This window comes from Melozone crissalis, unplaced genomic scaffold (genome assembly GCF_028551555.1).
Source record: "Melozone crissalis strain CALT ecotype California unplaced genomic scaffold, PUWL_Pcris_2 ptg000009l_1, whole genome shotgun sequence".
NCBI classification, from domain to species: domain Eukaryota; kingdom Metazoa; phylum Chordata; class Aves; order Passeriformes; family Passerellidae; genus Melozone; species Melozone crissalis.
In genome coordinates, this window is record NW_026535787.1 from 1540672 (window position 1) to 1810144 (window position 269473).

Genomic DNA, 269473 nt, shown 5'->3' on the forward strand with positions numbered 1-269473 from the left:
TGCTGCTTCCAACCATAAATAGCAAAAAAGGCACAAGAGGAGGCACTAAAATCCTGCACAGCATTTTGTTTGCAGTAGCTGAAGCAAAACTGCCTTCCTGCAATGGTTCAGCATTGACCTGAAACTGAGTTTCACATCCCCTGGATCAGTTTCCTGTCACACCCCTCCAGCAGCAGAGATGTTTTTATTGTGTGTGCAGAGGTGAAGGGAATTGGAATCAAACAGGAGCCAAGGACCCTTGGTGCCATCCCTCATGCAGGAGCTATCCAGAGTGCCCCACAAACCCACCTGGGACAGGTGATGTTTCAGCTCACACCCCACCAGGTGTGTGCCCTGCCTTCCCTGTGCTCAGTGTGCCCCAGGATGGCAGCCCCCAGCCCTCCCTGCAGGAATCCATGGGGACACCTGGGCACATCGGGGTCACAGCTGGAACCCATGGGGACACCTGGGCACATCGGGGTCACAGCTGGAACCCATGGGGACACCTGGGGACATCGGGGTCACAGCTGGAATCCATGGGAACACCTGGGCACATTGGGGTCACAGCTGGAACCCATGGGGACACCTGGGGACATCGGGGTCACAGCTGGAACCCATGGGGACACCTGGGGACATCGGGGTCCCTGCAGGAACACCTGGGGACATCGGGGTCACAGCTGGAACCCATGGGGACACCTGGGGACATCGGGGTCCCTGCAGGAACACCTGGGGACATCGGGGTCACAGCTGGAACCCATGGGAACACCTGGGCACATCGGGGTCACAGCTGGAATCCATGGGGACACCTGGGGACATCGGGGTCACAGCTGGAATCCATGGGAACACCTGGGCACATCGGGGTCACAGCTGGAACCCATGGGGACACCTGGGCACATTGGGGTCACAGCTGGAACCCATGGGGACACCTGGGGACATCGGGGTCACAGCTGGAACCCATGGGGACACCTGGGCACATCGGGGTCACAGCTGGAACCCATGGGGACACCTGGGCACATCGGGGTCACAGCTGGAACCCATGGGGACACCTGGGCACATCGGGGTCGCAGCTGGAACCCAGCTCTGCCATCAGCCCAGCCCATCCTGGCCCCAGGGCAATGGGATCTCTCACACTGGTGTCTGCATTGTGCTCGGCCTGCTTGGGGCTGCATCCTTGTTTCTGGGGTCACAGCTTTGTCCTAGCACGTGAAATTATAAATATTTAATTATCAGCTGGGGAAAAATGAGCTGATCAGGCTTAGTAGCTGATAAGGATCTCCAGTCTATTGTCAGGTCCTCTTGCTTTCCTGATTCTTCTGCAGTTCTGACATACGAATACAAAAAGATCTATTTTTTTTTATTTTTTCCTCAAAAACTCTGAATTAGCCTTTGATTATTTTTTAATAGAGATGCATCTGTGATCTGTCTAAAATCCCTTCATTGTCTTACTGCTCTGCCCTGCCTCCCTTAGCCAAACAAGGGAACAGCACCAAAAAGAAGCCAAAATTTGGACAGTGCCCCACTTGGCTTCCAGTGAGTTCAGCCTGTGACCTGCTATGAGCAGAGGTGAAAACCATGAAGAAGGATCTTAGGATATTGTTTTTCATGTTTTGTCTGGGACCCCGGTGCTGCTGTCCTGCTCCAGGAGCGAGCAGGGCTCAGCATGTGCCTGGGTGTTTGCTGAGTGGCCTCAGAGGGTGTAGTTTGGGATCAGCCCCTCTTTACAAACCATTGCTTGTGCTGTTCCAGGGCAGTGCTGCTGTGAGGAGCCCTGCTTGCCTGCTGCCAGGGAGCGTTCCAGCACTAAAGGCCAAGTGAGGAGCGTGTGAGATGCTGCTCCACAGGAAAGAATTATTCCAGTGCATTGTCTGAGGGCTCCTGTAGAAGGTGCAGTTAATGAAAATGCATTGGCTGCACTCTTCTCATGCACAATGCCCAGTTCCTCAAGCTTAGCAGGCAGCAAAGCCTTGCTGTAAAACACATTTCTACTTCCTAATTAGTGACCTGGTGATTTCTGCCAGGTACAGCTCTTTGTTTGTAATTAGTGAAGCAAATGATGCTAATACCTGGTGCTGAACAACCCCTGTTCCCCACACTGTAACTTAGGCCAGGAAAAACTGTGGGTTTTTAGTTCTATAAACAGCCTCAGGATGGGGTTTAGTCGCTTTTATAGTGGAGCTTGTGGGCAAATGTGCATCCAATATTTTGAAATAATATTGAATTATTTCAAACAGAGAGCAGGGTTGTGTGAGCAGAGAGGAGCACTGCAGCCTGGGACAGAAATCATGGCTGGGCCCTGGTTTAGGCTGGGTTGGGGAGGTGTTTCCCTGTGCAGGGGCAGCAGCTCCTGGTGCCTTTGTGTCCCTGCTTGTGCAGGGCCTGTGGTGGATGGAGCTGGGAATCCCCAGCCCCTGCAGGTGAATCCACACAGACAGGCAGCTTGATTGGTTCCCAGCTTGATTCCCAGCTTGATTCCCAGCTCTGAGCACTCCCTGCCAGAAATGCATTTGCCTTCAGCTCTGTTATCCTGAATTTATGGCCGAGCGAGGAACGTGCAGGACTCGCTACCTGGATAAATGCTAAAGGTGTCACAATAATGTATTTCATTGGTAAAAGCTGAGAATGAGAAACAGCTGATTTGCAGGCAGACAGTGTTCTGGGCCCTTTCCAGTATTTGTGCACATAAATACAAAGGTCGACAAATGGAGCTTGTTTTCCATGGAGACTACAGCAGCCCTTGATTTAGTAAACCACAGAAGTCAATGTATTAAAGCAAATAATTTCTTAATTCATTGTAGCATTTTAATGACTCAGTGTTTATTTCGATTTAAAGCTGTTTTTTAAGCTGCCTCAGTTCCTTTCTACTCAGGTAGAATGGATAATTCTCTCTGGCATGAAGCAGGCTCTGCTACATAGATCTGCAAAAAGATCTCTGTAACCTTAAAACTCCGCAGAAGATTCATTGCACCAGTCCTGTATTCAGTAATAAGGTTGGGGTGTCTCAGGGAAGGTCTCAGTGATCCCTGGCAGGTCCCATTCCTTTTGGAGAGACCTCAGTATCATTGAGGGGCTCAAAGTTCTTTTTCAAGCATTGTTTACCTGAGGAAACACCAATCAAACAAACTGCCCATGACTGTTCCATCATTCTTAGTTAGGTAAAGCAAGAAAATCTTTTTTTTTTATTATTCCATTTATATCTGGAAAATTTCTAGTTTTTTGAGTTTAGAGCCTTTATTTCTGTCTCTAAATTTGGGCTCACAGTCTCTACTTCAGTTTTGTGGTTCCACTCTCCTGACTGTTGGTGGCTTTCAGTGCTGGAAGAACCCACAGGATCAGCCCCAGGTTTGGGGGTGCCCTGCTCCAGGATATCTGAAATGGCAGGGAAGAGAGGGAAATGCAGAATGTCCCTGTTTGTCACAGAGGGTGCAAAACCCACCAGGGCTGGGAGCAGCTGGGGTTCTGCTTTCCAGGCAGGATCAAATCATCTCCATGGTGTTGCTTTCCTTGCCTTTTACAGAGATGGGGTAACTGAGAGGCATTTTAAAAGATTTTATTTTATTATCAGTCTTGATGAACAGTGAGACACAAGAGATGTCAATCTCAGTGCTCTTCTGTCAGAAGCTAACTTCTTTTTTGGTTCCAACACTTGATAAATGTTTTTAGCCTATTAGCTTATGCTGTTATCACTTCTACTGCTACTCACCTATATTTTTCTCCACCTGGTCTTGGTACAGTGCACCTTTCACAGTTCAAATTCTCTAAAATGTCTGGTGTTTTTGTAAGGCTGTGTTTGGAAACTCATTGAAGCTTGTTTCCAGCTCAGTCCCTCTCTCAGAGACTCATCTCAGAGGTTGCACTCAGATGTCCAGGGCTGTGTGAGCTTTCAGTCAGGTTTGAGAGCCCTTTACAAACCCATTTCTCACACCTGGGGGTGCAGAGGGCAGCAGGCTCAGCCCCAGTCGTGGTCCCCTCCTCTGGAACAGCCCAGCCCTGCCTGGCCAGGCTCTGTTTGCAGCAGCTCCTCAGGCTGGGGAAGGAATCCGTGCAGGAATCCATGGGGAACACCTGGGGACATCGGGGTCACAGCTGGAATCCATGGGGACACCTGGGGACATCGGGGTCACAGCTGGAATCCATGGGGACACCTGGGGACATCGGGGTCACAGCTGGAATCCATGGGGACACCTGGGCACATCGGGGTCGCAGCTGGAACCCAGCTCTGCCATCAGCCCAGCCCATCCTGGCCCCAGGGCAATGGGATCCCTCACACTGGTGTCTGCATTGTGCTCGGCCTGCTTGGGGCTGCATCCTTGTTTCTGGGGTCACAGCTTTGTCCTAGAGCATTAAATTGTAAATGTTTCATTAACAGCTGGGAAAGAATGAGCTAATCTGGCGTAGTAGCTGATAATGATCTCCAGTCTATTGTCAGATCCTCCTGCTTTCCTAATTCTTCTGCAGTTCTGACATATGAATACAAACAGATAAAATATTTTTTTATTTTTCCTCAAAAACTCTGAATTAGTCTTAATTATTTTTAGTGGAGATGTGTCTGTGATCTTTCTAAAATCCCTTCGTTGTGTTTCTGCTCTGCCCAGCATCCCTTAGCCGAACCAGGGAACAGCATCAGAAAGAAGCCAAAATTTGGACAGTGCCCCACTTGGCTTTCAGTGAGTTCAGCCTTTGACCTGCCATGAGCAGAGGTGACAAACATGAGAAAGGATATTGCTTTTTCTCCAGGCTGCCTTAGGCTGTCACTGTTTGCTTTAAAGGTGTTTGTGTTGTTCAGACCCCCTCAGCTGGCATTTCAAACAAGCGTCTTCATGGCACAGCCTGCAGGAGTGTCAAAACTCACAAATATTTGGGAATTCTGCCAGCCCTGTGTGCTCTGAGTCTCCTTCTCAGCCCCCTCATGTGCAGGAATTTTGGGGCTGCAGGTTCTGAGAGCTTTCATCTAAAATTAGCAAGATTTTCCCATTAGCAAGCAGGTGTTTGCTTTTCCACACAAAGATTGCAGAGCTGCAGCACATCTGTGCACATGTGAGAGCAAAGAGAGCTGATCAAGCAACAGAAATGTTTTTATTTTCTGTTCTGGGTTTTTTCCTTGTGTCTCCTGGTTGCTTTCAAGGACACATCTTAGACAGACACCAAAAAATATCTAAATAGGCAACCAGAAAGTCGAAAATTTGCAAAATGATTAGATGTCACTTCCAATAAGTGGGTGGCTGGGTCAGCAAATTCAGAGGCCAACATGGGCCAAAATTGCTGCATAATCTGCATCTGCATTTACATTGGTCTTTCTCCAAGTAATGGGCTGTCACTGAGCAGAAATGTGGCCTTTCCAATGGCCACTGCTTCCCTGGAAAAGATCATTTGTCAGGTCTGACCCTCAACATTTAGCAGAAAGGAAAAACATCTTGTCCTTCTTTTGCAAGTGTTGGGTCTTCAGCAAGCCTGTATGGTTTATAAGGGTTGTGTGGGTAACAAATCCCCAGATCCCAAAATGCAGCCACATCTGGAGCCAGGGCAGGGGGGATAAGGGGAACATCTGGAAATGGCTGGACACTCACAGGAAAGGAAGGAATAGCATTATAAACTTCTAAACTCCTGAAGATGAAGAGGATGTGGGCACTGTCAGCTCTGAGAGGTGAAGATATTCTTATTTTGGGGTGGGGGAATGAGAACAGGTTTTTCTCTTGGATTAGATGGAAGGTGCAGCATCATTAGCAAGGAGATAAAAGAGAAGGAGCTGCTGGAGGCCTCAGAGATGCTGAGGGGTGTGGAGGATCTCTGAGGAGACCTGCAGGAGCTGGGGAATGCCAGCACAGCCTGTGTGTGTGTGTCTGTGTGCACAAACCCCACGGCGGTGCTGCTGGGTGCAGGCACAGCCTGGCAGGCACATGGGTGCATTTCTGACAGCCCTGTGGGGCTCACATTGCCTCTCTGAACGTGCCTGCAGCAGCTGCACAGCAGCAAGGGCCTCAGCACTCGGGCAAGTTCAGCCCAAATGTGCAATAATTGCAGCTCTTGCAGTCACACGGGCTGCAGACAGAGTTCTGACAGCAGCACCACGTCCTGTGCTTGCCTCATTTGCGTTCTGGAGAGTCTGGGACGCTCCTTGGGACGCAGAAATGTGCTGTGCTCTGTGTTCCACCTCCTGTGCGTCTGAGGCTGCTTGTTCCTCTCAGCCTTTGTGTTTAGTTCAGACCCTAAACCTGAGTGTTCCTCTGAGCTTTTGTGTTTAGTTCAGACCCTAAACCTGAGTGTTCCTCTGAGCTTTTGTGTTTAGTTCAAACCCTAAACCTGGGTGTTCCTCTGAGCCTGTGTCCGGCTCAATCCTAAACCTGAGTGTTCCTCTCAGCCTTTGTGTTTGGCTCAGGTCGTATATCTGGGTGTTGGTCTGAACCTTTGTGCCCATCTCCATCCTAAACGTGGGTGTTCTCCCAAGTGCTCTCCATCCACGTGAGGCTGGGGATGGGGAGGCAGTGCTGTGGCCACAGGGAGAGGGACAGGCAGATATCCCCCCTGTGGGGGTGGTACCCAGTGCAGGTTCCCATCCTGCTTCTCCCCGAGCACTCAGAGCTTGGCAGGCAGGAGGAGAGGGCAGAAACCCCCCTTGTGCCTGCCTGAGGGGTACAAACCCCTGAATCCACTCTTGAGACTGAGCAGGAGTGAGTTCTCAGCCCCTAACACAAAGTGTGTCCCATGGTTTCAGTGGCAGCAGCTCCTGGGCTGTCTCTCCATTCCGTGCACATTCCCTGCTCAGGTTTACAGTGGCAGTGAGGAAAACCAGCTCTGCAGTGTTAAATCCCCAGCGTTTGGCCCCAGGGAGAGCCAGCCCTGCAGGAGACAGCTGGGAGATGCTCAAACCCTCTTGGCCTGGGACAGGCAGTGAAGGGAGAGCCATCTGCGCATGTTCACTTCCCTTCAGCTGAGCATCCTGCAAACCTGGGAGCAGCTTCCTCTGCACCTGGGGGCTTTTCTCCAAACCCCTCTGTACCTCAGCAAAACCATTCTCCTTCTAAGCAAATAGAAACTTATGGCTTGTCAGAATCATGTGTCAGTTTGGGCTCAGCTGCTTCGGTGTCTGTGAAAAGGATCTCAGAATCAGCTTTTTTCAGGGGTGTAAAATCACTGCAGGGAGTGATGCCCCAGACATTCCCTGCCAATTACCCTGAACTGGAAGGCTCAATTGCTCTGAGTCATTTCGTTCTGCAATGACTGTTTTCATGGATGTGATTTAAATTATGCCAAAGGTTTTTAATTAAAGTCACCCTTGTCATGCAAATATTTAATTTGGATTGATGTATTTTTAGCTATGATTTTTGGAAAAGGCTCTTTGAAATGCATGAGGGTGTTTTGGTACGAGACTGTGTCGGTTGTGACACGAGGTGTCTGTCAGTGATTCCCTCCCTGCCTGGCTGCTGGGGCTGGAGAGGTGAAATTGCACCTCAGACTCTCCCAGAACAGCACAGGCTGTTGCCAGGCTTGTACTGTTTCAGCAAAACACAATTAAAAATACTATTTCATAAAGGTGGGCTTGCAGAATCTTGTAACTTCTCCTGAGCTGGTAGAGTTGCCCCCCTGCAGGAAGAGCTGAAGTGTTTTACTGGAGAATTCTGGTTTTAGTGTTCAGCATTTTAAATAAGTGTGTTAATACAAGAACTTTCAGGAGTCTGAGTCCAAAAAGTGAGCAGAAATAGCTGCAGACATCTTTCTTTCTTTCTTTCTTTTTTTTTTTTTTTTTTTAAATTTTCTGTGTTTTCCTGGCACAGCACTGAAGTGGAGAAGCTGTGCAGTGTCTGTCCTTTGAGTTACTCTGATTACAGACAGCAGCTGATGCAGTGTTGAGCAGCAAGCCAGATGAGGTGGCCTCTGGAGGTCTCTTGCAGCCCATGCTTGCTAAAATTGCATGATTTGAAAGCCATCCTCCCAATGAGTTATAAACCTGAGGATTCCTACGTTCTGAAAATCAGTATTTTTTTCTTCTCTAGACCTTGAAGGAGTCTCTATTTATTGTGCTTCCACGGTTCCTGCTGCATAATCCCTGCTGCATAATTCTTTAAAAATGGTAAATGGAGCAACAAAGGCAGCAAACACCTCAGAGGGAACTTTGCTGCTTTTCTCCTCCTTGCACAGAATGCTGATGAGGGCTTTTTTGGGGAGGGGTGGGGGCTGTAAACAAAAATATTCCTGCAGCTTTTGGCTGCAGAATAGCAGAGAAAAGCCAAGGAGATTGCTGAGCATGTTTCTGTTGGGTTCAAAGATTCTCTCTCTTTTTGCAGCCACATTTAACATTCCCTGCCTGTCCAAGGTGCATTCAGACACGCAGCATCATCGGCCATGCCTCCCAAACATGCCAGTGGTCAGCAGGAGGGCAGGAGAGGAGGGCACACAGGGAGGGGATGCTCCTTGCAGGCTTTACTCCAGGGAATTTGCTTTAACTCAGGAGAACTGGCCTCCCTTTGCTTTGGGGCACCAGTCCGGCTTGGCCTTGCCCTGCTCCCTGTTCCAGCTGAGACAGGCACAGGGAAACTGATCTGGAAAAGCTGTTCTTGTCCCAAGGGGTGCTTTGGGAAACAGAAAAGCCTCAGCAGTGCTGGTTTCTGAAGGCCCAGCAGCAAGGCGGAGATTCCAGGACAGAACCAGTGGCCCCCTTTGCTCCAGTCAAAGGTTAATTGAGTCTGCACTGCCAGGCAGGCTGAGGGAAGCAGAGCAGGGCTGTGGAGAGCAGCATCAAAAAGCCCCATTTAGTGATCTGCAGAGGCTGCCAGCTGCTTGACAGCAGTGAGCTGAGCTTTTGTTAAAGCAAGCTTCTCTTATTAATAATGCTTCTGGTCTCTCTAATTACCCACTCATTGTTCTGTAAAAGCTGAGGCACTTTGAGTGCTCCAGCTAGGAAACCAGGACCTGCTGGTAGCCAGCAGTGGGATGTCACAGGAGCTGACCCCAGCTCTGTTTGTCACAGCTGCTGTCCCCCAGGCCAGCCAGCCCCATCTGCCTCTGCACACACAGCCCAGCCTGATTCCCTTGCTGTGTGCATCCCACAGCGTCCTCTGGGGAGCCTCTCAGCTGCCTCGTTCCTCTGCTCTCCCACAAACAGGGCAGATAAAATCAGACATTTCCAATAAATCACTGCTTTGGTTGGCAGCAAAAAGCAGGAGAAGCTTTTTTATTCCCAGAGAAAGGCAACAGGAGCAGTTCACGTGCTCTTGTGTTCCCTTGTGACTGTGGGCAGGCAGGTGAGGGACTCGGAAGGTGATGCTGAAGGGACTCAGAAGGTGATACTGGAGGCCACCTCTGCCAGAGCAGGAGCTGTCCCTGTGTGTCACCACCCAGCTCACAGCTCCCAGGCACCTCTGTTGGGCTGGAATTGGCAGCCAGGCTCATGGCACTGGTACCATTGCCCTCAGCCTCTGAGCAGTGACAATGGATTGATTTCCATCCTGTCAGGGCTGTTTGCCCCATTCCAGTGCAGTGTGGCCCTGCACTGAGTATTAACTTCACCTTCTGAAAATGAGCATCAAATATTCAACTTTAGAGATTGCAGTGTTTGCATAAAATGCACCCAGGTTCCCTCACCAGGTATTGCCCCCTCCTTGAGGTCAGTAATTGCTGGTTGTACATCCAGACGTTTCAGAGGTGCTGCCCTTACAAGGCCTTTGGCACATCCCTTATCCCAGAACCCTGGCATGGTGGTGTTGGAAGGCACCTCTGGAGACCCCCCAGGTCCCAGAGCAGGGTCCCTGGAGCAGGTGACGCAAGAATTCGGGAATTTGGGATGTCCCCAGAGATGGAGACTGCAGGCCCTCCCTGGGCAGCTGTTCCAGGGCTCTGCCCCCTCCATGGACAGAAATTCTCCCTCAGGCTGAGGTGGAACTCGTTGTGTTTCAGTTCATGGCCACTGCTCCTCACCCTGTCACTGGCAGCACTGAGCAGAGTGCGGCACCATCCTGTGACAGCCTTGGGGATATTGGTGTGGGTTGGTGGGGTATTTGTGTGCATTGATGGATCCCCTCTCAGCCTTCCCTTCCCCACACTGACCAGGCCCAAGGCTTTGTGGGGCCCTCCACAACCATTTATTTTGGAGTTTGGATTTTCCTTCTGCAGGGTCTGTTGCCACAAGTCAGGCTCACTATGAAATATAAATCCATCCGTGTGATTACTGGTTTCCCATTCCCAAAGTCTTTCTCTGTCTCTGGTTTTTATCCAGTTTGAAGTGGTTTTTAGCAAATGTGCTTCACCCACATTGGATATAAGCAGCAATTTGCCATTCCTTACACCTGGGGTGGCAGCAGTCCCTTCCTCATTTGTGTCACTTTGCCACCCAGCACTGTTGTGCTCCAGCACCTCCCACTCCAAATCAGCAGGAGCCATGGAATTATTCATACATTTACAAGTGAGACTCTCTCTTCTCACCTTTGGGTGAAAGCTCCCTTGAGGCTAAATTGAGCGAGTTAATTTTTCACATTCTCACACGGACAAGCCCTTGATTGGTGTGATTTGCTTCTCAAGAGTGTTTGCTTTAGGCTGGGGTGGTTTTTCTGGGAACAAACTGGAGCATGGACCACCAGTGCACCAAAAAGTGATTTCTGGTCAAATATCTGTTCTAAACAGATATTTCCTAAATATGGTTTTGTTCTTTGTGTCCTGATGTGTCCAGATCAGATCTGCCAGTGACCCTCCTTGGTTTCTGCTCTGACTTGCACAATGGCCAGCCCAGTAAAGGTGTGATGGGATCACTGTCTGCAATAATTATTGGTTATTAGGGTTTGGCCACTAGGGCATCTGGCACTGCTGCTTTCTGCAAGGGGCAGAGCACAATGCACTAATAATTGTCATTACCTGTCTGTGGCAAATAAAAACACCTCTGACTTTGGCAGGGCTCTGTTGTTCCATCCACTGTGGTTAGAGATGCTTTCCAGGCATTTTCTGAGAGTCAGACTGTGGTTTCAACAGACTTCACTTCCAAATTTATTTCTACTCTTCTTCACTCATTTTGCATATAATATGACTATGTAAATAATATTAATATTAATAATAACAATAATAATAATAACAAAAATGAGCTGGTATACAATAATTACATGGGTAATATCAGAACAATTCTCACCAATTCCTGCCTCCCTCCTGCAGCCCCAGCAGCAGTTGTTGCTCCCTCAGTGTGATGTAGTTTCAGTGGTGTGTGCTCAGTGCTTTGGGTGCTGACACAGAGATTACAGGGTTTTACTCTGGCCTTGGCCAAAAAGAGAAGGGTGAGCAGAACTGAAAGGGAGCAGTTCCCCTCCCCAATAATTCCAGGTACAAGTGAGGGAATTGGGGCCAGTTCTGCTGACCTGAGTGCTCCCAGGTTTAAATGGATACAGGGCAAAGAAAGGCCATTCCTGGGGCAGAAAATTCCCTTTTGTGGTGGCTTTGGCCACCTCCTCTCCCCTGGCCCAAGCTTGGGGGAACACTGATGCCAGGGCAGAGGGGGGACCTCAGGCATCCCCCTGAGTGTTCCAGGGTGGCCTCACAGACAATTCTCAGGGCTTCTTTGGAAAGCAGGCTGCATTTCCAAGCCACACTTACCCTTTTCCTTCCATAGCTGCTGTGTCCAGTTCCCCTGGAATGCAGCACAAACCTTTTGGGTATCTCTGCGTGCTCTTGTCCATCACCTCTCCTAAGCTTATCAAAAAGTTCCCTTTGCCAAGTTTCCCAAAATCTGCTTCATGCACTCCCTAGGGCAGTGGTAAATGGTACAACATGGGACTTCCAGCGGGGGAGAAGTAGGGAATTATCAATTGAGGTCCATCCCCAAAGGCCAGTTAGAACAAGAAACAGAACAAGGGGCTGCCCCGTCCTGCTCTCCCTGCAGATGAAGAGCTGAGGGAAGGAGTTCTCCCTCTGTGCTTCCCTGGAAACAGGCGATCCAAGGGGCCTGCTCAGAATGCAGGGTTTTCCATGCATGCTCCTGTCAAAATGGTTATTCCTGGCTCTCCTCACAGGGCAGAGCAGGTGCCCTGTGCCAGGGGGATGCTGCACTCCTCTGATGTTATTTCTGCCCTCCTCTGATATTATTTCTGTGCCCATCTGATTTATTTCTGTCGCCAGGGCTGCCTGTGGGTCCCTGGCAGAGCACTAGCTATCCTTGGGGTGGAGTGGGCTGCATTCTGCTTTATTTCATACTGAATCCTTGGGAGATTTTTGTTCCTTGGCTTGCGTTGTTTGGGGTTTTTGTTCCATAACCAGTGTAAATGCAGTGTGTCCCTGGTCCAAGTTAATTACATGCCCGGGTTAATGACTCATTGCTCCAGGCTCTGGAGTGGGGAACGTGGCCAGTCACTGATGCACTGGCCATTTTCCTGCCCTGGAGCTGAGGTCTCCATCCAAAACCTCCAAAGGGATCAGCAGCCAGGTGGCACCCAGGAATAATCTCCTCTTATGGGAAACTGCCACTGAGCTCTGGAGGAGCTGTTGGGCACAGGAGGCAGCTCACAGTGCAGGGAGTTATCCCAGGACCAGTGGGATATCAGGTTAATATCTGTGTGATATCAGGGCAGTTATATCAGATTAATATCAGTGTGATATCAGGGCAGTTATATCACATTCACAAAACACTGCCTGAGAGCTTGTTTTGGGATGAGAACACCTGCACGTAGCTCAGAAACCACCAAACCCAGTGAGCTTCAGCCACAGCACTCGGGGGGAATGGAGCAAGCGCATTTTGAGCTGCGGTCTGTGGGAAGCAGGCACTGCTCTTGTGTCTGGGGGACAGGAGCTCGTCCATCGCTGTGATTCTCTGCAGGAGTGACTCCAGCACCTCTGGTAATTCCCATCTCTTACAGAAACCAGATGTCCCTGACCACTGGGGGCTTTATTCCAGTGCGAGCCCAGAGCGCAGATCTCATTCTGCTGCTAATGACGAGTTCCTTCCCGAGCTGGTTAGCAGCTATTTTCATTAGCTGCTGTTCAGGACCACTTAGTGTGAGAATTCTGGCAGTTGTGCCCAAATGAAATGTTTGTTTGAGGCAGCTCCTCTCCCCTCCTCAGGTAAGGCAGGCCTCGGTGCACATGTTTGTACTCGGTGTCCCCGAGGCAATGTTTGTTTGCTTTGTTTGGCAGGCAGAGGAGTCGGTGCTCTCATCTTTTATTCATGCCGGTATTTCTTGTGAACGTGGCCTCCAAAATGTATCACAGGCAAAAATATCACTGACAGTGGTGCCTGGGAGGCTCTCTCCTTGTGTTACAAATGGACACACAAATTAAATCACTGCTGTTAATGCGTGCCCACTCCATAACTGCGGGTTTGGAATGCTGCTGAAGCAATTATCCCCGATCAGAATTGCAAATCAGGAGTTGGCTTTGATGGGGAAGGAGGACATCTCATCCTGAACTGAGGCTGGCACACACCTGACAAATGAGCGCGGGCTGGGCACGATGTACCCGGTGACCCTGTCCTGCCAGCCCGGCCCCAGAGGGAGCTCTGACCAGGCTGGGCTTCCCTCTGCTCTGCCCAGGGACGGGGCATTCCAAACCCCCAAAATCCCAGAACATGGTCCTAGGAGCCAGGGAATGGGGATGGGGCGTTCCTAACCCCCAAATTCCCAGAGGTGAGATCCGCACTACCCTGGAGCCAGGGAACAGGGATAGGATATTCCAAACCCCCACATTCCCAGAGGTGAGATCTGCATGGTCCTGGGAGCCAGGGAACAGGGATGGGGTGTTCCAAACCCCCAAATTCCAGAGCTGGGGGGTCCAGCCAGGCTCTGAGCCCCAAGGGCAGTGACTTCTGGCAGCCCCAGCTCCCGAGTGTTCCTTGCACCTCTGGAATCCTCTCTCAAACCCCTTTTGTTCGCCTTCTGGCTCTCCACATCCTTCTGGCATGGCTGAAAACCCGAGATGCTTTACTGACAAATTGCTGCTCCACCACAAATTGGGTGCTTTTTAATGTCCACTCAGTGGGAAGGGAAGGAAAAGCAGGTTTTCCCGGAGGAAGCTGAGTGCCAAGCCAGAGATGGCATCCAGCTCCCTCTCAAGCTTGGCTAATAACCTGCTGTGGCTGGAGGTTTATTTATTTCATGCCAACATCCTCGTTCTGTGGGCACAGGGAATGGCTCACAGAGCAAACAGCTCTCTCTCTGTGCTGCAGGAACTTTTGGAGGTCACCAAGGCAAAACTGGGTTTTATTGTGCTGCTGACAGGGCCCTGGACACAAATTGCAGCCAAACATTTTCACGGAGAATTAAACTTGCTGGAAGCTCTGGCTGTCCTGCCACGCACAGGCAGAGCACGAGGAAACAGCCGCAGCTGGGGAAATGGGACAACTTTGGAGCAGGGATGTGTTCCCAGCTCTAAAAATACCATCCTTAACAAGCACTGGAACAGGGAAAATTGTCAAGTGCAGCTCTCATTCCTCCTGAGCTTTAGCACTTCAGCACAGACCCTTCTGCCTCCTAATGCTTGCCAATATTTCACCTTTTGTAGCAGAGCTGCAGAGCTGTCAGTTCCCAGGGGAAATTAGTTTAAAGTAGCTGCAAACATGCATGGGGTGTTTATGCCAGAGGTGGCATGCATGGCCTACAGGAATTCAGGCTCAGAAATTCCTTTAAGGAAGGGAATAAGGGGTTTTATTCCAGTGATGTGCCTATATGCAAATATATATGCATATATATGCATATATATATGAATTTATTATGCCAGCTATTAGGATTTAGTTGGAAGTGCAGCTGTGTTTGATGTTCTTAAAATCCTTTGAGTCAATGGATTAAGGAAGAATCCAAACTTTTGAAGTTCTTCCTAACTTAAAACATAACTCCAGCTTTTATGATTTAATGCAAAATTCATGAAGAAGAACCTAAGGACTCTGAGACCCAGAACACATACAAAGAGTCCAAGTCAGTCATTTGGGTTTAAAATAGGATTTTAAGCCAATTTGAAACATTTCATGGTGGTGGCAAAAAATTCTACACGCTTTGGTGTCAGCGAGTTTGGTTCAGGTCTCAGACTCTGATGCCCAGTCTTCAGAACCCCCCATATTTAATTTTAATTTTATTGTTTATAATATAATTTAAAAATTTAATTGAATTGAATTTGTGCTGTGCCAGGGCCTGCTCACCCTCACAGAGAACAATTCCTTCCTTAATATCCACTTTAAATCTAGTATTTTTTTCATGCTGTCCCTCCCTGTTGTCCCCTTAATGCCACAAATAAATGCATTTGTTTGTGTTTCCCTGCCCTGCTGAGTTATGATTTTTTAAAGGCAACTGTGTGCAGAGCAAATTATTGTTATCCTGGGAAATGGGGCAAAAGGACACCTGAGCAATGTCTGTAGCTCCCCACCTGTACTCCAGGGCCCCCAAGGCTGTGGTGTTGGGAGGGTCCCCAGATGAGGTGAGAGATGAGAATGGACTCCAAGTTCTCAGAAGGCTAATTTATTGTATTATGATATTATATTAAAAGAAAATGCTATACTAAAACTATACTAAAGAAAGAGAAAGGAGACATCAGAAGGCTTGACAAGAAAGAAAAATAAAAACCTGTGACAGACTCAGAGAGTCCAACACAGCTGGACTGGGATTGACTATTAATAAAAAAACAATTCACATGCTGGGTAAGCAATTCTCCCAATCACATTCCAAAGGAACAAAACATGGAGAAGCTGAGGCCTCTCACCTTCCCAGGAGAAGATACACAGGGCAGAAAGAAGAAGTGGGTTTGATCACTCTCCGTCAGCAATGAGGTTTATTAATCCAGGACTGAAAGCTGTGGTTTCTCTTACAACAACTGCAGAATTTGAGTTATCCTGCCCCAATCCCCTCCAAGCTAAGTGGGGAAGGACAAACGAAGCTGGATGTGTCTGTGGATGAAATTAAACTTGTTAAATTATAACTCTCCTGGTGGGCCAAACTCTTCTGCTCCTGAAGTCACAACAACGAGTTTATCTAGGACTTAAAACAAGGGGAAAATATTTTTTATTTGTTTGGAAATTTTTTACTTGTTTTACACACAAAATTATCTGCCCTTTGAATTTCCTAGAATGCAAGTGGCAAAGGAGGAGTCAAATTTAGGTGCAAAACTCTGTCCTTTGCTGGGACACCTTCCACTAGCCCAGATTGCCCCAGGCCTTGGACACTTCCAGGGCTGGGATTTGTGATTCTGTGACTGTCTGCTGGATCCTTCTGACTCCTACCCCACACTTGGTTCTTTTCCCTACAGAGTTCAGGGTTTACCTCCCCAAACTCACCCAATTCCAGCACATTTATTGCTGGTTCTCCAGCAGCTCCCTGCTGGCACTGGCAGGATGGGGCTGCCCAGTGTCAGTGCTCCCTGCTGTCATGGAATCTGATGTTCACTTTGGCTTTCTGCAGTGAAATCTAAGCAAAACTTACACTTTTGAAGCACAGAGAGGGACCACCATGGTGAAATTAGCATTAAAATGTTTAAAAAAAAAAAAGTTCTTCTGCTCCAAGAAAACCACAAACTGCTAATTTACATATTAATAGCGTAACTTAATGCTTGGGAAGATAAAAAATGCAATCTTTGGCCAGATGCAGAGAACTAATTACAGCAGTGAAAGGACCCTGTGAAAAGCACAGAGCAAGGCCTGGATATTGTGAGAGAATGTTGTTGTGAGCCAGGTTTGAGTGTGTGGGGAAAGAGAGAATTGTGGTGTTGTTGCAGGGCAGATATTTAGGGTGGGCTGTCCCTGTGGGATGTGCTGAGATAGAAAAGATGAAAAGAAAGAAGATAAAAAGATAAAATGGAACACAGAGGCCACTGGAACCAACCCCTGGGCATTTCTTTTTCTGTACTTCCTTCTCTTGCTCTGCAATGTTGGTGCTCATCCTGGCAGTGTCACTGTTGACATCAACCAAAGTTTTCTCACTGAAGTTCCAGGAAATACATTTGCCACCACATGAATTATGCAGGGAAACATGGCAGCATCAAACCCCATTAAACAGATATTTTCAGCTCTGCTTCTCCTGTTCCACAGGGGATCAAACCTCAGAGAAAAATTAGAAACAACAGATTGCAGGGAAGGTGTTGAAAGGGAGTAAGAGAAAAACAAACTAAAGAAAACAAAAAATAATTACATAAAAGAATTCAATAAAACAAAAGAATTACACAATTTTAAAAGTCCCCAAATGTACCTTAAAGGGAGGGGTGGATTTTCAGTCACTTGTTAGGGGAGTAAATACACAGTGAGTAATCTGGGCTTGGGTATTTCCTGCTAACTGTGGGAGAGCTCCATGGTTAGCACCACAGATCCACCAGTGACAGGAGACTGTGACATCCGGGAAGGGATTTTAGGGGATGGATGCATTGTCCATCCCATTAGAAATGACCACCCAAACACCTCCAGGGCTGCAGGGCATTGTCCATCCCTTCAGAAACCACCACCCAAACATCTCCAGGGCTGCAGGCATTGTCCATGGTGAGCCCTGCATGGCACAGTGAACACTTTTTGTGTACCCTGTAAGGGGCAATGTGTCACCAGAGCCTGGCCTGATACACAGAGGGATTTTTTGGGCTCCTCGAGAAGGTGAGTGATTTTGCCAAGAGTTTGGTGGCTGTGGCAGGGTGAGAGCCTACGTGCAGGGCATGGAGAGGTGGCTGAGTCTGCCAGGAATTGTTTGGAAAGGGATCCCAGGTTGATGAAAGATGTGGAAGAAGGTATGAAGAGGTGAGGGTACAGGCAAGGATAATGGCTCAGTTTTTACACTCCCACTGTTTTTTACATGGGAAAAGGCACAGGGAGCCCCAGGAGCAAAGGGAAGGGGGCAGCCACCAGGACAGTGAGTGGGAAGGAGTCAGTGTGCCTTTTGTGAAAAGACCATTGGAAATGGATTGGTCAGGGCGTCAGGATCTGCTGCTGTACCCGGGCTCACCGCACTGCAGCCCTGGCTGGGCCAAGAACTGTTCCTGGCAGGCACAGGGACTTCTCTGTCTGCTGGGAATTTTGTGCCAAAGGGGGAGCAGTTGTTCAGATGATTTTAGTGAAGTGAGAAGGATGAGCAGGTGTGTTTGATTCAAGCACTGCTGGTGAATGTGTGTGTGGATGGGAATGAGCACTGTGTGTGTTACATCCACGGCTGCCATTCCCTTCAAACACCTTGTACAGGGCTGGGAGAGGCCAGGGAGAATGAGGCATGAGCAGTCTCATGTCCGCTGAGTTGTTTTACACTTTCCTCTGTGGAACAATATGAATTACTTTGGGATTTTTAGCCCAGTTTAGGACTCTGGGTACCGTCTGTGGGCAGCAGAACTGAAGGGGCTGCCTCGAGCCAGGTGAGATCTCTGGCTGGCTCACATCCTGCTGCTGAGGAGCTGTCGTAGGAAGGGGACCAGGACACCAGCTGGTTCATCACAGGTCCAGTTTATTGAAGAAAGTATCAAACACTTATACAGCAAATAATAAGCTTATGAATATTCTGTAAGCCAAGCGATCTATTGGTTAAACTATACCATGAACTCTTCCTCATTCCTAAGGGGTTACATCTCTCTTTTCTCATGTCTCTTCCACTATTTGTTATCCTAATACAGCTAGGCCCAAGGACACGCTATCTCACAGGTGCAGGACTTGGAATTAGCCACGGTCTTGTACTTTTCCATTCTCTAGTCTCCTAAATTTCCCAACAAGGAGCCAACTCCTGGAGAAGGAGAGATGGATGGAGGGACCAGGCAGGGAGGGAAACTGGGAGAGCCTGCGTGGCACCCCTGCCCCTGCCAGCCTGGACCTGGGACCTGGTTCTGGTTCTGGTACCTGGGCTGCTGCAGGCTGCTCCTCCCTGGGAGCTGGGGGTGCAGAGCCCCAGGGGTTTCTTGGGGTCACTGGGGTTTCTTGGGGTCATTTTCAGTTTCTTGATGTCACTGCAGTCCCTGGGTGTGGTCATGTCTTGGGTTAGAACAGAAAATGAAACTGAAGGTATGCATCCCCATCTCCATGAGCTGTTCAAGCAGGTGGGACAGTGTTCGTTCTCTCCTCCGTGACTCATGTCTAATACTCTCTCCACGGGATCTTTCTGTGCAGGTGGCCCCCAGCATCTCTCTGGGTGACTCCCAAGTGACATCAGCCCATGGTGAGATGCCTGCCCAGGGGAGGAGCCGAGCAGTCCCACCTGCATATAAGCCAGCACTTGGAGCACCAGGAGCCTGTTGCCTGCGGAGTTCCCAGAGGAGAAGAGGCCCAGGATCCCAGGGGACCTTCAGAGGAGGACCAGGCCCTTCTGCAGGATCACAGCTCTGACAGAACCACATCCATCCCTCCCAGAGAGCCTCAGCCCCCCTTGATCAGACCGCCGGCGTGCCAGGTTGTATTCTGACTCTGTCACTTTAGGCTGGTGCTTTCTGCCTTTCTTTCATTTCTCCTATGAAATTGTAGTTCTGACTTGGGATCTCCCACTGGTTTGCTGTCAGACTGGTACATATTTGGGCACCCTGTGTGGAGCCAGTCCTGAGAGAAGTCAGAATTACAATGTTGTGTTGCAGAAACCTCCTGTTCACCATGGTGCTCACCGTGCTTACACAGCTCTTACACCTTGCTCTCTGTCTGTTTCCACACATGGAGAGCTGCCTGTCTGCTGTGGTGCTCCTCTTGAGCTCAGGGAATGCTCTGGAAATTGCTTTGTTGGTGTATTGTATCTATTGCATGATAACCTCTGGGAAAGTGAACATAACTTTGGACAAAAATTCACTTTTGTTCACTTGTCCTGGTCTGGGCTGCTGCATCTGCATCGCCCTCAACAATCACAGCCAGCCCTTGGGGGAAAGAGCAGAAAGTGGTTTCCCCCTGACTTTCAGACTTGACAGAGCAGTTTTTGAAAATTTTGAGTTGCCTTTGGCTGTCAAAGATGGCATCATCATCTTGCTGTTAGTTCTGCTTTGTGCTCTCTTTGTAGCCTGCACCCTCTACACCCTGTACACCCTGTGCACCATGCTTAGAGACAGAGGAACACTCAGCCTGGTACAGCAGCGTCGTGAGGAGGAGGAGGAGGAGGAGGAGGAGGACAGAGTCAGCAGCCACCACCTCTGCACAGCCTGCCATGGAGAGAGGAGGAACCCACAGCAAAGAAACAGGCACCACCTCTGCACAGCCTGCCATGGAGAGAGGAGGAACCAAAGGAACAGGCACCACAGCTGCACAGCCTGCCATGGAGAGAGGAGGAACCAAAGGAACAGGCACCACCTCTGCACAGCCTGCCATGGAGAGAGGAGGAACCAAAGGAACAGGCACCACAGCTGCACAGCCTGCCATGGAGAGAGGAGGAACCAAAGACCAAGGAACAGGCACCACAGCTGCACAGCCTGCCATGGAGAGAGGAGGAACCAAAGACCAAGGAACAGGCACCACAGCTGCACAGCCTGCCATGGAGAGAGGAGGAACCAAAGACCAAGGAACAGGCACCACAGCTGCACAGCCTGCCATGGAGAGAGGAGGAACCAAAGACCAAGGAACAGGCACCACAGCTGCACAGCCTGCCATGGAGAGAGGAGGAACCAAAGACCAAGGAACAGGCACCACAGCTGCACAGCCTGCCATGGAGAGAGGAGGAACCAAAGACCAAGGAACAGGCACCACAGCTGCACAGCCTGCCATGGAGAGAGGAGGAACCAAAGACCAAGGAACAGGCACCACAGCTGCACAGCCTGCCATGGAGAGAAGAGGAACCAAAGACCAAGGAACAGGCACCACAGCTGCACAGCCTGCCATGGAGAGAAGAGGACAGCCCAGCCCAGCCCAGCAGCGAGCGTGTCACAGACCCCAAAGGACAGCCCAGCCCAGCAGCGAGCGTGTCACAGACCCCAAAGGACAGCACTTTTGGGGTTGCTGCTGCACAGACAGAAGCCCTCACAGAGCTGATGCCCTGCCTGCTCTCCCAGATGAGCCCTCTGCTGTGGGACTGCTGAGAGCTGAAGAACAACAGGAACCAATCCCCAGAGCAGCCCTGCACCACCAACAATTCCTCATCATAACTAAAACTGGCTGTAGAACAGCCCACCAAAGGCAAAGTGGCTTTGTTTTCCTTTCTCCCCCTTAATTAAACCAAAATAAAGCCCTGAATAAGCCTTGTCTCAATGTGTGTCTGTGATTCCCATTCCCAGGAGATGGTTTGGGAACTGGGGAGCCAAGGGGGGCTCAGCAGGGCCTGTCCAGCCCTGTAGGGCCATGCCTGGGTCCAGGGCACATTTGGGATTATTTTCAAACCAGGACAGGTCACTTAAAGTCATCTAAGTCCCTACTCAGGGGTACTTTAGGTCACAGGGGTCATGAGAGGTCATTTGAGGTCACAATCGGGGTTACTCTAGGTCATAGGGGTCATGAAAGGTCAAATTGGGGTTACTTTTGGTCATAGGGGTCATTTGGGGACACAAAGGTTACTCTAGGTCTTTTGAGTTTATTTTTGTTTTTCCAGGGGTTACTTTAGGTCATTTTTTTGTCCATCCCCTCAGAAACGACCAAACATCTCCAGGGCTGCAGGACATTGTCCATCCCCTCACAAACCACCAACCAAACATCTCCAGGGCTGCAGGGCATTGTCCATCCCCTCACAAACCACCAACCAAACATCTCCAGGGCTGCAGGACATTGTCCATCCCCTCACAAACCACCAACCAAACATCTCCAGGGCTGCAGGGCATTGTCCATTCCCTCACAAACATCTCCAGGGCTGCAGGGCTCTGTCCTCACAAGCAGCCAAACACCCCCAGGGCTCCTGGCAGCTGCCCCAGGGTAGCTCTAACTGGGGCTGACACTTGTGACCTTAAAGATCAGCTGGGGACAGCAGGGACCTTTGCAGGGGCTGCAGTAACCCCTGACCTTCACCCTCCTCGGGGTGTACGGGAACAGCCAGAGCATTTCTGTGCCAGCCCTGCCATCCCTGTGGCTCTGTGCCATCCCAGGGCTGCAGGGATGTTCTGGCTCTGTGTGTGTGAATGGCACTGGCCCGCAGTGCCACGTGAAGGCAGTGGGGCACAGAGCTCAGCCAGTTTGCCATGGGATCCCTGAGTGGTTCCTGCTGCCAGGGGAGGGTTTCCAAATGTGCAAACAGGTTTGGGGTGTCACACAAGCCCTGCTGGCTGTGGGGAGCCCAGCAGAGGAAATCCCTGAGGCAGGGCTGGGCAGGCAGCGCTTCATGGCCCTGCACACATCCCTTGGTGCACAAACTCCATTTCCTGATGGGTGCAGGCCCATCCCTGCACAGGCAGTGCTTCATGGCCCTGCACACATCCCTTGGTGCACAAACTCCATTTCCTGATGGGTGCAGGCCCATCCCTGCACAGGCAGTGCTTCATGGCCCTGCACACATCCCTTGTTCCACAAACTCCATTTCCTGATGGGTGCAGGCCCATCCCTGCACAGGCAGTGCTTCATGGCCCTGCACACATCCATTGGTGCACAAACTCCATTTCCTGATGGGTGCCAGGCCTGACACTGCACAGGCAGCGCTTCATGGCCCTGCACACATCCCTTGGTGCACAAACTCCATTTCCTGATGGGTGCAGGCCCATCCCTGCACAGGCAGTGCTTCATGGCCCTGCACACATCCCTTGGTGCACAAACTCCATTTCCTGATGGGTGCCAGGCCCATCCCTGCACAGGCAGCGCTTCATGGCCCTGCACAGGCAGTGCTTCATGGCCCTGCACACATCCCTTGGTGCACAAACTCCATTTCCTGATGGGTGCCAGGCCCATCCCTGCACAGGCAGTGCTTCATGGCCCTGCACACATCCCTTGGTGCCCAAACTCCATTTCCTGATGGGTGCAGGCCCATCCCTGCACAGGCAGTGCTTCATGGCCCTGCACATATCCCTTGTTCCACAAACTCCATTTCCTGATGGGTGCAGGCCCATCCCTGCGCTTGGCTGTTCAAGAGCCGTGCACAAAGGGATTGGAATGAAGGCTGCTGGAGACATCCTGTGGCAGCAGCACACACATCTGGGCACCTGCACCATGCCTCTGCTCACCAGGAACCTCTTGGAACCCCAGAATCATTCAGGCTGGAAAAGCATTGCCCTGCCAGTCCCTGGGGCTGCTGGGCTCATCACCTCTGGCAATTCAGAGCACCTGAGAGGATTCAGGCCCTCAGCAGGAATGGGGAACAGAATTCATGCCCTTGCTGTGGCTGCTCCAGGGAAAAGGTGAGTTTGCTGCTTCTGAAGTGTGTTTTTGCACTGAGGTGTTGGGTTTGTCACTGAAATTGCTGCGAGCCCTCAATGTTTGGGTGTTGTTGGAATGAAGAGAGATGTTTAAAGGAGAGGGGGTGCTCAAGGAAGCTGTGTGAGGTGTTCATCAATACTCAGATTGTGTTTGGTTAAAACTGCACCTCAGAAAACTCCCCTCAGCAGCAGGATTTGTTCTGGGGGGTGCTTTGAAGGGCAGCACCACTGGCACAGACCCTGCTGGGGCTCACTGCCTACAACAGAAAAGTAAAAGTTTACAGCAAAGTTTACTTTTCCACAATGCCTCAGAATTTCCCACTGCTCAGGTGTGACACATTGGAGTGAGGAGCCTTTTTGGAGGGACAGGCAAAGCATGAGATAAAAGAACAAAAAGCCTAATGGTAAAATTAGCTCCCTCTTTCATTTTTAAAGGTCTGGGAGTGGAGGGCTGAGATCCCAGGTAGCCATTTGTGCTCTGCTTTTGTTCTGCTGCAGACAGCTGAGGTCAATATGGATTTTCTCTTTCCCCCTGAACTGTTTTTAGGATGAGACAATTGGTTGTATTTGCTGTCACTGAGGACTCAGTGGCTTCAGTCCCTCCTGATCCCTGGAATGGAACAAACTCTGTGGCTGTACATGGCTTGTGACCCCTCCTGTCACAGCCACTCCTGCTCCTTGGCATGGCTAAAACCAGAACATTTGTGCCTTTGGGTGCGTTGTGTTTGTCCTCACCGACAGCTGGAGCATTTTCTGATGGCAGCCCAAAAGAGGAAGCACTGACAGAGATCCCCAGCTGGAAATGCCCTCCCTGCCCAGCACAGTTCTGGTTTCTGCTGCTCTTTGCTTGTACCAGTGGCCAGGGAATGCCAGGTGAGCCTCAGCCAGACTCTGGGATGGACCAGGAGGGCAGGTGGGTGAGCCAGGGAGCATTTCCAGGGCAGGCAGAGGGCAGGGATTGTTCACTGGGGCTCAGCCCTGGCCCAGCTCCCCTGGCTGCCCTGGAAAACCTCTCCTGCCTTTCTGCAGGCTCCTGTGTGAGGGCTCACAGGGATCTGCAGCAGAGCTGTGACATTGCTGAGCACAAACACATTTACTCTGAATGCCCCTCACAGCCCAGGACTGAGCACCGTGTGTGTGTGTTTGTCTCAGAGCCTGCCTGATCCTCTCCCTGCTATAATGAAGTGTTTTGCTAAGCCATTGTTTTCACCATAAATGTATTCCCCTGGCTGCGTCTTTGTGGTGGATTATTTGCTCCAGAATCTTTTCTTTTCATCTCAGAGATGAATATACATTTCGGGAGCAGGTTTTGAAACACCAGTTTGCTTCAGGAAACTTCTCATGAGCAAGTCTGGGAAGCCAGCACTAAATCACTTTTGGATATTTTATTTCCCAAGGAATCAAACCCACTTTGTTTATTATCAAGCAAAACCCCAAGCAGAATGTAAAAACCAAGCCTGAATCAGAAAGGAGCATTATAAAAATACTGAAGCTGTCTTTCCCTGGCAATGGGGAAATACATTGCTTCACGTTAATGTGAAAAAGAAATGGTACAGTGGTAAGGGAATAAAAGCAAAGGCAAATAAGAGTCTGAGAGGAAAGCTGATGTGTTACAGACAGTCTGAGGGCTGAAGCTGGGGGTGTGAGGCTCTGGGATGGCTTTGGTGTCTCTGCTGCCTTTGGCAGGTTTGTTACACAGCCCAGGCACTCTGGGCTCTGCACAAGGCTGAGCTCCTGAACTTTGGGGTGAAATAACAGGCTCAGGGAGGAAATGGGGCAGTTGGTTTGGGAAGGTGTGGGAGTTTGGGATTAAAGGAGGCTGCAGCCCTGAGAGAGAGAGAAAGGAAGAAAAAGAGAGAGAACGAGAGAGAGAAGAAAACAGGGGAGAAAGAGAAAGAGAGGAAAACACAGGAGCGAGAGAGAGGGAGAGAGAGAGAGAGAGGAAAAAATGAGAGAGGAGGAGAAAGAGAGAAAAAACTGGGAATAAAATAGGAGAGAGAGTAAAAAAAGAGAGAATAAAATGGGAGAGAAAGGAAAAAATGGGAGAGAAAGAGAAAGAGAGGGAGAGAAGGAGGGAGAGAGAGAAAAATAGAGAAAAAATAAGGGAAGGAAGGAGAGAAAGATAAAAAAAGGGAGAGGGAGAGAGGAAGGCAGGGAGAGAGACAAAGAGAAAAAACAGGAGGGGGAAGAGAGAATAAAATAGGAGAGGAGAGGGAGAGGGAGGGAAAGAGAGAATAAAATGGGAGAGAGAGAGAGAGAAGAAAAAATGGGAGAGAGGGAGAGAAAGAGAAAAAAATAGAAGAGGGAGAGAGGAAGGGACAGAGAAGGAGGGAGAGAGAGAAAGTGAGAAAGAGAAAAAAACGGGCGAGAGAATGAGAGAAAAAAACCAGGAGAGAGAGGGAGAGAAAGAAAGGGAGAAGGAAAAAACCCTTGGGCACGTTCCCCAGTGCCTCTCCCTTTACTGGACTAAAGCTGCAGGACTCTCTCCTTTCTGGGACAAAGCTGTGGCATTTCCTGGCAGGTGGGGAATTGTCTGGGACCCTGGCACTGCCCAGCTCCAGCTCGTGGCCGGAGGGGCTGGGGGTGCCTGGCCCAGTTCGGTGCCCCCAGTTTGGGCCCAGCTCCCCTGGGTGCTGCTGGCACCTGGAGGTGCACGGGGCACCTGAGGCTGCCCAGGACACAGGAGAGGGGACATGGGGGCCAGGGGCATGCACAGAAAGGAGCACATGCATGTCCAGAGCGGGCACGGAGGGACAGGCAGGAAGGGTTTTGGCAAACCTCACTGATGAGTGCTGTAAGAGCTGAAATGAGGGGCGCAGGACCCCAGGCAGCTCTCCAAAATGCAGTTTATTGTGTCCAAGCCGTTTCAGCAGCCCAGGGCTGTGGGTGACAGAGCTGTGCCCACAGCTGTCAGCTCCAGCTGCAGGCAGGCCTGGAGACCCTTTGTGTGTCAGGCCAGGCTTTGGTGACACATTATCCCTTACAGGGTACACAAAAATGGTCCCTGTGCCATACAGCACAGCCTGTCCTGCGCCTTACATGGACACAGGGCCTGTCCTGTGCCTCACATGGACACCAGAGCCTGTGGGCCTGGAACTCTCATTTGTGTGGGGTGTGCTGTGTGGCCTGAGGGACAGGGATACCTCACAGGGACAGGCATGGACAAGGGGAATGGCCTCAGCATGAAGGAAGGCAGGTTTACATTCAGTGTCAGAAGAAGTTTTCCCTGTGAGGGTGGGCAGGCCCTGGCACAGCTGTGGCTGCCCTGGATCCCTGGCAGTGCCCAAGGCCAGGCTGGACACTGGGAGCAGCTGGGACAGTGGCAGTGTCCCTGCCATGGCAGGGGTGCGATGGGATGGGCTTTGAGGTCCCTACCACAATGTAGTGATTCTGATCTGTAGTGATTCTGATCTTTAGTGATTCTGATCTTTAGTGATTCTGATCTGGGCTTGCTGAGGTCAGTCAGCCTGAGGAGCTGCTGCAAATTCAGGCTGAAAGATGAGTGCTCATAATTTACAGTGTGTAAAGCAAGTATGAATGCTTAAAAAATTATAATGCGTGATTGTGTGGGGGTTTTTGTTTTGTTTTGTTTTGTTTTTTAAGGAAAGGGATGCGGTGAGGTGCTTCCTTTAATTTTTTTCTGAATCAATGTTATTTCTCACTTACAGCTTAGTAGAAACCTTATTCTGCTCTGGCTGCTCAAAGACCCTCGGCAGCATCTACAGGTGCACCTCAAGGAGCCTGGACTACAAGAGAGATTTGTTCTGTTTCACTATTGACTCCATTGAAAGGTGAGTACAGAATGTTTGTGTGCCAGCCCCACTGCACTCACAGGCATTGCACTGAGGGCTCTCCTGTTGTATCTCTGGGCAGTGCAGAGGTGGCTTTTTCTGCTGCTCTGCCCCAGAGGGGTTTTCTGTCTTGATGCTGTTGGCATCACAGTGCTCAGTTCTGAGGAACATCACCATGTAAGGCAAATCCTAGGGAAAAAAACACCCCAAACCAGCCAGGTCTGCCTTTGGTATGAGAAATTGCATTCCTGCCAAGCAAATACCAGCAGGTCCAGGGCACGGGAGGTTCCTTCTCATTTTCTCTGAGGAGTACACAAGCCAAGCACCAGACAGGCCTGTCTGGAGCCCATTTGGGGTCAGCATTGCCAGCAGGCAGCGTGGCCAGGGGGGCTCAGGCAGGACTCGGGGCAGGTCTGCCCTGTGCTGGCCACATCTGCTCTGTCTCTAGGGTGAGCAAAGGCAAATCTGACAGCTGAGGATGTGCCTGAGGCTCACTCAGCCATTTTAAATCTGTCTAGAAAATGAAAGTGTGCTTGGGCTTAGTCGGTTTACAGCACTTAAAAGTGGTGCTAAGGTATTGTTCAATAACCATATAGTGAATCAAGGCTTTGTGCCAGAGTTCCTTTATGCAAGCATTGTTCTGATGGACAGTGTTCACCTGAACTAGTTTCAATGTCTCTGTTTTTTTCTGAAGTTCCCATTCATTTTGCTGTGGATGTTCACCCTCATGCTCTGGATGGTGCTTCTGGGTTTTTTTCTTAATTCCACAGCTATGATACCTTATTTTTTGGCAGCAAAATTCCCTAAAGCACTGACCTGGCTGCAGAATGGCACTTTCCTTGGAGGGTAATTCTGCTTCTCCCTCCCAGCCAGCCCTGCACTGCTCTCAGTGTCTGTGCAGTTTTCACTGCAGCCCCAGAATCCATGGCTGTCTCTCAGGGCTCTGGGGGAGTGCTGGGTTTGGATTTTGGCTTCAGGGTGGGAATCTGTGCATGATCTGACCTGTGCCATCTCAGCTATATCCTAGGCACCCCGGGAAAGCAAGCTGTCATCCATGAGCAACCACTCACTCTGGAAAGTCAAGCTGTCTTGGAAGAGGTGCTGGAAAGGGTGAGATTTAACCTTATAATTAATGATTTGTTTAATTCCCCTCTGTGAAACCTTATTGTGCTTCATTAGTTTCTGCAGAACAGCTTATTTCACCCAGAGTAATTGAGTGCATTGTAGCTTGTGCTGGTCTGCTTCATGTCATTGGTACCTTGTGTTATGCAAGATTTTCAGTAACTTTCCTTCAATTTTCTTGGTAATTAGCATTTTCTGTCTATTAAGCACAGCATTAGGTTCCTATTTATGTCTCAGTAATTTGATGTGTTGTTTCTAGTTAGTTCTGATTCACTTCTCCAGATCTTCACTTAACTTTTAGCCATGTTTCTTCTGCCTTTTGTGCAAATGGACTGAATGCTTTTGTTGTAGCATTGTATTGAAATACAACATCATAAATCAGGTTGATGTTTTGCTGTACTAAAATCTGGTGACTGCAGGTAGGAAGAGCTGGGAGCAAATAGTGTAAGGAAGTTGGAAACTGAAGGGCATCCAGCAGAAGCTGAGTGTGTGGCTCTGACACCAGGGCTGGAAAAAGTGGACAGTGAGTGTTAGAGCTGGGTGAGCTTTCACAGGAGGAAATGAGCAGGGAAAGAGTCAAATGAAGAGAATTGGTGATGTGAGATGAGACTGGAGCCCTTTCTGCCATCCACACGTGCTCTGTGTGTGTGTGTGACCCACACCTGTCCTTTTGCAGGTGGGCATGCTGCTCAAGGCTCTGGAGACAAGGCTGGGCACGGTGGAGTCGCGTGTGGCTGCCCTGCACGGGCAGGTCTGACAGGAGCCTGCTGAGCTGCAGGAGCAGGGCACAGGTGAAGGCTGGCCCTGCGGTCCCCTGGGATCCTGGGAGCTTTGCACAGGCTGGGGAAGAGCTGGGAGCGTGGGTGCCCTGTGCGGTGGGGGAGCAGGGCTGAGCGAGGCTGTGTCCCGGCCCAGGAGCTCCTCTTGTGTCCCTCAAGAGCAATCCCCAGGGGTTTCTGCTTAATAAACACTTCTGATCAGACAATCTGTAGACTACTGGTTTAATGTAAATACTTATTTAAGTTTTTGTCTCTGGAAGCAAAACATTGATCTCCTGACTTCCCTGCTATTCAGTACTGGGTGGGCATTTTCCCAAGCTAATGAAAAACCTCCCTGTGGTTCTGTGATTTCCAAAGGAGCAACACTGAGTTTTTCTTGTCTCCATAGCTTTAGCTTGACTCGTGCTCAAAGACAGGAACGGCTCAATAACTATATGTGGTGAATTGTGAGTTTGGCAGGGTTTTTTGCAAGTTTGGGGCTAAAATGTGATGTAAGAAAAGGCTTTTTTTGCAGCATTAGATTTTTGCAGCATTGCAGCTTTTCAAGCTTTCCAAGTTGCCTCATTCTGATTTAAACTCTCTTGAAATATGCTTAATATGTTGGGATTTTTCATTGTTATTGTTGTTGGTGGGTTTTTTTTGTGTTTTGTTCTTTTTTTTTAATTTGGTTTTCTTTTTTGCCTGCCTTAGGAAAATTTAACAGATCTCACTTTTTTCTTCTCCAGTTGAGTGTAGTGTTATCTTCTTAATTCAAAAAACATTTGCTGTATGGAAAAAGCACCTTGCCTTGTGAAAGGACAGGTAGGAGCTGTTTTAATGGCCAGTGCCCTGTGGCACAGAGATTCCCAGGCAGTGGGGAGCCCTGTGCCAGGCACACACACCTGGCCAGGTCCCTGTGGGTGCTGCTGCTGTACCTGGTGGTGAGGTGATAACCAGCTCGGCTTTGCTGCCAAAGTCAAACCCAGCAGTTTTCCTGTGAATCCCAAACCGGGCCCAAGGGCTCTGTCCCTCAGCCTCTGCTTCCATTGGTTTGGAGGGGCTGGATCCCAGTTATTCACCCCAGGAGCTGCCCCTCCATCCTTTTCCCCACTGTTCTGTTCCAATCGTGGGAGATACTTGGGTTTTGGTTTTTTCTCCCTGCAGTTCACTGCAGATCCCAAAAAACCCTCAGGAGGGAAGATGTGCTTCCACCACCAGGTGAGGAGCCTGATTTTGGAATGTTTGATGGAATTGGCCCAGTGGCTTTTCCTTCTGGGCTTCCCGTAGTCTGTCCATGGCAGGTCCAGCCTGTGCCTTTAGCTTGGAGCCCTCAGTCCTCAGGGCAATGAACCTTTGGGAAGTTCTTACAGCTCTGCCCAGTGCTGTATGGATTGGGATGAGTTTCTGGAATTAGGCTGTCCATTCTGACCCGTTTGTTCTCTCTCCCTGCAGACTGTGCCTGCTGAAAGGCTGAGGTGACACCACGATCCGTGACATCCCTGACTCCCCGTGCCTTCCTGAGGCTGAAGCCACGTTTGCTGTCAGTGACCACAGAGTGGAAGATGCTACAGACTGAAAACTTGGGCATTTTTCTCCTGAATCCCAAGACTTTCTGCAGCTGTACACTGTCTATCTCTTAAAAGAGTTTCTGGATTTACAAAGGTTTTTCCATTCTGCAATATTTATCTGTAACTCCAGTAAAAAGAGTCATACTGTATCAATGTGGTGTCAATGACTTTGTTTGAGTTGGTTAATTAAAGCAAATTATTGATAAGGGGTTTGAGCATCCCTTAGTTGGAGCCGGCAGCTCTTCTTTATTTTCTCTTCATTCCTTTAATTCCTTTCAATTATTTCTTAAGCAATTACTGCAATTAGGATATACAATAAGGACAGCAGCATTTCTGCCCTGCTGGATTGGGAAATCCAAGCCCAATTCCTTGGAGAGACTGAGGGCATGGCTTTTGACAGTGGGAATTTGGTGAAGAAGAGAGAGGAGAGGTCCCACAAAAAGTGGTTAAGGCCAGTTCTGCTGGCTTTGAGTGCTCCTAGCCCCAAAATCATCCTGGCTAAAGGGAACTTGGGGAAGCAAGGGGCCCTGTGCCCGAGGCCTGTGCTGGGACCCCTCAAATCCCAGCCAGAGGCGCTGGGCACTGCCTGCCTTTTGGGACACGGTTACTGAGAGGCTCCACGGCCTGATCCCGAGGGTTTTCCCATTGTTTCCTGTCGTGCTTAGCACCGGGCAAGGCATTACAGCCCCGCAGGCTGAAAATCCCATGGGAGCAGCGGCAATCACAGACGAGCACACAGAAACCAGGCTGGGAGAGGACACGGGCTGTTCCATAGATTTATTTTTCGCAATGTTTTTTTAATTTATACCAGAATCTCTCCCCTCTCCTCAGATCCCGTATCCTTGAGTTTTGAGTTTTCTCATAAAGACTCCTCGGCCTACACTGGGAAATGATTCCGTGGCCCCGGGGGAGCGGTGGGGTCTGAGGGTCCTGGTGCTGGCATGGGGACTCCCCCCGCCCCGGCCGGTTCCCGGTTCCGTCCGTGTGGAGCCTCTCCCTTCTGGAGCTCCCGCCGCCCGCGGCCGTCCCGGTCCCGATCCCCGCCCCACACCGTGCCCGCCGCGGGAGAGGCGGCACCGCTCGGGACCCCCCGGCAGCCGACACCGACAGGAGCCGAGCCAGAACCCCGGCCCATCCCGGCCCCGCCTCAGCGCTCGGGGCTCCGCGCAGCGCCGGGAGCAGCCCCGGTTCGGCCCGGTGCGACGGGCGGGGCCGGTCTGGGGGGCACGGGCGAGGCCGGTGTGGGGGACACGGGCGGGGCCGGTGTAAGGAGCACGGCCGGGGCCGGTCTGAGGGGCAGGGGCGGGGCCGGTGTGACGGACACGGGCCGGGCCGGTGTGGGGGACACGGGCGGGGCCGGTGTAGGGGACACGGGCCGGGCCGGTGTGGGGGACACGGGCGGGGCCGGTGTGAGGAGCACGGGCGGGGCCGGTATGGGGGACACGGGCGGGGCCGGTCTGGGGGACACGAACGGGGCCGGTCTGAGGGGCAGGGGCGGGGCCGCGAGCGATGACCCCGCCCCCATCCCGGGTAGGGCGGGGCGGACTCGGGGCGGGCCCGGGGCTCCGTGAGGCGGGGCTGGGGGCGGGGCCAGAGCTACGTGAAGGCGGGGCCAGAGCTACGTGAAGGCGGGGCCAGAGCTACGTGACGGCGGGGCTCGGGGGCGGGGCCAGAGCTACGTGAAGGCGGGGTGGGGCGGGGCCAGACCTACGTGAGGCGGGGCCGGGGCGGAGCTTCAGGGGCGGGTCCCGCCTCCGGCTCAGGTGTGCGGGGTTGGGGCCCGGGACCGGCTCAGGTGTGCGGGACCCCAGCGCGGCTGCGCGGGGCGTGGCCGAGGTTTTTTAAGCTCCGGTAATCTCGTTAACCGCCATTTGCTCGCTCGGAGCAGGCTGCGGACGGGTGCCTTTTGTCCCCGCTCCGCAGCTTTTTCTCCTCTCCTGTTCCCTCCTCTACCTTTCCTTTCTCCTGCTTGTATTCCCCTTCTTTCTCTGCTTTTCTCTCTCCCCCCTTTTCTCTCCTCCTCTCTCCTCCTTTTCCCTCCTCTTTCGGCCTCCCCTCCTGTCTCCCCCTCTGCCGTTCCTTTTCCTCTCTGTATTCTCCGTCTCTCTCTTCCCCCCTTTCCTCTCCTCCCCTTTCGGCCTCCCCTCCTGTCCCCTCCTCTACTCTTGCTTCTCCTCCCCGTATTCTTCTTTGTCCCCCAGACCCTCCCCTCCTCTTCCCCCTACTCCTTTCTATTCCCCCTCTCCCTTCTCTGTCCGCTGTCCCTCTGTCCCTTCACAGCCTTTCCCTTTCGCTTTCCTCCCTGCTATCCCTCCTCTCTTCCCGTTCTGTCCGTTCCTTCTTTCCCCTCAGCCGCGGGGCTGGGGGTGCCGGACAATAATAAAGCCCAGAGGGCCGGAGTCCGGCGCCCCCGGCCCCGCTGGAGCCCCGCTGGTGTCCCCATGCAGTTCCGTGGTTGAACGCAGGGGGCGCCGCCGGGGCTCCGCTTCCCCCATCCCACGGGGGCCCCTCGTTTGGAGGGGGTCCCGGGATGGGGGGTCGGGTTTGGGGACCCCCTTGTTTGGAGGGGGTCCCGGGGTGGGGGGCCCCCTCATTAGGAGGGGGTCCTGAGGGGGGATTAGGAAGGGTCCCCCTCATTAGGAGGGGGTCCTTGGTGGGGGGTTAGGAAGGGGCCCCCTCATTAGGAGGGGGTCCTTGGGGGGTGGGGGGGGGGTTAGGAAGGGCCCCCTCATTAGGAGGGGGTCCTTGGGGGGGGGTTAGGTAGGGCCCCCTCCGGAGGAGGGGGTCCCGGGGGGGGCGGGGCGGGCCCCCTCCGGGGGAGGGGGCCCGGGGGAGGGGGGCGGGGCGGAGGGGGGGCATTCCCCCCTCCTGGCCCCGCCCCCTTCCCCCGGGCCCCCTCCTCCGGACGGGGTCCCGGCCCTGCCCCCTCCCGGGGACCCCCTCCTCCGGACGGGGCCCTGGGGGGGGAGGGGGGGCGGGTGGGGTGGGGGGGAAGCAGAGGCGGGCACGTCACTCTGCGCCGTGAAACACATACACGTGTAAAGCACACACACACACACACACACACACGAACAGCGCACACACGAACCGCCCGCCCCCGTCCGGCCCCCCCCACCCCACCCCACCCGCCCCCCCTCCCCCCCAGGGCCCCGTCCGGAGGAGGGGGTCCCCGGGAGGGGGCAGGGCCGGGACCCCGTCCGGAGGAGGGGGCCCGGGGGAAGGGGGCGGGGCCAGGAGGGGGGAATGCCCCCCCTCCGCCCCGCCCCCCTCCCCCGGGGGCCCCCTCCCCCGGAGGGGGCCCGCCCCGCCCCCCCCCGGGACCCCCTCCTCCGGAGGGGGCCCTACCTAACCCCCCCCCCCCCAAGGACCCCCTCCTAATGAGGGGGCCCTTCCTAAACCCCCCACCACCCCCCCCGACCCCCTCCTAACGAGGGGGCCGCTGTAACCCGCACCCCCCGCCCCAGGACCCCCCAGTGTGATGTAGGGACAGCCGGAACCCCGGCGGTGTGGGGCGGTGCTTGAACTGGAATGGGGGGACCCGCGGAGCGGGTCCGGCCCCGTGTGGGGACCCCAGCGAGGGCGGGGGCGCCGGGCTCCGGCCCTCAGGGCTTTATTATTGCCCGGCACCCCGCGCCCCGCGGTGCGAGGAAAGGAGGATAGGGAGGAATACAGAACGAGAATAGGGGAGCGGGGGGGTACGTGAGGGGAAGGCGGGGAGAGGTCGGGGTGTGCAGGGCAGCAGGGGACGGGGCAGGGGGGAAGGCAGGGTGGGGAGGGAAGGGAGAGGATGGAGGAATAGGGTAGGGTAGGGTAGGGATGAGTAGGGTAGGGATGAGTGAGGGAATAGGGAGGTGGGATGGGAGGGAGGGGCGGGGGGCGGCCGTAGGGGGGGAGGGAGGGGAGGGCTAGGGGGGAGAGGGAGGGGGGGGGGTTTGGGGGGGGGGGTGGGTGTGGGGGGTGGGGGAGGGGAGGAAGGGAGGGGAGAAAGGAGAGGCGTAGAGAAACAGAAATACTAAAGAAAAGAAACGCAGGAGAAAATGTAGAGGAACAGAGATATAGAGCCCCGACCGACAGCAACCTACCCCACCGAACGCCGAGGAGCAAATAGCTCCGCTGGGCCCTCCCCGCGCCTTAAATCCCCCAAGGCCCCGCCCCGCGCAGGCGCACTGGGATCGCTCACACCTGTGCACGCCCCGCCCCTCGCACCTGTGCCGGCCCCGCCCCCGGGGCCCCGCCTCCCCCCCGCCCCCCCTGCCGCCCATAAAACCCGGCGGATCCGCGCCTGTCCCGCTTTTTTCGGGGGATGCTCGGCTCGGGATGCTGCGGGAGCGACGGTCGGAGCGCTACAGGAGATCCGGATCGGGGGTTGCTGCTGCTGCTGCGTGGAGCCCGAGGCGCTCAGGTAAGACCGGGATCGGGATCTGGGTCCGGGGGCTCGGGTCCTGGTCCTGCCGGTGTCTGCTGTGGGATGCGGGCAGGGTGTGGGTGCTAGTGCTGGATGGTCGAGGCGAGACTGAACCCGGGATCGGACCGACATCGCTGCAGGTGGGAAAATCCGCTCCAGGACAGACGCTGCGACCGAGCCCGGCACTGCCACTCCGGCTGCGACCATTGAGGGGCCGGGGTCCCACCGGGGCTGGATGATCGAGGCGAGACTGAGCCCGGGATCGGACCGACATCGCTGCAGGTAGGAAGAGCTGCTCCAGGACGGGCGCTGGGACCGAGCTGGGCGCTGCTGCTCCTACTCCGGCCAGTGCGAGGCTGGGGTCCCGCCGGGGCTGGATGGTCGAGGCGGGACTGGGGCTGGGATCAGGACCGGTATCGTTGCAGGTGGGAAGAGCCACTCCGGTATGGGCGCTGGGACCGAGCCTGGTGCTGCTCCTCCGGCTGCGGCTAGTGCGGGACTGGGGTCCCGCCGGGGCCGGATGATCGAGGTAGGATTGGGACCAGGACCGGACCGGCATCGCTACAGGTAGGAAGAGCTGCTCCGGGACGGGTGCTGGGACTGAGCCGCCGCTCCTGCTCCGGCCGGTGCCGGGCTGGGGTCGCGCCTGGGCTCTGGGCCGTGGGGAGCCGGGGCTATGGTGGTGCCGGGCCGCCAGGAAGACGGCGCTTCCCTGGAGCAGCCCCGGGATCACGGCTATAAACGGGTAGGGCAGGGGAATCGCCTATGGCAGCCCCGGGAACCCCGGGCCCCGCCGCTCCCTCAGCGCCGCCGCCCGTCCCGCGGGGCGCCCCCTGGCGGACACGGCGCCGCCCCTCAGCCCTGCGGGGACACCGAGCCCGGCCCGGCAGCACCGCGGCCACCGCGCCCCCCTGTACCGGGACACCGCACTCCCCTGTGAGAGCTACAGCGCCCGCATCCCCCCGCTCCGTGTCCGCATTCTCGGGGGATGCCCGCCGAACGACCGGGGCTGGGGCCGCTGCTCCTGCTGCGGCTGTACCCGGTGTGGGCCTGGAGGAGGCCAGAAGCCCCCGAAGGGCTGGCAGCCCTCACGTCCCTGGGATCTGCAGGAGGAGCTGTGCCTGCAGCGTGCCGAACACACGTCCCGGTGTGGGCACCGGGGTACCGGGACAGCGCTAGCACAGACACGGCTAAAGCGCTGCCTGTGGCCCCTCAGCCTGGGGCTGCTCTGGACAGGCACACGGAGATACCTCAGCCCGGACAGACACCACCGACAGCCCAGAAGGACCCCAAGGAGCAGCTGGCATTGCCTGGAATGGAGGCACGGCCGTTTGCAGAGGGGCTCAGACAGCAGTTCCCGTTTCTGACCTCCCAGAGCTCCCACACAGCTCCCAGGTATGTCTTGGCCACCCCACATCTCCTCTCTCCTCTCCAGCCTGAGGCCATTGTTCCTCAGCAGCGCTAACACCAAAGCCATCTTCCCTCACAGATATTGAATCCCAAGCAGTATATCTGGGAGATGCCTCAAAATCAGAGGTTCAAGCGGGATGAAGTTTGGAACTTCCCAGGGAGCCAGCTGGAAGTGCAGAAGTGCAGGAAAACTTTTGCAGGTGGGTCCCACTGGAGGTGTGCTGAAGGCAGGGATGTGCATCCCTTTCCTGAGGGGGAAAAATGTGCAGAGGCTGCTGCTGAGGTTCTGAAAGGAGCTGGGCTTCTTCAGGGAGAGGTGTGCTGCCTCAGCACAGGCTGGGAGTGCATCCAGCCACTGCCTTGTCCTGCTTTAAAACATCAACTGGAGCCCGAGCTCCAGGGGTGGGGGGTGAAATCAGCTGGGTTCCAGGGAACTCTGCCAAGTGACCCCAGGGACATCAGGGGAGCTGGGGGGTGAGGGTTTTAAACAGCAAGTTCTATGGAATATAGACCTGTCCTTGTCCTGATCCCACTCAGCTTCCCTGGAACCTCTGCTGGCTCCTGACACAGCTGGTGTAAAAGTGGTACCTCTGCATGGGAATTTCCACTCTCCATGAGTTGCTGTCAGGTTATTCCAGCAGGAATTCATCAGGGAATGTGGGGCTGTGGGTACAACTCATCTGAACTAGCAAAGCTGATACCAAACCCCAAATCCAGGCACCCCAAATCCAGACACCACACAGAGAACAGTCTCTGTGCTGCCCTGTCAGCTAAAACCCCTGGGTTGGGAAATTTCTGCAGTTAAATGCATGGAATGCTCTAAATCCCAGTAGCCAGCATTCCCCAGGGGGACAATCCAAGTTGCAGGGTGGCAGCTGGTGTCCTTCCCTGCTGCTGGTGGGACAAATTCCCCTCAGAACGGGCAGGAGCTGGGAGCAGGAGGGGTGGGAGCGGCATGGGGAAGTGCCGGGAGATGAGGGGGCTGGAATGTCACCTGAATCGGGAGGTGAGGCCGCTGAAATGCCAGCTGGGAACATTCCTTCCCTGCAGGAGCCAGAGCAGATCCCTCCTGGCCAGGCTGGGGGGCAGCTGCTGGATCTGCTCTGGGGTAAAACCCCCTGCCCTGCCAGCAGCCCTGACTCTGCTTTCCCTCCCCGCTCCTGAGGGTGTCAGGGCCGCCGTGAGGGAGCTCAGACCCAAAAACCCCATAGCCCACAGAGTGAACGATCCCAACAGAGAAATGCAGTGTTGTGATAAAAATCCTGTTAAAAAGGCTGTGACAACACTGTAATGGGATTCCCAGGAACCTTCTGCTTTGCTCCTGGGTCTGTTTTTATGTATTTTTAGTCCCTCAATGGGCAATTTGTAGTATTTATTCTGGGACTCAGAGGTTGAGCAGGGCTGGCTTTGGATTGGCCTTCACCTCTGCTCCCACTTGGGCCGAGCTGGGCGGACTCATCCCCTCAGCTCTTCCCTCCAAAACATCCCTGACTCATTTCCCTGCAGGTGAACCCGGGTTTTGCCCCAAGCTGTCCCCTCCTCACCTGCCCCTGCCCTCACGGTGTCCCTTCTGTTCCCCACAGTGCCCTGGTGACACCAGGGAGGTCCCTCTGCCTTTCTCCTGCCCCTCTCCAGCCCTGGCCGCTCCTCTGCTCTCTCTCTCTGCCCTTGTCGCACACAGTGGGGCACAAAAGGGGAAAGGGGTCATTAATTCAATTAATTCTGCAATTAATTAATTATTTCCAACTCCCCAGTGAGAAGAACATGAACTCACAGCCACCGAGGCCTGACAGGTTCCTGCAGTGAGAGCTCAGCACACGTCCACAGAGGTAAGTCCAACATCGGAAACAAAAAAATAACTCGTGAGAGAAATGTGATTTATTTTGCTTCTAAGTTATTTCAAGTTTTTAGAGCCCAGCCAACATTTGCTCTTGATTTTGGTTGGGTGAATTGTGAGCAGTGGGCACAGGTCATGCCATTCGTGGGGGCAGAAAAAGTAGCAGTGGGCTCACCTTATTTCAAGTTATTAAAAAAGACTTAGAACTCTTTAAACACAACACCCTTCAATTACCATAATGTTTCTTCCTTGATTTTAACTGATTCTCAGTAGATTTTATAAAACTTAAAATAACACCTCCTCCTTAACAGACTCATAAAACATTAGACAAAAAGTCCTAATATCAGTCTCAGGCTCACACAAGAGACCCTCCCCACAACCAAACACAAAAATCAAACTAATGTACCAAAAGTAGACCTTATTAACATTAAAAATACAACTCAACCATATCCAAAAATAACTCCAAATTTATTTCCTCCAAACACCAAATACTCTGCAAATTCTAAATCAAAAACTCTTTAAAAAGTAACAAAAACCATTAAATATTATTCAAATATCAAAAACCTATAAAGAAATATTACTCAAAGCCCACAAAAATATAGAACATTCTAATCAATATCCTAAATACAAAAAAAAAACCCCACTATACAAATTAGTACCATTCTAAATAGAACATAATTAAAAATCTTTTACCAAGAAACATAGCTCCCAATAAATAAAACCACCATGTAAAGATATAGGTAGTAATGGTAACCCAACAATCTAAGGTTTCTCCAAAACACTTTCAAAACTTCAGTATTTATAAATAACAACCTTCAGTAACTCAAGTATTAATAAAATCAAACACAATTAAATTTCACTACATTTAAGTCTAAATAGTCTTAAATTTCATTTTATCGCTGTAATGGTCTAATAAAACTAGGTTTATTATTCCTTACTATCAGAATTAATTAATTCTAAATCTCTGTTAATGAAACTTATCCTAAATTTTATTATAAATCATTTTTCCAAACTATAAAGTATATAGTTAATTTTCTTAAAAAAGTAAAACAACTCAAATTAAAACAACTACAACAAAACTCTAACAAACACCTACTCATAAGTAAAAAAATACAGTTTATTACATCATCCATTTCATAAAAAAATCTATTCTTCATTACAATGTCTAGTTTTTATCTTTTATAAATAACACCAAAAAAATAGCAATTACTATTAATATCATACTATTTTAACTTTTTTACTCTATTTCCCTAATACATAAATCTTTTAAGAAAGTTATCTTAGGTTCTCCAAACACTTAGTACTAATAGACTAATTATAGAAAATTATTAAGTTTATAATGAACATTATTTATAACATATTATTATAATATTTACAACTGACTTTCACATACTTTACCATCTCTTTATATAACTACCAAAACCAAATAATTTCAAAATCCCACTTTTTTATTCTCTAACTCCTTATACATCTCTGAAACCAAGTGAACTCCCTAACTAAGCTCTACACTAACTCTGTCATTTAACCTAATATTATCTCATAATTTTAAATATTTTTCAAAGTTACAAAAATATAAACTTTATTACAAACCTCCTCCAACCTATTAATCTTATAACTTTCCTCAGTTATTATTACAAAAACACTTCTATAAAAAATCCAACTACAACATTAATTTATTTTTCTAGGTTTCATACTAAGTATTCAGCCTCTCCTACAACTACATTTCCTCCACCCTCACACTCTCAATATCCAAATCCAAATTCACAATCCTGCCTACAACCACTTTCAAATCTTTAAAAAATAAGTTTATTATATTCAAAACATCTCTATTCTAAAAATACTTTTAAAAACCCAATTATTAAATGATTGAATTAATCTTTAATCCTAAAATTTTTACTCATAACTACTATTTTTAAAAACCTTACGTAAAAATGTATTAAGTAACATGCACCAATTACAATTTAAACTATAATCAAACACTAGCACTACCTAAATAAAATAATTAACAACAATCCCAAATATTTGCTATATCAAAAATAAATTTCAAATAGTTTTAACTTAACAATTTAACTTTATCAATATAACAACTAAACCTATTTTTCACTATTATGTAACCTTCCACTAATTTAAAATTTATCAACTGTTACAAACTCTAAAATAATATACAATATTTTAATACTTAATAAATATATCATTTCACATGTTACTAATTATATATAATCTAAATAACTCCTAATTATTTTTTCTTTACTGCATACATTATTTTAATCTAATATTTCTCCATACTTATAACAAAAAAATTATAATAACAACATCTTAAATAAGTATCTCACAAATCTCTATGCCATTTTATAAACCAAGATGTATCAATAGTTTATTTCTCATATGAAAACATAAAGTTTACTTACATCTCAGCAGGTACAACAACCCAGGTAAATTTCAATAAAAAACATAAAACCACATCACACAAACAACCACACTGACCACTCCAGCACTAAAAAATCAATGTAAATACAAATGGAAATTACACAAAGATTCCAACTTACACCTAACATCTTGTATTACACCCACCAAAAACTATTAACTTTAAGTGTCTTTATAAATATAAAAATCAGTAGTATAAAATTATTATTAAATAATAACTTAAAAGTATACAATTCAACCAAATATTATGCCTCTATTTAGTTTGTGTACTTTTAATTATACAACTTTACTAATTAACCGACCTAAACCAAACATTTAATTAACTTCAACTAAAGTTTCAAGAATAAATACTTTGTATTTATCTGTCACTACTCAAAAAATCAAAAAAATCCATTCTTTACTTACCTAATCAATATACCAATTGCAAATTATCCATATAAATCTATTAATAGAAATTTCTTAATACAGAGCGACAAAGGAGATGTGGGAATTGGAAAACCAGAAACTTCCAGAGACACCCAAAGATTTGATCTGCAGCCTGGGAAGAAGCTTGGATTGATGTAAAAATAAAACACACAGGCATGAACAGAAAAATAATACATAAAGCAGGTAGGTCTGTGGTTGTTTCTAATTAATGGCCAGTCACACTCAGCTGGCTCACACTCTCTGTTCCAGCCACAAGCCTTTGTTATCATTCCTTCTTTTTCTACTCTTAGCTGGCCTGCTGATTAAATCCTTTCTTCTATTCTTTTAGTATAGATTTAATGTAATATATACCATAAAATAATAAACCAGCCCTGTGACCCATGGGTCAGAGCCTGGTCCCTTCCCTCCCCCTGGGCCCTGTGAGCAGTGCCAGGGCTGGGCTGGCAGCAATGGCATCCCCAGGCAGTGAATGCAGCAGGGAGGACAAGAGGAGCCCTGTGTGCCTCTGACTCACCCCACAGCAGGGCAGGGCCTGAGCCCTCCAGGCAGAGCCCTGTGCTGGGGCCTCTTGGCTGTGGCTGCTGGAACACCAAAGGGTTTGGCAAAGGTGGCAGGAGCTTGGTGATTTTTGCTGGCCTGAAAGAGAGGAGGAAAAGAAAATTAATTCCACTGTGGAAGTCAAAGGATCCAGCTTTAACACTTGTGCTCTGATGGCTCACTGTGGGGTTTTATCCATGGGAGGTGACACCAATTCAAACATAACAGTGCCCTTTTCCAGCATTTCTATTCCCAACCATTTCAGACATTAAAAGGAAGCTCATTTTTCTTATTGCATTCTTTGCCTCATTTAACAGAACCATTTTAATCTCACATCTCACTTGTCAGTCCTTTAGCACTGGGCTTTGTACAAAGGGCTGGTGCCTCACAAGCAATCCCAAAGAGAAACCCCTCCAAAGCTGCCAGGGGAAGGGTCCAAGGCACTCCAGAGCACAGCCAGCTGTTCCTGCCCTGCCAGGCCACACAGTCCTGTCCCATCCAGCTGGGCTGGGCAGGCCAGGCAGGGGCTGCCCTTCCTCCTGGGAGCACAGAGAGACAGCCTGGGCAGCACCTGGGAACAACAGGGCAAAGGCAAAGTGAAAATGTTTGCTGTCAGAAAATGAGTGTCTGCAATCAGAACTTCTGGACAAATCCAGTAACAGCACTTTGATATGATAAATATGGGCCTGCCCATCCTGCCAGCCCAGGTGAAAGCAGGAAGGACAGCTACAGGAACAGCAGGAAGGCAGAGTCCCTTACTTGGATGGATTTCCCAAAGTCTCTTCTGCACTGTACACTCTGTGCTCTTTAAAAGAATGGATTGCTGCTACAAAAATGATATTTTATCAGCCACAGCCAGGGCAAGGTGAGCTACAGCTGCAGGGCCAGGTGTGGGGGAGAGCTGGAGAAGTGAAGAACAGGCAATCTTGTCAAAAATAAATCTTGTTTAGATTCACCAGTGCTGGGAACAAGGCAAACACGCTGTCCTGGATGCACCAAGGACACAATGGCCCTGCTTTGGCTGTTGTCCTGTGCCCCCAGGCTTTGGCCTCACCCCTCTCCAGAAGAGCAGGGAATTTCTGCAGGGTCAGGGGACTCTGCTCCCACTCCAGGGATGTGCCCAGGAAAGGAGGGAGCTGTTACAGTGACTGAGCAGTGAGGAGCTGTGCCACTGCTGCTGGGGCTGGAAATCCTCACTCAGGATGGCACACTGGGGAAGCACATGCACTCACCTGTGCCCATTTCTGTGATGTGTCAGTCAGAAATCATGGAACCAGCACCTTGCTCCTCACTGCACCACTTAGAAATACATTAAAAACAGAAAAAACCCAAACAAACCCACCAAACAACAGCCCACAAAAGAGAGGGCTCAGTGCAGCATCATCTCCATGTTCTGCTCAGTGATGGACAGACAGGAGGAGGAAAGCTGTTCTTCCAGTGCTGCCAGTTCTGGCCCAAGCAGCCTGGAACAGCCAAAATTGCCTCACCTGCAGCTTCCCTCCTTGTCCTGATGCTGAGGGACAGGGGCACCACAGAGCCCAGGCTGGCAGCACTCACACCCTGCTAGCACAGACACCTCCATGTTCCATCTCTGGCCCAACAAACCCAGGATGTTTCTGCTTTCCTGCCAGACTTGGCAAATGTCACTGACATTGATGCAGGCACAGACACCCTGTGTGGCTCTGGGGTCAGAGCCCCTTGGGCACAAGAACCCCAGAGAAGGTTGGGAGGAATCTGATAAATCCTCCTCACACAAAGCTCCAGTTTATCAGATTGTGCTCCTTTCTGACCCAGACATGGGGCAACTGAGAGGCATTTTAAAAACTTGGATTCCATGTTCAGTTTCATGTGAAGGGTGAGACAATACAGATGTTAGAATTCACCATCACAATCAGCAGCCAACCATTTCCTAATTCCAATACACTGTGTTTCTTGGCCTGTCAGCTTTTGCCACACCACGCTGTAAATGCATTAAAGCCAATCATCTAAAATTACCCCTTGTGAATCTTATTACAATGCATCTTTCATAGTTCGATTTCTCTCAGGTATCCAGTCTTATTTACAAAGTCATCCTTTACAACTTGTTTCCAGCTCCAGTTCTCTCTCAGCAATGTCTGTCCTATTCCATGGCATTTCTAAGTCAGCATTTCTTACCTCAGAATTTCCATACAGATCCACACTATGTGAGCCTTCTGTCAGACTCTGGAAATTTCCTGCACATCCATTTCCCTCCCAGAGCTGTTCCCTGCCCAGCCCAGGGGCTGTGGGTGCGGCTGCAGGGCACAGGGGCTGGAGGAGCCCTGCAGTGTGACATTAAACCAGCAGAGCAATTGCCAAGGGCAAAGAGATCCATCCTCACCTGCTCTGATGGCTGAATCCCCGGGGCTCATCCTCGGGTGTCCCTGCTCCAGGGAGGAGGGCCTGGGCTCACACGCTGCCCTGGCAGCAGAACAGAAAGGGTTAATGGAGCTTTTGGGCACGTTCTGTGCCCAGAGGGGTTTGGCACAGGCACGGGAAGCTCTCACACACAGATTATCCCGAGCCAGAGCCCTCCGGGGCACCCTGGAGACAGAGAGCAGGAACAGACACAGCTGCAGCACTGATCCTGCTCCTGCTTTCCCAGAGGGGCAGGGACAGCATTCCCTCCCGGCCCCGAGAGCCCCAGGGACAGTCACTTATTGGGGTGGCACTGGGGCTGCCACTTTGCTGCCACTCCTGCCCTAGAGCCAGCCGGCTTCTGTGGGAGCAGGAGTTATTTGTGCAGGTCGGAGGCTGCATAGCCCCAGAGCATTCCCTTAGGGACACAAAGCTTCCCACGTGCCTTTTGCAGTCCAGTTTGTAATTTAAGTGCATTTCCAGAGAGTTTCAATGGGAATGAGGTGCCCTGGTGCCAGCCCAGCATCAGATATGGGGCATGAGGAGACTCACCAGACACATTCCCTGCAGACTCTCCCCTCCCAGCACTCCAGCTGCAGCATTCGCATTTCTCACCGAGTTCTCTTTCCGGGATTCCCAGCAGGAAACTGGTGGCCGCTTCCAGATGCCAATCCCCAAGGCAGCGCTGCTCCTCTCCCCCCCGAACCCCCCCTGCCTCCATCCTTTCCTCCTTTTATAACCACGGCTCCTCCCAGGATTCCAAGGGAGGCTCCCAGGTGCTTCCGAGACCCAAATCATTCCAGGTGTTTCAGGAATTAACAGAAATAAGCTCGTCCCTTTTGGGGTAAGAAATTATCTGTTTCCCCATTTCCCCTTCTGGCTCCTGTTCCCTAAGGCAAAACACCCGGATCAGGTGGGGGCCAGGGGTAAAATGTCACGTCCAAACCCAAACCAAAGTTGTTTTTCCGTCGGTTTCCCTCAGGACTGTTCAGTTTCCCCGCTGTTCCTCGGCCACAGGAGCAGCTTCTCTCTGGGACCCGTGGGGTGGCACAGGGACCCCCGTCCCGCTGCCTGCCGAGAGCGGAGCCCATCCCATCAAAGCGCAGCCGGAGCGCGGCGCGGGTTTCGCTCCATGGACCGCGATCGCAGCGAGCCGCGAGTGCCGGCACAGACCCGTCCCGCCCGGCAGCGGCTCCGGCAGCAGCGCCACGGCACACACGGCCCTGGGGGTGCCGCCCCGCCCGGGGTTTGGCCCCTGGCACCCCTGTCCCCTCCGGGGGCACCCGAGGGCACCGTCCCCTGCCCGAGCCGGGGAATTGTCCCGATCCCGGCACAGGGACGGGGCGGAGAGAGCGACCCCGCGTTCTGCAGGCGGGCACGGGGCTGGGCACGGAACCGCAGCCCGGCCGCCTTGTCCCGGGACAGCAGCTGTCCTTGGCCATTCCTGCTGCTCCCGGGGGTAAAACCCGCCTGGGGAATTGCTTCTGATCACAGCCAGCAGGTGTCTGACGGGAGTCCCTGAAATAGAGCTGAGCGTCTGTGACAAATGAGGGTGCTAAAGATGGAGTGACAGCAGAGGGAACCTTGTTCCTGCCAGTGACCCATGGGGAGAAAGCAATTCCCAGCGGTTTATGCTTGGGAAACAGGGAAAGGGAATTCTGTGTCCTCTCCTGCTCAGGATACACATCTTCACTGTCCTATAACGGGACCATTTGAGGCTTTAGAGAGATGGCCGTGGGTCAAGGACCTGCTGCCTCGGCAGGGCAGAAGGTGGAGCTGCTGTTGGTGGTTGTGACAATGACCCGAATAATCAGAGATCAGTGGGAAGTTGTTCAGTGCACCGGCAGTGACAGAGAATGTGCTGGACTTGTGTCACACGTAGAGCTGGACAATGGCCCCGAACACCCCAAAAAGGCACAGAAACCCTGAGCCACGCTGTGATCACACCCCATAGGGGCGATTTATTGGAAGCGCCAGTGAGGAACAACGGGAATTCCCTGGCCCTCAGCTTGGTCCCGCCTGCCCACAGCACCGCCCTCGGGAAGCGCTGCTCTTCCCGGCTGCAAAGCCAACAAACATTTTTTCCTCCGTCCCTTACAACTCTTCTCTGAAAGCCTCTGTTCTCCCGCGCTTCTCCTCCTACAGCATCCTCCTCCTCCTCGCGTCCCTCCCCGGGCCCGTGGCTCCGCTGCTCCCCGGCGCTCCGGCAATGAATAGAATGGATGCGATTAATGTAATCGATGTGAGCCTCGCCGGGCGGCCCGGGGCGCCGGGGGCTCAGGCCAGCGCCGGCCGTGCCAGCACCATCAGGCGCTGCAGCTGCTCGTAGGACACGAACATCACCACGTTCCAGGAGCCCAGCCGCAGGAAGGACGGGACGAAGCTGTGCCGGCACAAGCGGGGCTCAGGGGACGTGCGGGGCCATCCCCAGAGCGGGGATCCCCCAAATCCTGCCCGCGGGTCGGGGTGTTGGGGGCTCCGTGCCGCGGCCCGGGCGGTGTCCCTGCCCCAGGGAGAATGGCCTGGGCTCACACTGCCCTGGCAGCAGCAGAGAAAGGGCCCCTCAGGGTGTGCTCTGAGCCTCCACACTCACACCTGAGCTCACCGTGCATGACATCCTGGAGCCACCTTTGCCCCATCCCTCGAGGTAATTTCTGTTTTCTCTCTCAGGAACATGGGATGGGAACCCCCCTGCTCCTCAGCAGCCTGGGTAGCTGAGCTGACAAGAGGAGCACCCCCCACAGGAAGCTCATCAGTGCTGCTGCAGCCCCTTGTGGACAGCACTCCTGTAGGTACAGGAATGATAACATGGCTGGCTCTCGTGAAGAACCACTCCTTGCTCTCAGGAACACATTTACAGGAGAGCAGCTGTACCTTGGCCAGGGTTAGGGGGCCCTGCTGCCAGCCAGGTAGGGGAGAAGGAGAGCTGGATCTCCTGGAATGTGTGGGTCCAGGCAAAGTGCTTTGTTTTCTTTCCCCCCTCAATTAAACCAAAATAAAGCCCTGAATTGAATAAGCCTTGTCTCAATGTGTGTGTGATTCCCATTCCCAGGAGATGGTTTGGGAACTGGGGAGCCAAGGGGGGCTCAGCAGGGCCTGTCCAGCCCTGTAGGGCCATGCCTGGGTCCAGGGCACATTTGGGATTATTTTCAAACCAGGACAGGTCACTTAAAGTCATCCAAGTCCCTACTCAGGGGTACTTCAGGTCACAGGGGTCACAAGAGGTCATTTAAGGTCACAATCGGGGTTACTCTAGGTCATAGGGGTCAGGGGGGGTCAAATTGGGGTTACTCTAGGTCACAGGGGTCATTTGAGGACACACAGGTTACTCTAGGTCATTTGAGAATTTTTTGGTTTTTCCAGGGGTTACTTTAGGTCATTTTTTACCCTCCTCGGGGTCATTTGAGGTCATGATTGTGGTTACTGTAGGTCATTGGGGTCCTTCAAGGTCACAGTCAGGGTTACTCCAGGTCATAGGGGTCATTTGACTATTTAAAAATGTATTTCATAATTTAGTTTATTTTCCTTTAACTCTTTCCCTGAGTTCATTTGGGATGACTTGACCAGGAAGCCCAGGGCACAGAGACTCTGTCTGAGGCCTTTGGTGTCCCTAACGTGCAGCCAGGACAGCAGGACAGCAGCCAGGACAGCAGGACACGAGTGGCCATCCCACACTCGGGTCAGGGTCTCCAGGGCCCTGCAGATTGGGATTTCTCAGCTGGAGGATGATGGAGATGGGAGAGCTGGGCAGGATCTCAGGGTATGGCAGAGTTACCAGGCTCTGCTTTACGCCCTGGATTTGCTGGCAGGGAGCAGGCAGAGAAAAGGCAGGAGGGGCTGGTTCCAGTGTTCAAGTGCTGTTTAAAGGGTTAAGGCACTGATAACCGGGGTTTGTGAGGCCAAAGTGAGATGAGGAGGGACTGAGAGGAAAGAGGAGTGCTATAAACAGTCTTTACAAACAGTTTGGGGGGTGGCAATGTCCTTGGAATGTTCCTGGTGTCCCTGCAGGCTGTGGGCAGCAGGTTTGGTGCCAGCCTGGCTCCCAGAGGGACGAGGGGCTCTGCACTCGGATGCCAGTGTGAAAAACGCCAACCACTTGTTTTTAAAATTTTAATAGTAATGAAATGGTAATAAAAATAGTAACACAATTAGAGTAATAACAATTTGGACAAATTGAATTCGGGCAATATGAGACAATAAAAACAAAGAGTTACAGACAGTCTGGGTACATTTTTCCGGGCAGCACGAGCCCGAAAAAGGACCCCCGTTAACAGAGGATTAACCCTTAAGAACAATAGCCTGTTGCATATTCATACATCTCATACATGATGCATAAATTCCATTCAAACACAGGATTCTGTCTGGGCAGTGTCAGCTTCTTCCTCTGAATCCTGACAGCACCTCCAAGGCGGGAAGAAGTTCGTTTCTTCTGATAATGGGGAATAAATTCTCTTTCTCTGAAAGATCTAGGTGTCCTGTGGCTGCTATCTGCAAGCCCTTTCTTTTAAACAAAGCATCTTACACAGCATCGTTTCTATTTTAACAATTTTTATAGCCTAAAACTATATTTAACACAGTACTTAAGAGAATTAATACAGCATTACTTTCTAACACAACACATAAAATATTCATTTGAATATTTGCGAAAAGCCAATCATAAAACACATGCATTTTTCACACCAGGTTCCGGGGGATGTGGGGCAGGCTGCAGGCTCAGGGGCATGTGGGGCAGGCTGCCCCTTCCCTGTACCGCGGGCAGTGGGGACGGAGGAGGGCGGAATGCAGCCGGAATTTGGGATGAGAGGAGGGGTGTCCTCCAAACCGAGAGGGAAAACCCCGCGGGCTGTGCCCCGCTGCGCTCCGCCTTTATTCAAACAAAGCTGTCTCCCGTTACAATAAATAAATTTAAAAAGAAATCTCAGGCATTTGTGGGTTTCCTTGACAAGTCCATGCGTTTATTTCAAATACACAGCAAGAGCTCAGCTCGACACGTTTATTTCCCAAGTTACTTTGTCCTGCAATCACCAAACATCAAAGCAAATAAAGCACCAGGATATTGCATCAGAGATTTATTCATATTTAACAATATTGATAAATTTATTAATATATAACAATATTGATATAATAATATTTACCCAGCTCTTCCCCAGCAGTGCAGGGAGGCCGAGGGCTGTGCCTGGGCTGTGAGCACAGAACTCCAGGGCAGCTTCACCCCTGCCCTTGTCCTGGAGAGCAGAGCTGCAGCCCACAGAACCTGACACAAGGTTTAACAAGTGACATTCCCCAGGCCAGGCCTGTCCCTGGCACAGCCAAGTGCAGGCAGCAGGGATCATTCCCACCCCTGGAGCACAGAGGGGGTTCCCTTCCCCAAAAAGCCTTTGCTCTTGTTCGTGAGCATCCTCGCCTCACGTGGATCATGGAAGGACACACAGCCATCCAAATAAACTCCAGGAAGCCCCCTGGATGCTCAGGGTCTCTGGACACGGGCTCTGGCTGGATATAACCCAGCAGGAGCAGCCCTGGGCATGGGGATGTGTCCCAGCTCCTCCTCCAGCCAAACTTTTCCTCTTCCCCTCAGAAAACTCATCCACAGCAGCAGGTCAGCTGAAAAGTCCAGGGTTTTTTTGCTAAAGTCTTACAGCTTCCTTTTCCTGCTCCCAGGGTCAGCTCAGAGCATCTGAGCAGGGCAAAGGAGGAGGGAAATCTCTGTGGCCCTTAGCAGGCACAAATGCGCCCCTTCAGTGCCAAAATACAGACATGAAACACCCGCTGATCCTCCAAGGGGGATTTTCCCCACCAGAATCCACGATTGGGAGTTCCAGCTCTGCTCAGCAGGAGGAGGCACCCCCAGTTCCCCGTGCTGCACATCAGCTCCACCTGAGACAGCTGTTCCTGCAGCCAGCTCTGAAATGTGAGTGCCACACACTCTGAAATGTGTTCCTGTGAGCCTGAGATGCCCCACACACCCCAGAAATTGCCTTTTGTGCCACTCAGCCCCAGACGTGCCAGCAGCCTGGCTCTGCCCTGGAATCAGGGCTGGATTCCAAGCCCACACAGGAGCAAGGGCTGCCTGAGCTCCTCTTTTCATCAGTGAAAGACAGAAATGGGGAATATGCAGTCATCAGGTGCTAATGCCAGACACGAAAAGCTCAGGTTTGCTTTGGAATGGGTGCTAAATGCCCAAATCAAACAGTTTTCTCTTTGTGCTCTTTGCACATAAAGTTGCCAGTGCAAATGGCACACCCAGTTCCAGTTTGGTTCCGAGATGAGCCCACTGATAGTGGAAGCATTCGGGATCCTCTAATTAATGGCACAGAAAACTGTACTTAATTACTTCTTAGGCACTTACATCTGCATAAAGTTGCATTGCACTGAGCACATCATCGTTTAAATCCATTACCTACACATAAATATGTGTCAGATTTGCATTGCAAATGCCTTCACCCTCTGCTTTGTTAATCACAAGTGTCATATCTAAATTACTCCAAAACGTGCAATTCTGGCTTACCCACCAAATAGTTCCATATTGAACTAAATGAAAATCAAAATACAGAAAAAAAATCACAATAAAATAGGAGGTGGAGCTCCTCAGGGTGGTGGAAATTATTACCAAAGTCACCAGGATGGCTCCACTGAAATCAACTGTCAGTGACAGCTGCCCTGACACACTTCATATGACAACAGAAAAAAAAAAAAACCATGGTTCTGTGCTAGAAGAACCTATTTACAAGTGTTTTCTTCAGTTTCCACCTAGGATTAGTAAGTGCTGATTTGACTGCTGGAGTGATGAGCTGGAGACATCAAACCAGTTTTGTGGGGCCTGGAAAACTCCCAGTGCAGGACCTGAGCTGGCTGCCTTCCATGCAAATGCTCCTGAGTTAATCCAGGTTATGAATTTCTGTGGAGCACGGCGCTGCCTCATCCCAGTTCAGCTGAAGGCAAGTTAATGAAAGGCTCCTGTAATTAAATGCAGCTTTCCATGTTCCCTTTCAAATGGAGCAGCCGAATGAATGCACAGAGATGTTGCTCTCCTCACCCAAACAGCCATTGCAGACGATCTCAGATTGTCAGGCACAGCACAGGGTCAGCTGTGCCACCAAATTGTCCCTTAAGTGCTCAAATCCATCACTGCTGGGTGAGGAACCAGACAAACCCTGCTGGGCTGGGCCTTCCCTGGGCACTCAGCATGGCAGCCAAACGCAGGCTCCAGGGCTTTCAGCTGGGAATGCTGCAATTCCAACCCATGCAAATGCTGTTGGCTCCTGCAGGACGGACAGACAGACAGGCAGGCAGGCAGGAGCAGGCTGCATTCCCAAGGCAGCCTGGCAAGCCCAGAGCAGCTGGAGCCACGGCAGGGCTGGGCTGGCTGGGCGTGCTGGGAGCCGCGGGCAGCAGCTCCGTGCTCTGAGGGGCAGGTGGGCCTGCCTGGTCCAGCTGAGGTGTTAGAACATGGGCTGGACTCGGTGATCTTAAAGGTCTCTTCCAACCTAGAAATTCTGTGATTCCCTGGCTGGGAATTGCACTTTGCACAAGCACAGGAATTCCTGAGCAGAGTCTGTGCTGAGTTTTACAGGGCAGGAGGGGTGGCAAGCAGCAGCAAAGCCAGTACTAGGAAAAAGATCAAAAGTCTGCTCCATGAGTCATGTTCCATGCCCTGCAGAGGAGATGAGGAGGATGCACCAGCTCCACAAGCATCAGAGAGATCCATGGGCAGCCCCAGAGGGCTCTGCTGGGGCAGCACCAACATCTCTGTGCCAGGACTGGGAGCTGGAGCTTCTCTGTTCTCTGAGCCGTGCTGCCAGCTCCAGGCTTGTCCTGGGCACCCCTCAGAGCCACTGCACTCAGGGAAATGCCCTGCTCCCTTTGCCCCTCAGAGGTCTGGGCAGGGCATGGGTACTGCCCAGCACAAGCTGCTCACCTTCCCTGACAGCCTGCTGGCTGCTGCTGCCATTCCTCGTTCCCAAAGAGATGGAGAACGGGCTCTGAGCACAGACCTGTGTGAGAGCAGCTCCTGCCAGGCATCGGAGCAGAGATCCAAGGCAGCAGCAAACAGCACAGCACCAACATCACTGCTCCTGGAGGCAAATGAAGAAGCCATCAGCACATGCCAAGCGGGGAGATCACAGGATGCCCCTGATCCCTGGCAGTGTCCAAAGGCAGGCTGGACGGGGCTAGGGGCAGCCTGGGATGGTGGAAGGAGTCCCTGCCATGGCAGGGGCTGGGGTGGATGATCCTCAGGGTCCTGTGGAGCCCAGGCTCCCCGTGGGCAGCAGCTACACGTAGGCATGGACACCCAGGGCTGGCGCTCCCGCCCGGGGCAGCGCTGCCCGTGCTGCCAGCCAGGGGTGGCTGTGGCTGCCCGCCCGGCCCCAGACGTGGCAGTACATGGCCCCTGCAGCCAGCAGCAGGGCACCGCTGCCCCAGCCCACGTAGAGGGCGGCACCCAGCTCCCGTTTGAGCGGCACGGGCACCGCGGGGTCGTAGAAATCACGGACGATGCTGCCCCCCGCCCAGGACACCGGCACCAGCGCCAGGCCGCCCGCCAGCAGGAAGGCCACCCCCGCCACCAGGATGAAGGGGCTGACCTTCTGGGGCCCCTCCTTGCCGGGCTGGCTGTACTTGACGCCCACGACGGCCACGAGGAAGGCCCCGACGGCCAGCAGCACGGCCAGGCACATGAGGGCGCGCAGGGCCTCGAGCGGCGGCGGCAGCGCCAGCACCGAGTCGTAGAGCTTGCACTGCAGCCTGAGCCCCAGCTGGCTGATGCAGTCCATCCACAGCCCCTCCCAGACGCTCTCAAACACCACCAGGCTGGCCTCCACGTGGGCAGACACCCTCCACTGGGGCATGGCCGTGGCCGCCAGCGTGCCCAGCATGCCCGCGGCGCCGAAAATCAGCCCGGTGATCTGCAGCACGCAGCACGACATGCTGCCCAGAGAGGCTCCTCCTGCTGCCCCAAAAATGTTCCAGCTGCCCCAGAGATGCTCCTCCAGCTGCCCCAGAGATGCTCCTCCTGCTGCCCCAGAGATGTTCTCCAGCTGCCCCAGAGATGATCCTCCAGCTGCCCCAGAGATGTTCTCCAGCTGCCCCAGAGATGTTCTCCAGCTGCCCCAGAGATGCTCCTCCTGCTGCCCCAGAGATGATCCTCCAGCTGCCCCAGAGATGTTCTCCAGCTGCCCCAGAGATGTTCTCCAGCTGCCCCAGAGATGCTCCTCCTGCTGCCCAGAGATGATCCTCCAGCTGCCCCAGAGATGCTCCTCCAGCTGCCCCAGAGATGCTCCAGGTGCCCCAGAGATGTTCTCCAGCTGCCCCAAAGATGTTCTCCAGCTGCCAGGGTCACCTACTCACACAAACCATGCTCTGGAGAGCTCCAGTGGAATCTGCAGCACAGGCAATGTCCACTCCAGCGTTTCCTCGTGCCGGGTTCCTGGGCAGAGGCTCCATGCAGAGCTCCAAGGGTGGAAATGCATTCCCGAGCGCTCCAGCCCTGCTATTTACCGGCTGTAAATCCCCTCCGAGCGCAGCCCATCGGGCCGGGCAGGTTTGCAGCCAATGGCAGCCTGCAGAGGTGGGGCAGGGCTGGTTTCCCTGCTGCTCAGGGCTGCCCGAAGGGCTGCTGCCATTGAGCAAGCGGCAGGATTCAATTAAAGGTGCCTCATTGCAGGGCTCACCATTTCCTAACTGCGCGATTGCAGCTCTGCTGAAATCCAGCGCAGGAGGCCTGAGCTCGCTGCTGCTGGAATATTGTTTGAAATGGGTCATTACAGCTGCTCCTGCAACAAAAGCTCCACTTGAGGCTGGAGTGGGGCTCATTTCCCGAGTGCTGGGCAAACAGCTGGTTGGTATTTGCCTACCCATCCAGCCAACAGGTACCTGGTGCAGCCCTTTAATGCAGATTTCTCGTTTTGATGCAGCACAAAAGCCTAATCATGATCTTAGGCAGGTACAGGAAAGTCAAGTATTCCAGCCAGCATCAAAGCCAAGCTCCAGAATTCAGCAGGGCAACCAAGCAAAGAGGAGGCTGAGCTTCAGAGCTGCTGCTCTGGATCCAGAGCAGAGGCACAGCTGGGGGATCGTCCCCATGGAACCAGGAGGAAAATGTGGTCACTGTGTGCCACCCCAGGGGTCTCAGTGGCACTGGGGGTGATCTGTGAGCAGCGGATGTGCAGGGCACAGACCCAGAGTCACTCCCAGATCCCTGCAAGCCTGGGCAAACACCCTGGTGCCTCAGGCAGCGCAGGAAATGCTGCTGCTGCACCCACCTGGGCTGCTTTCCTCTCCCTCCCTGATTCGGTCTGCTGTTATTTACTGACGTGTAAGAAAGGCAATTTTTTTCTCAGTAGAAGTACGTTTGAAGTATACTTTTACATATATTTTTAATGTGCCTTTTACATTTTTAGATGCCAAGTGCCATTTTGTATTCACTACATCAATCCTGTACAAAACTACAGGTGACACTCTTACTTAATAATTTAATGTGAACTGTTGACACAGAATTGTCTGGCCTCTGAATTTCATAGAGGTAAGTGTGTACACTTCTCATAGATTTTAGAAAACTTACACCAAGTATCAATATTAATTGATAGTTAGTGTAAGTTTTCTAATATATATCAATGTATCAACATAGCACTATATTGCTATATACTGATATATATATATCAAAATATCAATATAGCAGTATATTGCTATATACAGATATATATATATCAATATATCAATACAGCAGTATATTGATAAATACTGATATATATATATCAATCAGTATATCAATATAGCAGTATATTGATAAATACTGATATATATATATAAAAATCAGTATATCAATATAGCAGTATATTGCTATATACTGATATATATATATAAATCAGTATATCAATATCAATATAGCAGTATATTGCTAAATACTGATATATATATATATATATCAGTATATCAATATCAATATAGCAGTATTGAGACAAGGCTGGACAGTCACAGCTCACAGCTGGTGGAGAAGCTGATGTGCTGCTGCTTCCTCCACCTCTTTGAACCAGCTAAAAATAATACAAGTTAAAAAATAAATTTGTAATTTGGCCCAGCAAAGCCCTAGGAGCGCTGTGGAAGAAGGAAATATTCTGGGGGTTTTTTGCTTATGTGGAAACACCAGGCATTGCCTGTGATGGCATTAATTTAATTACAGCTTGAGGTGCCTGCACAACATGCTGAAAGCCAAAGCTAAAGCCATGGAAAGGAAACTGTCCACCCAAAGCACCCACAGCCCTGCTGGTTCCTGGAAGGAAGGGGCAGGTAATGCAAATTATTCAGTGCAACATCACATTTCCACATGGAAAACGCTCCCAAGGCGTGTGGGCAGCTCAGCTTCGAGCCCACAACCAGGAACGTGGTGAGGAAAGAATGTCCTCAGCTGGGGTGTGGAACACAGAGACAAACAAAACCACCACCAGGTTTGTGCACAGAAACAAAACCAGCACCAGGTTTGTGCACAGAAACAAACAAACCCAGCACCAGGTTTGTGCACAGAAACAAACAAACCCAGCACCAGGTTTGTGCACAGAAATAAACAAACCCAGCACCAGGTTTGTGCACAGAGACAAACCCAGCACCAGGTTTGTGCACAGAAACAAACCCAGCACCAGGTTTGTGCACAGAAATAAACCCAGCACCAGGTTTGTGCTTACAGGAGAGGAGTTCCACAGGCAGAAGAGGAGACGAGCCTGAAGAAGATGCAGGAATTGGAGGCCCTGTGATCCCTGCCACAAAGGAGAGATGGAATCAGAGGCCAGAGCTGAGTTTAAGGAATCTCCCTTCCCTGGCACGACCCAGCTCCCTCACAGGAACACTGCGCACAGACCTTGCTATTAAACTTCAGCACAATCTCCATCATCTCCCTTTACCCCTGAATTCCCCAAACTGCTTTGTGGATTCCTTGTTTTAACTCCAGAACCAGAAATCAATTTTTGATGGGACATCTCTCTAGAAACCAGCATTTAAATGTAATTTTGGTTGGTTTTTTTTAGCCAGGAGAACACTTTCCAGGCAGGCAGCCCTTGCAGGTGAGCACAGCTGGAGCACAGCCCCTGCCTCATGCCCTGCCTCCCCTCTCCTGGCTGCTGGCAATGATCCTCCTGGGAGGGGCAGCAATGCAGGAAATCACCGGGGCATGGCTGCAGAGGGGATGAAAAGTGCTCAGAAAAACAGGATTAGAGTGCAGGAATACACCCAGGGAGTGCCCCATGGCTGGGTGGGGCTGCTTTGGGGCAGGGATCAGAGCCTTTGGTGGGTGAGACACAGCAGGAGCAGAGGGGACACCCAGTGACACTGCTGTGGGTACAGGGACACCCAGGGGACATTGGTGTGGGTACAGGGACACCCAGGGGACACCCAGTGTGCCAGGGTGGGCACTGCAGGTACCACGGATTTAGGGTCAGACGGAGGAATCCAGGGGAAATCCCTGTGCTGTGCTGTTTGAAGGTTTCCCTGCCTCAGGAAACAATGCCTCAGGAAAAAAAATGGAAAGCAGAATAAAATTCAGCATGGATGTGGCAAAAAATCAGTTCAGGTTTTGTTTGGTGTCAAAAGTTGATAAATCTAATCCATTTTGGGCCATATTAAATGACCTGGCAGGGCAGGGGGAGGAACAGAGACACTGTTGGCAGGGAGCAACAAGAATGTAAAGTGCAGGCAGAACCCAAAACCACAAAACAACAAAAAGGCTGTACTGGGGGGAGAGTGTCACATTCCTATTTCCAGACACTGATTCCTGCTGCTGTTGCAGGCAGGGATTGCCGTGGGCTCCCATCCTCAGGAGTCCAACAGCAAAGCAGGGAGTGCAGCAAGGAAATCCAGTTTACACATCCCTCTGGGGGTGTGCTGGCCCTGGCTGAGCCCCACCGCCTGGATAACGGGGTGCAGGGAGCCCCACACACCCGGGAAGGGCTCTCCTGGCTCTGGGAACCGCTTACCTGGGCTGGGATCACCTGGGGGAGCAGGGCTGCCCTGGGATGCTCTGGGCAGCTTTCCCTGGAATTCCTGGTGCAGCTTCCCCTGCGGTTCTCTGTGCAGCTTCCCCCTGGAATTCTGTGTGCAACTTCCCCCTGGGGTTCTCTGTGTGGGTTTGGAGAAACAAACCTGGAAAGGGAGAGGAGAAGCAGCCAAACCCAGCCTGAGGGGGTAAATGAGTGTAAGGGGGTGACAGAGAGGAAAGGGCTGGAGGGGAAGGGGAGGAACCTGAGCAGGAGAGGCTGCAGAAGCCAGGTGTTATCAGGGAAAGATTTTGGGAAGGAAATCATGGAGCAGCCTCAGCTGCAGGGAGGAGATGATGGAGCTCAAGCTTCCTGAGAACCCTCCTGGAAGGGTTTTCCTCGGGAGCAGTTCTGGTGCATTTATCCACCCACAATCCGGGCGTGCTGGGGCTCCAGAATGGAATGGGAACCTTTGGGATGTTCTGGAGGGAAATTCACCCACCTGGGCCAAAGGAGCCGCTTTGGGTGTGCACCCACGGCCAAACCTGGAAGGGCTCCACATCCATGGGATGCCGTGCCCAGAGAGCAGGGGGGGACAGGGCAGAGCCCGTCGGACCAGCTCTGGAACCAGCTCTGCTCATCGCCCAGCTCTGGAACCAGCTCTGCTCATCGCCCAGCTCTGGAACCAGCTCTGCTCATCGTCCAGCTCTGGAACCAGCTCTGCTCATCGCCCAGCTCTGGAACCAGCTCTGGAACCAGCTCTGCTCATCGCCCAGCTCTGGAACCAGCTCTGCTCATTGCCCAGGTCCCTCCTCTTGTCCCTAAGCAGGAAAAAGGGATTCACATCATCAACTCCCAATGAAACATTCAAATATTCTAACCAGTCAGTCAAGCTCTGGATCAGGAATGCTGTGCTCCATCAGACACCACAAACTGAATTAAGCTCCCAGCCCAGTCAATGGCAGGATTCCATTGATTTCTGTGGGTCTGCAGTTACACTTTATCAATTGGTTGCAAAATATTGCTGCTATTGATTGGTTTGGATCATTCATTAAACAAATTTGGCTGGAATTACTAATTTTTTACTAGGCTTTGTTCTTTACATCATTGCTTATCACGGCAGCACGATCTTAATGGGAATAATGTAATTTTGCCTGTTTGAATGGGAACTGTGAGCAAATATTGTGGTTGCTTATGTTCCTTACGCCTATAAACTGTGCTGGTGTGTGTGAGTGGGTCTCAGCAAAAATCTAGGGCTGGTTGTACAAAAGATCCCTGTATAAAAACATATATATTTAAAAATATATATTAAAAAAATAGAAATATATATATTTTAAAAATAAAAAATAGTATATTTTTAAAAATATATATTAAAAATAAAGAAATAATATATATATTTAAAATATATATTAAAAATAAAGAAATAATATATATATATATTTAAAATATATTTTAAAAATAAAGAAATAATAATTAAAAAATTATATATACATACCACAAGAGTTCTGTGGCAAGCATCCAGCGTGTGCAATGCTGGAAGAGAAATGCTCTGAGCCACCAGTTTGCTGCCTCTAAAAAAAGGCTGTGAATGAGTTTGACCTGAATGGGCTACAAAGGAAATATTAACTTTCCCTGGAAGGAGGGTAATTGGGATGTACACAGAGAGCTGTGTTTATTCTCTGAAATAAGGGATATTTTTCCATGTATTCCAGCTCACCTTCCTCTGCTGGATAAACTTTGCAGGCAACCCTCCATTAAGCCTGCAGTAAATCAATCCCTGAGTGAATGCTTTTCTTCTAAACCATTATTATCTTGTCTTTATTCACTGTTATCCCTTCTTTCCCAGGCAGAATAAAAAACCCCAAACCCTCAGCTGTTTAACTCAGCTCCTCATTGCAGCAGGGCAGGATTTCATAGCACGGTGTAATCTCAAACCATTTATTGCTGTTTGTCACACAGAATGCACCCCAAGGCAGGGGCAGAGCCTCAGCACACAAAAACTGTTCCAAAATAACTCAAATTACTGCCAAAGTAACACAAGGCACTACCAAAATACCACAAAGTACATCCACAATAACCCAGGGTGCTATAAAAATAACAGAAGTTGCTACCAAAATAACCAAAGTTACTATCAAAATAGCACAAGGCACTATCAAAATAATCCAAGGCACCATCAAAATAACACAAAGTACTATGAAAACAAACCAAGCTGCTATCAAAATAACCTAAGTTACTACCAAAATAACTCAAGTTAATACCAAAATAACCCAAAGTACTACCAAAATAACACGAGTTACAATTGAAATAGCCCAAGGCACTACCAAAATGATGCCATTTTTTATCAAAATAACCCAAGTTATTATCAAGATAATCTGAGTTACTATCTATATATAAATATATTTATATATAAAATATATATTATATAATATATATAAAAATATAGATATATTTATCTATATAAACAAAACCAAAACCCCTTTAGATTTATGGCGAGAAGGTGAACTGCCCATTAAGGAGTTCTTGTCTTTGTTTTTGCTTTCCTGCAAAATGCCAGGTAAAGATAATTGTGAAAACCAGATCAACAGAAACCACAGGTAAAAAACCTAAGGGAAAAAACCCCAATCAGACAGGGAACAGTAGATCCTTTTTAGAAATTCTTATAGCTATGAACGCGTGCATGAAATATTGAGTCTAATCTGTGAATGTGCCCCAGCATGGGAAATAAAAACCCAGGCACACACCAGGATACTTGTGTGGCCAAATGGAACTCCATGTGTTAAGGGAAATCCTAATTTGTTACACAGTAAAAGAACAATTCAGGCTATAAGTAGCTGGATATTGCAACCCAAGCCTGCTGCTGTTCATGTGAACTTGCTTTTTCCCTTGCCATTTATTTGTATTCAGAAGCAGAAAGCAAATGCACAGGTGCTGAATGTGCAAAGGGATAAAAGTCCCATTTCCAGGGAATATTTTGTGCTGCCCAGGTGTGTTTGTGTGTGTAAACCATGGCTAGGAGGGGAGGCAAAGTCAGAAGCATTCTACAAATCTTTCCATGTTCAGTTTGTCTTTCATATCCAGTGACTTACCCAACATCTGCAGCTGGCTGCTGCCCATAAAAACATGGAAAACATGGCAAATGGGAAGGCAGGGGTTCTCTCCTGCTGCTTCTGGCCCTTGGAGCCCTCATCTGTCCTTGTGGGGTTTCTGCAGGTGTCTGGGTACAGGACTTCAGGAAAACTGAGTGGGGAACATCTCTTGGATAACCACATTCCTGGAATCACAGAAGAACTCAGGTGAGAAGGAGCCCCTGAAAATCATCTCACCCACCCCATGCTGGGGGTATATATACTAAATATAGTATAGTTTTTATTCTACAAAATAAGTATATAAATATACCAAAATATTTTCTATATATTTATATGCATAGTGTATATTTTAGGTGTAATCGGGTTTCTGCTGCTTTGCCTGCTGCAATCACTGCTGGGCACAGGACTTCAGGCGAACCGAGAGGGGAAATTTCTTGGATAACCAAATTCCTGGAATCACAGAATAATTCAGGTGAGAAGGAGCCCCTGAACATCATCATCTCATCCACCCCACGCTTCCAAATCACTGAGAACCCAGCCCAGGTTCATCCCCAGCATCCAAAATGTCCCCAGGGTTTCCCAGGGGATGAAATGCTGCTCCCCCAGTTTGGGTTTGGAGGAGAGCCTAGAAATGCACAGCATTTCCCTGCTGGAATGGATTTGGCAGGGTCAAAAAAATGGAATTATCATTGCAGCCCCCAGCCCAGCAGAACAAACAAACAAACAAACTAACAAAGCATCAGCAGGTAAACACCAACGGGGCACAAACAGCAGGGCTGCTTCCTCCCTGGCACTGATGCTCTTCTAATTTACAGGACATGGAAAATAATTAGCTGAGCAAATATCATTTAACCATGTTATTGATTAATTTACAAAAGCATTAGGCTTCCACAGAAACTCGTGGTCAGATTGTGTCTGCATCGGCGATTCAGAGTTTGTGCATTCTCGGAAGGATTAGATTTAAGTGCCTTATCTTGCTCAAAACCGTTTTTGGAAGGGAATGTGGGCAAATCTTATTTGATGTTCTGAATTGCATCTGCTTGTTTATAATTAAAACCCAGGGAAGGGGCAAGGCAGCAACCTCATTAATTGTTCTCTGCATTCAGACATGTCATTTCATCAAGGGGAAATATCAAAATGCCTGTGAGCAGCTCACCACAGCTCACTGCCAGCCACAGGATCCTGCTGGTGTGGTGGGAAACAAATATGTGCAGGCATCATTTCACCTTCCCTTTTTTCCCCATTCCCAGTGTGTTAAGGAATTTATACCCCTGAAGCCAGTTTCCAACTTTTCTGTGAGTTTTCCTGCTTGGAGCCCTGCCCTCCTCTCCAGAGAGGGTGAGAGCTGCAGGCACTTCTATTCTGTGCATTTGGACCTAAAAATGTCCTAAATATTTGGGTCTGAAACACTTCCCAGGCTTGGAGCAGGGACACAGCTCCAAAATGGGATTTCTGTAGTGGCCAGAGAGCTCCAGAGGCTCAGAGGGAGCTGAACCCTCAGACGGATATTGCCCCAGCTGGTTTGGTTAAGAGTTTCCCATCTCTGCACCAACCCCATCATTTGTGGCTCCAGCCCTGGAGGTTACCCCACCACCACCACCACGTTACCTTTCATTTTCTCTTCCCACGGGTCCCCAGGCTCCTGTGGGCAGCATTCCTGCCATTCCTGCTGCCCACGCTGGCTGGCAGCACTTCCAGCTGCTATCTCCATCAAAGATAAAAACCACTGGTTTGGTTTTACCCGAGGGCTGGGCTCCAGCCTCCCTCAGTGACTGCGCTGAGATTGCACAGCTGGGAATGGGATATAAAATTAAAAGTAAAAATAATAAATAAAAATGGGGATAAAATTAAAAATTTAAAAAACATATATATAAAAATAGATTTATGACACAGGTGTCATTACCCCACAGGTCCCTCTCTGCAGGAAAGCAAGGACAGGGAATTGTTCTTATTCCAAACCAGCCAGGCCAGGTTCCTTTCCATGGTGGCTCTGCAGCACTGTCCTTGCTCAGTGACAATTCCTGAGCAGCTCCGAGGACAACAACCCAAGGGAGAGGCTGGAGAGGGATGGAGGGCATGAGCAATGTGGGGAGGAAAAGCAAAGCCTCAACCTCCAACCCCTTCCCTGCAGTGTCCCAAAAAATCCTTATCTAAATATTTTGTTCTGAGGCTCTGTTGCCTCTTATCTTGCTACACCGTGGTTTTGTATTTGATCTTTATCTTCCTCTGTTTAGCTTGTACCAGCCTCTGGCCTTTCCACATTTAAGGATTTTCTGTCTGCAGAAATTCCTCATTAGGAGTAAGGGGAGGATAAAACAGTGTTTCTGTGGATTAATTATCACATAGGATCCAACATTATATGTAGGGGGGAAAAGTAAAAGATGAGGCCATTTTAGCATGAATTCCTTTTCCTAACGGTTTAAGGAAAATAAAATAATTTCTTTTTTGATGGAGGCAGCGCAGTGCCGTGGCACCAGCTCCCCCCAGAGCCGCTCAGCAGGCTCCAGGCTCCCAGCAGCAGCTCTGGGGGAGCGTTCACTCCATCATTTCACACCAACTGCAGGGCCAACAGCAGCTCCAGGGCTGCCAAATTATCCCCCCTCACAAAAGCAGCTGTGCAGAAACGTTATCAGTACACATCTCCAACAAGCCTTTCTTCTTGGAGTTTGTTACCAATTCCCACGTCACACTGCTGATGAATATCAATTCCCATTATCCCAAAAACACCACGGAATGTGCAGCCAACCACAAATTCCTCAGGAAGATCATCAGGATTTCAGCACCTACAGGAAAAATGGAGAGAGGCTGTTTGCAGGGGTTTGGGAATGGCTGGACACGGGGAATGGCTGCAAAAGGAGAGGGGGGGGGGGGGGGTTGGGTGGGATTTTGGGTGGGCAGGCCCTGGCACAGAGTGCCCAGAGCAGCTGTGGCTGCCCCTGGATCCCTGGAAATATCCAAGGCCAGGCTGGAGCTCCCTGGGGTAGAGGAAAGGGGCTGGAGCACAGGATGATGTTCTCCTGCACCCCAGGATGTTCTCCTGCACCCCAGGGATGTTCTCCTGCATCCCCAGGATGTTCTCCTGCACCCCAGGGATGTTCTCCTGCACCCCAGGGATGTTCTCCTGCATGCCCAGGATGTTCTTCTGCATCCCAAGGAGAACAATATTCATTCCAGCAAAGAGGCCAGGCCGAGTGAAAGCCCCACATCTCCCCCCGGAGGAAGCACAACCCGTTTCCAACCCTTTTTCATCCTTATTTCTGCTTTTCTGCAGCCAGCAGAATTAACAGAACTAATTAACTGGGGCGAGGCTGTTCAGAGAGCCGCAGGTGAGGTTCCCTGTGCAAGAACAGGGACAGGATGGCGCCCCACAAAAACGGGAGCCACCAGCCAGAGCTGAGCCCTCACTCACCTGGGCAGTGCCAGCCAGCAGCAATGCCCTGCCCACGGGCTGGGTCACCCCAAAATTCCTCCCCAAATCCTCCAGGGATGGGCTGGGCAGGGGGAGGCGCACACGGGGCAGCCTCTGTGCCTGCAGCAGTGAAAAACAGCAACAAACCACTAAAAACACGATAAAAACCGACAGAAAACTGCAACAAGCAAGGCAAAGCTGAAACTGAAACAAGCAAAACAAAACAAAAACTGAAACAAGCAAAACCCCCAAAAAACTGAAATAAGCAAAACAAAATAAACAGAAACTGAAAACCAAAACAAAACTAACAGAAACCGAAACAAGCCAAGCAAACCGAACAAAAACCGAAAAAAAGCAAAACAAATCAAGCGAAACACTGAAACAAGCAAAACCAAACAAGAAGTGAAATAAGCAAAACAAACTCAAACTGAAAAAAACAAAGCAAAACAAACAAAACACTGAAACAAGCAAAACCAAACAAGAAGTGAAATAAGCAAAACAAGCTCAAACTGGAAAAGCAAAGCAAAACAAACAAAACACTGAAACAAGCAAAGCAAAACTCACAAAAACTGAAAAACAGCAAAACAAAACTAACAAAAACTGAGACAGGCAGAATAAAACTGAAACAAGCAAAAATACCAAAAACTGGAACAAGCAAAACAAAACAAACGTTCCCTCCTTTGGATGCTCTCTAACAGCTTTTCGTTCTTATACTCTGCTGCCCAAAGCTGCACCCCGTTTTTGCAGCAAGTGAATGAACCCGACAGAAAAAGCAGGAAAAATGCTTTTCTGTCCTTATCTCAGGCCTGAGAGCAATTCGAAATTATTGTGGCTTTAAAGAAGTGCAGCGTAAAGCGCTTTGATACAGAGACTGATATTTTTGGCAAAAAAACAACAATGGGATATTTTAAAGCACCCGCGGTGTGAGTTTTCTTAGCCAATCATGTTGTGACACACAAACCCACAGTGCTGCACTCGAAACTCATTGTTTACCTCTGTAATTAGTTCTATTTTTCTATATCTTATACTCTAAAACTCTAAACTTTCCTTTCCTTAACGTGTCTCTGCTTTAAACCATAAATCCACAATCTCACTTCCAGCACCTCCTCAGTTTGGGAGCCTTTGCCAAGGTCTCAGTCCAAATTCTGGGTTAAATCCTTTCCCAGCCCCAGAGCCAGGGACACCAGCGCAGGTTCAGGCACAAAAATTGTCCAAAATGGCAAATTGAGGAGAGCAAGCTGTGAGGGTGGGACTGCAGAACCTGGAGCTGGAATTGGAGAGTGAACCCCAGTATGGAAATGGAACAAATCTTATAAAAGGGTGAGAATTTGTGGCTGGTTGTCCATTTTGTGACCATTTGGGGTCCATCTGGCTGGGCTCTTGCGCTGCCCAAGGTGGATCATTTGAAGCCATTTTAATAAATCCCTGCTTTATTCTTTAGCTCTGCCCAGCCTCTGTTCCAGCATCAATGAACTGACCAGGTGTGAGCCCCAAATCCCTGGGAATGGGAAATGGAACTTTTGGCACACCTGGGCTGTTTCTGGCTCCAATAAATGAAAATAAACCTGCCCTGCCACCTCAGCAGACAGGATTCCCCTCTCTCTCACGGGCAACAAGAGCTTTTGACAAGAAAAGCACATTTTTGGGGGGAGAAGGGGAGGAATCAGAATTAAAATAATTAAATGCAGCGCCCGGGAAGCTTAGGGGTGTGAATGAGCAGGGAGCATCCCTGGGCAGCCCAAAACAGCCCCTAAAATCAATGTATTCCTTGTGCTCTCTGCCTCACAGCCCTGGGCTTCCCTTCAGGCTCTGTTTTACCCCAGTGGTGTTTTACCAGGCCGATAATTCAGCTTTATAAGAACCCCCCGGTACCAGAATTGCTTTTGTCAAGTCCCTCATCCCCCTGCCTGAAAACAGGCAGGCGTTTTGTTGAAACAATAAATCCATTGTGTCAACACAATTAATTCTGCTCGCCGCCTAAAACACCCTGCCGGGGAACAAAAGGCATTAAGTTAATATCTTTATCTGGCTGACAAAAAAGCAAATTAGTTCAGAGCCCCTGATGTCGCTGCGGTTGGCGCAGAGGAAAATCCCTCTTGTCAAAAATCCCATTTCATCTGCATTTAGTGAGGGGCTGCAGCAGGACTCTGCTGAGGGGCATAAACTTTGGGTTTGCTGATAAAAGAAATTAGACATGGAAAGATGAATGAAACAATGGGGAAGAAACACCCCTGAATTGCTTAAGAATTAAAAATTAAAAGGGAGGGTTATACATTAGAGGAGAATCTCTGGTATCAGGTGTTTTGGGAAGTCTGAACCTCTCAGGTACCTCAGAAAAGGGGAAAGAGAGAAGGGAAATGTGGCTGGAAATTGGGATTAAAAAGAAGGCTGCATCCTCCAAAAATGTGAGAGATCCCAGGGGAATGCCCCATGGCCTCTGCCTTTATTGGAATAAAGAAAAAGGACTCCTTTTGGGACACAAACCTCTGGTGTTTGTGGGTTAATCTTCCCCTGAGGGAAAAAAAGCGAAACAAAAAAAACCTCAACAAAACAAAACAAAAAAACAACCAAAAACAAGCCAAAAAGAAACTCAAGAAACAAAAAACAAAACAAACAAAAAAAACAATTAAAAAAAACAAAAACCCAAAACAACAACAAAACAACAACAAAAAAAAAGAAACACACAAAAAAGCACACAAAAAAACCACACAAAAAACAAAACAAAAAACCCCAAAAACAAAAAAAAACAAACTCAAAAAACCAAAACCAACAAAAAACCAACAAAAAACCAAAAAACACCACTCCCAAAACAACAACAAAATACAACAACAAAAAAGAAACACACAAAAAACAAAACAAAAAACCCCAAAACAAAAAAAAACGAAACTCAAAAATCCAAAACCAACAAAAAACACCACTCCCAAAACAACAACAAAAAGCAAAAACAACAAAAAAGAAACACACAAAAAACCACACAAAAATAAAACAAACCCAAAACCAAACAAAAACCAAACGCAAAAAACCCAAAACCAAAACAAACAAAAGACCCAACAAAAAACCCCAAAAAACCCCAACAACAAGAACAAAAAAAACCCAACAACAACAAAAAAGAAGCAAAAAAAAAAACCACAAAAAAATCAAACCAAAAGAAACAAACAAACAAAAAAAAAACAACAACAAAAAAAAAACCACAAAAAGACCCCCAGGAATGAAAAAGGTGCTTGCAGTAACCATCCAAGGAAAATTCTCCAATTTTACCCCACCCTGCCCCTGCAGGCTCTGTCCCAGCCAGGTTCCCCCTGCGCTGAAGGCAGCTCCAGGCCCTGCAGCTGCAATGATCACTGTGGATTGTGAGGCCATCAATGCGCTCCTGATTTGCCATTTTCCTCCCATTTGTGCCTGCAGGGATTGGGAAACACCCAGCTGTTCGTTCCATTTCTTACAGAACCTTTCTGAGCCATTTTCCCCTCTTGTGCTGCTGTGCCTGGGCTAGGCTGGGCTGTGGGCACACAAGGAGCTTTCCCTGGGATGCTGCAGGATCAATTCCCGTGGTTTTGTTGGATTGTGCCGTTTTCTGACCCAGAAATGGGGCACCTGAGAGGTGGCTTAAAAGCTCTGATTCCATTTTCAGTCTTGCGTGAAGGGTTACACAACACCGATGTTATAATTCACACCATCACAATAAAACCCAAGTGTTTCCTAATTATAAGTGTTTTTTGGCCTGTCAGCTTTCGCTGACCTCTCAGACTTGGGGAATTCTCCACAGATCCAAATCTCAGCTCCTGGTGGATGGTTCTGCCCCACAGCCAAGGCTCTCTCATTCCTCATGTCCCTATATAAATATATTTGCTGTGACAGGTTCTGGGTGGTTGGCTCAACCCTCCCATGGTACCAAATCCTCTCCCAACACCCCCTTTGCACTGCCATAAATTCAGGCATGACTTTCTCCCTGGCCAGGGTTTCTGTGTGTGGCTGCCAAAATTCCACACGGCCTCCACACGGATGCTGCTACACAACCTCCCCACTTATTTATACATTTCCAGCAAGAAAGAAGAAATCCGTGTTCATTGGTTCTAAATGACATCGTTCTCCTTCATTAATCAGTATTGTCTCCTCTATTGGTTATTATTTCTCACTCCCCATGCTAATTAGTCTGTATTTTTAGTACCTTTTTCCTCCAAATTCCAAGACGTAGTGAGTCTTTTCTAGCATCTTCTTTGCCTTCTGTTTTCTGCAAAGTGTCCTTGTGGTAAATTCTGTGTTCCAGGTGTCCAATCCATCTTCCTCTGCCAGGCTTTGGTCACTGGAGCACATCAGAGTTAGTTTATAAACAAGTTAAAGTTTCAGCCATTTTCCCCTGCTGCCATCCCACTAAAGCAGCTTATGGCAATTTTGCTGAGAGTAATCTCAGATTAACACACAATTTATCATTTAAATGGGATTAATTAAAACAACATTTTTTTCTCCTGCTCTGTGCCTGAGGATCAGGGGTTTCTCCTGCTCTGTTCCTGGGGACCAGGGGATTCTCCTGCTCTGTTCCTGGGTATGAGGGGGATTCTCCTGCTCTGTTCCTGGGGATCAGGGGGTTCTCCTGCTCCGTTCCTGGTGATGAGGAGGATTCTCCTGCTCTGTTCCTGTGCCCCTGCAGCTCACAGAGCCAGGGTGCCACCATGAGCATGTGTGTGGAACCGCCTCTACACGTTTTGGTGGCAGTGGAATCAGTGATTCCCCCAAGTGCCAAGCCAAACAAAACCCCCTAATGATGCTGCAGAAGAGGTTTATTTGTGGGACTGTACCTCACACCAACTGCGTTTCTTTCTGTGTTTTGTCTCCAGAGGAGAAAATGAAGATGTTTCCCACTGTCACTGCCACCTCCCAACAAGCCCAGCTCCTTATAACGCAGAGAAAAGCCCTTTCCCTCCTGTAAAAACAACATATTTAAATGTGGGGACAGCTCCTCCTCACCTCATTTTGGTTTCCTTGCCTTCAGGACCAGAGAGCAGAATCCAAGAGAAAGTTTAGTTGGTGTGCTGTGCTTCCCCAAAAGATCTGCTCCACACTCCACAGGCGTAACTGCTGTTATGGGTGACAGGAGGATGTCTGGCAGCTAAATACCCTGAATAAAACAGCCCCAACTCGCCCACAGCTGAATAAAACTGCTGTTTTATTTTACCTTTAACAACAGCTCTTCCTCTGCTCTTCTACACACGAGACAGGCAAAGAAGAGTAATTTAAAAATCTCTTCATTAGCAGCTGCTCGTTTCCTCATGTCTCCTGAGGGCTAGAGGGGGCAGAGGATTGGATTTTCTCATCTTTTCAAGTAACTTTCTTTTAATCTCCTTTTCCTGGAAACAATTCAGCTAATAGTCTGGTATTGCAGTGACCTCGAAGAGAGCTAATGCTCTCCCTCTGCCCGAGTTTTTAATTTCATATTGGAGATCTGGAGGGCATTTTTAGTGCTCTCCTGAAGCCTGTGGCAGGGGACAGAGCAGGTGGGATTTGCTCTCCCCCTGCTCGAGTTTTTAATTTCTTACTGGAGATCTCAAGGGCATTTTCAGTGCTCTCCTGGAACCTGGGGACAGAGCAGAATCTCTCTCAGTGCATTTCCGCCCCAGCTCTGCTCCACATCCCTCTGCCCCCTCCAGCACTGAGCTCATCCCCATCCTCACCACCCTGAGACAAGCTCAGAGCTCCTGGGCTCTCCAATGCCCCTTGAAGAGTGAAGTAGAGGGGTTTAATCTGTGCTGAGAGGAAGAGAAGCCGAACCCACCCCTGGAATTGCTTTCCCTGATGGGATGAGGCACAGAGCGCCTGGAGGGATGGCAGGGACGGTTCTGCAGCGCCGGCAGAGCGGGGATGCCGCTGCCCGCTGCCTGGCAGTCATTCCCTGTTCATGGGTCTGGTTAGGAGTGGAAAACTCTGGGATTGCCCGGGAGCCGGCCGGGATTCGCGGGGCAAGGGGGACACCCGCCGGCCGCGGCTGGAACGGAGCGGGAATCCGGGATTTACCTGGGAGAGAGACGGAGAGCATCGGCACCGAATCCCGGAGTTACCTGGGAGAGAGAGAGGGAGAGCATCGGCACCGAATCCCGGAGTTACCTGGGAGAGAGAGAGAGGGAGAGCATCGGCACCGAATCCCGGAGTTACCTGGGAGAGAGAGAGGGAGAGCATCGGCACCGAATCCGGGATTTACCTGGGAGAGAGACGGAGAGCATCGGCACCGAATCCCGGAGTTACCTGGGAGAGAGAGAGACGGAGAGCATCGGCACCGAATCCGGGATTTACCTGGGAGAGAGAGAGACGGAGAGCATCGGCACCGAATCCGGGATTTACCTGGGAGAGAGAGAGAGGGAGAGCGTCGGCACCGAATCCGGGATTTACCTGGGAGAGAGAGAGGGAGAGCATCGGCACCGAATCCGGGATTTACCTGGGAGAGAGAGAGAGGGAGAGCGTCGGCACCGAATCCGGGATTTACCTGGGAGAGAGAGAGGGAGAGCATCGGCACCGAATCCCGGAGTTACCTGGGAGAGAGAGAGGGAGAGCATCGGCACCGAATCCCGGAGTTACCTGGGAGAGAGAGAGAGGGAGAGCATCGGCACCGAATCCCGGAGTTACCTGGGAGAGAGAGAGGGAGAGCATCGGCACCGAATCCGGGATTTACCTGGGAGAGAGACGGAGAGCATCGGCACCGAATCCGGGATTTACCTGGGAGAGAGAGAGGGAGAGCGTCGGCACCGAATCCGGGATTTACCTGGGAGAGAGAGAGAGGGAGAGCATGGGCACCGAATCCCGGATTTACCTGGGAGAGAGAGAGGGAGAGCATCGGCACCGAATCCGGGATTTACCTGGGAGAGAGACGGAGAGCATCGGCACCGAATCCCGGAGTTACCTGGGAGAGAGAGAGACGGAGAGCATCGGCACCGAATCCAGGATTTACCTGGGAGAGAGAGAGGGAGAGCATCGGCACCGAATCCGGGATTTACCTGGGAGAGAGAGAGAGGGAGAGCATCGGCACCGAATCCGGGATTTACCTGGGAGAGAGAGAGGGAGAGCATCGGCACCGAATCCCGGAGTTACCTGGGAAAGAGAGGGAGAGCATCGGCACCGAATCCGGGATTTACCTGGGAGAGAGAGAGAGGGAGAGCATCGGCACCGAATCCGGGATTTACCTGGGAGAGAGAGAGGGAGAGCATCGGCACCGAATCCGGGATTTACCTGGGAGAGAGAGAGGGAGAGCATCGGCACCGAATCCCGGAGTTACCTGGGAAAGAGAGGGAGAGCATCGGCACCGAATCCGGGATTTACCTGGGAGAGAGAGAGGGAGAGCATCGGCACCTAGCAGCAATGGTCACTCTAGTCCTGGCAGTGAAAATGGAAATGGTCACTCGGGTCCTAGCAGCGGTCCTGGGACTGGTCACTCCTGTCCAGGCACAGTCACTCGGGCCCTGGCAGTGGTCAGTGCCCTCACGGGCACAGCACAGTGCCCTCACGGGCACATTCCGTGCCAGCCCAGCAGGAATCTCCGGGAACGCTCAGGAATACCGGGATGCTGATGAGGGTGTCAGCTCTGATGAGTGAGGAAAAGCCTTCAGCACGTCTGGGGGACCCTAATCCTTACACTAACCCTAATCCTAACCCTAATCCTGACCCCAACCCCGTGCAGCCAGAGGAGCCTCCAGGCTCCCAGGGAGGAAACCAAGAGCAACAATTCCTGCTGGACCAATGTGGCAGCAGAGCAGCTTTTTCTCCAGGAACTGAAGGAAAAAGCTGCTGGAACCAGGGCTGGGCAGCTGGGTTCAAAATGCAGCACCAGAGGCTCCTGGGGCCTGGGCACAGCTGGTCCAGAACAGCCTGTGTCCCTCTCTGGGGTTCCAGAACAGCCTGTGTCCCTGTCTGGGGCTCCCTCCATCTCCCCAGCACTGTGCCCACGGGCAAAACGCCCTCTCCTGCCACATTGAGCACCCCAGGTTGATTCAGAGCCTGCCCTCCATCCATGGGCAGCCTAGAACATATTTAATATTCTATGCACACCCCTCTGCAGCTTTATGGATCCCAGTTTCTGCCTTTGATCTGTTCCCTGCAACATTAATTTCAAGCCCTCTTTATTTTTCAGCGTGGTATTTCTAATTGTTTCTTTTTGTTTCAAGCAGTGTTTTCCCAGGAGCAGAGCACCTGGCTGTTGGGCCAAGGTGTGATGGCAGAGGGGACATCAGTTAACTGACCCTGCCAGCTGGCATCTGGCACAGCTCTCTGCCACAGGGGACACCCAGGTCTGGCCTGGCACAAAAACAAGGAACTGCTGCTCACCTCTCCAAGCTGCACAGGGAGCTGCAGGAGGAATTCCCTCTGAGCTCCTCTGTTTCTGGCTGGTGGCAGCACAGGGCTTTAAAGCCAAAGCATTCCAGCTGTGGAGCTGGCATGCCCATGTCACTTGTCACCTCTTGAGTGCTGCTTTCTTCTCCAGGCCCTCACTGTCTTCTTCTCACCATTTCCCCCATTTCCTGAGGAGTTTGGATTGGCCTGGCAGCCTCACAAGCCAAAAATAATCCTGCTGAAGCAGCAAACACTGCATTGCTGCAAGGCATGCCGTAGGAATTGCTGCACACACCCCAGGCCACTTTGATGCCATTTCCCCTGTGTCATTTTTGTCATGCCCCAGAGTGCCACCCGTGGGTGCCCATGCTCGCCCACTGCTGTGCCAACACCAACCCACACCACACTCACCAAATTTGGGGAAACACAGCACCCCAAAGGGAGAGGGACTGGCCAAGGAACTGGCCACGGAGAGACTGGGGAGCTCGCCAATGCAATTGGAATTACTGGGGAATTTGCTGCTCTTTACCTTTTTCTTTGGAACACTCACTTGAAGGTTCTTGTGACCAGCCTGGAAGAGCAGCTGGTTATGGATGCCATGAGGGAAATGGGAATTGTCCCCTCACCACAATATGAGCAGAGCCTTACCTGGGTATTCCTTCCCAAGCTGGAAAAGCAGCAGGAATGGCTGTGTCTGAGTGCCATAGGGGAAATGGGAATTGTCCCCTCACCACAACATGAGCAGAGCCTTACCTGAGGGCTCCTTTCCAGCTGGGAATGCAGGACCTCCTCCCTGGTACCACCCTTCCCACCTCACAGCCCTCCTGCGACCTCTCCACACACCACTCTCTGCAGCTATTTTTGGTTCTTTTTTCCTCCAGTATTTTATTTCCGACAGGCATTTACAACGTTCCATTCATAGAACTAAAAACATAAAAATAGACCTTCTTTCAGCTTATAAAAGAAATATATAAGAACCTTTGACATGGACATGTCATGACATTATGTACAAGAGCCACGGTACCTTGCCAGTACCAGCCTTCCAGTATTTGAGTGCTGACTGCCTCCTCTGGGAGCAGCCCAGGACAGCCAAACCCTCCAGCACGTGGGACACCGACAGGTGATGGTACAAAAACAACCAGGTGGTCATACAAAGGGGGTAGAAACTCTTCTAAAGCTCTTACCAAAAGAAACCAGGAGATAGCAAAAAGTTACTAGAGAAAGCTTCCGTAAGTCAAGTATAGTGCACCAGAAACCAGGGGAGGGAGGGGAGGATGCCAGCTGGGACACACAGACAGTGACGGATGTTTTGGGGGGAAGGGGATAATTCTTGTTATGTTTTAAAATATAGTCAGAGTGGATTTTATAAAATATAATCCTAAGGCTATTATAAAATTTCAGGTTCTCAAAGTACCTAGTGATGTGTCAAACACCAATAGATACCGACAAAACGAAACAAAATTTCATATAATCTTCCTTTTTTTTAATTTTTCCTATAGGTGAGACTGCAATGGGGAAAGCTATATAAATCCTAAAAACAAAAAAAGTGCTATTTTGTGTTTCGTATTTGGAAGTCTACTTAAAAACCACGAGATTTTAGTCACATTTTACCCTGTTTTAGATGTTTAAATAAAAGATTTAAAATGTTAAAGAAGTTTACCTGTGTAGAACTTTTTTGATCCTATAGTGCAGTGGAAAAGCTTTTATAAAGGAATTAAAATACACTAGTTTCACCCACAGTAGGAGAGCGGGCGAGGTCAGTTTTTTGGCCATGAATTCCTTGTCCCCCAAGCCCAAACTCTGCCAGAGAGAGTGGGGCAGAGGGATCTGTGCCTCCAGCAAGGGCACGCCACAGATCCCTTTGCTCCACTGCAATTCAGTCATGTCATTTAATTATTATTCTTTTTATTAGCTAACTAAACTCCAGTCTCAAACATATACAATAAACCTTTTCCTGAAGAAAGTTGTACCTAAATAAGAGTTTTCCAGTTCATCTTTTAATATAAAACCACCGTTCCTAACCCTCTGCAAAAAGCTAGCCTCGTATCCTAGACGTGGAGCTACCCTAGATCTCTTACCCCTCTGTGCCCCTGCATCTCAGGTAAAATACAAAAAAATATCTCTTCAAGTGTTAAATTTGGATCTCTTCCAAGAGAGTTTGGCATCTTTACAAGAGTATGCAAAACTAGAGCTTCCAACATTGACATTAAATTAGACCAGCCACAGACCAAGAGGACTGAACACGACATAAATCCCAAACCTTTCCTCACACGTTCCTAAAATACATGAATATTCTCTTACATTTAGAGAGGGAAAGGGAGTCAGAGTACTGTGACTGTACAGGTTAAAAAGGCAGTTTCCTCGTGAAGGAGATGAGCCTACGACCGACGGCTTTCACCAACCCCTCTGTCCTCGCGCTCCTGCCGGAGCCCATCGGCTGCACAGAGGTTAAGACACCCAGAGTCATTTGTTTTCCAGTGATTACCTTCTCCCCGTACTCAATTTCAGCCCCTGATTGTTTTAGAATAAATAAAGTAGTGTGAAAGCCCTTGGTTATCGCAAGACAGGACCTCAAGCTCGTTTCATTCCTGGTTTTGAGCGCGGCCGCACGGCTTGGGGCCGGCAGAGCTGCCGCAGCGGTGTGTGCAAGCGCGCGCCCCGCGGGGTCACGCAGGGCCCGGGCCGCCTCAGAGCTCGGTGTTGAGCTTCCTGCCGGGCACAAAGTCCTCCCGCCGCACCCAGATGACCTCCTCGCCGTGGGGCTCGGCGGCGCCGTTGATGGCGGGCAGGGCGGCCTGCTTCCTCAGCTGGGCCATCCTGGCGGCGTGCGCGTCGCCCGCCGGGCCGGGCCGCAGCGACGTGGCCTGCAGCCGCTCCCGCAGCTCGCGCTGCGCCCCGCGCGCCGCCTCGCAGAAGTCGTCGTCGTCGCTCAGGATGTCGGTCTCCTTGACGTCCTCCTGCTCCTCGTACTGCGCCAGGTCGAACTGCTCCTCGACCCAGCGGTCAGTGTCCCCTCCCTGCGCGGGCTCTTTCTCGGGGCTGCTGCCGTGGAGGGCCTCCGAGTCAATGGTAAACCTGTTTCGGGCCAGCCGCCGCCTCCTCCTCCCCAGAGACTTGCTGGGGGCTGACACTGCACACACAAAGATAAAACCCCACAGGTGTTTTACACACGGCACAACTCTGCCCTAAAGCTAAGTCCTGTCTGGGGTGGGCAGGGCCCGTCACTCCCATCTCCCTGTGGCCATGGATCCTCACCTCCTCGCCATGAGGCCTCTGTGGCCACAGGAGGAGTTCCTGCTGCTCAGATCCCCTGTGCCACAGATCATGGCCTCTGGATCCATCATGTCACAGATCACGGCCTCTGGATCCACCGTGTCACAGATCATGGTCTCTGGAACCACCGTGCCACAAATCATGGCCCTCCTGAGCTGCTCCTCCTGAGCACGGGGCAGCCAGCCAGCACCAAGGGCATCTGCTCAGCTCAGCTTCTCACTCGCAGCCCCTGCTGCCAGCACACCCCAAAATCCAACAGCTTCACACCTTGCGGAGGGACATCTGGGCTCAGAGCAGCTTTCCTACAGCTCTCCCAACCCAGAAGAGCTGTCAGAAGTTCCATCTACTCAGCAACTGGCCCAATTAGCAAATTCCCATCCTCTGTGTCAGAACATCTTCCCAAGCAGGGGTAAATCCTGCAAGCATCACAGTGCTTCAGGGGCACACACAGAGCTCTGAGGTTGGAGTTTGCTCCCCTGTACTGAACAGCACCTCAGCACTGCAGGATGAGTTTATCCAGCTCTGCCTTGGGGTTCAGGTCACATTTTAACATCCCTGAGCCCCACAAGGTGCATTAACTACAATGGCTCAGCAGCTGCAAATTTTTTCTGTAGGGAGAGGTCTGGACTCCAAGGTGGGATTTCAATCCCTGCAGAACTCATCACACAAATGCCCCACAGAGCCAATCTGAAAGGAGGTCTGGCATCTCCAGCAGCACTGAGTGAGAAGCTGGGCTCAGCTGGTGCTGGCCTGGCCTGCCCTGGTCAGAGGAGGCACAGAAAGTCTGGCTCTCTACAGGGCTGGATCTACTGAGCAGAACAAGAAATACACAACAGACCAGAACAAAACACGCAGCTGTGCCGTGTACTTTGGGGTTGGAAGCAAATACTTCTTCCCTCCAGCATCTAGAGTTCTGAAAATGAAAACCTGCTTTTCCCTGAAGTCAACTGCAAAGGAAAATCCATGGCTTAGGAGAGGCCATTACAAAAATAGGAGTACCAAGTGCTAACTTCTCCAAATGTGGGAAGGAGGAGGATGTCCCCTTTAGCAGTTGAGCTGGAAAGGCTCAGGTGGAGGACACCCACAGCTGCCCCTTCAAACCAAGCTCAGGGGAGCTGTTTTTCCTTGTGCATTTTAGTTCAAAAGTGCTCAGGTTACCCCAAAATTCCGTACATGCTTTTAAGGATCACACAGCTGCTGCTCTGTTCAGCTGAACCCCAGCTGGGAGTAAAGTGCACAGCCAATGGGGACTGCCAGGAATCCCATCTCCCTTCCAGGCCAGAAGCACTGCTCTGAAGCTGAGCCTCGAGTGCAAAGCAAGGGAAATAGAGGCAATTTAAGGCTCTCAAGGAAGTGAAGCATGGGAAACCAGCAGTGTTTACATACACAGGAGAGAATGCTAATCCTAATATACACGTGACAGACACCACTGTGTGTCCTACAACGCTGCTGGGGTTACTGGGATCTTGAAAGTCTGTAGCCCTACAGTACCTGCCCTGTTCATGGCTGGCCTTGCACCCTTTAGAGCACACAATCTTTTTCCACCAAAGGGAACATATTGCTGGGAGGAGGGCAAACTTTCGGTTTTAAGGAGCTGTCTTCTGTGTTTGTCCCGCAGGATGGAGTGCACCGCCTTCAGAAAGTCCTTCCTGTGCTCTGGAGAGCTGAAAAAGAGGTGGAATACAAAAGGCAGAGTTACCCCTTAGGAACTGCTAATAGCTGTCTGTAAATGAGGTAAATAATGGCCACTTCTGTGATTCCAGACAGTGCAAATTGACTGGCAGGCGCTTCCCCAGAGAACACCCCCCTCAACTCAGTCTTTTCAAAGCAAAGCTAAACCCATGGTGACTGCAGGGGGCATCCAAGGAAACCAACACCCAGGTCATTAATAAAACATTCAGCCTTTCAGCCCTCTCGAGGTTTCCTTTCCCTGCAGTGCCACCCACACATGGCTGTGTCCAGCACACATCCAGTGGTGCTCAGTCCATCTGTCCTTGCAAACACACCCACAGCTCCTGCAACTCCTCCTAGGAGTAGGAATTGGCTTGGCACCAGCTCTGTTGGATCCTCATGAGTTCCAAGTTCTTCCCTGAACCCTAAAAACACCATCACCACAATGGATGCTCATTTAAGTGCAGAGGTTAGGAGCTGGTGCCATGAAAGGAACCAGCTGAACACAACACCTGCCATAAAGACCCAGTGCTGCAGTTTAACTGGAAAATTGCAATAAGGGCTTTTCCCATAAAGGTGCAAAGCTGATCAAGTTGTTTTCAGAGGTTGTACAAAATTCTACCTTCCAGCAGTTCGGTTTGAACACACTCTCCCCATTCTCCCCAACTAAGAAAGGAGTTCCCAACTGCTGGAGGTGCAGCAACCATACCTTTGTCCTTAGGGTGCTCAGAGTGACAAACTGAGAGCCAGCCCCAGTTCAGGGGGATGTTATCCCAGCCCCAGTTCAGGGAGATGTTATCCCATCCCTTCACCCTCCCCTCAGTGAAGTCTGAATTCAATTCACTTCAGCTCTTCAACTGAGCTGGGATTTATCTGTTTGCACCAGGCTTTACTTCAGTGGCACAGCAGGAAAGGTAAACACTGGATGCAGTTTAACAGTTCCCAGATTGCCTCAAAAGAAAAGGCACAGGCAAGCAGGGATGCAGAGATGCAGCTGTTAAGGCAAACAGAAAACAGGGAGTCCCACTTACCTACAGCAGAGGTGAAACGTCCTTTCTGGCCTGCCCTCAGACTCAGATTTGACGTGGACAATCTCACACACAGAATTGGTCTCTGCATCTACAGGGAAAGCAGGCAGAAATTCACTTCTATCTTCACATATAAGTGCAAAGCATTTGCTGCATGCCCAGGGAGGGTGCCCAGGGCACACACACACTGCAAGCCTGGCAGATGGCAGGTTTCAACTCCAGGGACATTACCTGCACTGGCCAGGGCCCGCACCTGCAGCGCTTCCAAAGGGATCATGTGGCGGAAGCGGAACGGATCCCAGTCTTCATAGATTGAGGCTCTGTGGGATCCTCCCTGGAAGAATTGCAAACACTGTCAGGAGAGGAGACACCCTGGGGCAAGCAGACAGTGCTGTGCCCTGTGCTGAGGGCTCCCAGCTCCCGAGCTGCTGCAATCCTGGTTTTCCCAGCCCACACCTCCCTCGGGGCCTCTCTGCGGGGACCTTGCTGGAGTCTGGACTAAAGCAGCCCTAAGGCCCCTCAGCTCTCAGCAATGCCCTCCAGAGTCACCCAGCCCAGCCCTGGGTGCACACACACTCAGGAATACATCAGAGTTTGCCTTTTCTCTCTGAAGTCACCCCGTGCCAGCTGCCTTTCCCCACCTCCAACCCCTCTCTGCTTCATGCCACAAGTAGGGATCACCGGTTTCCCTGTATCACTACAGACTGTGCCCCTGTGGTAGCACTGCCAAGCTCAGCTTTAACATGGAATCCCAAACTCCAGTAGGATTCCTGATGTAGCTGAGAGCAGCCAGCACTTGCCTGGTGGCACACGACATCCAGGGCACTGTGTGAGGTGACAGACATTAATCAGCTCTCAGACACTCACACTGACCAAGGAATCCAAGCCAAGAGACACACTCACACTGACATCTTCATCCAGGACAGTCCCACAGCAGGGAATGGATGTGGCAAGCATGGCAACAAAGGACAGAGGAATGCTCGCTGTGCCCACCCAGCTCCTCAGACACCAGGGACCACACATGCCAGAGCACATTCCAGCTCCATGGCTTGTGGGAAGCAAAATTCCATCACAGCCCCAGAAATGCCCATGGCACCACCCAAACAGTCCCTGCACACTCACCAGTTTCTTCTTCTGTTTGGAACCATCCTTGTACACAAGGACCACGGCAGTTTTGAACACTGGAGGAGAAAGTGAGAGACAAAAGCTATGGAGTCACAGAATCCCAGAATTCCAGGACAACTGGGGTTGGAAGGGACCTCTGGAGGTCACCCAGTCCAACCCCCCTACCAAGGTAGTGTCACCCAGAGCAGGTGACACAGGAATTCGGGATTTTTGGGATGTCCCCAGAGATGGAGACTGCAGGCCCTCCCTGGGCAGCTGTTCCAGGGCTCTGCCCCCTCCATGGACAGAAATTCTCCCTCAGGCTGAGGTGGAACTCGTTGTGTTTCAGTTCATGGCCACTGCTCCTCACCCTGTCACTGGCAGCACTGAGCAGAGTGCGGCACCATCCTGTGACAGCCTTGGGGATATTGGTGTGGGTTGGTGGGGTATTTGTGTGCATTGATGGGACATTTGTGAGGGTTGATGGGGTATCTGTGAGGGTTGGCACAAATCCCCCATCAGCCTTTCCTTGCTAAGAGTGACCAGGCCCATCTCCCCCTGTCCTCCAGAGCATCCATAAGGCTTGGGATGGCTCTCCTCTATTCCCAAGCACACAAACCTTCCAGCTAAGCCAGGAAAACTACCAGAGAGCAGAAGAGAGCCCTGCAGCCAAGAGACAAGGCCAGGTTTAAATTCCAGGCAGCCCTGGGGAAGGCAGTGCTCAGACACTTTCAACATCTGCTGAGGCACAGCTGCCAGTGTTTAATGTGAATTGTGCCACCATTTAAGGCGTGTGAAATGCAAGTCCTGGATACAAACCGAACGCTGCCAGCTCAGGTTCCTTCTTCCACTTGCCCAGGGAAGCAGGAGGGTTCAGCCATATCACTGTGTTATGCAAGAGCAAGTCCCCCATGGAAAGGTCGGCCACCTGCCAACACAGGCACAAAGGCAAGGCTTTGAATCAGCTCCAGGAATGTGATTGCAGTCTGCAGCTCGAGGGAACTTGCATCAGGTCTAGTCCTGAGCAAAGCTGCCCCCAGCAAACTTCTGGAGTATTTAATCAGCTGACTGCAAACAGATGCATGTAAACCCTTAATTATTGAGCATAAATTAGGGTCAGTTAAACTCAAGAGTCCAGCTCTTGGAAGTCAAGGTCAAAACCAGACTTTTTTTGCCTTTCATTTCCCTTTGTCCATTTTTCTCCCTAGCAGATTCTTCGTATTTTGTTGGAATATTTAAGCACATATTCAGTTTGGGGTGAGGTTTAGAGGCTGCATCAGGGGCAGTGGCCAAAGCAGCCCCTCTCCACAGCTGCTGTGGCTCTTGACCTTGCCCAAGGGCTCCTCTGTGGCACCACATTGCTGGGAACACACTAAGAAAGGAGTTCCCAGCTGCTGGGAGGTGCACCAGCCAGACCTTTGTCCTTATGGTGCCCAGAGTGCCCAACTGAGGGCCAGCCCCAGTTCAGGGGGATGTTATCCCATCCCTCACCCTCCCCTCAGTGAAGTCTGAATTCACTTCAGTTCAGCTCTTCAACTGAGCTGGGAATTATCTGTTTGCACCAGGCTTTACTTCAGTGGCACAGCAGGAAAGGTAAATATGGATCCAGTTTAACAGGCACCACAATAACTCTAAATCTGATTGTTACCTCTTTCTTCTCCCCTGTTTGCTCCGCTATGAGTTGGTCAAACACTGCCCCATATTCTTCATGGATTTTCTGCATTTCATTAATGTGGCTGGCAACTTTGTTCATGGTTTTGATGGCCACTGCAAGAGAGACAGGGGATGAGCAGAAGGGATTTTAAACCCTCTGAGAGGAAGGGATGGGGGGAGGTTCAAGAGCAGAGGTGAGCCAGAGGAAAGTGGGGTTAAGTGCTTACCATCAAGGTGATAATGCTCTTCACTGTCCACGTCAGTGAGAGCAAAGAGCTCCTTGAGCAGGAGGGGGTATTTGAGTATCCTCTGGATGGGTTTGATGAGGTAAGACTCCAGGGTGGAGGAGTGCTGCCGGCGCGGGTTCTGGGCATCCAGGAACGCCTTGAAAGCAGTGTCTGTCTTGGCTGCCAGGTTCAAAGGAGGCATGGCATCAATGAAAAATCATGAGAAAGCAACTTTTCCAGGTTTAAATTGGTTTATCCGAAGGCATTCTGCGAGGAAGTGCAGATTTATTGGGCCTGCAGAATTAGATTTACGCCCTGCAGGATTTGAGTCACTGCCACTCTCCCCGGATGTGCTATTTAGGATTTCACAGCAGGCATCCTCCTCCAGCAGGGCAATTTTTAATGGCACTACCCATGATAGAATCTCCTGAGCTGGAAGGACACACAGGGATCATCCAGTCCCACCCCTGGCCCTGCACAGACCCCCAACAATCCCACCCTGGGCATCGCAGGAGAGCTCTCCAAAGGCTCCTGGGGCTCTGTGGGGCCGTGTCCATCCTCTAGGGATGAACCTTTCCCTAAAATCCAGCCTAAAGCTGCTCTGGCACAGCTCCAGCCCTTCCCTGGGTGCTGTCCCTGGTCACAGGGAGCAGAACCTGGAGCTGCCTCTTCAGAGGAGCAGAAAGGACTTCTGGCCTGGCAGCTATTTTACATGTTCTAATCATCTGCTCCCTTTTAGCAAAGTCTCACATTGGAAATTTGTGAGAAGTCACTGCTTCCAAGCCATGGTGCACCCACAATATTGGCAAGTCTGGTTCTTGTTACCTCATTAAACCTTAAAATGCAGCACTGAGTCACAACAAGCAGCAGGAGCTGGGGAGAGGCAGGAGCACAAACTGAGGCTAATGCTCCAGATTTTGGGAGCACAGGCAGACTGGACACCTGACTGCCATAATCCTTTCTACCTGACTGCTATGAATTTATAAAATTGCCATTTTCTCTGTTGCTCCCTCCACTGGAGCATAAGGAGGGAAGGAAGGAGGAGGTGGTATTTATAGACGTAAAAATTATTCAGTGCAGGAGCAATTCCACACAATTGCTTTTATTGGAGTCATGTCCCCTGCTGGGGCTGGGAGGTTTTTGCAGGCAGTCACCTGATTTCCATAAAGCAGCTTGAGTTTCAAGTGCAAAAGCCACCTGCACCTCAGCTGAGGACACCAAGTGACACCTGAAATACACTCCCAGGCTGCTGAGGAGATTTACCTCTAAAATAGAATTTTAAGTTCTGTTTATACCATAATTCAAGCACAACACTTTCTCATTTATAAATACAGTCAGCAATGGAAAAGAAAAGCAAAAGAACCACATCTACCTAGTCTATAGCTTTAACATTAGGGTCCAATAAAATACTGCCAAAAGAAAGCATGGATGTGACTAGCAACAAATAATTTATTTATGTATTCCACAGAGCTGCCAAGTATTATTTGCAGCACAGGGAATAAAAGTTTATAAGCAGAAATGAAAAATGAAAAGTGCACAGAAAAATCCAAACCCCAAACCAACCAAGAAACAAAAAAACTCAAAATTCTTGACTGTCAGACATGCAGATGTTGTTTGAAAAACCAGAGTTCCTCCCTCAATGGCATTGCTGCTACAACTGGAACCATTTGTTTGTTTAATGTCTTGGCCAAAAAGGAATTGCACGAAGCACTGGTAGCTCCATGAGATTTCCACTTCCACAGCGGAAAACATCCCTGTGGGGCAAGCTGGCCCAGCAGCCGGACCACAGGGCTGCTATCTCCAGCCCAGCAAGCCAAGCTGTGCCAGGAACTCTGCCCTGGGAACTCCTCAGGCAAACTGCAGTGAGGGCAAGAGGAAGGACAGAGGGGACAGAGGGCTAAAATATTCCACCAGCTTCCATAAAACATTCTCCCAGGCTGATCCTCTGCTAGTGTGCCCCCATTCCTGCCCTCAGAGCTTTGGGGTACAGTGACCACAACCAGCATGTGGCTGGGACAACTTGCTGGATTATGCCCTTTTCTGACCAGAAATAAGTTAACTGAGGAGTTTTAAAAACTTGGATTCCATGTTCAGTCTCATGTGAAGGGTGAGACAATACAGATGTTATAATTCACCCATCACAATCAGCAGCCAACCATTTCCTAATTCCAATACACTGTAAGTGTTTCTTGGCCTGTCAGCTTTTGCCACACCACGCTGTAAATGCCTTAAGGCCAATCATCTAAAATTACCCCTTGTGCATCTTATCACAATGCATCTTTCATAGTTCCATAGTCTGCAAAGTATCCAGTGCTATTCGTGAAGTCATCCTTTGAAGCCTGTTTCTAGCTCCATTTCTCTCTCAGCCATGTCTGTCCTACTCCATGGCATTTTTCTTATTTAATAAGAAATAATCTTTCATTATTCTAAGTCAGCATTTGTAATAATCTTTCATTCTTCTAAGTCATGAAATGCGAAATTTCATTTCTAATAATCTTTTTCATTATTCTAAGTCAGCATTTCTATCTCAAAGTTTACATACAGATAGATACTATGTGAGCCTTCTGCCAAACTCTGAGAATTCTCTATAAATCCACTTCCCACAGCAGCTCTGAAGGAGCTCTTACCTTTCACCAGGACTTTGGGGACTTTAGTGTGGCTGGCACAGAAGGCACTGTACAGCTTGAACCTGTCAGCGTAGTACAGGAAGGATCCACCCAGGGAGAACAACACTTTCTGGGATTCAAAGGAAAAAAAAGCATTAGTAAAAAGGCATTCAGTTGCTTTGCCTTCAGCCAGGTCATGTGAAGCCTCCATCCAGCCTTTGGAGGACAGGAGAATGCAGGTTTAGTGTGTTTGCACACCAAGACATCACTGCTGGAGTGAGCCCAGGGTGGCACCAGGATGATGGAGCAGGGGGCATGGAGCAGCTCTGCTGGGAGGAAAGGCTGAGAGAATTGGGATTGTCCAGCCTGGAAAAGAGAAGCTTTGGGGTGACCTCAGTGTGGCCTTCCAGTGCCTGAAGGGAGCCTGCAAGGAAGATGGAGAGAGACTCTTTGTAAGGGGCTGGAGTGACAGGACAAGGGGCAGTGGCTTCAAACTAAATGAAGAGTAGGTTTAGATGGCATATTGGGCAGGAATTGTTCCCTGTGAGAGTGGGCAGGCCCTGGCACAGGGTGCCCAGAGAAGCTGTGGCTGCCCCTGGATCCCTGCAAGTGTCCAAGGCCAGGCTGGACAGGGCTTGGATTAACCTGGGACAGTGGAAGGGTGGAACTGGGGGATCTTGCAGGTTCCTTCCACCCAAACCATTCTGTGAGTCCATGAGTCACCCACCAGAAACAGCCCAGCCCTGGTGTGTGGACTCAGCCTCTGTAATCAGCACCACCAGCCCAGCCCAGCCTGGAGGCAGCCCTAGCTGCACAGGGAATTAACTGCAGAACTGCATCTAAAAACCTCACTGCCCTCAGCAATGGCCAGAGCCCACAGAGAGGACTGGAGCGTCTGACCCTGCAGTGGATCAGGGCACTGAGGAGCTGCAGGCAACCCTCATCCCTCACAAACACACCAAGGGTTCAGCTGCCTGGAAATGAGCTGGTGTTCGGGGTCAAACACAGTCCCAAAATGTCTTGGGAACCAGCCAGCACCTGGTGAGGGGCTGAGACCACGCGTGGGCAGCCTGGGGACAGTCAGGGGGACAGGGGAACCAAACTGCAGAACTGAAAGCACCGAACCCCCATTTCCTTCACAGCCAGCTGCTCTCAGACAGGCCCAGGGGCAGAACTGAAAGTGAGCTCGGTGCAGCTTTGTGGGAAACAGCAGCACTCAGGAGATGGAGTTTTCTCTGGAAGGATCCTTCACTGGAACTCCTCTCTTGCAGCTCAGAGCACACAGGGGCCAGAGACACTATTATTATCATCATCATCACCATTTATTACTATTATTACTATTATTATTATTGTTGTTATTATTCCTGTCCTTTACCAAGGTGAGCAGTGCTGGGAGCCAGAGTGGAATTCCCCAAAGGAAAAACATTCTATCACCTCCTTGCCAGGCCTCCAGTACCACTGCATCAGACACAAAATGAAATCTGTCTCCACATCTCCCTGGGTTTGAAGTGAAGTTTACAGAGCTGCAGTTTCCATTTCTACCTGCGCAGATGCACACCTGCTGAAAGGCACAAGTGTTTGCCACCAGGGACTGGAAGTGGAAATACAAAACTCCATGTATTGCTCTGATCTGTAGCCCCAGAGGGCTTCTGAACATGAGACTTGTCAGGGCAAAGATTTTATGTAACTCTCCATTTCTAGCATTTCCTGACAGCTGAAGGCAAGAAATCTGGCAGAAGGGCAAGAATAGAACCTAAAAGCACATGGTTGCTAGTGCTCTACACGGCTAAATGTAGCATAAACTACAATTGCAGCAGAATCATTTTGCAGCAGCACCAGCAGCAGTTGAAAATAATCTTAAATGGAAGAAGATGCAGGTTTTTACATGAACAGTAACAATAGTCAGAAAAATAGATGGAGAGTGTTAAAGGTCTCCTCAAAATTTAAACAATGAGATAATGCGAAAAATGTGGTTTTAATAGATAAAACGAAACAATTATTACCTTAAATTGCTCAACTTTTTCAAGCTTTTCCAGGTCTGGAACCAGCCTTACTCCATCTTCCAGCGTTTTCAGGAACTCTACCTGGAATGCTACCATTTCAGTCAGGTTCCCAAACAGAACATCCAGCTAATAAAAGGAGACAAAAAGCAGAATGCTGAAAATATCACTTTGAGGCTAAATTGTGTTTTCTACAACCGCAGCAATTCTCAGTGCAATTGTAAAACAATGGGATGCCAGGAAAAAACAAGCTGCAGACATCACTGAGCAGCACCTTGATGCTCCACTCAATCCATTATTTGAGGGAAATGGAACTCAGTGAAATTAATTTCAGACAAACATGGGTTGGCATACCTCATCTGGTGTGAGGAAGGTTTCTTTCTGTAGAGGCTTCAGGTATCTCTCCATCAGACAATTTAAATCCTAAAAATTCACAGAAAGATTCCCATGTTGGTCCCTCTGGGTATTGACTGAGGTGGGAAATTATGCTTACCTAATCTGAGGATTTTCCCTTTTCACACACAACACAAAATAGCTGGATTTTGCACAATTTAAGACAGGAAAAGGAAACATTCACACATTTCTAGTTGCAGAACCAGATCTCAGCGAGCAGTAACTGCACACCAGCTAGGCCCAAGAGCCGAGCCATTTGGAAATGCCTCATCTCCGTGGTTTCAGCGATATTTCAGGCATTACATACATTATATTTAAAACATATTTATCTCCCAGAACTGAGTGCAAGCTCAGCAAGAGCCCCAGGGGCGAGGCAGAAAGCAGGAGAGCCCTGAGGCTGAGGCCTCACCTTGACGTAGGTGCGCTCGGTCTCCAGCAGCTCACAGATGACCTTCCTGAGCTTGTCTGCGTCCGTCAGCTGCCTCATGGTGCTCAGCTGGGGCCCGGCGCAGTCCTGGGGGGCAGCACTGCACTCGCAGGGGTTCATCTCATGCAGGCTGCGGCAGAAAGCTGCCACCTGCTCCGTGCTCTTGGGAGACAAGGGAGAGGAAAGAGCAGCGGTAATATTGCAAGTAAGAGTCACAGGAACAAAGGGGCTGAGGAGGGTTTGCAGCTCAGCAGCTGCAGCTTGGGGACTTCTCAACAGGCACAAGTGCCTATTCTGCCTCTCTGTGACTGGGATAAAGGGAAAAAAAAAAAAAGGAGTTGCAGAATTCAAATTAATTGAAGCGCTGCTCAGCTCCATTCCTGGTCTCAACACACATGTGAATTTTAATTAAAGCAGGCTCGTCCAGCACTTAAGATTGACAAACTCACAGAGAAGCCCAAGAACAGGGAACCAAAAATGCCTGTGCAAACAAAAGTCACAGGCCAGCCCCTGGCAGCTCCCCAGCCAGGCCTGCAGCAGTGCTGGGAACAGCTCAGCTGACACAGAGGCACAAACCACTCAGGCTGGGCCATGGGGAAGCAGAGCCTCCCAGCTAAATTCCCTCCAGGCTCCAAGCAGAAGCTCCCTGGGCAAGCAGCTGTGTCCCCAGGCTGTGTCTGCAAATGGGAACTTCTTCCCCATAAGTGCCAATTCCCAGAGCTGCTCCCTCTCCCTGCTTCCTTTAATATTTAATCAGCTGCCTATATAAAAAGCCAGTTATCCTCACTTCACCCCCTCGTGTTAGATCATTTCCTCCCATCTTTCATTACACTGAAGAGTTTGGAGCAGGAATAGTCTCTGGTGTCAGTGATGACAGCTCCAGGCTTCCAGGATTGCCAAGGCACCGTGGGCTGCCTCCATCCCCCCCAGAGACCTGGGGGGAAAGAGCTGCTCCAGGGGCCACAGCTGACCATCCTGCCAGAGCACCTCAGTCCAGGCTCAGGGATTTCTCTACAGCCCCGACGTCAGCAATTTCCGCATGGAAAGGGTTCCCAGGGAGGTTTGGGGTGCCCATCCTGGAGGTGTCCAAGGGATTCCTGGAGGTGGCACTCAGAGCTCTGGGCTGGGTGACAGGGTGGGCATTGGGCTCAGCTTGGGCTCCATGGTCTCAGAGGTGTTCTCCAACACGGGTAATTCTGTAGAACAACTGACCCAAAATCAGCCTGTTCAACCAGAGAAGAGAGCAGAGGAGAAAAATCTAACCCAAGAAATAAGAGAGAGAGAGAAAATAAAGCACATCCTCACCTTGCAGTGTGGAGACAAAGCTCTGCCCCTGGGACATCACTTCACTCCCACCCACTGGTAGCTGTGATCTCCATGGTTTTTAATCCTGCAGTCTGCTCACACAGAGCTATTTCCTCTCCATGCACCTACAGTCCATGCTAGGACAAGGAAAGATTTCCACCCCCTTCCCTCAGAGGTCTCTTGGGGCTGCAAATGCTCCCCTGAGCTCCCACTGCACAGCACATGAGCAAAGATGCTCATTGCACAAAGGATCATTTTCTTCAGGACACTATTGTGAGCCAGGAACTGGCTGTCTATACAAAAATGCCTTTTGGACACGCTTCATTCCAGGGAAAATATTCACCTTCAGTTTCTGAGGTTTAACTCAGGTGTGGAAGAAAGGAAAAACCTCGCAGGTTGAAGGCAGGACGAAGCAGTGAGTTGGACCAGTCCATCCCCAACTCACTCTGCTCCTGGCATGTGTCACTGAGATTTGAGATTTATTAATCTTAATTATTCAATAATTCCTGTTGTTTCTCAGCAAGGTTCCAGCTATACTTCTTGTGCTTTTTAAGTATAAAGCCCACCCAAACTTTTGGATTAGATCCGATTTCAGCAGGCGTGACCTTGATCCCAACAGTCCCAAATCCACCAAGGGCAGTGGATGAAACCTGGCTCCAGCACAGGTTAAAACACCTTCCCAAGCGCCCTGCTCTGCTGGGAGAGAACTGACAGCTCAGATGTGACAACCTGAGACTGCAGAGCCCCAGCACAGGCAGGCTTTGCTCAGCAGTGTTTGGCTTTGCTAGCATTACCTGAGGCAGATGTGTCCAGTGGTGTTTTGCTTTAATATCCAAATGTGCAAATAAATCCAGTTCTACTGCATAAAGCAAAATCTGGAACCAAACCCCCAAATAAACCAAGTGTTAAAGCAGTTCCTGCCTGCCACTCTGCATTCCCCCCATCCTGTGCAGCTCCTGCAGGGGAAGATGGGTCACCCAGAAAGAGAGAGCGAAAATGCGCTCGGGGTGTGAAACACCAGCTCAGCACTGAGGCTGAAATAACTCACAGAGGCATGTGCTGTGCCCCAGCAGGAGCAGCTACACCCACATGGCAGGAAGGAAGCGTGGAGCACTTCCCAAAGCCTTATCTGCACTTGTGCACGCTCCATAAACCGCCCGAGGGCTGCAGCACTGCCCTGCCCCACATCTCTGGGGAGCTGCCCACACACCCCACACCGCCAGGACACAGTCACGGACACAAACCTGTTCTGTGCCTGTGCACTGACCAAACTGCTGTATTGTGTGAGCACACCCGAGAGGGAAGGTCTCTGAGGTGTCTCCTCAAGGCTGGGGGCTCCTGCCCACCACAGAGCCCTGGGAAGCGATCAGGACGTGCTGAACTTTGTGTTCTTAGCCAGGGGATGGACAGCATTGGCTGTGCACACACAATCCTTGAGACACAAACCACTGACCGAGTCTGGCACTAGAGCAGATCCAGCTGCACCTAAACCCCTCTGAATTCAGCACCTCAGAGGGTCCTTTCCGACCCTCATCCCTCAATGGGAGGCTGCAGTAAACAACCAAGTGAGCCTTGCCACCAAGCCTTGTTAAACCACCATCATACTGACCAGCAAACCTGGTTACCTTATCAGTCCATATCAATAAAAATACTGTTGTTTCTCTCCTAGAACTGAAATGCTCGACTCCACCTGCAACAACTGCTGTGCTTCATCCCTGAGCACAATCCTGTCTACCTGGTATTCCCTTTAAAAAATCCATCTGCAGACACAAAGCAGGCACACACTGCACACGGGGGCTACAGGGCACAGCTATTTTGGTGAAAACCCTCAAGCAGATTTCACAAAAACCCCTCTGTCCCCGTTTTCCCACAGAAAGTGGCTAAGTAGGGAAGGTCTGGAAGAGAAACAGATCCTTTTATCTCCCTGCAGCGGCTCTGCCAGCAGTGACAATGACAGCTCTAAACCAGGATTTCTCACGGGGAATTACGGCATCACATTGAGGCGCAATCCCGCAGGCAATCCCTTCAAAGGCTGAAAATGAGCCCGAGGGCTGCCCAGCTGGGAAGCGGAGTTCACAATCATCAACCCCTCCTCGGGAAGGGGCTCAGCAGAGGAGCCAGGCTCGCACCCTTCCCATGGAGGAGGATCAAGGACATCACAGCCACAGCTGCTGCCTGCAGAGGGGTAGTGCTGTAAGCCATTTCCTGCTGAGTTTGCCATGCACACACATCCAGTGCTCGGGCATCAGGCACCGCACTGTGCACACCCGGAGCAGCAGTGCCCGCCCAGACAAAGCCCACCGAGCCGCATCCCTCCAGCAGCGCTGCCAGCGCCTCTGCAGGGCACAGGGAACAGCCTGACAACCCCCGAGCGCCGCTCCCGAGCCCATCCATCCCCCGGGAGCGCTCACCAGGTACAGCATCCGCAGCAGGGAGTCCCCGTCCCTGCCGGCGCTCTCGCTCCGCACCCTCCGGCTCCCCCTCCGCAGCGCCGACATCGCCGCAGGGCAGCGCCGCGGGGCGGGCACCGAGCTCCTCCCGGGGCTGGCACCGAGCGGGCACCGAGCTCCTCCCGGGGCTGGCACCGGGCGGGCACCGCGCTCCTCCCGGGGCTGGCACCGGGCGGGCACCGAGCTCCTCCCGGGGCTGGCACCGGGCGGGCACCGCGCTCCGAGCGGGGCTGGCACCGGGCGGGCACCGAGCGGGCACCGCGCTCCTGGGGCTATCACCGAGCGGGCACCGCGCTCTCGGAGCCGCGCATCCCTGGCGGCTCCCCCGCTCCTCCCGGGCTGCTCCTGCTCCACCCAGGCTCTCCGAGATACTCCGGCTCCTCCTGGGCTACTCCTGCTCCTCCCAGGCACCCCGAAATGCTCTCCCGCTCCTCCCAGATACCCCGAGATGCTCCTGCTCCTCCCAGGCACCCTGAGATGCTCCCACTCCTGCTCCTCCCCGACACCCCGAGATGCTCCCGCTCCTCCCCGACACCCTGAGATGCTCCTGCTCCACCCAGGCACCCTGAGATGCTCCCTCTCCTCCTGAGCTGCTCCCTCTCCTTCCAGGCACCCCGAGATGCTCCTGCTCCTCTCAGGCTACCCGAGATGCTCCTGCTCCTCCCGAGACGCTCCCTCTTCCCCCGGGCTGCTCCCTCCGCGTGTGAGCGGGGCAGGACAGCGCCCATATCCTCCCTGGCACCCGGGCTGGTGCCACCTCCCCAGCTCCCCTCCCGTGCCATCCGCTCACCGTGCCGAGCCGTGCGAGGCCAGAGCCGGGCGCTGCTGGGCAGGCAGCTGCGGAGCCCGGGCAGCCGGGGATGTCTGTCTGTCTGTCGGGAATGTCTGTCGGGAACAGCGGGAATAGCGCTGCCTGCGGCTCGGCACGGCCCGGCAATACCGAAAGAAAGGAACTTCAAAGAGCCGGTTCTGCCGCCGGGAAAGCGACCCCGCAAATCCCCCTCCTAATCCTTTCACGGCTACTGCAACACGCTCAAGGCTTGGAGACTTACGCTGGTCTCGAGTAATGCTGCAGAGAGCAGCCGACCTACTTTTCTTGGGGAAAAAAAAAATCCCTCCAAGAGGCACGGGCGGGCACACACAGAGCCAGGCAGCACTGCTGCCAGGTAACTGGCCCTGACTGCCACAGGCACATCTGCAACCAGAAACAGGAGAAACCAGGGTCCTGCAGCAGTCTGAACTGCTGACACTCCGTACAGCACAGCCCCAGTTACATTCAAAGGGCCACGACAGGAAAAGAAAATGCACAAAGACTGATTTTGAGATTCAGTACTGGCAACCTGCAGCATCGGCCACTCATACATTCGGTTTTCTGGGTGCCCCCTTGGAACCCCAATATTGAAAATAATCAGGTCACCACAGGGGCAAGTAACCACTGAAGGAATTACAGGTGTGACATGTTTCTGATGCTGTTGAATTGAGGCTGGCACAGGAACATGCCCTCCCCTGTTTCATAAACAGCCTGAAATTTGGTGCTGGATGAAAACAAGCCTGAAAAGGTGGCAGAGAGCAGGCTTTCCTTTCCCCCACTCTTCTCCCTCTCCTTGGCCCCCACATGAAATAGGGACAGAAAGGAAAGGCAGAAGGCCACCCCAGAGCAAAACCAAGGTGTAGAAAAGCTCAGGGCAGGGCCAGCTGCACCTGGAAAGCGCCCTGCTCGCCACCCTTCACATGGATGTCACCCCAAGAGATAAGAGGTGAAATTAGATATGGAGTGAGTCCAGAGAGCAGCAGCCATCCCACACCACTGACACCTCAGCCCACCCTGGAGAAGGGTTTCTAGTATTTTACCAGAACAGACACCTCAGCTTCCCTCATTCCATATAATGGAATCCTTGCTTTGATAGCAGCAATGCAGAAGAAAGCTCTGCATTATCAGGCCTTTAGGATATACACAAGACAAGCTTCTCAGAAAAGGGAGGAGTCCTCAGGGCTCCTGCTGCACCCCCAAATCCTCCAGCACCACCACAGCTCGGAGGCTTTTGCAGATTAAGAACCAAAGCAGCACTCCTAAGGAAACACACACCCACGTGCACACATGCTGGGCTGGGGGAAGGGACAGGGCACCACGAGGAGGAGGAGGAGGAGGAGGAAGGGCACATTGCAGTGTCTCCTGTGTCACACAGCCCCCTGCCCCCTGCCTGGCAAAGGAGAAGGGCCCAAGGGCAGCTCTTGGTGGGATTTCCCCCACTTACCTTCCCACAGAGCCTGTGCTACGGGAGCAGGGGAGGCGGCTGCAGCACCTGGCTGCTCTCCTCTTCCCTTCCCATCAATCATTCATGTGCCCCAGGATCTCTGTGCTGCCTGCAGAGCCAGGGAGCCTCCTGGGAAGCTGTCCCTGTCTGCAGCGCTCCCCGGGCAGGGATGGAGCCCTGCAGGACTGCTCTGGGATCCCCAGCTCCTGATGCTGCCTCTGTGTTCACCTGGGGAGCTCTGATGCTGCTAAAATGGGAACATCCCCCTGCTGACCAGCAGGGAATGGATGGGACTGCTCCTGCCCTGCTGCACCCAAAAAGGGCAGGAAAATAAGAAAAGTCTCTCCTGAGCTCCACCATGCAGGGCTGGGAGCAGGATGGGATAAAGGGGAAGGTGGCACGAGGGCAGAGCCTTCCCCGTGGACAGAAATAACTAACCCCTGTGAAACAGCCCTGAGGACACCACCTTAATCTGCTGTGCCATAATCCCAGGAGCATGGAAAGGTGTGGGAGTGCAGGGACAGGAAAACACCTTTGTTTTCCTCCTCCTGTCTGTGACTTCCCATGGGAAAGCACACACTGCAAGAATCCTCCTTCCCATGCACATCAGCTTCCCAAGCACACAGAGAAGCCAAGGGATTAGGAAAACCCTCAGCTGAGCTTTTTCCTTCCCCACTACCAAACACTGGGATTTTCTATAAGCAGTGCAGGATAATTTGGGGGTTTCTACAGTCAGCAAGGAAGGCACTGAGTACAGAGCAGGGACAGCAGCACCCCTGAGATTGCCAGATTCAGAATGTTAGACATATTCCATAGGTCCTTGTGTCCTTCACTGTGGGAGAACATTCCAAGCAGTTTGAAACAGAAGAAAAAAAAAATCCCCTTCACTCCCCACAAATACAGAGCCATATTTCTGTATCCCAAAGGAAACACTCAGTGATGTCAACATTTCACAGCCAGGCAGGCAGGAGCTCCTCCTGTTGGAAAGCAGGGTTCCTTAGAGCTGGGAGCTACTCCTGCAGGAGGGAACATTGAGCATTAACGCTGCTAACACCCATTTATTTCTCAGTTCGACTCCATCTGCCGAGCTGCAGGGCTCATCGGGTAATCCCTGTGCCTTGTGCAGGCAGTTCCAGCTCTGAGCCCCTGGGAGATGGGGGCAAACCCCCAGGAACAGCCATGGAGAGCAGGGACCAGGAGCTGTGCTGGCTGCTCTGCCACAGCCTGCTCTGACAGAACACACTCTGTCACAGCACGCGAGCATCCCACGGGTTTACAGGCAGAGAGCCCCAAACACCAACAAACACCTCCACTGAATACAGAAATCCGCAGCCAAAAATCACAAACTATCAACAAACGCTTCCACTTACTGAAGAAGAAATTCACAGTTCAAAACCCTAAATTATTAACAAACATTGCCAATTACTGGAGAAGAAAGTGACAGTTAAAAATCACAAACTATCAACAAACATCTCCACTTCATGGAGAAGTAATTTACAGTTAAAAATCCCAGACTATCAACAAATGCTTCCACTTACTGGAAAAGGAATTTACAGTTAAAAATCCTAAAGTATCAATAAACAGTTCCACTGACTAAAGAAGAAATTTACAATTAGAAATCTCAAACTATCAACAAATGCTTCCACTTACTGAAGAAATTTACAGTTAAAAATCACAAACTACCCACAAATATCTCCACTTACTGGAGAAGAAATTAACAGTTAAAAATCACAAAGTATCAACAAATGCTTCAACTTGTTGGAGAATAAATTTACAGCTAAAAACCACCAAGTACCAACAAACACCTCCACTTACTAAAGAAGAAGTTAACAGGTAAAATTCCAAACTATCAGCAAACACCTCCACTTACTGAAGAAGAAATTTACAGTTAAAAATCCCAAACTATCAACAACCACTTCCACTTACTGGAGAAGAAATTGACGGTTAAAAATCACAAACTATCATCAAACAGTTCCACTTAACTAAAGAAGAAATTTACAGGTAAAAATCCTAAACTATCAACAAGCACTTCCACTTAATGCAAAAGGAATTTACAGTTAAAAATCCCAAAGCATCAAGAAACATCTCCACTTACTGGAGAAGAAATTTACAGATAAAAATCACAAACTATTACCAAACACCTCCAATTAATAAAGAAGTAATTTACAGTTAAAAACCTTAAACTACCTACAAAGATTTCCACTTACTGGAGAAGAAATTTATAGTTAAAAATCATAAAGTATCACAAAACATCTCCATTTAATGGAGAAGAAACTTACAGTTAAAAATCCCAAAGTTTCAACAAAGACCTCCACTGACTGGAGAAGAAGTTTACAGTTAAAAATCAAAGTATCAATAAACACCTCCACTTATTGGAGAAGAAATTCACAGTTGAAAAACCCCAAACTATCAACAAATGCTTCCACTGACTGAAGAAGTAATGTACAGTTAAAAATCTCCAACTATCAACTAAGATTTGCACTTACTGGAGAAGAAATTTACAGCTAAAATTCAAAAACTATCAACAAACACTTCCACTAACTAAAGAATAAGTTTACAGTTAAAACGCCAAACTATCAACAAACACTTCCACTGACAGAAGAAGAAATTTACAGGTAAAAAAACCAAACTATTAACAAACATCTCCACTTATTGGATAAGAAATTTACAGTTAAAAATCCTAAAGTTTCAAACAAAAGACTTCCACTTCCTGGAGAAGAAATGTACAGTTAAAAATCCCAAAGTATTAATAAACATCTCCACTTAATGGAAAAGGAATTTACAGTTAAAATCCCAAACTATCAAGAAACACCTCCTCTTATTGGAGAAGAAATTTACAGTTCAAAATCCCAAACTATCAACAAACACTTCCACTTACTAAAGAAGAAAATTACAGTTAAAAATCCCAAAGTTTCAAACAAAGACTTCCACTTACAGGAGAAGAAATTTAGTTAAAAATCCCAAACTATCAACAAACATCTTCACTTACTAAACAACAAATTCACAGTTAAAAATCCCAAAGTATCAACAAGATGGCCCCTGACTGAAGAAGAAATTACGTGTACTCACAAGCTGTTCCTCAATAAAAGTAGAAACAAAGTGTATTCCCCTTCCCTGCGAGCAGTTCACGTTTCCCTTGCACTGTGTGGCTATCAAGGACACGAGTCCAGGCCGGGGTGCCACAAGGGCTCAGGAAACAAGGGGCCAAGGTCTTTTCCTTCCTTTCTCTGCAAGGGACCAGCCCAGAGCTCACTGCAACGCAGTTAAACAGGGCAGAAAAAACGAGGGGAAACACCAACAGCCTGAGATTAATTCTCATTGCACCATTAATGTGGAGGAAAATAGCTGCAAGATCTCAGCATCACCTATATCACAAACACCTCACAGCAATCACGATAATCTGCTGGATTGTGCCTCAGAAGCCACTGATCATCATCACCCACTGTCACCACCAGCCCCTGTGGAGAATCGATGGCAATTAGCGAGCCATTTGCACAAGCTCTTAGCTGTAACTGCAGAGTTTGGCTTCGGTTTGAGAGGGACTGGCTGTGATTAGTTTGCAGCTAGACACGTGCACGTGAGTGATGCTACTGCTGCAAGGAAATACAGTTTAATTTACATGTGTCCTAAGCCTAGCAATCAAGAAAGAATTGGAAATCCTAATAATCCACGTGGTTTAGTGGAGCTGCTCTGGGGATGGAGGGGACAAACCAGCCCACTTACAAACTGTGGGGAACATTATCACAGGTACTGGAGATGTGAGCCCACCCTGGAAAAAGGGCACGGATCTGGCTGAAGAGGCAGTGGGTGATGTGCCACCACCAAAGCTGTGGTTTGTTCCATCCAGGATCATCCACAGACACCTCCCCAGTAAAAGCAGTGTTTTCCCAGCACAGGTGGAAACTGAGCCTCCTCACCTTGCTCATCTTCTCCGCCTCGTCCGATGATTCCAGGTCCTGCGCCTCCGCCTCCTCCGGGGCCACCTCGGCTGAGCTGTCGGGGTCACTGCAGAGGGAGTGCCCTGCCAGAGCAACACAGGAGTGAGAACATGGCCAGAGTTCCCCAAAAGCCCCTGAAACCCCCAGGAAACCCTGCTGCCGCCGTGGAGCTCCCATGGAACACCAACACCCATGACCTGCGAGGAGGGCGCGCAGCACAGGTGTACAAACAAACAGGTCACAACCAGACATCATTCATTTCCCTGGCAAGCACAGATTCAGAGATAAGGCTGAAATGTCACATTGAAATCCTGACATCCAGCCTGCACTGCCTGGCTGCTGAGCAGTGCCAAGGAGCTTTCCACCCCACTGGTTTCACATGGGAACTGGGAGAGTGCAGCCCTTGGTGCTGGCCAGCCTGCCCTGGCTCACGGGGCACACGGTGATTCCCGCATTGCTGGCCTGACACACTCACCTGCTGAGGAAACAAACCCAGCTTTAGACCTTTCCAGGAGTCAGGACCCAACATTCAGCTACTGTTCAGGCAAGCTTTTAGACCCCGTTATTAAAAATAAATTGCAAGACTGTGCAAGGTTTCTCACTTTGTTATGTCCAGAGGTAATATGAAAAAGCCAGAGTTCAGAAATCTGGAAATAACTTCAGAACATATTCTGCTCGCTGGGATGGAGGCAAGTTGGGCACTGATGAAATGGAAAGGACATAAAAGTAGCTCAGAGCTCAAGCCCCTCTTCTGAAAAGGGAGGGCTTACCTGTGCCTGGAGGGGTTGTTTGGCAACACAGAATCTATTTGAAGAAGTGTTTTTCTGTAAGAAGTTCAGTTTTCTGAGCCTTGCCCAGATTTTGTCAAATCTCACTATCAGCTTTCTGCTCTCCCTATTAATGTGTGAAAAAGAATTTTCCAGGTGTCCATTAAAAAAAAAAAAAACAGAGAAAATAAGTGCTATGTGCCTTAATTTGTGTGGGCCAGACTGTGTCTTTCCACTGCAATTAATTTCCCTTCTCTCACTGTGTGAAATGCACCTTGCAGCTGTTTCCCAGCCCAAACCAAGGTAATGATATTTGTTCAGTTTACTTTTAAGCCACCCCTTTTCCTGCATTTAACCCATTCCCTGCCCTTTCGGCCAGCAGACAGGAATCTCCCACAGGAGCAGACACACAGCACGTGTGCCCAGCCTGTTCCTGATGTCTCTGGCCAGCAGGGCCCTGAGCAGGCTGATCTGCTGCTTGTTAAATGCAGCCAGAGCCATAAAGCTGCACGTTCCTGCCCCTGGAAAGCTCCCAGCTCCCGGCCACTTCTGTCAGCATCATTCCATCACCTGCTTTCTGCTCTGGGCATCCTTATTTAGCTCTGCCAGGAGAGTCGGTGTGCTCTTTCCTTCCTCTGGCCACTGCCATTTGCTGCCTTTGTGGGACACGCAGGAATGATGAGAAGGGGAAACCCAAAAAAGCAGCAGGAAAAGGGGTCAGACCCTGTGTGTGCCCAGCACAGAGGGAGCTCACAGGAGCCCCTCACACCTGGGACAGTGTGACCAACGCCCATCAAACAACTCCACTTGTGGCCACAACCAGCACAATGGAAGGAAGTTTTCTATCACTGGAGCAAAGAGGCTGGGGCTAAAAGGTCTGGAGAATCATGGAAAGCTTCAGCATCAGCCCAGCACTTGGCTAGAATTTTCCAAAACTGCTGCTTCCAGTTGTCAGGGCTGGTGTAACTCAAGGAATAATGATAATTCCACAACGTGTGGTACCTCTCCTTGCTGCCATACATTTATTTCTTACTATTTATATATTTATTTCAGTGCCATGGGAATAAATACCCCGAGCCAAGCCCTGCCAGCTGCAGCACAAAGCTCCAAGTGTGCACCTTGCTAACACAAAATGCACACCAGGAATCCTGCACCTCAGTGCCTAAGCTTCAAAAATATCAATATATAATAATAAATAAATAAATAAATAAATAAATATATATATATACACATACAAAATATAATAAATATATATAATAATATATTATATATATAATAATATATATATTTATATATTGATATATAATGAATTTATATTTCAATATACAATAGAAATACCAATACCCCAATATCATCTATTTGGGCAGTTTTACAGAAGCTTCCCTAATCCTAATGCTGCCAGGGAATGGCCCTGTTATGACAACAGAGTCATTAAGCCTCTCTGAAGAGGCTCTGTCATTAAATGCACCATTTTTGACAGGAGTTGTTAGGGAATGGTGTCTCAGATTTAGTTTTTATTTAAGGTGGCATTTCACCTATAAATCCACAGTAAAACAGGGGAGAATGTCCTTTTTTCTTCCTTGCAGAAGAATTCTGGTTAGCTCTGAAACACTGAGCTATGAAAGGAGCGAGTGCCCTGGGATGCTGGGGATGGGATTCATTTCCATGGGGAAACAGGAGATAAGGGATTCATTTCCATGGGAAATCGGGAATAAGCGATCAATTTCCATGGGAAATGGGGAATAAGGCGTTAATTTCCATGGGAAATCGGGAACACCAGCCCTGCCTCCTGTGCAGGAGCAGAGGCCGCCAGAGGGCGAGGCAGCACCGCAGCAATGTGGGGAACTGGGGATGGAAAATGGAATTTTATCCCAAAGCCCTCCGGTGGCTGCTGCAGGAAGTGCCCCGGAACTGTCACATCAAGAATAACAACTGGGCTACAATAAGTCTGAAATCAGCCCCGTGAAAATAACCCTGAAGAAATCAGGGTCACTGCTGGCCTCAGCTGGTTCTGAAATCCAAATTACTCAGCCCAAGGGGGCCTGTGATGGACGAGGATGGAATACAAACCAGTGGCTGTTCTCACAGTGCGGCAGCAGTTTGTTTCAGTTTCACAGCACAGATTTACCCTGTGTGTCAATAACTCCAGCCTCTGGCTGCTCTCTGAGCCACAAAACAACAAACCCCCTAAAACACCCACCTGCTCCTATCCAGGAGACTCAAACACCCATCCCAAACAAGGGGCACTTTCTTTATCAGCCTTTTTCCATTCTGCAAGGTGATTTATGTGCTTCACATTATCCCCCATGCTAAAAGTCTCCAAAATCCAGGGGCAGGCAAAGCCTAAACCTCAGAGACTGCCCCACACTGCCAGAAGGGAGTGAAACAACCAAATCTGGGTATCAATCACATTCCCAATCCCCTTCCAAGAGCAGAATACCTTCCTGATGGCATCAATCCCATTCCCAATCCCTTCCAAGAGCAGAATACCTTCCTGATGGCATCAATCCCATTCCCAATCCCTTCCAAGAGCAGAATACCTTCCTGATGGCATCAATCCCATTCCCAATCCCTTCCAAGAGCAGAATACCTTCCTGATGGCATCAATCACATTCCCAATCCCTTCCAAGAGCAGAATACCTTCCTGATGGTATTAATCCCATTCCAAATCCCCTTCCAAGAGCAGAATACCTTCCTGATGGTATTAATCCCATTCCAAATCTCCTTCCAAGAGCAGAATACCTTCCTGATGGCATCAATCCCATTCCCAATCCCCTTCCAAGAGCAGAATACCTTCCTGATGGTATTAATCCCATTCCCAATCCCTTCCAAGAGCAGAATACCTTCCTGATGGCATCAATCCCATTCCCAATCCCCTTCCAAGAGCAGAATACCTTCCTGATGGTGTGGGGAGATCCAAGACTGTGCTCCAGCTTCCAGCTCTCATTCTCTGCACCCAGGGAGCAGCACACTCCTCGTGGGGAGGGCACACAGACCCCACTGATCCTTTTAGGCAATCAGCAAAACCTGCTCTGGGCTCCAGACACAACCAGAGCTAATCCCCCTCTGCCAAATTATGCAGGCTGTGTTACAGGAGAGAACCAGAGCCGGGAAAAGCAGAAAGAGATGAAAGGAACAAAACTTGTGGCTCTGCAAAGGCAGTGCAGCTCCATGGGGAAAGCATCCACGGTGAGAGGATGGCAGCTCTCACATCAATCACAGATACAAACCCAAGGTCACTTCCAGAACAAGCTGCTGAGCAAACACAGTGAGGAAACCACGGCCACAGAGCTGAACTGCACCTCCAGCCCCAAGCTCAGCATGTGCAGGGCAGCTCCAGGTGATGGAAGAGCTGTGAGAGATGTCAGATTTAACAGGAGCTGTGGCAGACACTCCAGAGAGTCAAACACAGCCCTGCTCTGCTCCTCTGCACCTCCCATTGAGCAGCAAGGCACCAGGACAGCTTCCTCAAAAAAAAAAAAAACAACAAAAAAAAAAAGTATTTTCATAAAAAAATTTTTAAAAAAATCGTATTTTGAAAATACACAAAATCATTTGCCTCACACAAAAATGAGGTGTGTGTGTGCCACTGGCACTGTCACCCTGTGCCCACAGGTGCTGTGTGCCACTGGCACTGCCACCCTGCTGGTGGGGCTGCAGTTCCTCAGCCACAGACTCAATCTGTGTCCCAGAAATCAAAAAGCATCCAGCAGAAATCATGGAGCTGCAACCAACAAGGACACAAAAAAATAGGTCAGTGGGTATTTCATACTTGACTGCTCTCTGCAAGATGCTGCAGAGCCAAGAACAAAAATCCAAGATGAACAAAAATCCAAGATAACACCACAATACCCCAAATACAAGCACAGACCCCATTTTAAATGTCATGTAGGTAATAGATCCCTGATAAAGCACAGCAGCAGAAAAAGGAAAGCTTGAATAAAACCCAAAAGGAAATGGGAGGGGAAGATCTGCTGCCTCCCCGTCACACTCTTGGGTGCAGAGCCTTGATTTCACTGCCACCTTGGGCTAAGCCGTCCCAAATTATTTCATGCGCCAGGGACACTGCACTCCTCCTGCTGGCTGGAAGAAATATTCCCCTTGTTTTTGGGGGGAACAGATCCAGCCCAATATTCCAGGAGGAATGTGAGTGTTGGGAGAGCTCTGTGTGAACACAGGAATCCCAATTCCCACTCCCTGCTCCCAGGGCACTCTGACCCCAGGGAAAAGCTGATGCCCCAGCACCCAGGGTTTCTGTGACAATCACAAACACAAGAGGCTTGTGAGAAGCTGCTGCGGAGCAGCAAATGGGGGCACCTTGTGGCCAGCTGTGAAAGTGTGCGAGACTACCTCGATTTTCCAGCACAAAAGCCTCACTGGGAAAACTTCCATGAAAATTGAAAAGGAAAAATTTCATTAAAATATTGAATTGTAGCTGCCTGTGTAGGTTCAGTCCACATCTTACACGAGGTTGCCTTTGGCAGTCCCCTCAAAAGGATTTGCCATAAGCTGTGTGGAAGCTTTCCTTGCTCCCTCTTTTCCCATGAATATCACACTCCCCAGAGCCAGACTCAGCTCAGAACAATTTTGATTACCTAGAAACTACTTTATTCTTAATGCCACTGATTTCTCCTGCATTTTAAATGATCCCAAAATACTGAAGCAAGAGGTACAACCAGTGTCCTGTTCTGTTGCCAGATCTAGAGGAGCAGGTAGAAATTCAGGAACCAAACTTGTGGCAAACAATTCCCAGTTGCTATAGATTGATCTCATGGCCAGCTGGGCTCTCTGAGCAGCAATGTCCCTCCCCATGGCACTGGGGTCACCTGCACATGTCAACCCCTAAATTTTGGTGTTTTAAAACATCCCTGTGAGTGATTTGTGCATCTCACCAAACACACAGGGCCCCTGTGCTCCTGGCTGACCCCAGAGGGGGAGAAGCACAGAGCCACAGAACCTCCTGAGCAGGAAGGGACCCACAAGGATCATACAGTCCCACCCTGCACATTCACCCCAACAATCCCAGCCTGAGCATCCCTGGAGCTCTGTGGGGCCATGCCCATGCCCTGGGGAGCCTGGGCAGTGCCCAGCACCCTCCAATACCCAGCACAGCCCTCGCTGGCACGGCTCCAGCCCTTCCTGTCCCTGTGCCAGGCAGCAGAGGTTGGAGCACTTGGGTCTGTGACTGTCCCAGCATGTGGGGTACCTGTGCTGATGTCACCTTCCCTCCTTAGATTCCCATCATATCCACCATTTACTTCATGAAATTCCATTACGTCACAGAATTCGAGTCATTCCTTTCTTATTTCTTTTGTGTGATGATGCAACTGTAGTTGATTGTTGACGTTCTGATTTTCTCAGGCAGCCATGAGAACCACATTCCTTGTTTAAAAGCAATTTTTTTTCCTAAGCTGTGTTTGGAATGAGCTATCACTTCACATTATGCTGCCTTTAGAAGGTTAATCACGAGTCACAGCTTATGCCTTACACCCAACACCTGTCCTCAGACTCAGCTACAATCCCTCAACATCCACTCAGCTCCTCAATTGTGATGATTTCCAAGTATGAGGCTAAAGCATCTGCTGGCTATTTCAACCCTATTTATAGCTAGGACAAAAATGTTCCTTTCCTGTTTCCCTCATGATAGACTGAAAACTGCCCTTACTCAGATCATGAATATATATTATCATTTACCATAGCAAAACTGCATTTTGATGTTTAAATTGTAAATAAAGACTCCCCAGAAAAGCTGAGAAGAACACTTCTCACTTACTTTGTGGTCCAGTGGGCACAGATTGTCAGCAGCTTGGTGAATGATTTGGTACATAAAAACTGAGTAAGCGCATAGTGCAGGACATCAGTCACAGAGCCAAAGACACTGAACCTGGGAGATTTCTCGGGTAAGGAGAAAGCCACACAGCCTGCCCAAGAGCTGGGAGCCTGATCACTTTTACACACTGCTGTCATTGCCATATTTTCTGAAAAATCCCCTTACCCAGCATTCTCCTCCTGGGAAGCTGAGAAGCCTCAGAGAAAAAGGAAAACAATTTTATCTGATTGCCTCTCCTATGTTTTGCTGCTTTGCAATGTGGTTTGGACATTGTTTACCAACAGGTGATTATTTCATTGGTTTCATGTGAATTATTTTGACTTGTTGGCCAATCAGGGGCCAAGCTGTGCGGCACTCTGGAGAGAGAGTCACGAGTTTTCATTAGTATCTTTCTAGCCTTCTGTCTGTATCCTTTCTCTATTCTTTAATATAGTTTAGTATAGTTTTAGTATAGCATTCTTTAATATAACATAGATCATAAAATAATAAATTAGCCTTCTAAGAACACGGAGTCAGATGCATCATAAAAATAATAAATTAGCCTTCTAAGAACATAGAGTCGGATTCATCATTCCTTCCTCCCTTCATTGTGGGACTCAGAAAATACAACAGAAATACTCAGAAAATACAACTCCCTGCAGGTAAACCCAGCTTGGTGCTGACATTTTACAGATCTTTGCTGGGCTAAGAGTACCCCGTGAGCCCAGGACCCCGTGCCCAGCTCAGGCTGTAGCTGCCCTCTGTCCCAGCAGAGAATAAGCCCCAGAGCGGTTTGTGTGCTGCCCTCCCTCTGTCCCAGCAGAGAATGAGCCCCCAGAGCGGTTTGTGTGCTGCCCTCCCTCTGTCCCAGCAGGGCATGAGCCCCAGAGCGGTTTGTGTGCTGCCCTCCCTCTGTCCCAGCAGGGCATGAGCCCCAGAGCGGTTTGTGTGCTGCCCTCTGTCCCAGCAGGGCATGAGCCCCAGAGCGGTTTGTGTGCTGCCCTCCCTCTGTCCCAGCAGGGCATGAGCCCCAGAGCGGTTTGTGTGCTGCCCTCTGTCCCAGCAGGGAATGAGCCCCAGAGCGGTTTGTGTGCTGCCCTCTGTCCCAGCAGAGAATGAGCCCCAGAGCGGTTTGTGTGCTGCCCTCCCTCTGTCCCAGCAGAGAATGAGCCCCAGAGCGGTTTGTGTGCTGCCCTCTGTCCCAGCAGAGAATGAGCCCCAGAGCGGTTTGTGTGCTGCCCTCTGTCCCAGCAGAGAATGAGCCCCCAGAGCGGTTTGTGTGCTGCCCTCCCTCTGTCCCAGCAGAGAATGAGCCCCAGAGCGGTTTGTGTGCTGCCCTCTGTCCCAGCAGGGCATGAGCCCCCAGAGCGGTTTGTGTGCTGCCCCCGTACCTTGGGTGCCCGCAGCGAAGGGCAGGGCGCTGTCCCCGGGCTCGGGGGGGTTCTCTGGGCGCCGTGGGGGCGGCTGTGCCAGCCTCTGGGGCTCCTCTGGCTCGGGGTGGGTGCGCACGGTGAGGCACAGCGCGGGCTGCGCCAGCGCCTCCTTCAGCAGCGCCGAGTCCAGCTCCTCCGCAGCCCTCTGGTTGAGCTCCAGCACCTCGTCCCCAGCCTTCAGCCCTGTGACACAGAGGAGCGGGTCAGACTCGCACAGCACGGAGCTCTCACGGTGTTTCTGGCCAGACATGATCATTAATGCCTGCAATGGCACTGAGATGTGATGGACCTGTGAGGAGCCTGGCTGCTCCTCCGGTGCCACCCTAACAGCAGAGTGCCCAGGGAGCCCCTTGTGCCAGACTGGAAGGCAAGATGTATTCTATTTTTTTTTTACCACATCTGCTGATAACAGCTATTGAATGTCCCTGCATGGCTGATAAGAACTGCAGCATCCCATTGGCAGATGTGAGCCCAGAGGGAGGAGCCAAACATTGCTACCCAGACACAATCTGGAAATTCTGGAACACCAGCCAAGCATTCCTACCTGGATATAATCTGCAGATTCTGGAACACCAGCACAGCTTCCCCACTAGATTTCCCAGAGGAGCAGCAGCTGCCTCTTCCCCTGGATCTTCAGAGGAAGACTGCACCCTTCTCCAGGATCCCTGCTCCAGCAGAACCAGCCCTGACACTGCAGGAGGGCTGAGCCACAATTCCAATGGGACTGCTGCCAACACCCTGACCCACAGGTTGGTGTTCTGACCCTGTCAGTGTTGGTTTAAGTTCATTTTATCTTTTTATTTTCTTCCCTAGTACAGAACTGTTATTCCTGCTCCCATATTTTTTGCCTGAGAGCCCCTTAATTTAAGATTTATAGCAATTTGGAGGGAGGGGGTTTACATTTTCCATTTCAGGGGGGGCTCCTGCCTTCCTTAACAGACACCTGTCTTTCCAAACCAAGACATCCCTCACAATTTGCCAGCAGCAATTGATGCCTTTTTCCTCATGGCACAGCCACTGTGCCCTACAGTGACCCTTCCTGAATGCCATGGCAGCACAGGGCTGCTCAGCAGGCAGATCTGAGCCCTGCCCAGCTAGTCCTGGCCCTTCTGCCAGCCTGCTTCCAGCAGTTATTTATAGCAGCAGCACCTCAGGGAGAAGGGGATGTGCAGGAAGCAGCTGATTCCCCTGACAGGGATGCTGAGGGCAGCGTGCAGCCCTGCCAGGTGACACGGCCACCCTGACCTTCCCGAGGTGACACGGCCATCCTGACCTTCCCCAGGTGACACAGCCATCCTGACCTTCCCCAGGTGACACGGCCATCCTGACCTTCCCTGAGGTGACACGGCCACCCTGACCTTCCCCAGGTGACACGGCCATCCTGACCTTCCCCAGGTGACACGGCACTCCTGACCTTCCCTGAGGTGACACGGCCACCCTGACCTTCCCCAGGTGACACGGCCATCCTGACCTTCCCCACGGCCAGCTGGGCACTCCCCGAGCAGCAACAGCGAGTGCAGAGGGGTTTAATCCCAAATTAATCCCAAATAACCCCTGAGGCAGGCAGGCAGCAGCACTGCCAGAGCCCCGGCTGCTGGACCAGCCCCATCTCCACCCTGCCTTTACAGGGATGAGAGCTGGAATTTACAGCACAGGGGTGAGCATCCCTGCCATGTGCTGGCACCCTGAAAGCCTGCATGGACCTGAAAACCTGGATGAGCCCTCCAGGAGACAGAGTACTGACCCACACTGCAGGAGGGAGCTCCCTTAGGAAATGGAGATCTCCCTAAATGCATGTAATTGTGCCCAGAAACCCCAGTGTGGTGTGCAGTTTCAGGGAGAATCACATGCACTGGATAGAGTAGCTACAAAGTAAATGGGCTGTAAAATCATAGCTGAAAGAGGGACAAAACAAGGCAAGTCAAGCATTTCACATTATTTAATTTATTCTACTTAGTGATTCTGTGGCATTATAGCAGCACACTAATAGGCCTGCAACCATAAACATTGGATCTGGGGCTCTATTTACTCTTTGCAGCCTTTGTTTTGGATCCTTTGGGATAAAGCCTCACATCTATCTCAGTGCAAGCAGGGAGCTCCCATTCCAATAAGGAATGCCTTCCCTGCTAAGGCAGCCCAACAGAAAAAACAAAAAGATAAATCACAGAAATTACCAGGAGAAAGTAAAAGTCTGTTAATTGGAGGAAAGACTGAAAATGGAATGCACCATCTCATCTGATGGAGGGCAGTCAGATGCAGGCAATGCATGTAAATAACGGGAGGCACAGAGGGTTTCCTGCCTTCCTGCTGCCACCCCAGGGAATGCTGTCCCAGTACCCTGCTGACTGCTGTCCATACAGAGGTGCCTTTCCAGGCCAGCTGTGGGCAGCCACACATCCCTGAGCTGTTCCAGTGCCTGTGCTTGCACTGCAGCCCCGCAGGAGGCACTCCGTGCTCACACATCCAGCAGGCACCAAAACCACCAAAAGCAAACCAGGGGAGCCCCGATGAAACCCCCGCCACCCTCTCCTGACCCTCACTTTCTCCACACAGGAGCCCACAGGTGTCACCTCCCTGTGGCACTGAGCCCCCCAGCCCCTGTCCAGGGCTTTGGCAGGATATCCCTCCTGTTATCCCTCCAGGAATGCTGCAGGGCGGAGGGACAGGACACAGCAAGAGTCTTTTCATGTTTAACACACACCTGTGTGGGTTTCTGGGTGCACCTCCAGGCTGTCCCCACTCCCTGACCACTGCTCCTGCCTCCCCTGTGCCCCTCTGGCCACTCATGCCCAGCCCAGGTGACACAGCTGCCAGGGCATTCTCCATCAGCTGGGCTGGCCCAGCACAGTGCCAGGCTCAGCACCAGCCCAAGGGGGCAGCAGCATGGCCAGCAGCCTTTGGAACAGCTTTTGGCAAGGGCCAGAGCTGAATCAGCTCTGCAAGGCCACGTAAACCCTGACCAAGAGAGCTCTGAGGGTGTTTCTGAGGGCGCTGCACACACCAGTGGTTATGAAGAGATGAGGATATTGCCACCCCTCACGTTCTAGTTCAGAACGTGGGTGGGTTCCAGCTGTGCAGCAGGGAGTCAGTGCATGGGAAATGCAGCGGCCTCAGCCTGGAGAAGCTGCACTAAAGCAGACCCAGCCGTGCCTTGGGAGCACATGGCAGCCTGGCCATCCCCGCTGCCCTCCGCCCCAGGTGCTGCCACGCTCCCTGCAAAGGCTGGGAGCACAACCACACGCAGCAATCCCACCACAGGGAGCACAGAGACCCTTCCCCTGTGTTTGTCTGAGCTGGGAGGGCTCTGGGGGTGCTTTACCTTTCTTGAAAGCCAGCCCCGTGTCCTTGACGCCGTTCACGTAGAGGCGGCGAATCCCCTCCTCTTCCACCGAGGACAGAGAGAAACCTGGGGAGAGAGACACCGGCAGTGCTCAGAGGAGCCCAGCCCCTTCCAGGGAGTCCCAGCCACTGCCCTGCAGCCAAGGCTGGGCTGTCCCCGCCATGGGCAGGCAGGAATCCCTCCCCTCTCCCTCCCCTCACAACGGCAAAGTGGCTCTAACAAAAGCCTGAGCTGAATTTCTGAGTGCATACACCCCTTATCTGCAGACATATCTGAGGACACCACAGCTGCAAAGCCTTGGAACTGACCCCCAGCTCTCTTGCCATCAAAGGTCACTCCAGGAGGCTTTGCTGTTTGCAGACCAAAGCTGCACAGAGCCCTGGTTTGGGACTCCGAGAGCCACGGCTGATGTGCCACCCCAAACTGAGGCAGGGCACAACAGCTCCTGCTAGAACACAGTGCTGACCTCTGCTTTTGGAGATTCATGTCTGTAGAAATGCCCTTTTGCCTTTGCTAGAACACAGTGCTGACCTCTGCTTTTGGAGATTCATGTCTGTAGAAATGCCCTTTTGCCTTTGCTAGAACACAGTGCTGACCTCTGCTTTTGGAGATTCATGTAGAAATGCCCTTTTGCCTTTGCTAGAACACAGTGCTGACCCTGGCATTTTGAGATTCATGTAGAAATGTCCTTTTCCCTTTGCCCCTGCTGCTGGCACAGCCTGTCCTGTGCCAGGTCTCAGCCTGGCACACGTTTCATGCTCACAGAGACCTGCAGAGCAGCCCTGCAGTGCAAGTGCTGACACAGCCTCATTCTAACAGTGCAAATGGCACTGAGAGCTCTGGGCTGGGGGCTTTTCCTGCCATTTGTGGGTGACACAGTGAGATAACAACTGTAAAGGAAATACACCCACCAAGTGAAATGCAGGGCGTTTATTTACAGTGGAGAGTTATCTAAAGCAGAACATTTGCCTTTCTGAAACTTCATTACTCCCTAAATGAGTGCAGGCAACCATTTGCTCTCTCTTTTCCTAGAGACTAGAAAAACATTGACAAACCTCTGGGGGGAGCAGTTTGTTTTGACATGGAATCAGCCACCAGCCAGGCAGTGCAGATGTGCTGGGAGCCCATCCTGACTATAGGACTCTTTTCAAGCTGATCCTTATGGCTCAGAGTTATTTTTTCATCCAGGATTTAAAAATAAAATACAATTTCAAAAGAAGAAGGAGAAGGAAAGAGGGGGAAGAACGTGGCAGCTCACAAGTGAGAAGCATATGGCCTTTCCTGACTTACTGAGCTACTTGGAACCTGCCTGTGAGCTCCTGGGGCTGAATCAAGTGAAATTTGTGAAGCTCACTCAACACACCAGCCTTGGCACAGAGAAGAACCTCCACTAAAAGAGCAGCTGTAAAACAGAGTAGCTATTGGCTGTCACCACCACAAAGCCTACCTGGAAAGCCCTGGAAAACCAGCAGAGTGTGCCCAAGGCTGCAGCTGGAGTCAGCACAAAGCAGCAGCTCCTAACAGCATTTTTAAACTGAAATGCTGTTTTGGGCCAAACTCTGCACATTAAAACCAGGCTGAGGGTCAGCTCAGGCTCCCACTGGGAGGAGATCAGAGTGTCCAAGGACCCCAAGCTCCACCTCTCCTACAAGGAAAGGCTGACAGAACTGGGACTGTTCAGCCTGGAGAAGGGAAGCTTTGGGATTGCAGATTCCCTGAAGGGAGCCCACAGGAAGGATGGAGAGAGACTCTTTACAAGGGGCTGGAGTGACAGGACGAGGGGGAATGCCTTCAAACTGAAAGAGAGCAGGTTCAGATGGGATTTTGGGAAGGAATTGTTCCCTGTGAGGGTGGGCAGGCCCTGGCACAGCTGTGGCTGCCCCTGGATCCCTGGCAGTGCCCAAGGCCAGGCTGGACAGGGCTTGGAGCAGCCTGGGACAGTGGGAATGTCCCTGCCATGGCAGGAATGAGCTTTAAGGCCCCTTCCAACTCACAGAATTCTGGGATTCTGTGATTCCGCCATGAGAAGACCTCTGCCTCCTTCAATCCATCAGCCTGAATGCACACATGGCTACTCCTGAATTAATCCTTCAGCCATAGCCATAAATCCTGCAGTTACTGCTGGCAGAAAGGGCATAAGGAGCAATTACACAGGTTGTCATCAGCTGTAAGAGATGAGAGATGGGCAGCTGGCACCAGCCTGGCAGTGGCAATCTCACACTCACAGTTAACCCTGCACAGACAGAATGTGACCCTGCCCTGCTGTGACAGAGCTTCCCCTGCCCTGCACTCAGTGACAAACACCTCACCAGTGGCTGTGCAGGCTGCACACAGAGGGGGACGGCAGGCATGTGCAGCTCCATCCCCTGTGCCTTCCACAGGGGCTCCACACACGAGAGGAAGGGCAGGAGTGGGTGGAAGGCACAGTGATTGCATAAGCTGGCTCTGCTGCCAGGAACATTAAAAACATCACCATCAAACAGGTGGGAAGAGATGGCTGCTGACCCTGGCAGAGCCTGCTCTCTGCACTGCAAACTTCTGATGGCAGGAGAACAAACATCCCTGAGTGCACGTGGCCTTGAGCAAACCCACCTCCAGGTAATCCCCTCAGCCCCCTGCCATAACCAGCTGCTGGTGAACGTGCCAGCATTCCATCAGCTGGAATCCAGGGATTCTCACTGATTTCTGATTTCTTTGCCTCACTGGTAAAAAGAAAAGAGTGCCAACCAAAGAGGGGAGAACATCTGTGCCCAGGCATCAGCAAAGCATCCCGTGGGAGATCCAGCACTGCCAGACCCTCCAGGAGTGCCTCTCACTGCCACAGGGAGCAGAAACGCCACAGAGTGCTCCCAGGCGAGCTCTCCCTGAGGTGTGGTGTTGGATGAGGTGATGTTTAAGGCCCTGTCCAGCCCAGACTGCTCCAGGACTGTGATTTCAGCACAGACACACAGGGAGACACAGGCAGACCACAGAAACCCTTCTGCCAACTAGACGCAAACCACATTTGGCTATTTTCCCTCAGTGAGAGAAAAGGCAGCTTTTTTGGGGTGCTTTGAGCATTCCCTGCTGCAGGGTCAGAGCACTGCACAGATCCATCCTACACCTCACACAGCTCATCTCATCTCACTTCTTTCCTCATTTATCACTTAGGAAAAAAGAAGAAAAATAAAACAACAGGAGATGCTATGAGAGCCCCAACTCTTCATAAATGTGACCCCTGAACCATCACTGGGCTGGTGAATATTTGTTTCTTAGGCCTGCAATAGCCAAGCCCCAGCCAGTGCCCCTGCTTTGCAGCACAGCTCAATGTTCCAAAGGCCTGCAGCTGTATCATCAGCACTTGGGGATTCAGAATAATTCCAGTCATTAAAGCAGAATATTTAGATAAACAGCAAAAAGATGCAGATTGGCTTCCTGTGGGGGAGCTTGCATAGATAACTCTAAAATCCTCTCCAGAATTGGAACTGCCAGGCCAAAGGGCACACTCACCAGGCTGGGGGCTGTAACCTGAAATTCCTGAGAGCTGACAGGTGTGAGCTGCACAGGGATGGGAGATTCTGCTGAAATCCATCCATCCTCGAGGGCTGGAGCACCCAGGGACAGCCTGGAGCCAGGCATGCCCAGCCCCAGCAAGGATGGGGCAGGCAGGAACCCACCCTGGGTGCCCCTGGCAGGTGAGAAGGAGCCCCACGGCCCCTCTGCAGCTGCCTGGCCACAGCACTCAGATGCCTCGTGCCCCCCAAGGAGGAAGGAGTGAGTGAGGAGTGGGATGAGCAGGAAGGAGTGGTGAATGCTGCTGTGGGTGGCTCAGCAGTCACAAGCCCTTCTCTCACCGTGCTCAAGAGACCTTCCAGGTACCTCAGTAAACAGCAATAACCTGCTAGAAATGACTGGGGAGGAACAGCAAAACAAGGCAGGAAAACAGGCAAAACAAAACTCACCATAAATATCAGAGGATGCATCAGACTTCTCCATCTGAATGTGCTGGGTAATTTTCTGACAGATTTCTATTTCCTTGTACAGCTGAATAGAGGGGGAAAAAACAAACACAAAAATATGTTGCTGTGGGAGGACACATCAATTGTCATGGTTTGGAACAGATTTTTGGGTTTTAATTACAGGCAGAAGAAGGGACTGTGGTCATTGTTTATCAAACAGTTTCTCTCCACCTGCGTGAGAGGCATTAGCAGCGCCACTCAGCTCTGCTGTTGGAACACAGCTAGAGAGGAGGAAGCCGTGTTTTCCCACCCCCAGCACAAAACAGAGCACCCATCTATTTCCCTCAGTCAATACCATCTTGAGTGCATGACAAACACAGCTTCTGTTCCTGTTTTCCTCATTTACAGGTAGCAATACCTCAATGCTTTATCTTATTTTAATGAAGACATCGCAGGAATTCAATTATTCAACAGCATTAAAATCACAAGGAGTGATTTTGTTTCTTAAACACATTTCTTCATTATCAGACTATCAGATTTGCTATAGCTCAGCATGACATTTCACCTTCCACACCTTGATGTTTATTTGTACCAAGGGAAGCCCCCAAGTGTTTGAAATGGTCATTAACATCCTTCCTGGGAGAGCAGCACAAATTCACACCCAGGCAATAGCCCAGAATCCCTCCATGCAGCCTCAAATCCCTCTGCCTTTCAGCACTGAAGTAACAAACCAGCGTTTGTCTTGAGAAAAAACCACAGCCCCAGGTGAGCAGAGCCCACAGGTGAATATTAATTCTGTTTACACGCCGCTGTGAGCGTGTAAAAACGCAATCTGCAATAATTAACATTTTGAAACTCAGTGTTTGGACTGCAGTACTAAACTGTTCCTTTAGAAAAGAAGAGGACCTCGTTTGCAAAAGGTTTCCCTGATAAAAATGTAATTTTATCTCCTGCTTCTATCAGCACTGCAACAACCAGTATTACAGAATAGTTACAGCCCCATGGAAGTAACTCCATGTTCTCCCCAAACATGAGAAGCAAACATACAAAGTGTTTTGATTTAATATCCCCACATCAGACACCATCCTGCAGCACCCATCTCTACCACTCCCTGCAGTCCCACTGACAGAGTTTTGGGCTAATTACAGCTTTTCAGAATACCCACTAAGTGATGATGACTCTGTCAACCCTACACCCTCTCAACACAAGTCCCCAAAGTCCTTCCAGACAACGACAGCCAAAAGCTGTCTCCTCTGAGCTTTCATTTTCCCCACTCCATCACACTTCCCAGTCCTAGCCCTCCTCTACCACTTTCTCACTATTTGTTGTTGTTGTTGACAGCATTAATGGAAAATCCCAGAAGTCCTCTGCTAAACGAGCAAAACCTCCATAACTAGCAAAGTTTTACTTTTTATAAGTAAACCAGCCACCAATGAAAAGGACCTTAAAGAGGTTTACAGCATGCCTGTGTAGAATCACAGAGCCAAAGCATGACATTAATCCTGTTTGGTCTTTTTTTTAATCTCTCATGGCAGAATTCCTTTGAAGTCTGCTTTCGAGATGAGCGAGATGAGAACAGCCAGCTGAGGCAATTAAGGAAGCATATTCTCACACATAACTCCAGACCTTCCTGACCTCAATCTTTACCTTGCCATCACGAAAAAAACCCAAAAGACACCCAACAACTTGTGTGTTTTCCTCCTCTTTAAAACTCAGACAGTGTGCTGTCTGTAAAACCTCCATGGACAACGTGAACAACAGGAAAAGACAATGGAGAGAAGTTAAGCTTCAATGTAGCTTAGAGTGACTTTCACACGCCTGTGGCTGTGCCTCCTCTCTCCCCAGACACATCCACACACAAATGTGAGCTCAACACGACGCAGGATGAAAGGTTTGGAGGGATCTTTTTGCTGAAGGCCAGTTTGCTCTGGTCTGCAAAGCCCCGTAATTGCAGAGTGAAAAGCATAAATCTGGTGCTCCAGAACTCAGATAAACACTAATTAACAGCAGTGTCATCCCAGCAGCCCAGCGGGCAGCATTACCAGCTCATAGATCTCCTCCTCTGGCTTTGGCACGTAGAACTGGATCTGGTTGTCCAGCAGGAACTTGAGGCGCAGGTAGTGAGCAGAGCAGTCCAGCTGGTGTGTCTGCAAGAGAAGGGAGCCCTTAGAAAAGCAGCATTCCCCCATCTCTGACCCTCACAGCAGCACCTCCTGCCTGAAGGCTGAACAAACCTGCTGCTCCTGCTCTCCCCCAGCAATAAAATCCATGTACCCACCCAGGGCACTCTGCTGGCCTGGCCTTCTGCTCCCTCCCAAGCCATTCCAGAAATGAGCCCAATAAGCTGGAACAGAAACCTCAGAGCATGGCTCTGGATAAAAGGATATCTAACCAAATGTTCTGCTAACAGAGCAAAATGGAGAGGTGTTCTCTGTTTGGTTTGGGTTTTTTTAGCATCTTCAGAATTTAGCACACAAATAGGATGTGGCAGATTTCAAGCAAGGTTAATAAGCACAAAAAATCTGTCTGTCCTCTAAGTTCCAAGCAGCTCAGGTTACACTGGCTGGAAGCAGCCAAGAGCTGCATCCTGGATTGCATCACAGTGGAAGCAGGTCACACCATTTTAATGAATTAGTTATAATTAGCTGAGGATAGAGCATTTGGTCTGGGAGATGTTAATGACCTTTTCTCAGCATGATTAATAAGGTTGATTTAAGCAGAGGTTAATGCAGTGTGTAATCAAAACACATTACAAGTATGGTAAACACAAAGGATATCATCCAGGAGTTACTTTCAAAGTTCCTAAACTGAATCTAATGAGAAACCCCAAAGTGATTCACAGATACAGGAGGTAAATTGTCCTCACTGTCACTTCTGAAATCCCACTATTAAAGGCTTTTAAACCTCAGCCTTTTCATTTTACCCCACCAAATTACCAGGGTTTCTCAGGCTGTGCTGAAAACAATGGCTTATCTGAAAACTCATGCAAGAGCAGCATTATTGCCTGTTTGTCTTGTTTTTTAAAGCCTACTTTTCCAGTTCCAGCGTGATCCAGCAGCACTGAGGTGACGAGCAATGTACCTGTGGAGAACATCCCACCCTGGCCCTCCAGCAAACACCCAGAGAACAGGAAACACTTTGGGAAGCCTGGATTAGCCCAGGAGTAAAAAAAGCTACCAATAATGAGAAGGAAAAGCAAAACAGATCTATTGCTGCACTCTGCACAGTGCTCTGTTCAAATATGTCCAACCCAAAAAATCAAATTATCCCTGGATGAAACGGAGTACCTGAAATGGAACAACCTCTGTAATCCAGGCAAATTCCTAGTTAATTAACTAATGACTGAAACCTATCCAGAGCCAAAAGAAACACAGCTGAATGTTGGAGATATCCCTGCTCCCTCACTTTTCTCTTTTGGAAAGCCTCTTGCTTGCTTTTCCCACTGATTGCTGTTGTTTTCAGCAGTTCTCTCTTTACAGACACACACACGCAAACACCCCAGAAACCAAAGGGAAGCAGAATTGGCATTAAAGGTTCGGAAATGACACAGAGGAGTCCTGGGTCACTTTCTGTCAGCTTAGTTAACTGTCCCTAGACACAGAGGTGTCTCAAAGAGGAGGAGACCGAAAGTCTCCTGAGCGCAGCCCCCAAGGGATGCTTTCCAGCCTGCCCAGGCAGGCAGAAATCACCACCTGGGATGAATTTTTCCAATCTGGGCAGGCTGAATTTATCCAGGCTCTGGGCAGAGCATCAGCTGAAGACAGAACTGGGTAAAACACTCCCATTTAGAGCCATGCATTTATTCCCAAATGCATTTTCTTCCCCATGCATTTCTTCCCAACAAGCCCCATCAGCCCAAGTGGATGCCATCAATCCAGTACACTGTGATCCCATCCAGGTCAGGAATGAGAACCCCGACCATGAGCCACCCCATTTAGCTAATTAACATCCTGGGGCTGTGTCTACCTCGAAGTCTGACCCTAGTTAAAGTGTCTCAAACAGGGCCATGGTGTTGTGCTGAAGTGAAAGGAAAAGGTCCCTGCAATGTGGACACAGCCAGGCTGCCCTAAAAGCCAAACCATTAACCCACTTCTTCTTGTTGGGAGCTGCATCCACATGTGGGGAGGTGGGAGCCGAAACAGGGCAGCTTTAATGATAGGAATATCCTTTCAGGACCACCCAAAGTACCTTTCAGCCGTCCAAATCAGCTTCTTGGTTTATTTATTTCTCTCCTAATAACTCTGGCTAGGTCTGGACTAAATTAAGCAGCTAACCCTGTTTAAAGCACAGCCTGACAGCTCAGCTGAGGTGCTCCAGGAGAAGAATTTACAGCCGGGCTGGGATCCCATTCCAGAGGCTCCAATGCCACGGTGGGCTGGCACACAAGCCCAGCTCCTTTGGCCAAGGAGAGGGCCTGGCACGCTCTCCAGCAGCCCAGCAATGTGGCCATCCCACTGCTCCTGTGTGGCCCAGCTCTCCCAGCAGGAAAACACCAGCCCAAAAGCAAAGGAAGCCCCCAGAGCATCAGGCTTAATTTCTCAGAGGCTCTGAGCACAAACCCTGAGACCTTGGCTCTCTGCTTCTTGCCCCTCATGCAGGTCCCTTGGAAAAATGTAAATGGTGAGGGATAAAAAAAACCCTAACCTTTCCTGCCTCCCTTTTTATGCACTCAAAAGACAAAATGCCATGTAGTCATCTGGGCTTGTTTTTTACTGCCATTATCTCCATGTTGGGTTTTGGTGTTATTATCCCTACACTGGCTCTGCCTAAATCCGTGTACAGAGTGTGATTTCCTCCTCCATTTTAAGACATACCATTATGCAAATGCTACTAATGCATATACATTCCTTCACACTGAGCAGTGTCATCACAGAATCACAGGATGGTTAAGACTGGAAGGGACCGACTATTTCCTATCAGCCAGAGAGCAATTTGATGCATATACACTGAGTTTTCCTGCCTTCCAAGTGATGTTGCTACTTACATCTGAGCAGAAATCTTTGAGAAACCACTTTAAAAATGCTTTAAACACTCCTCCCACCAATCTTGAATCATAAAAGTGTCACAAAGCATCCTCCAAAGCCTAACTGGCTGTATAATAACAAGCAGCAATGTTAGCATAAGAACACATTTTCCACAATGACTTTAGTGCATTGAATGTTCTCCAACAGAAGAATCAAGCTCAGTTTAGCAGCACAGATTTAACCACATCCACACAAACATGAGGAGGTTTATATGAAATGTAGAGCTTGAAATGTTTACTGTACCAGAACTTGACTGGTTCTCAGATGGCAGATGGCAAACTGATGTGAAATGATGTGGATCGGATATTAAAGGGGGGAAAATGAGCTGAATGCAAGAGACAGAAGAAAGAGATTGATTATTAAATGCTACAGAAAAAAAGGCATCTCAACAGTGCTTTTCAGGCTGAAAACTCTCACAGAAAGGAAAGAAACAGATAGTAGCTCTTGAAAACACACTCACCAACCTCCCCTCCTCCTTAAACACCCCCACCCACCGCAGCAAAAGCACAGGGAGAGACCAGACCCTGATCCAGTCCACCGAGCTAACCATCCTCACCCAAAGCAGAACATAGACCCTAAAAATAAACCATTACTAATCATGTATCATCCAGCTTCCCTGTTATGCCTCTCTCCCAAAATGTCATCTTTTGCTGAAGACAAAGCAGAGCTTTCAGAAGCTGCAGCACACCTGGCAGAGAGACGAGCGCACCGTGCAATTACTGGAAACAAACGCCTTTCTCTCACCTTCCCTCCCTCAGAGGCACATGCAACACGCTCTCCAAGTCCCCAAAGTTAAGCTCTCAATAGTAATAAATGTTTTCTTTTCTCCTGCTGTTGTTGTTGTACAAAGCAGACTCACTTTTCAGAGCGGCACGTGACAGGTCTCACTCGCTCCGAAAACACACATTATACAGCTGCCAGAGCTGAAAGCCTGTGTTTAATTTGTCAAAGATCCCAACTCTTTGGAGATGGAACTCTTTCTAATGGCCCAACGTCTCTGATACTTCATCTGGCAAAGAAATCCAGGTGGTTTTCCCCCCCCCCCACTCCAATGTAGGTAAAAGCTTCCCCCTGTCCCCTCCTGCCACCCACGCCAGGCTGGGTCTGGTTCTGCACTGCAGGCAGCAAACACACCAAGTCTGGACTGCACCTTCCCCATCCTGGGGCTGCTGCTGCTGTCCCAGTGCCAGCCTGGGGGCAGGGAAGCAGGGATGGCTCCTGGGAACACATGCCCTGGCTCCTGGGAAGGGCTGGCAGAGGGGAAGGGGCTGTGGGAGGGATGCAGAGCTGGGGCACCAGGGTGGCGGCACCACCACGGTGTGGGGCACCCAGGGGCTGGGACAGGGGTGCCACCCTCAGCTCGGTGCCACTGCAGGGACAGGGGATGGCCGGCTCTGGGAAAGGCAGAGCCAGCGTGTGCAGGTACTTCCAGGCTCGTGCACAGCAGCCAGAGCGGGGAGGGCAAACCCCAGCCTGCTGTCTGTCCCTGCTGTCCCTGCAGCCACAGCAGGTCAGCTCCAGCTGCAGGGAATTCTCTGCTGTGCCCCTGGCCCCAACACTGCAGTGTGGTTTGTGTTTGTCACCCAGGACAGACCTGGTGTCCCAGTGCAGAGCAGCCCAAGCAGTGGCACACAGTGATCTCCAGCTGCCCCAGGGCAGGTTTACCTTGCAGATCATCTCCAGCACGTCCCTGGAGGTGTCCCCAGGCCGGATGACAGTCAGGACAGGCTGGTTGTTGGGCAGGCAGAACCACGAGGGCGTGAAGTACTCGTGCACCCAGATATCACAGTCGGGGTTGTGCTGGTGGACGCTGCTCAGGGCCACTTCTTTGTCCCTCTACATAAACAAAATCCATCATGACAACCCCAGCCCAACCTAGCTCCCTCTCCATCAGCGCACTATGTGCTGCACCAGAGCTCTCTCAGAGAGAAGACATTTGGCTCATAAGCCCAGGCTGAAGGCTTGCCTGGACAGGCACCTGCAGCTTTCCCCGAGCAGGGCAGAGTGTGCCTCCTGTGCCACCCACACACTGCTGCAGTGTGCTTCTCCTGGGGTTTCACCCTATGCCTACTGGGAACGCCAGGAATGCAACAGCAAAATAGCAGGGATGAAAGAGATCTGAATTTAAAACCAAAATGTGCAGTGTTTCTGGGCAAACCACAACAAAACTGTTGTGGTACTGCAGCTCCAATGCTTAGAAATGGAAAAATAGCAAATCTTCTCATTTATTCTGAATTTACTGGCTGCAAACGTGGGGGAAGGAGGCAGCTGGAGAGCTGGGGTTTTACCTTGCCATCTGGGACTGTGTCATCAAAGATCCCTTCAAGAGATTTCTTCACTGAATCCACTCCTTCTCCAAACACCTGAGGAACAAGAGGGGAGATCTGCTTTAAACACAAACTGACTCCCTGTGCACAGTACATGGCATGGGCAGAACAGCCTGTCTGACATCCAGAACAGGATTCCAACTGAGAAACACAAACAGCCATCCCCAAACACACTGCTTGCATGAGCCAGAGAGCCAAAACCAACAGGATCCTGTGCAGGAGGAATGATCAGACAGGAATATGTGCAGCACCCACCCCAAATCAGCACAGGGCAGGCAGGGCTGGTGCTGCAGCAGAACCCAACAATGAGAACTGAAAAGTTCAGTTTTATTGCTCCACATCAGCACAGCCCTAGGATCAAGTTGCTGGGCTGTTAATTATTGCCTGGCTACAATGAAGCAGGGACCAGGCAGGATGGAAAAGGTCTCTGCCTTTTGCTTCCAACAGGCAACACATTGCCCAAGCAAGGGAAATGTGTTCAGGCACTGCATTCAGGCACTCTGCTACTTCCTCAAAACTTCACACTTTTTACAACTCTCTGCACAATGGATTTCCTTTAACCTGGAACAGAATCCCCCTCCATGCCGGAGCTGTGGAGGAGTGAGGGGGCAGGAGCAGGGGAGGCAGCGTGAAGAATGCAATTATCTCCACTGAAAGGAAAAACAAAAGGAGGGAGCTCAGGGGGATGAAAAAACAGGTCTGAAAACACAGCACAGGCAGGATCCCAGCTCAGGAGAAGGGATTTGGGGCAAGTAAATACAAAGCAACGGGGATGCTGCAGCATCAGCACAAGGAACTGGGAATGTGCTCTTGGAGCTGCATCCCAGCCAAGCCCTGGGCTTTTGCTCAGCCTCTAAATTTCAGGTGAACTTTCAGTGTCTCATCATCCTCTGCTGAACAAAACAAACAGCCACTGCTGCTTGAACAGACAGCACCAGAAATCACAGGGCACAGAGCAGCGTGTGGCCCCAGCCTTTCTCCCCACAAGAAGTGAGAGAAGAGAAAGAAAGGCAGAGCCTACATTTCCTGCAATTAGGTGAGGTATGGCTCTCAAAAACTGAAAGCTGTAATTAGGGATGTTTGCAAAGAATAACAGAGAAGCACATTCCTACCACACTGGAGCACGTTTTCTACAGAAAGATCTGGGCAGTGACTGGCTGGAAACTGCACAACTTCTGCTTTTTTATAAATCTGAACCAAAACAGGGAGTGTCCCAACTAAATGTAAAGCTTCTTGTCACTTGAGGAAGTTTTCACCAAACTCAGCTACATTTAAATCATTGTACAAACTCATCATTTTAAATTAAAAATAACCAAACAAGTCTGGATTGTTTTGGGGTTTTTTCTCTCCAAAGCTGTGCCTGTTTTACACTGCTGCTTTGCTGCTCCTGAGATTAGGGAGGGCACCTGCAGGAAAAGGAAATGCAACAACAGAATCCAGCTAAAGAAAAGGACAAATTCCAGCCCTTTGGTAGGAGGTGCTGTGCCCTGAAGTGCAGCTGCAGCCCCTGATTTTGGAGGGGATGAGGAACACCATGACTCCGTGCCAGTGACTCTTTGTGTGATCTGCGTTCTGCCCACCAACAAACCCCTGCAGTAACAGCACCCCAAACTCCCACCTCTTACCTGGTTAATGCTGGGCCTCCCCTGCTTCTTCTTGGAGGTAGTGTCCAGCCCCCAGAGAGAAGAAAACCTGCTCCTCCTCTTGCTGGCAGACCTGGACATGGCCTGTGTCCTTCTCCTCACTCCCGACTCCCCCGTGCGAGCCGCCACCTGTCAATGCCACGTGGCTTCAGCACCAGAGCTGCAGCAGCCCAGCACAAACCCCCCAAACTGGGGGGTCTGGGGGGGAAAAAGGGCAAATCCTACGGGAACACAGGGTTCTCACTGCTGGGACAGTGGGGATGCTGCCAGGCTGCTGCCTTCTCACTGCAAATTAACTCACTTCTGCCAGCACCCAACAACAAATATTGAAATGGACAGTACACACCACCTAATCATCATTGAGCAAAACCTCACCACCAGGGAAGGGTTTGGGCTTTTTCTTTTCTTTTTTTTTTTCCTAGCAAGGTTTCAAAGATAGACATGTGAAACCTGAGATTTCCAAACTTATCAGTTGCTTCCCAAAAACCCCATCTTCCTCTTTGCTCCTTCCTGTGGAAACACTCTGGGCATCCTGGTGCTGACTTAGAAGTGCAGCAAGGCCAGATTAAGGCTTGCAGGGAGCTCGTGGCGTTCAAGCCTGCACTTCCTTAAAGATAAGTGACATTTGAAGGACTGAGCAAGGCACAGGAAGGGGAAAAGGGATCTGAAATGACCCTTCCCATCAGAGCAGTGTCAGCTGCCCTACAGCAAAATGCCCTGTGGCAACAAGAAACACTGCCTTGACTGAGCCCAGCTATCTGGGGAGCTCTGGAGATCAGTGGGACGTCACTCAGAGCTGAACAGACAGGCCCAATAAAAAGTCTGTCTAATCAGATTTCCCAGGTGGAGGTGGCCTGAGGAGAGGAGCTCCTCTCCTGCCAAAAAGGGAGTGGTAGGGAAGGGCAGGAGGCACAGACAGACAGACAGACCCACCCTGCTGACTGCACCTCCTGGAACACCTCAGTGCTGCATTCCCTCAGCCCAGAGCAGCAGAGTGGCCCTGGGAACAGCCAGGGATGTCCCCAGCTGAGGAACCGGCTGGCTGCAGCACATCCAGAACTGCAGCGGGATGGACACAGGGCTGGCTGCTGCACCAGGGAACCCTGTGAGGAATGGGGGCTCTCCTTGGGAACCGGGGGGAAATCTGGGAAAAGGAGAACCTGAGCACCACAGCAACACCTCCATTTCCACAGTGAGAGGCTCCCCAGCTGTGCCTGGGACATTTACACAGAGCCACATGGGGTAACTCAGCACATCTTGGATGAATGTACTGGGAGACCTTCAGGAGACTGGGGTCATGGAATCATGGAATCATTTGGGATGGAGGGGACCTTCAAGTCCATCCCATCCTATTCCACCCCTTCCATTGTCCCAGGCTGCTCCAAGCCCTGTCCACCCTGGCCTGGGACACTTCTGGGCAGCCACAGCTTCTCTGGGTAAATTCCCTTCCTGAAACTTGAGTTAGGGCTCCTCACACGAGGCTGCACTTCCCCACGTTCCTGGGGGCAAAGGAGGACATGAGAGTTTGCTGAGAGGAGAAGAAAACACGTGTCTCTTCCAACACAACATTTTTCCCAACATATTTTTTCCCTTGGCTCTCCAGAGACACCATCATGAAGAGGCAGACTGTTTTTCAGGCTAGAGCTCAGTGCTTTGCTTGATGTGAAAAAAAAAAAAAATAAGCATAAATGCAAATTACAGCCCGCCACTTAAAAAATATAATAAATCCAGCAGCAATTAGCAGGATGATGACGCTAATCTTTTCATATAGGAAAGAATAAAAACGCCCCTGACTGAATTACAGCTCTGCATTCAACTGCAGGCTACAGCTGACATCTACGAGACAACAGTGGAGCTCAGCTATTTCTGTGAACCTCCAGGAGTCCAAGCCGAGACTACAAGAACTTGACTCAAATTCATTTTGCAAAACGTTTCCCTGTACTTTTAAGAGCTGGGCTGTTGCAGTATTTAAATTTAAACAACCATTATTTGCCACACCACAGGGAGCACATTTCCCTTCCCTTGTAGAGCACCAGGTGGGGATGACCAGAGTATTGGAATAATTGGTTGGAATAATTGGAAGAAAGTCAGATAGCCCAAGAAGGTCTCAGCCAGCATGTGCTGGGGGTCTCAGAATGGCTCCCACTGACTTCACGGGATGTGACCACATGGGATGGCTCCCACTGACTTCATGGGATGTGTCCATATGGGATGGCTCCCACTGACTTCACAGGATGTGCGGATCACACCCAAATCTGCGGACACTTGAGATGACCCTGAAGACCTGAAGACCCTTGAGATGAACAGGAAGATCTGTTCCTGGTGGAAACTCCGAACGACACCTCTAGGGCAGTGCCAGCCCTCCCCCAGCTGCTCCTGCAGCCCAGCCCGGCCCAGCCCAGCCCTGCCCACTCACCAGAGCGTGGAAGGAGGACACGGAGAAGATGCCCAGGCGGCCCATGGCCACCTTGGTGGGGCGGCTGGCGAAGGCCAGCAGGCGCTTGGGGTTGGGCAGCTCCCCGCCCTGCAGGCTGGCCAGGTAACAGCGGTACCGGAACAGGTCCATCTGGAACTGCTCCAGGTTCTGCTCCCACACGAAGATCTGCCAGGGGACACAGGGGACAGCAGCCTGTGAATGCCTTGGAACAACTCACAGCGACACACTCTCAATCTCTGCTGCTCAGAGGGACTCTGAGATATGTACAAGCCTCTTTTCCCAGCCCAGCAATCCAAGAAGGAGTCAGAATTCTTCTGTTCTTGTTCTCAAGGTTGTTTATTGCTTCTTATCGATAAAATTCTTTCTCCAACCTGCTGAAGTCTGTCTGGCAGGTCAGAAAGAGGAACACTGCCCACCTCAGAGTTGGTGTTATCTTTTTATACTAAAAACTATGTGTACATTATTTATCGTAACTTCCCAATACCTATCACCTATGTTAGACAGTGAGCATCTACTCTAAACCAATCTAAAAGTGCCAACATCACCCAGAAGATGGAGGCCAAGAAGAAGAAGGAGAAAGGACAAGGCATGCTCAAATTCCTCCATCTTGGGACCCTGATCTCCCATTCTAAAAACCACAAAAATGTATTTTTCACTCCTGTGACAAACTAACTATTATTCTACTTAAACTTTCTTGACTTGTAATTCTTCATATAAAGGTTGGGAATTGTTTTTTCCAAGGGCTAAATCAAAGGCAGGGGGTCAAGGGCAGCCAGAGGAATTTCCTGGGTTCCAACAATACACCTGTCACTATGATATTTTCTGAAAAATCCCTCTGTTAATATTTTTTCTCCTGAGAAGCTGAGAAGTTTCAGAAAAGAAATGTAAACAATAATTATTTGATTGCTTTGGAGATTGTTTACTAACAAGTGTATCTTTAATTAGTTTTATGTGAATTGTGTTAACTTAATGACTAATTTTAGTTCAGTTGTGCTGGGATTATGGTCAGTCACGGGTTTTTATTATTCATTCTTTTCTAGCCTTCTGATATATCTATTCTTTTTAGTATAGTTTTAGTATAGCATTTTTACTATAATATCATAAAATAATAAATCAGCCTTCTAAGAACAGGAAGTCAAATTCTCATCTCCCATCTCATCCTGGAAACCCTCACAACACCACACTCACCCTTTTCACCAGTGCTGATCTCACCCAACAAACCCTGACTGCTGATTTTCCCACATTCCCCTGCCCTCCCAACCCCCCAAAGGATGCAAACAGTTAAAGAGTTTTGATTAGATGGAAAACAACTTTCTACATTCGTGGCAAAAGTCTCCTCCTGGGACAACTGCTCCTTTGATACAATGCTAATTAACAGGATTAAATTTTCATTTTTAATTTTCTTTGTATTTCCAGGATTCTCTGCTCAGCAGTCCCTTAAGAGGCTTCTTTCACGCATCAAGAGCATCTGAAGAATCAGAAAAGCAAAGCCCACCAAACTCCAGGCACAGGGCAACCCAAATCAGCAGCCACAGCAGCAGCTTTGCTGCGAGCAACAACAGAGCTTGAAAAAGTGCCATACACTGGGGATAATTAATCTGATCAGCACAAGAGTGCTGCAATCAGCCTATGGAAGGACTTATTTAAATAATTCAAATGGCTTACAGGAAACAGTTTCAAAGCATCCAGACAAACTCAGTTACATAAAGAGAGAGACTGCTCTGCCCTCTCACTGTGACTGACAGCTTTGAGTAGGATTCTTCAGCCTCTCCCTCCTCTTTCTCCCCTATTTCCCCTTCCCACAGGCTTCCAGGGGGGATAAATCCCTTTAGCTCAGCCCCAATCACTTCCCCCTATGCTCTGTGTTACAGGCACACTTGGCAGCCGTGGCAGGAGAGCTCCAAATGAGGGAAGCAGCAGCCATATGTCAAATTTCCCAAAATAAGGTGCTGCTGCAGCAGTGTGGGAGACATCTGCTCGAGGCTCTCTGCTTCTGAAAGGCAGCCGGCCACGCTGTCCACTTGAAGGCAGCAGGGGAGGGCCCAGGGATGCAGCCCCAAGGTCAAGGCAGGCCCTTGTGACAGCAGAATCCAGGCATGGCTTCCTCAGCCCAGCTGCCAGCAGCAGCAGCAGAGTTTGTTGGTGTGTGAACAGCTGTTCCCCAAGGCAGCCCCCAGCCATGGCCTGGCAGCCTCCTGCTATCCAAATCTCCTGGAGGCCAGCAGACAGCCTATGCTGGACCTTAGTGAAGCAATGGTGCAGCTAAGGCAGCAGCACAGCTCTCCAGGGAGCTCCCATCAACCTCTAGAAGGCCTTAAACCCATGCTAGGGACTTTTTATTGGAATTCAGGACATCCCTCTGGATATCCTGGATTGCTCAAACCCCTGCCAGGGGGGCTCAGAAACCTTGGCACAGAGCCCAAGATACCTGTGACTTTGATTGTGACCCATGGAAAAAATTACCAACCTTATATGAGGATCTGCAAGCCACAAAAGTCCAAGTAGAATAATAATTAGTTTGTCATGGGGTGACAAACAGATTTTTGGGGTTTTTAGAATGGGGGTTCAGGAGGCAAGATGGAGGAATCTGGGCATGTCCAGCCTTTCTCCTTCTTCTTGGCCTCCATCTTCTGCTGTGATGCTGGCACTTTTGGATTGGTTTAGAGTAGAAGCTCACTGTCTAACATAGGTGATAGGTATTGGGAAGTTATGGTAAATAATGTACACATAATTTTTAGTATAAAAAGATAACGCTGCCCTGGGGGCAGGCAGTGTGCCTCTATCTGACCTGCTGAACGGACCCCAGCAGGCCACAAAAAGAATTTTATAAATAAGAAACAATAAACAGCCCTGAGAATGAGAATATAAGAGTTCTGACTCCTTCCACCACCACCAGGCTGGGAAAAGAGACTTCCCAACACATCTCGGTGTTGCAGTGACCAGCAGAATCCCCAAGAACTTTTGAGTTTACCTGATCCAGTATGGTCTTCTTCTTCTTGGAGTCTGTGACGGAGGACAGCTGCATTTCCCCCATCTTCTTCATCTTCTCGTCCATGTCGATCTTCTGCTCGAGCTTCTTGATCTCAGTCTTGAGCAGCTTGAGGGTGTCCTCCTTGTGGTGCTGCCGCGCCACGGCGGTGGCACAGGCCGAGTGGATGGCCGTGATCCAGTTCTCCAGCTCCGTCTGGCTGCACGTCTGCCCAAGGGGGGAAAGGGAAAGAGCTCAGCACCCTCCTCCAAACTGATGAAACTGATGGCAAATTAGCACATGCAACTCCAAGCAGGTTCCTCTGCCTTTGATCTCCGGATTCAAATCCTTAAATCCACTTATGTACCCCTATCATCCCATTTTTAACTCTTGGAATTACACCTCTACCTGAGCTTTGCAGCTGGGGGTGCTTCCCAGCAAGGCCTCAGCAATCACCTCCCTGGCCATCAATTTCTACCTTGAAATTTAACCAAGATTTCTAAACTCCAGCTCCTTAAGGCAGGGAATTCACCACTGCTGTGCCCTTCCCAGGATGGAGAGCTTTTCTGCCATGCAGCAGTTAACAATAAATTAATGGCAGAAAATGTGACCATGAAAAGTATGAGTAGCTTTATGGTGGTGCACAGACAAACAGCTTTCTGTTTCTGAAGGTCCCAAAGCACTCTGAAGACACCCCTGTTACCATTAAAGGCAGGCTCATCCTTGTTTCCCAGCTCTGGCACTGTCCCTTCCCAAGCACGGATACGGCAGTTTGGGAAAAGAGAACATTTCTCCTTGCTGGAAGTGTCCAAGACCAGGTTGGACAGGCCTTGGAACAACCTGGAAGAGTGGAAGGTGTCCCAAGCCAAGGCAGGGCATGAAACTGGATGATCTTTAATGCCCTTCCAGCCCAAACCACTCTATGAGACAGCAGGCTGGAGCATGGGACACCAGCACTTCTTTCTGGAAGAGAACTATTCTGATTAGAGCCTTTTGACACACAAAGAAGAATCTTTCCAGATTCTTCTTTCAAGATTTTCAAAATAATAAGTCAATCTAAGGCCTTTTACTAAACTCCATTCCTTTTTACAGCAGGTCATGAAACAAAGACTTTGTGTGAGTGTCAGCCTGGGGCAATAATCACACTGGTATTTGGCTGGAAAAGCAGCAAGGTGCCAAACCACCTTGTTCTAATTAAACCTTCTGATGATGGCTGATCTATTAATAGACAGCCCAGCATGACTTCTCCATTTGCTGGGGAAGATGAGGAAGGTCATCCTCGCTGAGGTGACAACCAACAGCAAGGATGAAGCTAAGGAGAGCTTCCCAGAGAGGCCCAGCTGGGCCCCACACTGACGCTCCCAAACTCTGGTGGCACAGGTGTGTCCCACAATGACACCACTTCCCTCACTCAGGCTGTAAGCCCTAAGCAGAAGCAGGATCTGCTGCAAAAGCACAGACAGCCAAGGGCCGTTGCTCTCAGGGCATTCCCTTCTCCCTGCTTCCCTGGCAGAAGGGACACATCACAGAACACTTCTGGTATGAGAAATGACTGGATTTTGCTTGAAAAGGCTCAGTTTTGCTTCCTCCCTACACAAAAACCTACCTGTGGCACAATGACACTGGGCTCTGGGGGGATAAGCTTTGGGGTGAGTCTGGGAGCCCACCAGAAAAACACAGAGGGATTCTTTGTAAGGATATGGAGGGACAGGACACAGGGAATGGCTTCCCACTGCCAGAGGGATATTGAGAAGGGATTCCTTCCTGTGAGGGAGGGCAGGCCCTGGCACAGGGTGTCCCTGGATCCCTGGCAGTGCCCAAGGCCAGGCGGGGACAGGGGAAGGTGTCCCTGTCCATGGCAGGGGTGGGACAAGGTGATCTTGAAGGTCCCCTCCAGCCCAGGCCATTCTGTGGCTCTGTGATTCCCTCTCACCTGGAGGAAAGCCTCCAGGTGCCAAAATACTCATCCCCTTCCCAGAGAAAACGTGAAGGAGAGAGGGACAGGGCCATACTACAGAAGGAAAAATCCCATTGAGGTGGCAGGGAAGTTAGTCCACAAAGATATGTGTTTTTTCAGTCAGACACTCAGTCCCTCCAAGAATCAGAAGGGTTTTTCATTTTGCACCAGTTTGAGAACGCAGCCCTTTGCAAGAACACCTGCAAGGCCCTACAACACTGTATAAATTCAGCTTCTTGCTCTGGAATACAAGGGAGTGATGAAGTGGGGACACATCCTACCCCAGAGTAGCTTCTGGTTTAAGAAGGCAAGAAACTCCGTTGTCATTGCAAAGCGAAATAAAGGGATTCCTCCAGTGAAGAAAACTGAATCACAAGTGGAGGAAATGCCCCCACCTCAGCACGTGCTGCCAACTGCAAATAACAGAACGTCACACCCTGCTTAGTGCCAGCCTGACATAAGAAAGGGGATGACAACCTAAACATCACTCAGGGAAGCAGTGGTTACCAGATGGCAGAAATCTTTTCAAGTGAAACACATCAACTAATCTATGGTCTTTGATGTAAGTCCTGGGATTTTTTTCTTTAAAGTACCCAGTGAAATTGAAACATTTCTATTTCCTGATTATAGAAATAAACACTGCACCTCCAGTCTGGGGCAGCAGCAAGGTGTGTGAACAAGGGGCAGCTGGATTCTGCACCCCTCTGGGAGAGCACTGCAGATCCAGACATCCCCTTGCACTTCCAGCTGCTCCTGGTCTTGTCAGCCCCTCGAGCGCTCTCCTGACACAGAGAGTGGCACAGCACTTGTAGTGCCCAGCTGGGTGTCCTGTGGGGTCACTGGCTTGGTCTGTGTGCTCTAAGCATGCTGCCCAAGCTGTTTTTACAGAGATACAAGAGCATTTCTTCATTCTTTGCTCCACCATCTACACAAGGAGGATCCAGCCAGTTATTAAAAAGCAGATTTGACACTGATCATGTTCAGCTCATGACCCTCCTCTAGTGCTGCCAAAGGAAAACCCCAAACCTCCTGCAGTGTTTGGTTTTTCAGGATTTTCCACCCCTCTCACCCAGAGCTAGGTGCCCTCCTAGCTGGGAAACACAAAAAACCTTTGCAGAAGCCAACCTGGAAGAGGAAAGCGTCGCCAAGGGAGTTGCTGAGGCAGAAGACAAAGTCCTTTTTGGGGTGCTCAGGCACGGCCTGCACGATGCTGTTCTCCACCCAGACCGCGTGCTTGGGGATGCTGTTGTGGTCAATGCCAGACCTGCCGTCCGTCTCGTAGAAGAACAGCGTGCAGCCTGCAGGAGACAAGGAGCAGCATGTTCAAATGTTCTGCTGGGTTTAGTGCCAGGCAGGCACACCACGAGCTGTGAGCCCTGACCCCGGGCTGCTTTGTTCACCCCGAGCTTTGTTCTCCCGAGGTTTGCCCCAAAACGGGCAGTAAAATACATTCCCAGATGAGAAACAGCATAAGAAATTACAAATTTGGGGTTGTCCATGGCCACCCTGTCACAGGGGTGAGATGCTGGTCCCTGAGGGTGACAGCCAGCTGTGAGCCAGCCCTGGGAGCAGACAGACCCCCGGGCATGGCCCAGCCTCACCTCTGCAGCTGCAGTCCCCCCAAGGCAAAGATCAAGCCATTTAATTACTGCATGCAGACAGGAACTGGAATTAAAATGGGCCGGGAGGAGCTGTGCTTGCTGAAAGACTGATGGACAAAAAAATCTTAGCTGGGGCCAGCAAACAACCTGCTCGGCGTTACAAAATAATCTTTACAATCCTCCCGGGGAAGGAAAACAAAGTGCAGAGCAAGGGTGCAATTTGGGAGAGTCCAAAAAGAAAGGGGTCTCCTCCTCTCCCACCTTCCCACACTATCTCCAGCTGCTTACAGGCTGGCACATAGCTGCTGTGTCACTGGAAAGGGATGCTCTGGTCACTGGAAAGAGAAAGGGGTGCTCCAGCCTCCCAGAAAACAATTTGCAGCCAAACAATGGCAGCTGTTGACTTCAAAGGCCTGCTTAAACACTGCCAGGATCGAGGCACAGCAATCCGAGGAGTTAACACTCCACTTGAGCCAAAGCACTTCAAAACAACAGCACTGCCCTGCTCATCCTTCCCCTTTCTTCTCCCAGCTGGCCCTTTGTTTGCAGCCCCTCGCAGCAAGACCTTCCTGCCCCCTCCCAGGAGATCAGGGCTGCCCCCACCTCCCTTCTCCTCTCCCCCTCCCCAGCTCTCCAGCCACCCCAAGGAAGAGCTGGCGCCAAACTTTGCTCTTGGCTTTAAAATAGCGCTGCAAATTAAAAATAAACATAAAATAAAAATAAATAAAAGTGCTCTAGGAAGAGCTCTCTGTGGGGAGGGCAGGGTTTGACCACACTGAGCCTTCTGGGTGACCCCACCTAGAGCAGGAGACACAGCTCTGCCTCTGCTGCCTCTGACAGAGCACAGGAGAGGAAGGCCAGTCCCAAAGCTGTGGCTCCCCATTTCCCTGCTGATGAAGCACATGGAAATGAGGTTATGAGTTCCTGCAACAATCCAGAGAGAAGAGGGTCTGTGGCCTGGGCAGCTGAGGAGGAAGCAGGAACAGGCCTTCCCAGGCATTTTCCCTGTGAAAGGCTGCGAGAAGCTGTGAGAAAGCTCAGAGAAAGAATTAAAACAATTCTTAGCCCCACTTGCCGCAGCTCTTGCTAGGAAAATGTGGAATGTGTTATGGAGATTTGTCTACCAAAGGGTGGTGGTGTTTTGGTTGGTCGATCAATGAGGTCAAAGCTGTATCGGACAGGCTGGAAGGGGTTACGGGTTTCTTAACAATATAGTATGAAGATAGTATAGAAGAATAAAGGAATGGTTCAGCCTTCTACATCATGGAGTCAGTGCTAATTACACCTGTGTCAGGGAGACACCTGAGGTGACAAATGGTGACCCAAATGTGATGCATCAATCACCCCTTCATGGAGTTGCTCGACAACTGAGTGCCCACCTGGGCACACCCCTGCCCCTCTCAGTGACACCCAGAGCACCCACCTGGGCACACCCCTGCCCTCTCAGTGACACCCAGAGCACCCACCTGGGCACACCCCTGCCCCTCTCAGTGACACCCAGAGCGCCCACCTGGGCACACCCCTGCCCCTCTCAGTAACACCCAGAGCACCCACCTGGGCACACCCCTGTCCCTCTCAATGACACCCAGAGCGCCCACCTGGGCACACCCCTGCCCTCTCAGTGACACCCAGAGCGCCCACCTGGGCACACCCCTGCCCCTCTCAGTGAGACCCAGAGCGCCCACCTGGGCACACCCCTGCCCCTCTCAGTGACACCCAGAGCGCCCACCTGGGCACACCCCTGCCCCTCTCAGTGACACCCGGAGCGCGCACCTGGGCACACCCCTGCCTGCCATCCCCGTACCTTTCAGCGACACCCAGTAGTGCTTCCATTTCCTGCGCGTGGCCGACTCCACCTTCTTGTTCTTCTTGTGCACCAGGAAGTTTTTGACGGCCAGGGCCCCGGCCTTGCGCACGGTGCCCTGCGCGGCGCTCAGCAGGATGTCGGACTGCCCGGGCGAGCTGAGCGTGCCGCTGCTCTGCTCGTCGCTCAGCGCCGAGCCCGCCTCCTCCAGCTGCTCGCTGTTGGCCGTGCTCATCTCCAGCTCGCGGCGGAAGTTCTCGTAGACGCCCTGGCGCAGCCCGTCGCCGCCCGCCGAGCTGCTGCCGCTGTCGCTGCCCACGAAGGCGCGCCCGGCGGGCGGCGAGTAGCTGGCCGTGGTGGCGTTGGAGCGCCGCGACAGCAGCTCCGTGTCCGTGGCGGCGCCCTCGATGCCGCTGTCCGTAAACTCGCTGCCCTCGCCCGCGTTCACGTCCTGTGAGGGACAGAGACATGGGGTGAGAGAAAAGCTCAGCCAAAAGCCCTGTGACCGTGCTCACAGGAGTCCCAGAATGAGGGAAGAGACGAGGATCTGACTCCATGTTTCACAAGGCTGATTTATTATTTTATGATATATATTATATTAAAGCTATACTAAAAGATTAGAATAAAGGATTTCATCAAAAGGCCAGCGAAGAATAGAAAAAAGAAGGAATGAATAACAGAGAGTCCGAGCCATCTGACTGTGATTGGCCATTTATTAGAAACAATCACAGATCCACCTGTTGCATTCCACAGCAGCAGCAGCAAAACAGTGTTTACATTTTGTTCCTGAGGCCTCTCAGCTTCTCAAAAGGAAAAATCCTAAGGAAAGGATTTTTCAGCAAACATCATGGCTACACCTGGGTGCACCATGGTTTTTCTCACCTCCATTTTTGTTAGCGATGGAAATCCCTCGTCTCCTCTTGTCCCTAGGGCAAACAACTGGAGGAAAAGGTGACAAACAGGCACTGTACACCTTGGAAAGAAGGGTGAAGGTGCCTCATGCATTTCCCTCCAGCTTCACTGTGTTTTCAACATTTAACATCTCACAGCTCCAGGGCTGTACACCAGTAAATATAGTAAGTTATTGTAATGGAGTTAATAACTTAAAATCACGCTTTGTTAAAAACATATAAACTAAAAAACACACAAAATAAAAAATCTTTTTCTCCTTAGACCCTAATCACGCGTGTATGTCACATCCAGCCTAACAATGACACCAGGCTGCTGCAGGGAGTCCCTGTGGGTCCACACTGCGCCTTTGGGGCATCAAAGGCAAGATTCCTCCTTTCTGGAGACAAACAGCTGGAGGAAAAGGTGTGGTATATTTCCAAAAGGTGGAGGCAGAGCTTCCAGCACAGGTTAGCAAAGACCAGTCCCACGTGCATCGCTCCAGGTGGTGCCTCCACAGCCTTGGCAATTTGGAATCTGAGATGCAGCATCATCTGTTTACATTAAGCCAAGTTAACAGTGCTAAAGGTTTTGCAAAGGGAGAACATATGGTAGCAAAAACTGGCAGCGTTGAGAAAAGCAGCGCCCAACCTACGCGTTTTGAGGAGAAAACATTGATATTGTGCATTCACACCTACAGACGAAGATACATTTCAGACACCCCAAGGCCGACCTTTGAGAATTACATAACCAAAAAGGCTCTGGCTGTTTTTTCCTTCCTGACAGGTTAATGTGGCTGAGATTACTTCTGTTCTCATCACAAACTGTAATGATGGGCCACGTGATATTCCCCACCAAATCCCACAGGCCCTTCCTGGTCCCCAAGAACTCGCAGTGCAAGGATCAGAAGAGACAAGAATACAGCCAATCTGAGCAAGACAGGAGAAAACCCGACTGAATTGGGGTTTTAAAGGCTGAGACTCAGCTGGGCCCTGCTACAAAGCTAATCCCCCCAGGGGGATGCCCACCACCACCTCGGTATCTACAGGCATCTGTGGCAGATTTCAGAGGACAAACAAAGGCCAAACTCTGTAAATATTTTAGGTATTTGGGCAAAGAGGACGCAAAGAAGCGAAAAATATGGCCAAAACCAACAGGAATTTCAACCTCTACCTCTCCTGCAAGAGCAGCTAGCTCTTGATTCACAAGTTAAAAAAAATTTAAAAAGATGAGTTTCTGAGAAGAGGTAGCAGAACGGAGTATTTATTTTGAGAGAAAACAAGCTTCCAGATGTTGGTTCAAGCACCAGTTTTCTTTGTATCCCAGAGCAGCTCTGTGCAAACAAAGAAAGCCTCCAGCAGCTCTGTGTGAACCCATCCTCCTGCGGAGCAGGGAGAGCTGAGGGGCAGGGCAGGGCTGACTGAGTTTCCAGGCATTAATTTGCAATGGATGGGCCCGTTCTCTATAAACACCGCTCCCCAGGGGACACGTGGAGTCCAGCTGGAAGAACAAGCACTTCCTTCCCTGCTGAATGAGCGCAGCTCTGCCGGTCCAGCTGGTTACTGGAGGCAGCCAGGCTGCTCTGGCCAGGCCAGGGCTGCTCGGCTGCTCCAGTGTGAATGAGCTGAGCAGGGTTCCTGGAAGCACAGCCCTGTCCCCACCCAGAGCAGCTTCCACAGCCACACGTGCATCCAGTGCTCTTGGTTTTGGGAAGCCAGCTCCCTTCACACTGACATGCAACGGGTTTAGATTGGATTTTGGGAAGGGATTGTTCCCTGTGAGGGTGGGCAGAGCAGCTGTGGCTGCCCCTGGATCCCTGGCAGTGCCCAAGTCCAGGCTGGATGGGGCTTGGAGCAGCCTCGGACAGTGGAAGGTGCCCCTGCCATGGCAGGGGTGGCACTGGATGAGCTTTAAAGTCCCTTTCACCCTAAGAATCCTATGATTCCATCATTCTATGCTCTACAAAAAGTGTACAGTTAGCTCCAAAATCTTAGCCAATTAACTTTTAGGAAGCATGTCTCATGCTCTAGTTAAAATGAGTTGATTTAAGAAAACAAAGAACTACTGGAATAGACCACCAACTTGAGGGAGACAGGATTTGTAAGGCTACAGCCTGTTCAGATGACCTTGGTGAGACATTGTTTTAACTGCCTCAGTTTCCCTGTCAATAAATGTGGCTTATACTCTGTAACTAACGTATGAGCATATCAGCTTATAAAAACAAGTAACTTATAAAAAAACCTCAGGGATGGAGCACTCAGAGTAAATATATTTGTTATACTTGCCCATCAGGTTAAACTGTAGCACAATTTGCAAAGATCTCCACAACCTTAACCACAACGCAAGTGACAGGCTGGACTCGAAAGAACTTTTCAGTGCAAGGCTACAGCCCTGCTCCTAATCCCCCTCTGCTCCCTGCACTGCCCTTTCCACTCCTAATACCCTTTATCAAAGCCTTGTGGGCAGGAGAAGGGTCTGAGCAGACAAAGGTGGGAGCAGAGATGCTCAGAGCTGCCAGCACTGCTCTGCTCTACGAAATGTAGTGTGGAGGGAGCCTTGAGAAGAGATCAGGGATGGGGTTAGGAGGGTTCAGGGCTGGGCTTAGGAGGGGATCCCTGGCAGGGCCCAAGGGCTTGGAGGAGCAGCACCATGGGTGTCCCTGAGGTGCCCTGGGGCTGTGAAAGGAGGCTGAGCACACAGTGCTGAAGGGAAACAGGAGGGAGAGGTGCCCAGTGCACAGAGATCGGCCCTGGAACGAAGACCACAGCCGGGCTGAATGGGGCCATTGTCACCACCAAGGCCACGTGCCAGCAGCATCCCAGCGCAATGAAGTGGAATGAGTTATCACAGCCCCATCAAGTGCAGGGAGCAGCTCAACTGCTGAACCGAGCGGGTAAATAAAGTGCTGCTGCAAGCATTAGCTACCCACTTAAACAGAGGCTTGTTTCTCCACATCAACACGGGGGTTCAGGCAAAACAAGCAAAACAAGGCAGTGGGGAATAGAGCTGTAATGCAGCAACTACATCAGGCTAATGTACCTGGTGCTGTAGCTCTGGAATATGCTCACGTGGTACTCATACCTCTGCATGTCTGCTGCAGCCACATCTGGTAAATAATTCTAGCTGAATTTAAAAGATAAACAGAGAAAAAACCCCTTTGCTTTAGGAAAAATGTCTCCATTCGACTAGCAAAAATCAGGGGACGAGCTTTGGGACAGGTTCCAAGTGTCCCCATGTTGAACATACCTGGTGCTGGCCTCTGCTGGAAGAAAGCACGGGATGGGACAAGCCTTGCCCAGCTCTGGCTCATGACTGGGCACACTCTGGGTGCCCGCAGGAGCTGCACTCCATGACTGGGCACACTCTGGGTGCCCGCAGGAGCTGCACGTCCCACCACAGCCCTGCCACAGAAGCTGTCACAGCCTGGGTGAATCACCTTCTCCTGCCCCACCAGCAGCACTGATTCATGGGCATTGGGGCTGCTTTAGTAGGAAAAAATCTTACTTCCATAAATACAAACAGTTCCTCATGGTTAAAACTCCTTTCTGAATGAAGCATTACATTAAAAGTCCAGCTGAGTGGGGGTTTTCCTGGGAAGGGGCTCCCTCCAAGCCGGTGCCTGTCCTTTGTTCCCTGTCCTGTTGAGCAAGAGAGCAATCAGTTGCTCACACTCAGCAAGAGGGATTGCACACAACCTGTCTGGCTGCTCCTGAGGCAAGCACCACGGAATACATTTCAAATGGGCCAGCAGCCTGATGGTTTGCATGCTTTTATCTGACTGCTGCCCCTTTGAAGCTCCTCTCTGGAGAAAGATTGGCCTGATAAGTGTTTTTCCTTTCTTTTCAGTACTGACTCTGCCATCATTTGATGGTCAAGGTATGGCTTGCTGCAAATCCAAATTGAATCCCTTCTCCACAGTCACTCGAGAAGCAAAGATAAATCATAAATCATGAAGTGAAACCTGAGTGGCAGAAATGCTTTGATTCCTACTTCTCTGCACTCGCTGCACTGGAGCAGCAGCTCTTGAGATGCCTGAAAGAGTCAAAATTTTTAAAAAGTTACATTTAGAAAAAAATAAAATAAACTAATCCTTCCATGTGTCATTAAAAGCTGCTCAGGGTCATTTAATAAGCAAGCAGTTTGGGTCATGGGTCTCTGAAATCAAATTTGCTCCTGACAAAAAGGGACTGGCCCAGACCTCCAGATACTCCTCCTGGCAATGAACTGCAGCCTTGTGATGAAAGGATGAGTCACAGCCACAGGTGTCTGGGCAGTAATCCCTGGGAAAGTCTCAGGGCTAAGCTGTCACCTCGGCTCTAGGCACCAGGCTTGGCAGCACTTCTGGCTCACTGATGCCCCAGATGTTTCCCAGCCAATATGTGGCAGAAAGATCATCCCTGTGCTTCCCCCAAGGAACCTGCCTTTGTTACCCTGGGTGCCCTAAAGGCAAATCCTGGACACACAGGGACTCCTGCAGCCCTGGAGCTGTCAGACATGAAATGTGGAAAATTCAACTGCCCCCGCCAGCTCCAGCTCCTCCCTGGCTTTTGAGGGGTGCTAAATCCATAATTCCATGAAGGAGAATCCAGCCCTAATCTCCTGCTGCAGTGTGGTCTCTGCCTGCAGCTCCTGACACCTGCACAGATCTGAGGTGAGTTCCCACCTTCCACACCCTCAGTTCTCAGGTGCTGCAGCGTTCAATGCCTCTGTTCCCAAAGGAGGAACCCCAAATTCACCCTGCTCTCAGTTCTCAGGTGCTGCAGCATTCAATGCCTCTGTTCCCAAAGGAGGAACCCCAAATTCACCCTGCTCTCAGTTCTCAGGTGCTGCAGCGTTCAATGCCTCTGTTCCCAAAGGAGGAACCCCAAATTCACCCTGCTCTCAGTTCTCGGGTGCTGCAGTGTTCAATGCCCCTGTTCCCAAAGGAGGAACCCCAAATTCACCCTGTCCTCAGTTCTCGGGTGCTGCAGTGTTCAATGCCCCTGTTCCCAAAGGAGGAACCCCAAATTCACCCTGCTCTCAGTTCTCGGGTGCTGCAGTGTTCAACGCCTCTGTTCCCAAAGGAAGAACCCCCAAATTCACCCTGCTCTCATCCCAGGACCACCCAGCTGAAGGAGTTTCCAGAGGAGCTGAGTTACATACAAACTAATAAAAGCAGCCAAACTGTGCTCGAGTTAAACCAAGGGCAGCGTGCCATCAAAATCCTCCCAGTTAAACTAAAACACAGGGTTGGGTTACTTTGTGTTTGCTGGAGCCAAGAAGAGACAATTCCTCCTGAGAGGGTAGAAACAGCTGCTAGAACAGCAGCTTGAAACCCAGACACATCACCTGTGAGGAGCTCACCTGAACAAGCACAGGCTGCAGGGAGCAGGGAAATAATACCTGTCATCAGGGAGGAGAACCAGGGACCCCATCACACCCTGAAAAGGAGCATTTACACGGAGCACTTCACGGGGAAGGAGCACTCCTGCAAATTGCACCCGTGTAAGTGAGCACAGCCCAGCAAACAAGCAGCTGGGGCAACCTGGCTGTGATTTCTAAGTGCAAAACGCTTGGAAGTAAAAGCATGCAGGGTGTAGAGCTTCCCAGAGAATACAGCTATTGCCAATGTTGTTATATACGCTTCAAATGTATGAATGACAAAGTCCTACTGTTTAAAAAAACACGCCTGAGTGGAGCTAGATCAAATATCAGGGCTGGTGATTTGATTTCCCTTGGCCTCCGGCCGAGAGAGAGGAAAGAAAAACAAATTAAGGTCTTTGAAAAAGTATCAAAATATTTGCCAGTGAAGACCAAAACACCAATTTTCACATGCTCCTTTCCCTGACAAGGCTGGGGCAGAGCTCTGTGTGCTCTGAAGGGAGTGACTATTTGCTTAGAACTATCCCGACTAGGAAATACCTGATCTAATCTCCTCCATCTGGGTGACAGGGCAGGAAAGACCTCTCTGAGTCTGCCTCTGAAGCGCTCTGATCCAACCTTCCTCACCGAATCCACTTCCAGTCAGCCAGGCCATAAACAGCTCGTTGGGTCAGGCATTCCAGGGCTGTGGCCAGGAACCAAGATGTGGACTCCTGAGCAGTTTGCCTTGCTGCAAGACTGGGCTGCCCCAGAAAAGAATGGTTTCTGTTTCCCCCAGCCTGTTCCCAGCCCTTCCTTGCCCTGGGGCCTGGGCTGAAGGCAGAGATATTTGGTTTTTCAGGCTGGTTTGCCTGGAGGCTCAGCAGGTGACCCAGCGGAGCTCAACAGTCCCATTGCCAGCTTTTGGGAGCCAAACGGTCCCAGTCCCAGCTCTTGGGGGCCAAACAGCCCCAGTCCCAGCTTTTGGGGATTGGGAACGTGGCCTGGGCTACACTGAGCCCTTGGGAAGAATCTCTGACATCAGTGAGCCCCTCAGTGCAGCTGCCAAGCAGCAGCACCCTGCTCTTAGCTACCCACTAACCTGTGTGCCAGCAATCACCACTGAATTGGTGCAACTCTGTCTTTAGTTCCTTCCTCCATTCCATCTGGAGTCAGACAGCTCAGACTGAAGGTCCATCTGATTGGGAATCACACCTGGGCTGGAAACAGCCATGTTTTCCAGGCTACAGGCAGCATTCCTTGAGGGGAGCAGAGCTCCAGCTGCTGGAGATGCTCTGCTGGAAAAGCCATGGCTGAGGAGGGCTGGAAGGCCACAAGTGCTCTGCAGAGAGTGAACAGGATGCAGGGGAAGCCAGAAGCAGAAAATGATTTCAGAGAAGAGAATCCATGGGGGACAGGTCAGCCCAAGAGCCTTGGATGCATTCCTTGCACAGGAAGGAATCTCTAAACCTGCTGGCTTTGGGGAAAACGCCCTGAGGGAAAATTCACCCCATACTCCATCTCTTCCTTTCCCTGAGCAGTTTTGGGGAACAAGGTACTGGGCTGGATGGTGCTTCCTATGTAGCCCTTTGCCATTCTGGGGTTATATCCTCAAAGCCACAAAATGATTTCGGGGAAAAAGTTTTTTTACACAACTTAAAAGCAAGTGTCAGCTCTCTGGAGTTTAGCCATCCTACAGAACATAATGGAACACTGTAACCAGTTACGAAATTCCCTGAGACAGTAAAAAAATAATATCAGCTGGAAAGATTGTCTCATTTTAGACTGGTTCCTCTGTACATCCTGATCTAATTCCCACAAACCCCCTTGGTTTCATCTCCTGCATATTCTGCAAAAATTTTAATGTAGGACTTTTTTTTTTTAAGGTTTGAGATCCCAAATTCCTGCAGGCTACCTAGAGAGGCCTAAAAATAGTAATAAATGTGAAAATTGGACAAAAGGGGATTTACCACGCCAAGGACACGGCCTGGGGCTGGCGCTGAAGCTTCCACGTGAGTCAGGCAGGAAGTTTGCTCCTTCCCCGCCACTCAGCTTCACAAGGAATATGGAACAAGGAGGTGGCAAGACAGGCTTGGAAGGGGCACAAAACCACACACCTCAAGGTTTTCATCCCTTAATTCAGAGAATCACACCTCAAGGTTTTCATCCCTTAGTTCACAGAAACACAGAAGGGCTGGGTTGGAAGGACCTTAAATCCCATCTCATTCCACCCCTTGCCATGGCAGGGACACCTTTCACTATCCCAGGTTGGTCCAAACTGGCCTTGGACACTGTCAGGGATCCAGGGGCAGCCACAGTTTCTCTGGGAAATTCCCTCCTTGAAATGTCAATCAGGGCTCACAACAGCAGGCAAGCGTGGGGTACATTTGTCCCTGAACGTCTACCAGGAGGAGGAGGATGAGGAGGAGGGAGTCTCCTGCAGGCAGATGTTTAGCTGCCCCAGGACACAACAGGGCTGCTCAATAAAATCTGGATCCCACAAAACAGGCTGCGGGATCCTGGGGATCTCACAACCCACAGTCAGAACAAGCTGTATCCAAGCTCGTATTCCCGGAGAAAAGGGTGCAAATGGCAGCCAATTAAGGCCTTTCCACCTACACCAGCTCGGCTCGGAAAGCCAAAGCGATCCCAGCAGGGCTCCCCGGGAAGCCTGGCTCGGCAGAGCTAAGCCCTCAATGGCACAGTGCTGGGGAAAGCAGAACTGCTGCGTGGGAGCCCCTGAGCCACCCTGGGAGCACTCATCACTTGTGCACATTGAACAGAACTGGCTCTCCATGGGGAAAAGCTCCCTCCCTTTACTGGAGAGGGACTCCCACCGTTCAATTGAAGGTTTAAATTTGGATGGGGAGAGATTTTCCTCCCCGGTTTTGGTGTGTTGTGTTTTTCCCTTTAATGTAAACCACGTACTTGCAAAGAACCCGTGGATAAGGCATTAGAACAAAACATGTCCAGCCATGATTCTGGCACCTTCCTTCTGGGATGCGCTTTTCCAGGACAGCTAGTGAGAACCTGCAGCAAATTTAACTTACAGGAACCATGATGGTGCTCATTAGCATGCAATGGAATGATGGCTGGACCTGGGAACCAAACACCAGGGCACAAGGCTGTGCTCTCAGACCCTTCTTCAGGAACTAAACCAGTCAAAAGTCAGCCACCAGTGATCATCAGGCCCTTCCAGCACCAGGGCAGCTGAGACTAAAGAAACAGGCAGATATCCCAGCTACAGCTTTCCAAAAAGTGGGGGAAAAAACCACAAACCACAGGCAAACACAGCCCCAAAGTCCTGTGAGGACTGACAGCAGGGATCTGGGCAGAAACTTCCCTCCTGGCTAGGAGAACCCATTAGGTGACTCCATGGAGCACTGACACCTCACTGGCCCTGAAGCCAAGAGGGAAAGGTGTCCAACACCCCATTTCACTTGGCCCTGGGGCACCTTTGTGTGGTGGCCTCACGGCCCTAAGATTTAACAATGATTTTGTGGGATTGGGATGGGGGAAGCAGTTTAAAAGGCTGGCCAAAACACACATTTACAGCAGGAAGTGTTTTCCAGCACGAGGACACACACGGCAGGCACCGGGGCAATGGGGTCATCAGGAGTGTAAAGATAAAAGGGCTGAAAGACTGGGAGGGCAGAGGGAAACAAAACTGCCCCAAAGGTGCCCAGTGCCAGCTGGCAGAGGCCAGCAGAGTGCCAAGGAGCACAGTAAGGGCAGGGCAGTGACACAGCCTCAGTCACACCAGCAGTGCCAAGGAAAGAGGAGCAAAGTGTGAGACACTGCTGCCTGGGGACCTGCTGCAGACACAGACTGGTCATTCCCTCCCCTCACCCCATCCAAAGCCACCTCACCAGGCTCACCAAGGACTCCTTTCACTTTGTGTGCAAATTTGGACTTCATTCCTGCCTTTTCAAACACATAATGGGAGTCATTTCCCTAAGCTTGCTCAGGCTAGGCTGGAGCTGCCATGACTTCATTTCTGACAACTATCTTATACTTACAGGATGCTGCTGGGATTAAAGACTTGGGAGGAGGAATTCTGACCTTTGCAAAGCTTTAATTTTGTTGAATTTATCCATGGTAATAATCACTGCTAAGACTCCTTACAGCCATCATCTCCTGTCTCGGGAGATCCATCCAGTGAAACCAGCCCCACGAAATAATTTCCCTGGGTATGGCTGAGGCCTCACAAAATACTACTTAAATTCCAGACTTTCACTACATGCCTCGGAGGAATCTTCTGAATGCCAGCATAGGCACCAAGAAGAGAAACAAATGCTTGGCTGTTCATCACTGACTCTATTCTCTTTTTCCTTAAATACCCTCAAAAGCAGGCTGCACCCAACAATCTTCAGGAAAGCTGTTAGCTCCAAGGCTGCCAAAACCCTTTTTTTTTCCTTCTTGTTCTCTAGGTTTTTATCCTGCCCTGGCACACCAAAGGCTTTTCACCTCGGAGAGCAAAGAGCTGATTTTGAAGAACAAAGCTGCTGTTGTGGGCTGCTGCAGCATCTGTTTCAGCATGCCAGTTTTATATTTAGCAGCAGCCCATGTCCCCAGATCAAGCATGGCCAGGGAGCCCCTGAGCAGCCCCATCCCAGCATGAGTCTGGGCAGGGTTTGGAACTCCTTCCTGCCCCTGTCTACAACTGAACTGCCAGCAGAACCACTGCCTGCAGCCTGAGGCAGGAACTCCCTCAGGCAGGACAGGGAAAAACATGGAAAAACATAAGAAAGCCCCAAAATTACAGGCCTGGTGTCTGGAGTGCAGGAGGGGCACCTGACAGCCAAGCTTCCCTTGAGTGTCTGCTGTCCCTGGCTCAGAGAAGCAGCATCTTCTCCACACATCTCCATACTCCATCATTTCTCAGCTTACAGCAGGCCTGGCAGTGCCAGTGCTGTTTCAGGGAGATGTTTTGCACAGAAACTAACATCAGCTAATTAGAAGAGTGAAATTTCAGCCCAGGGAGGGTCTAGCACGGAGGGGAAACACTGACAGGTTTTTTCTTTGCCTCCAGCCACGAGTGCAGGCAGGGGAGGGCGACAAGGCAGAGAGGGCAGAATGGGGGACAGCTCTGCAGAGGAGTGATCAGCTTTGGCAGCTACCCTGGAAAAAAAGGAACCGTCAGCACTGCAAAACACGCAGGGAAATCTTCTGCTGGCAAATGCACATTTCCCCTTCTCAGAGGCAGTGCAAAAGGTCCAAGGAGAGCTGCAGATCAAGGAGGGACAGTGATGGAACAGAGCCAGCCCTGGAGACTGGCTAGTTCTGGAAACAACTCTCTGCTCAGAAAGGGAGTGTTGAAGGAAACCCAGAAAACCTTCCTCTATAGGCCCAGCCCAGCAAATGCCAAAGCACAGCAGAAAACGGCCTTACCTGGGTGGTTTTTGCCCTTCTGCCTTGCATACTGCTGCTATGGCTCATCTGGGGGTTGGAGGCCCCTTCGGAGAGGCAGTGGGACTTCCTGCAGGGCAGTGTGTTGTAGTTGCTGTAGGAGGAGGGCGCGTCCTCGGCGCCCACCGAGGCCATCTTATGGCCGCCCAGCTCGGGGATGTCGGACACCAGGCTCCGGCAGTACCCTCCGAAGGCGTTTCGGGGCCCCCCGTTGATGGTGGCCCCGGGGGTTTTGGGGGAGTACAGGTCACTCATGGAGTTGGCCCGCTGGCAGGCCACCAGGGGCTGGGGGCTGCCGCCCGCCTCGGGGCCGCGCGCCGCCTCGGCCTCCTTCTCCTCGGCCAGGCCCAGGATCTCCTCGTTGCTGGTCAGGTGCTCCTGGCTGAGGTCGGAGAGCGAGAACTCCAGGCTGTCCTCGCGCCAGATGTCGGCCGACTTGGAGCGCTTCTTCTTGAAGGCGGCGGCGTCGGCGAAGGCGGCGCCGTTGGCGGCGTAGCGCAGCGCCCGCGCGTCGGCCTCGGCCAGGAAGGGCGGCTCGTCGCCGTAGAGCCGGCTCTCCTCCGAGTCGGGCACGCTGTGCACGGAGGCGGCCGTCAGCGCCGTGCTGCTGTCCACGCTGGGCGTCACCGACGAGTCCGTGTGGTAGGAGACGGGCCGCAGCGCCATGTCCACGCGCTCGGCCCACGTGGCGCTGCCGAAGTCCTCCAGGCGCGCCTCGGCGGCGGCGAAGGGCTCCAGGCCGTTCTCGGCCAGCGACTGCGGGATGCTGGGCGTGCTGCTGGAGCGCGTGCTCACCTCGGAGCCGCGGTGGTGCGCCGCCTTGCCCGACGAGGCGTGGCGCGCCCGGCGCGAGGCCTTGCCCGAGAGGCGCAGCGAGCGCGACGTGTGCTTGCGGCCCAGCGCCGGCTGCTTGTCCCCGTACAGGGCCTGCTCCACGCTCTGGCTCTCCGCGTTGCCCATGGCGTCACGGTCTGCAAGGGACACAGCGTTAGGGCAGGGAGGCACGTGGGCACCCCAATGCACCAACAACTCATTTCTTAATTTCATTAATTACCCAGCCTGTCTCAAAACCCACACCTCAGATTCTCACAGGGACTGCCCTAACTGCGGCAATAATCCCACAGATTAATTAATGACAGGAGCCAGCGGCTGGACCAGCAAACCTAGAAATGCAGTTAAATCAGAAGGTAGCAAACAGCCACACAAACTTGTGTAAACCAAGAGTGCAGAGGGGCAAAGGACTGAATCCTGCAGCTCGGTGTGAACTGGAACCAGTTTAGCACCACAGTGCCATCTCCGCTCTGTGCGCATTCACCCGACCCTCAGCATCAGCGCCGCCATTCCAGCCAACAGACTCAAAAAATCAACAGCTCTTGTTTATCTGCAGGTAACAGATGCTGAAAAGGAGAGGCATGTACACCTTTAGCTGAGATTTCACCTTTTTTTTGGCTAGGAACTGCAAAGCAAAGCACCAAACAGCAAAGTACAAACCCACCCGTTTGGCAGCAAGCTAATGACAGGTTTGATTTCTGGAACAAAAAACCTGTGCAACATTAGGCAGGTACCGAGAGTCCCCCACAAGAAAGCCATATTATGAAAAATAAATTAGCATGAGTGACTCAGACTAGACAAAAATAACCTTTCCTTCCCACTCCCTCAGAAGCAGATAAGCAGATCTGAGCTCTTTGATCTGAGCTGGAACGCAGGGACGGGGTTGGTGTCCCCAGCCCCAGCCTCCTGCATTATTCAGCTGTGCACGTCCCGCCGTGGAACAGGTTTCCCATCCAGGAGGTGGGAGTGATGATCTGATTCAACCTTGGGAAACACTTTGAGGTCTGTGATCTCACTCAACAAATGTCAGAAATATTTTATCAGTAGTATTGGGTCCTTCCCCTCTGGCCTGACAGCAAGAAGAAGAAAAGTAAACGCCAAAGTTCAAAATTAAACCCTGAATTACACACGAGACAGCTACATAGAGAAAAATAGTCCATCAGTCTTGAAAAGAAATTCCAAGACAAAACTTCTTTGTTTTGAGGCATTTCCGTCAGTTTTGGTTGACAATAAAAAAGCTGCCCTGACAGTAAAATAATCTGGAGTTTTTAATTCCTTGGGGCAATTTCCTCTCCCTTGCCAGGATGCTGGTGGGTACTGACCCAGATGCTGGCAGAATGAATGCAACCACCCGTTTCCCCTCACTATCTGTATACACACAACTGCTGCTGCACAGAACTGAATGAGCCCCACATAAACACATGGAAAGTGAGGAACTGATGGCACCAAACAACAGGACAGCACGGCAGAACTGAGCTCTGCACTGACACTTCTGACCACAGCAGGAGGACTGTGCCCCTGCTCCCTGCCCAGCAAAGCTCCTCATGGCTGAGGCTAGCAGTCTGTTCAGTACTGGAGCAACAGACAACACCGTCAATATCTGGGCATTTCTGCACTGAACATAAATGCAATTGCAGGTGAAATAAACTACAGCAGGAAATGCCCTACATCTACTGAAATGAATGGCACAACTCCCTTTGGCTGACATGACTTGTTTAGAAAAATAAAAGCAAAGAATAAAGGGCAGGTTTAAATCTTAAAACAAAAAAGAAAAAGACAGCTTTATCAATCCCTAGACAAGGGTTCATTATCTCCCAAGAGCTACAGCTCTTTGATACAGACTGAAAAACCATCAGCCAGCTTTTGGCTATTCAACATTTTAAAGCACAAAACCTGCATCTTTTCTTCTGCAGATATCTAAAACAAGCCCTCAGTGCTTCCATCCCACAAAAGAAACCCTCTCAGGGCAATGCTTTCCTGCTTTGGCTCCTGCTGACCACACTTCCATCTGGGGGGATTTTCCACCCTTTATCCCCAGCCTTCAGCCATCCATCTCATCTCCAGCCACCCCTTACTTCTCACCCTAAGGAGAATGAGCAGTTTTAAAAGTCCTCTTGAAACCTGCAATGGTTCTTTACCTTCCAAGCACACCAGGCAAGATTTCCCCAAGCCAGACAAGCAACAGGAGCACAAGTGGGCTCGGTGAGGAAAGGAGCAGCAGCTCACGCTGCATCCCAGAGGAAATAACACTCTCCTGGAAAGAAGGAGGCAAATCTTCTCTCCACAGAAGGAATGCTCAGGGAGTGATTTCACACAATGAAGTATCTGCTAGAGACTGTCAAGAAGTGTCAGACTTCAAAGCAAAGAGCCGACCCTTTTTCAATTCAGTGGATTGTTGCTTTGGGTGACGAGTCTGCAAATCCACAAACGGCTGTCAGTGAGCCCACACCTCACTCCTGCACCCTGGCAAGGCCCTGCCTGATCCCACTGAATTCCCAAACGCTGCCCAGTGCCTGCATGACATGCAAGACAGTGCCATCCCCAAGTTTGTCACCATCCCCTGGCAGAGCCCATCTCCATGGGACAGGCAGGACACAGCTTGGGTGGGACATTCAACCCCAGCAGGTCAGGCTGAGGGGCTCCTCTGAAAGGAACACCCCCAAATCCTGCCTTGTCACCCCATTTCTGCCTCCCTCCTGCATGGCTGGCTGGGCATTCCCACCAGCTACCCTGAACCAAATCGAGTGCTCGTGCAGCAGAGTCCACTAAAACAGCAGAAAATAAATCTGGGGGGAAAGAAAAGCCAACAGAAATAAAAACTTGCCCGTTTTTGCTGAGCTAGTTGGCCTGGCACGTGCCAGAGGCAGAACAACGGTGCCTGTCTGGGGACACAGCAGGGACAGCAGGGGACAATGCCTCTGGAGAGTGACACCTCCTCGTTTTTTGGCAGCAGAGAGCTGAGAGGTGAGCTGAGAGGCGAGCTGGCAGCCCTGAGAGGGGAACTGGCCCTGCACAGACTCCAGCATCCCCAGAGCAGAGCTGGGCAGGGCAGGGGAGCCCCAGCCTCCCCCTCCCACGGGCCACAGCAGACACCCTGGGGCAGCAGCGGCTCAGAGTGCTCGGCTACGACTGCCAGATGCTGCCTGTCTGTGCCTTAACTGCATTTAGCACACTCCGTGAAAAAAATCTGTATCAAATTAAGAAAATGAGTAATGTTAATGGGAGCTGCACGCAAGCGCTGCTAGGACAAAGGCTCCCCTTGTTAGCTCGGCTGCCAAACGCACAGGCCACCACTAAAGAGCCATCAAGGTACCACCAGGATGTGACACAGATGCAGTGTGACACATCTGCATGCTTATGACAGGTCTGTGGCGGTGGGAGCAATCTGCTGTGAGTGACCCTGAACCTCGCAGGGGCTGTGAGCACGGCTGGCTGGGTGTTTCCAGCAGAAAATGCTGATTCATCGGAACCCAAACTTTTTGTGGGAACAGAGGGCCTCTGACGAAATCTCTCTTTCTCTCTCTGGGAGGGAGAGGCTTGAGAAGCAAAGCAGGGAGGCAGGCACGTCTCCTGAAGAGGCACCAGCGCCCTGCCCTGACTCAGGCACTCACTGAGGATGCAGATTCGTATCTGCAGCCCCAGCCAGGCAAAGGAGGGGTGGCAGCTCTGCCTGCACATCCCCAAAGAGGTGGCCTGACCATCCATGCTGGGAAAGGGCTCTCTCTTCCAGAAATCCTGCTCCTTCCTGGGAAAACATCAGAAATGCGGTGACTTCAACAAAGCCACCTTCAAGCCAGCTTGCACATCCAGAGACAGGACAGAGGGCTGAGATATGCTTTTTGAAAGCTCAAACTTCAGACTGACATCAAGACTAGGCTGCCAGCAGGGAAAGCATGAATTCTGCAGGAAAATCAGTGTTCCCTAGACTGGGTATGTGGGAAAAGCAGCCTGACCTCCAGCTGAACTGCTGAGGTTTTGCTGGATGACTCTTACAAGAAATGGTTACACATAAATTATCACATTCTAGATGACCACTGATGATGGCCCACTCAGAGAACACAATTTCCTTTTAAAACAGTAATTCTCCTTCCCCTGCTCCGGTATTAAATTATTTCTTAAAATAATTACAAAACCAGAGTACTCATTTCAATTAAACCTATGTTACTAACCCCTGAACCTGCAAAAGGCTGGACCACTAGACTCCAGGAGCATATCTGAAAAACACTAAATTTCCAACCAAATTTGAAGCACCTCACAAGACAACAGATTGCAAATTTAAAATTAGATTCTAGTGGGAGGCCCTGGTGACAAATCTGTATTTTTCTCCTGGAGCGTAGCTCGAAGGCTGTGAGAACCAGAACAATGATCAAATCCACAGCGGGCAGTGAGCCTACAGAAATAAACTTCTGCTAAAATCTGCCAGCCAACAACAAAGATTTCCACTGAACTCACCAGAACCACACAGAAAAATGTACAAGACTAATAACCGAGTGTGAACACACACATTTTCTTGTAATTAAAATGCGCTTTTTCAAAAGGGCAACAGAGAGGCTGAAATTCCACAAAAAGCCTTGGAGTTTCTCAGAAACTCCAGCGGCGTATTTCATTTTTTTCACATCAGAACCTCTTCACCAGCCACTTCTTTCTTGCGAGCTGCTCTCACACGTGCTAAAGCATGGGATGGACTCCAGAAAGACTCCTGTATTTCACTGTTTTCACATCAGAACCTCTTAACCAGACACTTCTTTTTTGTGAGCCACTCTCACACACGTTAAAGCATGGGATGGACTCCAGAAAAACCCCCATATTTCATTGTTTTCACATCAGAACCTCTTCACCAACCACTTCTTTTTTTTTGTGAGCCGCTCTCAGACATGCTAAAGCACGGGATGACTCCAGAAAGACCCAGCTCGAGTAAGAGGAGGAGGAAGGAGGAAGGGACGGCACCCCCAGCCCAGCAGCCAGCCATGCAGCTCGTCCCTCGCCCTCCCAGCAGCCCAGAGCCCAGCAGAGCCCTGCAGAAACACGAGGGAGGCACTTGTACCTTCCGAGGCAGTCCCGGTATCCAGCGCAACCTTCCCCCAGAGAGCTGTGGCATTGAGAGGTACAGAATTGCAAGTGACCCCAAAGGGAGCAGTTACTGGGGCTGCGGAAGCTGTCAGCACCTGCCACTCAGCGACTCCATCGCTCCCGCCTCAGAGTCTATGCCTACATGCCAAAAACCTGGGGAGAAAGGGGAGAAAAACAAATCAGACAGAGCAGGGTTAGCAGGGAGGGCTGCACAGAGCATCTTCTGCAGGGGCCGCTCATCAGCACTTACCTAAGGAGCACTGGGCAAAGTTCAGGTGGTGAGAGCTGATGGTGGCAGAATAAATGGAAAACCCAGTCAAGCACCACCAGCCACGGGACATGGAGAGCTCCTCTTCCCAACCAAAATCCCCCAAACTTTAACCTTGCCTTGCTGAGGCCGGTCTGTCTGAGCTCAGGGCCAAAACCACACGTGCACGTGAGGATGAGCACCAAGAGAGGCACCTTCCAGCAGAGCAGGCTGCATTCTGGCAGCAAGGGGAGCCCAGCCACCCAGGAGGTCTCACAGGAGGTTTCCCTGCACGCTGTCCCACTCATGGAAAGGGAGGTTTGCCAGGCAGGGATTTCACTGCCATTTGGGGCAGAGCATTTACATCTGGTTTTGTGAGCAAGGGTTCTCAGGTTAATTGTGCTCACACAAGTGCAGATACAAGAGATGAGTCTGTGCTCACCTAGACCTGAGACAATCCTTAGGACAGTCCTTGAGTCAGCCACTGAGCTCACGTGGGCATCAAATCCCAGCCCTTTCCAGGCCTGGTACCACTGGCGAGCATCCTTGCAAGGAGCCCAGCTCCATCCAGGCCTGGCAGGGGCTGAGTGCTTTCCCAATCCAGCTCTCACCTTACTCAACCTTCTCCCAGCCAGGCACCAGCACTAAAACATCATCTCAATGCTGAACACAAACTTGGGAGAGTTACAAACTTCTCCACAGGTCCCAAGGAGCAAAAACCTGGGGAGGGATTACTGCTGCCCTTCATGTTCTTGGAGCTGCTTGGTGGGGAAAGTGTGATCCTCACTCTTGGCTGGATTCTCAAAGGAGATGAGAGTCACTGGCTCTTTTTAAAATTAAAAACGTCCTCGTTTTCTTTCTCTTCCTTCATGTTCCCTTCTTTGCTCCCTACCTCCCCCTCTTCCCCCAAGCTGTTGGTAGAGATCTGAAAAGCAGTTCATGAATTGCTCAGGAGCTGGCAGAAATTAATAAAATGAAGCTCATTTATATTGAAATGGACTCATCATCATGCCAGCTGCCAATGCTTTCCAAGAGGGGAATCTTGCTGACAAAAAAGGTCCTAGAGGCAGGAGGCTCCCCACCTGCACCCACCACACAGGGAGCAGCCCTGCCACGAGCACTCCTCACCTCCAGGAAAGGGAATTGTGACCATCTCTGCCCAGGTCTGCCTGCTACTGACCAAAAAACCTGCCCAAAAGAGGAGCAAAGCAAACACAGCCCAGCATTCTGTCAGACCTTCCACCCTGACGTGGCTTTTGTGGAGTTTGTAACCCTAAACTCTGCTCTGGGGCGACAAAAACTCTGAGAAAGCAGCTCCAAGGCAGCCTGTTCCACACACCACCTGTGCTCCTCCAGCAGAACCCCTTCTGTCCCGGCAGTCCTTTGATAAAAGGGGATGTTTACACCTGGATCCTGCACTATCCAAACCCTCACACTGTTCCAGTACATCTGAAGGGCTGGCAAAAACCTTTGCCATGAACAGCTGAGAACTGGGCACCAAGCTCCTCCAGAAAACAAGGATTTATCATTACCCATCAACTCTTTCCTGAAAAGTTTTGCTCCCATTAACTTTTCCACCTCAGACAGTCTGTCCTAAATTAAACCAATTCGTACTTTTCAAGAAGAACATTTGTTTTTTATGCTTTGTCTGACATTAATGTGCACTGAACAGTCCTCAGTGTCCTGGCTCATTCCAACAGCCCAGGCTCTGCTGCTGGAGAATTTCTGGAGTTCTCCAGCAAAGCCTCCCTTCCAGCAGGGTCTAGGAAGGTCCAACAAGGCAAAAAAGTGATTTCCCAGGAGGAAGGGCTGAAGCAAACATGAGCACAGCCACATCACTCACTTCCCTTCCAGCACAAAGCCCCTTCTGGACACGTTTGCTCCACGGATGCTAGCCAAGGGAAAAGCTGACCAGTGACCACCAGCCTGTTCTCAGGGGAGATGGACATTGTAAACATCAACACGCGGATCAACTGCTCTGATTAAAAAAAAAAAAATCAAATAAAGCTTCTCAGACTTGCACACTGGAGACAGAACATCCCTGTCAGCACCGAGTGCTGCTGATGCTCAGACACGTCCCTGGTGGGTGCGAGCCAGCCCTGCACACGTCAGAGCAGCTCCCGTGCTCTGGAGGCAGCACAGCTGTATTTACTGCACAGCCACAAAACAGCTCCAAAACCAGGCCAAGGGCTTCCCACAGGACTGCCAGGCCTGGCTGGGAGCACAGGAAACCTCCATGCACGGACTGAACACAGAGAGGGGAGCAGAACAGAGTAAAGGAGCACCCTGTTATTGCTCACATCTGCTACCTGGGATTCCAGGTACAGCACAGAGCTCTGGCTGCCAGGGGCTGCAGCAGTCTGCAGTGACAAGAGTCTGGAGAAAAATCCAGCACACCTGCTTTCTGTTTGCTTGACAGTGTGGACACCCTTCCATTAATGGATGAAAAACATGGAAACTGCAGCTTTCTAGAGCCTCCTTTCCAAAGCACAACCTTTCCTTTCCAGAATGAAACAAAATCGCTATGCAAATACATCCCCTTGTCCAGTGAACAGGAAAAGTTGGCCAGAGGGACGACAGCTCTCTTTCAGTTCTATTTTTACTTTTTCATTTTATGAGGCATTGCTTTTGTCAGACTTCAAATGCAATCAGTTGGTTGTTAAGCAAATCTTGATGCAGTTTGGAGAAGCCCTTGGTACCTCCACCATCAAGCAGGATGTGCATACACAGACAGGAGCAGTAGGCACTCTATACAGAAACCATTCAATATCCATCAGCAGCTCTGGGCTGTGTTCCCCACCCATGATCCCAGTTTCACACCACTGTAACTCCAGTGCTCAATCCCATCTCCTGAAATGGACAATCAGGCCCTTGCTTTGTGACTGGAGGCCACATTTTCCTATTTAATAGTCAGTTAGTTAATATGAATTGCTGCTGAGATCAGCCCAGCCAATGCCCTGCCCTGAGACCGAGGTAAATGCTCTCCTGCGCTCCAGGGCTCTGCCTCTCCCCATCCCCCGTCCCTGGGCTGCCCTCTGCAAAACAAAACCCACAGGAGAGGGAGCATAAAATACCTTGAGCTGGAAGGGACCCACAGGGATCAGAGTCCAGCTCCTGGCCCTGCACAGACACCCTGACAAGCCTCCAAACCCCTCACCATCCTCGTGCCCCTCCTTTGGATGCTCTTCAATAGCTCTAGATCCTTCTCAAACTGTGGCGCCCAAAGCTGCCCCTGTGCCCTGAGGTGAGGCTGGACCAGTGCTGGATGGACAGACGGATGGATGGATAAGAGACTGCCCTATGCCCAGATCTTTGTTCACAAATGCAACTCCAAAATGCTCCAAGCTTCCCCACTCTCCATCTAGACACTGAGCCCCGAGACCAACTTCAGAGCATTGCAGAAGCTGGTTGACTTTTAAAGCAGCAAAAATAAATGACAAACGTGCTCCTCCCCGTGTTTTCTTTCTGTGACATTTAAAATGCCATAGAAGCTTTTTGTTTGTGAGAAAAATTAATTTCAAACCGAGCGCTGCCCGAGAGAAAAATGAATCTCAAGCCAAGCACAGCTTATAGTACCTGTTGAGGAGAGTGGCTGCTCCTGAAGCTGGAGTGTGAGGGCAGTGACCATGCAGGCAGGTCAGGGATCCATCCATCCATCCATCCATCCATCCATCCATCCATCCACCCACCCCCAGGAGTGGGCAGGAGGAGCTCCAGCTGCACAACCCCTCCCAAGTGTCTCGCTAGCACTCACCCTCCGTGTCTGTCACGGCTGCCAGAACAATGCTGGTGATGCTCCAGATGAAGAGGAGGGCAAGGAAAAATAAACCCACACTCCCTTAGAGCTGAGCTCCTGAAGGGGAAGGTGTGGGCAGCCCTGCTCCTCCAGCTGCAGCACCGCCCCTACGACAATTCCCAAGGGAGGGGAGAGAAGGCAAGAAGAGAAGGAGGGAGCAAGGTTTGTGTTTGAGAGACCTTAAACCCCCACAGAGGCAACAGCCAGCCATCCCCAAATCCAGCTAAAGGAAACAGAACCAGGAGCACAGCACTGAGAAAGCACCGTGGCAATAAATTAATGAAAGAGCAGAGCAGGTAGCCCAAGGGAAAGCCCCCTCTCCAGGGTTTCTCTATTTATAGAGGGCATGTGAATAATTGACACCGCTGTGGGTTTGTTTGTTTTTCAATCATTTTTACAACTATCTGAGCATGTTTTAACTCTTTCTCCTTCCCTTCCCTTTTATTTTTAATGGTGGGAAAATCCCCCTTTATAGCCTGGGGGGGAATCTGCAAGGTTTTACACGTTTCCAGCAAAGGGCAGAGCAGGGGAAGGATTCTAATTTCAGATCATCAGACATAAGCAAATCTATGGGAAGCCACGAGGGCAACTCCCTGGAGCCTGTGGGGCAGCCTAAGCCCAGCCAGGAGGGAGCTGCAGGGAAGGAGGAGCCCCCTTGGCCTCCATGGAGGCTCTGAGCACTGAGCGCACATTTATATGAGACTTGAAAAACGAAAAGAATTCCCAAAATGCAGCTGAAATAAAAAATAAGGTGTGGCTTGTTTATTTACCTTTAGGTTCTGTGTTATTGTTATTGCACTTAGCTTAAAAAGGGCTTTCTGCTTGTGCCAAATGAGCCCAGAACTGCTGATACACGGCAAGGGTGGGAGGTGCCAAATGCACTCCAAAGACTGAGAAGGAACAAGAAAATGTTCAGACCTCCACATGGATCTGGGGGAGCTCTCCCCGTACAGCCAAGGACTGGGACCTTGCACAGAAGAACCAGCCAGCACCACAGGCTCCAGCAATAAAACCTGAAACCCTTGGCTCGAGTGACCGACCAGACAGGATGTGAAGGATTAAAATGTGTGGAAAAAAATTCAGGGCAATAATTGTGGTAGGGGGAATTGCAGAGGAAGTGCTTGCTGTATCTCCTCACTGAAGCACTGAGGTAAGTAATCTGATTTTCAAGCAATGCCAAAGACCTCACACAGATCATTAAGATGGTGCCTGAGATATGAAGTATCTAATTTTAGATACCCTGACTTAAGTACTAGGGAGGGATTCCAGAGGAAAAACCGGTGTGAAATACAACTCAGGCAGATCAGCAGAGCTCTCCCTTTCTGCTGCTGTGAAACACAGGCAGATCAGAGGAGCTTTTTTCCCTTTCTGCTCTCTCTCTCTGAGGAGGGTGAGGAACCTCACAGAGCTGTGTAAGCTTCCTCAATCACTGCTTCAGAGTCAGGAGAAAGGACAGCAAAATAACTTCCATAATGAGGAAAAGGACTGGAGCAAAGGATGTCCTTAGCAGATGACAGCAGGCCTTGCACAAGTTTTGGCACCAGGATCTGTCTGTCTGCGAGCTCCTGGTGAAATCAGCACTGCTCAGGACTCATCCTGCACTAAAACTGCACTGGGGTGGGGTGGGGAGGCCAGCAGTGCAGGGAGGGCTGGATTCCTGCTGCCAGGCTCCCTTCCATCTGGGAACAGTGTCCAGCACAGCCACATCCCACTGGGAAAGGGTTTGGGGTGACCAAGGAGGAAAGCAGTGTCCAGAACCAGCTTTCTGTGTCCAGAACCAGCAGAAAGCATGCACTGAACATCCTAAACTTCCCAAAACCAGGGGGTTATAGCCTGGCATGGCAGTGCAGCACAGACAGGGCTCTCTGGTGGGGCAGGGACAAGGGAAGATGCTGACACAGCGCCCAGGTAGCTGCTGAGCTCACCTCCTGATATCAGCCCCAGCAGGGATGCAAAGCTGGGTGGCTCAGGACCAGCCTGGCACTGCCAAGGGTGAATGAGACACTCAGGTTTTACCTGGCACAACCTGATGGCTCCAGTGGATCTGGGCTCACCTGATGGCACCAGCTGCTCTGGGCTGACTGGTTCCAGTCACGGCTCTCCCACCCCAAGGGAGGCACACACACCTCCAGGGCCACATGGCTGGGTGGTGCTTCTTTAATAAAGAGGGGACAGAACCCAGAAGGGATGGAAATCCCAGAATAAGACACCTTTGAGGCTCAGGTGAGCCCCCACCCTGGGAAGGATGGGAAAGGGATGGATCAGCAAATGCTCTGGAGAGGAAAAGCAGAAGTACCAAAAGCCAGGCTAAGGCAGCTCGGGGGGGAAAGCTGATCCCCATCAGCTCTGAGGGTGGCCTCCCACTCAAATGAAGGCTTTGCCTCCTTTTCCAGGGAGTGCATGGTGGGAGAGGCATGTGAATCACCACATCTGAGGTTATCAGGAGCAAAATCCAGAGCCTGAAACGTGCCAGTCAGCAGCAGCTTTCAATCTGCATCCCAAACCCAGGAGAGAAGCAACCACAGGGCTGCGGGAAGGAATTTTTACATTAAACCTGTGGATCAGGATCCTGCCTGGGAGTACAGAACAAGTGATCCCAGCAGCGATGTGTCCATCTGTCTGTCCATGGATGCAAGGCTGGGGAGCACAGCTGGGAGATGGAACAGGGAATGACACAGGGAAAAATGTGAATTAATTTCTGCTTGCTGCTCTTGATCACTCCCTGCAGGAAGATGACCCATTTTCCAGAGGAGGAAAAGCAGAAGACACCTTTCCAGGAAACTGCTAGCGCAGCTGAGGATGACAAAAAGTGGCACAGGAATTATGATCTGCATAAGAAACTTTGCACAGAGGTTGTGCTGAGGAGAGAATTACCTCATCAAGCCTTTTCATGTTTTCAGTGCAGACACATAAAAATGAAATGTGCTGGTGACTTGTGCTGAGGACACAAGGCTGGGAAGAGCCAGAGCACAGCACAGACCTCGTGTCTCACATTGATCCCAGAGGACCATGAGCTCCCTGGGTGTGACAGAAATGCCAAGAAAAGCAAATGTAAATCAAAGGGTGCACCAAGCAGGACTTGCCCAGCAGAAACAGCACTGACTGATGCTGCAGAAGACATTGACCTCATCTGGGACGTGCAATCCTCACCAAGGTTAACACAGAGCAGACACCTTCAGCAGAAGTGAGGCTTCACTCTGAGAGGAGTTCAGAACAACAAAGCTGCTGTCAAATGGAGCACAGCAGAGAGGAGCTGAGCAGGGCATCCAGCTGGGGTGCGGGGGCTGAACCCTGCCCTGGAGCCCTCCCAGCCTCAGTGAGACCCAGGGATCACAGCTGCACTCAGGGACACAGCTCTTCCTTCCCAAACTCATGCTGCTCCTGAGCAGCAGGAAAAAACCAACACCAAATCCTGCACAGTTGGTGCAGGTCCTGCTCTGGCTCTGCAATCTGTGGTCAGTGAGGGCAGAATCTTGTTGCTGGCACGGGGAGCTGCCTGTGAGGGGTGCCAGGTGAGCAGCTGCAGGGCTGGTACCTGTGAGCTCCTGGCATCCTGCACGGCTCCAGCCTAATTCTGCCTGAAAATGACCCAAAAAGCAGCGCCAGAGAAGGAGCAGGCAGAGATGCTCCAAACCCTAGTGGGAATGTTTCAGCACCAGGCTCTCACTCCTTTTCATGCTGGCTACAGTCACACAAACAAAACACTGAGCTGAAGTACGAAGAAGTGGGAAATTTTTTTTAAGCATTCTAAAATATGTGTGAGGAATTCAAACTGCTCATAAAACAACAGCTATGCCTCCTCCAAATGCCAGGCTGGTGAGGTACCAGCCTCACCACCAAACAAAACCACAGCAAATCCACCCAGCACTGTAATTAATGAGCGCCCATGGCACTTGGTGACAGCAGGCACAGCTTGGACCCCATACCTCAAAGGGCTTCTCCAACCTGTCACTGACATTCTCAGCTAGTGCCATTCCATCATTTCAGTGCTTCACTTTTCCAAAACAGCCCTGCAAGAAAAGATCCAGTTTCCTCTCTACATTTAAAGAGCAGGAGATGATTTTAGTGGCTGCCAAAGCCACTGGTGCTTTCTGTGGCAGCACTCCCAGCCAAATGAAAGCAAACCCTGCATCAGATGCACACTCAGTCTATCTGCGCACACACTGACCAGAGGCACCCTGCCCGTGCTACAGGGGGATTACTGACCCACCTGAGCTCCTGAATTCACCTGAGTGGCCTCTGTCCCCCCACAGAGCCACCTCCAGGCTGCAGGGACATCCAGGCTCTCCCAGTAACCTCGCAGCACTGCTTCTGTCTGCATGCACACAGCCCCCACTGTGCTAGTGCTGAAAGCAGCTTTTACTCCAAAGGGTGTTAAAAATAACATCAGGGACCAGGAATTTCCTCCTGAAAGACACTTTTCCACCAGGAGAGGCGACTGTCCCGTGCCTTCCCCTGCACCAGCAGCCACAGCCACGTCTCACACTGATCCTGCAGACCCAGGGCAGAGCAGTGACTATTCTGCAGAGAGAGATGCACCTCAGACACACAGTGACTGCTGCCACTTCCAAGGGAAGCCCTTTAAAGAGAGAGAAGCAAAGGACACATTTACAACAGAGCTAAACAAACACTCCATGGCTCTGCACCAGCCCCTGCATCTCCTTCTGGGGGGCAATAACCTCTGTGCCAGTGCAGGGGGTTTCACCTCAAACTTTTCTGCTCCCTACTACAGAGCCTGCCCTACATGTGCTCTGGGGACCTCTGATGTTCTGCCATCAAAGACAGTCCTGGTCTGAAAAGATCTCCTTGTCACACAGCATTGACGGGCTGTACATCCCTTCAAGCCACCCATGAGCAATATCAAGATATTTCAAATGCAATTCCCTTCCTTACTTGTTTTCTTAGGTTTTTTCCACCACTTTTCAGAGCTGATATAGTTACATTAAAAGAGGGGAAAGAGGTAAAAAACCCTGTAATTTTGTACTTTATTATTTATAGTTTTTAATCAACTCTTGCAAAACCTTTCTCACTATGTAATTCCCTGTACATTAAGGGAGCAAGGACAGCTCTGTGCAGTGCAGAACTCAAAGCACAGCCTCACACTGGGGCCAGATCCACAGCACAAACACTGGCCAGGGACACGACCTCTGACTGAGCCTGCAGAGGCCACTGCGATAGGGTCACAGCAGCAAAATGCTGATGTGCTCACAGTGACACACGTCTCCTCAAGTCCCAAAGCCCACCAAGCTCAGGGTGAGCTCCCCAGCAGCAGCAGCACAGCTCCAATGGCGTGACACAGCAGCACAAACACTCCCAGAGGAGTTTCCCTGATGGCTGCCCGTGTGTGGGGCTGCAGCAGGGACGGGCAGAGGGCAAGCAGAGCTGTCTCCCTGCTGCACAGTGCTGACTGCAGCCTTTTCTTGCCCGGGGAGCTGCCCAGCCCCGGCACACACGAGCCGGGGCACGGCGAGGTGCCGCCCGCGCACGGCGGCTCCCTGACACCCGGCCTGCCAGCCAGAGAGCGGCCACGCTGCTCAGGGGCTCACAGGGGCAAACCCCCTCCCTGGGCCCTGCACCAGGCCCCCAAAGCAGCCATGAGGTTTGGAGAGGGAGCAAAAGGCTCCCGATGTCGCAGAGGGAAATCTCTCCCTGCCGCGCGCACCGAACGCTCACGGCGAGAAGGAAAAGGCCAAAGGCAGCAAAGAGCAGAGGGGGAGAGCTCACAGAAACAAGATGTTATTCCTCTGTTTTCCATAGACCATTTCCTCTGTTTCCCTAAAAATTTCCTCATTTTTAGGACCTTTTCCTTGACTCACAGCCCCTCAGTAGCTGCACTGGCCCCTCTCAGGGGCTGTCCCTGGCTGCAGGGAAGGCTCCTTCTCCTCTTCCTCCTCCCTCCCTTCTCCCTGCTGTGCCCCAGCAGAGCCGGTCATGAGGAGGAGGAAGAGAAGGAAGCACAGGCAGTTCTCTGCCATCTCCCAGGTCACAATCCCCACCTCATTTTCCCATTAAAACAATAAAGCGCTCCTCAAAAGAAACTCGCAATAAGCTCTGAAAACATCCTTGTTAACAACTTACGTGTAAGTTTTGTCAATACCTGAAATTCTCCCAGCAAGGCACCCAAAAAGCAGCCAGATACTCTCCTCCCTCTGCAAAAAGTGTTCCTGGCTCTGAACTGCAGGGAGCCAAAGGAAGGCAGCACAAATCCATCCCTCCTGGTGCCATCTGCAAGGCTGCAATTAGCCACCAGCATTTCTGTAACCCTACAGAGTGCTGCAAACAGACAATCCATTAACTGGGACGTTTTTGTGGGATTTCTGTCAGTTACATTGTTCCAGAGGCTTATATTTATACAAGTTACAAGAACCTGACGGGCTTCCTTTGTTCAGAGTTTCACAAAGATCCACCAACTTTCAGGGCTCAATTCCACTGCAATTATTACATTAGTAATTATGTAAACAGGCATTTTATTGTCTTTAAGACAATAAAAACATTTGCAGAGTGACTTAATGCTCAGAAGCAGAGGGAAGCTCCTCCAAGCAGCACCCAAAATCCCAGGGCACCAATTAATACTGGGATATTGTTCAGCCTGACCATTCACCAGCACAACGGGGCACGAGGGAGGGGTAATTCAAACCAGCCGTGGAATGGCTCTGAAATGAGACAAATAAACTGCTACAGGCACGGCTGCAAATGTGCTTTGAGGCCCATTTCCATCACCCCCATCCCCTTTGAGGTCTGTTTTACCTGAGGAGCCAGGATGGGCAGAGGAGAGGGGACAACGGGGGGCACAGAGCTCATTGCCTGGATGGATGGTGGGATGGGAAAGGGGACAGCAGGAGCACCGCGGTGAGGAGAGCACGGGGATGAGGGTGTCACAGGGAAGGGAAGAGCCCCCTGAGCACCTCCCCGTGTCCCAGCAGCCCCAGGGGACAGGGCTGTGAGCACAAGGAGCCAGGCACTGAGCTCTGGCACGTCCTCCCTCCGCCCAGCTGTGGGAAAGGAGAGCAGCGCTCCATTATCGCTCCCCACACAGGCTCCAACATGCCTCAACTCATTCTCTGCCTCTTAAAAAAACCCAAACAAGCCATGAAAAGGAATGCATAATCACCTGGCAGGGCACCTCTCTGCTCCAGCTTGCAGGCTCTGCCCCACCACGCTCTTTTCCCAGCCCAAAGTGACTTGTGAAAGGTTTTACACAATGGGCACCTCCAACTTCACAGGGGAAACAACCTGGAAAGGAGGGAAAGCCCAGAACAGAGGAGGGCTCCTGATGTGGAGGAACCATGCCCTGATCTGGACATGGAAGTGAAATTAGGAAGAACAAGTGTTTGTTTCTGCAGGAGATGCAGCAAACACTGGTAAAATCTGAGCCCATGAGGCAGCCAAGATCTGCAGCATGGGAATCACGGAACCATGGAATGGTTTGGGTTGAAGGGACTTTAAAGCCCATCCAGCGCCACCCTCTAAGAGGGACAGGGACACCTTTCACTGTCCCAGGGTGCTCCAAGCCCATCCAGCCTGGCCTTGGACATTCCAGGGATCCACGGCAGCCCCAGGGAGGGCAGAGAGATTACAACAAACACACAAAAAGGCTGGAGAGCCCTGGGAAGGTTCAGCGTGGGATGTGCCTCTGCTCCCAGGGCTCAGCAGGGTTAACAACCTGCTCCTCTCACAGCCCCACATGTAAATACACAATTTTGGGGCACAGGGCCCCTGCTCTGAGCTCATGCTCCACAGCTCCATTTTAGTTTTCCTCCTCAAGGCCTGACTTCCAAGTGCCTGCTGAAAAGGAAACAAGCCCTGGACGTGTTTGAACAAGTGGGCAACACCTGCTCCCAGCTTTTGGCTCTACTGCATTGTCTGGGGTTTGAGGTTTGCTCTTTAAAGCCCAACCTAACTGGCTTAGAGAAAAAAAAAAGAAAAGCTCATAACCAGTTTCAGGACTAAGAGAGAAAAAGACTTCATTCATTCCAATCCTTTGTTTTCAGGGACCTTACCCTGACATTTCTCTGCCAGCACATGAGGAAAACTGCAGAAAATGCAAACACAGGCAGGATGGTGCTTCAAAGGGAGAAGGTGCAGCCCTGCCCTGGCTCCGGCTCTGCTGGGATATTCCTGTACCAGGGAGCCCGTTCTGCTGGAACCCTGAGCAGGCAGGCCAGAGTCCCGCCTGCCAAGGGCCATCTGTTTGTGCAAGACGTGCAGAACCCATCTCCTGCTCTGCCCAGAAGCACTCTGGGCACCCACAGGGGAGATGAGGGGAGAGCTGGGCACAGCTGAGTGCTGCTCGAGTGGGAAAGGGGCTCCCAGCAGAGCCCAGGGATGGCTCCATCCCAGCAGACTGGAGTTCTGCACTGCAGTTCTTTTCCCAGAGTAATTCCAGGTGGAAATCCATGGACGCACAGCTTCAGCCCCCAGTCCAGCCTGAACGGAACCAGGAGCTGGGAATCCCACAGGAACACTGCTTGGAGGCTTTCTCTGCTCAAACTCCATCCACCCACGGGAAGCAGAGCAGAATTGTTTATCTGCTGGGGGAGATTTTGCCCAATTAATCCATTCAGGAGTTTGGGGGAATATTCTGGAGCATGCCACATGCTGGGAGCAGATAAATAACATGTCCCACTGTAGATGTTTCCTAACTTAGCCTGTATTTAAGGCAAGTCATAAATAACAGCACTGAACACGGTTCTTAACACCAACATAAAATTCAAAAAAACCAAATGCTGTCTAATTTTGCTGTGCCAGTTGTAACAGGGTGATAAATTCCCACAGAAAGGATACAATTCATAAGGACCTTGCATGCCTCCATTTTTAGGGATGTGCTCAGCAAAAGATGATGCACAACAGGTTATGAACGCCACAATGGGTTGGAATTGCACACAGAGAACAATTAATCAAAATAATTCCCATTTACTATCATGACGGCCAACTATAAATGTTAATTCAGCTGAAGGGAAACCAAATATTGACATCCTGGACTAGACTGACCATAAGTTTGACTGATGTCACACAAATCCGGATGCTCAAACAACAACAATTAATAAGCTGTTAGCACCACCAGCTTTAAATATTTTTTTAAATAAATCCACCAATTTTTACATAAAACTAACAATATTTTCCAATCTACTTTAAATAAATCTACCAATATTTTCCCAATGCATTCAGGTGAAAAAATACATCAACCCAAGAGCCATGCAGCTTTTTCAAAATGACAGTGCCTTTCATGAAGGAAACCATGAGCAACGCTACCTGCCAAGTCAGTAAACAAAATTAGAACTAGAAGAGTCATAAATTCCATTTTTAATCAGGGAAAATGCCAGAAATAATTAAAAACTAATATCCTTTATGGAAGCCCAGCTGAAGTATTTGCTGATTTAAAATTAAAATGGTCCTGCATTGGACTAACAAAGGGTTATATTTAGACTATTTTCAACGTTCTCTTACTAAAAGCAGCACAGCAAAGTGCATCCACCCCCCTGGAGCCACAGAACAGGGTTATCTGCACAGGGCTGTGGCAAGCTGAGGCACAAATGGTCCTTCTGCCCAAACTCCCAATTTCTCAGCTCAGTTTCTGCAGGAATCCCCAGTAACCCAGCCCAGGCTCCCGGGGATCAAGCTGCTCACATCCACATCCCCCTAATCCTCTGAGCACCATTTCAGAGCCACAATGGGAATGAAATAACAGCCCTGGAGCGCAGCTAGGGGGATAATCACAGCCAGGCAGCCCCAGCCCTCCCATCCCCATCCCCATTCCCCACAGGTACCATTTCAGAGCCTGTGCTGCTGATACACCCAGCCCAACACAAAGCAGGGCCTGGGGAGGCCCATCTGGGGCCATTGCTGCCATGGAATACCTGCAGTGCTCACAAGGGATGGGTCCATCCCCCTGTGTTTCCCTACACAAAGCAATTTCCACCTATTGAACATCCCCAGAGAACTCTCAGGCCAGATGGGGGGGATGCTCATCACACAAGGACGGGGCTATTTCATGCTGAGGGCTCCTTTTTTCCCCCAAGTTTTTAAATTCTGGAGGATTTAATTAAATTGCAAGGCAAGGATTTCAGCCTGGCTGCCTGACAGCTTTACTGGGCTGTTCAGCGGTGAGGCTTAACCAAAGCTGTGTCTGAGCAAAAAGGTGCTAGATTAGGGCTCTGCTCCTCAACCCAATGCCAGGGATTCACAGCAAGAACCTGAAATCTCCCTGAGTCTCAAAGCCCCTTTTACAGCCTGAGAAGCTCCTTTCCTGTACCACTGAAAGAAAACCAGAGTAAATCATAGAATGGTTTGGGACCTCTGAGATCATCCAGGTGAGGTGCCCGTGCAGGGGACAGTGACAAATGTCTCCTCAGACAGCACGGTGCCACTTCATCAGAAAAGGCATCTAAAAATCGAGTGAAAGGAGTCACAAGCATCTCCAGACTTGTGGGACCCACTCCATTACTCTGGGATAATGCTGCCATAAATTGTAGGTCAGGCACAGTGGAATATGAATCCCTGGCCCCTGGCATTCCTCTGCTTGGTTTAAAAAGAGAGGTTGGACCAAGATAATCCTCTTATTGCTCTGCCAGTTTTACTAGCAGAGACTCTCAATGTGAAATTTGGTCCAGCCTGAGCAATAAAATAAGATTTTAATTTCCAGGCTCCTGGAAATGAAAGCCTCGGTGAGCTCCAGGAGCTGGAGCACTGGGGGCTTTGGAAAGCCCTTTGAGTGGGGAGCTGGGAGAGGCTTCCCCACGAGTGGATGGAGGCTGTGGGACCTCAGCAGAGCTCTGCTCACGGTGACACGTGGAGGAGCCGTCTGCTGTGAGAGGCAGGAGCTGCCAGGGGGGCGGCAAGTCTGTCCCTGCTGTCCCCAGCTCCATGGGGATGTGACTCACAGCTCGCTGCAGCCCCAGCCAGCCAAGACATTTCCTTGCCATTTAGACAATGAATCAGGAGCTCTGCGAGGCTTCATCTCCCTGTATTCAAATCTAGATCTTGTTTGTAAGAAGAATTTGAAGAAAGGGTAATTTTGTACACCTGCTGAAAAGGTTTGGTCCTTGATTCCTTCTCAGCAGTGTTACGTGCTGCCATGACCTCAAACCACAGATCCATGAGGTTTCATCTTCCTGTACGCAAATCTACATCTTATTTTTAAGAAGAATTTGATCAAAGGGTAATTTTATGTACCTGCTGAAAAGCTTTGGTCCTTGATTCCTTCTCAGCAGTGTTACATGCTGCCATGACCTCAAACCACAGATCTATGAGGTTTTATCTTCCTGCATTCAAATCCAGATCTTGTTTGTAAGTAGAATTTGATCAAAGCGTAATTTTATGTACCTGCTGAAAAGGTTCTGGTCCTTCATTCCTTCGTAGCAGTGTTATGCACTGCCACGACCTCAAACTACAGATCCACAAGGTTTTATCTTCCTGCATTCAAATCCAGATCTTATTTGTAAGAAGAATTTGATGAAAAGGTAGTTTTGTATACCTGCTGAAAATGTTTGGTCCTTAATTCCTTCTCAGCAGTGCTACATGCTGCCATGACCTCGAACCACAGATCCACAGAACATCCTGAATTAGAAAGGACCCACGAGGATCAAGTCCAACTCCTGACACCCCAAAAATCCCATCACATTCCTGACAAACACCTGGATGTGTTTCACTTTTTCCATGAATAATCAAGGCCCAAAGCAGGTTACAGAAAACTCAGCGGAAGCAACAGGTTGCAGGCAGAGGATTTGTAAAACTGCTGCTGCTGCTCCCTTAAGTGACTCATTTTGGGGTTCAACGAGCGAAAAGTGCATTAAAATTTCAAAGGGTTCCTGCGCAAAAATAGCTCTGCACAGCTGGAGTGGCTTCAAGTGAGATGCACACTGTGATGAGCAGGTTCAAGATTGCTCTGAGAGAGCTGAATAAATATCTGCAATCTTGTGTGAGTGCCAGGTGAGCTGGGCTCCTCCTGAGGCTGCTGAGCTTTGGGAACATGGGCTGGGCAGTTGTTTCAAACACAGGGTGATCAAATCAAATCAAGCCTTGGGATAAGCACAGCTCAGCCTGAGTTCTGGGGAGCAGCAGGATGAGCCCCTCGACCTGGAGCATAGAGTAGGAGCCCATCCCAGTGCAAGGGACAATGTGCCACAGGGAGGGCAGGTCTAGGTCCTAGAAATGGGGCTGGCTGGATTCACCCTGCATGGGCTGAAACCAGAGCTCCACATCGCATGAGGATATGTGAGCCTGGGTCCAGGGGCTCACACACACAAAGCTGGAGCTGTTTTTGCTGTCATCACAGACCTGGCACTGGCAATTATTTCGTTTCCGTCTCTCCGGTGCTGATGGGGGAATCACCGTCCTGCCTCAGGCAGCACAACAGCCCCAGCTCCCGTTTCCTATGGAATTTAACAGAATCACAGAATATCCTGGGCTGGAGGGACTCACAGGATCACCCAGCCCAGCTCCTGGCCCTGCACAGACAGCCCAACAATGCCAATCTGACCCTGGGAGTGGTGTCCAAAGGCTCCTGGAGCTCTGTGGGGCTGTGCCCATTCCCTGGGGAGCCCGGGCAGCGCCAGCACCTCTGGGGGAAGAGCATTTCCCTAAATCCAGCCTAAACCTGCCCTGGCACAGCTGCAGCCCTTCCCTGGGTGCTGCCACTGTCCCAGAGGGCAGAGATCAGTGCTGCCCAGCACTGGAGCCAGGTTTTGGCAGGCACTGAGTGGGTCAGCCTCCTGTTCTGCAGCAGAACCAGCCAATGCACCCTGAGGAGATCCCAGTCCCTGCAGAGATCCAGAGACACCAGGCCCTCTGTGTGACCTCCAGCCTGCTCAAATCCTGACCCTGCTCAGCGCCAGCCCCTCTGTACCCTCTGCTCTGCCTGGAAAAGAGCTCCCAAGGAGTTCAGCTGTAAGGTAGTGCAAACACGAGGTTTCTCCTTTAGCTGTGAACCCCATGAGGCTGCCAGCACACCCTCCCTGCAATGCCTCCATTCCCAAACAACCCAGCCCCTTCTCCCAAGCCCTGCAGGTGAATCTACTCTCAAAGCCAAAACACCCTTGATTTCTCTTCTTCCACTAGCCCAGAAGCCAAACCAAGGGTTCTGTGAGTCTCTCATGGCCCCAGACACTCTCTGCCTATTGCCTGCATTGCTTCACCAGGTCTGGAAATACAGAATCAGCTCTTGGAGCACCTCATGGATGTGCAACTCTGCCCTTGTCTTGCCTCAGGCCCTGCTGCACATTTCAGCACAGAGGCACTGCCTGAGCCAGCTGGGAACGGACAGCCATGAACAGGGATACTCCCAACAGCTTCTTGCTCTTCATCTGGACATTTATATGAATTCCCCAACTCCAACAGGCTTAAAACAAGTGGCTGCATCTTACTCCTCCTCAAAAAAATCCCTTATTTCTTTTAATTTCCCTTTTAGAAAACTCTCCACAAACTCCAAACTTCGAGGCATGCTCAGGTAAGCATGTCAGGCATAAAGAGCTGTTTGAAGCAGTAAACAGGAGCTGAAATGTCATGGATCCATTCAGGTGCCTCCAGAAATGACAGCTCCAAGGAACACATCACACAGGATGACTCTCCAAATTTTTAAAAACCAGGCTGGTAAATTACAGTGATTTATCACTCCACAACAAAGTACACACACACACACAAAAGCACTTCCCAGAAAAACATTACCAAGCAATCATCCAGATGTTACTAAAGCATTAAGATTAATTTGGGGGGGGAAAAAAAAAATCAGCAAGGAACTGACTCCCACAGGCTTGTTATTGTCATAAATGTTCTCTTGCAAGCTGCAGGATAAAAGAGTTCTGGACTGCGCCTCAATTCTCACTGGCTCTGTGTGTTTGGGGGAGGGAAAAGGATGGGAGGAAAGCTGGCAGGACCAGGCACAACCTCTGTGCTGTCTCTCCCAGGCTGTGCCAGCGCTCCTGAGCTCCTGGAGTGCCCATTCTGGAGGTGCCCAAGGGAGGGAGCTGGAGGTGGCACCCAGCGCTCTGACTGGGCACAAGGTGGGCACTGGGCACAGCTGGGACTGGCTGACCCCAAAGATCCTCTCCAGCCTGAAGGATTCAGCGAGGTGGCTGCACCCGGCTCCTTTCCCGGGGTGCCCTTGCGCAATGGGGAGCCTCTGTCTGCACGGCGGTGTCTGAGGGCCTGGGGCACACTCTGCACACACCTTCCCCACCCAGCCCGATGCAAATGAGCAGCCGGGCAATTCCCAGTGGGGAGCAGACAGCTCAAGGTGCTTTGTTCTGCCTGCTGGAGGGGCTGGGCTGGGGGCTCACCCAGCACTGCCACTGGGCACTGGAAGAGATGGAGGGAATCCCGGCATCCCCCAGAAACAAGGGAAGGAGGTAGTCGTGTAAAACCTACACACTTCCCTTCTTCTGCCCAACTTCTGCTGTTTCAGAGACCCCAAAACCACTTCGTGGCTTTGGAAAGGTCTGGCACCTTCCCCAGCTCCAGCAGCTCTGCCTTGCTGGTGCCCTACACTGCCAACTTCATCTCTGCAGGGGGACAACAGCTCCAACACAAATGAAAGGGACACTTCCCTCCACACACAGGAAAAAACACCTCTTGCACAGAGGCTCTGCAATTCCAGAGCTGGTTCTGCACTTACTACCCAGTATCACATCCCCTCAGCAAGTGACTCACTCTTCTGCACCTCACAGGAGAAACTGCGCCCATGGCTCCCGAACTGCTTGGATGGGAAATACAAACAGAAATGCAGAGCGGTTTTCAGAAGAAAATAACTGAAAATAACTGGTTTTGCCCCTTCAGAAATCAACACAGCTGCTCCAAGGCCGTGGCTGCCCACTGGCACCCCTGTTGCCCTCACGCCCACACAAGAGCACGCCCATTGTGACTGCCACATTGCTGTGTGCCCATGGCTGATTTTGGGCAATGCCCTGCCTCCCAGCAGGATGTACGTGTGCAGGGTGATTTGTGGTGAGCCCAGAGCAGCTCCCAGAGCTGCTGCTCGCTCCCTGTAACTCAGGGGCACTCTGGCAGTGCGGGGTGACTCACTTTGCCCCGTACCAGCCTAGCTCAAGTGGCACCAGCACATTTTCCATGCTCCTCCCAACAACAGGCACACAGCTCTTGCAGAGGATGCCTGGCCACTGGTTAAACCCTGTAACATCAGCAGGAACCTGGCCTCCTAACTACCCCTAGAACCATGGAATCACACAGTTGTTACAGCTGGAAAAGAGACCACCGAGTGCCACCATGTCTAGACACTACTGGAAAGTGCCAGAGTTGAACCACTGCTGCTTTCTGCCAGTCCAGAGCTCACAGCTGGGAATACCAAAGGCAGACAGCACTGGGGACTGCTGCGGGTGCTGGAAGCAGGGGGACTCCTGAGGCAAACCAGGAGCAGAGCCCTGGCTGGGCTCAGCCTGATGGGCACCCCTTCCCCTGCCCACACCATTGCTCTGCTTGGCTCTGGGAGGGCTTTCTGAGCTGCCTGGGAACAGCACATGCCAGCTCTCGTGGCAAGCCTGCCTGGCAGCCTGAAGAAGCAATTACACTAAAAGCACTGAGCAGTAAATGCAGCACCTGCGTGGCAGCGCGGGCTCACGGGGCTGTGCCGCTGGGACACAGAGAGCAGAAAGGCTCCACATGTGGAGCAGCACCAAGGCAGGAGGGGCTGGAGCCCTCACAAACATCCATCCATCCATCCCCCTGCTCAGCCCTGTGCCTGCATCCCCCTGGGAACACACACACGCAGCCAGAGCGGGGCTCTGAACCAGGCAGAGGGATGCTCCTGTCTGCTTCCAGCTCGCTCACAATCCGACACGTCACAAGCCATAAAAACTCCATCCTGCTTCTGGAAACCCCTCTTTTGTGACCTGTGCCTCGTGAGGCACAATAAAAACACCAACATCTACGTGGTGACTTCCCCTTTCGCCCCCTGCCTGTGGCACAGCTGGGCTAATCCCATTCCCACTGCTCCGCATCCTGACCTCCTTAAACAACCCATGCGAGGATGCTAAAACACTCTGATCTATAAATAATGTATTCCCCTCATCCAGCAATGGATTACTGGGCCATAAAACTCCCTGGAATGCTCTGCACAGCCGCCAGTTTAACGAAATAATACCCAGGAAGACACATCAGTGCAGACTCATCCTCCTCCTTGATGAATTCCTGCAAAGACTCGATGCCACTGTTACTTCTGCACTGAATTTTTCCTTTATAATTAATTATTTATAGCTGGTACTTTATTCCAGCGGCCTTTTTTGCCCCCCATCAGAGCCCCTTTAATTTTTTGAGCTGATAACCCTCCCGGCTGGGAGCAGACAGCACTGGGGAGCCCACCAGAGCCAGAGGGAAGCGCTGAGGTGTCTCTGCCTGACGCACACCGTGAGCTCACAGTTCAGACCCAAGCCATCCTGCTGGGAGCTCCCGCTGCTGCCAGCTCATCCCGCTGCCCCAGCTTTGGGCACAGCATTCCCAGGCATTCCCTGGAGCAGCCCAGTCACCGATCCTGCAGGGATCAGCTGTGTTCCCCTGGGGCTCCTTCCCAAACAGCCATTACCTACGAGTCCAGCCACAGTGTGTAACTTCATTGGAGACAAACGAGCCTGCTCCAAACACTGCTGCCTAATAGACTCACTGCCAAATCAATGCTTCTCCTCAACACCAACGCCAGCAGGAGTCCTACCACTCATCTCCCAGACCAAAAGCATTAAGCTGAAGCAAATGTTTAAATGATGCAAATTTGTGGTTTGGCAGATTTTTTTTTTTTTCTGTTAGGCATTTTGGAAAAATCAAGCATTTCTGCCTCAAAACCAGTTAGGAACCAGCCAGGCACCCTTTAAAGAGCAGGTTCCCCAGGAAGCCATATTTGGGCACCTGATGCCTCAGCCCAGCCTGCCCTGCTGAGCACAGCACTTTTCCACCCCTTTTCCATAATGCACACATCACCTGCACACTCTGCAAGGATGGGGGAAAACAGGCAGGGCAGTGGCACCCACCAAACCTGCTCGCTCCGTTCCACAGCGCCCATCACGTGTGGGAATGTAAATCCCTCCTGCAACATTCAAACACCATCCAAGAACCAGCAGCCAGCTCTGCTACGTGAAACAAACTCGGAGAGCACATTCCCAGCAGCTCCAGAGTGACTTACATCCCAGGAAAAGGCACGCAGGATCCTTTGCCTGTGCCCCGAGGATTGCTCACAGCTGATGGCTCGCATGGCTCTGAGTCAGGGCAGGTCCCTGCCCGTGGCCCTGGGGACAGCAGGAGCCGTCCCTGACATTGTCACACATTGTCCCAGCAGCCCTGGGGACAGCACAGCAGCAGCGCAGGACACAGCACTGCTGCTGCTGCTGCTGGGTGCTCATCCCCATGCTTAGTCACAGTAATTGCAGAGCCAGGGCTCTGTGCTCACATTTCCTGTCACCGACCCAAGAATTAGGCAATTTAGATCCTGAGATAGCGCTCGGGATATTAAATAACTTGATAAGCCATCAAATAACTTGATAAGCCATCGCTGAAGGAACCGGCAGGAAAATGAGCAGCTGGGCAGGGACGAGGCTCCCCAGTCCCAGGTGGGCAAAGTTCCCAAATCTTTGGGAAGCGGGAGCCCCCCAGAAGGGAGAGCACTGCCCTGCACAGACACCCAGCAGAGCCGCAGTCAAGTTGAAACCTTTCACGGGGCTCATTCTCAACAATTAAAGAGCGTGGCAACCTGTAATTACGGAAAATAAAGCCAGACAGCTGGAGAAGGGAACATCTCCCGTCGGTAACATGATCCCACATTTTCTCTCTTGGGGAATTCAGCTATGAACTCCCCGGCCCCCATTCAATCAGCACAAACCCTGGAGAAGCAAACAGCGCCTGAGAGGCCAGCTGAACACAACTCACAGAAAGCAGCACACAAAAGAGGGGATCGGGAGGGGAGAGCCCTCCCGGACACACAGCACCAGACGGACAGCCCGGTGGTGCCGCATCCCGCTCCCATTCCCCAGCACCAGACAGCCAGCCTGGCATCCCGGTGCCGCATCCCGGTCCCATTCCCCAGCACCAGACAGCCAGCCTGGCATCCCGGTGCCGCATCCCGCTCCCATTCCGTGCCCGGCTCTCACCGCTCATCATCAGCAGCACGAACATCTTCGCCTCTGCTGCTCGCCGAGCCCCGGCCGCCGCTAGCACACAGGAGGAGGAGGAGGAGGAGGAGGAAGCGCCTGCATCGCATTCCCTTGCCGCTCCGGAGTGGGTGGAACTGGCCAAGTTTCACGCCGAGATGAGATGGGTCAATGGGGTGTGTTTGAAGGTTTGGGGTTTTGCCGTCCCTCCCTCCCTTCCGTCCGTCCCTCCCTCCCTCTCCTGATGAATTCCTGCCGTCACAGGCTGCAGACGAGCTGCCACTCAGCCCCGCTGGCTCCTGAAATGTGAATTCCTAAGGACATCCCTCCGGGGTGACTGAACTAACCGGCTGTGAGAGGAGCCCAGAGCTCGATCCCCAGGAGCCCGAGAGATTCCAGGTGTACCGGCTCCACAACCCTCGGGATTCTGCTGTGCTCGCAGGCAGGAGACAGAAAATAAACCATTCTGACCCAGCCTGCGCCCTCTGCCCTGCACTCCCCCAGCACCCCGAGGGTTTCCCTAGTTACTTATAGGATGGTGCTTTGGGAAGGGACTCCTTAAAAACACAGCCGCAGCTGCTCCCACAGGGGCAGAAGGGTTTCCAGGATGGGGAATTAGGAATTACATCGATCCGGTTTTACTTAATTCCCTACTTCCACACAACCGTCTCGGGATTAAGATTTGAGCAGCAGCAGCATCCTCCAGCCCAGGGCTGGCTAATGGTTGCTATAAATAAGAAATACCAACACAAAACCCATCTGTGTTTATCCCCCAACTTGCCTCTGCACCACGTATGTGGGACAGGAAAAACAGGTATGAAACTGCTCTGAAAAAGAAGCAGACAGCACAGTCAATGTTCTTTACAAGCAGAAATCAAATTAGTTAACAAATTAACATCTACGACTGTACACGATGCTTCAGACATACCGACTATTGAGCAATATCCTTACAGTCCCACCCTCTGCAACCCAGCAGTGACCATGAGCTGGGAAAAGGACAGAACCACGAGGAAAATTTTAAAAAACAATAAAATAAAAAGTCAAAAGGTACGAGCAGGAGCCTGGCTCTGACCCAGGGCTGGAGAGGCAGCTGTGGCACTCAAAGGGTTTAACAGCTGGAGTGGGGCTGCGGGGTTCCACAGCCCAGGCGCAGAGCAAGGGATGAATGATTCTATTCTGGGACAGGGACAAGATATCAGAGAAGCCATTTGACAAGGCACAGCCATGCTCACAGCCCCCGTGGCCAGGAACAGGAGTGAGCAGCGAGTCCGAGCCCACTTCAAACAGCGCCTTGGGCTGGACTCCTCACCTCAGCTGTTTCCCACAGAGCCTCCCACGCCCAGCACGAGGTGCCCGTGACCACAGGCACACCCCAGAGCAGCACAGGGCTGGAGGAGGGATGGGATGGGGTCAGACACTGTTTGGCCTGGGGAGCACTCAACAATCCTGAGCATTATGGTGAATTTAAACCCCGAGTGAGCAAACCAGCAGCTCCCATGGCAGACAAACAATCGGAGAGCAGCTTTCAGTGCTGGGAACCCCGAGCAGACGAGCAGGTTTGGTGAGCCACCCATGGTGACTCAGAGGGCCACGGGGCTGCTATGCCTGCCCTGCTGTGCCTGCCTGCGGGGCCGCTGGAACAGGGCACAGCTCCCACACTGCACAGGGATCGCTACCATCGCAGTGGGATCATTGCCATCGGAACAGGATTGCTACCATCGGAGTGGGATCGCTCCCACTGGAATGGGATCGCTGCTGTTGGAACAGGATCGCTCCTACCACAATAGGATTGCTGTCATTGGATTGGGATCACTCGCGTCAGAACAGGATCATTGCTACTGGAACGGGATCGCTCCCATTGGAACCATTCTGAAAGGAGCAGTTTCTTCCACTGCTTCTGTCGGAAGGGAATCGCTCCCATTAGAGTGGGATCGCTGCCATAGGAGCGGGATCACTCCTATCACAATAAGATTGCTGCCATCAGAGTGAGATCGCTACCATCGGAATGGGATTGCTCCCATCGAAATGGGATCACTGCTGTCACAATAGGATCGCCCCTGTTGGAACAGGATTGCTGCCATCAGAATGGGATTGCTACTGTCAGAGTGGGATCGCTGCCATTGAATTGGGATCACTCCTGTCAGAGCAGGATCACTCCCATCAGAGCTCCCACTGCAACAGGATCGCTGCCATCAGAATGGGATCACTCCTGTCACAATAGGATCACTCCCATTGGAGTAGGATCACTCTAACTGGAGTGGGATCACTCCCATCGCAATGGGATCACTCCCATCTCAATAGGACCACTCCCATTGGAGTGGCATCACTCCCATCACAATAGGATCATTCCCACCAGAGCAGGATCACTCCCACTGCAATGGGATCACTCCCATCGCAATAGGATCACTCCCATTGGAGTGGGATCGCTCCTGTTGCAACAGGATCACTTCCATTGGAGTGGGATCACGCCCACTGCAATGGGATCACTCCCACTGCAATGGGATCACTGCCATCAGAGCAGCCTTGGCACGTACCCACATACAGGTGTGACACCCCAGCTCCCACAGACGCTGCAGCCACGCTGCCACCCTGCACAGGAGGGACAGGTGCTGCTTGCTGTGACACATCAGCAGCCAATTCTGCACTGAATTCACATTGGGAGGGCAAAGGCAGCAGCACCCTTCTGCTCTGCCAGCGCCACCTGCACCCTGCCACAGCATGGACAGCTCGTCCTGCTACCCACAGCAATCCCTGGGCATGCCACAGCTCCCAGGAAAGCATGAGCTGCTGCAGAGCAGCTTGCTGAAACCTTCAGACGGTGCTGTAACCACTGCTGGGTTTTAAACCACAGAATTATTTCACTGGAAAAGACCTCTGAGACCACCGAGTCCAACCTGTGCCTGATGCCCACCTTGTCACCAGCCCATAGCACTGAGTGCCACATCCAGGAATTCCTTGGACAGCTCCAAGGATGGGCACTCCAACCTCCTGGGGCAGCCCCTGCCAGTGCCTCACCACCCTTTCCATGGAGAAATTCCTGCTGGTGTCCAGCCTGAGCCTGCCCTGGCCCAGCCTGAGGCTGTTCCCTCTCCTCCTGTCCCTGTTCCCTGGAGCAGAGCCCGACCCCGTTGGGCTGCCCTGGGGACAGCCAGGAACTGCCAAACCTGCTGGGAGCCAGCCTGGGATGTTCTACCTGGAATGGCACAGCCAGCCTGGGCAGCTCCGAGGGGATGGGGTGGATGCAGGAATGGCATCTCCAGCAGCTTCAGGAGCAGCCATAAGCTCTGTAGGGCCTCCTCAGGTGAGCCTCTCCTCCTTCCATCCTTCTGGCAGGATGAATCCCACCAGAATGGAGAAGGTTTAGGTCACACCTCAATGGGGGACGCAGCTCTGATCTCTGCTCCCTGTGACAGCGACAGGACCCAGGGAGCAGCTGGAGCTGTGTCAGGGGAGGATCAGGAAAAGGTTCTTCCACTGCCCAGGCTCCCCAGGGCATGGGCACAGTCCCACAGAGCTCCAGGAGCCTTTGGACAGCACTCCAGGGATGGATTGTTGGGGTGGGTATGCAGGGACAAGAGTGGGACTGGATGGTCCTTGTGGGGCCCTTCCAACTCAAGACATTCTGTGACTCTGTGAACCTTCCAAGGAGGTTCTGGGTCTCCAAATATCCATCCCACCACACAGCCCAGAGGAGAAAGGACCTTTTTGATCCCACCAGACCCAGAAAGGTCCCACAGCACAGCCCTTCTCTGCGGTGGAAGGAAGGCAGGCACAATCCACGTCTGTATCCTGCTAAAGGTGTTTTTATCAGCCATAATTAACGTCCTGGGCCTCTCACACCCTGGCACACCTGCTAATTAGCAGGCATGAGTTAATATCGTTTTAACAATGGATTAGCACTTGGGGCAGCAGAAAGGAGTCACCTCAGCCAGTGACTCAGCCTGAGCACAGAGCAAGGTGAGACAGCAGGAGCCTCTGCGGGGCTCACACAGGGCTCTGCAGACCGTATCTCCTTAACTAAGGCTTACTTTACAAAGCCAGCCTGCTTCAAAAATTCATGATTGCATCTGTCTTGTTTTCCACCTGCACACACAGGTGGCCTTGGAGCAGGTTCTGTCTCAGCACCCAGACACGTGGGGCCACTCGGGTCCCTCTGCAAGTCACGGTGGAGTTCCTGAGGTGATCATCACCCCCTCTGATCAAACATCCTTCAGGACACGACCTGGGGTCTGGCAGCCACTAATCGTCCCTCAGGAAACCCCCAGGGAACGCCGAGGAGCTGGTGTCCAGGCCAGTGCTGCTGCCTCTCCAAGCATCCCACAAGCATAAATGACATTGGGCACACGTCACTGGGACATTGGGAATCCAGGAAATCCTGAAAAAACTGCAGCCCTGCACACATAACCTGACCTCCAAAGTGCCCTGTGGACGATGTGGCCAAGCCATGCACTGCTCTCACCCTGGAATCCCACTCTTGGTGTGACCTGGCAGGAGCAAAGGGCCGGGACAGCTTGGCTCGAGCCATCTTGCATTCAGTCATAAACTGAAGAACAAAGCTGACAGCTTGCATTGCTTTTTCAAAACTTCGGCTTTCAAACTCTGTGAAGCAGCACCTCACAAGAGGGCACTGATGGAAAACCATCACACCACCACCAGAATCGTTTCTACCCCCTCAAACTGACGTTTAACACTGCCTGCCTTCACTTTGTCCAATAAAAACCTGCAAACCAACCTCTGGCAATTACAGAACATTAATGCCATGGAAAATTATCCTGGGTTCAATGCATCCACACTCCCTGCTATCAGAAAGGTTTTCTCAGCCTCATGTTTCTATTTGGGATTAGGAAGGCGGTTGTGAAAGGCAAGTATTGTTCAGTCTCAAATGGCTCCCTTTCAGCCTCTGCAGAAGCCAGGTAATGGATTACAGGCGGGTTTTTCCCTTTGGAGAGGTCAGCAGATCTATCAGCTCCTGGGAAAGCTGATCCCTGCTGCTGGGCCACAAGGGAGCTGCAAAGGCTCCTGGTGAGCTCCAGAGCCAGCACCTCTGCCTGCCAAACCCAGACAGGTGACAAGGGGCAGGAGCCACCTCTGGGCCCAGCACGAGGTGAAATTTGAGGGTTTGCCTGGCAAATTGAAGGGTTTGGCTTTGCAGACACCCAAGGGACCCCCAAGGACCATCCAGCCCTGCAGAGACACCCCAACAATCCCACCCTGTGCACCCCTTAGAGAGTTATCCAAAGGCTGGGCAGAGCTGAACAGAACAGGGCCTGCTTCCTTTTTCCATGGGAATGCTCAAGGAGGAACATTTTACTCAAGACCTCTAATGCAAACACCTCCTCTCACAGATATTTTTTAAACTAGGCAGTAGCTGCTGTCATTTCCACGCTGAGTTCTGACACACTTGCACCACATCCCTGCCAATAGTTTGAATTTCATTGGAAAAACTCAGCTCTGAGCGAGAGTGACAAGCTGCACGCTGCTGACGAGGCTGTCAAGGGATGGATAATGGAGCTTCACTGGAGCTGTCAAAACTTTTCAGCACTAAAAATAGGTATCACAAGCTTCTGGACTCGCTGCGCTGAAGCATTAAACACACGGGATACTGACACCCTCAGAGGCGCCCAAAGCCACTCACAGCTGAGCAAAAGCAGCATTGTGTGATGGACAGCAAAGGCCCTGACTTGTACTTATGTGGAGAAGAGCAAAACAACACACTGCAGGATGAAATCTGAAATCTCCTATCCACGCCGGCCAAAGCAAAGCCAAGGTGCTGCACACACACCTGGGAACAGAACAGCTCAATATGGGATCCAAACCTGGGCACAACAGAGAGGAAGGAAGGGAAAAGCTGGGAGAGAAACTCTTGTACTGTTATCCCAGTTCCAGGTCCCACACAAAGGGAGGGCAGAGACATTCCCATGGCAGCTCCTGCTTCCCCTGCCCTTCATCCCTCCCTGCCCCTGCCCAACAGAACAGGCTCAGAGCTGTGAGGCTGGGAAGGTGGGAAAGCAGAGGGTTTTCCACAGGAATGAGATTTCCATGGAAGAGATGAGATTTCCAAGCAGTGACCCACCAATGGACACCAGCAGCTCACCAAAGGGTCAGAGGCTTTGTGGGATGGCAGAAGTGGGATAAAGAGGCACCATTTACAAACCAAATCCAGCTGTTTTCATTCCCTCTGAGGCGCTGGGATGCCAAGCACAGGCAGGGCCGTCCCTCCATTAGGCCAATATTTATGGCAGAAAGAAAATGAAGTGTCATAAAGAATTACTAACTAGGTGTTATCACAACCCCGTGTACAACTGAAGCAGCGCTCTGATGTGCTTTGTAAATAATCAGCAAATTAACTTACACAATGCTCTGCAGGGCAAGTGTTATCCCCATCTCCTGCACTGCCCTGATGGAATAAAACAACTCAGTTTGGGCAGAATTGGGACAATTTGGGAGGGGACATCAGAGGGGAAGGGAGAAAAGGAGGCTCAGGGGGGCCCTTGTGGCTCTGCACATGTCCCTGCCAGGAGGGGACAGGGACAGGAGGAGAGGGAACGGCCTCAGGCTGGGCCAGGTTGGACACAGCAGGAATTTCCCCATGGAAAGGGTGCTCAGGCACTGGAACTGCCCAGGGAGGGTTGGAGAGCCCATCCTGGAGGTGTCCCAGGAGCTCCTGCACAAAAATAAAAGATGCTGCTCCACTGCACGTGTTCTCATTTTTAGAAAACAAGCTCCAATTTATCTCTTCTATTACAGCCAGATGGTTTAAAAAGGAAAAAAAACAACCCAACAGATCGCCCCTCAATGTCACCTCAATGAAAAGCAGGCCTGACCTGGTTTCAACCTCCCCGGTGCAGGGCAGGGCACAGGGAGCGCACACTGTTAACAGCTCTCCCAGGGGCCCTGAGCCTCTCACAGCCTGACCAAAGCCCTTGGGGGAGCAGGGATCTGCCCCTCAGTCCTGCCCACAGGGCCACAGCACTGCCTGTCACAGCTGACTCAGGGCTGTAGCATCACAGCTGGCACAGCTGGACTGGCCACATCTGTCTGCAGCTCACTGCCAGCCCTGCTCCTCCCTGCCTGCTCACCTGTTCTGAGCTGCCTTCAGGGGGCTTTTTCCCTCCTAAAACTCCCATCAAGTCATTTAATTGAAAGAGCAACACAGCTTCCCATGAAAGTAAACGCTGATTTTCAACCCTCCCTGTTCGTCCTCCCCTCGTTCAAAGCCATGCCACAACATCCCACATAATTCCATCTCCCTGTGTCTGTCTGCCAGTGCTGTGCTGCTCAGGAGGAGCAAACCTCGCATTTCAAAGCACAGTTTGTGCCCATCTGTGCCCTCTGCCAGGCACCATGTTCCAGTGGGACACAGGGAAGCGCTGGCACAGCAGCAGGGATTCACCAAGATCTCCCCCCCAAAGACACCCCAGGCAAAAAGGGAGGTGGGGTCAGGATCTCAGGAGAGGCTGAGCCTGCTCCATCCTTGGGAGGCTTTCAAGCCCTGCCTGGAGAGGAGCCTGGCTTGGTCCCAGAGCTGATCCTGCTTTGGCAGGACCCCACATGTCCCTTTCCCTGACTGACACAGTGACCCCAAGCTCAATTCCCAAACAATTCCCAAATGCCCAGGGCCACCCATGAGGCAGAGATCTCCACCAGGGAACACCTTTAAACAACTAATGTTCACCACGGCCAGCAGGGCAAGGAGAGCAGAGGCAGAACAAGGGCAAAAGGAAAGCAAAGAGCAACTGGAGGCATCTTCTCTGAACTGCAGCCTTTGGCTGTCTTTTAGTACCAGCACACTTAAAAGAAAAAGAGCCTCTTAAACCTTGTCCCAAGCTACTTTTTGGAGCAACCCTGACCGACACATTCACCTGTGGAAGGGCTGCTTTAGGGTCTCACCTGAGCCCCCAGCTCCCAGTGCCACCGCTGTGCTGTGATCCTGCCCTCTTACTTGTGCAAAAGAGAGGCTGAAGGCTCAGAGAGCCACCGCTGCTCTGAGCGATGCCCAAGACTCAGAGTTCATGCACAGATTAACTTCTTAAGCAAGCTCAAGGGCACAGGCCTGCTCCCTGTTACTGGCAAAAGCCTCGCATTCTGAAAACCACAGTAGTTCCACAAGTGCTGATTGCTTTTCCTCATTTGTACTTTATTTTTTTTTAAAGTCCTGCCTGCTCCTCCTACTTCTTATGAGGCTTTTCAGTATTTGTCTGTGACTTGAGTGCTAAAGCCAGCTTTGGGATTAAACACAACATTTGGGAGGGGGACTGCAACGCTGCCTGCTGTCACTGCTCCAGCTCTAAGAGGCTCTGAGAGCCATCAGGGCACACCCTGCCCTGTGCAAGTCTGTGAGCAAAGCTCCTTTCCCTTCATTCTGTCCCCCACATGCACACAGACGTGATTAATGCACAGGGCAGTGCTGAGAGGCACTGAAGCTGCAATAAATGGGCAGGGGGAACAAGAACTCACTGCTGCACAGGAACAGACCAGCTCCATTTCAGGGGCTGCACTGAAGCTGCAATAAATGGGCAGGGGGAACAAGACCTCACTGCTGCACAGGAACAGACCAGCTCAGTGTCAGGGCCTGCACTGATTGCCCAAAAGCAGAAGTGTGCTGAGGCATGCCAGGAATGCTGGGCTGGGTCACTTGCAGAAATGGCTTGGATAGGGTGGCCCACTTCCCCCAGAGAGCCAGGCTGGGCACAGGAGGGGACTCCCAGACAGGAATAACCCTGTTCCTCATTTTGGGGCTCTGCAGAACCGCCTGAGCTGAGGCCAGGCCAGCTCACAGGGTGTGAGCATCCCTCCCTCCCATTGCAGTAACACCAGCTCAGAGCTCCCTGCAGAGACCCCTTGGCAAGCAGAAAGGCACAGGAAAGCTGACGATGTCTCCTGCACCTTCCCCATCAGGGGATCCAGAGCCTCTCCAGGAGGAGCCTCCTCTTCCTCCTGGTCCTTACAGCAGGTGTGCCCATGGACATCAGCTTTTTTTGGAGCAGGAGAAGCTCCAAAAGCCACAGCAAAGCAGCACAGCCCCACAGAGGGCAAGGACAGCTTAAACCAAGGGCGTCCATCTATTCCTGCACTGCTCTGATGGCACTGCTGGGACAAACAAGAGAGCCAGACAGGCTCCAAGACAGCTCCTTCCTCCCCAGGGCTCTCCAAAAACGACCACAGCAGGGCTGCCACATCCTGCCTGCCCCTTCCAGCAGCCTGGCTCCCAAAACACCACAAATTCATTCACAAATGCCAAAATTAAAAAAAAAAAAAGGGATTAAGTTCTGTGTTAGCCATGGAAGAAGCACCAGGCTTCAGGGCAGCAGCCCCTGTGGCACAAGTCAGTATTCGATACAACAGAGAAAAGGGAAGAGAAATGGAAAGCTCTCCCATCTTCCTGCTATTTTGCCTTAAATGCACTGTAGTTTATGTCCTCAATAAAAGCCTGTGCATATCTTTCCAACTTAAACGTGGATTGCAACCTTGGGATTACTGCCCTGGCAGAATTAACGCATTAGACATAAAAACCATAACATTTCATTATCCATTGTACAGCACATGTGCTTTCCCCTGGGAGACTGGAAATACCACCAGTTTCACTATCATTTCCTGCTAACTGGCTGCCCTGCCACACGCTCACACAGGGGCACGCTCACTCTGATGATAGAGCAGTTTCATCCTCTGGTGTCATCCCTCTTCCTTTATGATGCTGACATCTTTTTAAATCCTGTTTTTCTCTTCTGTTTTTGTCTCTGCGCTACAAAACCACTGGGCTGGAAAAAAAATAACTTACGCTGGAACAAAAAAGCAGCTCCTGTTTGTGTGGCTGGAAACACACCATACCCTGATGTCTGGAGCAAGGGCAGAAGGCAGCACAGAGGCAAGAAAACCCCAAACACAACAGGGCAAGAGGACTGAGACTCATTTATGGGCACTGTGGTCAATGGTGAGGCACTGAAGGACAGAACCTCTCCCCTGTGCTGTCCAAACTCCCTGTGTCCTCCCTGTCAGTGCAATTCAGAGCCGTGCACACACACAGATTGGTCTGAAAGGCCACAACAGGGGCAGCACACACAGAATCCCCAGGAGGAAAGCAAGGGGCAGTGGCAGCAATCTGCAGTGACCACACAGAAATGTGGGCAGGAGCAGGGGCCAGAGAGCAGCCTCTGGGTCACCCTCGTGCTGCACCTTCCAGGCTGCCCCAGGGAATCCTTCTGTTTAATCACTTCTGCATCTTTGCAAAGATTAGCGACCAACTGTCCCCATTTAGTGCTGCCGTGGTCTGTAAACATTCCTGGACTTGGATAAATCATGCAGCTGCCGGCAGGGGCTCTCACAGAAACATTTCCCTCTGCATCTCCAAGAAGCCTGGATGTTGTTATTCCCAAAAAACCCCTGTTTTATTCCCAAGGGACCTCTCCTCCTGCTCTGCAGGCTGGGGGCTCTGCCCCAGGACAGGTGAGCAAAGCAGGAGCTGCAGACACACACACCTTCACCAAATCCACCCCAGCATTACTCACATGAGGCTAGCACAGCAGCAATCGGGACCGGAGGGAAACATTGGCTGTCCCACGGGGCTCCTGGAATAAAAACAGAAAATCCAAAGCTCAGCTTGAAGCACCCACATGCACAGAGACGTTCCGCTGTGACCCCCTGAAACACACCTCAGAAACACACCTCAAAAACACAGCCCAGCAGCCAGGCTGCTATCACTGACACACCTCGGCCTGTTGGTGCAGGGGGGCACTAATTCAAACCCAAATTGCTCCTCACTGCATTTGCCAGAGCCACAAAAGCCAACTGAGGCAGTTTCCCTTCGCTCCGCCGTGGGTCAGCCCCAGACACTGAGGGCTGCAGGAGCATTTCCCTTCCTTGCAGGCAGCATTTCCCTGCAGGCAGCATTTCCCTGCTCTAAAGCATCTCTTTGCACAGCCCTTGGGTTCAGCTAGCTGTACCCCTGCCCCTGAGCTGCAGCTTTACACAAAGCTTGGCTCCCACTTCAATGCTCTCAGCAGAATTGGGGTTAGTGTGGATCTCACAGAACAACAACCTGGAAGCACTGGCAGAGGTCTCAGGCAGCAAAATTAATGTATTTATGAAATAAATCCCCGGAATGCCTGCACAAGCAGTGAAAGGTCACTGATCCCCAGCAAATATCACCCCCAGAGTGCTCAGGATTGGAAGCATGAGGGCACTGACAGCTCCCATCCAGCACAGATCTCCTCTGGCTCTCCCCCTGCCCAGGGCTTGCTGACAGCTCCTTATGGAAAATGCTCGTTCCCCCACACCAGGGGATGGGAAGAGCAGGGCATCCCTGGCCAAGGCACCACCGAGCAGCTCTGGGCGTGATGTAACAGCATCAGACATCTGCCAAAGGAATGAGCCAGCTCCAACACGCCCTGCTCCAAACCCGCACGGCAATTTCCATTCCACAGCAGCAGCAGCTTGCGCTGGGGCTTAAACCCTCTCCAAAACATCCATTTCCACAAGGAAAATCCGTGCCCAGGGCTCCAGCAACACACCTTGTAATCCCTGTGAGCAATGTCAGCCTCCAAAGCTGGGAAATCACTTTGTTCCTGGGGATCAGGGAATTTAAAATGCAACAACTTGGAATGTCCTGCTGGGCTTGGTAACCTGAACCCCGGGAGGAAACACCTGCTCTGTTTTATCCATCCATCCATAATTCCATGGCAATGGCCTTTGGCTTGGACAATCCAGCTGGGAAAGAGGGGAGGGAGCTGCCAGGAGCCAGCAGCCCAACCCCACACAGAAAAACACTTCCAAAATCCACCAAACCCAACGTGAGTTCCTCCTCCCAAACCCTGCAGGGACCCCATCCACCCCAGCAGTGATTTGGGGTCACAGGACAGCAAACAGCAAATAATGTCCCAAACCCCTGCAGGGACCCCCATGCACCCCAGCAGGGATTTGGGGTCACAGCTGCACATCCCCTGTGCCAGCACAATTTTCCAGGTTTTTATGGAAAATTAAATTTTCCAGGATCTCACAGGGAAGAAGAGGCACGGCCAGAAAAAAAAGGGATTTTCATCCAAAAACTCACCAACAACTGGATGCAGCCATTATCCCAGACATCTGCTTGGTGGAGTCACACAGGATGAAGCCGGGACCTGTGCACCCAACACTGGTGGGCGCCCAAAAAAATCCTCCTCCAGCCAGCAAAATCCTTCTCCCAACCCAAAAACCCCTTCTCTCAGCCCAAAATATCCTCCTCCAGACAGCAAAATCCTTCTCCCAACCCAAAAACCCCTTCTCTCAGCCCAAAATATCCTCCTCCAGACAGCAAAATCCTTCTCCCAACCCAACCTGTGATACCCAGCTACCCTGAGGTCAGAGCACTGATGTTTTCTGCCCCAGGAGCTCCAGCCTTCCCAGGGATCTGTTTTGTGTTATCTACAAAAGCCTTTTCTTCCCTTTTTCTGTTCTTCCCTTTTTCTGCTCACAGGGAAACCCAGCATCCCAACAAGTGCTGCAAATCCCCAGTTCTGTCCCTGATCTAAGCATGGCTCCACAGCCCGTATCACCCTGCAAAACGTGTAACTCCAGCTCAGCAATCCTATTACAGCGCTCCCAGCATTTGTACAGCACAGATTTAGCTCTCAGCTCTCCACTGCTTTATCTCTTCGTGGCTTTACCAGGGCAGAAATCAGCTCAGGCTGCAAAGGGGTGATATCCAGATGCTTCTCATGGTTTTGGTGCAAATCTGGAGGGAAAAGCTCATGGAGCTGCTGTGCACCCTCCCAAGGATCCTGGTGGCTGCAGAGGTGACGTGTGACAAAGAGAGATGGCAAAAATCAAAATCAGCAATCAATCCCCAACTCCACGTGGCCCTGGACTCCTGTGCAGATGTGTCAGTGAAATCAGGCTGCCCAAACCCACAGCAGCTCGGGTCTGGGGCACTAAAAAGTCATTTAAAAGGAATAAAACCACCCTGCCACTCGAGGATGTTTGGAAACATATCTATTTTCTTGGAAAACAGGCCAAGGAAGCAGAGAGAGGTCACAGGCAGCCCCACTGAAGCTCTCACAGGAGTTCCTCCTCTCCTCCCCTCCAAGGCCAATTCCTGCTTTGGCTTACAAGGAGCCATTCCCAGGAACTCTCACAGCTTCACCCTGCAGGGAAACAAAACCCTGCAGCACTCCTGAGAACCATCCCAGCTCTTTCCTCTGGAAATCATCCCCTCCCCACCCTGCAGCCCCTGGCTGGGCTGAGGTGGGGCTGCTGCAGCGCTCACCCACCCCGACCCACCCTCCAGCATGCCTTCTTCCTCCTCCTCCTCCTCCTCCTCCCTGTCCATGTGGCCTTTGCCAGCAGCCAACAGCCCAGCCTTTGTCCTGCCTGCAGGCCCCTCTGATCCCTGCAGTGCCCTCTCCCCAAGCACTGCAGAGTTCAGGAACTTTTCCCAGAGAGAAAAGTTTATAAAGCAGCCTTTGAGTGTGTGCTGAGTGGGTTTGTCTCACACCTGGCTGCAGACTCCTGTGACTGTGACACTCCTCACCTTTGGTGACAGAAAACCCGGACTGGGGGCTCTGCAGCAGCCCATGGAGCAGCACAGCCCTGCAGCACTGTCTCCTGGCCCACCAGGCTCCCCTGCCCTCCCTGCCCTGAATTGGCGTCCACAGGAGTGGAATTTGCTCCTGAAGGAGCTGCACATCAAACACACCCAAGAGGGAAACCTGCCCTCCGTTTTCTCTTCAGCTCTGCCCTCCAGCCAGCCTCTCTGATGTGCTGCTGCCCTCTCCTCACTGCTCCTGGTCCTGTCCATGGCTCTGGCCTTCGATTGCACCATCAGCTCCATCAGCAGGAATGTTTTATCAGTGCCTGCCCCTCCGTTCTCCTCCTGAGCCCCATCCCTGCCCTGCTCTGGGAGCAGCACAGCAGCACGCAGGGAGGTGCCAGCGAGCACCAGATCTCTGTTTATACACACACACACACACAGGAACGCTGCTGAGTGCTTCCTGAGAGGGAGGTGGGACCAGAGAGCTCCTCTAACCTACACAATCCCACCACTCTGTCAGCTCCCTGTAAACACAACCATGCAGGCTGGAGCTGCTCACTTGGCAGCACAGCACACAGGTCTGGCAGCTCCCTGTGCCCCCGTGCCATGGCATTTCCCTCCTCAGAGCCAGCACAGCTCACACAGCACCCCACAGGTCCCTCTCCATGCTCTACCCTGCCAATCCTCCTCTGAGGAAGGAGGAAATTGCACCTGCTCAGGCTCAGGAGCATCACCACAGGGTAACGTGCAGTTACTGCAGCACCTGGAAGAGCGGGATGGAGAAGGCACCACTGCTCAAAAAACGCTTCATGCTCTTCCCTTTGCTGTCTGGCAGGGAAGAAGGGCTGATTTCTGCAGGCAGGCTGTTCCCACTGAACCTTTTATTTTATTGTTATTGTATTTCTATTTCATTAAGCCTGCTCCCAGCCCAAGGTGCCCGAGTCTCCCAGTGGCATTTTCCAGAGGAGCAATCCTGCCCTGCACAGCGAGGAGCTCCGAGCCAGCAGCACCAGAGGGATGATGCTCAGTTTGACAAGGAGGCTGTCAGTGGGCTCTGAAATGTCACTCCCACACCTCTCAGATGCACTTGGCTCATCCCTTGCTGCACAGCAATGTACCGGAGCTCCTTTTGTAACGGAGACAAAATGTTTCACCAGGCTGGAGCTTTAATTTGGGTAAAACCTCTCCTTCCCTTTGCATTGAAAGGCAGTTTAATTAATTGTCTTGAACATATTTAAACTGTTCCATCCTTTCTCAAGACATTTTTCCAGGGACAAACCATGTCCTTAAGTAAAACCCATATGGCACCAAGCTGAACTTGAAAAGCCCCAAAACGACACCACAAAAAATGAACTGATATTTCAAGCAGGTGGATCCTCCACCTCTCATCATCATCATTGTCTCTGCCTTTGCCAGAACTTCTATCTGTGAATAACTCTGGAGGGATAACCAGGACCAATGTTGGTATCATGGCAGCTTGTTTTGCAACAAGCATGTGAGATAAATCACAACTGGAACGACAGGAAAAAAAAAACCCCAAGCGAGAGGAGACACCAAAAACCCGTGGGAGAGAGAGAACACCAGTTCCACTGAGCTCTGGGATCTGATCTTGCAGAGAGCCCATCCTTTCAGCACCAAAAATAATCCATTAGATGAGCTTTCCTTTTCAGCATCCATTCTCAATCCATCTAACAACTGTCCCAAAAAGGCTCAAGCACCAACCACTGCCATCTCCACGTCCTCTCTATCCTTTCACATTTCTTGCTCCAAATCCAGGGGGAAAAGGAGGGAAGCCCAACTACAAAGCAGCCTAACTTCAGTCTATCCTGAATCCTGGAGAAATGAAAATGTGGATGCAAAAGCCAAATTTATCCCTGAGATAATATTTCTCTCAGAAACAAAGTTTCCATTTTCACCCTGTGGCAACTCCAGCTCCCCTCCTTGCCAGTCCCTGGAATTTTGACATTTTCCAAGGGCCCAGATCCATATATCCATGTGCTACTCTTCAGCTCCACCAGATAAACACACCAGATGAGCCTCCTGGGGCTGCAGCAACACTCTTTGCTCTCTGCTCCATCACACAGAGTTAAAAAGCGAACTCAGGTTGGTTATTCATCTCAAAGCTAAGGCAATGGCCACTTCATCCTGGCAATAAAATCAGCCTGTCCCCTGTAAAGTGCTCTCCTGCTTCCACAGCAGGCTGAATTTTCTTGGTGGAGAAAACTGGCTATGCGCAAATATTCCCAATATATAAAATATTCCTATTGATCAGCCCACGGATTGGCTGCTGGTATTTGGCTGCAGAAAGGAAGACGAGCACACCCCACACCAAACGCTGTGCACAGTTGTTCTCCTCCATTACACAAACACTTGGCAGCCTTCCACTGTCAGACTGATGCACTAAAATTAGCTCTCACAATTGCAATCAATTGCAACAATCAAGCATAAGTAATTGCAGGGAAAGGAAATTTCAAACAAAAATAAAGAGGTGAGCGTGGCAAACAATGCCAGAGCCCTCCATGGCTCCAGCCCTGTGTCCAGCAGAGTTTTCCTGCCTGTTCTTTGCAGGGCTGCAAATACCAAGCATAAACTCATCATTCTTCCTAGCACCTAAAAGCCATTTGAAACCCAAGCACACTGAGAGCATTTGGGATTATTTCATATTTTATAAGACAGTACTTACACTTCCAGTGCAACTGTGAATGATAAAAGTCGTGCACAAAATGTAGGAGTGGAATCAAGTTATCTAAAACTCCTCATTGTGAGTCTGCACCAAGAGCAAAAAAACATTTAGGGAAAGATTTTATAAAAATATATATGAGCTACCTGGGATACTTTTAAATATAGATGGCTAGAGAAAAAGATCTGGAGGAAAATGAAGCTGATAATCAGGAACGGAACAGCACACCAGGCTGCAGAACACCCCCCAAAAGCAACAGAAAGGTAATCTTGGCAAAAAAGCTTTGATGGGTGCAAATAACTCAATAACTATTTAGTGCAATGCAAGAGATGACCACTGAACAATTGTCTGTAAATCTGTAAAATGGGAACGCAGTGACGTCCCAAACACAGAGATGGAGAGACAGGGAACAGAGAAACAGCCACACTCCAGAAGAACCTTAAACCACTTCCCGTGCCGCCTATCACAAGAACAAACAGCAGCACGTGCTCCAGGAAGGAGAGCCCTGGAATCCAGCAGGAACTGCAGCCCAGGCAGGTGCCAGGCACAAACACTGTGACACACGTGGGACACTCGGGCTGCAAAGGCATTTCCCTGTCCCGCACACAGCCCGTCCATCCCTGGCCCCTCTGTCCGTCCCACCCGGCCCAGTGACACAGCCGTGCCCCCGGGAGCCCCCAGAGAGGCCGTGCCACCCCAGAACAGCAATTCTGGGGATCTCTCTGGTTGCCAGGGCCAGCCCTGGGTGCTGTGTGCCAGTCGGGAGAGGGGGAAGCGATGGGGAGGAGGGATGAGTGAGCAGGGGAACGTGAGAAACCAAACAGAACGCCAGCCTGGGGAGAAAAACATGCTTGTGGCTCCCTCTGGAACCAACCAGACAGCCCTGAGCCAGAGCTGGGCTCACACAGCCCTGCTGCACTGCTGCTGCTGCACCGCTGCTGCTGCACTGCTGCACACCAGGGACCCTGCAGGGCACACAGGCAGCACGCACTCAGCCCTCAGCTGCTCACCGAGCCTCCTGCAGAATCAGCAAAGTCTCCTGCAGAATCAGGAAATGGCTCCAGATGCTCCAAAGCCCACAAAAAACTGATGGATCGGGTTTCTAGGTGCTGCAGGCATGGACGGCTTCTCATTTTCAAAATTACCGCAGCCTCGGTTTACACCAGCCCTTACACATCTGGAGAGTCTTATGCAGTTTACAAAAGACCATGACAGTTCTCTATCCATTTCCATCTCTTATTTTGAGTTTTCAGCCCCAAAAACATCTTCAGCAAGCTAACAGGGCAAGGGTGGTAAACAGAGGGCAGCACACCACTCCATTCCATTTTCCCCACAAACACTGAAGAGACTCGCACAATAATCTCACTTCTAAATAACTCAAGTTTTGAAAAATGGGGTTTAAACACCACTGAAACCCAAGACCATAAAGAGAAAAACATATGTGCACATGGACTTAAGAAAGCAAACAGCTTTCCAAAACAGAGCTCCTCTGACACACTCCTAAGGAAAGTGGTTTTTGTTTAAACCACCAGCAGCTGAAGGGCAAGGGAAGGACTCCAGCACATGTCAGCAACAACTCCCACTCCACACAGGCAAAAACACTGGCTCAAAAGTGAATTAATTGCTTTCTAAGCTGTTGAGATGCCATTAACATTACTATCCATATATATATATTTATGTGTCCATGTGATACTTGTACAGGAACACATCCACTGATCACAATTTAGGGCTTTTCTAAAATAACTTCAGGGGAGAATCTGGTCATGGGACAACACTCCTGCATAGAAAGGACTAAAGAGGAAGAGATGCTGAAATCCCCACAGCCAGGAGAGCCAACCTGACTGACAGAGACCCTTGGTGTGGGGAGGGCAGTCCTCATATAAAATGAGGAATTCCCAGCAAGGAAGGCCAATATTTTCATTACCTAGTTATTGAACACAATTCCCTCTCCCCAATCATGGTAGAAGAAGTGATTAAAAAAAAAAAAAAAAAGAGAAGAACAATATCTCAACAATTGATTAATTTTTTTAGAATACAACTGAAGTTATTCTGGAAAAATATATCCCTTCTACAAGAGTCCATCATTTGCTGGAATTCATTAGAGCAAACAAAGCAGAAAACTCTCTTGTGCCAAAACCAAAGCAGAAGAGATGCCTCCAATATCACGGCACAGAACTGCTGCATTTGTCAAGATTTCTGACCATGAATGTACTGGAAAAATATTGGTACAGGTGGAATCTGATGACAACATGCATCCACCTGAAGTTTCTAAACGAACAGGGCCACAGGAGGATCCCCTGTACAGGGAGCAGAGGGGCTGAGACAGAGCCTGGCAAGGAGAGTTCACTATGGCAATGCTGGCTCCATCCTGCCTGCCCAGCACAGCTGGCAATGCTGGCCCCATCCTGCCCAGCACAGCTGGCAATGCTGGCCCCATCCTGCCTGCCCAGCACAGCTGGCAATGCTGGCTCCATCCTGCCTGCCCAGCACAGCTGGCAATGCTGGCTCCATCCTGCCCAGCACAGCTGGCAATGCTGGCTCCATCCTGCCTGCCCAGCACAGCTGGCAATGCTGGCTCCATCCTGCCCAGCAAAGCTGGCAATGCTGGCTCCATCCTGCCTGCCCAGCAAAGCTGGCAATGCTGGCTCCATCCTGCCCAGCACAGCTGGCAATGCTGGCTCCATCCTGCCTGCCCAGCACAGCTGGCAATGCTGGCTCCATCCTGCCTGCCCAGCAAAGCTGGCGATGCTGGCTCCATCCTGCCTGCCCAGCACAGCTGGCGATGCTGGCTCCATCCTGCCCAGCAAAGCTGGCAATGCTGGCTCCATCCTGCCCAGCACAGCTGGCAATGCTGGCTCCATCCTGCCCAGCACAGCTGGCAATGCTGGCTCCATCCTGCCCAGCACAGCTGGCAATGCTGGCTCCATCCTGCCTGCCCAGCACAGCTGGCAATGCTGGCTCCATCCTGCCTGCCCAGCACAGCTGGCAATGCTGGCTCCATCCTGCCTGCCCAGCACAGCTGGCAATGCTGGCCCCATCCTGCCTGCCCAGCACAGCTGGCAATGCTGGCCCCATCCTGCCTGCCCAGCAAAGCTGGCAATGCTGGCCCCATCCTGCCCAGCAAAGCTGGCAATGCTGGCTCCATCCTGCCCCAGTTGCTTCCCTGCCTTCTGCCCCTCAGCATCCAGGCACTGCTGGGTGTTCTGAGCAGGGCAGCATCCAGAAACCACAAACAAATCCCAAGAATATCCATCCCACCAATCCCTCACACCAAACATCATCAGGAACAAGGCCAGGAGAAACCTTTAGAGGTCAGAGAAGGGAAGCACAGTTTGGGAAAAACCCCACCATAGCCAAAAGTTCAACACTTGTTTTACCCACAAATCCCCTAACTGCCAGGGGTTTCCATATTTTCCTAAGAAATGAGCATGGCCAAAGTGCTAAAAATGTTTCAGGAAACTTTCTGGCTGGACTCTGCTTGTGCTGAGACCGGGAGGTCCCGACAGACTCCAGCCCAGAGCAGGAGATTACACCCACAAACAAACCCATTGGTGGCTGCAAAAGCTCAAAAGCACAAAACCCAAAACCATCACTTCAGCTCCCATGCTGGAAACCCAGGCAGCATCACCTGGGAGCTGGGAAAACAACTAAATTCAAGAGAAAAGCCATGTAAATGCCATTGCTCTGGAGAATTAGAGTTCTTAACAGGAAAATAAACATAAGATTTGTACACAGAGGAAGAGGAGGCAGCAGTGAAGGCTCCGCTGGGCTGTGTGAGCGTGGCCAGCACCTGCACAGGCCCAGGGAGCCCCAAAATGCTCAGCAAAAACAACATTTTTGTGGCCTCTCCACGGATAATTAGCAACAGAGCCCAAAATGTCAAAACCTGACTCTTAATTACCGACGGCGGCGCTTAATGACTCCAATTACAATTTCCACTGATTTCTGAAAATTGGATTCTCCACTACAGTTGCAGTGTTTAAATGAGTTCCTTACCTTGCTCGTGGTAATTACACTCTGACAAACTCATTTAAAATACAGTAGAGATTTCTAAAACACCACTTAAAAATGATGGGGATTTAAGAACAAAACATTGCTTAAGGTTCCCCTTTCAACATTTTTTATCACATCCCCTTCAGGGCCCAGGAATGCAGAGGGCTAAAAGATGAGAGGTTCAAAGGTCAGTATTTTGTCATAATGCCACCAAAAGGATGTTCCACAGGTAGGAAACAGTTGAATTTCTGTGATAGAAACTCAGTGTATCACAGAAAGGGAAATCCTCCTTTGATCCCAAATCCCCCAGAAGGGCTCAGAGCCACAGAGGAGCCCAGCAAATGTATTTAACAAATATCACATTAAAATATCACAACAATATCACATTAAAATTTATATTTTAGGGCTCCTATGAAATAGAAAGCGGTGGTTTCTCCACTGCTTTTTATTATTATCTTTTTAGCCTTTTAACATTATCTTTTTAGCCTTTTAGCCTAAGTATCCTTTCTGGATTCCTTAGTATAGTTTAGTATAGTATTCTTTAATATAATACAGTACCATAAAATAATAAATGAGCCTTCTGAGAGCATGGAGTCATGGCACAGGGACAGAACACAGCCCTGGCACAGCTGCTCCCTGCAGTGGCACCTCTTTATTCTGCTCCTTTCTGGTTCCTGTGTTTCCCAGATATCCATTACTCAGCAGCGGCTGTAGGATTCTATGTTCACACATGGTTTAAAGAGGTGCCTGTTTAATGTTCCCTACATGTAAATAACTGCATGCTGCTCCAGTCCCTGCTGAGCAAGTGGAGGAATGATTAGATTATCAATCTCCAGCACAGAAACATGTCAGGTTGCTTTTTATCTACAAACACATTAGAGCTTACACTGGGCTACATTTGCCATCTCCCTTTTAGCCACAAACTGCCATTGCTTTTAATGAGCATAGAAAGCAAACAGAACCCTTTTTTTTTTTTATTTTTTGGCTTCTCACTCCAGGAGGGGCTGGAGCGTGTCCAGGGCAGGGAGTGGAGCTGGGGAAGGGCTGAGGGAGCTGGGAAGGGGCTCAAGATGGAGCAAAGGAGGCTCAGGGGGGACCTTGTGGCTCTGCACAGCTCCTGACGGGAGGGGACAGCGACAGGAGGAGAGAGAACAGCCTCAGGTTGGACATCAGGAGCAATTCCCTCATGGAAAAGGGTTTTAAACAATGTCAGGGGCTGCCCAGGGAGGTTTGGAGTGCCCATCCCTGAGGTGTCCCAGGAATTCCTGGGGTGGCACTCAGTGCTCTGGGCTGGGGACAAGGTGGGCATCAGGCACAGGCTGGACTCTCCATGGCCTCTGAGGTCTTTCCCAGCCTCAATAATTCTGTGATTCCCCCATGGGATAAAGTGGAAACTCCTGTCCCCTCCATCCATGCTGGTGCCCCTGAGCAGCAGGAGTCGCTGCAGGGGCAGCCAGTTCCACCTGGAACCAGAACCAACCATCATGGAACGACAGGATGGAACCACGGGATGGAGGAGACCCTTGAGCCCAGCAGCTGCAGCCCCTCCTGGGCAGGGACCCTCCCAGCAGAGCCAGGAGGGCCAACAGCTGCATTTCCAATGCCTCTGCTTTCCCTGCAAACCAAACCACGCTTCTCAGCGTAATTTATCATCTGCTTCACGTGGCTGACAGAACTCATCTCAAACCAAAGCTCCCAGGCCAGGCACATGAAAACCCTTTCTGTTTCCAGCAGGGAATGCCACGAGGAGCAGCATTAACATACCCACATTTCCAGCCTGCTCAGTATCAGCAACCAGCAGGGAGAGAACCATCTTTTGAACTTTCCCAGGTGGAGGAACGCTCTTTAAATAAAGGGGAGATACACAAACCCTTGCTCAGCTGGTCTCCCTTCCTTGCTGAGCCATGACAAACCACAGCACACACCCCGACACTCCCAGGCTGTGCAGAGCCAGGAAAGCAGGGCAGAAAGCTCTCCCTGCATGCCAGGCAAATATCCCACAGCCACAGGAGAATGGAGACCACAACCCACCAAGTGCCACCAAAAGGTGCCAGGGCTGCCCCTGCACCCACCTGCCTGGGTGCTGGGTGTACAAACCCATCCCTGGTGGCAAGTAAATGGGCAAGGCTCAGAAAGCAGAAATGAGGATGCTAATGAAGGAGGCAGGAGGAAGGAAAAAACCCCTATCAGCAGATAGCCAGAAACTGGCTATTAATTCAATTTATCCAAATGCAGTCCGAGCCATCAAGCTTGGGCAGAGCCTCTCTGTGCTGAGGAGTCATTGCAGTGACTGCAAGAGCTACAGGACCCAAAAGATGCACAAGGAGGACAGAAGGAACCCCAGAGCTGCTCAGGGCTGCCTTGTCCCTCCCCTGACTCACTGATGAGGGATCCTTGCCCAAACCCAGCCCATTTCTGCAGCAGATGATGGATGCTGCCCACCCCAGCAGCCTCTCCTGGCACTGCTCTGCATATTAATGATCCCTAATGACACCTAAAAGCCTCTGCACAGTCTCACATATGGATTTTACCACTTGGGCTGGAGCCATAAAGAGCCAGCAGTGGCAGAGAGTGTTTAATGGCCAAAGCCAAGCAAGGAGAGCATTCATTAAGACACCACCTGACTCCTGTGGAAAGGGGCATTGAGGTGATTTTTGTCCTGGACCAGTAGTGGGAGGTGAGGAAGGTGATGAGTAATAGCAGAGTGAAAAGCATCTTTAAAATATGCATTTAATAAGGGAATAATCTATTCAGGGGAAGCAGGGAAGGGGGGAAATGGTCAGGGCAGTAAAGGAAGAGAGTGATCTTGTCAGCTTTGGGCAGTGATGGGGGATTAGAGCTCAGGAACATAAACCACCTCCAGCCAGGGCTCCTGGAATGCTCTGTGAGCTGCTCCTCACCCCTGAGATCAGCACATGACTGGGGGACAGGGCTGAAAAGGGGGTTAATTAACAGAGAGGCAAACAGGCAAGGGACTGCAGGAGCTGATCAGCCAATGCAAGTAAATGAGTTGGCAGAACAAGCCTGGTATCACATCCAGCTGCTCCTGGGATTGAAATTCCCACGGGATGCTCCTGCAGCAATGGGGAGTGCTGGGACACTCACTGGGGTAAATTAATTTATTGGGGTAAATGAAAGCACAGCCCAGACACCTCCTCTTCTACTCTGGGCAAGGGGAAAAAGCTGCCAGGGATCTCCTCACTCAGAAATCCAAGCACCACCAAGGACTCAGGAAAGGAATCACTTTGTCAAATAAATATAGAAAAATGCATTCCCCAAGCTCCTGTGGCATTGCAGGAACAGTGCACCAACACCCACACCGGTGACCGGAACAGAAACCCCATCCTGGGGTCCTTCCCCATCTCTGCTCCACAGCCAGACTCCCTGTTTTCCACACATTTTCCACACATTTTCCACTCTCCTGTGCAGATCTATTTCTGTTTGTTTGTGAAGTCACATGGCCAGGGGAAAAGCACATGGCAGACACAGAGCATGCCTGCGTTACTCATCCAAAGGTTACTTAATGCTTTTTTTGGTAAGATATCAGTGAGGAATAGAGACTTCAGGCTGGTTTCAGGTCCTGAATCATGGTGCTCAGGAGGTCAGAGGTACAGCTGGTGTAATTTCCTTCCCACCACCATCACCCTCAGGTTGGAGCTGAGGCATTCCGGGCTGCCCTGCATTTTTAACCTTCATTAGACACAATTGTTAATCACTGACCCATTCTCCAGCCTCCCTCGTTGCTAGGAGACCCCTTTTGGCTCCAGATTCTTCTTAAAGCTGGTTAAGAAATGGCCAAAAGTCAGCAGAGAGAGGACTGAGACCAATGGGGATGGACCTTCAGGACAGAGAGAGACTGACCCACAGCCCTGCCTATCCAGGGTGTGAAAATCCACAAACCCCACTCAGCAATGACACCTGGGGGCCCCTGCAAGCTCCTGCGCCATCCAGGACCCTTTGGATGTGCAGGGAGGGACCTCAGAACTCAGAACTTTTACCCTCCGGCAAACTAAGAGTGCAACATGCACAGTGCTCCTGGGCCAGCTACCTCTGGTTTTCCCTCTCTTTGGGACCATTGTAAGCAACACCTGCTGTGTTATATAATCTCAGGGCAATCTCCTCCTGCTGTCCCACCCTCTCATGCACAGCCACTGCGCTGTGACTTGATTAGCTATAGAAAATAATAATAAAAAATCATTTCTATCCTATGGAAGCCAGCAGCTAAAATGCTACACATTCACACAGAAGCAACACTGAGCAACCACATGAATTGCTAAGGGAGGACTGAACAAAAATTCAGGACTGGCAAGAACAGGAAAAGGCCAAGGCTCTGCTTTTTCTGCCTTCTCTTCTTTTAACTACAGAGAGGTGCTGTGGGCTCAGGCACAGCTGGAGCTCTGGTGTGACCAGTGCACACCACAGCTCTGAGATCGGGTTCCAAGGCAGCTGAGCACTGCAGCAGGAGCTGTGGCCACGTGCCAGAGGGGAACTCCAGTGCCTCAACACGTTCCTGTTTGCATGGACTGCTGCCAGCTCAACACATCGATGCAAACGTGCTTTTTGGGGTTTGGGGCTTTCTTAAAGTTTCTCTTTAAAACCTCAAGAAAACTTAAGCACAACCTCTCATGTCCAAGGCCAGGCTGGACAGGGCTTGGAGCAACCTGGGCTAGTGCAAGCTGCTCCTGCCCAAGGTGATCTTTAAGATCCCTTCCATCCCAAACCAGTCTGTGATTTCCTGATCGCATAAAATACTGGGGTACATCAGATTGCAAAGGCTTCCAGCTTATGCCTCTCTTTGCCAGTCACATATCATCATCTCACCAAAAATGAACCCAGACTACAGCACCAACGTTTTATGAGTACCAAGCACAATTTTGTAAACATGGGGAGAAAGATCTGGACAGCCAGGGACAGCAAACAAACAAAATGCAGAGAACTATAAGGATCAAGAGGCTGCCACAAAATTATGAGCTTGGAAAAGAAATAATTAAGCAGGAAGAAGTCACCCAAAAGCAGAGGGCCCTGTGAGTAATCTGAGCACTTGTGTTTGGATGTTTTTTGATAGTGTGTGATAAAGGAATGCAAACCTTAGCCCTTTTTTGATAGTGTGTGATAAAGGAACACAAACCTTGGCCCCGCTCGGTTTTGCTGCTGCTCCTGGGGCTCGGTGGGAATAAAAGGGTGGGAATAAAACCAGGAGTTGCACAGCACAAAACTGTCACTGCCCTGTCAGTCACTGCAGGCAACACGATCCCATCACCTCCAGCTGACCCGGGGAAGTTAAAATCCCAAAAAACCCTGGAGCTGCCGATGGCAATCTGCCCTGCAGACAGGCTTTGCGCAAGCCCAGCCCAGGGGACTGGAACCCAGACGAGCCCAGCACAGCAGGCAGCCCCGCAGCAGGGCTTGGGGAGGCTGCTGGCAGTGCTGTGCCTGCCCCAGGGCTGCAGAGGAAGGGCTGGAGCCAGCCCAGAGCAGCAATCCCTGCCAAGCCGAACTGCTGGAGCAGGAGCGTGGCCGCTCGCTCTGGAGCAAGGCTTCCAGGGAAAGAACACAAACCCCTCCTGGGCTGGGGAGAGCCTGGAGCACACAGCCCAGCCTCAGCAGGGTCAGAGGGGACAGGGCAGGGTGTCTGCACACAGACAAACACCACGGCATGGACAGCAGGAGCCCTTCTGTCCCAGGAATGGGCACAGGACAGGAGGGGCAGCGCTGGCACAGCCGCTCCTCTCCCGTTCCCAAAGAGCCATTAATCCACCACCCTTCAGCTCTAAAATTCATACAAACGACTTTATCCATAATTAATTAAGGCCTGCAAATGTGGAAATTAAGTTAGCATTGACAGGGCAGAAGGACACGGCACAGGCAGAGCTGGATGGCAGCGACAGCTCTGAGCGGATCAGGAGCACAGGGGGATGGGGCTCTATGGCAGGAACCACACAGTGAAACCACAAAATACAGATTTCAGCATCTTTAAAAGGCTGCTCAGGCCCAGTTCCAAGAGACCTTGATGTCTTAGGTTCCAAATTACCCCAAAACTCATGTGCCCCTATCAGCAATCCCCAGGACTTTGCATGAGGAGCACATTCCAGGACAGCAGAACCCCAGCGCTCCTTTTGTCACTTGGCTCCTCTGCTGGCAAGCAAGCTGCCAGGACAACAAAGGAGCTGCTCCACATGTGCAACCTCACCTTTCCACTCGGATCAGGCTGCCAGGGAAGGGGGAACCCACAGGAAAACAGATGGGCCTGCACTGAACACCAGGCAGAACTCTCTCGAGGGGCTGGGCAGGGAATGGGGCGAGCAAACTGGGGCTCAACACCACCCTGAGCTCAGCTGCGCCACCAGGGCAGGGTCCTGCTGCCACAACCCACAGCCCCCTAATTCACAAGAAAGATTGGGAAAAGGAATTTTGCTTCTTGTTTCAGTGGCAAAGGAGCATCGGAATTGGTGGTAGGGGTGATCCCGTGGTGGTGTCAAAGGCAAAAGGGATGCACTCAAAGCCCAGGGAGGCACTCAGGAGCAGAATCCCATACAAGAGCTAGGATCTCTTCCCCTTACAGTCAGCTCCAGGGATTTTAGGGTGAGGAGATGGTGAGAAGATGGTCTGTTACCCAAAGGGACCAGCACACAGCCGTGTCCCACACACCGCCATGCCCAGCAGGGCGGGCAGATTGCACAAAGGGCAATGGCCATGCTGGAATTCAGCAAGGAATGGCTCGTGTACGTGACCTTTGTGGCTCTGAGCAGCCAAAGATGACGATGCACCAAGCACAGGGAGGTTTCAGGGTGAGAAACCCCCAAAATCCTTGGAGAAGCCAGTGAGTGCTGGGTGGGTGCCTCCTCACAGAGGAAATGGGGAGGCTCCTTGGAGCTCCCACAGGAGCTGTGGGGATCAGGGAGCAGCACAGGCCTGTCTGGGGCTGGAAAAGCAGGCTCTGGGGAGATGGGGGAGCGGATAGCAGGAACAGGAAGAACTGCCCCATCTGCTCCTGGCACAGCCGCGGCGCTGATCCCGCCGTCTGTATCACGGCAGCCACCCGGGGAGCTCCAGGCACACCGAGGGTGTGGGATCCACCAGGGAAGCTGTGATTCAGCTCCTGAGGGCTGCCTGCCCCGTGAGCACTCCCCCAGCGCCTGCAGGCACACACACACAACAGAGCACCCCAAGAAATGCAGGAACAGGCAGGGAAACCCAGGCCGGGCTCCCTGCAGTGCATCCAGCACACAGAACGCGCACACAGCTCCATCCTCCCCCTCAGCTCAGGCTGTCCCAGCCCAGGCCCTGCATTCCCACACCATGCAAGATTCCAGCAGGTGCCCCAGGTGCAGTTGGCATTCCAGTGCCATTCCCATTCTCTGTGCCTGCACCTCCCGGCTCCAGCCAGCTCACTGATCACCCAGGAGGATCAACAAAACTCTTATTTCACTTGGAATGAATAGAAAATCTTAAAGATCCTGCTCAAATTGAGCCCAGGGAAGGGCAATGAAGCTGGTGAAGGGTGCAGAGGGTTAAGTCTGAGGAGGAGAGGCTGAGGGAGCTGGGAAGGGGCTCAGGGGGCCCTTGTGGCTCTGCACAACTCCTGACAGGAGGGGACAGCAACAGGACAAGAGGGGACGGCCTCAGGCTGTGCCAGGGGATGCTCAGGGTGGGCACAGCAGGAATTTCCGCATGGAAAGGGGGCTCAGGCCTTGGAACTGCCCAGGGAGGGTTGGAGAGCCCATCCTGGAGGTGCCCAAGGAATTCCCGGTGTGGCACTTCCTGAGCGCCTCAAGAGTTCCAGCCATGGCCCAGGCACCCAGGACAAGGACATTTCCAGAAAGGAGATGCTCCCACACCCTCCAAAAGGCTGTTTTGTGAAGCCTGGCTTCAATCAGACCCCACTCCTGCCAAACACGTCCTCACCTCCCATTCCCACCCCTCAAACCTAACAGGGCTGCAGCCTCCCAGAGCTGCCACACCACCCCTGGCACCCCCTGAGCCTTTGGGAGGTGTGGGCACCATGCCCAGCTCCTGGGGTTTGTGTGCACATGTGCTGTTCAATTAATAACAGATAACCCCAAGCAGGTGGGCACCGTGGGCTCCCTGAGCCCTGCCACCCCCATTGCTGCCCCAGCACTGGGTCAGGCCCTGCAGGAGGAAAAGCCACCAATGTTCTGACAGCCCAAACCCCAGGCACTCCCCAGCAGCACCAGCACACAAAATCTGGGGCAGGGCAGGCAGGAAAACAGCAATTTCCTCATAAGAGCAGCTCCCATTCACACCAACACCTCCTGCAAACCCCCTCAAAGGAGTGAGAGCACCTCACACATCATAAATACCACCCTGAGCTGGGCATCAAGGGCTCTGCCTCCTAATGAGCCTCTGCAAACCACAGCAGACAATGGCCACAAAACAATCACAAAGAATAATATTGGGAAATGCCCGTTAGGAGGAGGACATGAAAAAAGCTTCAAAAGAAAGAAAACTTTGACAAAGACACTCCTCTTGGTTTACCCAGCTACAGACAGCACTAATTTAAGGGAAAACATTTGGCTGAAAAACACAAGACTCGTGGAAGAGAGTTTGCTTTAATTATGTAACTGACTTCCCACACAAACACATCCAAGCTATGGAAAAGGCTTTGAAAATGGCACGAGTTGAGCCAGGGAGGAGAATATGCCACAGTAATTAACGTTTCTCTGCAATCCCTACAAGGTATTCACCATTTGCTTTTGCCCAGGGGAAATAAACACTGCTGCAAAGTGGCATAAAACACTGCTCCAGACTAAAATCTGCCTCTGCCCCTTCTGATTTATCCCTGGAAAAATCCACACGTGCACATGAGCTGAGAGAAAAGTGGGGGAGGTCCAGACTGGGCACCCTGTGGGCAGTGGAAATCCCTGTTCAGGAAACTGTGTTCAAATTTACAAACTCCTTATTTCGGGTGCATTTTGGCCAGCTGAGGCATCCCCAGCTGCCCGGGGTTATCAGCACAAACACCAGAGGTGCCCCAGCCACACCATGCCAGGCTGAACTGCCAACCCAGCACTGATCACCAGCACCCCAGGGACGGCACACACAGGGAAAACACAAAAATTAGATATATAGACACACAGATAGTTAAGAAGAAAGTGCAGCAGGCAATTAAAAGAAAAGAAAAATAAAAAATTCCTTCACATCACAGGCACCACCATCATCCAGGCTATTGCACTCCATTAATATTTTAGCAGTGCTACCCATTCAAGGCAAATATCAGACAGAGAATTTATACTGCGAGCCTTTTGAAGCAAACCTTCTTGCAGGAGAAGGAGAGACCTGATAGCAATCCATCGACAGAGAGGAAAAAAGGGATTTCCCTCACACACCCAGCACAGTCAGCAGCAAAACTGCCCTGTTATTGCAGGCTGCTCTCAGCAGCACATCTGATTTAAATGGGCTCAGAAGGCAAGGCTCAAAACAAGCCACTAAAGTCAAATACTTCTGCAGAGAAGGGCTCAGAGGCAGTGGGGTTTTGGAGAGCTTTGGCATATTTATTTATTCATGGTTTTCCTCCCCACTTTGTGACACTGTTGCAGCAAAAGCTCAATCTAAACCCCAAAGGGGAAAATACCAATTTATTGTATTTTTATACACTGCTTAAAAGGCAGGGGGAGAGTTTTGGACCCTCCCTCAGCAGGCAGCAGCCCCAAAACCAGGCTGCTTTGCCAGGGAAGGAGCCAAAAGCTTCTCCTGTCAGTGGGACGCTCATACAGCCCTCCTTGCTCTGATTAGGGTTAGTCCTGATCCCCTTGCCTGTGGAGAAGGAATTTAACAGTGAGAAGGACAACTTTGTGTGCAGCCCTGACATGAAACACAGCCCACACTCCCCCAGCACCTAAACCACTTCCAATGGGAATCCCCACAACAATTCTGCACAGGCACAAAGCAGAGCAACAGCCTCCCACCAAAGCCTTGTCCTGCTATTTCAGCAGGAAAGAAAAACAGAAAAAAAGCAGATTTCTGCTTCAAATACATTTTGGAGGTTATATAAGGAATGTTTAACAAACTAAAACCCCTTTAATTCTTTGCTAAAAGGAAACATCCTGAAGGAAGGCCCCGGGAAGAAATGAAAATAAACTCTGCCACAGCAGCACAGCACTGAGACCCCTGTGCTGAACGCACACAAGGAGCCTTCCCCTGCACTTCCCAGTGCCCAGCTCCTAACACGGCACCAAATAAACAAACCAAGCTGAGTTCTGTATGCATGAGTAAGCCCTGAGCTCAAATATTGATGCAGGACATTCTCCCTGTCCCCAGAGTGGGTCACCTGCAGTGCCAGGCCAGGCAGAGCCAGCAGGGAGGGAGGAGCAGCAGCAATGTTCCTTCTGCTGGATCCTTGCTACCAAAGGGATCCATCCCCACAGGATGTACAGGATCAGCCCAGGCAGCAGGGAGGGAGGAGCAGCAGCAATGTTCCTCCTGCTGGATCCCTGCTGCCAAAGGGATCCATCCCCACAGGATCAGCATTCCCAGCAGGGAGGGAGGAACAGCAGCAATGTTCCTCCTGCTGGATCCCTGCTGCCAAAGGGATCCATCACCACAGGATCCACAGGATCAGCCCAGCCAGCAGGGAGGGAGGAGCAGCAGCAATGTTCCTTCTGCTGGATCCTTGCTACCAAAGGGATCCATCCCCACAGGATCCACAGGATCAGCCCAGCCAGCAGGGAGGGAGGAGCAGCAGCAATGTTCCTCCTGCTGGATCCCTGCTGCCAAAGGGATCCATCCCCACAGGATCAGCCCAGCCAGCAGGGAGGGAGGAGCAGCAGCAATGTTCCTCCTGCTGGATCCCTGCTGCCAAAGGGATCCATCACCACAGGATCAGCATTCCCAGCAGGGAGGGAGCAGCAGCAGCAATGTTCCTCCTGCTGGATCCCTGCTGCCAAAGGGATCCATCACCACAGGATCAGCATTCCCAGCAGGGAGGGAGGAGCAGCAGCAATGTTCCTCCTGCTGGATCCCTGCTGCCAAAGGGATCCATCACCACAGGATCCACAGGATCAGCCCAGCCAGCAGGGAGGGAGGAGCAGCAGCAATGTTCCTTCTGCTGGATCCTTGCTACCAAAGGGATCCATCCCCACAGGATCCACAGGATCAGCCCAGCCAGCAGGGAGGGAGGAGCAGCAGCAATGTTCCTCCTGCTGGATCCCTGCTGCCAAAGGGATCCATCCCCACAGGATCAGCCCAGCCAGCAGGGAGGGAGGAGCAGCAGCAATGTTCCTCCTGCTGGATCCCTGCTGCCAAAGGGATCCATCACCACAGGATCAGCCCAACCAGCAGGGAGGGAGCAGCAGCAGCAATGTTCCTTCTGCTGGATCCCTGCTGCCAAAGGGATCCATCCCCACAGGATCAGCCCAACCAGCAGGCCGCTCCCAAACCTTGCCCTGCACTGAGGCGCCCACACCAGTCAGATCAGCACCATTAAAACGAGCCACAACAATCCTATTACAGCCAGGCTGGCTCCTCTAACACACACAAGCTTAAATACATCCTCAATTAGCTATTTTAAAGCAGCTCAGTGGCCTCTTTCTAGGAGCAGCTTTGCAGAACTCCAGGGAGCAGCAGCCACATGCCAGCACCAGGAGCAGCCCCATCACTGTGGCAGGTGACAAACCTGACCCCTTATTGCCATTATCCAGTGAGACAGGGAGCTCCCAGCCCCTGGCAGGGTCACTGTCATGAGCATCACTGAGGCTGATGCTCCCTGGTTAGGCTGGGATTTATTTTCTTTGTCTGTTTCTTTGTACATGAAACGCTCCAGCATGCTGCCCTTGGGGTCATGGGCTGGCCACCACTTCAGCACAAATAAACACTGAGGGTTATGTTCACCTCAAATAAAAATAAAAAAAAGCACAGCTAGAGACACTGCTGGAACCAAAATAGCAGCATGTTGACTCTGGGCCTCTGGAGTGGGAGCAGGTACTGCAAGCCAAGTACAAAGAGGGCAGAGTAAGTGGCAGCAGCGCTCTGATAAGGAGAAAGGGAGATGAAAACAGACCCAGAGTGCAGAACAAACCTTGAACAGATCTGAAAGCAGAAAGCCAAGGTCTGACAATCACTCTGACATCACTGTGATTTCAGCTGTATGGATGGAGAGATCACTATCAGTGTTTCAATTCCCTGAAACACCATTTCTACAAGTTACATCTTATTCTGCAAAAAGCAGTCACACACAACAGCTCTACTCTGGCACACTTTCAGGGCCTGGATTTTAGAATGTTCCAAAGTTAAATGAGAATGGGAAATTTTAATCTCAGCTAGAAGAGAATATTTCAAGCAGAGAAAACATTGGCACAGGTTAGCAAAAGACAAATTGACCGAGTCTCTTTCAAAAGCTTAGAAGGGCAGAAATTATCATTTTGTACTGAGCTTACAGACATCATTTTAAAGGCAAGCATCCCTGGGGCAGTGACAGTGCCACACCCAGCTGGACAGACAAGGCCTGGGGCAGGATTGAGCTTTGTTGGCGAGCCAGAGGAGCTGCATGGATATATCAGCTGTCCTGCAGGCTCAGGAGGGTTTGGTGGCACCACAGAGTGACCTCAGCTCTGAGCTGGCTCCAGCAGGGGCATCACAGCCCCTGGGCTCACCCCAGCCCTCAGCAAGCCAAACCAGCAGCAATTCCCCTGAAACAGGCAATGAGAGATGCTGCAGCTGATCTGGAGGCAGATCAGAGCCCAGCACTTCCCAACTCCTTCACAAAGTCACAAACCCCCCATGCCTCAAAAAACGAGGCCATTCCAATCTGCTTGTGAATAGAGAGTCTCTTCAGCAGGTACCTAAAAACTAGGGATGGAGGAAGCAGAAAACAACAGACACACACACGTAATTGCCTCTCCTTTGCTGCATTTCTGCCATCCTCCCATCCCACAGTGCTGCAGAGCAACAGCAGAGCCCCAAGCACAGCAAAGAAGAAAAGCTGGTCCTGCACAGGGACAGGGGAGGACGTGCAGGGCCTGCCCCTGAAGCACAGACAGGTTCAGACACTTTCTCTCAGGGAGATAAAGAGAGTTTCACACACAGTTCCTCCCACCACCTCCAGCACTATGAAAGAAGGAAGGATGTGCTGAGAGATTATTGTATACTCTGATGGGGTGAACAGCTCTGTGTCCCCATATTAAACAGGTGACTAAGTGCACAGATATAATAGAAATTAATTTTTTAAAACCCGGGGGTTTGGGGTTTGTTTTGAATTTGTTTTTTGACACAGAACCCTTCCCTTGGAACAACTTGTTCTTTCTGTCCGCACTGAGGGGAAACCCAGAATTGCCAGCCCAAGCTGAGTGAGGACACTTGGAGCTCCTTGAGTCCCCAAGTGCCTCTGTATCTCCATAATCCCTTATCACAGAAACTCCTGAGCTGGAATGGCCCACAAGGACCATCCAGTCCCACCCCTGTTCCTGCACAGACCCCCAAATCCCACCCTGGGCATTTCCTGGGGAGCCTGGGCAGTGCCCAGCACCCTAAAATCCAGCCTGAACCCCTCCAGACCCAGCTGCAGCCCTTCCCTGGGGTGATGGTGGTTAAAGGATCCCTTCATGGTGATTAAAGGATCCCTTAATGGTGATTAAAGGATCCCTTCTCAAAGCCCAGTGCAGACCAGAACCAGAACAAGCCAATCACAGCATTTCCCATTTTTGGCACAGCTCTCCAGAGGATGCAGTTTCAGCACTGAAGTACAACTGACAGCTGAGATCAAGGAAATAATTCATGGAGAGAGAGACTGAGCTCAGCAATCAGCACACCAAGCCTGGTGCTGGGAAAGCAGAGCCCAGGCAGGGCAGCACCCCTGGGTAACTCAGAAATGCTCTGTGACTCTCATTTTTCCTTGGAAAACTTTCAAAAGGACAAAAACCACAAGAATTCCCAGCTTCAGCTTGGGAGCAGGGTTATGTTCCTTTTAGGACAGCCTGAAGAGAGAGCAGAGTCCACCATGGACATGATTTTGGACCATCACTGGTGCCACTGTTTCCCCTCATTCCAACCCAGGTTTCCCTGCACAAAGAGGGTCACAGAGCACACCCAGGTCTGCCCAAGGTGCCCACCCAGAAATGGGTGCAGACAGAGCCCTGCACATGGAGGGGGGCACAGAAACCCAGCAGATTTCCCTGCACCTCATAGATTCCTGGTGGCCTAGTGGATAAACAGGTCCCTGTCTGCCTGTGCTGCTGCAAAGGAGCCAGCAGGCAAGAAATCCACACATTCCTTCTGTCAACAAGGATTTGGGATGATGTGGGAGAAGATGCCCAGCCCAAGCTGCTCACATTTTACCCTGAGGCTCGCAGGGAGGGAATTTCCCTCCTTCACTGATCCCAGAGACCTGGAGCAGCTGCAGCAGCCACATCTCTGAGGCATTTCGTGTCCTGCCATCCCAATTCCCACCAGGGTGATTCCCATTCCTCCTCTGCAGGGTTTGCATCCTACAGGCTCTCAGCAGAACTCTGCTGCCAGCCCTGCAGCACACAGAGCCCCAGTCCTTCTGCAAAAACATTCTTTCCTCTTTCTTCCTCATTCTTTCCTCTTTCTTGTGCATCCACATCCCTTTGGTTTTGCCCCCCAGCCAGGATGGAGCAAAGAGAAGGCAAGAGCCAGGCACAAGGATGTCCTTCCATGCTTCTGAAGCACAACTTCTCTTCAAGAAAATTTGGGTTTTCTGCAGAAAAACTGTGGGTTTTCTCCCTACAGTTACACAAAGCTGAGAGTTTGGTTTCAAGCCCAGGGTTCAGTGCCCTTTGCTGCCTCTCCTGCTCCCACTGCAGGGCAAAAGGAGGCAATGGAGGAAGCACTGACAAACAAACCAAACCAAACTTGTGGCATGGTCCATTGGAACGGAGCAGTCCAAGGCAGCAGGAGGGTACCAGAGGAAGCCCTGCTTTCATGGACTGGAACAAGTTTAGTTCTGTGACACAGAACACCAGGGAGCCCTGGGGACAGGTAAAGCCCACCTGGAGATGACTCCTGCCACAAAAATGCACACAGCTTATCTCACACCCAGGGTCCCTCTGGGGAGGCTTTTCCAGGAAGGGAAAGGAGGGGGAGTAAAAAACACAGAGCAGAGCTTCTCCCTGCTGGCCAGAGCCACAGGAACTCCTTCACTCCCCCTCCAGGTCCCTCCTGGCTGTCCCCTGCCCCCTTCACCCTGCCCACAGGGGGGACATCAGGGAACATTACAGCACCGGGGGGGGGGGGGGGGGGGGGGGGGGGGAGGAAAGGCAGGGAAAAGGGGATGGCATGGGGGATCTGGCAGTTAAATCAAGCATTTGCATTCACACATGCAGCCAAGCACTGCACAGGGACATTTTCCACCCTGCCTTGGTTCAGGGGTGCCCACACTCACAGGATCAGTGGGGCTGATGGCACCGAGCTCTGTGGTGCTGTCACACACCAGAGGGATGGGATGGGACACCCAGAGGGACCTGGATGGGCTGCAGGGGTGGCCCTGTGACATCCTGTGATGGTCACTGCAGCCAAGGGCAGGGGCTGCAATGCCAGGGACAAACCCAGGCTGGGAGAGAACCAACCTCCTATGCCAGAGGGCAGGCAGGGGTGGGAAGGAATGTTATATATTCCTTATATTACATAGATATATACAATTATATATTTTATATATATTATATATTATTTATAATGTTTATTTTATATATAATATATATTATATGTCAATATATAAAAATACAATATACAAATATAATACATATATAAAAATATAAATATATTAACACAAAAATATAAATATTTATATTTTTATAAAGAGTATATTATACCTATATTTATATAATATATAGATATATACGTGTATAGACATATAATATTGTTATAAATATATATTTATATATAAATATAAAACATATAGATATACATTATAAATATCTATTATATATAAATATATGTAAATATATTATATATAATATATAAAGATATACTATGAAAACATACATTATATATTTATATATAAATATACAAAATACATTGTATATATATTATATATAAGAATATATATATAAATATAAATTATATATATAAATATATAATATATATAAATATACATATAATAATACAAATTGGGAAGGAATTCCAGGCTGTGAGGGTGGGCAGGCCCTGGCACAGGGTGCCCAGAGCAGCTGTGGCTGCCCCTGGATCCCTGGCAGTGCCCCAGGCCAGGCTGCAGACACTGCAGGAGCTTTCACACTGCACTTCATTCACCCTTGACCTCAGCCACACACACATTAAAATAAATACATGAACCAACCAAAGCAAGCCCAGCCTTCATATTGCAAATACAGAAATCCAGATGTAGTCCAGAGTGGAAGAAAATCCAGAATGCCTTCAGGGGGAGCTGCACAAAGAGCTCACCCCAAATCCTGCCCCAGCAGGTACCTCCAAAAACCCACAAGCAGCCAAAGGAAAATTGTCCTTTTATCGTCCTGTCTTCTGGAGCCACCCTGTGCTGCAAATCAGAGCACTGCCCTGAAATGACACTCTGCCAACAAACCATTCCCACGTGCACAAGAGGGGCAGGAATTTCACACCCATTCCAAGCTGAGAGCCAAGCAGCTTCAATTTGGGACACAAGGACAAAAACCTGCATTGCCAACAAACAATTGCCCAAAGCACAGCAAGGCCCTGGCCCCTCTCACTCACAGCGCCCTTGCAGGGAGGACAGGGGCACATCAGGAGGGTTCCAGGGCCATAATTACAATTAACCCATCACACAAACACCATTCTCAGACATCTGTAAAGCACAGAACCATCCAGGTTGGAAAAGCCCTCCCAGGCCATGGAATGTGACCTGTGTCTGATCCCCACCTTGTCACAGCCCTGAGTGCCACATCCAGGCCTGCCTGGACATCCCTTCCAATGTCAAATCTTTCTGGGAACAAACCCTGCTGATGCCCAACCTGAACCCCTCTAAATGACACATTCCTGATCAAACCATCCTGCTCTGGACAATTTCACTGAGAAAATAAATTGGAACAGGCCCAGGTAACACCAGTGGCTCCATTCAGAGCTCCAAGAAAAGCAGATTCTCAGCCAAAAGCAAATTGAGGGGTTCCACCTTCCCATCCAGCTCCTTGAGCTGGGGTTTAAATGGCTCATGGTCCTTGAGCTGCTCCAGTAACTGGATATGCAGAACCCCCAGCAAGTCCCTCTCACTCAGAATATTGCACCTAACACAGGGAGAACAGATTGAAACAGGCAGGGAATGAGTTTAGGCACCCCCTGGGACACAATAACAACATGTTAGAGAGCAGACAAGGGTAAGAATAGAAATTCTGGCAGGTTTTGTGACACCTCAGCTCTGTGTCTCACATGGCACGTTTAGGAAAGACCTCAAGCATTCATTTTTATTTGCTTTATCACCAGAGGAAAAGCAAATATTCCAGCACGGGAGCCCTGAAGCTAAAATTAAACCCCTGTAATTTGGGTTCAGCACAAGTTGGGACAATTCAGGTCCTGGCCACAATGAGAGGTCTCCAGCACTGTCAACAATTCCTGCTGGCCAGCACACAAACCAGCTTTGTTCTGCACTGGGAGCCACAAATGCAAGCAGCAGTAATTGCTACCAAAGGCAAAACACACCAAACCCAGCCAGGCCAGGCCAAACAACTCCCCAAAAACAGCACAGCAAGGGACACACAGCTCTGCCATCCCCACTCACAGCTTAGGAAACCAGGAGGAAAAGCCAGCACTGTGCACCAGCAAAGCAGGGCGCTGGGGAGGAGGAGAAAGATCCTAAAAAGGCACTTGGTACCCATTAGGAGCTGCTTAATGGAACATCCTGTTCATTAGTGCTGGAATTTCATTAGTGCTTTAAGGGAAAGAGACAAAACCAATCCATTCCTGCTGGAGCTGCGCGCTCTGAGCCCCAGCAAGCTCACACACTGAAACCCCAAACCCATCCCTGCTAATTGCTCACCTTATTGCCACTGAGGGATCTCCCACTCCAGCCAGCCCCCATAAAAAAGCACAGACATAACAAAAAGGGATTTGCACAACAGCAGCTCACTTGCCTGGTGTTTCTATACCCATTGAGCTGTGCATTTCTGCATTTCAGGGTGCTGGCAGGTGGTTCTGCCAGCTCCAGTGCCCTCCTCACAGCAAAGGGGCAGCACGAGGCTGTCCTGCTGCTGGACCCACAGAATAAACCAAATTTTATGGGAAATCCCAGAGCCAGACTTCACTGCCACAGCTGCCAGGGGGTCAGGGGAACTCTGCCAGGACACAGGGATGGCCAGGACAAGGTTAGCAGAAACAAGGCAGGATTTATGTCCCAGAGATGGCTGGGAGCTCTGGAGATCACCCAGTACAATCCCCCTGCCAAGGCAGGGCCACTTACAGCAGCAATTTGGGATTTTGGGATGTCCCCAGAGATGGAGACAGCTGGGCAGCTGTTCCAGGGCTCCAAGAACAGAAATTCTTCCTCAGGCTGAGGTGGAACTCGTTGTGTTTGAGTTCATGGACATCACAGACACCAAACCCTCTGGATCAAAACCCACTGCCACCTCCTGAAAGCCTTTCCACAACATGAAGTGGAAAATTTAACTGCACTCAGCTCTCTCTGCAGGCTTTTTAACTTTTTTGTGTTCCTGCACATTTTAAAGTGCCTCTGCAACTGCCCAGACATCAGGGAACGCTCCTGGAGGAGGAACAAGCTCACATGGAGGCCCCCAGCAAGTCCTGCAGACAGGAATGCAGAAATGCAGAAATGCAGGCAGGGCACGAATTTGGGCTGTCATGGAAGCTCCAAAGAGCACAGAAACCTGGGAGGAGCTGGCTGGGTGCTCAGGAAGCAGGACTCAAGGTTTCACACTCACTTCCCAGCAGAGCTTATGGAGGGATGGAGAGCCCATTCCTCCCCAAGGCTGGCTGGAATTTGCCTTTAAAGTTGCAAAGTGTGATGAGATAATCTGAACCAACAAAACCTGCCTGTTACAGCACTGGAAGGGACAAGCAGGGACTGGATCCCAGCAGGAACTGCCCTGGCTTGCTGAGCACTGCTCCAAGGGAGGCTGGGAAGCCACAGGGAAGGCTGAAACCTTGACAAACCTACCAGGCCACTGTAAACCACAAAAAATAAACGAAAATATACATTAAAACCAAATATATATGTATTTTAATATATTTTCGTTTAATATAAATATATTAATTTCGTTTTATATTTTATATATATCTATATACATAAAATATATATACGAATATATACAATATATATTTTATATATTAGTATATATATACTATGTATAATAGATATTTTATATTTTAAATATTTTATATAATATATTTTATATATTTTATATAATATATATTATATATAAATATATGTTCATATATAATATATTTATATTATATACATGTGTATATAGAATATATATTTAAATATATATATAACGAAATTAATATATGTATATTAAACTAAAAAATATATATTAAAAAAGGGGAGGTGGGAAATAAAAAACCCCAAAAGTCAAGTAAAACTTTCCCGATGCTGCTTGGCTCTCCGCACGCTCGCTCCTGCAGGTCAGACACAGGCAGTCAGGGGTTCGTGTTCCTGCAGAGCAGCGCAGTTGTAGCGGGAAAATCGCGGGCAGAGAATTGCAGCGCAGCTCTGTGGCACGGGGTTTTACATCTGCAGACAGGAGATGCTGTGAGTGAGAGATGAGAGACGCTCTCCAGCTGTGGTTTAACTGCAGCCCAGAGACACTGAGCTGCTCTGCAAAGGCAGCTCCTTCAGAGAGCACTCTGTGACAACAAAGGCACGGGGAACTCCAGCCTGACAGCGCTTTTGTGAGCCGGCCCGAGCGCTGATTTACTCTGTAGTGCCCGGTTTGGGGGATTGGGCCGAGGGAAGCAGCGCTGCCAGGCACACCATCAGGCAGAGCAAACGAGCTGCCAGTAAAGCCTGGAGCTTCAGTGAGATGCTGCTGATGGGGAGGCGAACGCGCACTGCCACACTCCCTGCCACCACAGCGGCAGCCCCGAGGTGTGCCTGGTGTTTCTGGGATGGAGCTCTTTGCAGCTGCTTTGAATCTACTCCGGGAATTTAAAAATAAATAAATAAAAAGAAGTCACGACTGTTCCGAGCTGAGATGCACGCACTTAATCAGCCCGGGTGTTTAAATTATTTATCCACGAGGAGGAGAGCTGTGCTAATGTCAGGCAGAGAGCACACGAGGGGGAAGAGCAGACACAAAGGCTGTGCTCAGCAGCACAGAGCCCTCTCACGCACACGGTGACCCTGGCCACGGCTGTCCCCAGCCTCTGCCACTGCAGCCTGGCCTCACAGCTCACAACACAGATTCTGAGATTGCTTTTGCTGCCACCACAAGAAAGGTTCTCCCACTGGCAGGTGAAATGATTGTTTTCAGCCAGCACAAAGCCTTAGTTAGCCCAAAGTTGGTACTTAGCCTAGCTGGAAGGGCAGAACTTCAAAACTGGGGTTTTTCAAACCCTGTGTCTGGGGGAGAACACAATTCAGGAATTGCTTTGCCCCAAACGGTGCTCAGGAGCAGCTGGAAAGAGCAGAACTTGGAAACTGGGGTTTTTTCAAACCCAAACCCAGAGTCTGGGGGAAGGCACAACACTTTAGGTGAGTGCTCAGGAGCAGCTGGAAAGGGCAGAACTTGGAAACTGGGGTTTTTTCAAGCCCAAACCCGGTGTCTGGGGGAGAACACAATTCAGGAATTGCTTTGCCCCAATCAGTGCTCAGGAGCAGCTGGAAAGAGCAGAACTTGGAAACTGGGGTTTTTTTCTAAACCAATGTCTAGGGGAGAACACAATTCCTGAATTGCTTTGCCCCAGTCAGTGCCCAGGAGCAGCTGGAAGGGCAGAACTTAAAACAGGGTTTTTTTCAATCCCAGTGTCTGGAGGAGAACACAATTCAGGAATTGCTTTGCCCCAGTCAGTGCTCAGGGGCAGCTGGAAAGAGCAGAACTTGAACTGGGGTTTTTCAAGCCCAGTGTCTGGGGGAAAACACAACTCAGGAATTGCTTTGCTCAGTTGCAGCCTGCCCCTCCTCATCCCCAGCACCCAGCAAACAGCCTTGCCTTGCCTCTCCTCTCCTCTCCAAGCCTTCTCCTCCTGTCTCCCACCTGCCCAAGCTGCAAGGACACTGCCCAGCCGGAATATCCACAGCTCAGCCCATTGCAGCCTTGCTCCAAACTAAAATCCCTCCCACACCCAAATCCTGGGCAGGAAAATCCTTCTCCTCTCCTGAAAGCCGCTCAGGGAGCAGCTCAAGGTACTGCAGCTCCCTTCCAGCTGCTGTTTCCATCACTTTGTTTCCCCAGTCTGGGCAGCACACCAAAGATCACAAGGTTTGGGGGTTAAGTTTCATTCCAAAACCATCTCGTAGGAGAAGAATTCCTCCTCCATTTTATCCAGGGGCTGCTGGCAGGGGGACACCAGTGGGACATGACATCCTGGGTAAATATGTGAGGAGGAAAACCCTGAGCTGCTAATAAAACCGGAGAGGCAGAGCCCTGAGACACTCATTTGGTAATTCCTCTTGACACAGCCAACACTTAAAGTCTCCTGGCTGGGTTTCCCCTAAAAACCCACACAGCACTTCACAAACCAGCACAGGCACCCAGCAGGTCCATTTCCAGGGGATGCTGTGTTTGTTACTGACACAACAGCGCTCAACAAGGAGAAACCAGCAAGGAAGAGACACGCAGAGCTGCTGGAAATGACAGGGCTCTAACTGGGAGAGTGACCCGGTGTTATCCCAAGGTCCCTGAAATTATGCTCAGATAAGGTCTGGGAGACACTGCGAGAGGGAGCAGCAGCCAAAGGAGAGGGGAAGGAAATTAAAGAAATAACAGAGCAGCCTTTGGCACCATGGCCTGCCTCAGGTAAGGGCATCCTGAACCCTACTCCTTATTCCAGCTTTCATTTCATTATTGTTTTCAGCCTTTTCCCAGATTGTATTTCTGTCACTAGTTCTGTAACTAATCACAGACAAGACCACAGAGCCCGAATATCCTCACAGAGCCACAGAACCTCCTGAGCTGGATGGGACCCACCAGGGCCATCCAGCCCAGCCCCTGTTCCTGCATATTCATCCCAAATCCCACCTGAGCATCCCTGGAGCTCTGTGAGCTCCAATACCAACACAGCCCTCCCTGGCACAGCTCCAGCCTTTCCTGTCTCTGTCCTAGGGAGCAGAGACTGGAGCTGCAGACCCCAGTGAGATCCCCCTCAGCCTCCTCTCCTGCAGCTGAACATTCCAGGTGCCCTCAGCTGCTCCTTGTGTGGCCCCTCAGACCCTTCACCACCCTCATGCCCCTCCTTCGGGCATTTCCAACAGCTTGAGACCTGTCTGATGTTTTAATGTCCAAAATTACCCCCACTCCACAGGGCACATGTCACTCCTTTTGGGTTTTTTTTTTTTGGCTTGGATTTTTTTTTTTTTTGTAGATTATTTGGGAATTTTTAATTAAAGTGTCTTTACCTCTGAGCACCATTACTTTGGGGGCTGGCATTCCCCATCCCAGTTTTCACGGCAGAGGCACACACCTGAAGACGATCTGCCCGGTCGTTCAAGGCTTCCAAACACGCTCCCAGATAAGCACAGCTGTGTTTTTAACAGTAGCTGAGATTAGAGAATCTGAGAGAGGAAAATTTGATATAACGTTTCATGCTTTAGTTAGCAGTCTTCCAAGACACAAAGCTGCTCCAGTTGCTCTGGAAACTGTAACTTGGACACAACCATGCAGATACATCAGCCCCCTGGCTATAAATGAAACCACTTTAGCAGCACTGCACATTTGTATGACAAACATTTATTAAAGCCAGCGTCGCATCCCCCTCCTCCTGCAGCGAGGGCACAGCCCCTGGTCCCCCCAAAGCTCTGATTTCATTTCTAAGGGTCTGCCAGTGAAATAACAACCCCAGGTGACGGAGAGAGGGGAGGCACAGGTGGGATACAGCAACACACCCCAGCACCCAAAGGAGGGCTTGGCACGCAAAGGGACACGGTGGCATTTGGGGCACACACCGCTGGCCCAGGACAAGGCTGGGGATTCGTTATCCCTGTCCCTGGAAGCTGGAATAGAGGAAGAGCAGGAAGGCAGGAGGGGGATGCTCACACACGGAGAGGACACGGCGCCACAGCAGATGCCAGCCACATGGGCTCCTCAAAAACGGGAATATTCCACACACCAGCCAGGCCCGAGCGCTGGTTGCTGTGGAAACCATAACTCTGAATTCAGTGGCTGAACCCCAGCGCTGCTATTTATACCCTGCTCCTCACTACGGCACGAGGAGCCGGCCCGAGAGCGGAGCCCTGGCGCTCACCAACGTGGTTCTACACCTTTTACACACGCTGATCCCCCAAACCTGGCACCTTCCCAATGCTCTCCATCACTGCAGGGCTGCACAACACCAGGAAACACCAAAAAACCCAGCAGGGCCTTTCCTCTGCCAAGCAAGGCCAGGTGAACCCCTGCACAGACATGGGGCAGGAGTCATTGGATGCCATTGCATTCTACTTGGTCAGGAGCACCCAGAGGCACCAAAATTCAAAGCGCAGCTTGTCTTGTCTGCCTCAAGGCAAATCCCAGTCAGCATCACCTGGGATGAAGCAGGGCCAGAGCCCAGAGTCAGTTACCATCAGAGCATTTGTGCAAGAACTCCACAGTATTGCCTTGAAAATCCCAGAAAGCATAACTGGGTCATTAATGCAACAACAACAACAGCAGCAGCAAGGCTGCAGAACAAACCATTCTGGGGAGAATCCCTGCCACAACACGCATTTCCAAGCTGTGGGAGAAGGAAATGGCTTTTCCCCACAGGAATCACGATTTTGGGGCAGTAAGTGGGAATGGGAGCGATGTGCCTGCACCAAAGCTGAGGGGAGGCAACTGTGCCACATTCCTTTTCCACCTGCACCATTCCAGGGCCTGGGAGGGAAGGAACAGCCCCGTTCGTTTTCCCCCAAGCAGGATGGAGGGGCCAGCGCAGCACAGCCTTAAATAACTGTGCTCACAGGGTGACCATCCCCTTCCAGGCCATTCCAGGACCTCTCAGCCCCCAAACCGGCGCAGAAGGGCAAAAGCTGGGAGGGAACAACACTCACCAAGGTCACTGACACCCTCGGGATCCCACGGGACTGCCCCATCCCTGGGAAGCAGCAGGGACAGCAGCTCTGTGCCATCCCACAGCAGCACCCAGGGCAGGGACAGCACAGGGACACAGCAGAGCAGCCCCAGGGGCTGCCAGGGCTGCAGGAAGGTGTTCCCGGTGGGACTGAGCCCTTCCAGCACAGGTGAGGGAAGTCCCGCGTGCCCTTGCTCAATAATTTACATCACAGCGCTGAAGTGTCATTGAAAACCACAGGAGCATTTTAATAACACGGGGAGGGGGAAGATGCTCAGAGCACAGCACCCAACTCCACAGAGCTCAGCCTGCCCTGACTTATTTCAATACATTTATTAATCAGAATTTCAAATTATTAACAACTCCCGAGCGTACCCACTCCGTAGCCCTGGTCAGCTCTGCCAGCCCAGCCCTCGGGATCCGGGGGGACGGAGGGACATTGACGGGGAACACCAGGAACACCGTGTCACTTTCTGCCTTTCTGTATTTCCTTTCTGTCACTTTCTGCCTTTCATGTCACTTTCAGCGCTTCCCAGGCCACCGTGCCAGGGCTGGGAACACGCACTGCCTCCTGCCACCCCATCAGCACCGCGTTGGTGCCAGTGCTTCGAGCATCCCCTGGGACCCCCAAATCCTGCACGGCACCGTTTCCCCGGGACCCCCGGCCTGCGAGCATCCCCGGGACCCCCAACTCCTGCGGGGCACCGTTTCCCCGGGACCCCCGGCCTGCGAGCATTCCCGGGACCCGCAAATCCTGCACGGCACCGTTTCCCCGGGACCCCCGGCCTGCGAGCATCCCCTGGGACCCCCAAATCCTGCACGGCACCGTTTCCCCGGGACCCCCGGCCTCCGAGCATCCCCGGGACCCGCAGCTCCCGCAGGACCCCCGGCCTGCGAGCATCCCCCCACCGGGAGCCGCGGCTCCGGGCCGTGCGTGCCCCGGTGCCCGGGCTGCCGGTGCGGGCGCCTCCCGTGCCCCGCCGCGCTCAGCCGTGCGCGCCCCGGGCCGCTCCGCCGCGGTTACCGGCGGGGCAGGCACCGGGCTGGGGCTCGGCCCGGCGCGGGCATTTCCAGCGCAGCCCCGGCGCTCCCGGAGGCTGCGGCAGGGCGGGCTCGGGACCCGCCGCACGCCCCCCGCGCCGAGCGCAGCGGAGCGGGGATGGGGCCGCCCGCGGTGCCCGGGCGCGGGGCGCTCCGGTGAGCGCGGCGATGCGACCGGACGCGCACTCACCTGCACGGCGCCGGAGCTCGGTCGGTAGTCGGTGGTCGGTCGGCGGTGGGCGGCAGGCGGACGATGACCGAGTGTTGCTGGCCGGGGTCGCCGCCCGCCCCGGCAGCCGCTCCCGGTGCCCGCCGGGCGCCCGCGGCTCAGCGCGCGCCGCCGCCGCTGCCGCCTTAAGCCCTCCGCCCGCGGCAGGCGCCGCCGTCCATTGGCCGAGCCGCGCGTCAATCCGGGCCGCGCCGGCCAATGGGAGGCGCCGGCGGGGCCTTTGGAGTCGGGGAGCCCCGTGCGTGACAATGGGCGCGCGCGGCCGCGGGAGGGGCGGGGCCGAGGGGCGCGGGAGCGCGGCGCGCCCCGGGGCTCGGCCAATCGCAGCGCGGTGCGCGCCGGGCGCGCGCGGCGGGCGGGAGCGCGCGGCCCCTCAGGGTCACTCAGGGCCCCCTCAGAGCTCCCGAGCCCCGGCACCGGCAGCACCGGCAGCACCGCAGCGCTCCCCGCCGCCAACCGCGCCGGGAACAAACCCTCCCGCACCGTCCGCGGGAATAAAACATTCGCACAAGGGTGTTCCGAGCGCCAGGCGGTGCTTTATTGTTGGCCAGGGGATGCGCGGCTGGAATTGCAGCCTCCGCGCAGGCACGGCTACAGGGCTTGTTCACCCATTCGTACATTTCATCCAATAAAGGCGTTTGTAACTGACACAGGTCTCTTTCATAAATTAGTATTCTATCCTACTGGTTATTGGTTGCTTACGTCACGTTAATTAGTCCATATTTTTAGGCGTCTTATTATCTACTTCCTCCAGCAGGGCTTTTCCAACACATCTGCTGACTCCTTTTAGCATCTTCTTTACCTTCTGCTTTCTGCAAAGTGTCCTTGTGATCCATAAATTCTATATTCCAGATGTCCACACTAATCCATCTTCCTCTCCCACGCTTTGGTCACAGGAGCACATCAGAGTTAGTTTATAAAAAGTTCAAATTTCAGTCATTCTGCCCAGCTGTATTCCCACTAAAGTAGTTTATGACAACTTTGCTACATGCTGGCTAAGATAAATCTAAGAATAACACACGATAATTAACAGACATATTGGTTATGATGAATTAAAACAATTAATTTGAAAGTTAATTAAAGCCATTAATTGAAATGATAAAGCTCTATCATTTCTGGCAATGCAGTGAGGAACTGCTGAGGCATCTCCCCTTCCCGGGCTCCTGGACCCTTTAAAACCCCCAGGACCAGGGCTGAGCTTTGCCCATCTCTGTCTCTGTCCCAAAATGTGAAATGTGCCAAAATTCCCTTAAATATGATATTTGTACACTTCCCAGCCTGATCAGCTGGAAAGGAGATGTAACCCCAGAAACAGAGCAGCCAGCAAGCCCTAGGTGATACCCAGGTGTTGGAAACACAAAGTTCCTGCCCAGATGTGGGGCTGGATGTGTTTCTGTGGTGTCAGACACAGGGGAGGGGAGCAGAGGACAGTGGGCACGAGGAATGCTGCACATTTTATAATGCACTGATAAATAAACACCAGCTGGGCCTGAGGTTTTCAGCACAAAAAGCTGGGAGCACCTCCCCAGCACCTCTGCAAGTCAGAGTGGGGAAATCCAAACCAGCCCATTGTGTATCTAATAAAGAATATTTATTTTCTAATGCTGTGTATTTGTTCTGCCTCTAGAAACCAAACACAAAATCTCAGATATCATTGATCACGTGTTGCTCCCAAATCAAGTCCAAATATTAAATGTCAGTTTTCTTCATCAAGCCACTGAGTAATTAATGGCAGGTTTCAAACGGCATCACCACACCAAGCACTTCACCAAGGCAGAGCATTTAATCAGCAAGAATAAACACACATACCTGATTCCAGGTGTGCAGGGAATGCAGCAGGAGTGAAACACCTTCCTAGGAAATCCCGAGTTCAGGAATGACTGAGCTGCACAAAGGAGAGCTGTGTCTGACAGGGGCACACGGGAGCAGCTCAGTCAGAAATAAACCATTTGGTAACTCAATAAACACCGTCAAACTTACCTGGGGATAACCTGTGTGGAGGAGGAAAGCTCAGAAGCAAAGCTCTGTCTCTACTGCAGACGTTCCACTTGTTCAGTTTTGTAAATAAAGCCTTTTCCCTCTTTGCAATACACATTATTATGTAAATAATGCCTTTTCTCTCTTTGCACATTATTATTGTTAAGTAATTAATGCCTTTTCTCTCTTTGTAATTTCTCCTCCACACAAAAGAACGCTCCTGAGGGACAGGAACCACACGGGACATTGCAAGTGGGAAGGTGGGAAAAGGGTTAAAAAAATAAAAATGAGTAAACTGTTCTTTCAAAAATATTGGTGGGCTGTGAGCAGTACAAGCCAGGCCATCCAAACTGGTTTGAATTTGGCCTTGTTCTGTGCTGGTGGAACACTTACCTGCCTGTCAGAATTCCCTGTAGCTCTCAGGAGATGTTCTCCCCAATCCAGAAAATGTTGCCTTATTTTTGCCTTGGAAAACAGGAACCACAAGGCAATAATGAAGGTTTCTGGATTTCAGATTGATCAGGTTGGTTGCCAGCTCCATGCACAGAAAATGAGTATTCCTGCTTAGTTTGTAGTTTAGTGAGGACAGTCTGCTCCCCTGAGTGCAAAATACACACTAGGCCTCACAGTGCCTTGGAGAAGCTGTGTCAGGCTTCAGAAATCACAAATGCCTGCCCAGGTGCTCAGAAATCACAAAAATGCCTGCCCAGGTGTTTTTCAGCTGCTATTTCTGCCAGGCCAGCAATGGGATCACATCCTTCAGGATTATGGAAATGAGGGAGAAGCATTTGATGAGTTCTTGTCCAGGTCCCTCTGGATGCCCCATCCCGTCCCCCTGGTGTGTGACAGCAGCACAGAGCTCGGTGCCATCAGCCCCGCTGTCCTTGTCACCAGCAGAGACACCGAACAGCTCTGCCACAGGACAGCAGTGGGGCCAGTGATCCCCAGGGACTTTTCCAGCCCAAACCATTCCATGATTCCATGAGATGCACAGATGTACTCCTGTGCCTCTCACAGCTGCTTGTGAAGGGCACAGGAGAGAGCACCTGGCTACATCCCTAGCCCAGAGCTTTTCCTCCTCCTCAAATATTAATGCTTGGCTGATGGGAAGGTGGCCGTGCCCGTGTACTCCTCTGAATAATTCATTTAAATCATTAAAGTCACACACCAGTGACCTTTAACTCACCGGTGGGTTATAGCATGGCCTGTCCAACGCCACCCTTGGCCCGTGAGGGAGGCACTGGGAAGCATTCCCAGCGTCCCAGTGCTTTGGGAGAGCAGTGCGGAGAGCACAACCAGCACCAGAGGTGGCAGAGAGCCCCTTGTCCCACCCGTGTGTCCGTGTGGAGCGGGGAAGGAGGCAGGAATTGCAGGAGGAGCGGGCAGCAGGGCAGTGAGCTGCCCCTCCATTTATCTGTATTTCTGAGCCCCATCATCAGCACTGCTTCTGCAGGGCCTGAGAGCAGTGGGGTCCCTGCCTTGCCTCCACATAAACTCATTAAACCAACAGGGCAGACCTGGGCTGCTTGTACTCCTGCTGCCTGTGGTGCCACTCACTCTAGAATCCTTTTTCCCCAGACAGATTGGTTTCATGTTCACGGGAAGGGTTTTTCTGTCCTTATGGCCCTTGTTTTTATCGCAGTCCGTGCAAGATGCCATGTAAAGATCTGCTCTGTGTCCCCAGAGGAATTAGAGCAATCATTTCTAGCCATGTGAAAGCTTTTGGATCTTTTTCCAGACTAGTTGTTTTCAACCCTTGCAAGGCAGAATCTGTCCTGCACAAAATGATGAGCTATCCTCCACAGTTCCTGTGGGACATGGAAGGAGGCCTTTTTCCTTTTTCCTTTCCTTTCCTTTCCTTTCCTTTCCTTTCCTTTCCTTTCCTTTCGTTTCCTTTCCTTTCCTTTCCTTTCCTTTCCTTTCCTTTCTTTTCCTTCCCTTCCCTTCCCTTCCATTTTTTTTCCATAGTTTATGTTCTCACACAATCCAAGATGCATCAAGGTACCCAATTTACAAAGCTGGATGAAAAAGGACTTTTATTTTTGTGGAGCTGATCAGCCTACATCATTCCTTCCCTTTGCTTCCTCAAACCTCTCACTCATAAAAGTATTTTTGTTGTTTTTTGGTGGGGGGTTTCTTGGGTTTTTGTGGGTTTTTGTTGCTGTTTTTGTTACTCTCAATTTTATAGTATTTGGCCAAAGAGAAGCACTGAGGGAGGCAGAGCCTGTCCCCCAAACGTGGAGCAGGGGCGCCATCCTGTGGCGTTCTTTGACAATTGCAAGGAGCTAAAAACCCCGAACCGCCCGCAGCAAACCGCCCCAAATTGTTTATTTTGTCCCCATCAGAGCCCACGCTGAACCTAAAAAGGTGTAAGGAGCAACAAGTTGGCTCTAGCTTGTGTTGAGCAGGTTTTCCCTTTCCTGCCTCTGTTTTCTGTACAGATTAGAGCTCGGTGTCAGAAGCAGCGCCCAGAAATGACCGCCACAGGATGGCGCCCGTGCTCCACGAATCACACACCCGGTCCAGGAGCAGGGCTGCCATCCTTTGACTCTCCCTAATTGCCAGGAGCTAAAAAACCCCGAACCGCCCGCAGCAAACAGCCCCAAACTGTTCGTTCACACTGCCCCTTCTGTCCCATCAGAGCCCACGCTGAACCTGAAAAAATGTAAGAACCAACAAGTTGGTTTTATCTCGTGTTGAGCAGCTTTTTCCTTTCCTACCTCTGTTTTCTGTACAAATTAGAGCTCGGTGTCTGAAGCAGCGCCCAGAGATGACCGCCACAGGATGGCGCCCTTGCACCACGAATGGATGAGTGGTTCGAGGAGCAGGGGCGCCATCGTGTGGCGTTCCCTGGTAATTGCCAGGAGCTAAAAAACCCGAACTGCCCGCAGCAAACAGCCCCAAATTGTTCATTTTAAACCCAACAGAACCCACGCTGAACCTGGAAAATAAAATAAATGTAAGAAGCAACAAATTGGTTCTAGCTTGTGTTGAGCAGGTTTTTCCTTTCCCACCTCTGTTTTCTGTATAGACAGAGCTCAGTGTCTGAAGCAGCACCCAAAGATGTTCATGCCATGGGGGACCTTGTGGCACCCCAAAACCCCTTGCCGGGGGTGCAGCCAGGGGCAGGAGGGGAGGAAAGGGCCAGGAGGCTGCAGGGAGGAGGATTTGGCTCTGGAGAGGTGCCTGGCACAGCAGAGCAGGGCTGCACCTGGAGCTGTGTCAGAGTGATCCTGGGCAGAAAATCCTGGTTCTTCAAAGCCCCGTTTAGCCAGGATCAGTGGCAGGCTGGGATCAGGGAATGGCCACAGTCAGTGCTGCTCTCCAGCTGCTCCAGCTGCCAGGCTGGGCACTGCCAGGCTGGGCACTGCCAGCCAGGGACTATCAACAGCCTTAAACTGCTCCACCAGGCTCATGTGCCCACCTGGATGCCCCAGACTGGCAGGGCTGGACGTGGTTCAGCTTCTGGAGACGGCACAGCTCCTTCCAGAGCAGCCCCGCAGGCACACAGGGGCGCTGTGAGCACATTTTGGGAGCTGTTCCAGCCCCTGGAGCTGCAGGGATGGGGCTGCCCTGGGTGCAAAGTCTGCAGGCTGCTCCTGCTCCCCTTTGGCCCTGGGGACTGCAGGGAAACTTCCACACAGATGCAGGGCACTCAAATATTAATGAGTAAATGCTCCACAGTGCCTTGGAGCTGTATGGAAATTCGTGGCTGGTGCATTTTCCAGCTGCATTCCCGCTCATTAAGTGCTTGTGTTGAAGCAGCACCTCGAAGCCTTGTTTCATTGCGGTTCCCAACCATCCAGAGCTCCCAGAAAAGAAAACACGTGTCTAAAGCTCCAAATGAAACCACATCTTTATTATTCTGGACACCTGCCTGTTATATTCTGCTTGTCCTTCCTGCTTTCCTGCAGAAACGGGGCAGTTCACCCTGGGGTAGTGTTTATTTTCTAATTGCGCAATAATGAGCATTTTCCCTGTGGGTTTGTACTTTGCATCTCAAGGATTACCCAACGGGGCTGGGTTAAACCCAGGGCACCTCACCCTGCCACCTGCTGCACCACTGCCCTGTGCATGTGGCATAAATGAGAGTGCAGGGCAGCTTGTGTCTGAAATAAACCCAAAATGAGCCCTGGATCCTCCTCTGGCCCACGCTCACCCGGGCTGGCATTTGCAAAGTTTTCTGTTCAGTTTAGTTGCCACTGAAAGAACTTTCACAAATAGAAACCTGGCAATCCAATCTAGCACCAAGCTTTTCTTTCTCATCGCTGTGAATGAAACCCTTATCCAGCCACAAAGCGTGGCAAGGTACGGGGCTTTCTCTGGACTTTGTTGATGTTTACCAAGTTTATATTTTGAAGCACACATCCCATAAATATACCTCTGTGTTTATGCACAGACACGCAGTGTTTTGGTTGCATTCCTTTAGGTGCCTTTCGGTAGCTAAAATAACATTCCTGAGAGTGTAAACATTTTGAGAGACTCTCATTCAAAAAAAAAAGAAACAACATTTTTCAGATTGCTTTCTGGACAGTATTCTGTCTTTGGCCAGCTTCAGAAGGGATATTTCCATGCTGTAGCTTAAAAACCCTTTTAAACTCCAGCTCAGTTCCAGTTTGATTGCGCTCATCCCCCCAAACAGCCCCAGGATCCCCGTTTCCCTCCATCCTGCCTTTCTGTGGGCCCAGTCTCAGGCTGCCAGGCTGTTTCCAGAGGGGGAAGGAGGATTTGTGTGCAATCCCTGCAGCCCCCGGCGGACGCGAGCCGGCAGGAGCAGCAGCAATGTCACCAATCATTGAACCCCTCGGTGGGCAGGGCTCGGCAGAGGCGCAGCTCTCACCCCACGGCAGGGACAAAGTTCTGACCGACATTTACATTGCACAGCCCCTCTGTCCCCTCCGAGGCTCCCGTTTCGGGTTCGCCCAGCCCGGGAGGGCGAGCGGCACAAAGATAAGCTCGGCTTTGCTGCGAGTGAATGCGGTTTTAATCTCGCCCGTTCCACACAAAGGCTCTCCTGCTGACTCTGCTCTAATTACCAACCCCCTGGATGGCAGCAGCGCCTCCCCTCCTTCCTAAAGCGGGTTTTCCACAGGCTTGTGGGGAAATAATCATTTCCACAGCACGAATTTCAGCAGCACAGAGTAAGCGCCCTGTGCCAGCATCCCCCCGAGGCAGGAGTGGCTTTTATTGACCCTCCAATGCAGGGGAATTGCTCCTGACACACAGCTCTGGCCCAGGACACAGTGGGATGGACATTCCAGCTCGGTGCTTCTCCCACACAACCACCGCAGGCAGGAAATGGGATTTGCTTGCACCACGTGTGTGGTTGCCACGGGAAATGCAACTCTGAAATTCCCTCATTTTTAACTCGTATAGCATCCCACTGAGGAATTGCTCCCTCAAGGGCTTTAACCTTGCTCTAGGCCAGCCTTTTACAGGCCCTAAGGGCTGGGATTTTTTGCTACTTTGTCACATTTTGCTGAGAAGTTTATTAACTTTTCTCTGTACAGTTTATGCTGCTGTTAACCTCCATCACGCAGCAGTTACTTCATCCTTTAAACTAAAAAAGATTGGGGGAGAATCGAGATGCCAAAACTGCCTTTAAACTGGCAGATTGGGAGAGAACCAAGATGCTTTCTCTTCTCTCTTCTCTCTTCTCTCTTCTCCCTTCCCTTCCCTTCCCTTCCCTTCCCTTCCCTTCCCTTCTTCTCTTCTCTTTGACTCTGACACTCCAAATAACAAAACAATCAATCACCATTTGATGTGGCACGGTCAAATGATGATATTTCTTTTGTGCTGTGAAACTCAGTTGCGCTGGGGGTGTGGATTTTCTCGCCTAATGGCAAGATTTAAGAAAATAATGGAGTTAAAAAGATGTGGGACAAAACCAAACCAAACCTGCCCAACTGGGGCAGCCCAGGATTACTAACGCCATCAGTCTCTGAAATTAATTACTCCTGCTTATTTCACGTCGCCTCTGAAGAAACCTGACACACCTGGCTCCGGTCCAGCTGTTTGTGCCACATTTGTGTGGGAGCACAGAGAAGGGCACATCTTGGAACTCGCTTGCAGGGAGGAAACAACAAACTAAAGAAAACATCGGCGCAGCCTTGGAGAGCAGACTCAAAGAGAAAGCTCTGCAGGGAAGTAAAACGAGGTATTTGCATTTTTTAAAAGTTTAGAAACCTCTTTAAACCATGCAAGGGCCAGCTGGAGGGCATTGGAAGCTCTCCTGGTGCTGGAGCAGGCTCAGGGTGCTGTGCTGTCCCTGTTCCCTCACAAGTGACTCCTCTCAGGCACAGCAGGACTGACAGACCCTGCAGCACTGATAAACTCCCAGGAGATTATCCCTCCCTTCTTAGATAGGAAGCTCTGGCTGCTCTCTTCCCAGCATCTTCCCAGGGTTAAGCTGCGAATCCCAGTGTGTCTCTCTCTCAGACAAACAGCCTCCAGGGATTTATTGGATCAAGTTTTTTTTCACCTGGTTTGGTGCTCTCCAACAAACAAATCTCTGCTGCAATAATGTCACCTGAGCTGTGACTCTGATCTTTGTTGTGTGTGAGGTGTGAAACCACCACAACCTCTCTCCATCCTTCCCTGGCCTGATCAGGCGCCAAAAGAGTCACTTAAAACTACTTGGGCTTTACAGAAATCAATAAAAACCCCGTGGGCAGCAGGAAGGGGGGATTCTGTCCCTGTGCCCCGGTGAGACCCCGCTGCAGAGCTGCTGGAGAAAGCCCAGAGGTGGAAAGGCTCCAAAGTGACACGGAGCGGGTTAGAATTGGATATCGGGAATGAGGGATTGTTGCCGGGGAGGGCGGCAGCCCTGGCACAGGTGTCCGGAGCAGCCCCAGGCACGCTCCCGTCTCTCTGCGATTCTGGCTCAGGCTCCGAACAGCGCCGGGGCCGAGCGGCTCCTGCGACAGCACGGCGGCGGGGGCGCCCTCTGGCGGTGAAGAGGCGTAACGGGCACCGGGATCGGGAACGGGACCGGGACCGGGATGACAGCAGAGCTCCCCGGGGGCAGCCTCACAGCCGCATTCCAGATCGGGATGGGAGCGGAGCATCCGCCCGCAGCCCGGCACAGCTGCGGCAGGAGCGGGGACATCGAGCGGCGGCTCGTCCGCACGGCACGGCCCGGCACGACACGGAGGGGACAGCGCCGTGAGCCGTGCCGGGAGCAGCACCGCCGTCTCCGCTCCCGGTCCCTCTGAATCCTTCCCGGTCCGGGTCCCGACCCCCATCCCGTTCCCGTTCCCGTTCCCGTTCTCGACCCCGGTCCCTGTCGCCGTTCCGCACCTTCGCCGCCAGAGGGCGCCTCCCGCCGCCGCGCGCCCCGCCGCTCCCGCCTCCCCGCGCCCCGCCCCTCCCACCTCCCCGCGCTGCGATTGGCCGAGCGGCGCGCGGCGCGCAGCGCGATTGGCCGCCGCGCCGGCCGCCCGCCCTATATAACGGGAGAGGGGGCGTGGCCTGCCCGCAGTCCGCGGGCGCTGCGGGCGGGGCGGGCACAAGATGGCGGCGGTGCGGGCCGTGTGTGTGATGCGCGGCGAGGGGGCTGTGGAGGGCGTCATCCACTTCGAGCAGCAGGTGAGGGCACGGCCGGGCCGCCGGCACCGCCCCGGCGGCCGCGGAGCCCCCGGGACGCCCCTCTCCAGCCTGCTCGCCGTGGCGGAGGGAGCGGGCGGGCTCAGCCCGAGGGCGCTGCGGTTCCAAATGGCCGCGGCCCTCCGGAGCTGCGCTGTCCCGCGCGGCCGCGGGGTCACTCTGCCAAAGTACGGGATCTTTCTGGGAGGCCCCGTCAGATAACAGGCACTCCTTGTGCTTAGTGATAAACAGGGGAAGGAACGCGTTCGAGGGCGTTAAACGAACGCAGAGATTGCGGACAGCGCTGCCTTGGGCTCGTGGCGGGGCCTTTCTGTCACCTTGGTGTGACACGGAGCCGTGCAGCGGCAAAGTCCTTGTGCTGATCGGTGCTCTCCTTTGAAGGGTTCGGGACCCGTGAAAGTGACTGGGAAAATCACTGGCCTGGCCGATGGAGAGCACGGCTTCCACGTCCATGAGTTCGGGGACAACACCAATGGTAAGGTGTCCCTGCCGGCCCTGGAGTCCCCGCACAGGGGCTGCTCGGCCCTGCAGAGCTGCTCGCGGTGCTGCAGCAGCAGCTTGGCTCTCAGGGCTGCAAATCTGTGTGAGGAAATCGTGACCATTGCCGAGGAATTGCTTCCTGGATAATAAATACTCCGAGCTGAGCGTGTTGAGGCTGGTGGTCAAGAGCTGCCATACCAAGCACTCGCCTGAGCGCTTGGATAACTCAGCGTTATGAAATAAGAAAGCTGCTGGCTGAGCCTGGGACTTGCAGGGCTGTGGCAGGTGATTTATCTGCAGGGATTAGCAGGGCATGGCACGGGAGGGGAGCTCTTTGCTGTGCCTGGGAGCGCTGTGGGAGCCGCAGCTTTATCCTGGCATCCTGCTCTGACGCTGTGCTTGTTTCAGGGTGCACCAGTGCTGGCCCCCACTTCAACCCGGAGCAGAAGAAGCACGGGGGTCCTAGCGATGCTGAGAGGTGAGTCCAGGGCATGGGCACTGCCAGAAAATTCCTGGGAATTCCTGCAGGCTTCCCGAGGTCACTTAGCTGCTCTCTGGTAACTCCAGCAGTTTGTTTCCCTGACAGTGTGGGGTGAAACACGCTCCTGGGGACACCTTGTGGTTTTGTCACGGCTTGGGTGGAGGGGACAGGGAGGGCCTGATGCTCGTGCTGGGTATTGGATGTGAGTGGGATGTGGGACCTGGCTGTTCCCTGGGAGCAGCTCTCACAGCAGCTCCCTTGGGTGGGTGCCAGAGGAAGTGGTGTGGCCGTGCCTGCTGGGGTTGGGGAGCAGGGCTCAGGGAGCCTGGCCTTGCACAGGGACCGGGACAGCCCTTGGAATGCTGGCAAATCCCACCTGAGCCACAGGCCGGGCAGAGCTGGATTTGAGCCAGCTCCTGCATGACACAGCATGAAATGTGTGCTGGGCCCTGGCAGGCACTGCTCGGGGCTAAAGGTTGGGATTGCAGGGACAGTGGGGCTGCTACAGCCTTGGCACATCCCGATCCTGCATTGGCTGTGGGCAGGGAGGTTCCTTAGGAGGGTGCAAGAAGTGGATCTTGCTTATATCAGGGTAAGAAAGAACGGGAGTGATGCTTCCTGGAAGCTTAAATGAGGAGATTGCTCAGAGGAGAGCTGTCATTAACCCAGTTCTGTGGGACTTGGTTAAGAATAGGAATTTTTGTAGAAAGCTGGTGGTCAGCCCTGGGCTGGCTGAGCCTGGTCAGGGATGTGTCAGTATTCCAGGTTCTGTATCTGGACAGAGGAGCCTGACACAAGAGGATCAGCTGCATTTGGAGGGAATGCTGTGCTTGGGACAGGACACAGCACAGCAGCATGTCCACAAGTCCTGTGAAAGTTCCACTGCTCCAGGCTCAGCTCTCCAGGGAAGCCTTAGCAGAGATGCAGCTCTGATAGAAGCTGTGTGGGAGAGCAGAGTGCCAAGCGATGGGGCAATGCCAGACTGGAATAATCATCCCTGGCACAGGCTGGGACTGAGCAGTTCCTGCCCTGCCTGTGACCTGCTGCCTGACAAACAGCTTCTCCTAATCCCCTTAAACCCAAAGCCTGTGCAGTAGCTGAGCTGTCCTGGACAGCAGAAGCTCTGAGAACAGTGGTGGTGTTCACCAGGTCGGCAGGAAGGGTTGTTCCACTGGATCTGGGAGCCGTTGTTGTGCTGTAACATGAATTCCCAGCCTTGCCTTGGAATGCTTTGGGTGCAGGGCACATTGTGAGGTCGCTGTGTGTGCGCAGGCACGTGGGAGACCTGGGCAATGTGACTGCCAAGGGCGGCGTGGCCGAGGTGTGCATCCAGGACTCCGTCATCTCCCTCTCGGGACCACACTGCATCATCGGCCGCACCATGGTGGTGAGTGGGGGCCCCAGGGCAGGGACAGGGCATCCACAGCCATCCTGATCCATCCCTCTGTGCCTTGGCTGGCACCTCCCTGCCAACCTCCTGATGTCCCTCTCTGACTCTGCTCTTCTGCTGCGGGTGCCTGAATCGCCCCTGGGCAGCTGCAGTGGCAAGTTTTCAGCATGGAGACCAGGGTGTAGCTGCTCTGGAGGTGCTGCTGCTGCCAGGAGCGGCGATGGCTGGATCAATTAAGGTCCCTTTAATTGTGCTGCAGGTGCACGAGCGGCCGGATGACCTGGGCAAAGGGGGCAATGACGAGAGCCTGCTCACCGGGAACGCGGGGCCCCGCCTGGCCTGCGGGGTGATCGGGATTGCCAAGTGCTAAACGCTGCCTGCAGTGCTCCTCCTGCTGCTCCTGCCCCTCCTGCAACTTCAATGTGTCATCCACGTCCTGCTCCTCTGCATCCCGAGCAGCACTCGCACGCCGGAGACTGACCGACTTTTGTATGATGTACATTCAATTAAAGTGTCCCTGATGGAACGGCTCTGTGGTCTGTGCTCACCTCCTGCTGCCACCATTCTGTCACCTCCCTGCTCTGAGGGACCATGTGTAGTGCTCCTGTCCCAGCCCCTGGGTGTGTCAGGCTTCCTCCTGGGGCAGGGGCAGCATTTGTAGGCTTCAAACTTGTGTAATAAATGTTCTGGGCAGATACACCCGGGTCTGGCTGTCTGTGACCAGGAGAGAAAACCCAAAGGCCCAAACCTGCTCCTGCTGGGAAAGGGGGCCTGGGCTTCAGCAGGTGCATGGTTGAAATCCATCCAGGAAGAGGTGCCAGGTAGAATCCCAGGAGTGCCACTGTGTGCCAGCCCCCATCCTGTTGGGGTGTGTCCTTCTGAAGCAGATTTCAGGCTCTCTCTTCACAGAGAAAAGTGTCACTTCAACAAGGACTTGTACCAATGTTCCTTTCTTCTGCCCTTCAGGATATTAATGGAGTAGCAGGCTGTAGTTCCAGGTAACCCCACTCCACTGAGGCACAGGACTAAGGGAACTGAGTAGGAGAGCAGGAATACTGTAAAAACACGTTGAACTTACATTGCCCGTTGCTGCCAGAGCAGTGTGTGAGTCTTCTCCTCCCTGTGCCTCCTCCAGAGGGTTGCTGCTGCTGCTGCTGCTGTGAGGGCTGTGCACAGGCACTGCTGCAGAGGGTGTAGAGTTATTCCACCGTTTTCCAGGCTTTCAGATCCCTACTGAGGCAGAGAACAGGGGTGGGATTTGCATGAACAGTGCAGCCTTGTGCCTCTCATTGTCTCCAGCTCCCCAAGGAGGTGTTCTCAGTGAAACAAACCTACCTTCCTTACAGAGCTGGGGCAGCTTTTCCCGAGGCTCAAACCTGGATTTGTGGGACAAGGGAATGTCCCGTGGGCCCGGCAGGAAACAACCAGTGAGGACACGAGTTTTAACACATGGAAGCTGAGGTGACTACAATCTGTAAACAGGTTCTTTCTCTCTTTATTCTGCTATTGCAAGAACATAAAAATAGATGTCCTCTCCCCAGAGCTCCACAGCGGCTCTCCCACCCTCTCCCCCCCAGAGACAATTCCCTCTGCCCTTTCTTACAGCAGGGCAGCTGTAAAAAAGGACTGATGTAAGGAAGCAGCTGCCCTTCCCTTGGGGCAAAATCCCCAGCTTTAAAGGTAGAACACACCTATAGCAAGGAGAAAGAAACCATAGAATATGCACAGGATTCAAACACTGGTGCTGCTGGGGTTATGGGAGCTCTGAGCCACGTGGGGTGGGCAGAACTTCCCACAGCACCCTGCCCCAGGGATCAGCCACAGAGACACTGCACCTGCCCTCGGCAAGGCTGACAGCACACGGAAGGGCTCTCATGGGGAGGAGCCACAACACCCAGAACACCAGAACACCCTCTGTCCCCAGCCCGGGGACACAACCTACCTCTGGCAGGGTGAGCAGGGCAGCCCCGTGTCCATGGAGGGAGGGCCCAGTCCTTGTCCAGCCCCGCCTGCAGAGCCAGGCTGCAGTTGTGGCGCTCCGAGGTCTCGCTCCCAGCAAGTACCAAAGCTGCAGAGCAGGCACTGCCCGGCCTGGCTCACACCGTGTCACCTCAGAGCAGGTGCTCGGTGCCTGAAGGGGTCGCTTCTTAAAAAAAGGCAAATTAGGAGCAACAGGAACCACAGAACCAATTGAAGGGAGGGAGGGAAAAAAAAAAAATAAAGCAAAGAATGGATTGCATTGCAAACACTAAAACAGTTAACTCTGCAATTAACATCTTAAAACTAACTTTTACCCGGGGTGGTCAAGTAGCTCATTAAAATGCAGCAATCTAAAACTCCAGAGGACTGTTACAAATAAAAATTCACTTCTGTGAATCGCTACACAAACAGATGGATTTCCTTTAACAAACAGAACCAAACCAGTCTAATTTAGACTCCAGTACAGCATTAACAGTTCCAACTTTAGGCTGCTGACACTCCTTTTCCACTTCAGTGCAGCGTAGGAAGAATAGCACACGTTAAAAGTTTGTTACGAAAATAGAGTTTATTAAAAACACATCCCTATTGTTTTGAGGAGCTTTCACCGTTACCTTTTCTTAAATTAAAAAAAAAATAGAAAGCACTTCTACTTCTGATTCGTAAACTTTTTAAAGTCAAAACTTTAAAAAAGTTACAGCAAAAATGGGTAATATTTTAATCATCTCTTCAGTATTTTATGTTATGTTGTGGCTATTTTAAATAGAAGGGAAGCAATCAAATTGCTCGCGGCGCCCCGCCTCGGGGCGCGGGGCGGAAGCGGATTTACAGCACTGTACAAGCCACGCCGGGCTCCGCGGCCCGGGCGGCCCTAGCGCGGCGCCTCGGCCGCCGAGCCCGTGTCCTTGTCCGCCTGTTCCAGGGATGAGGTAGCCTCGGGCGCTGACTCCGGCGCGGCGCTGGCGCCCGCGGGCTCGGCGTCTCCCGCAGCCAGTTCTGAAACGAGTTCCGCGCCCTCCGTTTTGCCGCCGTGCGACTCGTGGTTTTTGTCGCCCTCCGCCCTGTCTGTCACCTCCGGCTTCTCCTTGCCGCGGCTCTCCTCCTTGTCTCTGCGCGACTCCCGATCCCTGGAATCCCTCTCCCTGTCTCGGTGGCCGCTGGAGCGCCTGTTCCTGTCCTCCGAGTCCCTGTGCCGGTCGCGCTCGGGGCTGCGGCGTCCCCAGTCTCGCCGGTCGCGCCCGCCCGGCCGCTCGTGCTCCCGCTCGTCGCGGCCGCCGTAGCGCTCCCGCTCGCCGTCGGCGCGGCTCCCGAAGGATCTCCTGCCGAAGCGCTCCTGCTCTCTGCCGCCGCCGCCCGCGAACTGCCTGTCGTTCCGGAACTGCCGCCCGTCCCTGCTCTCCTCGCCGCCGCCCTGGCTGCCCGCGGGCCGCACGAAGTGGCCGGGCGGAGGGAAGGGCGCCTTCATGCCGTGCGGGGGAGGCATGCCGAAGCCGCCGGGGCCCGGCGGCGGCCCCCGGTGCATCATGTGCGGCGGCATGTGGCGCGGCGGCAGCATGGGGAAGCGCGGCAGCGGCGGCGGCGGCGGCATCCCCGGCGGGCGCTGCAGCGGGATCAGCCCGGGCCGGGCGCCCAGCAGCCCCGTGGACGGAGTCTGCAGCCCCACCACGGGCGCGGGCGGCGGCGGCGCCACCCCCTGCGTGCCTGCAAGGAACACAAGCGACAGTCAGAGCCGGCGCCGGGCTGCGGAGCGCTGCCCGACCTCAAACCCAATAATCTGCGGTTATCTGGGAAAGGAGCGCCCCAGAACCGCGAGCGGAGCGGCCTGGGCTCTGTGCGCTGCTGGCAGCAAGGGCTGTGCCCAGGGCGGCAGCTAACCCTCATCCCAGAGACTTCCCTGGGACAGCCTTGCCCTGGTGCAGGAACAGCTCCCCCTGATCCCAGAGGTTTCCCTGGGACAGCCTTGCCCTGGTGCAGGAACAGCTCCCCTGATCCCAGAGACTTGCTGGGGAGAGCCTTGCCTTGTGCAGGAACAGCTCCCCCTGATCCCAGAGACTTCCTTAGGAGAGCCTTTGCCTTGTGCAGGAACAACTCTCCCTGATCCCAGAGACTTCCCTGGGGAGAGCCTTGCCTTGTGCAGGAACAACTCTCCCTGATCCCAGAGACTTCCTTAGGAGAGCCTTTGCCTTGTGCAGGAACAACTCTCCCTGATCCCAGAGACTTCCCTGGGGAGAGCCTTGCCCTGGTGCAGGAACAGCTCCCCCTGATCCCAGAGACTTCCCTGGGAGAGCCTTGCCTTGTGCAGGAACAGCTCCCCTGATCCCAGAGACTTCCCTGGGGAGAGCCTTGCCCTGGTGCAGGAACAGCTCTCCCTGAGCCCCAGCTCAGCCTCCTGCTTCCCCAAGCGACATCAGCCAAAGCCCCTTCCAGGTGAAGACACCCTACTCCCTCCAGTGGGATTCAGGCATTTCCTTCTGCCACAAACAGCAGCTGAACACCCCACAGCTTCACAGCACCAGAAACAGGCACAGAGGAGGCTCGAGTACAGCTGAGCACAGCTCTCTTTACCACTCCACAGAAAAGGGACACAACAAAGATTCATAGTAGCATAAACCTTGCAATGTAAATGAAAAGGAAATGCAACAGTAGAATAAACCCTGCAATGTAAACTAAAAGGAAATGCAACAGGTCATTGCTGGCTTCTTTTTTTTGTAATAGTGTTCCATCCTTTATAGCACATATGCAGCACCAACTATTTTCCAGTTTTATTCTTATGCTCCTCATAGGAGTTAAAAAACTCCCTCTCCAAAAACACTGTCAGACAAAGCTGAGCCCACAGCTCCTGGACACCAACACAAGGAGCCAAAAACAGGATTTTGACAAGAATCCTGAGCTCCAGCTGAGCCCTTCTCCCCACCGCAGGGCAGGTGCCTCCAGTCTGAACCAGGAGCACTGTCCAGTGCTCCCAGAGCCCTCACACTGCTCCATCTGCTCCTGCTCGCCAGCTCCTCCTGCCCTAGGAACACAGCCCCTGCCTGGGAAAACCAGGGTGAAACACTGCGGGAATTCATGCTGGAATTAATGTCAGCAGTGAAACTGCCCTTGGGAGCAGCCACATGAGCTGCCGTGGTGTTCATCCCTCCCCTGTCCAGCTTTGGCACCTGTCCCCAGACACAGCTGAGCCTGCTGCGCTGCCCTCTCACCACACACTGACTTTGAGGGATGTCTCTGACAGAAACCTTTTCACCTGAGTGCTCTTTACATTCACATTGGAAGGAAGTTGGATTTTGCCAGTGAGAAGATTCATGTGACATCTTCCAGTCCACGATATCCTCTCTCCTTTGCACAGCTCCCACTCTTGGAGACAAATGGTACAGTACCAACAGCATTTTTTTTCCTGCATTTATCCCTTTCTCTAAAATTCAGAGCCTTCTTCCCTCCTGGTCAATAAGCAGGTCTGTAACCACTCAGTTTAAACTCCTCCTGTGACAGAACTGCAGATCTGACAAGACAGACTCATAGCTAATGATGTCTCCCAGGAATTCTGAGGTTTGGGGATATTCTTGTTGGTAAAAACATCTTTTAATCTTCCCCAGAAGATTAAAACAAGGCAGAAAAGAATAACTGAGAACTAAAGAGCTGAAGTTAAGCCTGTGCTCCTGCTTAGAAGCAGCAGAGCAGATGTGGGTTACCAGAGCATGAACAGGAGGTGAGGGAGGCAAGTTTCACATTTAATAAGTCATTAAATTTCTCAACCTTATTTCTACACAAACTGCAGCATGAAGCAACATAATTGTACCTGGAACACCACCATACTGAACTGCACTGGCTGCAGAGCTGCACACTTCGTATTTTACATTTATTTTAAATATCAACCCTCTTCAGTGCTGAGGCTAAAGCAACTGTAGAACTGCTGGAGTTTGCTCACTCTCCTGACAAATCAGGCACCAACTCAAAACCTAAAGAGCTGTCCAGAAACACATCCCAGCTTACTGAAAATGCTCAGGGAAATTCATGCTACAGACACACACACCATGTCTGGGGCAAGTTAAAATCCTCTTTTGTTTTAGGAAGTACCTGACATTCAAGCAGTTTCCTGAGCTGGGTATGAACTCCCTGAGCTCTGAGACAAGCCCCGAGGTGATTTCCTGACCCAGCTTGTCCTGCTGCAGCCAGTTCCCTCACACCTGCCACCTGCTGCTCTGTCCCCATGTGCAAAACCACACCTTGCCTTCACAACAGATTTTATGGGTTTGGGAGGAGCAACCATCACACACCACAGTGTCCCAAGTTACATCACCGACTCCTACAACACAGCCCAGAGTGCTCAGGCTGGCCTGAAGGATCTTCTGTCCAGGGAGGGCACAGGAGTCATCCTTACTGCTTTGATAAATTAGGGATGAAGCCACATTTCCATGTCACTGTGATCCAGAGCTGACCATCTCTCCCAGCTGGACAAAGCCTACATTCCCTTGGGATAATTCCCATGTCACCAGGGCTAACACACCTGATTTACTCTTACACAAACTCTGCTCACTCAGTGGTTCCAGGAACTTGAACCCAACCCCTTGAATCACCTCCCAGCACGTGGAGCTCTGTGCTGTCTGTCTGTCTCCCATGGAAACACACGGAACAAGCCAAAAGCTCATGGATCCAGCACAACAGCAGCAGGGCTTCACTCCACTCTGAAGCTGCTGTTCTCCAGCATTCTGCATGTCCTCCAGTGGGGAATGTGGCATCCTACAGCTAGAGTGTTAAATACTGCCAGGGAATTCCTGAGAGGGAGACCATGTTCTCAGTCTGGTGGGATTTTGCTGGAGTTTGCTACAGAATCATACAGAACCTCACGCATTCCCAAGTGCAGGAATATCAAGTGCAGGTTATGTTGTCCAAAGCAGTGAAACTCCAAAACTCTGTGCTACCTTTACAGGAAGTGTCATTCAGCAGGAAGGTGTGAATTTCTGAAATTCCTAACAAAATTCCCTGAACTCCATGGTGTCACCACAGAGTTTCTCAAGCTTTTCTCTGTTTTGAAAGGGTCTTCTGTCAAGTTTTCAACATGCAGGATCCATAAATCATTAGTCATGGATGGAAAATTTAGCCCTCACATCCAATAGAGCAGTGAGCTCTCAGGGAGACAAATCTGATTTTCTTCACTGATCACTGAAAATTCTGGGCAGAAACCCACTAACAAAAAATTAGCTTTTCATTCATTTCCTAGGCTCTCATGTAGAGGCCTAAAATCCTCTAAATGCAGTAATCTCACTAAAATTTTCATGTAACAAGTCTCTTGAGTAAATTCTTGACACTGGCCCATCCAAAGCCATCATAAAATAAGCATTTAGCAGAGTTCTGTAACAGTTCACACTCCCTTTCAAAACCTGACCAAATTTGTATCATATTAGGAAAAGAAATTAATGCAACATACTCCCATTACCCTGGGTTTGCTAGTCAGAAAAACATTTGGTAAGATTTAAATAAAATATTCTTACAAAGGTTTCAAAACCTGTCCTACTGCAGGGCTGCATAAAAGCTTTTGGTTTTCTGTTCTGTTACAACAATTTATTCCATACATAACAAGAAAGCACCCCATCCTCAGAGATTTCAAAAATACACTAAAAATAGTTTCTCTGCATTTTAATTTTGTATATCTAATAGTTGAGTCTAAAACCTGGTTCCTATGTCCATACAGATGTGTTGCTCTAAGTTCATTGTCTAGACTGTATAAACCTTCACTTGCTAAAAGTGGACAGTATTTGAATTTGTAACTTACACATCATGGCTTTGGATCTTCAGTAGTAAAAAATACTGACTGTTTCTCCTGTGCAAAATTAAGTCTTTAAAGTTGATTTGAAAGCCAACAACAGGACAGAAATTTCAAGTTGAGAAGAATGCGCTTCCCTTTCCCCTGGCCTGTGAGTCAGTAGCCAAACCAAAATGGCATTTACAATGCAGGGAACAATGGAGAGCAGAACTTCCCCAGGAGGGCACTTACCAAGGAGTGGAACAGCCTGGGTGACAGGAGCAGGGACGTTGGTAGGTGCTACAGGAGGTGGGACAGTGCCATAGAGTTTGGAAGCGTCGGTACTTTCAGCATTCCCTCTGCCTCCAGACACTACTGTTGGGATGGGATTTCCTACGGACGACTCCTTGGCAGCGTCCTCGCTCCCACCAGTGGCTGTAGCTGAGGAACAAGGCAAGGGCACACTGAGCACCAGCAGCAACCCCTGCAGGCCCCCTGCCCTCCCCAGGGCCCAGCACTCACAGTTGGGGATGTTCACTGCCGGAGTGTGCGGGACGGAGACCGGAGGGGTTATGGGAGGCGGCGGCCCGGGAGGAAGGAACCCTAAAGAAGCACAGCAGAGAGAGCCCTGAGTGCCCCTGGCACAGCCCAGGGCAGCTCTGCCCTGCAGGGCCCGGGCTGGCCCTCCCCACAAACCTGGAGGTAAATGCAGCGGGTTGAAGCCCGGCCGGAGGAACGGAGGCGGCGGCGGCGGCGGCACCCCGGGGGCGAATCCGGGAGGGGGAATTCCTAAAGGTGCTGTGAAAGCTGGGGGCTGGAGTGCACCCACCACGGGGGGCCCTGATGGATGGGGGGGAACCTGGGAAAGGAAAGGGAAACGTGGGTTACCCCAGGAGTGCCCCAATGGCTCTGTGTCCCGCTGGGGATCTCTGTCCTTGTCCAGCACCACCAGGACATCTCAGCGACCCCAAACTCCTCTGCAACAAGGGGGCACTTGCACAGAAGATGCAGGAGCACTCCAGAACTCCCATCACTGAAAACACCAACACCAGCCCTGTCTGCCTTTGTAATTAGAGAATTGTCCTCTGTGCTAATGCCTGTTGGTAACCCACCTCCACAAACCCCTCACACAGCGCCTGGGATTCATATGCACCCAGCAAGATGGATTTCCAGACAGGATCCACTGGAATGCTCACAGCTTCAGAGCAACTAAAAACCTCTGCTTGTCTCTTTCTCACTACCTGAGCTTGCACATTACAGTGACTGGTGTCTCCTTCTCCTTTATTTCTGATTTATAGCAAACTCTGAATTTAAATTAGCTCTGATACACTGACAAGAAACTACCGATATAGAAGTAGAGGAGTATCTGCCAACAGGAAAAGCTTTTTGAGGAACATTAATTAATAAAACAAACAACAAAAAAAAAAAGCCAATCACAAAACCTGAAGATGCAATTCAGCCCTTCTAAAACAAAGATTCCACTGCAGCAATTCCTCTGTGACTGAGAGAACAGAGTTCCCATTCATGGCATTCCCTCCCTCCCTGAATTATTATTTAAAGTGAGTTTTGTTTGTTTCTGCGTAACAACTCTCACCTGTGGAGGAGGTACTGTTATTGGTGCAGGCATGGGAACAGGAATTGGGACAGGTAAAGCTTTGGGAATAGGTGACACTGGTTCATTGTGTGCAGCTTCTGCGCCTCCATTCTGAGCCACTTCATTCTCAGACTTCTTGGGAATTCCCTTCCACTCTGCCCAAAACAAAATCCCAGCAGACACAGGTCAGACAAGCAGTGCCATGTGAAACATGCTTAGTCATGTTCACAAAAATTGAAAATACTCAGGTAATAACAGCACAGAGCTAAGAAGCATTTATACTGTTTCTGACAACAAAAAAATCCAAAATAATTTGGACACAGCAAATAAACTTGTTCCTTTCAGCAGTCATTTAACAATCCTTTGCACTGGCAGAGTTCATACACACCCAGGATTCTGTTACATTTTCTGTGACAAAAACTGTAAGGCTCTTTGGGACAAGCTTTCAACAGGTCCATTCTATTGCTCTCAGGTAAGAAGGCAGCAGCTTTGCCACTGATTTGAGAACTCATTTCTAAAAATCCCAACATCTTCAAGTCTCAAACAAGGAAAAGGAGAATACAACTCTAAAGAATTGCAGCAAAATGACAAAAATGCCAAATATAGCTCTAAACCTAATTTATGGAAGAAATAGCTCCTATTGTCTGTCAGAACTTCCTGGGAAAAGCCAGCTAAGCACAAAGAGGATCAGTGAGGGGGCACTTTGGGAAAGAGAAAAGCACTGAGAGGACTGGAACACACTGACATTATGCTCATGATTCATTACATTTTTGTTTAAAACACACAGCTGATTTTTGTGTGTTCAGCATGAAGAGATGCTACAATTAGAGCACATAATCACCAGCTAATTGGGCAAACTTTACAGAATGGTCAAATCCTGAAGTAAAGGTTCAATAAAAACCATGCAGTGACACTGTACCTGGACTAAGGGTCTCGTTGTCCAGCATTCCTCCTTCACAGAAACTTTCCAGATCTTCAGGTTTGACTTTGTCCCATGGTATGTAAGTCACACCCAGTTCCACATCCCAATACTGCTTGTAGTCTGGCTTTATTCCTTTATTCAGAGCCCAGGCAATCTTGGGGGGGAGGAAATACAAGTGGTCAGTATAATGTTCCCATTTTCATGGATTTATTATTTCATTCTCACAAAACAGCATTTGAAGGTAAAAAGTAAAAAGCCTAAGTGAAACAGCTACAAAACTCTGAAGAACGTATTTTTTAAGCAGACTTGGTTCCTATTTCTTGGCTTGACTCTTGCACACAATTTGTAAAAATGTATAAAGCCAGCTTCTTCTGATGATCCCCAGCCACTAAGATTAATTCCATTTCCCTTTGGAGGACAGTGTCACACTAATTTGACATTCTACAGCAGGAAGAACTTCACTAATTGATGCACATTTCCTTATTTATGAGTACTCTGTAGGATTATCATATGCAATGAAACTCTGTTAGGAGACAAATAACAGCAACAAGAAACACACAGTGCCAGTGCCCTGCAATGAGCAAAAGGGAACCCTTTCTGTTGATTCAACAGACAATTATTGGCAATCTTTCAAGGAAACTGATACAAGGTTCCACTATCCCACTACAGACCAGGCACAATAATTCCCAAAAACCAGTTCACTGATGTATTTTCGCAGGATTTTATAGAATGTCATCTCCAGAACCCATATGAGTCTGAAATAGCCCAAAGCCCAGCAGAGATGAGACAGGATGACAGTAATTCCAGCAGCTGTGGAAAGCCTGATGCTTTCAAGCAGTACCTTGATGGATTTCTGGTTGACTTTGAAGTTGCCTCGGCTCAGTTTCTGCAGGGCTCTGTTGGCATCTTGTCTGTGCACCATGACAATGTAGGCACATCCTCTGGGCGGTATCATCTGGGTGGGGTTTGAAATGAAATGAAAAAGTTCATTTTGTGGGTAACAAAAAGTCAACAACACACAAATGCTCAGTTACAGCAAGCTGGGACATCAGGGGCTGTTCCAAAGGGGCTGTGCAAGTATGGAAGGAAATGTTAGTTTAAGAGGCTAAGAAAGCCAGTATCTTCTGGAAATTCACATTTCTAGTGAACTGAAACTTCCACAACTTCTGAAACCTCCAAACTCTAAAATACAGCTGACTTCTGCACATCTAATCATTTTAAATTGCTAAACAATAGTGTTCATGTAAATTCCAACATCTGGCAATTAGTTACTTTGTTGGAATGCACAACAGTATCCCCCTTCACTCTGCCAGCTGCACCTCCACATTCAGTTCTAGCTGCAGATTTGGAATAATTTTTATTTGTAATGAATTTGAGGAAAAAACTCCTATGCTCTCTTACAAAATTTGGGAATAGAAAGAAAATTAGTCACTTATTTTTGTTCGTTTGAATGAATGAAATTTTTGAAGTTACTGGAACAGCTATAATTTATACATAAAATATCCTTAAATACAGCAAAATAAAACAATAGTTGTCTGTGTTTATGGCTAAAATGACAGAAGAGCAACAAGAACACCAGCTGAGAGTCCATGCTCCTATAATCAAATAAAATGAAGCAGCCAAGGAACTCAGAAGCATGGGATGTAATTCTGCAGCCATCATCCTGCAGGGAAAGCAGGATTTTTATGAAAATGGGGTAATTTTCTGTACTTTTATACTGCAGGAAACCAAAGCAGCTCCCTTCTTGTTTGTGTACAAGTCAGCCACATGCTCTGAGTGCCCACACCAAAAACACAAGACATGGAAAATGAGAGGCCAGCTCTTTGGAATGTATCAGAGATAACGCTGCCTCACAGCAGCCTGGAGAGATGTTGTGCACCCAAACACATCAGAGTAGCTGACACTGCACCCTTCTACTCACATTGATGGACTCAATGGGGCCAAACTCCTCCAGGAGACTTCCCACATCCTGCTGAGTCGTCCTTTTGTCCAGCTGTCCTACCCAGAGTGTGGTACTGCAAACTACAACCAAGAGTTAGTACAGGCGGTCCTTACAGCACAGATAACCAACACCTATCCCATGCTGAACCCAGGGTAATAACCAGGAAAGGAGCTCAAGCTATCCCCCAGGCTGCAGGTTACTGCAGCAACACTCTACACTCATCCAGGTTTTCCACCTGAGAGATACAGAACTGCAAACTCTGAGAGCCAACCTGACAGAACCTGGGACAGGTGCTGGCAGCAGCACATCTCACAGCACTGCAGGGAGCTTCCACTGAGCAGCTCCAGGGCTGCTCTACCCCTGGGACCATCACTCACCACTTGGCTCTTGAAACACCTCAGGGTTTTGTCTCTCTTATATGAGAAAGAATCTTTTTATTTTACTTGATGAGAGGATTCCACACTCCCAAGGAACATGCACAAGACTACTACGTTTGGTGTATAAACGCTGGCAAAACCAGGATTGTATCAGAAATCCAACCATCAGCCTGTGTGCTTTCCAGGTCAGTCAGATCTCTTCTTCAGGTTGGGGAAATACACAGGACTGAATACATAGAAAAATTGTAATAATTTACAATTAACTCAAATCCATTTTGTTCACCTCGGACAAATCTGCTTTACCTTATATATCGAAGGAAGGAAAAGAAAAACATGGGATTTCAGCTTTTTCATATTCTACAGCCAAAATACCTCAAACTTGGAGATACTCCAGAAATGCTAAATATGAGTGAAGAAGCAGAGGAAGTGTGGTGAGATTCCCACCAGGAATCAAAAGGCAGTTAGTTTCTGCTCTGTTTGGATGAGCCCCGGAGAGCACAAGCAGCAGCATTAACCCCAAGGAGCACAGCGAGAACACCGGGCCCCACGGGAAGGTGCAGGGTGACCCAGAGAAGCAGGAAGGGAACACACTCACCACTGACAGTCTCTGCCTTGATCTGGGGCAGCCCCTTGGAGCGGCGCTCCTTCTCCCGCTCGCGCTCGCGCCGCTCCTGCGAGCGGGACTTGGGCGAGCGCCGGCGCCGCTCCCGGGAGCGCGAGCGGGAGCGCCGGTGCCGCGAGCGCCGCGAGCGCGAGCCCGACCGCGAGCGTCTCCTCTTGGGGGACCTGTGGGAACCAAGGCACCCTGCTCAGAGCCTGAGACAGCCTCAGCTGTACAGCACCCCCAGGGCTCCCTCAGGAAGGGAACACGTCAATCCCAGCTCATTCACACAAAGAATTTGTCACGAGCGCGAGCCCGACCGCGAGCGTCTCCTCTTGGGGGACCTGTGGGAACCGAGGCACCCTGCTCAGAGCATGACACACAGCCTCACTCATACAACACCCCCAGGGCTCCCTCAGGAAGGGAACACAGCAATCCCAGCTCATTCACACAAAAAATTTCTTGTCATGTACTAATTTTGTCCTGAAGTTGACCAGCAAAACTGCGTCCACTTCAACACAGGGAAAAGTATACTTCCATCAATGATGCAAATATTTACTGCTTTTACAAAGAAATGGCTAAAAATGATTATAAATAAATTATAAATTATAAATAAATTCTGCCACTGAAATTGTATTTTACATCGTGTTCAAGTTCTAAACCATCAAGGTGTGGCAGACCTTCAGAGAAATCATGTGGAGCGATTGCATCTTGGTGAACAAGATGACTTCCTGCAACTAAACAGAGAGTGGAGCCAGATCTGCTCGGTCAGCTGGGATGTGACACACGGGCTCAGTGACACACAAAGTCACAGATCACAAATGTTTTCATAAGAAAAGTGAGTTTAATTTGCCTGTGCTCTAAACAATCACATTCTGCCTCCCTAAAATTGACTCTGGACTGAAAGGCATGGAAGTTGCTCTCTTCCAGTGACAGAGAACTGCACGGATACAATATTTTCCCTAGAAGGGAGATGACTTTAGAGGTTCATTATCTTAGAGCTGTTAATCTGCTTTTCATTCCTGCACTCAAAGAACTTTCACTCACTTACCTTGATGCAGATCTAGATCTTGATTTCCTACTGTCAGAAACATGCCGTTTTCCCTCCTGAATGGGAGGCTGTTCCACTTCCATATCCTAAAACACGAAATTGACAGGTGTTAGGGGTGAGCAGGACAAGCATTCTATTTCTTTTTATGCTTAGACTAAATAACCAGCACTGAAAATACACTGAATATTCAAATGTGTGAAATTAAAGAGTAATGTGACTCAAAACCTTCACCCTGTGATCACTAGCAGGGAGAGGGTCCAGTACTGCATGTACTTAACACAGCCACTGAAAAGGCACCATAGAAATAATTCACACAATTCCCATTTTCAATTTGCAAATTATTGGTTTCCACATTTCACCCCATTTCAGCAACACCTGCATCTCCACAAAACATGATTTTATTCCTTAAGATCGGTCAGTGGATCATGCTCCATCATCAAAATCCCAGGCAAAGTGAAATCTGCTGCAACTTTTCTCCAAGATGTTATAAGAAATTACTTTAAGGCTGAATTATGCTGGAGGCAGGAAAGGGGTAAGTCCTGGAGCTCTCTCCCAGCAGAGCCAGCCTCATAGCCAGCTGTGTCCTGGTCATGCTGACACTTCTGCTCCAGGACAATCCACACACATTTGGGAAGGACATGTATGAGAGCATCTGAGTTGGCCTGCTCACTGCAAGGGCTGCTCACCTGCTGGTGGGGTTTCTGCAGGTGTGGCTCAGCCTGCACTGGGAAGGGAGACTGGAAAGTTGGCTGCACTGGTGCTGCTGGAGGCATCACTGGCTGAGCCATGGGTGGGAACTGGGGGGTAGGCAGGAGACCAAAGCCTGGCATCTGCCCATTCGGAGGAAGAGGCACCTTGGGAGAAGAAAAGATACAGAATTCCAGCTAGAAGAAGGAATTACATTCACTTTCCCAGCAGTAAAAGATGGGGGAACAAACAAAAAGATGGGGAAAAGATGAAGCAGGCCAAGCATTTGGGTGCACAAGTAACAATCTTGTCCTTCAAAGCCTGACTAGGACAGACACCAAAGATATGTTTCTTTGGGAAGAAGCAGGGCTAAGCCACATTCACTGCTCACCAGCAGGAAAATCACTTCCTTCCTGCTGCACCAAAGGAAACAGCAAAGCATGGAAAGCACAAGAGGGGGACAAGGGAAAAGCCTGGGTTACCTGGTGCCGCATCGGATCCTGCTGCATTCCCATCATCCGCTGCTGAAATGGATCCATGTTTGGGAGCTGAGGAAACACTGGCTGCTGCATGCCTTCTCCTGGAAACCCACTAAAACAGGAGTATTTTGGTGAGACAAGTCAGTAGATGCACAGGTCTGTCTTTATTTTACAGATTTCTATGCACATTTACACATTCTGGCTGTTATTTTAGACAGAACAATTATCTTTGCTATGATCCCGTTTCCAACAAAAAAAGAAAAGGAAGAAAGAGTGGCTTCCTGATCTTTGCTCCACTCTAAGAGCAGTCCTTTCACATTTACATAAATGCTACACAAAGGTTAGAGCCTCTCTCGCCCCTGCACTTCCATGAGCTTGCTGAAGATCTCAGCCTGCAGAAACATTTCAGGAAGGTTTTCTGCCTTAGGCTCATTCTCTCCCTTTGCAGCTCCTCTTCTGGGAACAAAAGAAGCAATGCTTTTTCCCTCAAGGAGAAGAAACTGGCTGTACTTTTGCTGCAAAACACTTTGGTTTGGGAGGAAATAGGGCAGAGCAGAAGGGGGTGGGTATCACATGAGGATTATTACAGCGATGCCCATCACTTCCTGATTCAACACACAGAATGGACAGTGCTCAGGGAATTCTGGAGGTCTGCAGGTAACAGGACCTGCTTGCAGGATGCAGCCTGTGCAAGAAACTCAGCAGCATTTCAGGGGAGAAAGGAATTTGGTGGTGATGGGAAATGGAACTTTGCAGCGTCTGAAGACAATTCTGAGAAGATTGTGGACAGATCAGTATTTTACAGAGAGAATTACTGAGCGCGCATGCCCCAGACTGGGAGCACTGGGATGCCACCCTCAGGGACACCCTGCACAGCTGTGAGGCCCTGAAGCACCACCTACAGAACATGAACATGCCCACAAGCCTCCAGCTGGGCAGACACCAGCAGTGCCTGTGACCTACCTCCTCTTTCTGCACTCCAGAGCTCCATCTGCATTCTAAGGCAAACACTACCCACTTCCTTCAGAGACCCTGAATGAGCTACTACTGGTGGACATGAGGTGCTCGAGGTGAGAGACACAGGCAGAAAGCTGATGACAGAGTTAGTGGTTCTGGTTTTGAGAGCAGGCTTTAGATGCAGATACAGAGTAAGACATGGGGCCACGCACTGAAGCAGGGAAAAAAGAAATATGGACTAACCCCGGCATTGAGCACCATCCAGCCTGTGCACTGAATGAGAGAGAGGTCCTGTGGAAAAAACTGGCATGTGGTCATGTCATTCCAGACTTTATCATAATGCACAGCAAAAGGGAAACAGGAGCCTGAGCTGGCTTGTGTGGGGATGGAATGTTTGCCAACATAAAACTGTAAAGGCGATTTTCATTTCTCGAATACTAGAAACTATCACAACGTTTGGAAGAGCAGCTTTTCCCCAGCCAGTAAAGCAATCCAGCTGATCCAGTGATGCCCTGACACCCTCAGATGTACTGTAAAAACATGGAACTCATCCTGCAACCAAAACTGAGCTTTTCTCTACAGAACAGAGCCCTCCACCAATGAGGCAACATCAGATCACCAAAGTAACGAGACACAAAAATCTCCCCACCAAAACCTCTTAACAGTGTTTTAAATGTGGACTGTTAATTCAGTTAAACTGAATTAACTTGAAATTTTAATCTACTTTCTCACCTAGAAATGTTTTAGGACAAAGATTTGTTAGTTTTATTTATGACACACAACTTACAAAGCTGGCTGAGACACTGCAGGGGAAGGAGCTGAATCTTCTTTCTTAGAATCTTCCACAGCTTCTGGTTCATCATCGTAGTCAAACCGATCTAGCAGCTTCTGAAAGAAACCACATCAGCACAACTATTTTTTCTGTATCTTACCCACCTGGCAGCCAAAATATCTTTATTATCACATTCTTACAAGCGGTGTAAGCTCTGAAACTAAAGACAAGATTAGAATTTGGGGAAAAACAGAAATCTGTATTCCAATACCAAATAAAAACTGTCCAAAACCAGATTTCTCCATCTTGAGAAAATGCAAACCAAGACTTACTTTGTCAAATGATGTTTTCTGCTCAGGTGCTGTGAAAGCAGCTTTCTGCTCTGGGGGCTGTGCTGCTGTGGTTTTCAGCTGAGCAGTAATAGCTTGAACCTGAGCCATCACAGTGTTGTCTATGACCGGTGACTGGGGCTTCTGAGGCTGCTGGAAGGTCTGCAGGATTTGCTGCAGCTACAGAAACATGAGACAGTATGAAGTGAATGTCCTCATACAAACTCCGAGTATTGAAGGAGTTGCAGGCTATAAATTTTAAGTCAATACAGATTATGGCAGGGGATGAACACAGCAACAACCAGACTGAGCTGTGGAGCATGAACAGCAAGACCACGAGTCCCTTTTTAAATATTTTGGTGGCAGAATTCAGTAGATCCCAACATTGCAGTGCTCAGGCCCTTCAACACAGCAAACATTCAAATGGACTGAACGATAAAATTCCTCATTTCCTTTGAGACATTCCACCTGTTCCAGAAACCTTCTTACTGCATCAATTTGTACCCAATTACTTAGGCACTGAATATCATGAAATATCACAATTATTGGATGGAAGAATTTAAATACTCTTTCCCACCGAAGACCTTTGGGAAGCTTTAGCTCCAAACGCAGGCTGTCGGTGCCACCATTTCCCGTCGTTTCAGGCAGGCCCTGAAGGGGACAGCGAGCAGGTTACCTGTTGTCCCTGTGTTGTCTGGAACAGCTGGGCCACGGCTGCGAAGGCGTCGGAGCTGGGCAGCTGCGGCACGGCGGGCACCGAGTTCGCGGTCACCGGCGGCGGCTCCGAGGGAACCTTGGCCGGAGGGGGCGGCGAGCCTGGGGGGGCCAGGAACACAGGGGGGCTGTGAGACTCCACAGGGTCCCTCCTGCTCCCCACCGCAAGTGTCAGCTGCCTGCCCCCCTGTTTATCCCAGAAGGGCCTACTTGCAGCACCCCGGCTGCATTTCCTGTTTGCTCTGCCATGAACTGCTCCGCTCACTGCTCACACCTGCACCTGGCGTGCACTGGGACAGAAAAGCTGCTCCCACACGGAATTTCAGCTCCCAGCTCCGTGTTTGTAGCTGTGCAGGTTTAGGAAAGCTCTCACCACTCAAACAGCATAAGGCAGAGAGCTTCAATACCCTGAAAGTGGTGGCTCTGCTTCCACAGGCCTGGGCTCATCCTTTGGGATCAACCACCTCATGGCTCACTGCAAGAGCAGCTGAGTTTCTCTCAGCATTTTCCACCAGTAACTGAACCTCTGCAGACAAGTCTGGCAATAATTAAAGGTTTTTAAGGATTACTTCAGAGGCAGTTTTCTTTGATAAAGTTTGTTCACATGTTCCTTTTGCATGTGCACATGCCACACCAGCAGCTGATGGATAAATCCTCCCACCAGGAAAATGATTTTTACTCATTTTTCCAGGAAAAGATTCCCATTTCTACTAAGCTTTGCTGAAACTGAGATCACAATTTAAGATATTCTCTTAGTGTTCCCATTCTCTCTACCTTACATTACTACACCTTTTTTAATAAACATCTTGCCAGTACCACATAAATTAGCAATAATCCCATCAATTCCTACATACTGTAACTATTGCTCACCAGATCTGTTTTAATGGAGATAATAAAGCTGTACAAGGAGTAAGTTAAAAAAACTCTACAGATAGAAATATTTAGTTTGAAACACTAAGCAAACATGTTTGCCTTGCAATAGCTACTCCTTTAAAGCCCTTCCTCTGTTTGCACTTCAAATAACTCCAGTGTTGACAGGCAGCAAGCACAGGCAAATGTGTTGAACAATACTTTCCCAGAAGTGAAATGCAACATAAAGCAAAAAGGTATATATTGTTTTTAAATATAAAGTAACTCCCCAATTATTTCCTGAATACATTCAGCAGTATATATGCTTGCTCAAGGGAGAAAATTTGCATTTCTCTCTGTTTTTATGGGTGAAACAGACTCTACTTCACATAATGCATTAATATATTTATTACTATTATTCATTAGCATATTTATTGCAGGGCCAAATTACCCCCTCTGGTGCACCTGAATAACCTCACAGAAGATCTCTGCAGAAGGCAGCCAACCTGCTCACCACTACAGAGGAGAGAGAGCTGGCCAGGCAGTGCCCCTCACCTGCCCCAAAATTCAACTGCACAGCCACCACTCTGCCCCCAGGCTCAGGTGGGGCAAGGCATTCCCTGGCCCTGGCAGGTTTAGAAAGCCTTTAATGGGACACACTTCCCTGAACACAGCTGGAGACATTGCAGTGTTCTGCTGTCTCTCAGCACACCTCACTCCCTCCACTCCATTTTCCCAGTCCCGCTCCATGAGCACAGTAAACAAGGAGGTTAGCACAGCTCAGTGTGAAACACGAGTGCAGAGCCAACAAGCTGCTCTCTGCAGAGAGAGGGAACTGTGGAATGCATGTTCCCTGCAAGCTCTGCTGTGGCACTAAATAGGTCAGTGCAGGCACTGTGGGCAGCCTGGCACTGCTGGGCTCTGCAGGTCAGTGCCCCTCAGGCAGCAGCCCGTGCAAAATCCCAGGCACAAATGTTCTCTCTGAGAACCTGGAAGTGAAACACCAGCCCCAGACTGTCAGGGCTGCACACTCAGGCACTGGCAGCTGCTGCTTTCAGCCACTGAGCTGACTGAAAGGAAGATGAAGCTCTTTAACATCCAAGATCCCACTTACTTACCTGGACTCTGGCATTAAAAAAATAACATCAGAATTATAAAATTGAGAAATCACATAAAAATATTCCAAAGCAAAAGAGAAAATATTATCTGTTTAAGAGGGCACATGAAGTCACCTGTATATATACGTACACATGCATATATATATTTAATATATTTCCCAAGTCAGTATTCACATGCTGATAATTTCTGAAGTACAGTATCAGTACTTATTAAAAATGAGTTTGGCTGCTCATTGTGACAAAGCTGACTTTACTGCTATGTCACTGCTGGAACTAGGAGCCGACACACTGTGCTGAAGGCAAACAAGCTGCTGCCATGTGCCCTTTGAGAGCAGAAGTTAAAATGTCATTCCTACCTTCATTGTTAGTAGCATTCTCTGCCATGGGTGCAGTGGCACTGGTTCCTGCTGCCATATCCAAGAGAGGCTGAATGATTTCAATTTTAAATACTCCATTTTTCTGCCAGAGGTTCAGAACACGAACTATTTTACTCTGTTGAAACAAAAGGAAGCACCAATGCTGAATCCAGCTTTCTTCTGTTGGCAGAGAAGGTTTGAACAGCAAGTGACATAATCACACCAGCTTAACAAACCCTGTGTCGTGACAGAGGGCAGCAACACCTTTGAAGTGGCAAAGACAAGCAACCTGTGACATTTCCCTAAAACCCTTCTGGCCAGGCAGAAATCCAGGTGTGATGGACAATCCAGGACATCATTTCAGCCCCACGTCTGCACAGGGATGAAACACCAAGCCATGTGACCAAAAAGAGACAAGGAAAATAAGCTGAAAAGCCTTCATGAAGAGAGGGACAGTTAGACCAGAAAATGCTGCCACAACACTGCGAAGTCAGATTGAGTACCTTGCTTGGTATTGTGCCTAATTCTATGTTGAGACCAGAAACTGCATCTCCGTCATTATCCAAAAGATGAGGAAAGCAAGTGGAAACATCCTCACTGATCACTGCAGGATTAATTTAGAGTCTCCGATTGTCAGCTGTTATTTCAAGCTCTTTTTTTTTTTTTTGTACATGAAGAACAATGCAGCTTCCAGGAACAAGCTGCAAATTGGCCTTTCCTTCTTCAGCCCAGCATTCAAACAAAAAACTCTCAGTAGTTGTGCTGCCTCAGCTGGAGCATGCAAGCAGGTAGAAGGCAGAACACATGTTGGATTGCTGTTCTTTCTGCAGACTTAGTCATGCACCTGCACACACAGAAGCTTTAAGTACCTTTTAGTTCAAATGAATTGATTCTCTTCTTTCACTGTGACTCAGTTTTATACACCCATGTAAATCCACCTCTAACTAAGTGATTAAAAAATTTTACAAAATGTTTGCTAAAATAACATCCATTATAGAGAAACTTGAAATGTCTATTTTTAAGTAACATTTTGGTCTGAAAAACAGTTACCTTTTTTTTGCTTTGGGGATTTTATCTCCCCAGAGAACTTGAAAATCATACAAAGGTCAAAAAATGGGCAAAAGCAATTCTCCAATTTTCAGTCACATATTAATTTTACAGAAAGGCTGTTAAAAAAAAAAGCATCATTATCCTCTTCAGATATCCCCCACAGCTGTTGAGGATCTGCAGATCAGGGTATTTTTGGTTTTAGGAAACAGAACTTCATTAAAGCAAGTGTGTTATAAATAATAATATTCCCTATTTCAAGTAGTTCCATGAAGGAGATGGACAGTCTCATTCACTCAGATGAACAAAATGGTAATGCAGAAACAGAAAGGAGAAGGGACTGCTCTGTTTCACAGGCCAGCAACCCAGGAGCTCCCAAATATCAGATCCAATGCCTGAAGGTCTAAATGTTCCATATTAGAGAACTGCAGAGCATCAGAGCCTTTCAAAAGCTTATTCAGAGAGTCAGAGAGGAAGTCAGGTAGAAAAGGACTATTTCACTCTTACAAAGAGAAAGGGAGTAGGTGATTTTCTGGAAACCAACTGGCAGCTTCTAAACCACACTGTTCTTGGGAGTCTCAAAACTGTTCTGACAAAGGTCACAGAAACCATCTTCTCTGGACCATCAGGAATTCACAGCACTTTCTGAGCCTCTGTTCTACTAAAAGGTACAGCAGAACTAAGAAAAATGAGGCCTTAGACCAGCCCTGACAGTGGGGAGCACCAACAAAACTCAAGTATTGGATTGGAAAAGACTAAAGAAATCAACATGATGATTTTCTTAGAAAACATTTCTGAACAGAACAGTCTCTGCCAACAAAACCAAAGCTTCTCCTGCAATGCTGTCTTCTTGTGGCAGGAAGTTCTGAAGGAGCCTCAAGAAGAACTTCTGGCACACTTACACTGCTGAACTGCGTGTAAAAAAACCGATGAGGTCAGGCAAAATACATTTTAACTTGAATTTGCATTTAGCTGTCATCTGTGATAACCCTCAGCAGCAGTCACCGCCAGGGTGAGAGAGAACCCCCAAATCACTACCCAGGCAGCACCCATCAGCGCCCAGCAACACCCGAAGGGCTCGTCCTACCTTGTCTTCAGATGGGCACAGATACAAATACTGGAATGTGGCAGTGATGTTCTTGGAGAACCTGGGCCCAAAGACGTCCTTGTCGGTGCCGAACTGGTGCCGCGACTGCCGCACGATGGAGTCGATGACGTACAGGCCCGGCACTTTGTACTCTGGCTTGCACTGCAGAACAGCAGCAGGGTGGGAGTGAGGGGGGAACAGAGCCTGAGAGTCCCTGCACACCTGCTCTGGGGCTGCAGTCCTGATCTGGAACTCTGCTCTGGGGCTGGAACCCTCTGAGCCTCCCTGCACACCTGCTCTGGGGCTGGAACCCTGCTCTGCAACCCTGCTCTGGGGCTGGAGTCCTGCTCTGGAACCCTGCTCTGGAACCCTGCTCTGGGGCTGGAGTCCTGCTCTGCAACCCTGCTCTGGGGCTGCAAACCTCTGAGCCTCACTGCACACCTGCTCTGGGGCTGGAACCCTGCTGCTCTGGAACGCTGCTCTGGGGCTGGAGTCCTGCTCTGGGGCTGGAACCCTCTGAGCCTTCCTGCACACCTGCTCTGGGGATGGGGTCCTGCCCTGGAACTCTGCTCTGGGGCTGGAACCCTGCTCTGGAACCCTGCTCCGGGGCTGCGACTCTGCTCTGCAGCCCAGCCCTGCTCTTCCTGCCCAGGCAAGCATGAACACACATTCTCTGGAATTATCTATTGTCTCAGGGATGATTCCTTTCAGTTCAGCACCTCCAGGTGCCTCCCCAGCTGCTGAGTAGGGAAGGTGGGAAATCTCACAATTTACTGCTTTCCTCCCCTCCTTAATGTGTTGTGGAAAACTACAATGTGGAACTCACACAGACAAAGTGATACCTAGCAAACCAGAATTTCCTCCCTCAATCCCTAAGGAACAGAAGCCTTTCTGGTTATTTACTAGCATTATTACCAATATCTAGCAATGCATATCAATACATTTCTTTTTTTACTTTTTACCTTTTTGATAAACTTCTCCACAATCTGGACAACGTGCTTGTAGAGCTGGAAAATAAATACAACCATTCATTTATCATCTCCTCAGCAGTGGCACATCATTTTAGAAGCATTTTAACTCTTTATGCTTACTACCATTTCAGAAAGGCTACAGAACATTGCAGTCACATTCCAAAAAGCAGAATGTTCCCAAACAGAAAAATATTCCATGGGGAAAGCCAGGCCCAAGCCAGAAGTGTGTCAGTGTGCACACAAGGCACAGAGCTCGCCAAGTACTAGTGAAAGCTTTCTGGATTTACTTTCTCTGCAATCCACACTGGTTTCACATGCTAAGGTGCAGCTGCATCCTGCAATATTTAGTTTTATTACACACAATCACAACACTCGAGTGGGTGTAGCATGAAAAAGCAACGACTCAAAGAAATCAAGCTGGCATTTTGCTCCCAGCCCAAAACCAAGGGATGAGATTCACCACCCACTTGTTTCTAGACAACAGCCTTAACAGCAACTAGAATAAACCATCCCCCAAGCTGAGATTGGGAAATCCTGAGTATTTACTTACAAGTGAAATAATAAAACATTGCTGCTGTTCCAGTTTCATCTTTGTTTTGTTGTACTTTACCTTAATAGCTTTAATGGCAGCTTTTGTGATGAGAATCATCTTTGCTCGGGAAATAGGAGGTTTCATCTCCATCAGTGAGAAGAGCTAAACAGAGAAAACAAACATTAGAAATGCACTCTGAAGTTCAGCAATTAAGCAAAACCAACATTTCAGGTGGGTGATTGGAGCAGTGCCATCCCACACTGTGCTGGCTGGCCCTGGGAGGAGTGGCTGCTTTACAAAGACAAGGAAATCAGCATTTACCAGCTAAAAAGAACTGCTCTGCACACTTGGCTGCCTGACCCTCCCAGGAGAAAAGTTCACTCCTCAAGGAGAACCTCTGCAGAAACTATAGATATTATATGAAGTTTAGAGAGGTTTATATGAAGTATATAGAAATTATGTGTCATCTCTATAGGTGACATTGGCCATAACTGAAAATAAGCATTGGCTCCACATTTCGGAAACTGAGGGAAACCAGGACTGCACACAGAGAGCTGAGCACACACACATAATTGGTTTTACCTTGAAATATTCCTCACAAATCACAGAAAAAATTGGTCTGTGTTACATAATTTCATTTTGTCTTCATCATAAAGAAAAAATTGAGCCCTTGAATGCGAGTGAAAAATGTCATCAATTATTTGCCACACAGCAAAGTAAGAGAATCAAAGTGTCTCCATTTGTCAGTGTAATGGAAAGTAAGATGTCATTTAAAACTTTGTCTCTTATGTTATTAATTAAAGCTCCAAGATACTGGTGAAGTGACCAACTTACACAGATTTATCCACTGTCTCAGTTAAGGAAAAAAGCCATCAATGAAGGAGATAAAGAACTGGCCACAAGCTCAGAGAAAAGGGAAGTGCTAACAGGGCTTGGAGCTGTACAAAAGGAAGCCTTACACTTAGGAAACACCAAGAGTAGGAAATTTATTTTCTTATTTTGTATCTACTTTCTTAATTTGATTCCTATTCCAGGAGACAGGAAAGAAGAAAAGCTGTCCTTGCAGACAGTGGTAGCCACATGCCTTTTCCAACACCAACACAAGCCCATGACTTTTCATTATTCATGCCCACAAAATGAAAGTTTTTGTGCCCGAACGTTGGGGTTTTAAAGCCACTGCAGCTGTAAGAGATACCCCAGCTAACATCACTGCTTGCTGAGAAATCACAGTATGGACAAATGAAAACTGCCAGATAAAACACAGAAGGAGAGAGGGCTCTGTGAGCCGATATGGGTTTTTTAAAACATCTTTTCAGTTTAGACTTAAGTGCTTTAGAATTAAGTGCAGAGACTCTTGATGAACAAAGTCAGTGCTATTATTAAATCTCAGGAAAATCTGTTTGAAGAGGTTACAAAATGGGGGGGAAATCCACACCCCAACACCCACAAACAAACCACCAGAAGGCTCCGAAACTGAGATGGGGGAGGAAGAAAAAGAGGCAGCATTACAACAGACACTCCACATCCCCTCCTTTACCCATGAAGAAGCCACTGGCTCCCCCAGGAAAGGACCCAGTCCCACAGAAACAGAACAAAGCAGCTGCTGTGGAAGCACTGCTTTGATGTTTGGATTTCAGGAACACAAGGAGAGACCCCAAGGAAACTGGGAGAGCTCAGAGCAGGGCCCAAGGTGACAAGAAACGAGTGCAGCAAAATAATAAAAAGAAATGTCCTAAAAGTATCCCAAGCAGGACATTGCAACTGGGGGAAACACAGAAAAAAATAAAAATCCAAGGACACAAACTGCCAGGGAGAAAGAAGGCACATATACATGAGTGTCCCTATCTATCTATCTATCTATCTATGTATCTATCTATCTATCTATCTATCTATCCATCCATCCATCCATCCTGCTCTTTTCACCCCCACTTGGAACTTTACCTCAGAATTTTGCTCCTTTTCTTGAAACTACCTAAGATGTCAGAACACCAAATAGCTATTTATAGTCAATTTTGATGTCATTCTTGGTACGTTACATGTCAACAGCATGTTTTAGAGATGGCTACAGCTAAAATTCAGCTCCTTTCCTAGTTCCCTGTGGTTTCTCCCTGCTGGAAGGAGGAGCTGCTCAGAGGACACCCAGGTATTTCCAGGTGCATTTGCTCAGTTAGACCTGGATCTTCTTGCACACACACTTCCCAAACCAATATACAAAACAGGCACCCCAGCACTATTTTTAGAGGGCTGGTTCACAATAGTACATCCAGTTTCTCATGATCAGCTCAAGGAACAACTTGCACACAAAAATTTACACTCTATTAAAAAAAAAAAAGTATGTAACAAAGGCAGAGAAAATGTACAGCTTGAGGTTTTCCAGAGTCCTGCCTCACAACAGGAACCTGTGCCTGCAATGCTGTGACCTGCCAGAAGTGACTTTCTGCTTTTACTGCCCCTAACTGCCTGTTTACAGGATGTTGATACAAAAGAAGCAGAGGTGTTAAAGGGTATTACACTCAGGCCACAGTACAAAATATTTAAGATTTAAGAGTATTTCTGGGTGCTTCTCCCAGCAGGATGCAAGTACACGGTAAAGTATCTACAAAGCCAGGGATGCAAAAGGCAGAAAATTCACCTGCTCAGTTTCAGGCTAAAAATGCCATTAAAGCACAGCAGGCCAGCAAAAGGGAGAGCAAGGCCAGAGGGACTGTGCCCAAACGCACGAGTGTGAAACACAGGAGCTCACAGGGGCAGAGGGAGCACAGTCCTTCCAGCTCCAGCCCAGCAGCCCGTGAGGTGCAGGCAATGCACAAGGAACAGGTGCTGCTGGTGGCCTTCACGTCTCACTCTTTTGAGCAGCAAATGATTAATGTCTCTCATTCTATAATTAATGCCTCTGATGGTTTAGTTTACATGGAAACCTGAGAACCAGGGGGTTCTGAAGTAAAGGGGAGAAGTGCTACTTTAACATTTACCCAGCTTGAGGTATGATGTTAAATCTATCTGTTTTATGTCTGGGTAACACAGTAAAAGTGCCTTTAGGACTTGAGCTGACTTCCTTGGCTTTGCCCTCCTGCTCAGGTGTCTGTGCCATAGAAAGGTGTCTGTATTTCCAAACAAAGAGCTGTGGGCCCGTTTGATTCAGTCCCTGAACAAACCCCAGAGCACAGCAGCTGCACAGAGAGGAAGGAGCTCCAGAACCAGACAGTGCTTAGTGATTAGGGGATATCAAGCAGCCAGGTCATTGTCAGGACACCTCATTCAGCCTCCCCTTCTCCAATTTCCAGAGCAGTCTAACACACCTCAGCCATCCCAACATGCCTTGGGTGTCCAACAACCCTTCCCAAAGCAGGCTCCACGTCCATTCGCTGTCCTTTGGAATGGATTTTATTCATGCATTTACAAAGCCAACCAGCAGTGACTCACAGGCCTGGCTGCAGTTACTTGTTCCTGTACAGAAACAGAGGGATTGTGGAGGACATGACACCAAGCCCAGCTATTGCACTATTTTGTTAACAAAACTCCTTTACTGCTAATGCTAATGCATGGCTAGATCTCTGAGAGCAATTCTGTCACTCTAGACATTTTCCCTCCCCTGTAGAAGTCACTGATCCCTTTCCTCTTCAGGCCCCCGTTTTTCCTTGAGGGAAGGAGGAGGATGTGTTGCTAAGCTGTATCTCAGAGGATCAATGCAAGTCTGAAAGGCCTGACCAGCAGCTGTGAAGCACAGCAAGTGCTAGGTGCCGCTGAAGGTAAGAGAACACCACAACACCCAGAGCTGCCAGGCTGCATTCTTTGGGAAATAAGTGAGACTTGACTTTGACCAGCTCTGACCCCGAGGCAATGAAGCTCAGCAGCACTTCATCAAGCAAGCTACTTCTGTGGCCTGGAAAGACCATTCACAAACCCTGAACCACTGGGGAGAAACATCTTCACAGAAGATGCTCTCATGAAAATGACATCATGCGAGGGCACAGAACGGAGTTTTGTTTCTCCTCATGTGCTCTGGAAATGCAGCTTTGGGGAGCAGTGCAGGGCTCTTTGTGCAGCGCATCTCCTGGAAAGCTACTGGTGCCACTGCTTCTAACCAGGAATCCCCACACAATGCCACAGCTCCCAGGGCTCCTGGAACAGGCTCAGGGCAAAGAGAGCCCAGCAGTTGTGTCCTTGTGCTCTTCTGTGCACAGGGAGCCCCACTGGGGATGCTGAGCTGCAGGAACCGCAGCAGAACCACGGGAAGGATATCCTGCTGCCCTCTATTTATGGCTCCTCAGGATGGAGGGGAGGGCTGTCCAACAGGCACAAACTGCCCCACTGCATCCAAACCTCAGCTGCCAGTGCCCCAAGGATGGGCAAACAGCCAGAAGGAACGTGCAGCTCCAGCTTTAAATCACCAGCCCCAGCACTCTCATGTGTGTGTCTCCAGGCACATGAGGTGGGCTATCAATTGTTTCAGGGGCACACATTAACACTGAGACACGGGACTAAGTGAGTGATGTGCATTACTCAACACAAATAAGAGATTACAAAACAGCAAAGTTGGCTTTATTCTACTTCCAGCAGCAAGATTGTGAGAAAAAAATCTTTATTTCTAACTTTTATACCCAGTAAACTGTGCCTCAACTTATCCAGATTCAAGAAAAAGACAGGCATCCCCTAAAGTAAAACATGCCAAGATGTTTTTTGTTTGTGTTTTGGGGGGGTGATTTTTAATTTTTTTTCAAAGAAAAATGTTTGCTTGTTTCCTTCAAACCATAAAAAGTTCTGTCCCATTACGCAGTTGACTTTTGTGATTTATTGACACTGTACCATAGCATATCCACCTAACAGCACATGAATCCTAACTGGTGAAATGAACTCCTCAGAGCATACACACTGCACTCCAGACCTGTCAGATCCCCCCATTCAGCTGGCAGCACCTGCTCAAACCACAGCTGCAGGAAAACACAGCAGCAACACAAAACCCCTGCACGCTCCTGTAGCAACATGAGCGCTTGGAAGAGGATGTTCATTGGCAAAGCTGCACTCAAAATGCAGGTCCAAAGAACAGGATTGGCAATGGCACCTCAACCCAACACAAGTTACACAAGCCAGGAGTTGCCACCCCCTGCCAGAGCCAAACTCACTTCTCTCCCTGCTCAAGAGGGGACAGCAACCCCACCAGCTTTACAGCCACGCTTGTGAGTCTGCCACCATCTGAGAAACTGCCACCAACACCAAACCCACCCAAAACCCCAAATGATGGGACCTGACAGAGTTAGTGGCATTTCCTCTTTCAGGCAGAGTGGCCAAGAGCTGGCAGGTGCCACCTCCAGGCAATCACCTCCAGCAACCATGGCAAGTGCAGCACCAAACTGGATTTGCAGCTGGATTTGCCAGGGTAAAACTGCAATTTTCCCTGGCTACAATGGCACTGTACAGGAATTCCTGCACCTCCAGCAAGTGGAGGAACTCCAGGCCTGTAAGGTATTCTGTACCCCTGTAGGGTACCCTGTAGGGTATCCTGTACCCCTGTAGGGTATCCTGTACTCCTGTAGGGTATCCTGTACTCCTGTGGGGTGCCCTGTATCCCTGTAGGGTGTCCTGTATCCCTGTACGGTGTCCTGTACCCCTGTAGGGTGCCCTGTACCCCTGTAGGGTGTCCTGTACCCCTGTAGGGTGTCCTGTACCCCTGCAGGGTGTCCTGTAGCTGCCCATGTTCACTGCTGAAGCTGCTCCCCTCCCAATAAAGGCAGTAACTCTTCAGTGAGCTGGGAGGGGCACCCCGAAGGCCTCACCAGCCCTTGCTACCCCAGCACTGTGGGAACAACCCCCAGAGCTTTGCAGCAAGAGCTCTGTGCCTGGGAAAGGGCAGAAAGGAACAAAACCTGCCCGTAAACGTGACCCCTCAGAGCTGCTGTCAGCGTGCACAGCTCCAGGAACACAGGAGGAAAAGGGAAGGGAGCAGTGTGCAGCTGGACTTCATGCCCTGCACAGCTCCTGAGAGGGAGCAGGGCAGGCAGCACAGAGCCCCTGCAGTTATCCATGTGCTGCTCCACACACCAGCAGCTCCAGGGAAGCACTCAGGCTGCAAACAGGGATTTCAGCGAGCGCACTCCTCTCCCCCAGATGTGAGATCCAGCTGGAACCCACCGACAGCCCCCAGCAGGATTTCCCTCAGCATCCCCCCGTTCCCGCACGGACAGGAAGAGGTGGGATGCAAACACGGGTTGCCAGGACACGGGCCGGTCACGGGATGCCCAAGCACCAGCTCCTGCTCTGCAGGCACGCTCAGCACCAGCACCGGGGCCGCTGTGCCAGCCCTGGGCACTGCCGGCACCACGCTCACACCGAGGCAGGAAATTCACAATATCGCTGCTGTCCCTTTCTACAACACTGAAAATGGCACACGTGTGCTGTTGTAATTTTTCTGGGGAAGGGGGCTTTGCACCTGCCATCCCACTGGTTTGGAGCTGCACAAACCCCCAAACAATGGCAAATAAACCAACCACTAACGGGAGCTGCATGCCATCCACTTTTCCCTGGCTCCTGCACAGTTTTGGTAGGGATGAGGGTATTCCCAGGTGTGTGTGTGACAAAGCCTCACACATCCTGAGTCCATCAAAAGAGGGAACCTCACACATCCCGAGTCCATCACAGGGGAGCAGCTGCCATCTCTCCTGTTTCTGTTCAACAGGCAGGCACAGCCTCCAACACGAACCTGGCAAAGGCTCTGCCTCAGCTCTACGTGACTTTGTGCCCACGGAGGGGCTGCAAAGCCACACTGTCCGACCGAGGCAGAAGTACAACTAACAGTAATTAATAATAATTGAAGTCACGTGTCAAAAACTTTACACAGCAGAGGCCGGATGGAGTTGCTATATATTATGCAAAAAACAACCACGGCCCTCTTGGCTTCCCACTGACTAAGAAATAAGCCAAGCCAAAACCAGAAGAAGACAGGGAGGGACCTTTGTGCCGTAGGAAAAGCGAGTAAACGCCTTCCAGCCTGTCCAGTCCCCGGAACCGGGATCGATCCCCGAGTCCCATCCCGGGGATGAGCCCCGTGCCACGGCTCCCTGCCCCTGCAGGCTGTGCCCGTGCCGCGGCTCTCTGGCCCAGCCACTACCGGCAAGGGCCGGTCCCGACCCGCGGCTTCCCCGGCACCGCGTGACAGCCCGGGCACCCCGCGATCCGGCCCGGGATCCCGGACCCCGCTCTGCGGCGCTGCCCGGAGGGGAGCGAGGCAGCGGGACGAGGACGGAGGCGGCCGGGCCGGCCCGGGGCTCCCTCCAACGCCTCCGGCCGTGCAGGCCCGGCCCGGCCCGCCCGGGGCCTCGCGGAGCGGCCGCTGAACGGCCCGGCCGCGCTCGCCTCCATTTTCCCCCGCAGCAGCGCTCCCCGCCCGGCGCCGGGCCCGGGCCGGCGCTCCCCGCGCAGGCCGCAGGCGGCGGGCCCGGGCCCGGCCGGAAGCGCGGGGAGCCGGGGGACGCGATGGCGGCCGCCGTGTGTGCCCCCCCCCGCGCCGCGGCCCGCGCTTCGCCGCCCGCTCCCCGGCTCCCACCTCTTGGTTGAAGGCGTTCACGGCCTCCATGTCGGCGCTGGCGGCGGGAGGCGGCGGCGGGCGGCGGGCGGGGCGGGCGGCACGGCAGGGCCGGTCGGTGCCCTCAGGGCGCGGCCATGATGGCGGCGGCCATGGCGGGGCTGGCGGGCAGCGCGCGGCCCGGGCCGACCGCGCGACGGGCGGGGGGGGGCGAGGCGCGGTGCACGCCGGGATCGGCCGGGCCTCCTCCCGGCCCACGCGAGACGTTGGGCGGGAGGGATGGCGGCGCCACGTGACCGCCCGCCGCCATGTCAGCGCCACCCCCGCCGTGGCGGGCGGGAATGGCGGCGGCGGCAACGTTAGTGCCCTCGCCCCCGGCACGCCCACCGGCGCCGTGGGGCCGCCCCTCACAGCCGTGGGGCGGCTGCCCCTCGCGGACTCGGCTGGGTCCGGCTGAGCTCGGCTCGGTTCGGCTGCGCTCGGCCCAGTTCGGCCGAGCTCGGAGCCGCTCGTGCGTTCGGCTCGGCTCGGCTCGGCTCGGCTCGGCTCGGCTCGGCTCGGCTCGGCTCGGCTCGGCTGCACTCGGCCCAGTTCGGCTGAGCTCGGAGCCGCTCGCTGCGTTCGGCTCGGTTCGGCTGAACTCGGCTCGGTTCAGTGGGTGCAATAAAATAAAAATGAAATTTCGAATTTCGTGTCCTGTCAGTGTTTTTTTTGTAGGATGTAAGCACGGAGTATTAAAGCCTGATACGGAATGTGTGACTAATTAACTTGTAAGCATTTTTGGTTTTGCAATACACTGGTAAAAAAATAAATATTTATATTTGTGTTTATATTTATATTGTATTTGAGGGAGGATAAAGAAATCCAAAGCAAGTGACAACTCTCCGGTCAAAGATGATAACAGAAGATAAAGATGATTTCCTTGGTACACTAGAGAAGCACTGATCAAATCCTAACCCGTGATTTCCATTAAACTTTCTGGGTATTGGGGAGCAAATAATTCCTGAGAGGCTTCACACCTTCAATTTCAAAGCTGTTTTTTAAATTTTTTTTTTATTTCCTGCTGTTCCACCAGTGCCTGCAGCGGCCAGGAGATGGCTCTGATGTCCGCGCTAAGATTAAAACCAGGGAAAACACTATTTTCCCTCCCTCAAACTCTATCTGAGGAGTGCCAGCAAATCTCTTCGGCCAATGGTGGAGAAAATAAAGATTATTTCCCACTGAAAAAGTACTAAAATCTATTCCAAATATAATTCATAACCATAATTATACACCAAATTTATTTTAAAAACGCCCCAAAATAAAACTTTTCAACCTTTACTTTCCTTCTTCTCCTCTAAATCTATTACATCCCTATTAAAAATATCCAATTTACCCTAAATATTAAAAAAATCTTTCTAATACTTAATCTAATAAATTCCTTTCTAATCTAATAAATTCCTATTCTAATAATTCTAATAACTTCCTCTATACAATCTACAACTTCTCTAAAATAAAAACTCAAATTTCAAAAAAACTAATAAAACCCCTAACCCAAAAATAAACCCAAACATAAAAAAATCATAAATAATATAAAAACTAAAAAAAATATATAAACCAGATCCTAAAAAAATTATCTAACCCTATAATCTAAAAGTTTACACATGAACAAATTCAAAACCCAACTAAAATTAAAAATATCTAAAAAAAAAAAGGCTTGATCTAATAATAATAATAATAGTAGTAGTAGTAATAATAATAATACTGTAGTAGTAATAATAATACCTGCCTCTTTCACAGCACAAACAATTTTTAAATTTTTTTGGATTTTTTTTTTCATTTATTTACACACTGGTGGATTTTTGTGTGATGAGAAACACACATTGCAAAGGTTTTTTGTTTGTTTTTTACCCCCAATACACGCATTTCTGCGTTCTGATTTCCTGCAATTCCCCCATATCCACAAATATGGCTCATATTAGGAAAATATGGGCAAGCCCAGAGTGGATTCTAGGAAAAATACCTTGCTGTAAAGTATACAAGTACAGCTGGGGATATATTCATGTTGAATACATGTGCTTGTAAATAAGATTTTTATTTGCATGTTTGACTCAGCGTGGGGATTGGAACATGCTTCAGAAGTCATTCCTGCCAACATTTTGGGGAGATTCTTAGATTCTTAGAGTTTTTCTGTATTTTTGATATTACACTATTTGGAAATCAACCAGCTGGCACCGAGGCACATTTGGCATGAGCTGATTCTGCTTTCAGTGACCCTGAGCTCTGCTAGCATCTTATTCAGAAGATTTAAGAGATGAAGCTCGTGTAATTATGCTTTTTGTACACATTTTTGTGTTTTGGGGAAAGGAGGCCTTAATTTGGTAAGGGAGTGACTCATTTATTTATGTTGTTATTGGTTTGCTGATTGGATAAAACCTTGGCTAGTGATTGCCCAAACATTTCAGTTGTAATGCTTGCATATAAAAAGGGATATATATTTGATACACAAATGTTTGTTTATCATCCTGTGATATTACCACGGTTACTTCTAAAAATAAACTGTTGTAAAAATGGACTGGCTTTCAATATTAGGCTTTAAATTTATTTTTGTGCGGCTTTGCTCTGCTTAAAATTTACTTTATCCAAGGTTCACACCCTCTTTTCTCACCTGCCCTGTCTCCTATCCTTGTTTAATGGGTATTGGGGGGCAGAATAAAGGAGTGAAGCTCCAGTGGAGCCCCTGAGAGTGACCAGACCCCATCAGCTGATGGAACAAAACCCAAAACCCTCCCTGTGTGCTCTGCTGGACCTTCCCCCTCTCTGTTCCAACAACTCCCAACTCTGATGGCAAAGCTTTCCCTGGATCCTCCTGCAGGCCGCCCTCCTGCTGTCCTGCCTGGCCCCCAAAAACACATCTGAGTCTGATCTGAAGGCTCCCAGAGAAGGAGGCTTTGCCACAGTGCCTCGCCGGGTTGCTGTGCTGCCTAATTACCCTCCCTGTTACAAACGTGTGTCTTGTTTTACAGCCTGAGTTTGTCTGGATCCAGCTCCCCAGGCCTGGACCTCATTATGGCCCTGTCTGCGAGCCTGGGCTCCCACTCAGGCACACACACACACACAGCCCTCCCTTTGCCAGCCTTGAAAGGACCAAGCTCCTCACTGGAAAGTTTATTATTTAAATCTTTTCTTCACTCTCAGAGCCCTTTCCTGAATTCTCTGCAGTTTACCAACTCCTTGACTCGTGGAGGTGCAGTTTTCCAGCTGGGGTTGCAGGAGACTTGGATCATTGAGCAGCCTTTTTTTCCCCTTCTTTCCCTTTTTCTTAAGAAAAATCCTTTTTCTGCTTGTTTTGCCTTGGGCCAGGGACTCAGATGTTCTTTGTGATAAGCAGAGGGCCCTCCCATGCCTGAGCCACATTATCTCTTTTGGCCACTTCAGAGCAGCAGGGCCTCAAAGTGCTGTCAAAGCCAGAGTGTTCATGAGCAATTCCTCTCCCCTGCCAAATATTTCATGGCACTCAGTGCTCCTCAGCCAGGTGGATCAGTGCTGATTCAGGGGGGAATGTGCTTGCTGCAGAAACAGGTGCAGGAACGAAAATCCCACTGGGGTTTGTAATAATCACCCTGATACTCAAACTCCATTCTGTAACCGTGTAAATATGCAAACCCAGAGCTGTGGTTTTATCTGTGTTGTTTTTCTTCTTTCTAGAAATTCTGTCAGTAAAATATTTCTAAAATTTATTTGGAGCATTCAGGAGCTGCCTTCCAGTTTTCCACTGAGGAATTTACTGGGATGTGCTGACTGGAACCTCTCTCCCCCTGAGTGTTTGAGGCAATTCCCCCCCTGGAACCCCTGGGATCAGAGCCCAAGTGCCTGCAGCAGCCACTGTGGGAGCTGGGAGCAGCAAACCCATCTCTGTAATAGGAGAAAGAGCAACAAAACCTCATGGGAAATATGATTTCTCCAATATTTTCTATTCTGTTGCAGGGGGAAGTTGGAACAAACGGTCCCAGAGCTCCTCCTGCTTTGTGCTCCTTGAACCAAGGTGTTAGGGGGCTTGAGATTGTGGGTAACCCTCTTGAGATTGGAAAATATGCAAGAAAGGGAAAATAACCTGGAGAGAAACAGGGATTTGAGGGGGATGTGTGTCTGTGTGGAAAGGGAACCCATCCACGCTGGGATGCAAAGGAGCTGTGTTGGTTTTCTTGGCTTTTACAAAGTTAAGGGCAGCTGAGGGGCATTTTAAAAGATTTTATTCCATCATCAGCCTCGATGAACGGTGAGACACAAGAGATGTAAAGCTCAGCACCATTCAACACTCCTCATCTCAGTATTTACAAAACACTCTATATTACATGTAATACAAATATATATGTGTATTATATACATATATTTGTACACATAATGTACATATAATACAAAAATATACAAAACTATATAAAGTTCCTGCCAAGTTTTAAAGATTCTATTACACAGAGTTGTGTGCAGTGTGCTGCCAGGCTTTGGGGAGCAGAGGCAGAGTGGCAGAGTTTCCCTGTGAAATGCACATTCTGGGTCTGTTTCCCCCGATCCCGTGACCCCAAAGCCCCAGTCTGGAGCAGAGAGGCAGGAATTTGCTCTTGCCCTGCTCTGAGCTCTCTCCTGACAGCTGAGAGCAGCCAGGGAGCTTTGCTGACACTCCCTGAGCTGGAACATCTGGAGAGTGCAGCTCTGCTCTCCCTGCAGCATCGCCAGCTCAGGAATGCTCTGCTCTCCCTGCAGACAGGGACCCCAGGGCACAGAGCAAGATGTTTGCCTGGGCTCTGGCAGCCAGGCTCAGGATAACTCATCCCAGGGGAGTCTGGCTGGGATGGTGCTTTTTAAACCGTGGTTATCCATCCAGGCTGTTAAACAGACCCAACAAAACCCTTGTACAGCAAATAAATGGGCTGGAATAAATAAACCACTCAGGTTTTGGTGGCTGAGCCAAGAGGTTCTTTAGCGAGCAAGTGACCTCTGCCAGGCCAGCCCTTCCTGATCCTACAAGGGAAGTGTATCCCAAGCGCCTCTGGAATAAACCAACACTGAATTTTTACATGGAAGTGGTGCAGGTGGCAGAAAGGATTTCAGTGTAACTAATAAACACATTTCTTTTTTCTTTTTTTTTCTTTTTTTTCCTTTTCTTTTTTTTTGGGGGGTTCATCCAGTTAGTCTTTCTTTTAAGCCTGCCAAGGGAAAACCTTGAGATTAAAGATTAAATACCTGTTGGTTGGAATATGTATGGAATAATGCCAAGGGCAGGGACACCTTCCACTGCGCTATGCTGCTCCAAACTCTCTCCAGCCTGGCCTTGGACACTTCCAGAGATCCAGGGCAGCCACAGCTTCTTTGAGTACCTTGGCCAGGCCCTCAGCACCTCCCAGGGATTCCTAATTTAAAACTGAATCTATTTAATTTGAAGCTGGTGTCACTTCAGAAGTGTTTCAGGTGCTGAGCCCAACCCAGAGTGTTCACCTGTAAATAACTGCACATTTCACACCTGGGTGTGCCAGCCCTGAGCCTCTGATGTGGTGTCCAGAGACCTGAGTGCAGCAGGGAAACTGAGATTTGCAACTGAGCCGTGCAGTCCTCACCCAGCCAGCCTGTCCTGGGCACACAGGAAAACCCTTGCAAAATTCGTGTTTCCAGCTGCAAAGCACCCAGGTGAACTTTCATAGCTTGCTACCAGGCTGCATTCATTAAAAAAACTTCATTTCAAGGTTTCCTAATCTGATTTTCCAGCAGTTCAGTCATCCATCCATCCAAAAGTCTCTCATGCTGAAACAGAATATGGGGGTCTTTGTTCAGGGGGGAATCGCTGCTCTGGTCACTTTTAACAAGGTGTTTGGGATTTCCAACTCAGCCCTCTGGTGTCCCCTTACATGTAAATGGGACTCAAACCCAGGTCCTGAATTACACCACAGTGTGCCCTGCAAGGAGCCCTTCCCAGAAATTTCACTGAAATTCAGAAATTGAACTTCCCAATTAATGCAATGTGAAAAAAAAAAAATTACAGCACCAATACAGCAACCCCCTGCCAGTCACTCTGATATCAAATTCCATTAAATTCCATTAAATTCCATTTCATCATGGCACCTCAGTGTGTGTGCTGGCTGTGGGGACCAGAAGCTGCAGAGAGCAAAATGGGGATTTTTGGGGGGACACAGGTCTGGCAGAGAGTTTGGAGGGGCAGTGCCACATCACCCCACTGCCAACACACCAAATGCTTCAATGCCCACTCAGGTAAATTTCCATGTTTATATATACATTTATACATATATATATACATATATATATACATATACACACACACACACACATATATATTTATATATACATATTTATGTATATATACGTATATATATATATACGTATATATATATACGTATATATATATATATACGTATATATATATATACGTATATATATATGTATATATACAGATATACATATATACATATATACATACATATACACATTATATATATATATATATTTGCATATTTATATAAATATATATATACTTATACACACACACACATATACACATACACAGTTGTACACATATAACCACATTCTAAATATTTTTGAGGATGACATATATCCAAAGACAAGTTTGGAGCTGGGTTTAGGAAGGTCCCTGTCCCTGAGTGGCATCTTCAGGACCCAGGCACAGAACTCACAAATGTCCTCAGCTGCTCCTGGACATCCCTGGCACATGGAGAGGGTTCTTTTCTCCACTGCTGTCCCTGTGCCAGCAAACACAGGCTCTCTGCCTGAACTCAGGGATCCAAACTCCATAAACCCCTCGAAAACTATCTAAGAACAAATATACTCTCCCTTCAAAAAAATATCCTTTAAATTAATTTAAACTCTTTTATGCCTGAATCCCAAATATTACAAAATTAAACAGCTATCAAAACAACCCCCCAAAAAAAACCTCAACCCAAACCCTGCAAAACCCCCCAATTATTTTAAAGGAGGATGAGACACCCAGGACAGCGTAAGCAATAACATTGACTTTCTCTTTTTTCAGCCCATCAGCACTAAGTGAGGCTATCTCTGTGCCCTGGCTGCAGTCAGCAGTTACCCACAGGCTGCTGATGAGGCAGGGAAATGCTGAATTACCACCTTTGAAATGACCAGGACAGATGTACTCGGTGCCTTCCTGCAGCAGAATTTCGAATTTGTCAACTCTGCCCATTGTAGAGCACTGGAAAGCTGTTCTGGCACTGTGGTGCAAAAATATGTGATTTTCTTTGTAAGAACATCATAACTCCAAGGACTGGAATTCAAGCTGTTTAAACAACACAAACTTCTGAAAGTAAGCTGATCAATGGAGTATTATACCCAATGTCAATATCCTCATTATGTTATCATCCAGCCCTAACTCAAATTAATTGTGATTTATCAGAAAAAACCACATATATGCAACTCCTATATCAGACTTTGGAAAATTGGGGTTTTGCCTATATAACCGTAGTGGACGATTTCAGAACTCGTATTCCAAGAGTTTCTACATCAGCCAATGTGGTCAGTAGAAAAGAATAGCTCAAAAAGAACACAAAAATAATAATAATAAAAAATTCCCAGTGTCACTATCCCAGCAGTAACCAGACACCTTCTATATAAAAGGAACAATTGCTGGTTTTCAGCTTGTCTTGTCACAATTTAAACATAAGATCTTTACTCCAAGGAAGCTTTTGTTAGGGAATTTTTTTTTTTAATTTAGTTAATTTCTTTGGTGTAGAAAGGGGTGGAAATTCCTTGAAATTTTCAGGCTGAAGTGAGTGACAGTGCTATCAGCAGCAAGGCCTCGTAGAAGGTTTTGTGCTTGCTCTGAAAACAGAAAAATTCCCATAAGGATCCAGCCCAGGCAGACACTGGGGATTGGGCCCAGGGGCTTCACCCTCCTTTATGGCTGTAAAACCCCAAAAATCCATTTTCCTGCAGTGTTTCAAAAGGCTGGAGATGGCAAAGGACAGTGCTCTCAGGGTAACTCTGCATTTCTCTGTTTTAGTGGGTATAAATCAAGCTCTATATTATTTTTAGCAGCTTGCTATTACAGCTTTTGCAAGCCGAGGACAGACTGCTGCCTTCAATTCATTAGTAATTTCAACAGTTAATCAGAAAATGTCATTACCTAGGAAGTCTGCAGCTCCAAACGAAGCAGGCTGGAGTTAAATTTGAATTAGAGCACGGACAGCAATGAATGCAGCCTTTGATCCCCCTTTCATGCAGCCTGCACCCTGATGGGCACAGCTGGACAGGATGGGAATGGTGAGAAGGCCTGGGAAAAGGATACAGGCAACTCATTAAGTCCTGCAGTTGAGGCAATTAAATAAAATAAATTCACTGGCTTCTTTCAGAGCTCTCCTCCTGTTCTCTGCCATGGACATTTCTCACCAGTTTCATTTCTGAAAGAGGCCGATTTTCAGGTGCTCGGCTGCAAAACACACCACGAACATCTGTTTCATGCTCCAAGTGGCCAAACTACGTTTCTGTTAGCCCAAACAAAGGCACCCAGCTCTGCCTGCCTTCCTGAAGGGATATTCCTCAAGGCAGGGAAAGAGGCTGGCTCCAGACCCTCTTAGCTCAGCCATATATTTAAATAAGACAGCATGCAGGCTCTTCCCAAGCTGTGCTTTTCATTCTCCCAGTGTAAGTGTCTGCAGCACAGCTTCCCCCCCCCCCCCCCTTTTTCCCCCTTTTTTTTCCTCCTTTTTTCCCCTTTTTCCCTTTATTCTCACACATCAATGTTGTTCAACCCCTCACATTTGTCATGCTGACCAGAGGAGCTGTGGCACAGAGCCGGGCTGGCCAGGGAACCACCCTGCCTTGTCACTGTCCTCACCTGTGTGAGCACTTGGGTCACCTTCCCTGCAAACACAGGGACAGTGCTGGGGCCTTCCCACTCCAGATTTTATGGAGGAAACACCAGTGGAGCTCTCTCCTGGATTTCTCCTGCCATCAGCTCAGGCAGCGAAGCGTCCCTTCAAATATATTCTCCACCTCCCCACAAGGAGGACATTCAGACTCCTGTTTTTGGTGGCCACGTGCTGTAATGCCTGTAAATGTACCCAGAACATGCACTGAGAGGAGATTTCCCAACCCAAATCATTATTTATGGGCTCTGAAGCTCTCCCTTCTCCAGTTTCTGCCTGCTGGGACGGCGCTGGGTTTCTGTTTTGTTTGAAATTTCATCTGGAGACATGGATTTCAGTGGAGCGTGGTGGTGTGGAGCCAGCTCCAGGGCTTCCAGCCCTGAGAATGTGTTTAGCCACTGGGGATGCATTTTGGAGAGGTCAGTGGGAGATTCAGATGGAATGTGGCCAGTGGAGACAAAAATCCACGTTAAATGGACAGCAGCGAGGTGCAAAATCAGATTTACATTTTTAAAGAGTTAAAAAAGAGCTTAAAAAGCAGGGAGAGGTGTGTTCACTGGTGGGAGCAGGAGCTGGGATGGGATGGATGGGATGGGATGGGATGGGATGGGATGGGACGGGATGGGACGGGACAGGATGGATGGGATGGGATGGGATGGGATGGGATGGGACGGGACGGGACGGGACGGGACGGGATGGGATGGGATGGGATGGGATGGATGGAATGGATGGGATGGGATGGGATGGGATGGGATGGGATGGGATGTTCTATGATGCGGGGCAGCGGGGCTGTGCAAACCTGTCCGGTTCATTCCCGGCACAGGGAAGCTCTGGGATGCCGGGGAGCGGGGCTGTCCCGTTCATTCCCGGCACAGGGAAGCTCTGGGATGCCGGGGAGCGGGGC

The 269473-nt window shown here is 50.6% G+C and overlaps 5 protein-coding genes across 10 annotated transcripts; 2 read left to right on the forward strand and 3 right to left on the reverse strand.

Annotated features, from left to right (window-relative positions):
- Positions 1–52039: 52039 nt before the first annotated feature.
- On the reverse strand, positions 52040–52693 carry LOC128933294 (claudin-8-like). The gene has a single exon (XM_054270223.1). It carries the CDS (start codon positions 52691–52693, stop codon positions 52040–52042), a length of 654 nt encoding a protein of 217 aa, XP_054126198.1.
- A 19707-nt stretch (positions 52694–72400) lies between these two features.
- Positions 72401–216132, reverse strand: TIAM1 (TIAM Rac1 associated GEF 1). Of its 5 annotated transcripts, XM_054270204.1 has the most exons (28): positions 213218–213369; positions 181081–181140; positions 148427–148605; positions 142534–143522; positions 130915–131365; positions 128635–128807; positions 125556–125780; positions 122564–122749; positions 120130–120276; positions 118466–118540; positions 117843–118013; positions 113196–113300; positions 111157–111238; positions 107195–107281; positions 103834–104058; positions 95846–95949; positions 85901–86080; positions 85453–85521; positions 85102–85227; positions 83120–83228; positions 80493–80672; positions 80261–80379; positions 79432–79540; positions 78631–78689; positions 77740–77842; positions 77512–77599; positions 76301–76473; positions 72401–74666 (listed from the first exon to the last, which is right to left on the reverse strand). In XM_054270204.1, exons 4-28 carry the CDS (start codon positions 143509–143511, stop codon positions 74224–74226), a joined length of 4767 nt encoding a protein of 1588 aa, XP_054126179.1. In that variant the 5' UTR covers positions 143512–143522; positions 148427–148605; positions 181081–181140; positions 213218–213369; the 3' UTR covers positions 72401–74223. The 5 variants fall into 5 exon arrangements, with proteins under 5 accessions (XP_054126179.1, XP_054126182.1, XP_054126178.1 ...); XM_054270207.1 differs by lacking the exons at positions 148427–148605; positions 213218–213369 and adding an exon at positions 216095–216132; XM_054270203.1 differs by lacking the exon at positions 148427–148605 and having other exon boundaries at positions 213218–213370.
- On the forward strand, positions 214221–216064 carry LOC128933295 (putative cuticle collagen 80). The gene is made up of 2 exons (XM_054270224.1): positions 214221–214259; positions 215390–216064. The coding sequence occupies exons 1-2, from the start codon at positions 214221–214223 to the stop codon at positions 216062–216064; spliced, it is 714 nt and encodes a 237-aa protein (XP_054126199.1).
- A 9465-nt stretch (positions 216133–225597) lies between the features above and the next one.
- SOD1 (superoxide dismutase 1) lies at positions 225598–228766 on the forward strand. The gene is made up of 5 exons (XM_054270369.1): positions 225598–225697; positions 226097–226190; positions 226604–226673; positions 227949–228063; positions 228326–228766. Exons 1-5 carry the CDS (start codon positions 225623–225625, stop codon positions 228434–228436), a joined length of 465 nt encoding a protein of 154 aa, XP_054126344.1. The 5' UTR covers positions 225598–225622; the 3' UTR covers positions 228437–228766.
- A 1212-nt stretch (positions 228767–229978) lies between these two features.
- Positions 229979–259768, reverse strand: SCAF4 (SR-related CTD associated factor 4). Of its 2 annotated transcripts, XM_054270426.1 has the most exons (21): positions 259709–259768; positions 252247–252330; positions 251628–251672; positions 250666–250827; positions 248532–248667; positions 246171–246310; positions 245498–245674; positions 245181–245281; positions 244637–244684; positions 243440–243548; positions 242957–243124; positions 242271–242356; positions 241214–241404; positions 240221–240321; positions 239141–239254; positions 238297–238453; positions 237378–237532; positions 236480–236642; positions 236306–236386; positions 236036–236224; positions 229979–231744 (listed from the first exon to the last, which is right to left on the reverse strand). In XM_054270426.1, exons 1-21 carry the CDS (start codon positions 259736–259738, stop codon positions 230915–230917), a joined length of 3267 nt encoding a protein of 1088 aa, XP_054126401.1. In that variant the 5' UTR covers positions 259739–259768; the 3' UTR covers positions 229979–230914. The 2 variants fall into 2 exon arrangements, with proteins under 2 accessions (XP_054126401.1, XP_054126402.1); XM_054270427.1 differs by lacking the exon at positions 244637–244684.
- Between the last annotated feature and the right edge of the window lie 9705 nt (positions 259769–269473).

Coding starts and splice junctions, on each gene's coding strand:
- LOC128933295 (XM_054270224.1), top strand. CDS start 214,221: ATGGGGCAGGAGTCATTGGATGCCATTGCATTCTACTTG. Junction 214,260..215,389: donor ATGCCATTGCATTCTACTTG/GTCAGGAGCACC, acceptor TGTCACTTTCAG/CGCTTCCCAGGCCACCGTGC.
- TIAM1 (XM_054270203.1), bottom strand. CDS start 213,248: ATGCCAGCCCCCAAAGTAATGGTGCTCAGAG. Junction 118,014..118,465: donor ACACAGTCCCAGATGGCAAG/GTAAAACCCCAG, acceptor TTGTTTATGTAG/AGGGACAAAGAAGTGGCCCT. Junction 79,541..80,260: donor AAACAGGGGAGAAGAAAGAG/GTAACAATCAGA, acceptor CTGTGTTGGCAG/GTGGCCGACCTTTCCATGGG.
- SCAF4 (XM_054270426.1), bottom strand. CDS start 259,738: ATGGAGGCCGTGAACGCCTTCAACCAAGAG. Junction 243,125..243,439: donor AGGATCCGATGCGGCACCAG/GTAACCCAGGCT, acceptor TCTTCTCCCAAG/GTGCCTCTTCCTCCGAATGG. Junction 239,255..240,220: donor GCCCCATTGAGTCCATCAAT/GTGAGTAGAAGG, acceptor AACCCCACCCAG/ATGATACCGCCCAGAGGATG.
- LOC128933294 (XM_054270223.1), bottom strand. CDS start 52,693: ATGTCGTGCTGCGTGCTGCAGATCACCGGGCTGATTTTCGGCGCCGCG.
- SOD1 (XM_054270369.1), top strand. CDS start 225,623: ATGGCGGCGGTGCGGGCCGTGTGTGTGATGCGCGGCGAGGGGGCTGTG. Junction 226,191..226,603: donor GTTCGGGGACAACACCAATG/GTAAGGTGTCCC, acceptor TGCTTGTTTCAG/GGTGCACCAGTGCTGGCCCC. Junction 226,674..227,948: donor GGTCCTAGCGATGCTGAGAG/GTGAGTCCAGGG, acceptor GTGTGTGCGCAG/GCACGTGGGAGACCTGGGCA.